Here is a 276200-nt window from a genome sequence, read left to right on the forward strand (position 1 = left end):
TAGTACTCGCAAAACTTGGCCACTTCACCCACAGCTTGAGCAATGTCCGGACGGGTGCAAGTTGCGAGGTACATTAAAGCCCCACCAACTCGCGGTACGGGTACTTAGGCGCGAAAACTTCGTCCTCCGAGGGTTTCACCAGTTTCGAGTTGCTATCCGCTGGTGTGTGCACTGCCTTGCAGTTTTCTACACCGAACTTTTCTGCGAGTCGCTGAATATACGCTCGTTGGTTCATGATAATGACCTTGCTCTCACGGTCGCGGTGGATCTCGATGCCGAGACAGTACTTTAGCTCACCAAGCTCCTTAATGCTGAACTCACGCTTCAGCGCCTCCTTGATCCCAGTAATATCTGCTTTCGTCTTGCTGAAGATCATGAGGTCGTCCACATAGACGACAATAATGCTGAACTTTGAGCCAGAACGCCGAACGTACACACACGGATCCGCCGCCGATCGACAAAAGCCTTGGCTTTCCAAGTGCTTATTCAGCTTGCTGTTCCATTGACGCGCCGCTTGCTTCGTGCCGTAAAGTGCTTGCATCAGCAAACACTTCTTAGTCGGGTTGCTTTGGTCCTCGAAACCATCTGGCTGGTCCATATAGAGTTCCTCGTCCACGTCACCGTATAGAAACGCGGTGTCAACATCCACGTTTTCAGCCTCCATGTCTTCCTCTGCAGCAATTGCCACAACCATGTTGATGGACTCCTTGCGTGCTACAGGAGCGAACGTCTCCGTGTAGTCAACTCCTGGGCGTTGTGTGAAGCCCTTTGCCACCAAACGAGCCTTGAACTTGATAATTTTCCCGCTCGGGTCTCGCTTGATGCGGAAAACCCACTTGCACCCGATTGCCTTTTTTGTCTGATGGCATATCCACCAAAGTCCAGGTGCGGTGATCCTCAAGCGACTTCATCTCGCTTTCCATGGCACGCAGCCACTCGTCCTTGTACTTGCTGCGCATAACTTCGTCGTATGAAACAGCACGCTCGCCGTCGTCGTCTTCAGTAAGTAGACAGTAGAGGGAATCGAACTCACCCTCAAAATCGTCCAAGTTGAACTCACCACGTCGAGTCCCGGGGTACTCGTCCTGGTAGCGCACAACTCCACGCCTTTTGCGTGCCGGACGCACCATCCACTCCTCCTCGCCATCTCTCCCCGGAGTGCTAGAGCCACGCGTCGGCACAGAGTCAGTCGGCCCGCTGTGATTATCAGGTTCCCGGCGTGGGTGAGTTGGGGGTGTGCGGAAACCTTCCTCAACGCTGGGTTCTTCCGTGCGCTCCTCTTCTTCGTCGTTGCCGATGATATCGATCACCTCCTGGCTGCCCTCCTTACGCGCCGTAGCGAGTGGGGCTTCAGCAAACGTCACACTCCTTGAAATCACGATTGATCCGTTAGTTGGATCCAGCAGTCGATATGCTTTGTGCTGTTTGGCGTAGCCGAGGAAAACGCACTTGATACCCGAGTCATCCAGCTTTTTGCGTTTTTGCTTGGTCACATGGGCATAGCACTCGGTCCCAAAAACGCGCATGTGCTCCAGACGTGGCTCCCTTTTGTAAACCAGTTGGAACGGACTTGAGTGTGGGTTTGAAGTGTTAGGCAACACGTTCCGAATGTCTGCTGCAGTCATCATAGCCTCACACCAGTACGACTTGTCAATCCCGCTCTCTTTCAGCATGCAGCGTGTCATTTCGACCAGAGTACGGTTCATTCGCTCTGCCATACCGTTTTGCTGCGGGTTGTATGGTACCGTAAACTCCTGCTTGACCATCTTGTCGTCGCAAAGAGTCTCCATTGCTGCGTTGCAATACTCACCACCATTATCACTGCGTAACACCTTAACCTTGATGCCCGCGCTTGTTTCTGCCTCTTTGAGAAATTTCTTGAACGCCTCACACACTTCGCTCTTCTTGCGCAGTGGATAGATCGTCACAAAACGGCTTTTCATCAAAATAAAGCTCACAATATACTTGTAGCCCGACTTGGATGCGGGGGTGACAGGCCCCAACACATCAGAGCACACGGTGGTGTCATTGCGTGCACTCTCCCTGGCTTCGAGCTCCTTCTCGGTTGAACTGAATGGCTTGCGTGCTTGTTTCGCAGTCGCGCATACACCACACACGGTTCCAGGTGCAACTTGCGCACCACTGAGTTTTCCGTCCTTAACCATGGAGTTCAACGTGCTGAAAGACACGTGACCGAGTCGCCGATGCCATAGACCAACGTCGTTTTCAGCCACATGACACTCCTCACCACCATCAGTGTTGAGGTACATCAGCTTGCCTTGCTTCCTACCCGTCGCCACAACTTGGCTGCCGCGTTTCACAACGCACCGCTCGCTGTCCATAGTCACGGTCATACCGCGTGCTGTTGCAGCCGTCAGAGAGAACAGGTTCTTGTTTAAGTCTTCAACATGCAACGTGTTTTCCAGCCGCGCGTTTATCCACGAACTTCCAGTCCAGACACGCAAAACAACTGTTCCAAAGCCGAGAATCTTCAAGTTCGCACTGTTCTTTGCGCTCAATATGCTGCGCGCAGTCTTTATAGCCGAGTACTCGTGAAAGGCGTCGCGTGTCTTGCACATGTGTGCCGAAGCACCACTATCCATCACCCAGCTCTCGCTCGCAAAAAGCGTCGGTCGCGTTAAACGCAACGTTTGACTGGTCTTGGATACTATCATCGGGACTTGCCCTAGAACGGCAATCCCTCGCGTAATGGCCCATCTTGCCACAGTTGAAACACGCTCCGGAGAATCCCTTCTTGCGTCCCCCGCGCGTGTTCTTCTTCTTCTGTTGCTGCTTTCCATTGCCCTTACCGGCAAGAAGCGCGGTCGCCTCTTCGACGCGCGTCGAGGCCTTTTTGACGCACTTCTTCCGCAATCAGCTTGCTCACGAGGTCTGCAAGCTTGAAATCGCTCACTGACATGCGAAATGCTTGAACCAGGCTCTCGTAGCTCGATGGTAGACTCCGCAACATCGTCGCACAGACGTCTTCTTCGCTCGGTTCACACCCCGCGTTCTTCATATCCATCACGAGCTTCTCTAACTCCGTTACGTGATTGCTGACGGAGGATGCTGTAAACTTGAACGCCGAGAACTTCTCTTTGAGCCACAGTCGGTTCGCCATGTCTTGAGTCTCGTGGAACGTTTTCAATGTGTCCCACGCTTCCTTCGCAGTCTTGGACGTCACCACGTGCATCAACTGCGAGTCGTTGAGGTTGAGCACAATCGCCGCGTGCGCTTGCTGCTCCTTCGCCGAGGCCACCTCGGCTTCTCCGCTGACCGCATCCCACAATCCCTTGGACATCAGGTACATCTTCATCTTGTAGCTCCACAGCGAGTAGTTCGAGCCGTCGAAAGGCTCGACTTTGAACTTGGTGTCGGTACTTGGGCTCATAACCAAAAGGAAGTTGGACTACGAGCTGTAGAGCTTGAAACACTTAAAGACGGCTTCGGGCCGAGATTGCAAAACCAAAAGTAAGATTGATTGAGTGAGTTTTAGCTTCTAGCCTGCCTACTATGCTCTCTTGTTGGCAAAAAGAAAAGCAAACATCTGTGGGAATCGAACCCACGACCTTCGAGTCAAAAACCCGGTACTAAACCACTAAGCAATACAGACTTGTGCAAAGTCATGGACACCCTACTCCTACATATGCAAATACTATGCACCCACCCGCGCATCCACGCAGCTTGAACATCCAGACGCGCTCCCACGCGCTCGTCCTCATGCACACGCAGCCTGCGCGTCTCATCTTGAGCATTGGACGCCGCCACAAAGCCTCGCACACGCGCACACACACACGCACGCACACGCACGCACACGCACACGCACACGCACACGCACGCACACGCACGCACACGCACGCACACACAATGGCGCGCCAAGTGTGAAGCCACGCGCACGCATCACCCTTTAACATGGTCGGCGTCCAGGCACGCAGAGGTGGCGGCTGGCTGCAGCAGGGCTGTGGCGCGGCAAAACCGACGCCGGCAATGAACAGCTCGGATCAAGGCGGATCAAGGCGGATCAAGGCGGATCAAGGCGTGCGGAGCAAAGACGGGGCCTCACCGGGAATCGAACCCGGGACCTCTCGCACCCGAAGCGAGAATCATACCACTAGACCACGAGGCCACTCCAAACAGACCTAACCGCACACAAACTAAAAAACGCACTCACGCAAACACACGCCACACATTCGACGCATACGCACATCCACAGCACCCACCGCATCTACCGCTACCTGCTCCTACCCTCCGATACTCAACGCCGCGCGAATTGCCGTCGCGGCGGACACTGCAACATGGCCAACGTTCACACCTATCAGTGCTCGAAATACACCGATCATGGATGAGACCAGCCGATTCGCCGCAAGCCAGAGGCGGTGGGCTTCCCTCCGTGTGCTCCGATGGGTCCTCGACACGAAGCTTTGTTCAGAACACTTTGCTGAAACGAACTGCACTGTGGAAGGATGGTTCGCGTTCAGCTTCGTCTTTTGTTTTCTTGGCGCCCACGTCGAAGTATTGCTGATGCTTGCCTTGTTGGGAGAGCGTTTTTTAGCCTATCTCCGTGACACTTAGTGCATTTAGGATGCACCGAGGCATAACTGGATAGATACTGCTGTGGTATGGACTAGTATTTTCCGGAAATTGACTTAAACTGTTTTAGGACAGCTCACTGGTTTGATGGCGTAAAAGCTGTACGCCTAGTTGGTGTCCCACGGGCCCCAGTAGCTTCAGATCTTGTTCACGACATCCTCACCTAGCTTTTCAATTGCTCGAGGACGCGCGGCTTCTTGTCTACCCACTCCTTTTTATCGTTTACGCCGAGGCATTATTGTTTGCGATCCTCCACCGCGTCGCCGCATCTTGCTGAAAATGACAAAGTCTCCGCCGCTCGCGGTGGTTTTACTTATCGATGGAGCGCCCATAACAAAAATAAATAATTAACGATTTTGTCGGTATCAATTGCGGGAACCCGGAATCCGGCCAATGGTTTCATGCGTGAGTTTAGAAGCCATGGAGAAAGTCATGTTCGAGTTATTGAAGTACTCGATTACATGTTGACGGTGCCGGGGGAAAGACGAAGGATTATATGCTTGCGGATGTGGGAGCGCGGAGAATTGGTGAGGACATGAATATTGTGGTCAAAATCGTATCAACGGCCGGGTTCGAACCGGCGACCTTCTGCGTGTAAAGCAGACGTGATAACCACTACACTACGCTGATGATATGCTTCAGACTTCTTTTTATTTTAGTACGATTGTAGACTGGTATGTCCTATTTTGCAAATAAGTGCTTATTAAACGCCTGTTCTTATATATAAAAAGAACGCCATTCTGATTTGCCGGTCCCCAGACCTTTCATTTACAGCTGACTGCCATCGATTTATAAGCAAGTCACATTGAATGTCCAGCATCACGCATTCTGAGGCCAGATTGTATAACAGTATATTATACAGTATAAGCGGCGTCCTCGATCAAAGCGGTCTGCAAACTCGAAGCTGTAACCTAAGTGAACATCTTAATGAGTACGTACAATACATATAGACATTCATACAATGCACAGAACTGAATTTGGACAGAAGGAGCTGCTTGTACTCGTTGTTTGGTCTGCTCGCGTTTGTCGCTATTTAAATGGCTCAGTAGGCCGGGGTTAGCATTTGGGAGAGATCTACAAAGGGCGTTTTACGGCCCCACCAACGCTTTAAGATGTGTCGTATCGCTTTTCTAATTTGATATCATACCTTGTGAGTGTGTGGGTGAGTGAGTAAGTAAGTGAGTGGGTGAGTGAGTGAGTAAGTAAGTGTGTGGGTGAGAGTAAGTGAGTGTGTGTGAGTGAGTGTGTGTGTGTGTGTGTGTGTGTGTGTTTGGCCAACCAGGAGCGAATTTCTAGGATATGCGGTAGGGTAACCACACCCAGTTTGTATTTCCTCTGGGTGAAACGGTTGTACAGTGCGCGCCAAATCAATAGTACCCCCAAATTTGAAGTACGGTTTTGGCAGTTGCTCAGCGAGTTGAGCGCTGCTATTTAGATATGTAGTCCCTACTGTGAGTACTATTAGGGGGGTTGTGCTAACAATCGGGATATCGGACTCCTTAACAGGGCTCCCATACAAAAAAACATTTTTGGCTACTGCGACACGAAATAGTACCAGGCACTTTTTTTGTTCAACCATACAAACGTCTATATTAAAATAGAGGTGGTTAATAGGTTGTCAGTCCACCCTTCGCCTTAACTACGACAAGGCACCGGCGGGGCATCGACTCAATTACTCCTTCTCAATCGACTCCCAGGCTAATAGAATAGCCTTTTCGAGCTCTGCAACTGAGTTGTACTGTCGTCCATGCGCGTAGACACGTGAAGCCATCTTGCCCCAGATGTTCTCGATCGGGTTACAGTCAGGGGATCGCGCGGGCCACTCCATGCGCTTGACGTCCATCTCGTCCATGAACTCCTTCGTCTCTCTGGAGACGTGGATCGACGCGTTATCTTGTTGAAGCAGGAAATCCGTGCCGTGATGCTTGTGGGCAAACGGGAGTAAATACTCCGAAAGAGTATGGACATCGTGGCCAGAGTTCTGGCGACCGCGCAGAACTGCTAGCTGGCTCTTCCCCTCGGCGCTGAACGCCCCCCAGACCATCATACTGCCACCCCCATTCTGGCGCCGGATGTACGACTGGGCCGGACGGCGTAGGTCCCTCCAGTAGTACTTGTAGCCGTCCGGCCCATCCAGATTAAACTATTTTTCGTCTGAAAAAATAGTGTAATTCCATGTGACTACAGTAAAAACAATTAGCAATATTTCGTGCAAGAAATAAGTCAAAAAGGGTACTTGCCTAGGGTCAGGATGTGCGTCTCAGCCAACAGCATCCTTGCCTGCTTGTGCGCGGCCGTAAGAGGCAATGTCTGGTCCATCTTAGTGTAGACAAGAAAGTCCACGTCGTGCAGCAGCCTCTGCACCGTGCGGAGAGAGGCCTTGCAGCCGTACTTCGACTTGAGCTCTGCCGCCGTGTGTGCTCCTGTAGCTGCAGCCCTCACCAGCAGCCTGGTTTCCCTCTCGCTGAGAGACGCCTGCCGTCCTGCCTTGCCTGCCTTGCCCGTGTCGGTGTCGGACTGTGGCCCTCTCTCCTCGGCAACGACCCTCTTCAAGCTGGTCCGTGCGCGGCCGGTCCGGCGCTCAATCTCGTGCAGCGACAGCCCCGCGTCGGCCAGGCCGACGACCCACCAGTGCTCTTCCTTGCTCAGGACCTTGCCGCGGCCCATTTAATAATGAGAGCGAGGAGGGAGGCCCCGGGCGCGCACGACCGTTGATCACAATGCGCTCTGTGCCATCCGTTTACTAGCTACTGACCTTCACTATTTTAATATAGAAGTTTGTATGGTTGAACAAAAAAAATGCCTGGTACTATTTCATGTCGCAGTAGCCAAAAATGTTTTTTTGTATGGGAGCCCTGTTAAGGAGTCCGATATCCCGATTGTTAGCACAACCCCCCTAATAGTACTCACAGTAGGGACTACATATCTAAATAGCAGCGCTCAACTCGCTGAGCAACTGCCAAAACCGTACTTCAAATTTGGGGGTACTATTGATTTGGCGCGCACTGTAATGGAAAAAATATAAGCGACCATAACTTTTCATCAAGACATGCTATTGGACCTTGGATTGTAGCATTCGACGCGAAATACACTGTTATTGTCTCTCCTTATCCAAACACTGAAACAGCGTTAAAACTGACAGATATATTATCAAAATGGAGCAAAAACGTGTGCACGATCATCGCCCATTTTCGTACTTAAGACTAGCTCAGGACCCCTTGGTCGGAACCTCTAGGGGTCGTAGGCGTTTCTTGACAGGGATACTACTGTGACAAGACGGCTAGCGTCTGAGCTTTATTTCTAGGGCATATGTGCGCTCGTAGCAGGCATCACATTAGCTGCGGTGGGTACAATTTTTGGGTTTTCTCTTTTTCGTGTGAAAAACCGTACTATATGCAATATTGCAATCATACGGGGACATTCGCGAACCCGGAAGAAATTCCGTTTTGGTCTTGAACCTAGCAATCGAGCCTTTGAGCAGAAGGGGTGTCGAAGCAGATAAAGTAGATGTCACTCACTACAGGGCAGCAAAGGCTCCATGTTTTTAAGCTAAGGCCCTGGTTTCTCCGTCCGTATCTGGGCCTCGGAATTAATCAAACGATTCTGATTGGCTGGCTGTTTATCCCCCGACAAACCATTAAGTCCCATCTCCAAGAGGGTGGGAATTGTTGAGGATTTTGTTCCGAGAGGCAGACAATCATGTGGTTGTCATGCATGATAAAGGCGATGACGCTATAGCGCTCGTCTTTTTGGCAACCATTTGCGCGCTTCGTCTCAGCCGGAGCTTCTTCGCGAATCTCCTGCGTTGCCAGCGGCACTCACAGTGGCGGGCTGCGCAGGGGGTGGGGAGGCCGGCAGGCGGAGTGCCGCATCCGGCGCGGGTGGCAACAGCAAAACTTGTTTGCATGCCGGTACGACTCAAATTCCCAATTGAGAGGCGCCCCCCCTCGTGTTGTCCATTATATCTGAATGGTGCAAGAAGGCTGAAGCTAGAAAACAATTTGACAGGGTATGTGTAGCAGCAACACAATCCCCATCTGGGGACAGCATCGGGGTATTGCAATGTTGTTTATCCCTGGACCCAGACACGGACGGAGAAACCAGGGCCTAACAGAAATAACGACAGGAGCATTCTTTTAAGATTTCTTAAAAAAAAAACTGCCAACATATACAGTGGAAATTCAGTGCAGAACAGACGGCTGCACTGAAAAATGACACGAGTGGGATTCGAACCCACGCCCGAAGACTGGTGCCTAAAACCAGCGCCTTAGACCGCTCGGCCATCGTGTCGACAGAGAGGTTACCACATCCGTTATATTACTAATGATGTGCTTGATTCAACTGAGTACGTTGGATGCCGTCCAGACTTCAATTTCCCCCGCAACCAATAGGTCAATCATAAGGCTCCGGGTCGTTTTGACGGCGGTTTGCAATGTCGACGTCATCACCAATAGACGTCGGGGAGATGGAGGCACGGCAGGTATAACCAATATGTCCTGGAACTGGTGGGGATGGGATAATGGATGGGGATACAACGGCACTTGAGGAACGATCATTCTCGGTGGAGTAGAAACAACACTTACTGGATCAATTGAAAGTGTAGAAAGGTGGCAAGCGACTCCGCCGCTCAATTCCCAATTCTCGTTGAACTACCACTATCTAGGTGAACCACTCCTTCCGAATCAGCACAAGTACGACCAGCAGCGTGGGCGGTGGATCGGTGGGCGTGTGTGGCGGGTCTATAGGCGCTGGTGCTGGTGCTGCTGGTGCGGCCTTGTCTGGTGCTGGCTCATCTGACGCTGCGACCGACGGTGGCATTGCTCGGGCAGGACGGGCGCGTGTGACATCGTGGACATTTCTTCACGCGCGGGTTTGGCAGGTATTTGCGACGAGAGCTTGAAGAGTGGAGCTTTTCGAGCGCGGATTCATTGAGCGGCTCTGCGACCTAGTCGAGTGTTCGGGTTTTGGCTACCACGAACCATTACGATACGCGCTATTGTACAGTGAAAGTGTTTCTACTTCATCATTGTAAACGTAAACAGTCGTCCAGGCGATGAATTCCTGTGTGTTCGACCTTACGGGCGACGAAAGCATGCGTTCAACAACACTAGGCAACTAACGCCTGCGAGTTATTAACACCGCTATGTCCGGGCGATGAAAGCCCGCGTGTTCCTGCACTTAGAACGGTTTGCTATAAACACTTTAGGCACCAACGCCTACGGATAGCACTGGATGTTAGGCGATGAAGCCCCTATCAACAACTCGAACAATGAAGACACTGCGATAAATGTCTAGACTGCCTACACAAACGATTTATATACATATATGCTAGTACACTAGCGGCTAGACGATACACTCGTGCAGCTTCCGACAGAGGCCTGCCTAAAGCATGACCTAGGGTTTGTGCTCAACAACTTGAGGCGACGAACACGTGCGGATAGTCAACACCGCATCGCACACGCGGTAAATGCGTTCGTGCTTCCACTCCTAGAACGACCAGATGATGAGTTCTCGTGATCAACAACGAAGTGGACCCAATGGACATGCGGTGATTGACATCTGGGGCCCCTGCTGCTGGATACCTTTTATGTTATGGGAGCAGCGCCCAATCGAAAGGGGCACCCGATAAAGCTTCCTGGCCGTATTTATGAAGTACTGGCATCTGATCACCCTTTCTTTCCCGGTTTTGCCCATGCCGAGGGCGACGAAGCGATCGAAATCGGCTGCTCAAGGGGTCCTGCGGACTCCGTGCCGCACCAGGGCTACGGGGACAGCTTTTTCCAATACATCGAGACGGTCGTAACGACCACAAATCAGAGACGAAGTTGCAATACCGCTACGCGAAGAACTGGAACCTTCTGAATCTGGGCACGATGCTACCAACGCTGAAGGGCGTATTGATTCCAGCGGTGATGAATCAGCGATTGATGTTGATGGAGAAGACATTACCGAATGCAATAACAGTGACTACGGTGGTTGCGTTATGAAGGCAAGCGAAAACAACAGAAAATAAATTTGATGCCTACATCGGTCTCGAGTTAGCTATGAGTATTTGCCCACTCAACGAACTCAAAGAATTTTGGAGTGGAAAGAACTTTCTTGGACAGCAGCACTTTCTATGACTATGAGCTGATCTCGGTTCCAGGCTATTCGTGGCAGAGCTGCACCCACTGGACATGGCATAGCCGTATCCTAATGGAGCACGTTCAAATCAAGTTCGCCCAGAGTGCCGTTCCTAATGAGGCTGCAGTGTTCGCACGAAATCCCGCACGAGGGCCAAAACGTTCATGCCGTCAACAGCAAGTACGCGAATCAGTTTTACGCAGTCGTTGGATGGAAATCACTGCACGTTCATAGCATTTGGGATAACGGCTCGAGCAATCGGACTCGAGCCACTACTCTTGCGCGTTATACAAATGTAGTCCCTAGCCTATCAGCTTCTCTCGACCACACGCTTTCGAGCCCAGACATTGTGATAGGGAAGAAAAGCGCCTCGGTTCTTTGGGTAGTTGTAACGGGGTTACACGTACAAGTGGCTGCAAGCCACTTGTGAATTTAACAGATAGGTTATCTGTTAAACGTTTTGGATACTTCCTCACATTGGTGTAAGACACACCGATGGATACATTGAAGTGGACCACCACAGTGAGTGGTCCACACATACCCAAAGATCCTATTGGTAGAAAGCAGCATCTTTCTACCAATCAGAGTCATGCATATTAGCGGGGCTCTGACAGCCAGCCGCTGTCAACACTTTCATAGATGATAAACAGTTTTTAGCAGATTTTAGAGGAAGATCAATTTACAAGCAATACAGTTCTCATTTTACCTTAAACTAGCTACTTGGAGTCTTGTCTAAGTTAACTTATATTTGTGTATTCAAATATAATTAACCTAAGTAATTACTAAGTACTTACGCTTCCTCATACACGTAGCGCAACGTGTAAGCAAAAGTAGTGAGTCAAGTTAGACCCACTACACCTAGTAGCACTTTGTAGTCCGTCCAACGACCGACTGCTTGACGTTCGTACGCCTCGTACGAACGCGGAGCCGAGAACCACTTGAGCACGGAGGTGCCCATGGAGAGCTCCAACACGCCTCCAACGCATGTTGCACGCGCAGACGGCCCCCACCTGTCTGACCCAGAGTGGGAAGCCCTCCAACGACTGTCAACAGTCATTGGAGAAGCGGCGATAGCTACGATGCTGCGTACGCTATCGCCGACGGAGCAACATGGTGTTGCTCTGGGGTTCATCATGAAGGAGCAGCGTGACGCTGCTTCTCAGTGACGGCGTCGTCAGGGACGACACCGCGTGCTCAACCATTAAAGTTGAGCGTAAGCAATTACGTGGGAAGAGAGGGCGAGCCTCTCCTCCGATGGCTTGTCGAACTCGACACAGCCATAGCGGCTCGACGCATCGTCGACCCGCTGTCGAAGGTCGCGTTCGCCATGTCCTGCCTTGGCGGACGCGCAAGGAGTTGGGCGTATGGACGCCGACTCTCCGATCCTACGTGCTTCAGCACGTACGAAGTGTTCAAAGAGGAGCTCAAACAAGCGTTTGAGCCCCCGCAAAACGAGTTCCGGTCGAGGGCGGAGTTCCTCGACCTTCAGCAGGGTAAGCATGACGTCCATGCTTACGCGCAGCGCGCACGATATTTGGTATCAAATATCGTGACTAACCCGATTGACGAGGCGACCAAGGTCGTCACGTTCATGAAGGGGCTTAGAGATGGGCCTGTGAAGACCTATCTCTTCCGAGAGTACCCGAGTACTCTCGAAGCTGCGATTACTCTCGCAATGCAAGAAGAGTTTAGCCTGCGGCAGGCTAAACTGCATGTGAACGTGCCGAGGCCGCAACCGCGCCCGGTAGCGAGGCCGGGAGGTCCAGAACCAATGGACCTCTCGAATGCAACAACTGCTGGTTACCAGCAGCAGGGAGGTAACGTGCGATGTCCCAGCCCAAATTGATGCAAGCTTGAGTCCCGATGCAATTGATCCCCGACATCGTCAAGATGACGACAGCCTTGCTGATACAGACAAAATGTTGGAGTATCATGTGCGGCTACTTCATCTTTTTGCTGACTTACGCTTCCTCATACACGTAGCGCAACGTGTAAGCAAAAGTAGTGAGTCAAGTTAGACCCACTACACCTAGTAGCACTTTGTAGTCCGTCCAACGACCGACTGCTTGACGTTCGTACGCCTCGTACGAACGCGGAGCCGAGAACCACTTGAGCACGGAGGTGCCCATGGAGAGCTCCAACACGCCTCCAACGCATGTTGCACGCGCAGACGGCCCCCACCTGTCTGACCCAGAGTGGGAAGCCCTCCAACGACTGTCAACAGTCATTGGAGAAGCGGCGATAGCTACGATGCTGCGTACGCTATCGCCGACGGAGCAACATGGTGTTGCTCTGGGGTTCATCATGAAGGAGCAGCGTGACGCTGCTTCCTCAGTGACGGCGTCGTCAGGGACGACACCGCGTGCTCAACCATTAAAGTTGAGCGTAAGCAATTACGTGGGAAGAGAGGGCGAGCCTCTCCTCCGATGGCTTGTCGAACTCGACACAGCCATAGCGGCTCGACGCATCGTCGACCCGCTGTCGAAGGTCGCGTTCGCCATGTCCTGCCTTGGCGGACGCGCAAGGAGTTGGGCGTATGGACGCCGACTCTCCGATCCTACGTGCTTCAGCACGTACGAAGTGTTCAAAGAGGAGCTCAAACAAGCGTTTGAGCCCCCGCAAACGAGTTCCGGTCGAGGGCGGAGTTCCTCGACCTTCAGCAGGGTAAGCATGACGTCCATGCTTACGCGCAGCGCGCACGATATTTGGTATCAAATATCGTGACTAACCCGATTGACGAGGCGACCAAGGTCGTCACGTTCATGAAGGGGCTTAGAGATGGGCCTGTGAAGACCTATCTCTTCCGAGAGTACCCGAGTACTCTCGAAGCTGCGATTACTCTCGCAATGCAAGAAGAGTGTAGCCTGCGGCAGGCTAAACTGCATGTGAACGTGCCGAGGCCGCAACCGCGCCCGGTAGCGAGGCCGGGAGGTCCAGAACCAATGGACCTCTCGAATGCAACAACTGCTGGTTACCAGCAGCAGGGAGGTAACGTGCGATGCTTTCGTTGCGGAAGGATCGGTCACTTTGCACGGGAGTGCACAGCTCCCATGCCCCCTGGAGGTGGCCGTCGTGGCGATGTTAGGCATCGCCGCGGACCAACAAAAAACGCGAACATCCAGTAGGCGCGGGGCGCCCTACTGGTAATGCAGTCGCGCGTGCCGACATCGGGCACGCGACACTGAGGACTGCAGCCCCCAGTGAGACTAGCTCTCGCTGCAAGAAGCAAGATGACAGGCCGAACCTAGTCATCTGGAAGGTTTACTCGAAGAGAGCAAGTGACTCTCTTCGAGCCTTGGCAGATTCAGGCGCGTCGAACAACTTTGTTCGACTACGGAGCCTGCCGAATCTTGACTTCAAGGAGGTAAATGTACCTCGAAGTCTTCTGGAAGTGCGACTGGCAACAGGTGCCATCGTGAAGACCGAGAAGCGCGTCGTGAACGTGCGCTTCTCGTACAAACAACGAGTGTTTGTCGAACACTTTATCGTCCTGGACCTGGACGATAAGTTCGACGTGGTAATGGGCATGCCGTGGCTTGCACGGCATGATCCGGTGATAGACTGGAAGAAGCGCACGCTCGTGCGCTTCGGCCGCGATAGCGGAACAGAGAGCGATGGCCCTGTTACCGCGGCTTACCAGTCGAGACAGCGCTTAATGCTGCTGTCCCGGAGTGCCCAGGAAGTGCGCGAGGGCGCGCACAAGCGAGACCAACGTCGGCAATGCTGCCGATGTCGGAAGAAAAAGATGTGTTGGTTCCGGGAACCAACACCCACGTTCAAGCGTGTAAGGGACAGTCCCTGACCCGAAGCGGTCAGGTCGACAACGACGCGTCGGCTCCGGGAGCCGACGCACCCTCGGTCATGAGGGGCTCCGCCAATGAATGGCGTCGAGGTGACGAAGGCGTGTCAACTCCGGGAGTTGACGCTGCAAACAGTGCGGACGGTTGCAAACGTACCGCACTGACGCAATTTGCATGCTGTCGTGCAGCCGGGCTGCACGACGAAGCGCCATGCGATCAAGCCGGGCTTGATATCGCGCGCCCGCAGACAGGGTCTGCCGGCGAAGGGACACGTTACCGTGCAGCCGGGCTGCACGAAGGAAAATGCGGTCAAGCCGGGCTTGATACCGCGCGCCCGCGGACAGGGTCCGCCGGCGAACAACTGTCCACGGCCGGGCCTGGACCAGAAGAACAACTGTGCGGAGCCCGGCTCCGCACAACAAGAAGACGGCGCAAGCGGAAAACGCTGCGCAAGTCTCGGTCCGGGACCGAGACGCAACAAGAGCAGTCTGCTGGGCAGACTGCGGCGGTGACGCCGAATGTCAAGACGCTAAGTGTCTTGACGCGCACCGATACTGGATTCCAGTATCGTGACATGGAACTCGCTAGTCCTCCGACGACGGCGTCGGAGTTGACTTCGCTTCCAGTCATGAGCTGGAAGCGCTTCACGCGCGACTTGCACGATGGACGCATCGAGCAAGTCTGCGTTCTTTCGAACAGCGAAAGAACGGCGAGCGAGAGCGAAGAGCTGAGGCAGCTCTTCATGGGAAGTACCACTGAGAGTGAAGACACTCTCAGTGCGAAGACGAAGCGAGAGCGCTTCGAGGAACAAAGTTGGGACTCGCTGAAGTCGAGTCCCTATTACGAATTATTGAGGGAGTACGAAGACGTACTCCCGGAAGAGATTCCTGCGGAGCTTCCGCAGGATAAGGGCATTCAGCACGAGATTGATCTCGTGCCGGGCACGAAGTACTGTGTCACGCGGCAGTGGCCACTGCCGCGAGAGCAAGTGAAAGCGATCGACGACTTCTTTGAAAGTCGTCGTAAAGCAGGACAAGTGCGGGAATCAAAGTCCCCGCACAGTGCTCCGACGTTCTGTGTCAAGAAGCCACAGGGCGGATGGCGCATCGTTCATGCCTACAACAAGCTGAACGATGCGACGGTACCGGCGCAGACGCCGATACCACGAAAAGATGTTATCATCGATTCGATGGCCGGGAGCACCGTTTACAGTGCTCTCGACTTGCGAGATAGATTTTATCAAATCCTAATGCGTGAGAGCGATATCCCTCTCACGGCAGTGAGAACGCCAAGCGGCATGCTCTGGGAATGGCTAGTAATGCCACAGGGGATGCACAGGGTGCATCTCCGGAAGCTCTTGAGCTTATGCGAAAGCATAAGCTCTACGCGAACCTGAAGAAGTGTATCTTCGGGGCGAGCGAGATACCCGTCCTCGGGTGTCTCGTAGGGAAGAATGGTGTTCGCCCTGACCCGGAAAAGGTCAGAGTGATAAATGAATGGCCAACGCCTTCAAGTGTCAAGGAACTAAGGCATTTCCTTGGCTCAGCCACGTATTTGTGCAAGTACGTGGAGGATTACGCGGGCAAGATCCGCCCGCTGTCACAACTTCTTAAGAAAGAAGCTGTGTGGAAGTGGACAACCGATTGCCAAAAGGCATTCGATGCAGTCAAGAGGGGCTTGACTGAGGTACCGATCTTGGCAGTGGCTGACCAAGATCGCCCATTTCACGTAGTGTTGACGCATCCGACTTCGCGATCTGATGCGCGTTGATGCAGCACGATCACGAGGGCCGTGATCGTGTCGTCTACTACCAATCGCGTCAGCTGAAGCCAGCTGAGCGCAACTATCCGGTGCATGACAAGGAACTCCTTGCCATGAAGTATGCACTCGCAAAGTTCCGAGTGTATTTGCTTGGGAATAGACCATTTGTGGTCTACACCGACCATGCATCACTGCGTACCGCAGTGAAGTCGCCACACATTTCACAAAGAATGGCGAGATGGCTCTCATTCTTTGCGGAGTATAACTTCCGGGTCGAATACAAACCCGGAAGATTGAACGTGGTGGCCGACGCGTTATCACGTCGGCCGGACTACGCAGAAGCTGTTGACGTCAATGCCATTGACGCCATGCGATCGAGCAAACCCACATCATCTCTGTTGGATGATGTGAAGGCCGCGTACGCGCACGACGCGGACGCGAAACTCTTGCTGGGCTATGGCACAGCGCCTTCTGACAAGTCCCGTCAGAAGCTGCCCCAGCACCTTCGAGCACGTGCACACCGCTTTCGTGTGCACGACGGACTACTGCTTTACAACGCAGTCGACGACAACGCGGATCGCGTTGTCGTGCCAAATGACCATGACCTGCGACTCAGGATCATGTACGAGTATCATGATGCCCCGACTGCGGGACATCTCGGACGTGAGAAGACATACGTCCTTCTCAAGCGCGACTTCTACTGGCACCACCAGTATAAGTGGGTGCGCAAGTACATCCGTGCTTGCGAGGTATGCCAACGCGTAAAGCCTGCGCCATTCGCGCAGGCTCGTTTACAATCACTACCGACTCCGTCGGAGTGTTGGAAGTCCATGTCTTTGGACTTCATCTTTGGTCTTCCCCCGGACAGCAGAGGGAATACCTGTGTTGTGGTCTTTGTAGACCGCTTCAGCAAGATGGTACATCTTGCTGCGGTGCCGGCAGAGGTGACCGCGAAGCGGACGGCCCGTCTGCTCGTCGACATGGTGTTCAAACACCATGGCATGCCGTCCGACATCGTGTCGGACAGAGACCCGCGCTTCACAGCGCACCTGTGGCAAGAAGTGTTTACACTTCTTGGGAGCCAGCTTTCCATGTCGACTGCGGATCATCCGCAGACGGACGGTCAAACCGAGCGCGTGAATCGCGTGCTCGTCGATATGTTGAAGAGCTACGCTCACTCGTTCCAATACTGGAGCGAGTGCTTATCGATGGCAGAGTCTGCCATCAACAACTCAGTGCATGCCTCGACCGGGCACACACCGTTCTACGTGAATGCCATGCGGCATCCACGCCTACCGAGTTTACTCGGAGTGATGGCTCCCACTTTAAGTGGGGGAGGATCTACGACTGCAATACAGCAGCCGCAGAAAACCGCTGACACTTGCACAGTGTCAGCTGCAACAATGGACAAACCACATGAGTCTGCGCAGGGCGCAGACTTCCCCAACAACAAGGCCAACGACCACGGGTCTGCGCAGGGCGCAGACACCGCAAAGAACCACGCAGAGGCCGGGCCTCTAGCGGAGAGCGAGCTGAATGACTTCAGCTCGGATGCGATCAGTTTCATCACCAAAAGACAAGCCGTGATTCGGTTTGTCCAAGACACAATAGCAGCTTCTGTTGATCAACAGAAGCTGAACGCAGACAATGCGGGCAGAGGCAACACAAATGAATTTAAAGTTGGTTCATTAGTTTTGTTAGCTACACAAAACCTGCCTAGACATGCAGTTTCGGATTTCGGAGCAAGCAAGCTTGCTCCGCGCTTCATCGGGCCGTTCACTGTGTTGGCACGGCACGGCAACGCATACACGCTAGACATACCGTCTAGCATGCGCCTCCATCCGACCTTTTACGTCGGACGGCTGAAGCCATACCGGCAGCACGAGCCATCTAGCTCGGCTGACCCGAAGCCTCGGCAGGAGCCGAGGCAGAAGCGGAGGACTTGGCCTCGGCGACGAGCAACCTCTCCTCCAGCGCGCGGACGCGCTGGAGCAACCTTCATCTGGGTCCCCAACTCGACCTGGATATTCGAGGCGGTCTGCGAGACCGCCGCGACTTGGGCCTTCTGGTTCGCCAGCTCCTGTTTCAGGGCGGCGAACTCAGCGCCCTGCAGACGCTCCACGACGGTCACCCGGTCGTGGAGAGGCGCATACTGATCAGCCCGGGGCTGATCATACCCGGGGCGTGTTCCCACCCCCACCACCGCCGATCCGTGACGCCCGCGGCTCAACCCGCTGGATTGTTGAGCGGATTGTTGACCATAGTATCCCGAAAACGAACCCTCAAGGGGCTCGTTTTCGTATTCGTTGGAGAGGATTTCCTCCCCATCGAGATACATGGGAGCCGCGGAACGTCTTGCTGGAGGACGTTCCGGAAATGGTGAGGGCGTACGAAGAGCAGTACGCGCTGGCGCAGCGGAAGTAGTACGAGCGCTGCGATCATCGCTAGCGCCCGAACCCTCACGTGCTAAGAACATAGCACGGAGCTCTTTGAGACTCTCGGGCACACGGAACGACGTGTACCCGTTCAGGTCGCGGTCGCTCAAGCGGACCGCGCCTGAAAGCACTTCGTGCACTGAAAGCCCTCGGGCACAGCGCACGGCACATTTGCCTCCTCAGCAGCAACATGAAGTTGCTCCAGCTTTCCACGCTTCGAGTACGTCTCGAAGCGATCACGCGCTTGCTTAATCCGATCACGGTAAGCACTCGGCCTCTTGTTGAAGTTCTCAACAAAGGCGTTCCAGCTTTGACAAAGTGCCTGCCATTCGGGCACTTTGCTGCGAGAAGAGGTCTTCTTGCTTTGAAACCATCGGAGCTCATGAAAGAGTCCGATGTAGTATCGCGCCTTTGATGCGTTTCCGCATCAAAGTGCAGCTCGGCAACCACAGCGTCATCTTTGATGGCGCTGCATACACAGCGGCACCTCATTCGGAGGTACCGAGTTCCCAAACCGGTCCGCGATCTCGGACGCGGACGGCATCCATGGATCGCGCGCTGCAGGCGCAGCGCGCAGAAACCTTGAGCTTTGACATCACGCGCTGCAGCAGCAGCGCGAGGAGTACTGAGAGCCCCAGCGGAAGCGAGTGGGGTATCGCTCTCAGTACGCGAACGCTTCGAACTCGAAGCGTCCGATTCGTCCCTTCACGCGGGCGAACGTTCTTGGCGTGAGGGTCGAGCGATTCGCTCGACACTGAGTCTTTACGCTTTGAGGGCGAGTCCTCCTCGCCCTCCATGTCTTCATCGTCGTCGTCGAAGTCGACGACGTCGCCATACTTCGCCTTCTGGCGTTCGAAGTAGTCGTCGATGGAGAGATGACTCCCCACCGACTTTGCGGACTTCTTCTGAGGCGCGCTCATCGTTGAATGAGCGCGGGTTTCTTCTCCAAACGCGGAGAATTGACGAATGGTCAATTCCGAAGATTGACGTGCGGAGACCCCGCGCGTCTAACCTTAAGGGGGGGATGGTGTAACGGGGTTACACGTACAAGTGGCTGCAAGCCACTTGTGAATTTAACAGATAGGTTATCTGTTAAACGTTTTGGATACTTCCTCACATTGGTGTAAGACACACCGATGGATACATTGAAGTGGACCACCACAGTGAGTGGTCCACACATACCCAAAGATCCTATTGGTAGAAAGCAGCATCTTTCTACCAATCAGAGTCATGCATATTAGCGGGGCTCTGACAGCCAGCCGCTGTCAACCCTTTCATAGATGATAAACAGTTTTTAGCAGATTTTAGAGGAAGATCAATTTACAAGCAATACAGTTCTCATTTTACCTTAAACTAGCTACTTGGAGTCTTGTCTAAGTTAACTTATATTTGTGTATTCAAATATAATTAACCTAAGTAATTACTAAGTACTTACGCTTCCTCATACACGTTGCGCAACGTGTAAGCTAAAGTAGTGAGTCAAGTTAGACCCACTACAGTAGTCATGATGGGACATCAGGCTTCCTTGGTGGAGTCACCAAGTGGTAAGCATTTCATGGTTACAGATAATTTTATATGCGCCATGCCGTAGCGAAAAAGCTATTGACTTCTACGGATGGCGAAACTAGACTTATCGGGGCAACGAGAGAAAAAAAAGTGGAGAAATCTAGCAAGCAAGCAGTTGCGGCCTCAATTGTGCGAGTGGAGGAAGCTCCTCGAGGTTTGTGGGAGTTTATAGCTATACCTGAGCAAGAAGCCGGGTATGTTCAACTGAAGCGTGAGCACGTGATGTCCCGCTAAAGAACAAGTACACTAGTTTTCCACCTCTAGTTGAGGAATTTTAGATTATCTTGTTTTCAAGGACCGAAAGCTAATACTATTTTATACGAACGACCTTCTCAAAACCCCACCAAAGCTCGTGATGATCATGACTGATCCTGATGCAATCGACAGCGTCCACGGACTTTCTCCAATCAAGCAATGGACAGGACAAGAAATCTGCAAAAGAAAACCTGGTAGTAATAGCTTCCTCCTATACTGCGATGAATAGTGTGGACCGCGTTGACCAATTACGATCTATAAACCCAACGCGACGGAAGGAGATGCATTTGCCCATGAGTATTTTTTCACTTGGGCGCTCGATATGTGCGTCATCAATGCTTACGCACTATTTCGAGAAGTTATGCCGCCAGGAACCCGATTGTATCGCTTCGGCGGGTTTAGCACTGGATTGTCGATCAACCTACTGCCAAGCAGCCTGCCTACAAGGAGTCGCACAATGCTACGACAAAAAAAGGGATACAACACTAAACGGGGTGGTGGGTGGTATCTCGAGCAGTTGTATTTTGACTCCAAACGCCACACTTGAATCTGATCGGCAGCTCAAGTGTTTCCTGTGACGCATGCGTGGGTTTCAAAAACGATCTCGCTGGGGTTGTACAAAATGCCAAGTCGGATTTCATGTCAAATGCTTTGCTGCCTACCATTTTTGTGATGTCTTTCGGCATACTTCGACTCCAAGTCTTCGTGAAGCACTAGATCTGGTTTGTGCCTCGACCACAGGCAATTATCTCTTCAAAACAAGAACTAGAAAAACCAAGTCGACCACCCCTGTGTCCATGCTCAAGCTGCCCCTCCCATCCCATCGACGACGCCGTAACGGTGCTGAAACTACGCGTGGAGATTCTGCTGAAAGCAGATGCTCACCGGGTCCTCAGTGACACGTTTGACGCTAGTCGTTGCGCGTGACCATCTTTAACTCCAGCGAGAAGCTCCCGTTGGCAAAACGCTTGCACTACCGAGTAGGACAATTGCTGTTCCTGACGGTCGGTACAGACCGGAGACCCAAGGATTTGAATGCTTTTGGTAAACTTCTGCTAGATCCTTTCTAAGGATGCTCGTTGCGTCTTTAGCACTTGGGATCGGGTACTGCGTCATCCTTCCATGCGTTACCGGTACTTAGGCGCGAGCTGCGATCAGCTCACTTTTGGCTGTGTCCTCAGCTACCAAAAGCTCAGCGTGGGCTTGGCGGATAGATTTCACCGCAAGTTTGGGTTTGTCCGGTTTCTCGTTGGGCTTGTCTTATTCTTGGGACGGCTTCTCAACTTCTCCATGTGTGCAGCCCTGTCAACAGCTCTTTGGGCAGACCTCTGTCGGAATCTGCACTGGTGTATCGTCTAGCCGCTAGTGTACTAGCATACATATATATAAATCGTTTGTGTAGACAGTCTAGACATTTATCGCAGTGTCTTTATTACCCGAGTTGTTGATAGAGCTTCATCGCCTTGCATCCAGTGCTATGTCAACCGCCCGAGAAAATTGAAGTTCGGACCTGGGCGAAAGTTACCGACAGGGACGACGATTGATGGAATACCTATTTCGTGGGATTCCCCAGTCGTGGTGCCCGAGCTACCACAGAATAGCAGCGCCGTGACACGCTTGTCCAGCATTTTCATGCACGGTATGCGGGCGAGTACAAGGAGGCTCGGCACACCCGGCAAACCGACCGCGCCAAACCCTCTTTCTTCGACCAAGTGTTCTCCCTCGCCGCACCCGGCGTGCTCGGCTTGACCTCCATTCTCATCGCCCAGTTCTCGCCTGGGTCCATACACAGGGTTTCGCCCTTGGAGGCAGGCGAGGAGACCCACGACACGAAGAGCAAGGAGACCAGTGAGGGCTTGAAAAACACGACGAGGCCACTGAGGGTTAGGAAACCGGCAGCGAGGGAAGAAAGGATAGACCGCTTAGTTATTTTGCAGCTACTCTCGGTGTGGATTTTGACCCTCTGAACTACTTCGAGAAGCGTGAATGCTGGTGGTGCACCGGAAAACTACACTCTTTCAACGAAATCGTGTCGTGGCGAACATTAAACTTCTCGATAATCTTGTAGACAACGACCTTGCTATGGTGGAGGTGACTTACTGGGCTGACATGAACGAATTGCAGACACTTACGACGAGACTGCTTGTCTGTCATTCACTCGAACAGCTATAGACAGTTGCAAGGTTCCGTACGATAGCGGTTCATCACCTACGCGACCGAGAAGGAAGTCAATTATCCGGAAAAAGAGTCGTGGTATCGAGAATTGGTAGCCCTGTGGAGTAAGCTGAAGTGGCCGAGGCGGCCACAGGCAACTCGCCCAGCGGTAACCACGGTAACCGGCATGGTTTAGACAGGGAGATGCTACCGTTGGACCCGTCGTACAGCCCACTTAGCAGAGGAACAAGGTAGCACAGAGTCGGCGGCGGGTGGCAAGTCACGGAGTTCAGCGTGGTCGGCGTCGAAAAGACGACCGTCGAGCCTGCTACCAACCCGGCTTCAAATCCCACACTAAGCGAGCGGTGGTGGACATCACCTGCGATAACTAGCGTGGAGGCTCGCTGCACCAGTGGCATTGTAAACATGGCGATGATGCTGTGCCATGAAGCCTGCCCACGATACGACGAAGAAGTGGCCGAGGTGGTCAGGATAGCAATACCGCGGAGGTCAGCGATGGTGCTGACATTGCAAGCGGGGTGACGGTTCTGGATAGTTGCATACGCCGTACGCCAGTCGCACGAATTGCACGATACTTATGGCTTTACCGACGTGGGTCATGTACCACGGGCAGAAACCAACGTCTTACTTTATGAGCCCCAAACGACATGTCGACAGGATCCAAGGAAGTAGCACCATAGCACCTTAAAGCTGACTTCCCGTGGTATCCCAAAGAGACTGGCACAAAACATAATTGACTTAACTACTTAGGGGTTTCACGCCGCACCATCTCACAATAGTGGCTAGCATCGTCCTTCATCACCAAAAGGTACTTCATGTCTCCGTAGGACTCTCTAAGGTACAAAACATCCCAAGACAGGGCTTGGTTTCGCTCATTGCGCCGGTAGGTTTCACTCCAGGGCCTTGTCACCCCTCCCCCCCTTCACATGATGGCTCAGGATGCAACTAACCAGAAACTTGTCCACACAGTGTCAGAGATGAGGCACGTAGAATAGGCGGCCGATGTGTGCCAGCATTACATTTTTTCCACGATGGCCCTCTAGTCCGCGGTGTGCAATAATGCACAAGCAGCGCAGCAAATCTGTGGCGGCGGCTGGGACACACGGCTTCTTGTGCCACTCCACCGAACCGATCACCGAGAACTGATCCTCCAATTTTACCACACATCCATCGTTTAAAGTAAAACACCATCTATACAAATTAATAGATGCTTCTAGAGCATCGTCTCAAAACACTTCTTCACTGTCTTTTGAAAATACAAGGCGGCGTCTCCTCATCCTTGTGAAACTCGCAGAGGGGTAAACACTTTTGTATCGGTAAGGTAGCTCAGTATCTCTTGGCTTGCCTTGGCCAGAGGCAGCTGCCAAAATCCCTTGATGAAATCGAACAGACCGAAGAATTCCATGACGCGAACACGCTCAATTATGTCGCAGAATAGGAATCATACCGGTAACTGACCCCGCAACAGCGTTGACGGACCGCAAGTCGTTAATTTGCCGGTGTTCGTCCTTCCCCAGTCTCTTGACTGGCAACACTGGGCATGCCTAGCGGCTGGACGAATTCTCGTATACCCACCCAAGCCTCACTAACTCCTCGTTGAGTTCCTGGAGGAACTTCCGAATGTGTGGTGGATATGCCTCGGTTTGCATCGGAAATGTCTTCAGCCGCACCACCAATGGGAGCACCTTCGCCAGAGGGTCTGATCCTAACCGGAATCACCAAGTGTCATCCGTTTACACCACCGTGCGAAGGCGGTCCTCTTTCTCTGGGGGAATTGAGACATGGCGATTGTCGCCTCAACCACCTAACGCACGTTGTTATCAGGTGCACTTCCGCTCCAGAGTCCTCATCGAAAGGTATATTTGCGGTCATGTTTATTATATTCCGTCTTTTGTGGGTTTGCAAATCCGATTAAGATAATATGCAAGCTAACAATGACTTGTGTCGAGCTCCCGTAACCTGAAGCGGTAACGCTGAAGTAAATCTTATGATTGGACAAAAGTTTCGCCTTTGTGGTTTTTAGAGTTTGACACGTTGCGCTTGCGGAAGTCGCCGTCGACCGCTGTGTGCCCACCGCCACCACTGGTTGTACCACAAGAAGCCCAAAAGGGTGACCCCGCTCCCGACGCGGATATCGCCCAAGATGCGAGTGAGAAGGGATGACGTCTCGCCAGGGCGGCTGGCAGGCTGCAGTTTTGCGTTGCTGCGGTATGATGGCTCTCGGGGGTAAGGGCGATCACAGTGGAGACATTGCCAATTATGTTGAGATGTATGCTAACTACTTGCTGCTGGTTTTTATTTCGTTTTCTGTTGCGAAAAGGAACTGAGCGTTCCTCAGGGTTTGCATCATGGATGGTTTCATGAACTCGGCGCAAGGTTGTGACTGTTCGCTCAGAGCGCTGTTTGCGCGGGTGCTTTGGAGACTCCAACACACTTTTGTCATCCCTAGATAATAAATTCTATCAACCAGCTCTTGATTGGTGGGTCGGTGCATTTCAACGTCATCTGAACCTTCGATACCGGTGGCGATACGGCGCACAAGAACTGACCACTTGGAAAACATCTTGCGGCTTGCGACACAGAAGTCACAGGCGTGCAAAAATTGAAATGGAGGATATCCCGCTTCCTGATTACCCAGCCACCATAGGCGCCACAGAACCAGTGCCTCAGCTTGCGGAAATTTGAACTGCTCTGCCATCTTGTGGAAGCGGCCGTCGGACGACCAGTAATAGATAATATTTTAATGGCTTTGAGGGGAGTAAAGCCGTTTATCTTACGTACTAGAAATGCTTCAAATGGGCAGGCGCACATACAAACACGTTAATACTTCCATTATTCTAATAAGAAGAAGTAGGCGATTGTTATGTTTCGCGGATCCATTTGTTAATGCCATTGATGTAGCTGCGGTAGACCTTCTTGGTGCTGGAAGCAAAGCCAGCACCTCGCACTTGTTCAGCATGAAGGTGGCCGAGCACTGGTGTAGTCAGTGAAGCGTCAGCACTTGGAGGGCGACCTTGTACAGCGTAGTGGCCGTCGCGGCAGGCCCTGGTGGGGATCTAGGTACAAGTGGCTACAAGCCACTTGTGATTTTAAACAGATAAAATATCTGTTAACATTTTTAGATACTTCCTCACCTTGGTGTAAGACACACCAATGGATACATTGAAGTAGGCCACCACAATGAGTGGTTCACACCTACCCAAAGATCCTATTGGTAGAAAGCAGCATCTTTCTACCAATTAGAGATGTGCATATTGGCGGGGCTCTGACAGCCAGCCGCTGTCAACCCCTTTCATAGATGATAAACAGTTTTTTTTAGCAGTTTTAGAAGGAAGATCAATTCACAAACAAATACAGTTCTCATTTTACCTAATCTAAGTCTCTTGGAGTCTTATCTGATTTAAATTATATTTGTGTATTCAAATATAATTAACTCAAGTAATCACTAAGTACTTACGCTTCCTCATACACGTAGCGCAACGTGTAAGCAAAAGTAGTGAGTCAAGTTAGACCCACTACACCTGGTAGCACTTTGTAGTCCGTCCAACGACCGACTGCTTGACGTTCGTACGCCTCGTACGAACGCGGAGCCGAGAACCACTTGAGCACGGAGGTGCCCATGGAGAGCTCCAACACGCCTCCAACGCATGTTGCACGCGCAGACGGCCCCCACCTGTCTGGCCCAGAGTGGGAAGCCCTCCAACGACTGTCAACAGTCATTGGAGAAGCGGCGATAGCTACGATGCTGCGTACGCTATCGCCGACGGAGCAACATGGTGTTGCTCTGGGGTTCATCATGAAGGAGCAGCGTGATGCCGCTTCCTCAGTGACGGCGTCGTCAGGGACGACACCGCGTGCTCAATCATTAAAGTTGAGCGTAAGCAATTACGTGGGAAGAGAGGGCGAGCCTCTCCTCCGGTGGCTTGTCGAGCTCGACACAGCCATAGCGGCTCGACGTATCCTCGACCCGCTGTCGAAGGTCACGTTCGCCATGTCCTGCCTTGGCGGACGCGCAAGGAGTTGGGCGTATGGACGCCGACTCTCCGATCCTACGTGCTTCAGCACGTACGAAGTGTTCAAAGAGGAGCTCAAACAAGCGTTTGAGCCCCCGCAAAACGAGTTCCGGTCGAGGGCGGAGTTCTTCGATCTTCAGCAGGGTAAGCATGACGTTCATGCTTACGCGCAGCGCGCACGATACTTGGTTTCAAACATCGTGACCAATCCAATTGACGAGGCGACCAAGGTCGTCACGTTCATGAAGGGACTTAGAGATGGGCCTGTGAAGACCTACCTCTTCCGAGAGTACCCGAGTACTCTCGAAGCTGCAATCGCCCTTGCCATGCAAGAAGAGTGTAGCCTGCGGCAGGCTAAACTCCATGCAAATGCGCCGAGACCGCTACCGCGCCCGGTAGCGAGGACGGGAAGTCCGGAACCAATGGACCTCTCGAACGGAACGACTGCTCGCTACCAGCAGCAAGGAGAGTACGATGCTTCCGTTGCGGAAGGATCGGTCACTTTGCACGGGAGTGCACAGCTCCCATACCTCATGGATTTGGTCGTCGTGGCGATGCTAGGCATCGCCGCGGACCAACAAAAAACGCGAACATCCAGTAAGCGCGGAGCGCCCTACTGGTAATGCAGTCACGCGTGCCGACATCGGGCACCCGACACTGAGGACTGCAGCCCCCAGTGAGACTAGCTCTCGCTGCAAGAAGCAAGATGACAGGCCGAACCTAGTCATCTGGAAGGTTTACTCGAAGAGAGCAAGTGACTCTCTTCGAGCCTTGGTAGATTCAGGCGCGTCGAACAACTTTGTTCGACTACGGAGCCTGCCGAATCTTGACTTCAAGGAGGTAAATGTACCTCGAAGTCTTCTGGAAGTGCGACTGGCAACAGGTGCCATCGTGAAGACCGAGAAGCGCGTCGTGAACGTGCGCTTCTCGTACAAACAACGAGTGTTTGTCGAACACTTTATCGTCCTGGACCTGGACGATAAGTTCGACGTAGTAATGGGCATGCCGTGGCTTGCGCGGCATGATCCGGTGATAGACTGGAAGAAGCGCACGCTCGTGCGCTTCGGCCGCGATAGCGGAACAGACAGCGATGGCCCTGTTACCGCAGCGCGCGCACCAGCAGGTGCGCGCGGCGCACCAGTCGAGACAGCGCTTAATGCTGCTGTCCCGGAGTGCCCAAGAAGTGCGCGAGGGCGCGCACAAGTGAGACCAACGTCGGCAATACTGCCGACGTCGGAAGCAAAAGACGTGCGGGTTCCGGGAACCAACACCCACGTTCAAGTGTGTAAGGGACAGTCCCTGACCCGAAGAGGTCAGGTCGACAACGACGCGTCGGCTCCGGGAGCCGACGCACCCTCGGTCATGAGGGGCTCCGCCAATGAATGGCGTCGAGGTGACGAAGGCGTGTCAACTCCGGGAGTTGACGCTGCAAACAGTGCGGACGGTTGCAAACGTACCGCACTGACGCAATTTGCATGCTGTCGTGCAGCCGGGCTGCACGACGAAGCGCCATGCGATCAAGCCGGGCTTGATATCGCGCGCCCGCAGACAGGGTCTGCCGGCGAAGGGACACGTTACCGTGCAGCCGGGCTGCACGAAGGAAAATGCGGTCAAGCCAGGCTTGATACCGCGCGCCCGCGGACAGGGTCCGCCGGCGAACAACTGTCCACGGCCGGGCCTGGACCAGAAGAACAACTGTGCGGAGCCCGGCTCCGCACAACAAGAGAACGGCGCATGCGGAGAACGCTGCGCAAGTCTCGGTCCGGGACCGAGACGCAACGAGAACCGTCTGCTGGGCAGACTGAGGCGGTGACGCCGGACGTCGAGACGCTAAGTGTCTTGACGCGCACCGATACTGGATTCCAGTATCGTGAAATGGGACTCGCTAATCCTCCGACGACGGCGTCGGGTTGACTTCGCTTCCAGTCATGAGCTGGAAGCGCTTCACGCGCGACTTGCACGATGGACGCATCGAGCAGGTCTGCGTTCTTTCGAACAGCGAAAGAACGGAGAGCGAGAGCGAAGAGCTGAGGCAGCTCTTCATGGAAAGTACCACTGAGAGTGAAGACACTCTCAGTGCGAAGACGAAGCGAGAGCGCTTCGAGGAACAAGGTTGGGACTCGCTGAAGTCGAGTCCCTATTACGAATTATTGAGGGAGTACAAAGATGTACTCCCGGAAGAGATTCCTGCGGAACTTCCGCAGGATAAGGGCATTTAGCACGAGATTGATCTCGTGCCGGGCACGAAGTACTGTGTCACGCGGCAGTGGCCACTGCCGCGAGAGCAAGTAAAAGCGATCGACGACTTCTTTGAAAGTCGTCGTAAAGCAGGACAAGTGCGGGAATCAAAGTTCCCGCACAGTGCTCCGACGCTCTGTGTCAAGAAGCCACAGGGCGGATGGCGCATCGTTCATGCGTATAACAAGCTGAACGATGCGACGGTACCGGCGCAGACGCCGATACCGCGAAAAGATGTTATCATCGATTCGATGGCCGGGAGCACCGTTTACAGTGCTCTCGACTTGCGAGATGGAATCTATCAGATCCTAATGCGTGAGAGCGATATCCCTCTCACGGCAGTGAGAACGCCAAGCGGCATGCTCTGGGAATGGCTAGTAATGCCACAGGGGATGCCCAGGGTGCATCTCCGAAAGCTACTTGAGCTTATGCGAAAGCATAAGCTCTACGCGAACCTGAAGAAGTGTATCTTCGGGGCGAGCGAGATACCCGTCCTCGGGTGTCTCGTAGGGAAAAATGGTGTTCGCCCTGACCCGGAAAAGGTCAGAGTGATTAATGAATGGCCAACGCCTTCAAGTGTCAAGGAACTGAGGCAGTTCCTTGGCTTGGCCACGTACTTGTGCAAGTACGTGGAGGATTACGCGGGCAAGATCCGCCCGCTGTCACAACTTCTTAAGAAAGAAGCTGTGTGGAAGTGGACACCCGATTGCCAAAAGGCATTCGATGCAGTCAAGAGGGGCTTGACTGAGGTACCGATCTTGGCAGTGGCTGACCAAGATCGCCCATTTCACGTAGTGTTGACGCATCCGACTTCGCGATCTGATGCGCGTTGATGCAGCACGATCACGAGGGCCGTGATCGTGTCGTCTACTACCAATCGCGTCAGCTGAAGCCAGCTGAGCGCAACCATCCGGTACATGACAAGGAACTCCTTGCCATGAAATACGCACTCGCAAAGTTCCGAGTGTATTTGCTTAGAAGTAGACCGTTTGTGGTCTACACCGACCATGCATCACTGCGCACTGCAGTGAAGTCACCACACATTTCACAAAGAATGGCGAGATGGCTCTCATTCTTTGTGGAGTATAACTTCCGGGTCGAATACAAATCCGGAAGATTGAATTTAGTGGCCGACGCGTTATCACGTCGGCCGGACTACGCAGAAGCTGCTGACGTCAATGCCATTGACGTCATGCGATCGAGCAAACCCACATCGTCTCTGTTGGACGATGTGAAGGCCGCGTACGCGCACGACGCGGACACGAAACTCTTGCTGGGCTATGGCACAGCGCCTTCTGACAAGTCCCGTCAGAAGCTGCCCAAGCACCTTCGTGCGCGTGCACACCGCTTTCGAGTGCGACGGACTGCTCCTTTATAATGCGGTCGACGACAACGCGGACCGCGTTGTCGTGCCGAATGATCATGACCTGCGACTCAGGATCATGTACGAATATCATGATGCTCCGACTGCGGGACATCTCGGACGTGAGAAGACATACGTCCTTCTCAAGCGCGACTTCTACTGGCACCACCAGTATAAGTGGGTGCGCAAGTACATCCGTGCTTGCGAGGTATGCCAACGCGTAAAGCCTGCGCCATTCGCGCAGGCTCGTTTACAATCACTACCGACTCCGTCGGAGTGTTGGAAGTCCATGTCTTTGGACTTCATCTTTGGTCTTCCCCCGGACAGCAGAGGGAATACCTGTGTTGTGGTCTTTGTAGACCGCTTCAGCAAGATGGTACATCTTGCTGCGGTGCCGGCAGAGGTGACCGCGAAGCGGACGGCCCGTCTGCTCGTCGACATGGTGTTCAAACACCATGGCATGCCGTCCGACATCGTGTCGGACAGAGACCCGCGCTTCACAGCGCACCTGTGGCAAGAAGTGTTTACACTTCTTGGGAGCCAGCTTTCCATGTCGACTGCGGATCATCCGCAGACGGACGGTCAAACCGAGCGCGTGAACCGCGTGCTCGTCGACAATCTGAAGAGCTACGCTCACTCGTTCCAATACTGGAGCGAGTGCTTATCGATGGCAGAGTTTGCCATCAATAACTCAGTGCATGCCTCGACCGGGCATACACCGTTCTACGTGAATGCCATGCGGCATCCACGTCTACCGAGTTTACTCGGAGTGATGGCTCCCACTTTAAGTGGGGGAGGATCTACGACTGCAATACAGCAGCCGCAGAAAACCGCTGACACTTGCACAGTGTCAGCTGCAACAATGGACAAACCACATGAGTCTGCGCAGGGCGCAGACTTCCCCAACAACAAGGCCAACGACCACGGGTCTGCGCAGGGCGCAGACACCGCAAAGAACCACGCAGAGGCCGGGCCTCTAGCGGAGAGCGAGCTGAATGACTTCAGCTCGGATGCAATCAGTTTCATCACCAAAAGACAAGCCGTGATTCGGTTTGTCCAAGACACAATAGCAGCTTCTGTTGATCAACAGAAGCTGAACGCAGACAATGCGGGCAGAGGCAACACAAATGAATTTAAAGTTGGTTCATTAGTTTTGTTAGCTACACAAAACCTGCCTAGACATGCAGTTTCGGATTTCGGAGCAAGCAAGCTTGCTCCGCGCTTCATCGGGCCGTTCACTGTGTTGGCACGGCACGGCAACGCATACACGCTAGACATACCGTCTAGCATGCGCCTCCATCCGACCTTTTACGTCGGACGGCTGAAGCCATACCGGCAGCACGAGCCATCTAGCTCGGCTGACCCGAAGCCTCGGCAGGAGCCGAGGCAGAAGCGGAGGACTTGGCCTCGGCGACGAGCAACCTTTCCTCCAGCGCGCGGACGCGCTGGAGCAACCCCTTCATCTGGGTCCCCAACTCGACCTGGATATTCGAGGCGGTCTGCGAGACCGCCGCGACTTGGGCCTTCTGGTTCGCCAGCTCCTGTTTCAGGGCGGCGAACTCAGCGCCCTGCAGACGCTCCACGACGGTCACCCGGTCGTGGAGAGGCGCATACTGATCAGCCCGGGGCTGATCATACCCGGGGCGTGTTCCCACCCCCACCACCGCCGATCCGTGACGCCCGCGGCTCAACCCGCTGGATTGTTGAGCGGATTGTTGACCATAGTATCCCGAAAACGAACCCTCAAGGGGCTCGTTTTCGTATTCGTTGGAGAGGATTTCCTCCCCATCGAGATACATGGGAGCCGCGGAACGTCTTGCTGGAGGACGTTCCGGAAATGGTGAGGGCGTACGAAGAGCAGTACGCGCTGGCGCAGCAGAAGTAGTACGAGCGCTGCGATCATCGCTAGCGCCCGAACCCTCACGTGCTAAGAACATAGCACGGAGCTCTTTGAGACTCTCGGGCACACGGAACGACGTGTACCCGTTCAGGTCGCGGTCGCTCAAGCGGACCGCGCCTGGAAAGCACTTCGTGCACTGAAAGCCCTCGGGCACAGCGCACGGCACATTTGCCTCCTCAGCAGCAACATGAAGTTGCTCCAGCTTTCCACGCTTCGAGTACGTCTCGAAGCGATCACGCGCTTGCTTAATCCGATCACGGTAAGCACTCGGCCTCTTGTTGAAGTTCTCAACAAAGGCGTTCCAGCTTTGACAAAGTGCCTGCCATTCGGGCACTTTGCTGCGAGAAGAGGTCTTCTTGCTTTGAAACCATCGGAGCTCATGAAAGAGTCCGATGTAGTAATCGCGCCTTTGATGCGTTTCCGCATCAAAGTGCAGCTCGGCAGCCACAGCGTCATCTTTGATGGCGCTGCATACATACAGCGGCACCTCATTCGGAGGTACCGAGTTCCCAAACCGGTCCGCGATCTCGGACGCGGACGGCATCCATGGATCGCGCGCTGCAGGCGCAGCGCGCAGAGAGCCTTGAGCTTTGACATCACGCGCTGCAGCAGCAGCGCGAGGAGTACTGAGAGCCCCAGCGGAAGCGAGTGGGGTATCGCTCTCAGTACGCGAACGCTTCGAACTCGAAGCGTCCGATTCGTCCCCTTCACGCGGGCGAACGTTCTTGGCGTGAGGGTCGAGCGATTCGCTCGACACTGAGTCTTTACGCTTTGAGGGCGAGTCCTCCTCGCCCTCCATGTCTTCATCGTCGTCGTCGAAGTCGACGACGTCGCCGTACTTCGCCTTCTGGCGTTCGAAGTAGTCGTCGATGGAGAGATGACTCCCCACCGACTTTGCGGACTTCTTCTGAGGCGCGCTCATCGTTGAATGAGCGCGGGTTTCTTCTCCAAACGCGGAGAATTGACGAATGGTCAATTCCGAAGATTGACGTGCGGAGACCCCGCGCGTCTAACCTTAAGGGGGGGATGGTGTAACGGGGTTACACGTACAAGTGGCTGCAAGCCACTTGTGAATTTAACAGATAGGTTATCTGTTAAACGTTTTGGATACTTCCTCACATTGGTGTAAGACACACCGATGGATACATTGAAGTGGACCACCACAGTGAGTGGTCCACACATACCCAAAAGATCTATTGGTAGAAAGCAGCATCTTTCTACCAATCAGAGACATGCATATTAGCGGGGCTCTGACAGCTAGCCGCTGCCAACCCTTTCATAGATGATAAACAGTTTTTAGCAGATTTTAGAGGAAGATCAATTTACAAACAATACAGTTCTCAATTTACCTTAAACTAGCTACTTGGAGTCTTGTCTAAGTTAACTTATATTTGTGTATTCAAATATAATTAACCTAAGTAATTACTAAGTACTTACGCTTCCTCATACACGTTGCGCAACGTGTAAGCTAAAGTAGTGAGTCAAGTTAGACCCACTACAATATTAATATACAAGCTCTTGGAGCGGATTCTTAAAAAAACCGCCGCTCTTTTTTCATCCAATGAATTTCTTCATTGGTCAGATTACATGTCTCGAGAACTCTGCCAATCAATTGCTCTCCAACTCTTCTATCTTCCTCCCGATAGCTAGCTGTTTTTGCTCGGCGGTTCATCCTTTGTTTCTCCGAGCGCTGCTGCCGTTCACTTTCTCTTTCCTCCGCACACGAGTTCTGGGACTGCATATTGTTCATCGCCCAAGCTATATTATCCGCGATTAAATCATCTATGTATTCATCCGCTAGCCCCACCCCAGATTGCTCCTGGGGAGCTCGACGCTCACGCCGCAGTGTGTGCATTCTTCCATCTCGAATTTCATCTGCGACCGCGGGACACCAGTACGCACTAGAGATTGCGGTGCACGTGTTGGTGTGCGTCACTTTGAAGTTCGACAACATCTTGCCCAGGATCATCACCAGCTGCCCACCGACTTCATCCTGAAACTCGAGCCACGCTCGGCTTTGACCGTTCATCCTGAGGCAAGTATGTAAGTATTCTCTCACCTCCATATCTCCGCCCCATCAAACGCCTGGCTCACGACCATCAACTCGCAAACCATCTCGTTTGCATCCATCCGGGCGCCAACTAGAAGTCATCCATATTTAAATTATATAGACCGCATCCGTCCAGGCACCAGCCGACAGTCTCGGAACGAAACCTTCGCGTACGCGTTGTTCCGCCATAGCAGCCGTCAAATTTTGTCGCTAGACGGATCAAATTTGGATCAACTGTTTTTTGGATCAAAATAGGATCACAAACGTTTTTTGGATCAAAATTGGGATCAAACAATATCTTTTTTAAACAAAGGTCTATTCCTGGACGTGTACATTGTGGGTTGGTGTTCTGATCCCAGATAATATATATAGTGAATTTGCAAGAATGGGAGCTTATACATTGTGCTAATAACATCGCTAAAGTCGATAAATGCAGTTCTTACCAGTTTAACCCCTCGTTCACCGGCTACAAGATTTTGCTGGAATCACTTATAACATGTCGGATGCTCCGTCATGAACTCATATGAGTATTTGTATGGTCATACTAAATGCGGCTTACTTTTGTACTGCATCGGCAATTTTATGTAAATACGTCGAATGTAACTCGACCCACCTCTGACATACCTCTGACATGTCTTGATCAAAATTGCGAAAATAAAAAACTTCATGTCGGAGGAGTCGACAGATTGACACACACAACGTACAGATTACAGCAGAAAAAGGTGCGGTACCACCAGAAGAAATTAGAAAAAGGACGTCACGACACGCATAAAGGGAAAGAATCAAGGGCTTTCGTCATAGCTGGTCCACAACACGAGCAGAAACACGATACAAGAGAGAACACTATCTGATTGGCTATCTTCAATTCGTGGCCAGAATTAGCCTTCGTCAAGCCAGTGCGAAACGCTTTCTTCATTGCAAAAAGAGCGAAAATGTCGCTAGCCGCACTTCGCGCAGAAAACGCCTCCCTCCGCGAGGAACTTCGCCTCGCGCAAAACGACCTACGCCTCGCCCGCGAAGACCTTCGTCTGGCGGATCAAGAGCTTCGAGAACTCCGCGCTGATCTTCGAAGGGAGGAGGGCTCCCCTGCACCATTTCCGGCCTCCTCATCCGAGCCACGAACAAGGAACCAGACAACTCAGAGACTTCGCGACGAAAATAACAGAAAAAATCGCATTATCCAGGACATGATACATACCCACGCATCGACCATCCAAGAGCTCGTCCGCACGCATCACCGAGAACGCCAGACGCTACTTGAAAATCTTCGGGTGCGAATGAGTGCACTGCTTGCTGTTCATGGTGAAATTGCTGCAGAGCTGAGAGGGCGTGAAAATCGCATAACACAGGCCCCTGAAGATGCGACTAAAGTTCACGGGTTTGCCGTGACCATCCGACGAGTCGATAACCAAGGAACTTACCAAATTCGATTTATTGCGGGTCAGGAGAAGTACGTTCGTGGAGTGGTTAGCGGGTTGCCACAAGATCGATTCCTTTTTCCTTTTACCGAGACCGGCAACCATATCGATTTGCGCAATTGCTTTCAGCGTGAAGCTAATAGGCGTCAGGAGGATCTCCTGGGCAATCGCAGTGTACGTTCATTTTTTTTCGCTTCACTGATTATTTCTAACTGACATTTTGCGTAGAGCAGGAAACTAACACGACCATCTTCTTTAGATGCTTCCGCTCCCAGTGGGTTGACAACGAGCCAGACTTTCCCATTGAAGAGGTTACGGACATCATTAACCGCCTCGTCAACGAGGCAAATCTAAACCCACGCTTGATAGACACTTATACCGAGATGCATAGCGATTTGGCGCGGTACATTACGATCCAGCTGAATAATATACGTAGCCACCCGTAGAAAGCTTCTAACGACTCAACAAGAATCGCTTGAAATCAACTCAATACTCTGCTCAAACACGTCTTGGATTTGTTCACATGATTCATGTCCATCTGCATCAGCATGCTGAGCTAGGCAGCAAAGCGTACACGATCCCAGCACCGACATCCGCAAAGCCGGCCATGGTGCAGAATATGATTGAGTACAGAGTGCCAATCATACAACAGGAAGGGATCTATGTCAACTTCAAGCCACCGAAGTCACAGAATACCTTGTATGTCTGTGATGCACGCTCATGGAAGTATAAATCGCACGTAGTAGATGAGAGCAAACGCACGGTCTGTGAAGCCGTAATATCGAAGAAGGCGTGGCCATGGTAACCATACCGACACCCAAGTTCATTCACGAGAACAGGTCGCAGTCGGTGCCAATAATCGTGATACCAAAAAGCACCACAACGAACACGTGAGACAGGAGCAGCACAATTATTCGCAAACATAGGGAGGTTGCTTTTGTCATATCCGCATCCAGCTCGTGACGGGACAACTCGTTGAAATATTTCCTAAAGTTGATTTCCAGAGAAGCTGCTTTGTTTCACCAGCCAATATTCACGTTGCAAGATTTTAGCCCTTTAGCAGCGGCGCTACATGCGTTCCGCAAGTGTCGACCAGATTGCAGCAGATCTTGCCCAGGTTTTTGAAGTGCTCGACCCCACCACCACTCCTTAGCAGCCACAGACTGTCAACCAAGCAGGACACCTCCACGGTAACGGACCGGCAAATGTTCGTATGAGTCAGCTTGGACACCTTGCCGATATCGCCCACACTCATTGCGCGGCGTGCCTCTTCCTTTTGCCGTTGGGCTTTCGATATTGAATGCGCTTGTCAGAGATCATGGGAATACGCTTTCCACATTCCCAGTCTTCGTGGTATATAGCGAAGCAGGACTTCATTGTTCCGAACGAATTATGCCGCACGAGCTGACAAAGTTACGCACTACAGAAGAATTCATCACATATTAGGATAGATATCAATGACCATTGCTAAGTGCAAGTACATACTCTCCAGGGTGCTTTACAGAGCAAGCTTCACATAGCCACTTCGTGTTCTTGCCACGTTTCTTCTTCAGTTAGGATGCTGCACACTTTGCATGCCCGTGCCATGCGCTTTCTATCTGGATGATCAACTGCTTTGTCAAAGTCTTCTGTTTCTACCGGCACATGTTCCGCCGGGATGTTTACTCGTTGAGGGCGAGACGCTAATACGCTAGTTGGGGGTGAAGAGTGTACAGCCGAGACCTGCAACAAACCGACCAAGAAATAATTAGAAAACATTTCAGCTAGCTGGTTGTGAGCTGCACGTACGCTTTCGCTGTCTGTCATATACTCTGGTCTCACGGAAAGTAACTGGGCTTGCAATGATGTTAGAAACTCAGAATGGCTCAAACCACGCTTCCCAACACCAGCATAATAGGCCCTGTGAACGACATATGAATTCACGAGCGCAAGATCGAGAAGTCCGAGAAACAGCCTAAAAGAATAATATCAATCGTGTCGGTGAGCGATAAAGCTGGCACTCTCGGTGAAACGTACGTTTAGTAGTATTTCTTGAACGTGGATGCCATTTGAACGGAGTATCTCTGCAACCGCAACTGGTCATGCACATCAACCCCACCCATGTTGTGGTGGTAGTCCTTGACCAGTTTCGGACATTGAACAACGCTTTCTTCACTTTCACTCCAGGCATTGCGACCTACAAGCAAAAACGCACAACTTCTTGTCAAAAGCAAATCAAATATATCACAGCACACGCAGATTTACGAATGGTGAATTCTTGTGTACTGGCTCCTGTTGCCAACATGTACACCGGTTTGCTGTCCCACCAGCGACATACTGTCATATCTGGCACTGCTTTTGACCGTGCTATCTGGTATGTTCCGCGCGGGATGCTAGCTGGTCGCTTCTTTCTTTTATCCTTGAGCTCACTGGGGAAAGGGTTTGAATGGTCCCCACTGTATAAATCTTGTACGCAAGCAGCTCTAATGCTAGAACAACGGACGTGTGAAACCTGTCGATGACGACAGTGTGGTGCGCATTGCGGTTCTCCGGCAGAACCATGTTGAGATTCCGCAATACTGCAGCAGGACCGGATTTATCATCGATCGTCTGGGGACCTCCAAGATGTGCTTTTTTGCCGCAGTATACCTCAAGGCTAGAATGCAGAAAGCAACCAGCATGATTAGTATCAGTGACGAAAGCTGGCCGAGAAAATTCTTACCGTAGACAGTAGGCCGTGCATGGACAGCAGGTTAGAAACAACTTTGTGCCCCATTTGTGGGGTTTGTCACGCATAAATGTCCTTGTGCCATTGAATTTGGAATGCGATGGTATCATTCCTTCATCAAACGAAAGTACAGGTCCTGGTCGATATCCTTTCTTGAATGTGTTCTGAAGCGTGTCAATTACGGGACGGATTTTCCAGGCTCGATCACATTTAGCTCTTGGATCGTTATTGTCAGCGAAATGAAGGTGATGCATTATATCATCAAATCTACATAATGCACACGAAAATGTCAGCCGTACAAGTATATCCATCGATGCAGACAAATATTACCTATTCCGCGGCATCCATGATCCGAATGTCCCTGCAGGAATTGCACCGACTGATGACACGCACCAATGGTTTGACAGGCGTCACTTGTGTGGGCACAACATACGTGCTATCAAGAGGCCAATTACGACGGCAAGCTCATGCGCCCGAATTGTCTCCATTGCCCGTAATCTCTGGCGGATCTGCTTTGTGGACTCAGCATCCCTCAAACGCACACCACTTCGCTTGTTTTTTTTTTCTTGTTGCTTCTTTATTTTTTGCGCTCGTGGAATCACTGTCTGGGCTGCGTAGCGATTGCTCTCGTCAGCAATATGCTTGAACAAGCTCTTTGGAAAAAAGCACCAAAACAGTTCTAAAGGAGATTCTGTGCAATCAAGAACCTCTGGCGTAGGACTTGTACAACCCCCGATACTCGTTTTGTGAAGCACATCTTTTCTCCTCTATGACATAAAAATATTAGTACGAGAACATTCTGTCTAACATGAAATTGAACGACCACGCTTACCAAGATTCCACCCATTCTCTTGCCACGCCTTGATCTCATTTCGATTTTTGGCAATCTTTAGCAAAGCGTCGTCATCGTTCATATCACTGCCAGCCTCTGCCATATAGTCGGCTAATGCAGCGTCAGTCCAAGTTGCGCTGGTGTCCACAAAGCGAATGTCTTCTTCAAAATCAGGGTCTGTATCCTGCTCGTCATCCGAGGGTCCATCAGAATCTAGTGCATCGTAGTTTACTGTAGTTTACTCGGTCTTCTGGTCTGCAGATGTTCACATCGACTGCCGTTGCAAGAACCTCGGCTCTTTTGCGATTATTTTTTTCCACATGGACAAGTAGTTGATTGGCGTCTTCAATGGTGTCATATTCTTCTTCACTTGAGCTTTCACCATCGCTTATACTCACATCAGATTCAGAATCGACAATAGGAGAAAGCCTTCGGTCAGCATAGCTAGTGATGGTTGTAGGATATCCACCAACAGCATTGTATGTCGTAGCAGCAGTCTCGAGAGCTACTGATGCGCTTGAATGCATTCTCCGCTTCTTTGACGTTGATTCTGGATTTACTGCGGGACCATTGCGCTTTCTTGCGACAGCAGAAGTCCTTGCCGTCGTAATTTCAATACACACACCACGTTCCTGTTCTTGAAGATTCCGACGCGAACGTCCGCGCCTAACAGTCGTCGGGGCTTCCCGCGACACTCCATCGGGTTCTCTGTTTGCCTCCGCCCGCATATGCATCACAAAAGGCTTTTTGCGCTGCCTCCCACGCTTAACGGGCGTCGGCGCCACCTGCGACGCCACGTCCTGCGCCACGCCGTCCACCGAGGCCGTCTCCACGTCCTGCTGCTGCTGAGTCGCCTTGCCGCGTGGGTAGCCACGCTTGACCAGTGCTGCATCCATCTCCATGCTTTGCTGAGGAGGCTTGTTTTGTGAAGGGTTTGTTTCTGCGCCCTAATCTATGTGGATTTGAAATGGTAAGCTAATCTCTGGTTATAGTTTGAATATGGGACTTTGTATGCGGGGGGACAAAATTCCATACAAGCAACTTGTAAAGATGGTGTGCACGTCGGCTCCTCTGTCATGTAAAGTTTTTGTTTGTCAGAGGCTCTGACATTGGTGAATGAGGGGTTAATGCCGCCATTCTTATCTTTATTATTAGTTGCATCAATACCGTCAGAGGCGCCAGTTATCGTGCTGTTTGTTGCGCTTTTGAGACGAGGCTCGCTCAGATCTTTCCGGCGAACTCGTCAATAGCCTGCCGCCAACGCACTCTATGTCCCACGCACGACCCTTAGTGGATGGGAGAGGGCAGCTGGCTTCAAGGAACCGCCACTTCAACAAGGGCTGGCTCGGAGAACATGGACACACGCTCGGTCGAATCCCCAGGTCTCAGCTGGGAGCCTTAGCTACCTCGCTGAGACCGCTGTGACTCTGAAGCCACGATGTCTGAAGTTGAGCATGGATTGGCTTGACTCCTGTGAAGTTTGGATTGCAGTCACCCCGCTGAGCTCAGACGTCCCGGATAGACACCTGTTGATGGCTGCATGCCTGGTAAACTGAGCCGACCTGGTCTCAGCTGAACTCGCTGCGGCTCGACTGAGAGTTGGTCAGCTTTGATGGTGAAGCCTCCAAGTCTCAGCTGGAAGAACTGAAGTCCTTGGGTCTCGGCTTGGATCACTGAAACTAGCTGGTCTCAGGTGAAGCCAGTTGGTTTCAGATCTCACTACTTTGAACTTGGGTGGTCTCAGCCAGAACAGCTGGCATCTGGATGTCTCGACTCAGATGTTTCAGCGGGATGTGCTTGGACTCAGCGGACGCTCCAGAGTCTTAGTTTGGCGACCCAGGTCTCAGATGATGCGGACACTGGTGGACACTTATGCCGGGGGTCTCAGTTGGAATCTCGTCCGAGACTATGGGGGCTCAGAGTGGCCGATGGGTACACGGTGAATGCGCGCTGCTGGAGGGTCGCGTCATCAATGATGACGGACTCATATATCAGCTGGGATGGGACCAGCTGTACCCATGTTACGACACACTTTCGGCCAATGAGTCACCGGGAATCAGCTACTCATCACTGAAGCTTCGTTGAAGATCTGCTGAACCCATGCCTGACCACGCTGGATTTTGCTGAGCTCGGACCATTATTGGCTAAAACTCAGGTTGAAGCGCCGAATGCCTTAGGCACACTGGCAGCTTTCAGGATGATCTTAGCACCCTTTGTGGGTGCTCTCCGAACGGCACTGTGTGCCCCCACTTGATAGGTCTTCGTTTTCATGTGTAATAATTGAATCAGAATCGAATTTGCCCCGAAGGACGCACGTGGGAGTGTTTCCTTGTGTAAAGGGTGCCGAGGACCGGTTCCATCAAAACTCAACCCCATATAGTCTTTTTGGGTGTGCCTCGGTGTGAGGAGGAACTTAATTAGCTATTTTATATTTGTACGTGGTCTGGACGACATTACCGACACGTATTTCATATTTTCGGGGAGTAAGTGACTCTCCTGAGGTTTCGGCGGAGCGACTGCGCGGGGCTGAGATTGGCTCAATTCTTCAGTGTGGTTGCTGGATTTCGCTCATTTTGGATCGTGGTGCGCGGGTGTCCCTGGGTGCAGAGCGAGAACCCAGACTACGGACAGGCTCAAACCGAGCCAATTTTCTCGCGGCCACTCCAGGTCTGAGGGGCGAGTGAAGACCTGTGGAAGCGGCTCTCAGCTGGAGCCGCCGGAAGACGTGAAGAAGCTACGGAGACCAGGTCCAAGGTCTCGGAAGAGGTGGACAAGTTACGTGTGGAGTGCCGTGTTTGCATTGAAGAAAACCCGGGGCAGATTGGGTTGGACACATGCGAGCTGAGACCTGTTGAGTGGGGAGCAGGTTTCGTTTGGAGAGCGCTGGAGACATCTGAAGTGGGAACAAGGTTGCTGTGGCTGGCTGACGTCTGGGTCCAAAGCGTAGCCCTAGGAAGAACCGTCAAGGGGATCGCAAGAGAGGTGCACACGCCGCGCTTGACCAAGGACCGGAGCTGGGAAGTTTCGTCCGAGTCGTTGATGGGCTCAGCTGAGGTATTTCAGCTGAGACCCAAAGACTCTGAGCCTTCTGTGCTCTAGTCCGACGTTCGGCGGTCTACGTTTATTCAAGGTTCGATCTGGAAAGCCGGGAATTTGCCCGCACCTCGCCACACTTTCGTGCACACACTTTCGCATTTTTCTGTCGACAACAAGCTCTCCTTCCTTCCGTCCAATCTCGTCTGCTATGGAGTTTCTATGCCCCGCGTCGTCTTCACCTCAAGAGTCCGGAGACACGGAAGTCTGGTCGGACTGTTCAAGCGACAATACAGGCACTTCAACCGACCACTACACCCGCAACATAGATGAATAAGAAACGAAGGAAGACGAGCACGTCGAGTCAAGATTGAACGAATAGCCATACCAAGTTCCGGTCCGGTTATTTTCAGAGGGGTTTTCTACGCAAAATATCACAAGACGGCAACGACCACAAACTACCGCTGCAGCTTTCACAAGCGGGACCAAGTGCAAGCCCAAGCTCTACGTACGAGCACACGGGGTTGTCAATCAGAAAGGTGATCACAAGGCGACCTATAACCGAGACATACTACGCGGCATCGAAGCAAATCCAGTTCCAAATACGACAATTTTAGCGGCAGATATTTTGGAAGCAATTGACGAGCTCGCTGTTTGCCAATCAACTCTCCAGTCGACTGCAGTTTGGGAGATTATCCGGGAGAGATTCTACCGAAACACCAACGCATTGGCAAGTGGTATCAACAAGTCTCAAGGTCAAGGCCGGTTTTACCGTACGAAGCTGAAAGCTTCGGGGAAGATATTTTCGTGGCAATAAAGACCGAACCATCGTGAAATGCAATGACCTCAAGTTCTTCCAGTATCACGGCTCATACTATGAAGGACCGGCGCTTCTCCATTTCATTATTTGGGGATATCCAGCTTTGCTGGATCGACTAAAGGCTCGGCAAACTTCGCTTTTTGTCGACGGCACGTTCAGCTCTGTGCCGTCAATCTTCTACCAGCTGGTTATCGTTGTGGTCTATGACGCGATTTCGAACTTGTATATTCCAGTTGCTATGCGCTAACAACCGGCGAAACGAAAAAGTTTACGATATCGTGGTGTACCATACCAACGCTGCGGTCGGCTTTTATATGGATCCGGCGTATGTTTCGCGTGACTTTGAACAAGAAATCATGAACGCAATCAAGCACAAGTTTCTGCGCTCGAAGATTATTGGATACCTTTTTCACTTTAAACAGGCCTTACGACGCAAGATGCTAAAACTGGGTATTTCGGAGAAAGAAGCGGAGATTGCGGTGCAAGATGGAACAATCGACGAGCTGACAACTATTCGTCCAAGCGAAGTATTGCGTTCGAGGATTCGAAATGTGAAGACGACGATTATGGAAGAGTGCCAGGACCGGAATGTTGCGTACTCTACTGAGAGTTGGCTCGCATTTTGGAAATATTTCGTCAAGACGTGGATTAAAAAGCACAAGCCCGAGGACGGGAATATTAACGGAGTGCACGAAGACATCGTGAACCGCACCAACAATCCACTGGAACGGTACAATCGCACCTTGAATCGGGCCATGGGTGAGGCTAATCCGGACATTGTTGAGTTTTTTTTGGTTCACGAAAGAGACGGTCAGAGGATTGTCGACACGTTGTCGGATTTGGCCAACCGCAGGGTGCGTACTCCTCGCCGCGTGAGGCCAGGACTAACCTCGACTCCAGCCGAGAGGGATGAAGACAGTCCCAGTGATGAGGAAGAAGTGGCATCTGTGATGAACTTGGTCCAAATTCTTTGATCTCAACCCATCAACGAATGTCAGTGACCCCCCCCCCCCTCGGTCCCAGAATCGAGTGATGTGAGACATTACGAGTACGTTTGGAAACTGGCTCGATAGTGTGTGACAAAGTGTGCACCGGCAGGGCGACCTCCCAGTTAGGTCTCCGGATCCCAGAACTGAGAAGCGAGGTGGTGAGCTTGCGCGTGAGCGCTACAGGCATGCTGTTGTGATGTGGTGACGTTCTGGAAGCCAACAGGTGTGTGGAGTCTGCGCGTACAACCTTGGATCCCAGAGTTTGATGGCGATCCCAGAGTACGATAGTGTGGCGAAGGCCTTATACACTGGGAAAACCAACGAGGTTACGGCGGAGCCACGGCGTCCTGGGAGAGTATTGCTGAAGTGCCTGCAAGTACCTTCGGATCCCAGAGCTGCGTGACGATCCCAGGGGTCTTAGCTTGATCGCCCGGATCTCGGATTCCAGCATAAGCAAGAATGGACTTCGACGGATTCTAGATCAGCTTGGTCGATCCCAGAGTTACGCGGTGATCCCAGTATTGTTACACACATCCCAGCGTGGACCCTCGGATCACAGAGTGTGGTGTGGGTCTGAACATGGCTTGGCGGATCCCAGATCAGCGTGGTTGTTCCCAGCTAGTTGATCCCAGCTATGAGTGCCCGGTCCCAGATCGCCATGTACCTATGCGACATGAATTGGGTCGTTGTCGCGGATCCCAGAGTCGATGGTCGATCCCAGGAAGCGATTTCAGAGTTCCAGGTCTCATGGTGTGGGCCACTCCAATTTGGTGGAGACTTCGTGTGAATGGTATCTTCAGCGACGGAACGGTCGGCGCAATCACTCCCAGTCGAAGGGCCAATGTAGGTACCGTATGGTCTTAGTCCTAGGCGTCACTTCAATAGCACAAGGTGCAAATCACATATGCAAGCAAATCATGCTTTTACTAAGGAGTGAACTACGAATTACTGTCGCCTTCACTATCACTGCTAGTATTCCCACCTGCGCCAATATCGTCGTCCGATCCAACTTCGCCGTCCGCCAAATTGCATTTTTCCAGCTCTTCAACAGTGCTGTTTTCAATAAGCTCAATATTCTCGATGGGCGTTGTTTCAACCACTCGTGTGTCATTCAAAATCCCACCTTGGCAAAGCCGCTCACGATTGTCTCTTTTGAGAGGTTTTCCCAGCCGGCGGAAATCCACTCAGCAATATCAACCTGGCTTGGTGGTATCAGTTAAAAAGGCTCTTTAGTGAGCAGGGCTCGCAACCGCGCAACTTCAATGTCTGCTTCCTGCTGAACTATTTTTTTGCGTGCACGATTAATTTCGCACTGAAGTCGATCTCGAATTTGTTTCTGCCGTGCTTCTTCTGCGCGGTACTCTATGAGTTGGTTGCGCAAGCGCTCAATCCATCGTTCACGCAGTCGAGCCTTTAGTGGCTTGTTCCATGATATGTCTGCCGGTTGGCAGACATACGTGTACCGTTGTGGCACTTTTAGCAGGACTACATTAACCAAAGCTGCATAATTTTCAACTTCAGTGGTCCAATGACCACTGAAATCATCCCAAAGAAGTAAAATATTTTTATCTCGATTTTCACGCTCAGCGAAATGATATTCCAAAAATTTCACGGATAAATCTGAGGTCCACCACGCGCACTTGTTTCCGTAAATCCGACCCTAAGTGCGCTCTTGTAAGGTCATTATTTCCCTCTTCCACATGGGTGGGCTGAATCCATGGCTCTGTTCTTCGTTTTGCTCACGCTTCTGTTTTACTGTAGAGGGTGCACACTTGGAGATGATATATGGTGCCAATTTATGCCCCTCCCAGTCCGCCAAAAGCATTGCTGTTGCACGTGCTTTTTCCTTGTTGGAACATTTAACCCATACGGTTTTAACACCGCGTTTTGCTATTGTCTGTTTCGGTATGTACTCAAAAGATACGGCTGAAAAATTATTTAGTCAGCGGAAATGTTAACGAAAATAATATTAACGAAGAACGATGCGCAAATACATACCCGTTTGATTCGCATTGAATACTTTCGTGCACTTCTTCTCAATAATTGTCTGCAATACATGGGCGCGGAATTCTTCAGCCTCCTCTTGAGCATCCTGAGGCGTCGTTTGTCCTTGCCGCGTATGCACTCGAAGCAAAATTTGTGGTGCCGAAGGAATAACTTCACCCATGTAGGAGAAGCCGCAAACATACCCTCCAATCCATTTTCAGAAGCTATCTCCACAGCTTGTAGCTGCAACATAACCCTCGACACTGGGGATCCATCCTTACGCAGCGTGTTCAACCAAAGAACCATATCTTCCTCTACAGCTTGGGGTAGCACCGTGGCGTCACCAAGGTTGCGAAGGTTATGATGGCGGCCGCGTCCAGAATCACAAACAGCGCGAATTGTAGGAGCTTGTTTCACCCACCTTTTAATTTGTTTCTTCCGGGCTCGAAGCTCTTTACCGTCCAGTTTGCCGTAGGATTTCTCTATAGTCTCGTCTAGAGTGTGGCCGGACTCTCTGTAGCTTAGGACCTCCAGCTTGCGGGAATACGTCACTGATGATCGCTGATAGGACTTGCGCTTCTTGCCTTGCCCGTTGAGCCGAGGGCGCACCATGGTCCTGGTTGTTGTGCACGCTCCTAAGAAATGCGATATGGCCTGTGGTTTTAGCAGTGTTGGGGCTTAAAATAGATAAGGTCGGAATGCTGTGTAACTCAGTCATCTGCTTTGCATTCGCGGCTTCTGATTGGCCACTTTGGCACTGACCCTTAGGACTAAACGATGCCTAGGACTAAGACCATACGGTACGACTCAGGTGGCAAGATTCGATGACCTCACTACGGCCAGTCTATCAGGTCGCCGGATCTGGGTGACAGCGCTTAGCGCCTAACTCAGGTCCTGGCTTTTGACCAATCCTGGGATGATGAGACGCTCGTCAGGATGAGACGCCTAGGTTGCCCCGGCTTTCGGCCAATCCCGGGATGGGCTAAACATTACTTTTGACCAATTCCGGGATTGATGGGAAGAGCCGGGATAAGATGCGCAGTCAGTCACTTTGTTTTGTAGCTATTTGATGGGGAGCGGCGCCCTGGCGCCGGTAGGTCTCCGTTTGCATGTGTTAATTATAATCAGAGATTGATTTGCCCCCAAGAACGTAAGAGAGTGCTGCGGATTCGCAAAGGGCTCAAGCGACACCAGGACCAAGCGCGCGCCGGCGTAAATACCCACTCCAAATAAATTCAAGTTCGTCAATTAAGTTATTTTCGAGTTTATTTCGTTATTGGCTGGGTTGACATGCGCTCCCACTCATCGGTTGACTGTCTTTGGTTGGGCTGCTGGTGGTGCTTCATATTTCGGGTCGAAGGTGATCGGCTCTGAGGTTTCGTCAGAGCAGCGCCTCGTGTGTAGTGGGTCTAACTTGACTCACTACTTTTGCTTACACGTTGTGCTACGTGTATGAGGAAGCGTAAGTACTTAGTAATTACTTGAGTTAATTATATGTGAATACACAAAATATAATTTAAATCAGATAAGACTCCAAGTGACTTAGATTAGGTAAAATGAGAACTGTATTGTTTGTAAATTGATCTTCCTCTAAAATCTGCTAAAAACTGTTTATCATCTATGAAAGGGTTGACAGCGGCTGGCTGTCAGAGCCCCGCTAATATGCATGTCTCTGATTGGTAGAAAGATGCTGCTTTCTACCAATAGGATCTTTGGGTATGTGTGGACCACTCACTGTGGTGGTCCACTTCAATGTATCCATCGGTGTGTCTTACACCAATGTGAGGAAGTATCCAAAACTTTTAACAGATATTTTATCTGTTAAAATCACAAGTGGCCTATAGCCACTTGTACGTGTAACCCCGTTACACCATCCCCCCCTTAAGGTTAGACGCGCGGGGTCTCCGCACGTCAATCTTCGGAATTGACCATTCGTCAATTCTCCGCGTTTGGAGAAGAAACCCGCGCTCATTCAACGATGAGCGCGCCACAGAAGAAGACCTCGAAGTCGGTGGGGAGTCATCTCTCCATTGACGACTACTTCGAGCGTACACAGAAGGCGAAGTACGGCGACGTCGTCGACTTCGACGACGACGATGAAGACATGGAGGGCGAGGAGGACTCGCCCTCAAAGCGTAAAGACTCAGTGTCGAGCGAATCGCTCGACCCTCACGCCAAGAACGTTCGCCCGCGTGAAGGGGACGAATCGGACGCTTCGAGTTCGAAGCGTTCGCGTACTGAGAGCGATACCCCACTCGCTTCCGCTGGGGCTCTCAGTACTCCGCGCGCTGCTGCTGCAGCGCGTGATGTCAAAGCTCAAGGCTCTCCGCGCGCTGCGCCTGCAGCGCGCGATCCATGGATGCCGTCCGCGTCCGAGATCGCGAACCGGTTTGGGAACTCGGTACCTCCGAATGAGGTGCCGCTGTATGTATGCAGCGCCATCAAAGATGACGCTGTGGCTGCCGAGCTGCACTTTGATGCGGAAACGCATCAAAGGCGCGATTACTACATCGGACTCTTTCATGAGCTCCGATGGTTTCAAAGCAAGAAGACCTCTTCTCGCAGCAAAGTGCCCGAATGGCAGGCACTTTGTCAAAGCTGGAACGCCTTTGTTGAGAACTTCAACAAGAGGCCGAGTGCTTACCGTGATCGGATTAAGCAAGCGCGTGATCGCTTCGAGACGTACTCGAAGCGTGGAAAGTTGGAGCAACTCCACGTTGCTGCGGAGAAAGCTAATGTGCCGTGCGCTGTGCTCGAGGGCTTTCAGTGCGCGAAGTGCTTTCCAGGCGCGGTCCGCTTGAGCGACCGCGACCTGAACGGGTACACGTCGTTCCGTGTGCCCGAGAGTCTCAAAGAGCTCCGTGCTAAGTTCTTAGCACGAGAGGGATCGGGCGCTAGCGATGATCGCAGCGCTCGTACTACTTCCGCTGCACCAGCGCGTACTGCTCCTCGTACGCCCTCACCATTTCCGGAACGTCCTCCAGCAAGACGTTCCGCGGCTCCCATGTATCTTGATGGGGAGGAAATCCTCTCCAACGAATACGAAAACGAGCCCCTTGAGGGTTAGTTTTCGGGATACTATGGTCAACAATCCGCTCAACAATCCAGCGGGTTGAGCCGCGGGCGTCACGGATCGGCGGTGGCGGAGGTGGGAACACGCCCCGGGTATGATCGGCCCCGGGCTGATCAGTATGCGCCTCTCCACGACCGGGTGACCGCCGTGGAGCGTCTGCAGGGCGCTGAGTTCGCCGCCCTGAAGCAGGAGCTGGCGAACCAGAAGGCCCAAGTCGCGGCGGTCTCGCAGACCGCCTCGGATATCCAGGTCGAGTTGGGGACCCAGATGAAGGGGTTGCTCCAGCGCGTCCGCGCGCTGGAGGAGAGGTTGCTCGTCGCCGAGGCCAAGGCTTCCGCTTCTGCCTCGTCTCTTGCCGAGGCTTCGGGTCAGCCGAGCTAGATGGCTCGTGCTGCAGGTATGGCTTCAGCCGTCCGACGTAAAAGGTCGGATGGAGGCGCATGCTAGACGGTATGTCTAGCGTGTAAGCGTTGCCGTGCCGTGCCAACATAGTGAACGGCCCGATGAAGCGCGGGGCAAGCTTGCTTTCTCCGAAATCCGAAACTGCATGTTTAGGCAGGTTTTGAGTTGCTAGCAAAACCAATGAACTAACTTTGAATTCATTTGTGTTGCCTCTGCCCGCATTGTCTGCGTTAAGCTTCTGTTGATCAACAGAAGCTGCTATTGCGTCTTGGACAAACCGAATCACGGCTTGTCTTTTGGTGATGAAACTGATTGCATCCGAGCTGAAGTCATTCAGCTCGCTCTCCGCTAGAGGCCCGGCCTCTGCGTGGTTCTTTGCGGTGTCTGCGCCCTGCGCAGACCCGTGGTCGTTGGCCTTGTTGTTGGGGGAGTCTGCGCCCTGAGCAGACTCATGTGGTTTGTCCATTGTTGCAGCTGACACTGTGCAAGTGTCAGCGGTTTTCTGCGGCTGCTGTATTGCAGTCGTAGATCCTCCCCCACTTAAAGTGGGAGCCATCACTCCGAGTAAACTCGGTAGGCGTGGATGCCGCATGGCATTCACGTAGAACGGTGTGTGCCCGGTCGAGGCATGCACTGAGTTGTTGATGGCAAACTCTGCCATCGATAAGCACTCGCTCCAGTATTGGAACGAGTGAGCGTAGCTCTTCAACATATCGACGAGCACGCGATTCACGCGCTCGGTTTGACCGTCCGTCTGCGGGTGATCCGCAGTCGACATGGAAAGCTGGCTCCCAAGAAGTGTAAACACTTCTTGCCACAGGTGCGCTGTGAAGCGCGGGTCTCTGTCCGAGTCGGCATGCCATGGTGTTTGAACACCATGTCGACGATCAGACGGGCCGTCTGCTTCGCGGTCACCTCTGCTGGCACCGCAGCAAGATGTACCATCTTGCTGAAACGGTCTACAAAGACCACAACACCGGTGTTCCCTCCGCTATCCGGGGGAAGACCAAAGATGAAGTCCAAAGACATGGACTTCCAACACTCCGACGGAGTCGGTAGTGATTGTAAACGAGCCTGCGCGAATGGCGCAGGCTTTACGCGTTGGCATACCTCGCAAGCACGGATGTACTTGCGCACCCACTTATACTGGTGGTGCCAGTAGAAGTCGCGCTTGAGAAGGACGTATGTCTTCTCACGTCCGAGATGTCCCGCAGTCGGGGCATCATGATACTCGTACATGATCCTGAGTCGCAGGTCATGGTCATTTGGCACGACAACGCGATCCGCGTTGTCGTCGACTGCGTTGTAGAGTAGCAGTCCGTCGTGCACACGAAAACGGTGTGCACGCGCTCGAAGGTGCTTGGGCAGATTCTGACGGGACTTGTCAGAAGGCGCTGTGCCATAGGCCAGCAAGAGCTTCGCGTCCGCGTCGTGCGCGTACGCGGCCTTCACATCATCCAACAGAGACGATGTGGGTTTGCTCGATCGCATGGCGTCAATGGCATTGACGTCAGCAGCTTCTGCATAGTCCGGCCGACGTGATAACGCGTCGGCCACCACGTTCAATCTTCCGGGTTTGTATTCGACCCGGAAGTTATACTCCGCAAAGAATGAGAGCCATCTCGCCATTCTTTGTGATATGTGTGGCGACTTCACTGCGGTGCGCAGTGAAGCATGGTCGGTGTAGACCACAAATGGTCTACTCCCAAGCAAGTACACTCGGAACTTTGCGAGTGCATACTTCATGGCAAGGAGTTCCTTGTCATGCACCGGATAGTTGCGCTCAGCTGGCTTCAGCTGACGCGATTGATAGTAGACGACACGATCACGGCCCTCGTGATCGTGCTGCATCAACGCGCATCAGATCGCGAAATCGGATGCGTCACACACTACGTGAAATGGGCGATCTTGGTCAGCCACTGCCAAGATCGGCGCCTCAGTCACGCCCCGCTTGACTGCATCGAATGCCTTTTGGCAATCGGGTGTCCAATTCCACACAGCTTCCTTCTTAAGAAGCTGTGACAGCGGGCGGATCTTGCCCGCGTAATCCTCCACGTACTTGCACAAGTACGTGGCCAAGCCAAGGAACTGCCTCAGTTCCTTGACACTTGAAGGCGTTGGCCATTCATTTATCACTCTGACCTTTTCCGGGTCAGGGCGAACACCATTTTTCCCTACGAGACACCCGAGGACGGGTATCTCGCTCGCCCCGAAGATACACTTCTTCAGGTTCGCGTAGAGCTTATGCTTTCGCATAAGCTCAAGTAGCTTCCGGAGATGCACCCTGGGCATCCCCTGTGGCATTACTAGCCATTCCCAGAGCATGCCGCTTGGCGTTCTCACTGCCGTGAGAGGGATATCGCTCTCACGCATTAGGATCTGATAGATTCCATCTCGCAAGTCGAGAGCACTGTAAACGGTGCTCCCGGCCATCGAATCGATGATAACATCTTTTCGCGGTATCGGCGTCTGCGCCGGTACCGTCGCATCGTTCAGCTTGTTATACGCATGAACGATGCGCCATCCGCCCTGTGGCTTCTTGACACAGAACGTCGGAGCACTGTGCGGGGACTTTGATTCCCGCACTTGTCCTGCTTTACGACGACTTTCAAAGAAGTCGTCGATCGCTTTCACTTGCTCTCGCGGCAGTGGCCACTGCCGCGTGACACAGTACTTCGTGCCCGGCACGAGATCAATCTCGTGCTAAATGCCCTTATCCTGCGGAAGCTCCGCAGGAATCTCTTCCGGGAGTACGTCTTTGTACTCCCTCAACAATTCGTAATAGGGACTCGACTCCAGCGAGTCCCAACCTTGTTCCTCGAAGCGCTCTCGCTTCGTCTTCGCACTGAGAGTGTCTTCACTCTCAGTGGTACTTCCCATGAAGAGCTGCCTCAGCTCTTCGCTCTCGCTCGCCGTTCTTTCGCTGTCCGAAAGAACGCAGACTTGCTCGGTGCGTCCATCGTGCAAGTCGCGCGTGAAGCGCTTCCAGCTCATGGCCGGAAGCGAAGTCAACTCCGACGCCGTCGTCGGAGGACTGGCGAGTTCCATGTCACGATACTGGAATCCAGTATCGGTGCGCGTCAAGACACTTAGCGTCTCGACGTCCGGCGTCACCGCCTCAGTCTGCCCAGCAGACGGTTCTCGTTGCGTCTCGGTCCCGGACCGAGACTTGCGCAGCGTTCTCCGCATGCGCCGTTCTCTTGTTGTGCGGAGCCGGGCTCCGCACAGTTGTTCTTCTGGTCCGGGCCCGGCCGTGGACTGTCGTTCGCCGGCGGACCCTGTCCGCGGGCGCGCGGTATCAAGCCCGGCTTGACCGCATTTTCCTTCGTGCAGCCCGGCTGCACAGCAATGTGTCCCTTCGCCGGCAGACCCTGTCTGCGGGCGCGCGATATCAAGCCCGGCTTGATCGCATGGCGCTTCGTCGTGCAGCCCGGCTGCACGACAGCATGCAAATTGCGTCAGTGCGGTACGTTTGCAACCGTCCGCACTGTTTGCAGCGTCAACTCCCGGAGTTGACACGCCTTCGTCACCTCGACGCCATTCATTGGCGGAGCCCCTCATGACCGAGGGTGCGTCGGCTCCCGGAGCCGACGCGTCGTTGTCGACCTGACCTCTTCGGGTCAGGGACTGTCCCTTACACGCTTGAACGTGGGTGTTGGTTCCCGGAACCAACACATCTTTTTCTTCCGACATCGGCAGCATTGCCGACGTGGGTCTCACTTGTGCGCGCCCTCGCGCACTTCTTGGACACTCCGGGACAGCAGCATAAAGCGATGTCTCGACTGGTGAGCCGCGCGCACCTGCTGGTGCGCGCGCTGCGGTAACAGAGCCATCGCTCTCTGTTCCGCTGTCGCGTCCGAAGCGCACGAGCGTGCGCTTCTTCCAGTCTATCACCGGATCATGCCGTGCAAGCCACGGCATGCCCATTACTACGTCGAACTTATCGTCCAGGTCCAGGACGATAAAGTGTTCGACAAACACTCGTTGTTTGTACGAGAAGCGCACGTTCACGACGCGCTTCTCGGTCTTCACGATGGCATCTGTTGCCAGTCGTACCTCCAGAAGACTTCGAGGTGTATCTACCTCCTCGAAGTCAAGTCTCGACAGGCTTCGTAGTCGAGCAAAGTTGTTCGACGCGCCTGAGTCTACCAAAGCTCGAAGAGAGTCACTCGCTCTCTTCGAGTAAACCTTCAAGATGACTAGGTTCGGCCTGTCATCTTGTTTCTTGCAGTGAGAGCTGGTCTCACTGGGGGCTGCAGTCCTCAGTGTCGCGTGCCCGATATCGGCACGCGCGACTGCATTACCAGTAGGGCGCCCCGCGCCTACTGGATGTTCGCGTTTTTTGTTGGTCCGCGGCGATGCCTAGCATCGCCACGACGGCCACCTCCAGGGGGCATGGGAGCTGTGCACTCCCGTGCAAAGTGACCGATCCTTCCGCAACGGAAGCATCGCACGTTACCTCCCTGCTGCTGGTAACCAGCAGTTGTTACATTCGAGAGGTCCATTGGTTCTGGACCTCCCGGCCTCGCTACCGGGCGCGGTTGCGGCCTCGGTACGTTCACATGTAGTTTAGCCTGCCGCAGGCTAAACTCTTCTTGCATTGCGAGAGTAATCGCAGCTTCGAGAGTACTCGGGTACTCTCGGAAGAGATAGGTCTTCACAGGCCCATCTCTAAGCCCCTTCATGAACGTGACGACCTTGGTCGCCTCGTCAATTGGGTTAGTCACGATATTTGATACCAAATATCGTGCGCGCTGCGCGTAAGCATGGACGTCATGCTTACCCTGCTGAAGGTCGAGGAACTCCGCCCTCGACCGGAACTCGCTTTGCGGGGGCTCAAACGCTTGTTTGAGCTCCTCTTTGAACACTTCGTACGTGCTGAAGCACGTAGGATCGGAGAGTCGGCGTCCATACGCCCAACTCCTTGCGCGTCCGCCAAGGCAGGACATGGCGAACGCGACCTTCGACAGCGGGTCGACGATGCGTCGAGCCGCTATGGCTGTGTCGAGTTCGACAAGCCATCGGAGGAGAGGCTCGCCCTCTCTTCCCACGTAATTGCTTACGCTCAACTTTAATGGTTGAGCACGCGGTGTCGTCCCTGACGACGCCGTCACTGAGGAAGCAGCGTCACGCTGCTCCTTCATGCTGAACCCCAGAGCAACACCATGTTGCTCCGTCGGCGATAGCGTACGCAGCATTGTAGCTATCGCCGCTTCTCCAATGACTGTTGACAGTCGTTGGAGGGCCTCCCACTCTGGGTCAGACAGGTGGGGGCCGTCTGCGCGTGCAACATGCGTTGCAGACGTGTTGGAGCTCTCCATGGGCACCTCCGTGCTCATGTGGTTCTCGGCTCCGCGTTCGTACACCGCGTACGAACGTCAAGCAGTCGGTCGTTGGACGGACTACAAAGTGCTACCAGGTGTAGTGGGTCTAACTTGACTCACTACTTTAGCTTACACGTTGCGCAACGTGTATGAGGAAGCGTAAGTACTTAGTAATTACTTAGGTTAATTATATTTGAATACACAAATATAAGTTAACTTAGACAAGACTCCAAGTAGCTAGTTTAAGGTAAATTGAGAACTGTATTGTTTGTAAATTGATCTTCCTCTAAAATCTGCTAAAAACTGTTTATCATCTATGAAAGGGTTGGCAGCGGCTGGCTGTCAGAGCCCCGCTAATATGCATGTCTCTGATTGGTAGAAAGATGCTGCTTTCTACCAATAGATCTTTTGGGTATGTGTGGACCACTCACTGTGGTGGTCCACTTCAATGTATCCATCGGTGTGTCTTACACCAATGTGAGGAAGTATCCAAAACGTTTAACAGATAACCTATCTGTTAAATTCACAAGTGGCTTGCAGCCACTTGTACGTGTAACCCCGTTACAAATATTGTTGCGGTACGGATCCTCGCTCGTTTGGTTTTGGCGACGAGCAGGTTAGAGGGAACGAAGGGACTCTTACACATGATCGGATCTCTGAACTACTGAATAATTATCCGAGGATGAGTGATATCGCGGGCTGTCAGCGGTTGGTTAACGAACAAGCTTCGGAGTCAACCTTCATTTGGGCATGTGCGGTCTGGGGACGAATTTTGCTAGAAAAGGCGTTGTTTTCCTCGTTACAGACCTTATAGTCTACGGTCGGGCTTTCCGATACCGCGTTATACAGACTTTATAGAGATGCATCGGAATGTATGGTTCGTAAGTACCGACAGCTTTTATTCATCGTGGGGACGTGTATTATCTGATTTCAGAGCTCGTTCGAGATAGCGAAAATCTACCGCTGTATATTACATACGACAGCCTGTATTTTTTTCTTAACAGGCGATCCAGTTAAGAGGGGGACTTTTTGGGGGGAAACTAAAAAAAAAAATAAATGTGGAAATTGTCCTATTTCAATGAAATTTTAGTCGGAACATAACTAGAATTTCTAATGACGAATGAATCAAGCCCGGCTTTCGTAGCTGCACTGGTTGTGCCATGGCAAGGCATGCAAGCAGCATGCCGATACTAGCGCTGTTTGAAGCATTTGTAGGGATTTGGAGGTATGAGACATTTGATAGTGGTACAGACGGCTCGGCCACGTGCACGTCTCGATGCGTTGGAGGGGGGATTTCTCAGTGGCGCAGAATTCCAAATGGAGGGGGGACGAGAAGACTGGTGGCGGAATCTATCCGCTCATTACCTGAGCCACAGAGACCGAGTGCAAGGACCGAAGGCGGTGCTTACTGCGCGCTCTCCCTGCCGAACTGCGCGATGGACAAATTGTTCTCACCCTCCCACGAGCCCACCGCCGTCTTGCCGTCCTTGTGGAGACGAAGCTACACATTGTGGAGAGATGGGGACACATTGTGGAGAGATGGGGCAATGCAGACCACTCTACCTCCTCGTTTTCCGAATTTAGACATGCATCGCATTCACACCAAGGGCAATCAGGCGGAGGCGCTGTTTTCGAGCGCTCATGCTAAGATGTGAGCTGCGTTCAAGTGAATAAAGACAGCATATTTATAGGTTTGAAATATCGATTTATCTGATGATGCTAGTTTCACGACCTGAAAATAAAGACCGCAATTACTTGGCTCGACGATTTTCCCCATTTTGGGCCCTTTTTTCCCCTCTTCTTAACTAGATCGCCTGTTAAAATGCGACTTAAATCGCGTTTCGCTTCAACCGGGGTTCTTCAGCTATCCCAGCCGACGCATTTATTTATACTAGGACTGGGGCTGGGGGTACTGAACAAATTGAACACTGGGACGGGAAAACTATTGCACAAGATCGTTGCTCGAGCATGGAGCGGCGCGGCGTGGGCAAGCGGCTGACGGACGGGCAGCGCGTGGAGATCCTCAAGCTGCTCGACAGCGGCGCGGTCGTGAGCGAGGCCGACGTGGCGCGGCGCTACGGCGTCACGCGCTCGGCCATCTGGCGGCTGCGACGCTCAGGCCGCGACATCCTGGAGCGCTACCAAGAGGGCGACCTGCAGTCGCGCGACGAGCGTCGCCGCGGCGTCAAATCGAGAGGCGACGCCCAGCCAATGCACGCACCAAGTGACTCGGGCCCAGCGCCATCACGAGCGGCAGCGCCAGGAGCAGCAGCAGCAGCAGCAGCAGCAGCAGCAGCAACAGTGTTCGCAGTGCAGTCGCCCACCTCGCGCCGTCCCATCCCGGCCGCCACCGTCGTCGCGGCCGCCCCCGCCCAAGTGATGGGCGACTATCGGGCCGAGCCACCGCAGCAGCAACAGCAGCAGCAGACTCCGATTCAGAGCCTGGAGGCCGTCGCGCCGCTCGTGTTCATGGCGGCCAAGGCCATCGGCAGCGTGCAGTCGCCCGGCGTCGTCAACTGGGAGCGCGTGAGCGGCCACGAGGACGACGACTTCTTCGAGGTCGTGAACGACGGCATCTCCGTGCTGCAGCCAGGCTCGTACCAGGTCAACGTGGACCTGCAGCACAGTCAGCCGAGACAGAACTACAAGCTCGTCTTCAGGGTCTGGCACGACAAGACGCTGCTGGGCCAGTGCGCGAGTCCGCTGAGGACCAAGAAGGAGATCTCGCTCAGTCTGCTGGAGATGCGGTGCCAGCTGCCGGCCCTGGCCAAATTGCGCGTGGAGTTCCTGGCGCCCGGATTCGCCTTCCACGAGAGTCGCATCGTGCTGCGCCTCGTGCAGTAGTCATCGCGGAGCCTTTTCAACGACAGTCTAGTGCTGCAACGGGGAATCATGTGCAAGTGTGTATATTTATGTTGAGTGCTCACGAGGGTGGATGCAGCGAAACTCGGCACGCTGGCGAATTTACCGCTGCTGGTGGTTGATGTAGCGCATGGCCAGCGCCGTGAGCACTCGGAAGAACGCGATCATCCCCACCATGATGCCGAAATACTGAGTGATGTGCGCGTGCTTGATGCCGAAGACAGCCTCGACGTACGTCTGCACGGGGATCTCTCCGACCGAAGCAGGCGCGTTCTGCACGATCTGGCAGCCGTGCGGGTAGTTTGACGTGTCGAGCGACGCGATGCCGCCTGGGCTGGCGCTTGCCGCCATGATGATTACGAGCTGCTCGTTCGAGCACTTGCCGAAGGCGATGGCTGCGAGCGCCGAGAACGAGTACCGCAACGGTGCGATTGCGTAGAGCCACTTGTAGCCCTGTGGGATCTGCATCGCCGGAGGGTTGAACCCCATGACCAGGAGGCAAATGGCGTTGAACAAGATGCCGATCACGGCGGCAACCTCGATGCTGGGCAAGGCAAAAACCAGCAGTTGACCCATGTACGCCTGGAAGAGGATCATCAGCGCCACGTTGACCCAGTACACAACACCATCGATGAAGCCCTCAAGTCCAACCATGGGGTAGTAGATAACCGTGAACAACGCCGCACCGACGAACACGTACGGAAACTCGACAATCGTGAAGCTGACAAAGTACCAGAGTGCGTTATACGATTGCGACGCGCGCTCGCGATAGAAAACTGCTCGCTCTTCGAACGCCATTGGTAGGATACTGATGAAGGAGACCATACCGATGAACACAGTCGAGATGAATACCATGCCGAGCCCACTGTTAATGCCTTGGTAGGTCTTGAACTCGGCACTGACATACACAAGGCCAAAAACCAAGCCAAGGAACACCGAGATGCAGAGCCGCGTCAAGTTGTATGATGGAGTGCGCCAATACATGGTGAAGAAGCGATCGAGAAGGAAGCGCAGCTGTGTCGCACTGGATGCCGCACGCTTCTTGGAGTAACTCACTGGTTTGAATTGCTCGGATGGCTGGAACAGACCAGCTTCAGTCAATTTTTCATCAAGCAGTCGCTTGTTCGCGCTGGCATTGAAGTACTTGACGAAATCAATTGGTTGTTGATCTTCATTGACGTGACCAACTTGGCGTTGGCTCGCTACTCCGGCACCGATTACTTCCAGCATCCATGTGGCTGGATTGTATCCGTCCGTGATCCGCTGAACGCTCGGGATGGATTCAAAATAGTTGATGAGTGCACTACATTCGTTACCCAGGTCGCCAAAATACACCGTCTCACCGCCACGCTTGAGCAGTAGGAGACTGTCGAACAAGTGAAATACGTCGGTAGATGGCTGGTGGATGGTGCAAAGCACTGTACGCCCCGAATCAGCCACCTTTCGAACTCCGTCCATGATCAACTTAGCGGATCGAGCATCCAAACCGCTCGTAGGTTCGTCCAGGAACAGCACACTAGGTTGAGCAGCCATCTCGACACCGATTGTGAGACGCTTCATCTTCTCCATAGAGCTGCCCCGGATCATCTGGTCAGCAATTTCTTCGAGTCCAAGAAGCTCGAGACACTCATCGACAGAGTCAAACTTGCGACTGTCGGGGACGTCGGAGCCCTGGCGAAGGAAAGCCGAGAACGTAATCGCTTCGCGGAAAGTTGAGCCGGTCGAGTGGATGTCGTTCTGCTCGCAATAACCAGTGCAACGACGAACGCTCAGGTCGGAGGCCTCGAAACCATTCAGCAGGATCTTACCTTTGATCGTTCCTTCCGTCTTTCGCCCAGCAATCACGTCCATCAATGTCGTCTTGCCTGCACCCGTGGAGCCCATGAGAGCGGTGATCTTGCCAGGAAGTGCGTATCCAGTGATGCCTTTCAGCAAATCCAGTGACTGAACTGGCTGACCAGGACCAGCAGGTGCTTGCACGGTGTACCAGAGGTCCTTGAAGGCGACTGAAACAGGATCCACCTTTCTCTCGGTATGCGAACTGTTCACACGAAGCACCATCTCCCCTCTGATCGGCGTATCCGTCCGAGGGGACCTTATCAAGCCGTAGCCCTCTTCATCCTCGGTGGAAGCGGTCTCCTTCTCCTCGTGAGGCAGTGCAATATGCTCGGGTCGTTCGTAGCGGTGGTACTCAAGCGCGAAGTACGACAACATCATGAAGAAAACGTAAGCACCTGCCATGAAGAGAATGCCGTACCCCACCCAACTCTTTTCAGACGGCACATCGAAGAGACTGAGCGCATACTGACCCATGGTCATGTTGTATGTCGCGCAGTAGTCCACACTCTCGTACACACAGACATCCAACTCGTTGCTGCGGTATTGGTTCACAACAGCACTGCGTACAGTCCAAGCTACGGGGTCAATCCAGTAGAGCCATATCAACCAGTCGGGGATGGTGTTCTTTGCTACAACAAAGCCGCCGAACAGGATGAATATCATCAAGTTGACCATTGCAACGGGCTTGGCGATGCTCAAGTTGGGCGTCGCTGCGACGAGGAAGAAGAACAGCGCGAGGAACACCAAGATGACCAGCATCAGGAAAAGCTCGAACAGCAAGTATGCGCCCGCTTCGTTGACGAACCCGCCGACCCAGTAGACAAGTGACCCGAACACGAGACTCTCCAGCAACGCCAACGGTATCTGACTGATTGACGATGCCAGCACGAATGACGATGTGCGATAGAAGTTTGCGGCGCGTTGCTTGTAGAAGACGTTGCGGGAATCGTAAAAGGTCGACAGCATGGCAGCTTGGCCTAGGCCCAAGAAGAGCATGGCGGCGAAAATGACGCCCATTGTGACTTGAGTGTCCGCCATGTCCATTTGATAAAAAAGGCTTGCGAAAATGAGGCCCATAATGATCACTAGCATTGCGCGGCCGACAAGGAACGCGTGATTGCGCTTCGTCAGGATGAACTGGCGCTTCATCAACGTCCACGTGCTCGGCCAAAAGCTCTGGTGGAACTCACGCACTGGTTTCATGAAGTTTGCAGCATCGACAGAATCTCTGAGGGCCGCGGCACGAGCATCGTCCTCGCTCTCGAGTACTTGGAAAAGCGACGACTTTATCCACAGATTGGCGAACTCACTTGCAAGCATCGGATGGGTGGGATGACCTTGAGGGGGCCGGGCTTGCTGGTACTGGATCTGCTGAGGCGTGGCGAGGTCGCACAGGAAGTCAGCGATGCCTCTCCTCGGCGGACAGATGAATCCAAGCGACTCGAAGTAGTGCTGCACCTGGGATGTGGGGCCATGGTAAAGCACACGGCCTTCATTCAGTAGCAGCACGCTATCGAACAGCTGAAATACCTCCGGTGACGGCTGCAACAGCGAAATGACCACCGTCTTGTGGAAGCGCTGAGCCATACTACGTTGCACGGCGATGATGTCGAACGCCGCAGCGCTGTCGAGACCAGTTGTAATCTCGTCCATGAGCGTTACGTACTTCATGCCGAACTCCATTTCACCGGTCGTCACGCGCTTCTTCTCACCACCAGAGATACCGCGGTGAAGCGCGTTGCCCACAATCGTGTGCTGGCAGTCTTCTAGCCCGAGCGTCTGAAGGACGATCTCTGGGTAGTGCTTGAACACACTGCTAGCTGCTTGCAGGGCAGATGTGTTTTCCGCTGGAGATCCACGTGAGAGGAGCGCCGACGTCTGCTTGTCCAGGTGCGGACCGCAGCACTCGTGCGCGAAATCAAACGTTTCTCGGACAGTCATGGTTGGCATGTGCGTGTCATTTTGCGTCACGTAGTTGACGAATTGCGGCAAACGCTTGACGAGTTTCTCGCGAGGAACGCCGCTGTACGTCATCTCGCCCTCAACTGAGATCTCTTTCTTCATCGGGAACCGCCCACTCAGCAGCTTCATGAGGGCCGACTTGCCAGCACCTGACTGGCCGAGGACAAGTGTGACCGTCCCCGGGCGGAAGGAGCCCGTGATGTCCTGCAGAATGTGCTTGCGCACCGAGTGCTTTTTAGCGGAGACTGCGGCGACCTTCTTCATCACGTGGTTGGGCAACGTTGGGAGTTCATCACGCGGGTCGGCGATCTCCTGGCCGTTGGCGTCCACGCGACGGCGGTGTCGGGGGTCGTGGACAGCTACGAGATCGGCTGACAGCGACACGTGCTTGAAGTGAACTTCCATCTGGGCCATCGCACGCCCGAGTGCAGTCTCCACTTTGGCGGAGATGTCTTCATGCAGCACATACGGGCCGCGCGCCATCATTTCTTGGCCAGAGCTGTACCCGACGGGCGGCTCGGAGGCTGTTGGCTCGGCCACCATGGCGTCGAGGTTGAACAAACTGAAGTTGGTTCGCGAGCTGCTTTGTGGCACTTGTGCTTGTTGTTGCTTTGGTTTTGGCTGGCAACTTTGGGAATGGGCGACTATGGCGACGCACGAGGCTAACGCAGAGCTAGCAGAGGCCGAGGATCATGCCTCGAACCCCAGGCCATCATCGCCCGCGCATTTTTTGGGCTTGCAGGGATTTCGGGCGTGTGGTACAGTGGAGCAAGCTGCCGCCGCGTTTACGCGGAGAAGTGATGACGAGCGCGCAGTTTTTTGCCAATCGTGCCGTTTCGCCGCCTCGCTGTAAACTCAGGTAGAGATTGCTCTGTTAGCAGGACTCAGACGTGACGCGCGCTCGAAAGCGGGGTTAATTTGGCGCTCCGACAGAGGGTTGAAGTGAAGGCTGTGCAGCCTGTTTTAGCTTTTTTTTTTGTAGCTGTTTGGAGAGCGGAGACGCAACGCAGACGTCTCGGCGGCCGTATGAATCGTCCCTACCGTAGCCCCTGTGAGCCGAGAGATCCTGCAGTAACACGTCGTTCGGCCTAATACCGGTAGTCAAGTTCAACTTGATTGCCGCGTGCTCGTTACAAAAATGTGCATAAATGGCGACAGTCGTAATAAAACCCAGATCCGAGCCGAGTGTGGGTGATTGAGGACGGTAATGCTCAGCTTCCGCATCAAGCCTGCATCGACAGCGCCTTCTGTGATCGGTCTGGTTAGTAGTGGAGGCGATGTCCTCCAATGGCCTCAGTTCACACGGGTCGTTGCAACTTCAGTCAACTTCAGAGTTGAGCTTCAAGGTTCTCCCTAGTAGCACACCGGGTGGACCAACCCAAGCAGCCTTTCCTTTGGGCAAGCAGCCACTCTTATTCATGTTACTAGGCATCAGGCAAACAAATAGTTGCCTGTCGTGGACACTAAAAGTCGGCACCCAACACAACAATCACTTTCAACGCATGCACTACCCACCAGCGTATCTCACCGGGCGCGGTATTTATCTCGTCTTATTGACACGCTTTCGCACGATGAGTCCATGCAATCACCAGACTTTATGAAGCGGCGACACTCGACAAGGTGAGCAGAGGTGTCAACCGCCTTCCTTCTTGAAGTTCGTTGACGAACCGCACACTTGGCCAGCTTAGCTGGACACTGCTCACTGCAAACTGCAACTTGTGGTGCGATTGGCAAAAAGACACGCGCTGAAGTGTGGGGCATGATCCTTTGCAAATCCAGCCTCGAATGGAGCCATGATGGTCCCAAAGCTGCTTACCAACTTCGGCCAACTTCAACCTGCTTGATGGTATGGTGGCCGGCGGTCAAAGGCGAAAGCCGACAAAAGAACCTTGACCACCTCGTCTGGCCGGGTAGATTCAAGTTTAGGTTGTACGAATGGCAAACATACACGATGCAAGGTGCCTAGCGCTGTTGGTGGTTGCTGTAGCGCATGGCGATCAAGGCGAGGATGCTGAGGAGACCGATCATACCGAGGAAAATACCAAACGACCGCACCGTCTCGTCGTAGACAACGCCGAACACCTGATCCACGTAGGTTTGAATGGGGATGGAGCCTATGTCAGGGGGTGCATTTTGCAGCATCTGACAGCCGAGCGGGTACTTGGACATGTCGATCGAGGCCAAGGTGTTCACGCTTGCCGCCGATGCAAGACTAGCTGAAGTCGTCGAGGCTGCTGATACGGTGCCAGCGGTAGCGGCCGATGCAGCAGATATAGTGGCGCTGGTAGCCGCCGCCGCCGCAGCAGCAGTCGCGTTAGCAGTGGATTCCGTCGCCGCTGATGCGGTAGCGAGCTTAATCTCAGCCAGTTGGTCGTCGGAGCACTCGCTGAAGACAGTCCCGACGAGGGCTGCGAACGAGTATCGGTGCGGGGAAATCGTGTACAACCACTTGTAGCCTGACGGGATTTGATTCGCAGGAGGGTTGAACCCCATGAGCATGAACGAAATCGCGTTGATCTGCATACCGATGATCGACGCCACCTCGATACTGGGCGCCGCGAAGATGCAGAATTGCCCCAGATAAGATTCAAAAATGATCATGAGCGCCACGTTGATCCAGTAGAATACGGCGTGGGTGAACCCCGAGAACCCCACCATGGGGTAGTACACAGCAGTGAACAACATGGCGCACACGAACACGTTGGGAATCTCCACAGCTGTGAAGCTGACGAAGTACCAAAGCGTATTGTAAGTCTGGCTGGATCTCTCGCGGTAGAATGTTGCTCGCTCCTCGAACGCAAGAGGAAGCACGCTGATGAGAGCAACCAGACCAACGAAGACCGTGGAAAGGAAAATCAAGCCGAGGCCGCTGTTGATTCCCTGGTACGTCGTATAGTCTGCGTCTGAAAACAGCAAGCCGAACACTAGTCCGAGAAGCACTGAAATGCCAAGACGGGTCAAGTTGTACGAAGGTGTGCGCCAGTACGTAATGAAGAACCGGTGAAGCAAGAACCGGAGTTGTGTGATGTTCCGCGCCGCGCGCTTTTTGCCGTACGTGACGGGTTCGTACTGCTCCGATGGCTGGAAGAGACCAGACTCCGTCAACTTGGAATGGAGTAGCATCTTGCTGGCACTTCGGTTGAAGGCATCAACGAAGTCAATGTCCTCAGTTGGTTGCTTCTCACCACGCTCAGCTACTCCAGCACCGATGACTTCCAGCATCCACGTCGCCGGATTGTATCCGCGCTTAATTCTCGGGACACTCGGGATCGACTGGAAGTAGTCGACCATGGCTCTAGCTTCATCGCCTAGCTCACCGAAGTACACAGTCTCGCCACCCTTCTTGAGCAGCAATAGACTATCAAACAAGTGGAAAACATTCGAAGATGGCTGATGAATGGTGCACAGCACAGTTCGTCCCGAGTCAGCAACCTTGCGCACACCGTCCATGATCACCTTGGCAGATCGTGCGTCTAGGCCGCTGGTGGGCTCGTCCAGGAAGAGCACGCTGGGCTGTGCTGCCATTTCAACGCCAATGGTAAGACGCTTCATCTTCTCCATAGAGCTGCCTCGGATCATCTGGTCTGCGATTTCATCCAGGTCGAGCAGCTCCAAGCACTCATCGACAGTGTCGTACTTTTCACTATCGGGAACGTCAGCTCCTTGACGAAGGAATGCCGAAAACGTGAGTGCCTCACGGAATGTCGACGCTTTCGAGTGAATGTCCGTTTGTTCGCAGTACCCGGTGCAACGCCGAACGCTGAGGTCCGAGGCTTCAAAACCATTGAGCAGGATCTGGCCACGAATGGTGCCTCCCGTCTTCCGTCCAGCAATGACATCCATCAAGGTGGTCTTACCCGCACCAGTCGAGCCCATGAGCGCCGTAATTGACCCAGGAAGCGCATACCCGGTGATACCTTTCAAGAGATCGAGTGACTGGGCTGGTTGGCCGGGGCCGCCAGGGGCTAAAACAGTGTACCATAAGTCCTGGAAAGCCACCGTCACCGGCTCAACCTTCTTCTTGCGGGCGATTCTGTCCATGCGGAGGACGGTCTCCGTGCGCGCGTCACCGCCCAGGATATCGACATCAGATGCAAAAGGTGAGCTCACAAGGTTGAACACGTCGTCTTTCAGACCATCGGTCTTTGCGATCCGGTTCTTTGACTCCATGAGCAGCTCGACATTCTCCGGACGGTCGAATCGGTAGTATTCGAGGACAAAATACGCCAGTAACGTGAACCCGAGGAAGACCAGGATCAAGAAGATGATGCCGTAGCCGATCCAGTATTTCGCAGAGGGGACATCGAAAAGACCCAGCGAGAACTCGCCCATTGTTTGGTTGTACATGGTGCAGTAGTCGAATGCTCCATAGACGCACACATCCAGCTCAGGGTGACGATACTGGCTCACAGCAACACTGCGAACAGTCCAGGCAACCGGGTCGACCCAGTAAAGCCAAATCAACCAGTTCGGGATCTGGTTCTTGGATACGATGAAGCCGGCAAAGAGCACGTAGAAGAGCACACAGACCATGGCCAGGGGCTCAGCAATGCTCAAGTTCGGCGACGCAGCAGCGAGAAAAAACACAAGCGATAGGAAAACCAGGAGAATGAGCAGAAGGAATAGCTCAAACATTAGGAAAGCTCCCAGCTCGTACACGAAGCCCCCGACCCAGTATATCAGTGACCCGAAGACGATGGTCTCCATGACTGCCAACGGGAACTGGACTAACATCGTCGCTACCACGTAGGACGAGGTTCGGAAGAAGTTGGCAGCCCGCTGCTTGTAGAATACAATTCGTGCGTCGTAAAAGGTCACGATCCAGGCCACCTGCCCCAGTCCTTGCGATAACACGGAGGCATAGATGACTCCCATGGTCATTTGCGTGTCATCCAAACCGAACTGGTAAAACAAGCTTGCAAACAACAGCCCGACGACAATGACTAGCATCGCGCGGCCTTGGAGGCAGGCAGGGTCTCTCTTCATCAGAATCATTTGTCGCTTTGTCAGAGCCCACGTGCTGGCCCAGAAACCCTGGTGGAATTCAGCCACCGCCTCCATGAAGCGCTCAGCATTGGCAGCCATCTCTTTAGATTCTCGTGAGTCCGCCTCAACTTCGAGCCTCTGAAAAAGAGGAGACCGGGCCCAAAGATCCGCAAAGTCACAGGCGTGTCGGGGGTGCACTTTGCGGCCTCCTACAGGGATCCCCACTTCGTATTGAGCCTGTTGTGGTGTAGCGAGGTCGCACAAGAAATCAGCGAGGTCTCGTTCTGGGGGACAAATCAAGCCCAGAGACTCAAAGTAGTCCTGAACTTCGCGCGTAGGTCCGTGGTAGATTACACGGCCTTCGTTGAGCACAACGACATCGTCAAAGAGCGAGAAAATCTCGGGTGACGGCTGTAACAGCGAAATGACAACCGTCTTGTTCATCTGCTTGGCCAACTTGCGCTGCGCGGCGATGATGTCGAAAGCAGCGGCACTGTCGAGCCCGGTACTGATTTCGTCCATCAGAGTCACGTATTTCATGCCGAACTCCATTTCACCCGTAGTGACGCGCCGTTTTTCACCACCAGAGATTCCTCGATGCATACCATTACCGACGATAGTATGTTGGCAGTTGTCGAGCCCGAGGGTGCGCAGAACGACGTCTGGGTAATGTACCTCAGCGCTTCCTCCAGGAACAGCGTTCTCCGCTGGAGATCCACAGCACTCGTGAGCGAACTCAAACGTCTCGCGCACAGTCAAAGTCGGCAGATGCGTCTCCGTTTGCGTCACGTAGTTGACAAACTGTGGCAAACGCTTCAATAGCCTTTCGTGAGGTACGCCGTTGTAGGTCATCTTGCCTTCCACGGTGATCTCATGATGCACGGGAAATCTCCCGCTCAAGAGCTTCATGAAGGCTGACTTGCCGGATCCCGATTGACCTAGAAGAAGCGTGACGACACCTGGGCGGAAGCAACCCGAGATATCCTGAAGAATGTGCTTGTGCACCGAGTGCTTCTTCCCGAGCATCTTCTTGACCATGTTGCTGGATTCCTTGGGCTGACTCCAGTCGTCATTGGTGGAACCTAGGTCGGCCGTGAGCGACAAGTGCTTGAAGCGCACCTCGATTTGTTGCAGGTCGCTCTGCAAACTCATCGTCTTCCGTCGAATAGCAGTGTCACCAACCATGGTGAGCGAGCTTCGACCCACATAGCTGGCTACGCGCTTCTCCCGCGTAGGTGTCGGAGTTATCACGAACGAAGTCTTGTCGACCCTTTCCAATACGCCCATGCTTGCTGTTACCGTGGGTGTCACCGGTGGATCTCGAGCCGAGGCGGTTGGATAGTTGTCTTGCGCTGAGCAAGTTGGAGAATGAGGCAGACAGAGAGCGTGAAAAGGTTTGCCATGGTTGTGGAGTTGGAACCAAAACCCAGTCGAACGAAAGCTGAACCAAGGTGTGGGTATGCACTATCGCAATACTCAGGTCCAACGAAACCACGCATGAAAGCCATGACGGTGTCCGAACCAAGTGTACCTGCTGGCGCCACATAGTTTAGCGTCCAGTCACTGGAAAGGCACTCACGAGATGGCGTGGCAACTTGTCTCCGGCTAGTGAATACGAGAGGTTCTTTTTGTCGCTTTCACGCCGTGGTAACCCTATTATACGGCCTCCATTAGTCGTGCATTGTGTGGTCTGACCCGATCTCTTGATACTGCACTTGAAGTCAAATGTTCAGCGAATTATCTCCGGATGTGCTGGTTTGTAATGATGCTTCATGTCGCCGTTCCGACGAGGCTCGTTTACTATTTACCAACAAGTAGGAAGCGACGTCAGCTCTACCGTAGAGCGTATCCATTTTTTGCTGGCACTTGGAGATGGTCAGCGCCACAATTTTTGGAAAGACTCCTGCCCCACGCATGAAGTAGTGTCGAAATAGTGAGCTAGCGGAGTGATGCGGTTTGAGGGAGGCTCCGTGATGACAACGAAGACTGTCCACTTCAATTGCTGAGGAGATTTTCACGTTGCTACAGCCGACGATTAGATATGCACAACGCCTCACGTGTGTTACTCGCTGACGCAGCGCATTGCTGGTTGGTACCCATCGCTTCTTCTCTCTAGCAAACTGTGTGTGGGGAAAGAGGCCAGCGTGCTTCACCCAAACAGGTAACAACCCCCGTGTGGTCGTATCCGCGCGCTATAGCCTCGGGGAGCGCAAACAGCCACCGAAATCATTGCAGAAAAGGGTTGCTTTCGATCGGCGAGGTCACTTGATCCCGATCTCCTGGCTACTAAAGTTCAGCCATCCAAACCGATGAATTTGAAGTGTGCGATACATATATATTTTTGAGTATTACTGAGTAATACTAACTCTTAAGAAATTAGCGCTCCTTGGCCGATTGCTTCAGATACCTAAAGAGCTGGACACTGTGCTTTTCTTGCATTGTTGCTTCAGCTCTATTGGACTGCTGGTCGACAAAAAAACGTGGAGAATATAAGAGCCTACACAACTATTGAGTACCATCACACCTAGTGATCTTTGGCGCGACGAGAACAAGCTTCGTAGAATAACTTTTGCTACCGTGGCAGATTTGTGCACCTAACACCGTCGAGGAGAAGGCGGTAAGGTGTCTGATAGTAATGCCCGCGAGCGTTGTGATCGCCTCGGGGTGTCGACTCTTGAAATGCACACGCGCTTGGGTTTCAGCAGTTGCCTCACTAGCACAACGAAAGGACTCAACGTGCTTCGTAGTACATGGTCCCTCCTTCACGTGACGCCACCGACGCATGGATGCAGTTGAAAATGTGCCTGGATAAGAAGACGGCAACGCGACGACCAAATCATTTTGGTTCGCTTAGCAACGAATTTACCGGACAAGCTGACGCAGAGAAGTTAGCGGAGCAAGCCGGAATTTAGGCCCAGAATCGACCAGAAAAACGGAGCTTACGCTCGCGAAGCATGTGAAGCACAACACGATCATGCCACAGGAAGGCGACCGTCGAAGACTTCGAAGTGCACTGTAATGCCCCGATGAAGCCTGTCGGTTCGTTCCATCACGTATTTACTGCAATGGTTCGATTCGAGAACCATACTATTAGAAGTCCGATTACAGTACGATAGCGCTGAAGTCAAGACGCTCACTGAAAAAAGCATCAAGCTTGGCTGCAAGAGGCATGAACGCGTCTGGGTTCAAGTAACAAGCAACCGCTGCGAGGGCCTCGAGAAACTCGGCCAGGGTCAATACAACGTTTTCATCAGGCTGACCGGGCTTCGTCTTAGCCCCGATGCTTTTCGTCTCCGACACACTGCCAGTCGCGGTGGGTGGTGTACCGGAGGGCCCAGTTGCCATACCAGCCAAGTCGAAATGGACACTTTCGCGCTCGAGTTGCAACGTTTCGGCCAAAATGTGCTGGACGTCGTCGAAGTGCAGCAGGTTGTCGCGGAAGAGATCAAAGTGCTGGCAGCAGTTGACAAATCCGTTCGCGGAAAGCATTTTAGACGTTCCTCGGAGCCCAGCACTGACCTGGTTAGCGGGTCTTGTTTCGCTTAAGACAAAGTGTGAATACATCGAGCGCAGCTTCTTATGGTGAGTCGTAAAGACTTCCCGACAGTCGAACGTAAGCAGATGTGGTCGGAACACGTTGCTCTTTTCTTCCTCAGGATGCATGGCGTTAGGGAAAATAATTTCCTCGAGAAACGTGCGGAATCGCTGTGCCAGCGGTAGAGTTACTGCATTATCCGTCTCTTTCCACTTCACTCGTTTACTACGAGCGATATGGACCAATGCCTCGACGAACTCAGCAGGGCTCATCTCTCTTCCGCTCGATTCCTTTGATGGCGCGGACAGTATATGCGTGAGTGGTAGTGTTGAAGTAGCGGCCCCTATGGAGGCTGCGACGTCAGGACTCACTTTCTCGAACACATTCTGGATGAAGTCGTACGGGAAACATCGAGCCCTACCGAAGACCTCGCACTCTTTGAGGAAGGCGTAGAACTCTGCCAACGACATGCAAGCAGAGATCTTGTGGAAGAACCGGGCTTCGTCCACGGGGCTACCCCCGACTCGTAGGGAGTTCTCTCCCGAGCCACTGCGGTGCTGTCGACTGCTGTCGATGTTGGAATAAAAGCGGTAGATCCGACGGAGACGCTCGTAGTGCTCGCCCAATACTTCTTCGATACGCTGCAGCTCTTCCGTCAGCTCTTCAGGAGTCTGTTTGTTGTCGCTTAGGCTGGTAAATGCTTGCACAATTTTCGTGATATGCAGCGTAGTCAGCATATACTTCTCGCGCCACACTCGTCTGTCCACCAATTCGAACGGAACTTGCTCACGCCCTCGGCGTGCGAGGAGACGAAGTGCATCTTGCTGAACACGGCGTTGTATACACCCCCACACCCTCATCGTGATACTACGCTTTGAGCACGCGTATTGCACCGTGTTCACTGCGTTCTGTAGGACAACGTTCGCCTTTGCTAGTAATTGAGGGGGTGATGTCACTTCCGGGGGTGCCTTTGTAGCCTCCAACACATCGAACGGGGCATGAAGCTCTCTCCACTGTGACCTCACAGAATCCCAAACCGCTCGCGCATCATTCAGCGCCACTTGGGCCTCGTACCACGGATAGGCATTTGCTGGGTTTGTTGTCTGCCCAGAAGTGGGCTGAGTAGTGAGGCTTGGGTGCTCACAAACCAGGAAGCCGAATAAGCAAAACGCCAGGTCACTCGCGATTTCGCTGCCCAACACGTGGTCACTTAAAAACACAGGACATGGCGGGCTCAGTTGCTCGGCTAGTGCAGTGCGAAGTTCCTCGTGAGTCGGAAATGGAGATTGCTTCGACAACGCACTAGCAGCGGCTATGCTATCACCAGCAACCCGTGATAGTAGCGTGAACGCGCTCTGCATTTGTTTTGCCCTTGGAGGCTGACGTCGCCGCTTGCACGTTAGCAATCGATGAAGAATGTGGCGAAGGGAGTAGTAGTTGTGCATGTCAGACGAAAAGTTTTGGATTAATCCTGCAGTGGACGGGAAAAGGTGTCGAAATGCTCCCCCGCACTGCTCTAGTTGAAAGTTGATCCATCGCAAGACCAAGAGCTCGGAAGGTAAGCGAAGAAGGTCGTTTTCATCTTCTCCTTTCATGACCAGAACGCCCACATCAACGTAATCCTCCACGGACACCGCATCCAGCATATTCTGCAAGTAATCGCACTCGCAGTCCACAAATGCAAAACAAAGCTTACCCCACTGGTTGGAAATCGTTTGCAGTTTGCGCTCTTGGCTATTTCGAACTCGTAGCTCCAGTTGCGTGAGCAGTTCTTTGAGCGACAGTGTATGTCTTTTTGCCAAGTCAAGGTGTTCACGATGAGCTTTCATTTCCACTTTTGCTCCTTCGATTTGAACCTGTAGTCTTCCAATGAGTTCCTGGAAGTCGTGCTTATTATCCCGGTAAAGTTGGATCTGCTCGTTCGACTTGCGCACTTTTTCAGCCACTGCGTAGTCACTCCATCGACGAAACAATTTCATGAGCCGCTGCTTTGTCCAGCGCCACCGCGTCTTCTCAAGCAGAACCCTCGTGTACTTCTTTCGGATGATGATCTTCTTCCAATCAGCAAGTGTTTGCCGCATTACGAGGCGGCCCCATCGATGTGCGAGACGATCGACCATGAGCTCGTTGTTACGCAGTCTCTTCAACATGAATTCATGGAGCGAGTCCAGGCGGGAGCTAGAGCAAAGCAGCATAACAGCATGTCAGTATATGAACTACTCGAATATCAGGACAAATACTCACAGACGCTGTTCCAGTGCTTCCTTTTCAGCAAGAACCTCCTTCAGTTCTGTAAAGTAAGCGCGACGTGCAAGCGCTCCCTTCAATGCCTCAGGGGAAAAGCTCGCTGTTGAGCCAAGTGACGAAGTGCTGTTTAACTCCTCTTCTGTTAGCGTAAGATCTTTCATGTAAGTGGACTTTTCCAACTCGGCTCGTGTTATCTGCGTGAGCTTCTCGAATCGAGGGAACTTTGAGCTGATTTTCATAAGGACATCAATGCAAATTGCTGTACGCAGCGGATTTGGGACGCCTAAATGGCTAGTCGATTGCAGTGCTGTTGAGAAATCATACTCGAAGCGAGAGGCTGCAGACAGACACCAACTTTTGTCAGAAGTACTTGTCCATGGCAGCTACAAGCATCTTGTATCACCTTGCTGCTCGAAATTCAGCTCTTCTGATACACACTTGGCTCTCCACGTCTCAATATTCCGTAGTCGCTGCGCATGATCCGTCTTGAACGGAGATTCAAATGGTTCACGTTTTAAGGGTACCAGGATGTTATCGTTGGCCCTCGCTGTCCAGTTCCTAGGCTCTTGATCACCCGACTCGGCTTCATCTCTGGAATGCATCGCAAACTTTCCCAGCGGTCTTTTTGTGCGACGTTGCCAAGATATTGATCGACCAGGCTCGGGATCGTTTCGGCCAGCCAGAATTGGCTCTGATGCTGCTATTCCTGATGATGCTTTCAATAACTTGCGTGAAGTTCTGTCCTACTCATCACGGTGGCCACAGATAATCTAGCCGTACACCCAGCACAGCGAACACCTCAGAGTGTTCGAGACGGGCGATGGCAGACTACGTGCCATGCGCGACACCTCCTTCCAAGGGCTTGTTGTCGAGTTTGAACCCGCTCGCCATTTTCGATGACGTGGAGACACTCACCCCACATGAGTTTCTCCGCGATTTCTACACACGCCGAGGCCTGTACGACAAGCTAGAAGATGTGGACGCGTTGGTGGGCGCGTACGGCCACCAAATGCATGTCTTGTATGCAGAGCTTGACAAGAAGTGTGTACATAGTGTTTGCCTCTCTTGTCCATTCGAAGACTTCAAGCCTGACTGTTTCTTTTTGCCTTACTCGTAGATACGGCACAACGTTCTGTGTAAATCCTCCACCCGTGACGACTGAAACTCGCAACGCAGAACCCGTCGCAACGTATTCGTATGTTGCCCCCACAACCCCCAGAAGCCCGGGTAAAGCCCCCGCCAACAAAAGTACGTTTCCCAATTGCAAGTATCAAAAAGTAGGATGGCGTGTATAAGCTAACTTGGCTTCGATGGTCAGTTGTTCTACTCGGAAATTCAGGTGTTGGTAAGACCAACTTGATCAGTCGTTTGCACAAGGGGGAATTCAACGAGGAGTTCACGTCCACCATCGGCGTCGAGTTTCTCACACACGTTGTGAAGGTCGACAACACAGATGTCAAAGCCCAAATCTGGGATACCGCTGGGCAGGAACGGTTCCACGCAATGATGTCGACCTACTATCGCAAGGCTGCAGGTGCACTCCTAGTTTTTGATGTTGGGAATCGCGCAAGTCTACTCGACGTCGAGAGATGGCTCGATCAGCTGCTAAATGTTGCTGAGCCTGGACTACACGCAACACTTATTGGGAACAAGTGCGACCTCCCTGCGGACAAAAGAGTCGTGACGGCGGAGGAAGCGCGGCAGTTTGCTGCAGCTCACCACATGGCATACGTCGAGACGTCGGCCAAGACGGGTATCAACGTCCAAGAGGCTTTCCAAGGCCTGATTGCAGCTATACACAGAGCGCGACTGGCTGACATTCAAGAAAGCAATCTCGCCACGATCGAGCTCAACGGCAAAACGAAGATCTCCAACTCCCTCTTCGACTGCAAATTCTTCTAGAGAGCTAGACACTGTCGATCACTCGAACGCATGCAGCAAATATAAACGAAAGTTGAAATAGCAATGCGCTTTATTCTCCCCCAGTATTGTGCAAGTTTCTATTCCGTTGCACCGCACTGAGTTGCAAAGGCGACCAGGTCCGCAAGCTGGTCGTAGATTTCTTGACCACCCACCCGATCGTTTGGCTTGCACGAAGTAACGATCTCAAGATACTGGAGTGAAGAAATGTCAGAGATGAGTGTCTAAATGCAATAAAAGCCGAAGGCCTTTTCTTACCTCTAGCAAAGAACGCTTGGTGTCTTCGTAGCGACGTTCCAACTCTGAGAGCAACAAGTACACGGGAGTAAGACTCTAGTAGTTTACGCACTAGCAACACAAAAGACTTACCCCGAACTTGTTGAGTTTCTTCCTTCAATATCCTTGCAAACTCGGCCGTTTTGACTCCGGCAGAACTTGGTATCGGGGATGTTTGAAGTCGGTTCTCGCAGCGGTTCTTAGCTGAATCTTCGGGGCGTGACGCCGGACCTGCCGACATAATCGAGCGCTCGACCGCCCGATTTCGAGGTAATCCGTACCACCGGCGCAGTTTTGACGACGAAGTGGGCTTTCGAGGCACGTATTTTTTCATGTGGCCCTGCTGCTGGATCTGCATCTCGCTTCGGTTCAACGCAATGCGAAGCGCTTGCATCTCTTGCGTGTCCATCAACTTTGGAGTGTACGGGCGATAGATGGAACTCGCGTCTTGCTCGGAGTTGCTCCCATCGAACCTAGATTCGCTCTCGTCATCCTCCCAGCTCTGTTCTTCGCTGTCGTGCTCGCAGCCATTTGATTCTTCGTGCTGGTTCATCGGGGCTTGGCACTTATCCTTCGTTGACGTTGGCTCGAACGAATCGCTCTATTTTCGCTCTCAGCCAAACTATCATTTTAATGACACTTAAAAGTGTCCGTGTGGATTGTGGGTAGACGACTCGGTACCGCCTCAGCCGCTTTTCATAATCAAGCAGCCTTCCAGGTTTCAAGTTCAGCTACCGGTGCACGTTGATCCAACATTGCTGGAGGATAAGGTCACAATATCGGCTGTTCAACCAGGCAACGACCGTGTATAGAAGTTGCGCGACTATTATGGCAGCGGGGTGGTGCCAGAATCGCTTGTGCTCCAAGATTTGTGCAGTATCAGCAACGACCTACAGCCTCCCTTCGTTTTCTGTCGATCCTTTGCCGAAATGTCATCGCTCAGTATTATGGCTCGCGCAGCAAACCGCAATCGTGTGGTACATTGTGATACTCATCGACTGGTGAGCTCGTCAGCGGCCAAGCACACTCATTTTTCAATCCGCAAGAACCAAGAACAACAACAAGCAGCGTCCGAATATTCAAGACCAACCAAAGACCCCTGCGGGTGAGAAGCATACTTGAAATGGCAACGACAGCGCCTGAAGTCATGTACACCTCCGGCAAGGACATGTTGGCCCATGGGCCTACCAGGTTCCACCAAGATATCGCCGGCAAAGTTGAGACCGCGCTCGGGGATTCATTCCCACGATTGGGCGTCCGATTCAAGCACGTGTCGCTGTCAGCAGATCTGGTTAGCCTGCAGCCAACGGGTTCGCAGACTCCCAACTCGGAACGCGAACTTCCGACGTTAACTAACCAAGTCATGAAATCCGTCGCGGGGATTTCTGCCAAAAAGCACACAGTCCGTAAGCATATCCTCCGCGACGTCACCGGATCGTTTCATCCCGGGACTATTACGCTCGTGCTTGGGCAATCCGGATCGGGTAAATCAGCGCTCATGAAGCTACTCAGTGGACGCTTCCCCGTGAATAAGGAGATCACCCTAGAGGGTGACATTGGGTACGACGGGGTTCCTCGCGAGAAACTCTTGAAGAGGCTACCACAGTTTGTTGGCTATGTCACCCAAACAGACACACATCTGCCAACGCTGACTGTGCGCGAAACGTTCGAGTTTGCGCACGAATGTTGCGGTGCCGAACTAAGCGAGTATCTTGAGGGTCAACTCGTTCACGGTTCGCTCCAAGAAAACGGAGTGGCTGTTGAGGCAGCACGCAACGTCTTCCAGCATTTTCCAGACATTATCCTACGAGCTCTCGGTCTTCAAGCTTGCCAGAATACCATCGTGGGCAACACGATGTATCGCGGCATTTCGGGCGGAGAAAAACGACGCGCAACAACGGGCGAGATGGAGTTCGGTCTCAAGTACGTGTCGCTCATGGATGAGATCAGTACGGGTCTGGATAGCGCCGCGTCCTTCGACATTGTTGCAGCCCAGCGCAGCATCGCGAAGACGCTGAACCGAACTGTGGTCATTTCCCTGCTACAACCTTCGCCTGAGATTTTCGCGCTCTTCGATGACGTTCTTCTCATGAACGAAGGCCGAATCTTGTACCATGGACCAACGTCGTCGGCAAAAGACTACTTCGCGTCGCTAGGTTTGATTTGTCCGCCTGGGAAAGACATCGCCGACTTCCTTTGCGAGCTCGCTACTCCGGATCAAGGTGTGTACGAGTCCGTTCAGTCGATTCCGGTCCGCATTGCGCCCCCGCGCTTTGCTCACGAGTACGCCGATCGCTGGATGAAATCGCCGCTCTTCCAGCAACTAGAAGCAGAGACCGAGGAACGAGAAGTTAACCACCATTGCAGCGTCTCAACGAGGTTTATGGACTACGTTCCTGAATTCCAGCAAAGCTTTTTGGCTAGCTTATGGACCCTTCTCAAACGCGAAGTGATTCTGACGAAGCGCAACGATGCGTTTGTTAAGGGCCGACTACTACTTGTTCTCAGTGTCGGACTCATCTTCGGAAGTCTCTTCTATCAGATGGATCTGGCAGACGCTCAGGTTTCGATGGGAGTTATATTCGCGGCGTCTCTCTTTCTTGGCCTCGGCCAAGATGCAAACTTGGTTGTATTCTACGACGCACGAAACGTGTTTTACAAGCAGCGAGCTGCGAACTTTTATCGCACCGCAGCGTATGTACTCGCGTGCTCACTGATCCAAATTCCGCTGGCGGTAGTGGAGAGTCTCATTTTTGGGTCACTTGTGTATTGGCTTGGGGGCTTGGTCAACGAAGCTTGGGCCTTCATACTCTTTGAGTTCTTCCTCGCTCTCACGATCTTGGTGTTCGCTGCGATGTACTTCTTACTGGCGGTGGCATCACCCAACCTCAACATTGCAAAACCTATTGGGATGGTAACAGTCCTTATCTTCGTGCTTTTCGCCGGCTTCATCGTGGCGAAGAACAGCATCCCGGACTGGTTGGTGTGGTTATATTGGCTCGACCCTGTCGCTTGGACTGTGCGTAGCATCGCGGTGAGCCAGTATCGTAGCAGCCAACTCGACGTATGCATCTACAAGGGAGTCGACTACTGCTCCACCTACGGCCAGACCATGGGCGAGTACTCGCTCAGTCTCTTCGACGTGCCCTCCGACAAAACGTGGGTGGTCTACGGCATCATCTACTTGGTCGCGGCGTACGTCGTGGTCATGACGATCTCCTACTTCGTTCTGGAGTATCACCGCCACGAGCGACCCGAGAATGTGGTGCTACCGCACGAGCCCATCGACGAGGCTTCAGTGGAAGGAGCGTACAACTTGCTTTCTTCGCCGCACGCGAGTGGAGCCGTGAACAACCCTGGTAACAACAACAACCCGGACAACGTCGTGGTCAGCATGAAAACCGCGAGTCCTCAAGTCAAAATACCGGCCGCGACCATCGCCTTCAAAGACTTGTGGTACACCGTCTCCGTACCTGAAGATCGGGGCCAGCCTGCGAAGGATGTCGACTTGCTCAAGGGGATCACCGGGTACGCCTTGCCCGGAACGATGACAGCATTGATGGGGTCCACCGGAGCTGGCAAAACCACGCTCATGGACGTGATCGCAGGTCGCAAGACGGCAGGCACCATTAGAGGAGACATCCTACTCAACGGGTTCCCGGCCACCGACTTAAGCATCCGCCGCTGCACCGGATACTGCGAGCAGACCGACGTCCACTGCACTGCCTCCACCTTTCGCGAGGCGCTCACGTTCTCGGCGTTTCTCCGCCAAGACGCGAGTGTCCCCGACTGTGTCAAGTACGGCACGGTGGACGAGTGCTTGGAGCTGCTTGGGCTCGACGACATCGCAGACCACATCGTCCGTGGCAGCTCCATGGAGAAGATGAAGCGCCTCACGATCGGCGTCGAGATGGCCGCGCAACCGAGCGTGCTGTTCCTGGACGAGCCTACGAGTGGTCTGGACGCCCGATCGGCCAAGCTGATCATGGACGGTGTGCGGCGCGTGGCCGACTCCGGACGAACCGTGCTGTGTACGATCCACCAGCCTTCGTCGGACGTGTTCTTCCTCTTCGACAGTTTGCTGCTGCTCAAGCGAGGCGGCGAGACGGTGTACTTTGGCGATCTCGGTCGTGACGGCGGCTCGATCGTCCAGTACTTTGAGCGCATCCCGGGTGTCTCGCGCATCGAGGAAGGCTACAACCCCGCCACTTGGATGCTGGAAGTGATCGGTGCCGGTGTCGATAGCCACCGCAAAGCTGAGCCAAGCGCGACCGCTTTGCCAAACGATCCCAGCGAGTCCACGCGCGGGGATAACGCCGACTTTGTATCCGTTTTCAACGCGAGCTCGAACAAGGCGATTCTGGACGACAAGCTGTCGGAGCCCGGGCTGTTCCAGCCATCGAAAGAGCTAGAGCCCTTGAGCTACGCAGGCAAGCGCGCGGCGAGCAACGGCGTGCAGCTGCGCTTCCTGCTGCAGCGCTTCTTCACTACGTACTGGCGCACGCCGTCGTACAACCTGACCCGCCTCGGCATCTCGCTGCTGCTGGGGTTCATCTTCGGCTTCGTGTACTTGGGCGCTGAGTACGAGACGTACCAAGGCATCAACAGCGGACTCGGAATGGTCTACCTATCCACGATGTTCATCGCGCTGGTGTCGTTCATGAGCGGACTGCCGTTGGTGTACGAGGAGCGCTCGGTCTTCTACCGCGAGCGCGCAGCGCAGACGTACAACAGCGTGTGGTTCTTCCTGAGCTTCAGTCTCGTGGAGGTCCCGTACGTGCTGGTCGGCGCGCTGCTATTCACGGCCGTGTACTACCCCATGGTGGGTCTCGGGGGCTTCGCGGCGGCCGTGCTCTACTGGGTCAACCTCGCGCTGCTGATCCTGTTCGAGGCGTACCTCGCGCAGCTCACTATGTTTGCGGCGCCGACCATGGAGCTCGCGACCATCCTCGGCGTCTTGATCAACGCGTTCGGGCTCATGCTCACGGGCTTCAACCCTCCGGCGCTGCAGATCCCGGCGGGGTACAAGTGGATCTACGACATCTGCCCGCACCGCTACAGCTTCTCCGTGTTGGTGGCCATCGTGTTCGGCGACTGCTCCGACGCGCAACTCGACGAGATTTCGCTTGCTAGCGCCGGCGCGGCCTGGAGCAGCTCGCTCGACCTGTCGAGCTACCCGCTGGGCTGCCGACTCCTGCAGAACGCGCCTGCGAGTGTGGGCGACGTCCCAGTGAAGCTGTACGTGGACAAGGTCTTCGGGGTCGAGCACGGGCGCATCGGGGAGTACGTGGGCGTGTTCGTGGCCATCCTGCTGGTCTTTCGCGTGCTCACTGCGCTGGCCATGCGCTTCGTCAACCACCAGCAGCGCTAGACGGATGTATGTACACTTGAAGTTGCCTTTCATATATATCATATTTTTTCTCCAATCAGAAACCGTCGTCCCTTCGTAGGTCTCCGTTATGTGAATGAATAAGAATCATTCCGCGACTCTTTGGCTGCAGGCCCGCTGCTCGCTAGCAGTCCGATCTTGTGCCTCTCGCGATGAAGAGTCCGCCGCATAGCGGAGCGACCAGCGCCCACACGGTGCGTGTGTAGAGTAGAGTGTAGTGCGTGTGGTTTGTTCGTACCCATCTTTTCGGCGCAGATCCTTGACTGCAACTTCAGATTCCGAGTGCACTTTGCGCTGACGTCGCGACGACATGACTGTTCCAGGGATGCGATTCGCAGCACCGCACTGCCTCGTCGCAGCTCCCGCCGCCAGCGGAGCTCTCCATCTTCCCGGCCTTCACGCCGGACCCCATTCGCCTGGCGGAACTCAAGGGCTCGTCGCCCTACTCGCCGCCGGTTTCGCCCAGAGGAGCGGAGACGCGGGAGATCTACGCCTCGCTCAGCAAGGGCCAAGCCTTCTTCGAGCTGCTGGAGGCGCGCGGGCTCTCGCTCGTCCCTGCGAGCGGAAACTCAGGGGATGAAGACCCTACCAATGATGGGGGAGTTGATGTAGTTCGATGTGTGGATGGGAGGAGGAGGACGCTGCTGCATCAGGCTTGTCGGTGTGGTAACGTCCAGGTAGCCAAGTGTCTGCTGTTCCATGGTGCAAACGCCTCGGCGCGGTGTAGAGATGGAAGAACACCGTTCCACAACGCTGCGGCGTCGACGAGCACGACAGCGCTGGGGCTGATGAAGCTGCTGTTTGAGCACGACCCGACAGGAATCACAGCAGTGGACGCGAACGGTTCGCATGTGCTGCATCTCGCTGCCATTCACGGTAATTTAGAGGTGATTCAGTGGTGTGCAGGATTAACTACTCTGCCGACCGCGAAAAGGAATGTGCCGAGAAGCCCCAGACCTCTGGTATCTCGATACATGGTGTCGCTGGGGATCACATCCTTCAGTGGACGTAGCATCCTCCACTACGCGGCGTACAATGGACGGTTGGATATACTAAAATGGCTGCTTGGTGAGGAAAACCCGCGACGTGGTGAGCTGACGTTGGGCGCGATGGATGCCAATGGCTATTCTGTTCTGCATTACGCGGCGATGGGCGCGTCTCTGGAAGTCTGTGAATGGCTTGTGCTGGAAGCCCCAACTAGACATCAACTAAATCTAACAGCTAGAACCAGCGAGGGGAAGTCAGCAGTAGAGCTTGCAGCAGCTCGGCCAGCTTCCATTCAGCATTTTCTTACTGAGGTGACCAAAGTTCCCAGTGTTCCTTCGGGTTTGCGCTGTTTAGGTGCTGACACGACATCATTGGGGGTGGGTTGGGATATGGAACCAGCGAGCACAGACACAAGACTTTGGGAGACTCTGAAGCCCATGTATTTTCATTTGGAGGTGTGTAAAAAGCCCGCTAGCTTATCACATGCTAGCGGTTTCCTCACGATGCTGATGTTAATGCCTCCAGCATCTCCAGCAAGCCCAAGAGCATCACCAGCCGTGTCTTCTGCGCTCCTGTCAGCTACGTATTTATTGCATTGGGAACCGCTCGGCGTGTTATTGCAGCCTGATGCGCGTGAGCATTGGTTATGTGGACTGAAAAAGGACACGGAATATCTCGTTCGGATGCGAGCACGCAATCGAAATGGGTTCAGCGGATACTCGTTGCCGAATCTATCTGGTGTCTTTACGACGAGTGATGGAGGGCGACCTCGTAGTATATCAAGTCTCCAGCGATTCTTCGGAGCAATTAAAGTGGATCCGCCGATGGAGGCCATTGCCCACTCCTTTATTGGAGACTTGCATTTTGAGTTGATAGAAGCTCGGAATTTGCCGCGTGCGAGCACATCGAGTCTTTTCGCACCCCCGATGAGTCCAAACTGTAAGTCTCAGAAAGCTTCTCAGGGACGTTATTATGGTGTGGTGACCATCGAAACACCCTCAACTCCTGATGTGGAATGTAATGGGGATCCCCGCAGTAGCAACAGGCTAATTTATTGCGTGCGGTCTCCGCTAGCATCGCTACAACAAGATCTAGTGCTATCCGGCAGTGTGCAAGTGTGGCGTCACCCTCGTTTTGCACTCAGCAGCGTCTTTCGCACGCCAGAGTCTCTCTTACACACCCAAGTGACTATCGCAGTACACCATGAGACTCAAGGGCAATTTGATTCATGTTGTGTCGGCCGACTTTCATTGCCGCTGCTGGATCTGGTGCAAGGGATGCCCGCAAAAATGCAGTGGCTGCCACTGGTTAACATGAGTGATTCACAAGCGGATGGCGGATTGGTTTTACTTCGTACACTGTTTCTCCCGAACGGCATTTCAGAGCTACCACATCCGACTGTGCCTAACGCGTGGGGATCTACCGCGGAGGAGTTGCTCAGTACACCACAAGCGCTATCACCTGGAAAAGGAGAGGAAAATGGGTCACCTCCCAACTCGTCATGCTCCACAGCATCGACATCTTCGACTTCATCGTGCTCAAGCTTGTGTCAGTTCTCGCATCCTTCTACGCTTATTGATCGTTTGGGGTTTGCAGTTTTTGACCCCGATACACAACTTAGCAATGGCGAATGGTGCCCCCGCAAAGCCCCCTCTGGAGCTACAAGGTCCTATCCGTATTATCAACTTTTGATCGAGGCTCTGGAGCGTCAACAAGAGTCACGATGGCGAAACCTCCGATGCAGAATTCACGCTGGCAATGCGAGCGCAGCACTTCCAGTATGCTACGTTAAAAATGCATGTGCTCTAGGTGACAAAACCTGCGATGATTTCTTCGGACCTGAACAGTGTTCCTTCGACACAAGCCAGAGACGTGAAATTCGGGGATTGGTATGGCGGGGCATTCCAATGTCTCGTCGACCCGAATTGTATTTACGGATGAGCGGGGCCACTGGTATTCACCACCAATTTCCACGAGACTACTTCCTGAGTCTGACTCGTCGACTCGAGGATCCGACAGATATGGTGCATTCCGCAGCTAAGAACTCGCGATTCGCCGTCGCCAAAAAGCAAATCCAAGTGGACTTGAAGCGCACGTTTGCTGGCAACGACAAGTGTTGGCTCACATCGGATGCAGGCCAGAAGTCGCTTCAGCGCGTATTACTCGCATACGCGCTGCACAACGACGATCTGGGCTACTGTCAGTCCATGACTTTTGTCGTCGGACGTCTGCTGTGTCTTTTCACAACCGAACTTCTGATTCTAAGACCAACACACTGGAAAACACCTCAGAACTGCCAGATTGAGAGGGGAGGAACGTGTATTCTGGATCCTACACGTACTCTGCGAAGACTTCTTCCCGTCGTATTACACGCAGGGAATGACCGGGCTGCAGGTGGATGGTACTGTGCTGGAAAAACTGATGCGGAAGAGGCTCCCCAAATTGTACCGACACTTCCAGCAGCTGCACACGCCACCGATGGGACTTGTACTCGTAACGCAATGGTTGCTGCCGCTTTGCTGCGCCGTCTTCCCAAGCGAGACTACGTTCCGGTTCCTGGACGTGCTCTTCTACGAAGGATCTTCAGTTGTGTTTGCAGTCGCGATTGCGCTGCTACGTATCTCACAACACGAGTTGCTGGCGGAAAATGTGGACTATACGCAACTCTTCCGCTTTCTACGAGCTCGAGACCAGCGTCTGCATGACGCACCGTTGCTGATGGAGGTGGCGTTTGAAGAGCACCTGCTACTAGCAGCTCAGGTTTCTTCTTTACGGCAGCAAGCAGCCCAAGAACTTGGCATTGACCAGAGCCAGCAAACGTCAAAATCTGCAAGTACTAAGAAGTTGTCGAAGCTGCCAGGCGACGTCGACATCAGTATCTGAGCCCACGAACTTCTACAGGAATTGCATGTTTAAAGTTATTAGCACAATACAGCAACAACCGTGATTTTTACTCGGCCAGCGTCGCCGATGTGGCGGCCTGGATTGCAGCTTGGACCGTCGTCTCGCGCTCGTCACTGCTGCCGCTACTCTCGCCGTCGCTAGAAGCGTTCGTGTCTGACGTGTCAGCCGTGATGTCGCTGCCATCGTCGCTAGCAGCAGCCAACGCCTTCTTCTCTTTCTTCTCCTTCTTCTCCTTCTCCCTCTCCTCTCTACGCCCCTTCTTCTGCTCCCGCACGAGGTCGATCGTCTGCAGCAAAGTCGTCATGATGTGGACAGTCTCCTGCGGGTTCGAGATCCAGATCGTCGTCGCCGCGTCTCGCGATCGCGTGTCGTTGCCTGTTCTAGTGAAGCGGTCGCCCACGTGGAGGCACTCCTGGCCCTGGATGTTGCGCAGCTCCTCGCTGTCGCGCAGCTCCTTGGGCAGGAATCGGAAGACGTACTTCTGCAGCGCCTGGATGCCCAGCGCCTTGTGTCCGATGTCCACCCACACGTCATTCCCGCCGTTGAATGCGCAGAACGGCACGCTGAAGTGGCGCAGCTCGTGCTGCAGCGTCAGGCTGATCTCCTCCAGGTTCTCGTACAGGATGCGCTTGTCCGACGTGTTGATGATGCCGATGGCCCGCTCCTTGCGCAGGATCTTGGCCGACAGGTGCAGCACCTTGACGGTCTCCTCCAGCACCTTCTCGGCCGCGTCCAGCAGCGCCGTGACCTCGTGCTCGGGCCAGCGCTCGCCGCGTCCGTCCTTCCAGACGGCGCCGTCGATCTCGCGCAGCCCGACGGCGCCCGAGGCCTTGTCCGTGTGCGTCTCGAACAGGTAGTTGCACTCGCCGCCCATGACGAGGAAGCGCGCGCGCTCCTCCTTCGTGAGCTCCTCCAGCGCGTCCAGGATGCCGCGCAGGCACTAACTCGTACCGCCCGGGGTTGCCCGGGTACCCAGCCGCGGTCACGAGGGACACGACGACGCCGCGCCGCAGCAGCTGCACGATGATCTGCACCATGCGGGAGCTCTTGCTGATGCTGCCGCCGTCCTCGTAGATGGTGTCGTCGGCGTCGAAGGTCACGAGCTTGAGCTTGCCGGCGATGGCGTTGGTGGTGGCCAGGTTCAGCACGTGGCGCACCTCCTTGAAGGTGGGCGGCACGCGCTTGCGCGCCAGGAAGTGCGTGCGCGCGTCGTACTCGAGCGCGGCGCGCGTGAGGTCCAGCGGCAGGAACAGCTTGCGCAGCCGCGGCAGGAACTTGCGCAGGCGGCTGTGCTCGGGGCTCTCGACGTGCTCGGCGATGAGCTCGCTCGTGAAGCGGAAGACCTCCAGCACCGACACGCGCAGCTCCGCGCCGTCGTCGACTGGCGACATGATCCACTCGCGCAGCAGCTCGATCATCGGGTCCTGCTCCTTCAGCATCGGCACTTCCGGGTCTGGCTTCGGGTCACGTGCTCTCTTTGTCTTTGGCGGCTGAATTCGGAAATGAGCCTTTTCATCAGCTGAATGCGAATGGAGACCGGTCTCTGAGCACCGTCAAGGTCACTATCTAACGTGGTGTTTGTATGAGCCACTGAAGCGGGGATCAGGGAGATGGGCTCGCAACGTCACCAGGCAACGTCACTTGATCACGAGCTACACGAATGACAAAGTCTCCGATAACTGGTATTGCACTGCAAGTGTGCTGGGGCGAATTGCTGCCGCTTGATGTTTTTGCTTCTCGGCTCTCTGCTTCTTGCCTGATCGCGTCAACGACCGCCGGCAACGCCTGCAACGTTGCAGCGTTGCAGCGTGCTGTTGTCGCCGTGGATTTTCGCCACGAACTTTCGAGCATAGAGCGCTGCGCCGGACTTGGCTCGCGGCACTATTTTGAGGCGATGGCGCCGGTCGTGAAGCGAAGCGACGCCTACTAAAGCTGGCTGCGCGGACGCACTCATCGCTGCCGCAGCAGCAGCAGCAGCATCATCAGCATGGCGTTCAAGCTGACCCCCACCGAGAGCCTGCGCGCCTGCGGCGTGCTGGAGGAGTCGCTGGAGAAGATGAGCTTCCTGGGCAGCATCACGCCCGACATCCTGCAGCACCGCGAGGAGCTGTCCCAGGTCGTGGGCGAGGAGATCTCCCGCATCATCCAGGAGCAGCGCCAGCTCGAGGGCAAGTACGAGAAGCTCATCGCGCAGCGCGCGGTGCTCAAGGGGCTGGCCAACAAGTCCAAGTTCAAGGAGAACCAGCGCGAGATCCAGGAGGTCAGTCGCCTGCTCCGCGAGTCCACCAAGAGCTTGTGTCGCAACCTCAAGGAGAACCCCAACTTTGCGGGCAACCTCCTCAAGATTCAGCAGGAGCGCGAAGGTTTGCTCGAGCTGCTGGGCCACACGCTGACGGAGATGAAGAAGCACGGCACTTTTGAGACGCTGCTGACGTTCGTGGCGGACGGCAAGAGCACGCAGGAAAAAGCCCACGAGATCCTCAAAAAGGAGCGAGAAGCTGTAGACGAAGTAAAAAGACTCGGAGCAGAGCTAGCACGCGAGAAGCTGGAGCACCAGAAGGAGGTGGCTGAGCACAAGGCCACCATTCTCCGTCTCAAGGAGCAGATCCTCGCCGTCAAGTCCAAAACACAAATCGATATCCGCTACGCGCGGAATGAGGCCAAGGCGAAGCGCAGCAGCACGGCTCGAATGTACCACCAGCTGATGGAGGAGCAGCACGACCGCATCAAGGATCTGCAGGGGAAGTGCTCTACAGAAACAAAAGTTCACGACGAGACCGTGCACTTCCTCAAAGACCGTCACGAACAACTCCAAACCGAACTGGCGGAATGGAATGCCAAGTATCAGCAGGACACACAAGCTAAACAAGCGCAGCTACAGGAGCTGCAAGAACGTAAGGCTGCGAACGCTCTGAGGCTAGAGAACTTCCAAAAGAGGTGGCAAGAAGAGATGACCACCATCAAGCAGAAGGAAGAGGAACGTCAGCGGTTGCTAGAACTCGAGGCGCTACGCAAGGAAGAGCTAAAGGCGCAGAACACGGCTGCACGAATCATCCAGGTCACCTACCGCGCCCATATGGCGAAGAAGGAGGAAAAGCGTAAGGCGGCTGAGTCCGAGAAGAAGGCAGGGAAGAAAGGAGGCAAGAAGAAAGGGAAAAAGTAGCTGTGATGAGGGCATGCAAATCTCATTCGCAGTAAGCATATCCAACCCGCAGCACTGTTAGTGGTGTGATCGTTGAGCAACCATAGCGAAACAGATCGCTGCAGACATCATTACGGGAACAGATAACGCGTGCAAGGATTCACGTGGGATTGCTGGAGTATTCTGTATCCAGCAACTAGCTCTCCCTGGACTGCCGCGACGACAGGAGAGAGCGCTCACAAACTAGCTAAGGTAGTTCAGTTTGCATTTTGCATCTAAGCTGATAAGTACACGTTGGTTTAGTGGGAGTTCCAGCTCCCAAGTATCGTGACCACGTCACAGTAGCATATGTGACATGGCGGAACAAATACGACTTTTAGTATGTACTTGCAATGCTGTTTGCCTGCAACTATGACCAGACAAGTGTCGTCGCTGGATATCGTTGCTTCGTCCTCGGTCAGAATTGGAACCGGCTTATGTTTAGGAATCTTATAGCAGCTCATTGCGCGACGACGACAATAATGATAATCCGCAGTCTGTGCTGTCTTGGCGCTGAGATTCGTTGTGACTTTGATACCCGGAAGCGCCACTTCCTCAATTCGCTGGTCAAAATCAACCTACCGTTGTCGCCGTGATGCTGAGCGATAAGCAATTCCTGTTGTGGTCCCTTCCGCTGGCCCTAGTGGCGTTTGTGGCCGGCCCTCTCACTGTGCTTCACGCGTTCGACTTGATAGCTTCAACCCCACCACCAACTCATACACCGCAGGCCTACATCAGTGACTTTGGATTGATCGCAAACAGTAGCGCTACTCGTTTACCAGATACCATTCCGTTGATGTTCGAGGTGGCAAAATATCCGGCAGTTGGTCGCCAAACTCTCGAAGTGCACGACCTCCGGTTGCTAAACTTGACGTCATTTGCTGAAATGGTTAGTCGGTCGGCCCAAGAGATGGCTCCTGCAGCGATCATCGGGTACATGTCCATGACTGAGGTCTTGAGGCAGAAGAAGAGAAGTCCCGGCAGCTACCCCGTCGGCGACCTACTTCTTGTCACTGATGTCCACTTCACTGGGTTCGACGATGAAGCTGGAGAGCGCGAATCGTTGATTCTCGAAACGCAACGAGCTCGGCGCTTCCGACTGAAGAATGTGCAGTACGACGAATCGACCGAGCTGCTGTTTGGACAAGTCGAGTGGATTGGCGAACAACTAGCATAGTGGTCTCTAGCCCCTTCCTTTGTAAAATTAAATCTATTAGTTCGGTCAATTGTCTCGTTCTGTTGATTATTAAAGCAGGAACGTATCCATGACGTGGTGGACAACGTCGATGCCCGATTCCAATGGTTTGTCTGGGTTTGCTCGCTTGGCAATAATGTGCTCATGCGAAAAGATGCCCCCAAACAGGACGTCAATACGGCGCCAACCAACGCTCTGCACAGAGAGCAGCATGCCACGCAGCTCATCTTGTTCGACGTCCGCAGTGAAGGCGTAAGGCAGTTGGTCTAAAATCACATCGCCTTCCACGAAGGGCTCTGGTCGAGTGCCAACAGAATGCTTTGACGGGGCACTGCCGACGGTTTTTCCGCGATGGCGAAAGTGATGGCGGCGTCTGCCACTGTCGCTGGAATGTGACGAAGACTTTCTCCCGGGATCGGACGCGTGACGACGAGTGCTTCTACTGCTGGTTGGGGTGCTGCTGGCGTTACTGATGCCGCTGCTTTCAATATCTTGGCCACTGTTCAACTGCCCTTCATCATTTGAAGGCGAGGCTGCAGCTGCGTGGTTCGGCGTCATGTATTTGAGGGCGAGACGTTTCACCTTGAGGGGGATCGTGTCTCGCAACTTGCGGGCGCTCTTCAGCGAGTCAAACGCGATGTGGGTGTATATCGGTGACATCAGGAACTCCCTCCCGCTCAAGCGGTAAGGATTGAATGCGCGTACGGCTGCACACGTGTACGGCACCTGCACGTCGAAGAAGATGCTCGAGTACAGGGTGCGCACCTTGAACATTTGAAGCGCCTGCATGAACTGTCCCCGCGTCAAGCAGCTGAGCAGAGGTGGGGTGCTGGAGTCTCCATGCTTTTTTTTCTTGGCAATCTCGCCCGACGTGACGCAACGCACGCCGAAGCTGGTGTTACTGAGCGCCACGAGCCATCGCCAGTCACGATTGATGTCTTCCTCCGGGATACGAAGCACGCAGAGATTCGTATCAATTAGCGCTGTGCCAGAAGACTCGACAGTCCACCGTATCTGGATATCGAAGTCACCAAACTCGTCGGTCTTCTCATCGTCCCCGTCTTGCCCCCACCCAATGAAGCTGGAGTAGTAGCTGGCGTCGTCGCCAGTCTTCTTTCCATTCGGAAGCAACACCTTCACCTCCGCGCACGAGAGATCAACCTCGAACTTTAGCTTGTCTGCAATGCCGTCCTCCTTGATCGCGAATATCTGCAGCTTCCGATCGCTGAGGGCGCAATCATACAGCTCGAACGCTTCCTGGTCGTGGTGCGTCTTCCCCGCGCCCGGAAGGCTGACAAGCAGCGGCCCCTTCACATCCGACCAAGCTGCATGACATCACCACAGTCAGCTCTATATCCTCAGCCAATTACTACAGGTACCAACAGGAGATTGGCAGCTAGCTAGCCGTACCTGGATGGAAGTCCTTGTCCATGAACACCCTGGAGGTATTGCTTAGCGCCTGCGTCTCCTCACTCGCCTCGTCAATCAGAGTCAACTGAGCCCCCGTTCTGCTGAAGATCTTGGGCATCAGCGCATTGAACACAACGTTGGTCGCGCCGCGCCGCGGCCGTCGGATTCCGAGGTGCGGCGTCGCCAGCGTCACGAAGTTCTGCACCACACCAAAAACTCAGTTAGTGAAGCTGTACGCACTACCTCCGCCGCACGCAGGTAGTATGGTGCCCTACCACAGGCTCTACGCTGTCGAAGAAGCCGCGCGCCAGCAGCAGCCCGATGCAGTAGCGGTTGTACAGTCCGCCGAGCGAGTGGCCGATCATCGAGAGCTTCTGCAGCTTGGGCATCCTGGCGGCCAGCTGCTGCACCTCGTCCGCCAGACGCTCGCCGCCCTGGTCCACGCCGTCGTAGGTCTGGAAGAAGCTCGTGGCATTGCTCTCGCCCGCGTGGAGGTACAGCTCGTCGGCGCGGAACTGCGCGCGGAAGATGTCCACGAAGCGCGCGAAGTCGTGCTTGCTGCCCAGCAGCCCGTGCTGTAGCACCACCAGGTGCGTGGCGCGCTGCAGCTGCTCGGCGTCTTGGTGGGTGTCGCGGCGCGGCGAGCGCATCGTGCTCTGAGCTGCGAGGGGAATCGAGGAATGCCCCAGCACCCGGAGTGCGTAGTTGAGCCCCTGAGTTTGATGATGGCGGCGGTGAAGCCATTTTCTCATAGGCCAAGGCAGTAATACAGGCGCGGCGATTGGCTGAAAACGAAAATCCAACTCCTGCGACGTGTGACGGATTGCTCCCAGGTTGTGCTTCTGGTCGCTGCAAAGTGGTAAACATGGCTACATGTTATGGTAGTGGTCATCGGGGGACAGAAGAGGACAATCGAGTGTTGCAGGGGACCACGTGAACGCGAGTGCCACTCGACGCGTAGGCGCGTTACTGGCCAGTGGGGGGCTGGACGCGCACCCTGCGCCTGTCGTGGACGTGGAGAGCAAACCACTTGACCGGTAGCTTGGAGCTGGCGTGCGATCAAAGCCTTCGATTCAAAGGCAACTAAACGGAACGCAGACAAGAGGCTGGACTGCACGTTTATTCGATAGCACAACACACACGGGTTCACAGAGCTGCTGCTCTCTGCGGGGTCGCTTTGCGCCATTCCACGCCGAAGAACGCGGAGACGTCGAACGCGGGGTCGCTCGGATCGACGTCGCCCAGACGGCCGATGAGTCTGCGGTAGCGGAGGGACTTGCGTGCTATTTGGCTGTTGCTGGAGTTGGTATCCGCTCCCTGAAGTACAGTATCTAGCAGGTGCTGCGCGTTCGCGCAGTAGCGCGAGCGTTGATCTTCGTCGCTGTAGAGCAGCCGCACCCGAGGTCTCGCGAATGCACAGTCTTGATCTTCTGGGTTTGTAGAGCGCCCTCCATGCGCTTCTCTACGCCTCCATTCTTGCGGGGGAGAGCAGGACGATACAGCGCTGTATTGTCGGCGCAATTGAGACGTTAGTGTCGTGCTGGAAGTCATGGGTTTGTTCTTCTGCGGAGCAGAATGGAAAATGACGAATTTCGGTTGGACCACAACGATATCAGTTACTGTAAGCATTCGCGTTCGTGTTGCACTCTCGCACGTACCTGGAGGGTTCGGAGAGACTCTGGGCCCCCCGCGGGGATCTCCCAGGAATTCAAGCGTTGAGAGCTCCTCTATTTACTGGAAGCTGCAACGAGCTAACCCGCGTTAGCACTCAATTCAGCCACACTTGCGGTGTACATGCACCCTGAATCGAGGTGACAAGCAGTGCGCCTTAGTATGAATTTCGTGTGAGCTCGAGGGCACTATGGAAAAACCGAGAACAGTACGGGGCTAGAACAAGCCAAGCTAAGACGTTACTTAGTGAAGCCACTGCTGCAATGAGGCCGAACAGAAGCATAATCAGGTGTGGCGCAGGTCTAGCAGGAGCCATACCTTTATTTGTCAGTGAACGAGGGTCTCTGAGAATGACACGTGTAATCGGGAGACACATCTGCGTAAAGATTTCCGCGAACGTCACCAACTACCATCCACTTGCCAGCTCGCTTTGATGAGCTCCCCGGGCTCATTTAGAACTGACCGTTGTCTGTAAGTAGCTCCTATGCTCGAACGATGTGCAAATAGTGATGAATGCCCTCAGATACTGCACGAAATCATCGTCATTTCTTGGTTTCTCGGGATCCTGCTTCGCTTATATGGATGACCACATGAGTATCTTTCACCCCATGTGTGCATTGCATCGCTAGTGTTGTTGGAAACAATTCTGTAGGTCGAAACGCTGAGTCATTGGCTTGCAAATTAATCTATGTCTGGGTGGGCCTTGACTTTTTCGACCCGCTGTATGAATGTGCGAACAAATTATTGCAACGTTATTTAGTCGCCTGCGGCAAGATGTCGGAACAAGAAGATACGGCTGCCCCTTTCGGTGCTGACGCAACAACTTGTACTGCCCGATGCATGGACAACCCGTGAATTGACGACTACAGTGTTGAGTCCGAGCTGACAGCTTCGGCGCTATGTTTTTTCTTCTGAAGTGCACTTTTGTTTTTTGTTGAGAGATACTGTAAGAGATTTCAGTGTGTGCATTCCTCGGGTGACAGCACTGACGGAGGTCTGAGCGAATACTGTCCATGTAATTGTCTAGTGTCCAGATTGGTGCTGTTTTTGAGGAGCACGGACGCATCAGTTCTCGGCACCAGGTTGGCGACACCAGCCCAGTAGATGCATGAAGCCACGATATGGAGACGAAATTTCTACTTTTCATTACAACACAGCTATACTAAGCTGCTATGGTGGTCAGCTCATTGCCAGCCCTACTGCTGCTTCGACGTGGTCGCCGCCGTTTCGACCATAGTTGCTCCTCCGGTGGCGTCTGGAACGTTCTTTCCTAGCATCTCAGCTGCAGCTGTGGCAGGTGAGTCCGTTTGCGAGATCCGAGGCTTGAGTCCAATACGTCGGCGGAAGTCATTGTTGTTCATAGCAATAGTCTGCGCCATCGATGACCACGACGCCCCCAGCCAGTAGAAGAACACCCCCTGTGGTAAATTGGCCAGGAATGGGACAGCGAAAATAGTGCCGTATTGCCCCACTTGGAGAACTTGTGTCCAGAAAGAACTCTTCGTCCGGATGGAGACTTCCAGGTTGCCATACGTCGATGCCGCGGCAAGGATCGGTAGGATATACGTGCTATCTGTCTCCATCAGGTTTTTCCAGAAGAGCAGCCCGCCAGACTCAAATCCTGCAAAGTTCCCGGAGCGCACCATGTCGCGTGCACTGTACGCCATGAGAATGAAGATGGGGATGTAAGCAACAGTGCCCATGACCGTCTGCACAGGGCGCGTGTTGTGCTTCTTCATCACAGCCTTGACGCCTTGCCTTCCGAGTAGGATAGCGTCAAGGTGCCCCTTATGGTCCGAGCCAGGCTGCACCACAACGTCATCTCAAGTCAGACCTATGCACCCCAATTACCACGAAAAATTTCCCCAGGCTTCAGCGTACCATGAATGTCCGCGCGTACTTGTAGGCGGAGTACAGCTTAGTGAAGTCCGGTCTGGCCTGAACCAACCTAAAGAACCACCAATCGACGCAAACCTATCAGAAAACCTGCATACCCACCCTACTTCCTACAAGCACCAAATGCTGCACCTCTGCATCGACTGGATCTGGAACACGTAAAACGGGAAGATGGCGGCACGCAGCGTCACACCCGAAAGCTGTAGAGTAGCAGCAGCACGTCAGCACAAGCACGAGGGCCTTCAGCATACCCCCACTTCATTGCAATTGTCCACTACTCTCCTACCATGAGTGTCGCCCACCAGGGCAGCCCGTGGTTGTGTGCACCGCCTCCAGAACCGACTGCACGCCCTGCACGATGAGCCACGGCTCGCTGCCCGTACCGCTGCCGGTAACCGCAGCTGCCACGTCTGTAATCCACACACACACACACAGCAGTGTCAATACTGATTGCAATCACTGCGTGCATATTTAACGTATCGAAGACGCACCCGTGAGCTGTCCGTCGGCCATCGTCAGCTCCAGCGTCGGCGGCGCCGCGTCGGACGTGGAAAAGCGGCGGTTGTCGAGCGACAGCGGCGCCCCCAGCACCGGAAAAGCGGCCTGCATGCTGCCCAGTTGCAGAGGGTGCTGGCTGCGAGGAAGCGGCATGCGGCGCAGCCCCAGCGCGCCGCGACGCAGCGCCCCAAGCGCTCGCAGCTGGCCGCTCATTGCGTTCGGCGTCAAGTGCTCATTGCTTTGCTGTCGTCGCTCATCTCTCATTCCATTGGTCAAAACGCAGGCGCTATTTCTACCAATCGCTTCCGATATAGTACCGGTAGAATACCATGCGTACCGGTTTTCTCGGCGAGTTCTAGATGCGACGTTGACGTGAACAGGGCTCAGCTTCAACTGCCATTCCCCAATCCGTCGTCATGTTGCCCAAGTCCTTCGCGCCCCCCTCGCTGCTGTCGCGCGCCCAGAGCACCGCCAAGCCGCGCACGGCGCCCGTGCTGAGCACCATGCTGCCGCGCGGCACCTTCGACGGCAAGGTGGCGCTGGTCACGGGCGGCGGCACGGGGCTGGGCAAGGGCATCGCCACCAAGCTGTCGGACCTGGGCGCCACGGTCGCCATCATGAGCCGCAAGCGCGGCGTGGTGGAGGTGGCGGCCAAGGAGATACAGGAGCTCACCGGCAACGCCGTGATCCCGCTCACGGGCGACGTGCGCGACGCCGAGCAGGTCAAGCTGGCGCTGGACGAGCTGGACGAGAAAGCGGGCGTGCCCACGGTCGTGGTCAACAACGCGGCCGGCAACTTCATCTCGCCCTTCGAGCGCCTCAACGCCAAGGGCTTCGGCACCATCGTGGACATCGTGCTCAAGGGCACGGCCAACGTGACGTTGGACGCGGGCAAGCGCATGATCCAGCACGAGAAGGGCGGTGTCTTCCTCAACATCACCACCACCTACGCCGAGACGGGCTCGGGCTACGTCGTGCCCTCCGCGGCGGCCAAGGCTGGCGTCAGCGTACGTGGGCTGCAGTGGCTGCAATTGTGGGGTGGCGTTGACTGTCGCGCTGACATAGACTATTGATGTTGCTGACTGCAGGCCATGATCAAGTCGCTGGCGGTGGAGTGGGGCAAGTACGGCATCCGCTTCGTGGGCATCGCGCCCGGTCCGATCAAGACCAAGGGCGCGTTCGATCGCCTGGATCCCTCGGGCGCCTTCGAGGAGGTGATGCTGCAGAACAACCCACTCAAGCGCTTCGGCGAGGTGGACGAGCTGGCCAACCTGGCCTCGTACATGACGAGCGACTACGCCAGCTGGCTCAACGGCGAGATCATCCGCTTCGACGGTGGCGAGACGGTCTCGAATGCCGGCGAGTTCAACATGTTCGGAACCGTATCGAAGGAGAAATGGGATCACTTGGAAGCAACCATCCGTGAATCCAACGCCAAGAGCAAGAAATAGGTGTGCGGGTTCAATCGCTCGATCGCTGTTGTGTCGAGACTCTCGCTATCCCCAGAAAGCTAAAGAAACACTAACATCACATAAAAATACCTGCCAGTGCGAACCAGAGAAAGTCGTTCAAAACTTATAACTTCAGGAAGATAAAGAAGATTTTGGGGTTCTCAAATTACAGTGAGCGCTTGTATTATAAATACTTTAATTAATTAATCCGGCGTAATCTGGAATTTTCCCTACGATAGGGGGTTTCAAAAGCCAATTTTCTTTTTCAATAAAAGTAGATATAAAAAATTGAATATAAGTATAAGAAAGATTACCATCCCTGGTGCGAGCACATGTCAAACATCCGCTTCCCAGATTGAAAAACTGCTGGAAGCAAAAGACCTACGTAGATGGTGGCTCGACACTCGAAAGCTTCAGGTAGGTAGTGTTGATTATACACATCAGTAGCTGGGCGGACAATGAGGTTCTCCTAGGTATTATGATGAAACACGAAGTAGGGGGCGGATCGAGCTCTGCTTGAAAGCTGTACGTCACTGGGCGCTCGATCCCCCCGCTCATAGATTACGACGCTGCGGTTGCGAGGTGGTACTTGGCACGCAGCTGCTCGCGTTTCTCGGCGCGGCGACGCATGCGGTCTTCCTGGAAGGTGGCGCGGCGCTCCTCCATCTTCTGCAAGTTCTCCGACATCTTGCGGATCTCCTCGTTCTCCTGCTCGACCTGCTTGGCGCGCTTCTCGCGCTTCGCAGCCAGCATGGCTCCGCGCACGTGACGCGCGCCCGCGATGGCCTCGACCCACTGCTGCCTTTTGAGCGCCGTGGTGGCGTCGAATCTGTGCTCCTGCGGGCCCACGGCAATGACGATGCCCACGTCGGCGTTGTCCTGGCCCGCGTCCACCTCGCGCACGTCCGTGATGTCGTCCAGCGGGATGGCCTTGATGTCGCCCTCGTAGCTCCGCGACTCGGGGTCGAACTTCTGGTACTGCAGCAGGTTCTTGGCGCGCACGAACTTGAGGTGCACGTGGCGCTTGCGCAGCAGCCCGTACTTGCTGAACAGGTCGCCGGCCTCCAGCAGCGGCAGGAACTTCTCGTAGAAGACGTTCTCCGTCTGCGACGTGCTGGCGCAGTTGTTGCACAGCCGCACGGGCTCCACGAGGCCGAACTTGACCACGCGGTCGAAGTGCGCCGTGCAGCGGCCGCAGAACACGAGTCCGCAGCCGCGGCAGTGGTGCTTGCGCTTGAGCAGGTCGAACTCGACGCCGCAGAGCACGCAGGCCTCGATCAGGTCGTCCTTGATCCACCGCGGCGGGTCCTGGTAGTTGGGCAGGATGGCGTCCGCGGGGCTCTCGGCGTCCGCGGGCGCGCGGCGCTTGGGCTTCTCCTGCAGGATGTACCGGGCCTCGTCCGTGGGCTCGGGCGTGTGCGCCGGCTGGAAGCAGCACGCCACCAGCGCGCACAGGCCCGCCTTGGCCTTCTGCGGGAACGCCATGGGTCCGTCGGTCGGGTGGTTGGCTGGGTAGCTTGGGAGCTGGGAGTGGAGGCGGCAGAGCAACTCGCTTGCTTGAGCCTTCTTCGCTCCGCCTGTTCGGGTCTGATGAGGGTACGGTCCCAGCAGCAAGTGGTACCCTATGCAAAAGATCGAAGATGATTCGCGTCGGACTTAACGGGAGACAGCTTCCGCGTGCCTCCAGGCCTGGCGGTGAGGACATCAAGGCTCTCATGACGACGACAACATATTCCCGAGGCTTTGGCGGCGACTGTAACGCCGGAGGAAATGATGCGGCGGCGGAAGTTCGCTGGAACGTGCGAGTTGGGTAATGATCAGCTGCATTGAAGATGAAGGCTTGTGAGCCCCTGGCTGTCGCAGCCAAACGGCAGCCAGTGTGCTCGGGATGCTAGAGTGTAGCGTATACGCATAGTTTGGTCGGGACCCGATCAGGTCGGAGTAGCCGTCGATGGTCGCCTCGCTTGCTGCGAATCCGACCACAGGGGGCAGATGTGAGACGAAATACGAGTAGCGCGGCGTGGCAATTCGAAAGGCATTTGCCCGTCGTTGTTGGGATTTAACGCTTGCCGAGGCAGCTTGCCGCTCTACGGGATCGCTGAAATGCTTGTGTGCAAAGCGAGGACCAGCGTAAACCGGGAGATTATCCTTTTGAAGCGCTTGGTGTCGGCCATCCAGTCGCCTATTACCGGTAGGCACGATACACCATCGCCACTTGGAGGCCTGCAGCGGTTGAGCGGTTCCTGGCGAGTTCATTCTGCAATTTGCCAGCTTCGGATAAACTCGCTTCACTGTCGCGTCACAAGAGGACTCCGTCACACAATGGTTGCCAAGAGAACGCGCGCTGCCAAAGGGCTTATCAACCTGTGGGCCACTGACCGCGGCACCTTCCCCGTCGTCATGCTCGTGGGCTTTGCCATGACCGCTGCTCTCGGCAATTGCGTCCGACATCTCATGACCAATCCGGACGTATGCGTGACCAAGGCCAAGCGCGACAACTTTCTGCACTACAATGAGGAGCAGGGTGCCGAGTGGCAGTCCAAGCGCCACAGTCTCGCCACCATCCAGAAGAACGCGATCAACCAGACTTTCGAGAACGAGGGCGCCAATAAATAGCTTTGTCAATGAAGGAGCAGTCTGCGGAAGGGTTACCACGGTAATACATGTGGTTATTGGTTTTCGATTCGCATGGTGCTGGTATGTACATGAATGATTGTCAAATATTTGTGCACCAAACCCAGCAGAGTCGAGCAGCACAAGTGGTTCAGCAATTCCTGTTGTTGCGCCTTGAGGTCTCGATCATCAGACGTTCAGATCGGTTTGACCGTCGCAGACAACGGTTCCCCACAACCTTCTTGCACGACGTCAGTCGTCAACGACGCATAATCTACCGAATCATCCATCAAGTGTCTACGATGAAGATCCTGGGGACCAACGTCTCCGCCGTGGAGAGCATTCGGCAATTTGCCAGCTCGGAGTACCGCGTCTACCACTCTTCACACCACACCAGGATTTCTACTGACCTACCATGGTTGTCACCAAGGGAACGCGTGCCGCTAAGGGCCTCCTCAACCTCTGGTCCACTGACAGCAGCACTTTCCCAGTTGTGTTCCTCGTCGGCATAGCCATGACCGCCGCCATCGGCAACGGCGCCCGCTACCTCATCAACAACCCGGACGTGTGCCTGGACAAGTCCAAGCGCAACAACTTCATGCACTACAACGAGGATCAGGGCTCGGATTGGCGAGCTCGCCGCTTCCGCTTCGCGAACATCAAGAAGAACGCGATCAACCAGTCGCGCCAATTCGATCCCGCCTTCGAGAAGGAGGAGAACAAGAGCGTGCACAGGGCGTAGGCGGCGAATAGCCTGGAAGGCGACACCGTCATTTTCTAATACATGTAGTCGTTCACCATGAATCCATAGCGCTAGAACACCACTCGATCGCGGGGCCGTGTCCTGTTATCCTCCATGTAAAATCACAGTCCAGTCCTACCCAAAGCCAGATAGACACGCGACCAATTTCAACGCCACACGAAGCGCCAGCCAGCGACGACGATGACGACGATCGCTGGCCTCACGTCAGCCTGGCAGGCACTGCCTGCATCGACCTCAAAATGCTCAATCGCCACCCAGCTCAACTGCTTCAATTTTCAAGTTTTTTTTTTCTCATGTACCGTAGTTATCGTACCGTAGTTATCGCTACAGTACATTTCTAGGGAGACACAAAGGCAAACCTCCAACAAGGACACCGCACGACCAGCTCAATTTAATTCTTGCTGAGCGCAGCACGCTGGTTCATTCATTTACCATGTGCAACGATACCGCAGGCAGCCAACCAGAGGCATGCTGGTCAACTTCAACTATCCAGTGGTTCTGTGTAGAGCACACCACCTTATCCTAAGAATGGCTACATCTCTCCGCGCCTGAACAGCCACGTACAGGTAGATCAGCTGCCATGCCGCAGGTGGAGGAGGAGCGCTCGTCGACGACGACGACGGACGAGGAGGTGGAGGAGGCGGAGGAGGAGCACACGGACGAGCACTCGTCGCTGCGGCAGGGCGCGCAGGGCGATGACCACTCGCCACCCTCCAGCGTGCAGACCAAGCCCAAGCGGCCCAAGAAGCTGCTGGACGGCGCTGCCAAGGCCGCGAACGGCGCGCTGCGCCAGGGCTCGGCGCCTCGCCTGCTGTCCGCCGAGAGCGTGGGGCTCATCTCGCAGTACGCGGCCGTCGGCCTCGTCTACGGCGTGCTGCCCAGCACCATCACGCCCTTCCTCACCTACTACCTGAACATGGAGGGCACGGCCACCACGTCGGCGCGCGCGCTGATCTCCATCCCCTGGAGCTTCAAGGTCTTCATCGGCGTGCTGTCCGACTGCGTGCCGCTCTTCGGCTACCGGCGCCGGCCCTACATGGTGCTGGGCTGGTCCGTCACGGTGCTGTGTCTGCTGGCCATGGCGGCGTCTCCGCTGGAGCAGCCCTACTTCCCCGACCCCGAGATGAGGAACGTCAAGCCCGCCGACTACTCGCTCGAGATGGCGCAGTCGCTCAACAAGAGCGCGCCCAGCAGCGGTGCCAAGTACATCGTGCTCATGATGTTCGCCACGCTGGGGTACCTCTTCGCCGACGTGGCCGCGGACGCGGTGGTAGTCGAGTACGCGCAACGCGAGCCCGAGGAGACTCGCGGACGCACCCAGACGGCGATTTACACGGTGAGGACGCTGTTCAACGTGGTGGCGCAGGCCATCACGGGCTTCGGACTGAGCACGCCGGACTATGGCGGCAGTTTTGACTTCGGCATCTCGTTCCCGGACACGATGCTGCTGCTGGCGGTGTGTTGTTTGCCTGTGATCCCCATGACGTGGATGTTCGTGCGTGAAGAGATCGTGAAGGAGCGACCGATGTTTAGGAAGTACATTGGGGACTTGTGGGGGGCTATTCAGAGCCGTGCGGTGTACCAGGTGATCGCGTACAGCTTCTTATCGGGAGTCTTCAGCGGCTTCACGTACGTGGCGCAAGATCCGATGACGTCCTACTGGGTGCACGCCACGAGCTTCAACTTAAGTCTGAGCAGCATCTTCGGCAGCTTTGTGACGGTGGTTACGCTCACGTTGACAGGCAAGTATGGGCTGCACTGGAACTGGCGGACGATGCAGGTGGTCACTATGGTGAGCGTGATCGCACTCGACGCCATGTGCACCATGCTGGTGACGTGGGACATTGTGCGTAAGCAGTGGTTTTGGCTGGGTGTCCCGATCGTCGAGGCCGTGCCGGACGCGGTGGGGTTCATCATTTCGACGTACGTCGTCGTGGAGCTCGCTGGCCACGGCAATGAAGGAGCGATCTACGGCTTGCTGACAACGGTGAGCAACCTGGGCGGACCGTTCGCTCTCACACTCACGAAGAACGTGAATGCGGCTTTCAAGGTCTACAACGAAGACATCCTGAACGACACTCTGGAGGTGCGTCGCGACGTGACCATCACGATCCTGATCTCGTACGTGATGAAGCTACTCGCTCTGCTCTTCCTCCCGTTGCTGCCTCGCCAGAAGGCCGAAGCACAGGCGCTGAAGCGATCAGGCGGCAGCAGTCGCCGCATGGGCGCGTTTACTATCGCGTATCTATCGTTTGCGCTCGTGTGGGCAATTTTGACCAACCTGCTGGGCATCTTCGAGAGCACTCGGTGCTGGGTGATCACGGGGGGCTGCAAAGAGTAAGCAGAAACATTGGGGAGTGTCAACAGTGAAAAGGTATGTATGTGCAGGCAAAGATCACTCGATAAAATGCGGCAAAACACGCAAACAAAACCACGAGCTGGCGTGCGGGTCGAAACCCTGAATAAATGTATGTGGTGTGCGTTACTAGACAAAGAGCAGCAAGCTCCTCGCAGCAGTCCTCGAACAAACGTTCGCTCGACGCCGCTTATCTGCTGACGCTCTTGTTCTCCTCCTTGGCGAAGGCCGGGTCGAACTGGCGCGACTGGTTGATGGCGTTGCGGTGGATGTTGGCGAAGCGGAAGCGACGCGCGCGCCAGTCCGCGCCGTCCTCGCTCTGGTAGTGCATGGAGCTGTTGCGCTTGCTCTTGTCGAAGCACACGTCCGGGTTGTGCAGCAGATAGCGGCTGGCCGAGGCGCCGGCGGCCACGGCAGCGAAGCTGCAGATGATGACGACCGGGAAGGTGCCGCTGTCCGTGGTCCAGAGCTTGAAGAGGCCCATGCTGGAGCGCGCTGCCTTGGCGGACATGGTGGACGGGTGGAGGTGGTGGTGGTAGGGTGTCTAGAGAGACCGGAGGTGCTCAAGGCGGTGCAAAATATGCAATACTGCTGTGCATTGCCGGCGTCTAGCGGGCCATCGCGACGTCGCCCACGGTCGCCACAGTGTCTGCGGGAGGAACGTCGCTGTAAGAACTTACGCCGGACTCGCCCATACCAAATCGCTATGAACGCTAGAGATACGCACCGACGCGTTTCTTCGAGCACTGAAGTAACAATGGGCCTGAACTGTCCATGAACCGGTATTTGACAGACGATGTTACTTCAGAGTGGCCCGCGCACTTCCAGCAGCGGCAACCGTGCGGGCCCTCGCCCTGGCCGGAGCGCAGTGGCTCGACGCGACCGAGCGGAAGATAGTGTATAGCACTCCCCTCAAACAGACAGCGGGGTCACTTTGAACGTTTTGACTGGGGTGGGTCAGGTCAAAAGCGGGTGACTGCTACGCGTAGGGGGGGAGGGGAGGGCTATCCGTTGCAGGGCATTTCGACTGGATCGGCTGCGCGGGTGTGTGGTGGTGTCGACCGCAACGACGGTTGGGTGTGCTTGACCACCTCGTGTGACTTGCGTTTTTTGCATGGATGCCTCGGTACTCTTCGGGCTCGTCGGCGAAATCGACAGAAACCAACCTACCTATCTACCAAACAGCTCGTGCCGAGCTGTAACCGCAGCTGGTCGGCGATTTGCCTGCTACATCGGCATCGCCGCCGTTACGATTCAACAAGCAGCGTTAACGTGAAATCTATTGCCAGCGTTCGTCATGTGTCTTGGTGGCGGTGAGTCAGGCTGGCGTCGCTGCCGCTGTCTTGCTGCAGGAAATGCGATGCAAACAAACGCCGGGGCAGCACCGCAGTGCAACGCAGTGACCAAACCGAGTTGACGCGCAAATCGTGTTTTCCAGCGGTGCCGGCCACTATCTATGGGAAAGCATGGACACGCGCCCAGCCCGGTCAACCTATTAATAATGCGAGAAGTCGCACAAGTCCTCCAGGCGTCTTCCCGCACGAAAGAACTTCCGCCGCTTCGTTGGCGGGGACGGATTTGTGCGTGTTCGAGAGAATGATCGCGTCTCTGTGTGTTCCAGCCGAAGAAAACACGACGCCCGTCCGCTCGGAAACACATATTCCCCCCCCCCCCCCCCCCCCTCCTTGCAGGCATGTCTTTGCTGAATCGGCTCGACTAGCGTTAACTCTAAATAGGCATCGACGCCGATTCTTTTAACTACAGCGAAGAGACCGCGACCACCGAAGCGGGTGGTGCAATATGACTTGTACCACCAGCATCCGCTACTCGAATCGGGGGTCTGCAGTGCTGCCTGCGGCGAGATAGCCTCAGCTAGCTAGTTACCACCAGCACAGGCTTGGGCTCCACTAAAACCGGTATGACATCGATCTGGCCAGTACCAGCTCGGTTCGTCGAGGCAATTCTTGTTACTTCACAAATCACCCACCCCGCTCCCGCCTTAGTTAGAAACGCAGCGAGCGACTCGCGTATCTATAGCGAAAACACAATGGCAATGAGCCGCAGCAGCGTTGAACATCGTCGGAAAGAAGTCGGATCACCAAAGCCGACTGCTCAAAGTCCATTGCACATTTTGCACCACCTTGAGCACTTCCGGTCTCTCTAGACACCCTACCACCACCACCTCCACCCGTCCACCATGTCCGCCAAGGCAGCGCGCTCCAGCATGGGCCTCTTCAAGCTCTGGACCACGGACAGCGGCACCTTCCCGGTCGTCATCATCTGCAGCTTCGCTGCCGTAGCCGCCGGCGCCTCGGCCAGCCGCTATCTGCTGCACAACCCGGACGTGTGCTTCGACAAGAGCAAGCGCAACAGCTCCATGCACTACCAGAGCGAGGACGGCGCGGACTGGCGCGCGCGTCGCTTCCGCTTCGCCAACATCCACCGCAACGCCATCAACCAGTCGCGCCAGTTCGACCCGGCCTTCGCCAAGGAGGAGAACAAGAGCGTCAGCAGATAAGCGGCTTCGTTTCATGACGAGGCTTCGAGCCTGCCAGATTGCTGATAATCGGAGCGGGCGCTGTTTGGCGCTCGCTTCTCTAAACATGTACTATTTGCTTTCAGTCTCCGTTGCTTCAGGTTTTACAGTTACGCAAGTAGCAATCTCCTTTACTTTGACCTTACGCTCCATGAAGTGTTGTTTTGGACCAAGGCAAGTTGCCGCATACCGCCGAGCACATTCGGCTTGTACTAGTAGCGCGTAGTAGTTTCGGTTTGTACTAGTATCGCGTTGTAGCGGATAGTAGGGACTTATCAAGTATAGTGACGGCTTGAGGTAGTGATGGCTTGAGGTAGTGATGGCAGCACAAAGTTCACTGGGGCATGTGGTGGTAAGTGGGAAAAAAAGTTGGAAAGAAACGGCGTATTTGATGGAGGTGAACGTTACTTGAGGTAGTGACAGCAGTATAAAGGTCGCTAGTGATTCTGTTATAGCACCATGGATAACATCGTTCTACGATAAACTATGAGCAATGAATGACTTCCACAGTCCAAGCAGTGCTATAAAGCACGCTATTCACTTGAGGCGGTCGTGTATCTACTAGTATATTGTTGGTTGGTGGCACTTCAAGGACCAGCACTCCAAAAAATGTAACCATCTGGTGTTACAAAACTGACCCTGCGTGTAACAGTTGTTACTGTATTTTAGGGTATGTTTTAGGGTAGGATTTACTACTATACAAACTTTAGTATAAACGCAGAGTAGGGCAGTCCGTGGGAGCTTCGCTCCCAACTGCCTGAACTGCGTGGGGCGGCAACCTCATCACTTCTCGTTTTGGCCGCCCCTGCACAGATAGTCTTCACAGTATCTGCATCGTCAACGATAAACTGCGGTGGGCGGAGGGAGAGTAGGAGATGCTTGGGGCTGGCGGGGAAATCACGAAGTGCTGGTCATTCCCCGACCAACTGCCCTGCAGCCCAACATGTGGCTGACGGACACCCTTTATTTATCAAAACCCTTGCTAAGTAGTTGTACCACTAAACTGGTACAGTAGCCATATCTGATACATTCACCTCTCCCCATTAGGGTAGCCCTTCAGGATCGTTTGGCGGAGTCTTGATACTTGGATCGCGTCTTCTAGTCCTGGTACTCCTCGTCCTCGCGTCTGTTACGAGCTATATGTGATGAGGAAGAGCTGGAGAGCCGTGGAGAACGTCTCGGCTCGGCACTCAAGAAGTTTCCAGCTTTCGGTGCCTCCAGCTCGACAGTAACAGCTCGTCGGACCCGAGTCCCTCTGCATCAGCTCCCGACGACCTGGCGTGCTTTGTGTGTTGTGGTGTCGCAGAACACACAAATATCTTCAGATGTGGATCTCCAGCACAAACCTCAACAATCGCCGAGTTAGGTCTGCGCTTGTTGGCCTGCGCAGGGGTTGTGTCGTGTAGGAATTCACGATTTTACGAGTCCTCGTCCCTCAGCCTCGACAAATGGGACGAGTCCTACCAACAACACACGCTTCCCTCGAAAGGTCGGCGAAGATTGTTGGGATTAAACCTGAAGACCAGGTCCGATCCCTTACACCGGGCTGGAAATATGCCTTGTGTTGAAGTATCGGTCAGGAAGGTAGAGCCCACACACAGGCACCGCCAGCCACGAGCAACGGCTGGGGTGCGTAAATATAAATGCTTTCGCGCTAAACCCACTGTGGTCCCTCAGAAAGGAAGGGTACCGGGCCGGTCAAGGCCTTTGACAGGGGCGCCGAGGTGAGACCTCGGCCAAAGAGTCAAATACACTGGTGGCCACGCCGCGCACCCAGGTCAACGTACAAACGTACAGGGAGGACTCTCTACCTCCCAACACTCGGCCACTATCCACTCTTGGCCTTACCAGGGCGAACGCTCGGTCAATGTACCTTAAGCTCAACGGCAGACATACCCCGCGTCGGCCGAGCGTATCCAGACCCTACAGCTAAGCTAGCTCGACTTACCGTAGACGGACTTGACCCTGATGACTTGGTGGGAATATTATGCTCTGATTTAATAGTTAGAGGTGGTGAACCCTCGACTATAACTAATACTCAATGTCTATACAAATATCAAATATAGACCGAGCTTTGGGTCTGATCCTACAACCGGACGAGCCTTCATCTTAAGTCCGGATTCCTAATGGGATAGGAGGCAAAAGGCGCATCCGCTATGACTACCTGGAGAGCTCGGCGAGAATTTATTAGGGCCCGCCGAGCCTCGCAGTCACCAACTAGCTTTCTGTCACTCTCACGCGGTGAATGTGAGTAGCCAATAGGAGACCTCGGTCGTCTTATCTCAAACTCTCGACGCCGTTAGACCTCGGTCTGGTGGCTCCACTCCGCAGTCAAAACCCATCTCACAACGGCCCCCACCTCGACGCGAACCTGTCAGGTGGTGAGCGTCGTGGTGCACGTCATTGCTGCCAGCATGTCTGCTCCCCCGAGCCCTCGGCAAGGGCCGCGGGTCTTCACGTCGGAAGCTCTCGGCCGCGCTCTCAGGGTAAGCTATGTAGTGTCTTCGAAGCTTCGCTGGTTTCCTCATGCTAATCCTCCATGTCTTCTTTGCATGTCACAGTATGATCCAATGCCTTCATCGTGCCCTTCCCTCCTGATTCACGGCTAGGTTGGTTGAGGCCTCGGCGGGGCCAACTTCCGACTCTGACTCGCACAGCGGGGCACCTCGAGGTCCCCCGTCATTTCCTGCGCGCGACCTTCCGCCGAGAGGTGGCGCTGCGTCCAACCCCAGTGCCTCGGCTCGTTCGCCACCAACTCCCGCCTCTGATTCGCACAGCGGGGTGGTAACGAGCTCTGAGGCCGCGGGTTCAGGTCGCGTCAACGGTTCGCCTCCCTGCTCTCCGCGGAGCCCTCGGTTGGACGAGCCTGGCGGCACTTCATCCAACCCGACTCAGTATTGCCGACTCGAGGAGGGTGAGGTCTTGGAGGCGCCTTCTCGGCGCCCTCCGAACCCTCGTCGTGATGTTCTTGAAGACGCTGTCCGGGACGCCGTCGAGGATATGGTCCGAGAGCTGCAGGATCACACCGAGCAGCGTTTCGCAGACCTCGGTCACCTCATGGTCGGCTTGGTGCGTCATCCTCCGCTCCGCCTCGACTCTGATCTCGACTAGCGCCTGGTGGACGCCCAAACTCTCGGCGCGGTGATCCGTGCATTTGCTCCAGATGCGCCGTCGCCTGCCCCCGGCTGGGACGCAGAGATGACTGACCTTCGGGCGGAGGTTCGTTACTACCAAGAACAGCTCACGTACAGTGATGCGCTGCTACGCCGAGAAGTGGACGAGCGTCGCAAGTTCGAGGTCCTCTGCAACCAAGCCTCGTTCGAGCGCAACCAGCTCGCTGAAAAGTTTCGAGTCACTCGGGAGGAGCGAGACTTCCTTTTCTCGCAAGATGGACATCGCGGTGAATGCACTCCGGCAGAGCGCTGAGATGTCTGACAACTTGAAGGCTCGATGCTCCAAGTCTGAGAGCCCGATCAGGGAACTTCGGGCGGTCATCAAGAAAGCCCGAGAGGGGTTCAAGTCGGGGCTAATTTCGTACACGAAGGCAGTGGAGAGGTTTAACACATTCATCCGCCAGCTAGACGCTCAACGAGCCAGTTTGTGTGGCCTCGACCTCCCCGATGACTCGTGGCTTCCGCCTGTGGTTTCCTCGTTGCTCGGAGAGCTCGACGAGCTGGGCTTGCGATTGTCCGAGGTCGCGGTGGGCTCCAAGCGTCCTCACCCGACCCCCTCGGCCTCGACGACCAGCTCCCAAAATGTCTCCGGACCATCACAGACGGCTCGCATCAGCATTCCACCTGACTCCTCGGTCGAGCTGTCGGACGACGAGACCATTACTGCCCCGCCAGCCAAGCGTCTGAAGCGTTCAGCCAAGGTCTCGGGGAAGCCGTCGTCTCATACCAAGCTCCCGCCGACGCTTGCGGCAACGAAGTCCCAAGTTCAAGCCAGGCGTACCTCTCGCCTTGGTAAGCCGTCGGTGGATCTAAGGGCTAAAGCAGCAGCGAAAGCAGCCAAGTCTCGGCCAGATTCTGGTGCTATTCCGCGACCCACGGCCCAGGACTCGTCATCGCCGCCGCACGGGTCGTCTCCTCCGCGTGGAGGCGGGACTGGCAGCACGAGGACTCGGCCGGCCAACAGGCCTTCAACGGCGAGTAGTGGTTCTCTTTCCCAGTCACCGCTGGAAGTCTTGGAGGTCGACGCCGACACCTCGGTCCACGAGCCTCCATCGCCGCATCCGTCCGATTCTTCGACAAACTCACTGCCCGGCTCGCCAGCTAGGCCTGAGGATGCAGAGGTTCCAACTTCGCCTCCGGCCCCACCGGAGTCTCCGGACGACGAGTTGGAAGCTGGCCGAGATCTCGAAGAGAAGGCGCCGGCCCCTGTCGACCGGGATTCTCCATTCAAGGAGTCGGTGATGATCAAGCCTCGTCGGGACGGCCGTCCGGTTCGTCCTGCTGCTACCGTGGCCTCACTCTATTCGAAATCATCGGTCGAGCAGGAAAATGCTCCCGATGACTTCGTCTTGGGCCTCGATGGAACCTCGGAGGCGGGACCCGAGGTTACGGACCTTACTGGACGTGATGCTGGAGATGGGTTTCGGTTTGGGAAGCCGTCCGAGAATTTCTGGAGGGAGAGTCTGTCAAAGAGGTTTCCCCAGCAACAGAAGCCGGGCAAGGCGAAGAAGCCTGCTGCTCCTCCCTCAAAAGCTCCTTCCAAGAAACGTCGGCAGCGCAAGACATCCCCGCCACCGAGCCTCCGTCGTGAACGTGGCGAGCCTACGAAAAGTCGGCAAACTACTTCTAAGGATGCCACGACTGGGCCAGCTCGGAAGACCGACACCTCGGCTTCGTCCGAGAAAACTTCTGGTCTCTCCACGAAAACCTCGCCGGACGACGCGTTGGATCTTCTCGAGCCTCCTTTCACGGCCCCGGGTGCTCGGGCCTGCTGGCAGAAAATATTGGAAGTTCGGGTGCCTCGGCCTGCTGACAGTGAAGTCGCGGTGGAGTACTCGGCCGAGGGCATTGCTGCCTTCGCGGATTGGGAAAGGTCGGCCCATCCGTACCAGCAATTCTTGGCGAGCCTCCCTGCTGATCCTTGTTTGTTCAGCGCCGCCGAATTCATGCCGGACGAGCGCATCTCGATACGGGCAGATGGTCTCCCGTTGGTGGTCAAGTTCTGGCGACAGTTCAACGGCCGAGCGGTCGGCCCCACCGAGAAGAACGACTTGGGTTTCGCCTTGTACGAGCGCTCGCATTGGATTTCCCCGGCTGCTGTCGAGCGATGGCTCCAGCAACTTGCCGAAGAGCTCGGTGAGGGTTCTCCCGCTTACGTCGAGGCGCTCGAAGCTTGGACAGACTACCATTCTAACCGGAATGGGCGTGCCGATCGTCTCCGCCTCCGGATCCCCTACCGTCTGTGGCCTCGGTGTTACCCGGATTCGCACGGGCGCATCCACTGCACCCCGGAAGTCATGTTCGAGCCCTCGGTTCCCATTTACTCCGTGGATAATTTGCTGTGGACCCCTATGACTGCGGACTGGTGCACCGAGGTGACGGAGCTGGATGGTCACGAGCCCTGGCGGAACTGTTGGGTGGATGTGCCTGCGGCGCATCCTTACAACACCATCTTCGCCCCCTGCAACCCAGCGGTCCCGGTCTTCGTTCCTCGTGGGATGACCCTACAGCAAGTTGCGTCGGCTATCACTGTCGATCCCTCGCTGGACCCCAAGCTGGTCACCGCGCCGTGGGTTCGCAAGTTCTCCCGCTTCCACGCTTCGCCGGATACTAGGGCCCCTGCTGAGGCTGGAGACTCGGCAGCCGAGGGCTCGGAGCTGAGGAGGGGAAGTCTGCGCGTTCCCGCGGCGGAGTGTCGACAGAGCGTTCGGCCCAAGACTCGGTTGAAGAGGCTGCGGACGCTCACGACGGTCACGTGGATGAGGCTCAAACTGCCACTCCTCGCTCGGGAGCACGTGCAGTTCCTCCGGCCGATCACTCGAGCGACGAAGACTTCGACGACGAGCGCGCGGTCGGTGGCTCTGCTCCGGAAGCTGGAGGGTCGGAGGCTCGACCCAGAACGGGGGAGCCCCAAGAGGCGCGCCTCACAGTACTGGCTCGGGTCGCTTCTAACTCGGACTCTTGAACCCTCGGTCTCTTGTTTCCGCTTTCATGTTTGCAGCTGTAGTTAGCTCAGGGTCACTCAGTGATTGTAGCGTAAGGGTAGCTAGCTCTCAGGTTTTCGCTAATCGTCTTTTCATCATCTTTGCGTATCTCATCACCTTTCTCCAATCGTAATCTCCACTCGTAAGCTCGTTCCAATTACATGCAAATATACAATCATTTTTTGGTGCAGTAGTCGTTTTCGTCTGCTTGGGTGGGCTGCATCGCCCCACCGGCAGTTCATCATCCGCGACAGGTTACAGCTAGTCCTCGTCAGCGACTTGGACCATTTGCAACCGTCGGTCGCGGCGTTTCTCGCGCAAGTAGTCATACAGCAGGCCGCCGCAAGACAAGTTGGCGGCTGGCTCCCACGAGGGCTCGTCGTAACCGGCCCACTTCACCAGGAACTCTCTGACCGAGCGCTCGGTGCTGTTCGAGAGTGGAACTCGATCGTCTAAGATCGCCTCCACCTCGTACTCGCCAGCGAGCTGGTCTGGCTCCCAGCTGTCTTCGGGCAGCAGCTCCTCGTCAAAGTCAAGTCTCGATCCCTCGGTGACTTCTGGGGTCAGCCGAGTTCTCGGTCGATCGCCGAATTCGCTCACAGCTTTTAATCGCGACACATGTACCACCGGGTAGAACCGGTATCCACTTCGATCAGGCAGCTCCAACTCATATGCATACTCGTCGACCTTTTTCTTGACACGGAAAGGTCCATGCCAGCGATGTGCAAGTTTCTTTGTCAGCCCAGGTTTCACGCGCTCCATGTATAACCACACTCGATCTCCAGGTTTGAACAGAGAGTTCGCCACCGACTCTTCGTCGGCTCCATCAGTTCTGCCGACTCCTCGTTCACCGTCGGAAACGTCGTCCTGTACTGACTCAGGCATGGCTGCCCTCTCCAGTCCGCTCAACGTGGCGTTATGCTTCTCAGCACGCCGAGCCTTCTCGGTCGCCTGATACTCTTTAGCCATAGCCAGGGCGATCTCTTGTTGTCGGTTGACTTCACGTCGCCACGCTAAGGCGTCGGACTGCCGGCCGAGCCCTTGCTTAAGAGACGAAGACATCGCTCGAAGGCTCGACCGAGCGTCCCAACCATGCACGAGATAGAATGGGGTGTCCTTCCTTGTAGCATCATGCGAATTGTTGATAGCGAAGATGAGCTTTTCCACAATCTCATCCCAATCTTGCTGGAGCGGGTCCTCCGCATACACTCGCACAGACTGCATTACGGTCTTAACCGAGCGTTCCTGCTGGCCATTTGCTTGTGGACGATAGCTTAGTGTAGCCCGAGACCTCGATTGCATTATCTCGGTGAATGCTTGGAAGACCTCGCTCATGAAACGAGGATCACGGTCGTGACGTATCAACGACGGTGCACCGAACCTTCGGTAGACGCATTCCTCGAACGCTTGTGCCACAGAGAGGGCTGACGTGTCGGCCATGGCTTTACCCGTGACAAAACCCGTGAATGCGCACTGAAATAGCAACAGTACGGTGTTCCCTCGCCGAGTCCTCGGCAGAGGTATAACGAAGTCCATCGATACAATTTGCATCGGGCGCTCGGCCAGGATGTTCCCTGGTGAGTACCCACGGAATTGTGGGACGCTTTTACTTGAGCTACAGTCCGGGCACGAGCGCACATGCCGCTCCACATCAGCGAACAGGCCGATCCAGTAATAGTCCGCCTTAACTCGGTGGTAGGTGCGGACGATACCTTGATGTCCGCCCTCCAGTGAGTCATGGCAGCTCTGTAGGACCTCCTGGACCATCGTTGTCGGCACCACCATCCTAAATGTAGTCTCGTCGGTCCGTTCCTTTCCCCACCGACGGTTCACTCCAAGGAAATAAAGCAATCCATCTTCACTCAGTGCAAACTTGTCGGCCATTTTCCAGGCTTCGCGAGCGGCTTTGTAACTCAGATTGCCTCTTCTCCTTTCAGCACCGTCTTTAGGTTCGACCAGCGTAATTCTTCATCTTGGGCGTCGCTTATGCGTCGGCGGTGCTCTTCCGGCACCACCGAGGGATCAATGCCGTCAGCACTCGGTTCGTGCACCGCTGTTGCATCAATCCTCGGCTGTGCCTGTTCGTCGTTTAAACCCTCGGTGCTGGCCCCAGTTGGGCCTGACGCGTGTTCTACGCGGCCTGGATCGATCACCGAGACTTCCTTCGCAAAGCGGACGTGTTTCCGCCGCTCTTTTGCTTGGCGTCTGGTCACCGCGGCTACATATCCCGATTCCCGTACAAAATCGACAAAAGTTCGACTACGATTTTGGTCGTGCGGTGTCAGTACTTGGACTGAGTTGACAGAACGTGTAGTCTCTTCCGCCGAGTTTTCCGAAGCGTCCGCCGAGCCTTCGTAGATAACTTCTCGGATTCGATTCAACTCCATCAATTCTTGCTTCCTTTCATCACTGTCCACTACTACCGAGGCCTTCTTTTCCAATGTTTCGCTCGCAAGCGAATCAGCGGCCGCATTAAGTTCACGTATTTCATGCAGGTATTTCACCGAGCGAAGTCTCGCCGTGAGTTCCTTGTGCTTGTTCAGTTGTGCCATTAACGACTCTTTACGACAAGCGATCACCCCTAGGGATTGCTGGATTGCGAGTCTCGAGTCTCCCACGATAACTAAGTCCTCTGCCCCATGTCCTAGGGCCGCCGAGACGCCATTATTCATGCCTGTGTACTCGGCGAGGTTTACCGTCGTGGCCTCGAGAAAAGCACTCGCAGCGATCACTATATTCCATTCCGGGAGTTTCCACAAAATCCAGGCACAACTGCCATAGCCACCGTGTTTTTCGGTTTTGGCTGATCCATCGAACGAGAGTACAAAACCTTGGTGTGCACGGGGTAGTCGCGCATATAGCAACTGGGGGTCCATACGAACAATCGGGGAACCACATGTCGGTGGGGTTACCGGGGCCAGCGAGTCTTCGAGGTCGACGAAACTAGTAATAGTCGACTGCAAAAGTTGCGCAAAAGCGCAATCTTTCTCCTTAACTCGCTGCACCACCAGGTGCCACGGCGACAGTAATACCGCAAATTGGGTAGCTCGTCCAAACAGAGTCTTCGACTTGTGGACCCAGTCGAGTGTTGAAAATCGCGTGTAGACATGGATGGTCCGGCCTGCGAGTTGGGTGTAACACACCTTCAACATTTGGAGCAGGGCCAGGACCTCCTTTTCGGCCGGGTGATAATTCATCTCTGCGTCCTTAAGGACTCGGCCGCAGAATCGTACTGGGTGCATTTTGCCACCGTGTTCTTGCATCAGCGTTGTACTGAGCGCCCACCCATTGGCAAAGAGTGTTACGTGGACTGCTCGGTCACGGTCGAAGTGTCGGAGGATCGGTGCCTCACCGACCTTTCGTTGTAACGCAGCAAAGCTTCGCTTGGCGGCACTGAGGTCACCCCCGTCTGTGAAATCTTCGTCCTTCAGCTGGTATAGTGTCGCTCCATATACTGCAAAGTCTTGGGTGAACCGGCTGTAGTAATTTAGCGCACCGAGGAATGCTTGTACCCCCTTTTTCGACCGAGGAAATGAAAGCTCGGCTACTGCTTTGAGCTTTTTGGGGTCAGCTCTGATGCCTTCTCGCGTCACCTCATGCGACAAAAAATCAACCTTGGGCTGCACAAAGATGCTCTTAGTGAAGCTCACATTAATACGGCATTCTTCGAAGCGGGCGAGCAGTCGGTCCAAAGTCTCGAGGCAGTCGTCAAACGACTCACCCCCGAAGCAAATATCGTCCACAAATGATCGGCGCCCGAATACCGAGACTAGCGAGGACTCGTCGGGTTCTCCAGTTGCGAACATGTCGGCCGCCGGGCTATTAATGAGTTCCGCGACCGAGTCTTCGGCCCGAGTGCTGTCGCAGCTTGCTTCAAACTTCGTGGGTGCTTGGTTTGGGTCAGGTGACGGATCGTCCGACGGTTCAGCCAGGGTCCGTCCGAGGGTTCGACCAAGGTCTCGGTCACTCTCCTCCGCACACCGCATTAACTCTGCGTAGTGTTTCCATCCACCTTTCGGTTGTACAAACCCCCACAGTGCATTATCGAGCATGCGTTGGTAAATCATCGGTGCATTCTTTAGTCCAAAAGGCATCCTGAGCCACTCAAAGTGACCGAGGGCACACACGAAGGCCGAGATTTGGCGAGCCGTCGTTGTCATCATAATCGCCCAAAATCCACTTGCCGCATCCAACGAGCAGTACCACAGATACTTCTCGTGGTCGGTGAGAAGGTCATCGACCAGAGGCATTGCATATTCCATGATTGCGGTGATGGCATTCACCATCTTGTAATCAATGCATAGCCGGATGTCCTCGCCGTTCTTTTTCAACACAATTACGATTGGCGAAGCCCACGGGCTGTTCGAAAACGCTATCAGGCCTGCCTTGAGCAGGCCTCGTAGTAGTTCGTACAACTTCCGTAGGTGCCGAAGGGGCACTCGCCGAGCTCTCTGTTTGATGGGCGAGTGTTCGTTCACATCGATATCACACACCACCCCATAAGCGGGTGGAGGCAAAGCATTTCCACTACAGATCGTGATCTTCTCGTGCTTCTTGAACACTTCCACAACGCGATCCTGGCGTTCCGCACTCACTCCTGGGAGACGCACATTCGGCGCCGAGTAGTCGAGGTCTGTCACCGAGGTCTCCGTTAGATGGGGAAGGAACGCCAGTTCGTGAGCGTAGTCCTCTAAGTTGATTTCATTGGGCATGTGCTCCGACGAGGGTTGATCACCCCCGTCATCTGCGCCCTCTTCCGTCGCCAACACAGTACCTACAGACAGGTACGTCGCTTCTAGGGTATCCGTCGAGTCTTCCCCCGCCGACTCCTCGGCCGAGTCTTCAGACAGCCCAGGCTTACGCTGGTAATAAGTGGATTCCACCGCCTCTGGGGCCTCATCGGTAGACACGCTTAGTTCTGAGCTCACGTCGGAGCCATCGTCGCTGGGCTGGTCGAACGTGATTTCGTTCGTAACTTTCGCCGAGGTCTCGGTACTAGTGTACTCAAGCTCGGCGCGCTGAGTAGGGAGCGCCGCCGGATCATCACCCACTGGTGAGCCGTCGGCGGCAAGTTGCTCCATCTCTTTGTGCCTCGCGAGTTCTCGTTCCCAAAGCTCGGCGCAGCTTAAACGGCACGCCTGGCCCGGCGAGTCATCAGGCGGCCGAGGTTTTATTCCGGCCGGGATTGGATAACTCGGCCGATCAACCGCCGGTGGTTGCGCGGCTAGCCACTTCTGGTAGAGTTCGTACTCGCGCTGGAGCAAATCCTCGTCGCGAGATTCCTCATATGCGGCCACCTGCCACTCTCGGTACTTGGTCGACTCCAACCGAGTGTACCCCTCATCATACGGGAGGTCCCCAATTGGGACCCACAGGAGCAGGGGCGTGTGAGCTCGGCAAGACAACAGCCGGTCGCTCACATTTGTCACTCGTACTCGAGAGACCTTGCCCCGTCTAAACGCTTTCACCGTGGGCACCAACGTCTCGGTCCGGCGTATCCACAGCTCGTGGGTCTCCTCCGAGGGTTGGCGCTTCGGTGGTCGATAGTCAACCCACTCGTGACCAGGGATAAGTAAATCCTCGGCGGGTCCGCTGTTGATGTGTGGACCGAGACTTCGTTCATCGAGCATGTTCTTCGTCTTGATGAGCGGAATGCTCACCTCGCCCGGCAGTTTGGCAGTCGCGTGGAACATGTCCAGGCGCACTCCAGCCGGAATCATAAAGTCGGTGCCGAGGACTACGTCCACACCGGCGCCATGATCCACAATCCACAAATCAAACTCGTACACTCGTTCCCAGCCGAGCGTCACTTTGACCAAGGCTCGGCGCTCTGTAGCCATCGTTCCTTTGGTAAACCCTTGTGTTTCCATACAGCGGCCGTGACCCTGAATTTCACGCAGCCGCAACTTCTTTGCAAATCTCTCCGAGGTCACACTCACATTCGCTCCTGTGTCCAAAAGGACTCGGGTGCGCACACCATTTACCGCGCCTCTGGCCAGAGCACTCATCCGAACCCTCTGGTCGAATTTCCACGCGGACCACCACCCCAGCCTCTCGCCCGGGAGTAGCTTCAGCACTCCACCGAGCTTTGGGCTGGTGCGTCCTACCGGCACCGCGCTTGAAACCCAAGCCTCTGTGTCATTTCCATCTTCATCTTCATCGTTCGCGTCACTCATTTCGCCTCCACCGAGGTTTCCACCTCTCTCCTTTTCATTTTCCATCGGGTTCATATATTCCTTGTTATGGTTCGGCCATTTGCACTTCCCCACGAACGCGTAGACACAGTCTGCGTCGATCGCGGGTTCGGCTAACTGTGACAGCCCGATTGGGACCAACCCAGTTTCAGTTGGCGGGCTGCCTAGTTTAAATGGCCACCGAAGACTAGGCCTTGGAGCTCGGGGATGAGGTCCTTCTTCTCAACCTTCGTTCGAAGGAGAGAAGTGAGCGCTTGCAGAGCTTCACATTTTCCGACATCATGCACTTGCTGACATAGCTTGCAGCGACGGTAGCAGTAGTGGGCCGAGTGATCGAGCCCTCCGCATGCAGCGCACGGTCCATATTGACGGGGGCGACCCTCGCGGTTATCGCGGCCGAGGTTTCGATTTCCTCGGTCGACGTTTCGACCGAAGTCGCCATTCTTGCGCTGACGGTGGTCGGAGCGGGCATAGGTCCCGTCTGCCGCTGCACGTCTTTCATGATCGTTCGCCGCGGCTACGTGCCCACCTTCATCTTCGGAGTTGTAGTCATCACTATAGTCGCCGCCACATTGATCGTCCTCAGAGTAGAGGCTGTTGCCAGCTTCGCTCTCGCTACTGCTGTACGAGTGTCGGCGTGGTGACGAACGCTCAGTCCGGCCACCCCTAGACCCTCGGACTTGGAGTTCGGTCATCATGTCGGCGAGCGAAGCCTCTGCCAGCGAGATTCGCGGCACATGACGCGAGTCATCGCGACGGCGGTCAAAGTCTCGGTCCCGACGATCGTATCGGTCGCGACGGTAACCGTCACGCGAAGAGTCGGTGCGTCGGTCATCGCGTCGACGAGTACTGTCACGGCTTCTCGGTGAGTTAGCCGAAGTCTCGCGGGACTGTCCACGCTCTTCCAACTTCAGGATGTCATTAATCATGTCTTCCAACTCGTGAATGTCCTTCACTCGAACGTGGCAGAGCCGCCGTTCGAGTCCTCGGTCCCCACACGACTCGAGGAATCGGTGCACATGGTCTTTCGCATCGAGACCACCCTTCTCGAACTGGAGGCCAGCGTTGCGAGCGTAGCCATTCAGTCGGTTTAGGTAGTCGCAAATGTGCTCGGCACCATCCCTCTTCGCCGAGTAGTACCGAGCCTTAGCAGACTGCTTGAATTGCGAGCAGTAGTACTTAATGAAGGCGTCGCTGAGCAACTTCCACTGGCGTTTGGTTTTCCTCGGAAGTTGACGGTACCAGTGAAGGGCACCGTCCCGAAGGCTTAACTCAAACGCCATGCACCACTCGTTGGGCGGTGTGTGAGTGCCCTTCATCTCGTAGACGAAAGCTCGGAGCCACTGCATCGAGTTTTCACTCTTGTTGCGGGCTCCGGAAAAATGCTTGATCTGAGCGAGGGGTCGGTGGGTCGCGAGCTCAATTCTCGGCGTAGAGCTCAAGCGCTCCATCTCGCTCACCTCCCGGATCTGGCGGGCCAATTCGTCACTAGGACTGTCGCGGGCGTCAACGTGGTCCAGGTAGTCATCATCATCATCATCCTCGTCAGAGGAGGCCGACCGAGGGGCGAACCGTCGGTATGTTTTCCCGCGTTGTGTACTGCGAGTGGGCTTCGACCCCTCAGTGCGCGAAATGCGTTCCGCGCGGCTCGTCGACCGGGGAGTCACCATGTGCGAATCTTGGAAGTACGGCGTACCCTCGGTACGGACCGAAAACACACCATCAGTAGTCTGCCGTCTGGTCGAGCTCTCTGGTTTCTTCTGAGGTGTCTGTGGGAGTGGGACTTTCGACGGGTCGTCCTCCTCCTGCTCCGCCGAGGCCTTGGTTTGGCCAGCCAGGCCGATGTCTGTGGTGCCAAAGCTCAGACGGAGCTTGCGCTTCCACTTCTGGAGCTCACGGCCCGCTATGGCAGGGGGCCAGTCACGGATTGCAGCATCCGAGGGGTGAGTTTGCGGCTCACACCCCATAGCCCGAATGAGCGAGACCGTGTCCTCGGCCACCTGAGTGGTATTGATAGAGTTTACTGGCCAGGCCAGCTCGCCCTTCAACTCCACCCAGATGGCTTGTCGGATTGACTTGGGCGAGAATTGCTGCATCCACTCGCTTTCTTCCATCATTTGCTTGAACACTCCTCCAAGCACCTTGTTTGCAGCTGGAGTGCTGCCATTCATCGGCGGCCGGTTGCCTTGGGCAACTTGAGGACCCTTAGTAACCTGCACCAGGGCTTTCAAGCCCTCGGTGCCGTCCTCATAGTCGTCGTAGGCGTGGTCCGGCTCCGCCACTTCATCAAATTCTTCGACGAGGTTTCGCGAGAGCGAGCGGGGAACCCCGCTGTGTCCCGCGGACAACATCGCGTCTTCCTGGTCGTCCGTCTCCTGCATCGCTGCAGATGACTTCTCTTCCAGGTCATCATAGTCCATCATTTCATCTTTGGCGTCGGAATCTTCATCCACCGACTCTTCGAAGCTGACCGACCGTTCGGTGATCACCGACAACCGAGACGTCAAGTCGCTAGCGACGGTTGACGAGTACTCGGTGGGTCCGCGCGTCGACTTTGCCGGCGTTGCTGGTACCGCTGACTTGGATCCGTTCGCCATCTTGTCCTTCTTGTTCTTGTTCTCTTCTCTCTTCTTCTTCCTTCTCTCCTCAATGCTCGTTAAGGGGCAATACCTACACAGACCGCAACAACAAACACTCGGTCACACCAGTCCCGGGTCGCGGCACCAGTTGTCGTGTAGGAATTCACGATTTTACGAGTCCTCGTCCCTCAGCCTCGACAAATGGGACGAGTCCTACCAACAACACACGCTTCCCTCGAAAGGTCGGCGAAGATTGTTGGGATTAAACCTGAAGACCAGGTCCGATCCCTTACACCGGGCTGGAAATATGCCTTGTGTTGAAGTATCGGTCAGGAAGGTAGAGCCCACACACAGGCACCGCCAGCCACGAGCAACGGCTGGGGTGCGTAAATATAAACGCTTTCGCGCTAAACCCACTGTGGTCCCTCAGAAAGGAAGGGTACCGGGCCGGTCAAGGCCTTTAACAGGGGCGCCGAGGTGAAACCTCGGCCAAAGAGTCAAATACACTGGGGGGCCACGCCACGCACCCAGGTCAACGTACAAACGTACAGGGAGGACTCTCTACCTCCCAACACTCGGCCACTATCCACTCTTGGCCTTACCAGGGCGAACTCTCGGTCAATGTACCTTAAGCTCACCGGCAGACATACCCCGCGTCGGCCGAGCGTATCCTGACCCTACAGCTAAGCTAGCTCGACTTACCGTAGACGGACTTGACCCTGATGGCTTGGGGGGAATATTCTGCTCTGATTTAATAGTTAGAGGCGGTGAGGCCTCGACTATAACTAATCCCTAATGTCTATACAAATATCTAATATGGACCGAGCCTTCGGTCTAATCCTACAACCGGACGAGCCTTCGTCTTAAGTCCGGATTCCTAATAGGAGGCAAAAAGGGTATCCACTATGACTACCTGGAGGGCTCGGCGGGAATTTATTAGGACCCGCCGAGCCCCACAGTCACTAACTAGCTTTCTGCCACTCTGGCGCGGTAAATGTGGGTAGCCAATAGGAGACCTCGGTCTTCTCCTCTCAAAGCCTCGATGCCGTTAGACCTCGGTCCGGTGACTCCACTCCGCAGTCAAAACCCAATCTCACACCATACTGTCGAAAACGTCCTCCTTACGCGTCTCTGTCGGATCGTGTTGCTGTTCAGACACCGATAGTCGTGTACGATGCGCCATCCCACTGGTTTACGAACGCAGAATGTCGGAGCTGCATGAGGGCTGATGCTCGGCCGAATCAATCCTTTAGTGATCATTTCTCGCACCCACTTGTCGATCTCAGCCTTCTGCTCCGGTGAGAGTCTCCACTTCTGACGGTACATTGCAATGTTGAGGTCCTTCACGTCGATGCGGTGTTCAATATCACGCTCCATCGGCAATCCGTCAGGCAGCTCGGGTGTAAACACATTGTCCTTGTACTCGAGAATGACAGGGTACGCGGGATTCTTCTTGATCGACTCCCAATCGATTTACAGGAATCGTTTTGCTTTTTCTGTTCCGACGTTGTCAGGTTCGTCACTTCGTCGGATGTCACGCTTAATCTCCTTGATCGTGTCGTTTGTCAGCACTCACGAAATCGTGTTCGGGCTGGTCCTTCGCAGGTAGCCGTAGAAACTTCCGCAGCTTCTTTCGTATGATGTACTTCGTTTGGACTCCTTCCGAGTCAACTACTCCAAGAGTAAACATTGCCTCAACCTTAGCATTCTTCTTCTCTCGCCTAGAGAGGTTCCCCCCATCACCAGCTGGTCTTTCAGCAGCTTCGGCTTCGCCCTCCAACAGCGTTTCTGGCACGACGGGTCGACAGGAATCACGGCTTATAGTAGACGAGCTTTTGCTGGCCACAGCTCGGTGACGCCCGAAATCTATAGTCTGACTGCACCTCCCGCTGGGAGTCGAAGTTTCTGCTCCTGAGGCTCCAACTGGTACGCTATTCCTGAAGCATCGACGTTTCCAGTCGATCTCTGGTTGTACATCCACGAAAAATGGCATCCCAAGGACACAGTCAAACTCATCCGGAATGTCGAACACGACAGCGACACACTGGTAGTGGGGGTGTCATGGAGGCAAACGGTTAACTTCGCTAACTCTAGGACCGCTTCCCCAATGTTGTTGTCTCCCAGTTTCACCTTGATCGTTCGGTCCGTGTACACATGTGTCTTCGGCTCATGCTACTTCGCAAACACTCGTGACACGTAGACCGTCGTAGCACCAAAGTCCAACAAGAACTTGGCGCCAATCTTGTTCTCGCGCTGCTCCATGTTCCCTTTAACAGCAGGCAATGGTGCGCGGTTGTAGACGAGAGGGTCTTCGCAAAGTAGATTCAACGTAGCTTCGTTTACGGTTAAACTCTCTTCGCTAGCGCTCGCTTGGCACTTCAGGTCTTTCTTCTACTGGCATGGCTGGTCGTTTCCCTGCTCGCGCTGCAGCTTGCTGCAGTCACGCTTGAAGTGTCCAGGCTTGTTGGAGTGGTAACACACACAGGACCATTCTTGGTTTGCTCCGCAGGCGCGTAGTGACCAGCCTTGTACGAACGCTTGCTGAACGGGCTCTTGTTTCGGAACGCGTTAGAGCTCATCGGCCCATGGAACTGTTGAACACGCTCTGGTTTCTCGCAATCCGGCCTGTGATCGCCACCGAAGTGGTACATCTCGTACTTGGCGGCTTGATTCATTGCTTCGCTCAACGTTGTCACGTTCTGTAGCTTGACGCAGGCCTGTGTGGCGCGCTTGAGGCCGTCGCATGAGTAGCTGACTTGGTCCACTTCGCTCATATTCTCAACGCGGAAGATCGACGACGAGTACTTCCCGTTGTACTCTTCAATGTCGCCGGTCTGACGGAGTTGACGAAGCTTCTGCCGGAGCACCGCTTGGTAGTTTGACGCTTCAAAGTGCGCGAGGGCGTCGTGGGTAAACCGTCCCCATGCCTGCTCTCCGCTGGCGTTCGAGAGGACAAGAACAGGAACCATCCCGATGCAGGTTCTTCCATCGCGGTACCAGCGATTGCCCGCAGCGTGTCGTTGCTGTCCGTCGCGTCGTGGCCGTTGATGCGACACAGCGTCTCCACTTGGAAGAGCCACTGGCGTACGTCCTCGTCGCGCTTCCCCTTGAACTTGGGCAGACCGCTTGGGACTCGAGGCTTCGACTCGGTCATCGGCGGGCGCGGCCCTTGGTTCTTGGCCTGTAGGGTCACAATTTCGGCTCGCAGCAGTGCGAGCTGTGCCTCTAGTTCCGCTTGTCTTTCCCCTTCCGCGGCTGGCGCGTCGTGGTCGTTCTTGCGCGTCGCGGGGGCCATGGTCGTCCGTTCTTGACCAACAAGTGCTACCAGTGTTACAAAACTGACCCTGCGGTGGGCGGAGGGAGAGGAGGAGCTGCTTGGGGCTGGCGGGGAAATCACGAAGTGCTGGTCATTCCCCGACCAACTGCCCTGCAGCCAAACACGTGGCTGAGAGAGCCCCTTTATTTATCAATACCCTTGCTAAGTAGTTATACCACTAACCTGGTACAGTAGCCATATCTGATACATCTCGTATTCACGAGTGAAGGTCGGCTGAATTCAAGATGGCTACACGGATAGCGTTCTGCTTGCAGTAGACCACTTCACATTTTGTTGCGCCGCGTCCAACCGTGCTACCATGTCGCCCAACGCGCATTTGGACACCCGTGAAGCAGTCCGTGCCGCTCTCGGCTCCGTGACCTGCCAGATCTGCCTTGAGGAGTTCATGTTGAAGCACCACACGACCATCAAACCTGTCACGCACTTCTGCTCGCCAACGTGTCCCGCCGTCTTCTGCTCGCAGTGCCTCGAAAAGCACCTGCAAATGGCTATGCAGGTCACGTACGCAGGGGCGTTGCCCAAGGTTCGCTGCCCAGTGTGTCTCGTCCCGGTGAACAGGCAGCAGTGGACTCGCTGGCTGAGCCGCGACGCCGTGACGACGGAGCCCCTGCTCCAGCAGTACAAACAGCGATGCGAGGCCGCGTGCAGCTTCACCTGCCCTGGCTGCCACAACCCACAGTACTCACAGCTGCCCGACTTCCATCAGGACGCACGCCCGGACATCGCCAACGCTGTAGCTCTTACACTTCGACCGAGGGAGGCGGCTCGCATCCCCGAGCTTCGGCGAGTCGTTCGTCGATTCTGTCGACACCGACAGGCCACCACTGCACGAGACGTGATTCGCCACATCACCGACAACTTCCCAGCGTCCAAGATGGACTGCATTGTCCACAAGGTTCTCCCGCTAATCCAGGACGAGGAGCGACGAGCGACGCTGCTACTCGCCTACCACAGCGTCCACCGCCGCGTTGTGACTCGCTGCTGTGGCGTATTCGCCTGCTTCAACTGCAAGCGGTCCCTGGGTGACGGGAATGCGCCGTGCCCGTGCGAGATGGAAGACCAGGAACAGATCAGCGACGACGACATCGTCGAGTGCCGCTCCTGTCGCGTGATGCTCGTGAAAGTGGACGGGTGCAGCAGCGTCTGGTGTGTGTGCGGTCTCGGCATGAGCTGGACCGACGAGCTACGAATCAAGAAGTTCAACCAGCGAAAACTGCTTCCGGTGGACCCCTTTGACATGACCATGTACGACAGCTGGAAGTCGTGGCACGACGCACTCCGGAGTGCCGCAGGTGAAGATTGTTGGGAGCTCCGCCAGTCCGCGATGCTGCACAGTGTTAACAATTCTTTCCCGGCCTTCCGCGAAACACTGCGCCAGTTCGTCTGGAAGAGGCGATTCCGCAAGTTGATCACGAGTGCCGAGCTTGAGCTGCGGCATAAGTTCGTGATACGATTGCACCCAACTTTCAGGGAATCACTTCGAGCTTTAGTTTGGCGCCGACGCCGCTTCCACTGTAAGCTTCTTGACGAGTGCCGCATTGTGTTTGTCACCCGCACTGCTCGTCTTCAATCCCCAGCGATCAAGCCTCTGATGCTCAAGGTCATGTGGTACTGTCGGTTCCGCCAACAGGTGCTCGGCTCACTGCTCCGTCGATTCTACTGCCTCTCAATGGGCTGGGGAGACCTCAGCGAAGAGCAGCAGGAAATCGAAGAGGATCAGTTCGCTATGTTCTGTATCGGGCTCAACTAGCTCACCAACATCTATCACCCGATTCATGCATAATAAACAATCATCATCAATAAACAACTTTCACCTCCATCAAATACGCCGTTTCTTTCCAACTCTTTTTCCCACTTACCACCACATGCCCCAGTGAACTTTGTGCTGCCATCACTACCTCAAGCCGTCACTATACTTGATAAGTCCCTACTATCCGCTACAACGCGATACTAGTACAAACCGAAACTACTACGCGCTACTAGTACAAGCCGAATGTGCTCGGCGGTATGCGGCAACTTGCCTTGGTCCAAAACAACACTTCATGGAGCGTAAGGTCAAAGTGAAAGGAGATTGCTACTTGCGTAACTGTAAAACCTGAAGCAACGGAGACTGAAAGCAAATAGTACATGTTTAGAGAAGCGAGCGCCAAACAGCGCCCGCTCCGATTATCAGCAATCTGGCAGGCTCGAAGCCTCGTCATGAAACGAAGCCGCTTATCTGCTGACGCTCTTGTTCTCCTCCTTGGCGAAGGCCGGGTCGAACTGGCGCGACTGGTTGATGGCGTTGCGGTGGATGTTGGCGAAGCGGAAGCGACGCGCGCGCCAGTCCGCGCCGTCCTCGCTCTGGTAGTGCATGGAGCTGTTGCGCTTGCTCTTGTCGAAGCACACGTCCGGGTTGTGCAGCAGATAGCGGCTGGCCGAGGCGCCGGCGGCCACGGCAGCGAAGCTGCAGATGATGACGACCGGGAAGGTGCCGCTGTCCGTGGTCCAGAGCTTGAAGAGGCCCATGCTGGAGCGCGCTGCCTTGGCGGACATGGTGGACGGGTGGAGGTGGTGGTGGTAGGGTGTCTAGAGAGACCGGAAGTGCTCAAGGTGGTGCAAAATGTGCAATGGACTTTGAGCAGTCGGCTTTTGGTGATCCGACTTCTTTCCGACGATGTTCAACGCTGCTGCGGCTCATTGCCATTGTGTTTTTCGCTATAGATACGCGAGTCGCTCGCTGCGTTTCTAACTAAGGCGGGAGCGGGGTGGGTGATTTGTGAAGTAACAAGAATTGCCTCGACGAACCGAGCTGGTACTGGCCAGATCGATGTCATACCGGTTTTAGTGGAGCCCAAGCCTGTGCTGGTGGTAACTAGCTAGCTGAGGCTATCTCGCCGCAGGCAGCACTGCAGACCCCCCGATTCGAGTAGCGGATGCTGGTGGTACAAGTCATATTGCACCACCCGCTTCGGTGGTCGCGGTCTCTTCGCTGTAGTTAAAAGAATCGGCGTCGATGCCTATTTAGAGTTAACGCTAGTCGAGCCGATTCAGCAAAGACATGCCTGCAAGGAGGGGGGGGGGGGGGGGGGGGGGGAATATGTGTTTCCGAGCGGACGGGCGTCGTGTTTTCTTCGGCTGGAACACACAGAGACGCGATCATTATCTCGAACACGCACAAATCCGTCCCGGCCAACGAAGCGGCGGAAGTTCTTTCGTGCGGGAAGACGCCTGGAGGACTTGTGCGACTTCTCGCATTATTAATAGGTTGACCGGGCTGGGCGCGTGTCCATGCTTTCCCATAGATAGTGGCCGGCACCGCTGGAAAACACGATTTGCGCGTCAACTCGGTTTGGTCACTGCGTTGCACTGCGGTGCTGCCCCGGCGTTTGTTTGCATCGCATTTCCCTGCAGCAAGACAGCGGCAGCGACGCCAGCCTGACTCACCGCCACCAAGACACATGACGAACGCTGGCAATAGATTTCACGTTAACGCTGCTTGTTGAATCGTAACGGCGGTGATGCCGATGTAGCAGGCAAATCGCCGACCAGCTGCGGTTACAGCTCGGCACGAGCTGTTTGGTAGATAGGTAGGTTGGTTTCTGTCGATTTCGCCGACGAGCCCGAAGAGTACCGAGGCATCCATGCAAAAAACGCAAGTCACACGAGGTGGTCAAGCACACCCAACCGTCGTTGCGGTCGACACCACCACACACCCGCGCAGCCGATCCAGTCGAAATGCCCTGCAACGGATAGCCCTCCCCTCCCCCCCTACGCGTAGCAGTCACCCGCTTTTGACCTGACCCACCCCAGTCAAAACGTTCAAAGTGACCCCGCTGTCTGTTTGAGGGGAGTGCTATACACTATCTTCCGCTCGGTCGCGTCGAGCCACTGCGCTCCGGCCAGGGCGAGGGCCCGCACGGTTGCCGCTGCTGGAAGTGCGCGGGCCACTCTGAAGTAACATCGTCTGTCAAATACCGGTTCATGGACAGTTCAGGCCCATTGTTACTTCAGTGCTCGAAGAAACGCGTCGGTGCGTATCTCTAGCGTTCATAGCGATTTGGTATGGGCGAGTCCGGCGTAAGTTCTTACAGCGACGTTCCTCCCGCAGACACCCGATCTCTGAAGTTAAACGCAAGGCCGGCTCCGCGTATCTCTTGCGTCGCCAACGTGTGGCGACCGTGGGCGACGTCGCGATGGCCCGCTAGACGCCGGCAATGCACAGCAGCATTGCATATTTTGCACCGCCTTGAGCACCTCCGGTCTCTCTAGACACCCTACCACCACCTCCTCCACCCGTCCACCATGTCCGCCAAGGCAGCGCGCTCCAGCATGGGCCTCTTCAAGCTCTGGACCACGGACAGCGGCACCTTCCCGGTCGTCATCATCTGCAGCTTCGCTGCCGTGGCCGCCGGCGCCTCAGCCAGCCGCTATCTGCTGCACAACCCGGACGTGTGCTTCGACAAGAGCAAGCGCAACAGCTCCATGCACTACCAGAGCGAGGACGGCGCGGACTGGCGCGCGCGTCGCTTCCGCTTCGCCAACATCCACCGCAACGCCATCAACCAGTCGCGCCAGTTCGACCCGGCCTTCGCCAAGGAGGAGAACAAGAGCGTCAGCAGATAAGCGGCGTCGAGCGAACGTTTGTTCGAGGACTGCTGCGAGGAGCTTGCTGCTCTTTGTCTAGTAACGCACACCACATACATTTATTCAGGGTTTCGACCCGCACGCCAGCTCGTGGTTTTGTTTGCGTGTTTTGCCGCATTTTATCGAGTGATCTTTGCCTGCACCTACATACCTTTTCACTGTTGACACTCCCCGATGTTTCTGCTTACTCTTTGCAGCCCCCCGTGATCACCCAGCACCGAGTGCTCTCGAAGATGCCCAGCAGGTTGGTCAAAATTGCCCACACGAGCGCAAACGATAGATACGCGATAGTAAACGCGCCCATGCGGCGACTGCTGCCGCCTGATCGCTTCAGCACCTGTGGTTCGGCCTTCTGGCGAGGCAGCAAAGGAGGGGGGGGGGGGGGGGGGGGGGGGGGTAGAGCAGGGCTTGTAGTGCTGAAGCGCGCTAATATCGAGCTTGTTGCTAGAGAAATGGAGTAGCGGCTAAGTATTATGGTTTGAAAGATATGCCTTAGAACTGCTCTTCCGCGCGTGCATATCCAATCTAATACACCATGTTTCATTTTGCGGATTGGGAGCTTTGCTGAATCCACGGGGAGGGTTTGTGGGGCAGGTACATGTCAAATGCGGTTGTCGAGGAAAACCGATTCCACTGACTGCAATTTGTTTTTTTGCGGGTCAGGCCGTTAAGACCGCTCATGCGCGTCAGAAATGACAATAGATCGAGGAACAACGCGAAAGCAAGACGGTGCCAAGTGATACATGCTCCAAACTACAACCTCCATGAGATGAATACTACATGTATTGTGTTTTGCATCGATTTTGTCAAAACAGAACAACAAAACTCGGTTTAAAAGTCTGTATCAGAATGCAAACTCTGAACTCTTGGTTACGATGTACTAGTAGAACGTGTAGAACTTTCAGTTACGAAGTCCTAAGTCGGAATTAAAGGCGGTTTTAGAGCCACAAAACCCGAATTACACTACTGTCAGTGCATTTCCGACTTTTCCGCCGCTAAAGCAGAGCACAGAACCCCGGTGCAGCAAGCGCACTATTCCCATGACTTATTCGGCTGATTTTCGCTGGTGTGCAGTATCTGCTGCACGTGTACGTCATCAACGTGAACTTCACCCACGACATCTTTGGACCCAAGCCTCGCATGAATGCTGTGATGTCGCTTACCTAAAAGTTTTTGATTAGGGGCATTTATGAGCGCGAGCTGTGACTAATTTTTATCTCGATCAGGACACCAACTCCGATGAGCTGGTGTGTTTGACTCAGGAAACGACACTCGGTGTACCACGATAGACTGTCCGGTTCGCACCTGTATGTTGTCTAAGATTCTACGTGCACTATCTCAGCCTTCGTGAAGCTCTAGTTGATACTGCTTTGTTTCATCTCTCGCTATTGAGTCCACGCGTGGGGCTCACTCGTGGGGTCACTTTTAGAGTGATTTGATGTCTCAACTACATGCAGAAAACTCCCTAACTATGTTGGTACGGAGCCTTTTCTCAAATGATCCGTCAAAATTTAACGTCAAGTTCTTCGCAAATGCATGCCATCACGCATATAGAGTAGCGAGCATGGCTTGTAGCCGCGGTCAAGGAAACGGTATTTAGCGATAGGATGCGCGCAGACTTTGCTCTGTTGAGTCGATGTTTGTTCAAATATTATTGGGTCAACGCGTCCAATAGTAGCAGGTTGGAATAGATAGCCGAAGGTCTTGGACTTTCACCGTTTTGCCGCATCAAACGAATACTGCTGCATACATGTAGTAGTATTTAGACCACATTGCATGCCCCGACGACTTGATACGGCCTGGTCAGACAACCTAACTATTCCTTAACCAAGAATCTGAGGCATGATACTGCTCTTGCAACAATGCATGATAGAAAGCAAAAAGTTTGGTAGAACTACTTCCTGCATGATCCCGGACGGACTGATGGACAAGCTGGACATCGTTCTACTAATTGTCCTACACTCCCTTGCCGATCATCTACCTACCCTTGACCTCGCTTGTGTACTCGATCACGTACTCGCTCCCATATGCTCTATTGCTCTTTCCCGCTATCACTGCGGACTCGTGTGTTCCGTAGGCAAAATTTGAACAGTGCGCTTCTTCGGAAGTACAGTATCTGTGTTGTCACCGTGATACCGAGGTTCAATTGTGCAAAACCCAGGCGAGTATCATGTACTTTCCACTGTATAATAATTCAACCAAATTTCGCTCCTTGTGTTCAAGCGATCATACTTTGCCTCCGTGATACAGAGCGCGTCGATATTATAGGACCATCCCTGTGCGCATGCTCAAATTGAGCATGCGCACAGGGTTGAGCAGCTCAATACAAATCTGTCATATCGCCTTGTACGGGGTTTCGGTTAATATTGGAATTTGTATTGGGCTGGGGGTGGTCCTGCACAAACAGTTTGTTGTATACGAGCGCAAGTGTTATACTGGGAACACCCTAACAATGAGGGGGGGGGGCAGTCCCGACGGATTAATTGCGTGCTCGTAACTCGCATTGGCGCAACCTTCGCGCCACATCAACCTGAATGATGTCGACCCAGTAACTTCGACAGGTGTTGGTGCTGAACAGCTTACACCTTGGACAGCGAGCTGCGCCATGTTGGTCTACGCCCCGCCATGGACTAGCTGCTCAAGAAGAGCGAGGCCGTGTCCGTGTCCATCCTCAAACACGACGAAAGCAAGCTGTGGGCTGCAGGTCAAGGCGCGAAGAAGGCGCTGGTTGGCTGCGAGATGGTCATGAGCACGCTCCACATGGCCGTACAGAAGGCCATCGCACCGGTGGCCAAGACGGCGGCCATCCAGCTCGAAGGAGAGGGCGTACGCGCACTAACTTAAGCGATTAAGGCAGGAGCTTCGACTCCAGGTGCAGGTACGCCGAGAGTTTACAGTGAAGACAGTGGCGGTAGGTAGGGAGACCGAAAAGCGCCGAGCAGAGCTTCGAAGGGCATTGGAAGAACTGCACGCGCAGCTAAGAACCAGAATGCTGCGTTCGAGCAAGAACGGAAGACGTGGGTGCTGCAAGGAGAATCAAGGCTCAGCGGGTCGTTTGAGACGACCGTGCGTGTCTCCGGTAAGTCGCGGGCAAGGGTGTAGGCAAGGGTGAGACGTCTTTCAGCATCCCAGTGTGCCCACTAAAGGTTTGTCACTACAGCTCCGACTTTATAACGCGGTGCTGTCGCCAGCGACCGCCATGACAATGACAGACTCGTTCAGCGCTACGTAGTGAAGCGAATACAACGAGTTGATAACGAGCCGACCTCTGTGAGAAGTTTGTCTTGGTAACAATAATTTTCCTACGACATTACAAGACGCTTTGATGATACTACATGGCCGACGATAGATAACTCCTGTTGTCACAACAATAACAACAAAAAGAAAAAACTGTATCAGTGCCAGCAGCAACCCTTTACCGCATTGGTGTTCCCAGTCAAGCCTAGTTAAAGCGCATAGCAGATCTTTCTCAGCGTCTTTCACAACTGCTATCGAAACTCCACCCCAAAATGATAAAAATTAAACGTGTTATGAGGCCGCATAGGGGCGGTCCTATAATTTTGACGTGCACCGCAAAACTGGCATGCGTGAAAAGTGCTAAGTGATCCCGATGATCTCGTAGCCGTATCATTATCCCTTGTGTGATCGCTCACATTAACCAGAACATGAACCTGCAATAAAACACCTACAGACGTCTCCCCCGCTAATACTTACCTTCCCTCTCACACAAACACAACATTTAGTGACGATGTGCATAGTGTACTCGTATCTCACTGTACGATATCAACAAGTTGCGTCTTTCTCGCGTTCTCTTCACCGCCCAACCGTTCTCTTCTTCCTGACCGCATGGTATTTCCACATTTCTCATCCTGGGCTTTGCAGAACCGCAATACAGTAGTACTGTACTGGTAACATTCACTACGGTACAACTATAGCGCCCAGGAATTCCCAAAACACGGGGTCCTGGTGATTTACTTTTACATTTCACGTAGTTGGAAAAGTACTCTCAAAACCAGCCTATCGATTCGTAGTGTATTGGTACATGCATGAGTGAATGCTGACTCAGGGCCGTTCTTTAACAGAGGTAGTGGAGCGATTCTCGCAGCATTTATTCCAAACCTAAATCCCGAGAAAGTACGGGAATCAAATCTGGTGGAGGCCCCCCCCCCCCAGATTTTTGATTGGCTCCCAGACTGATGGATGGCCCTTTTATAGCGTATTCTAACCAAATTTGGAATTTGGTCCAAGTTGATCCCTCCAAAAACGCTGCGGGAATTGGTCTAGTTTGGTGAATTTTGGCATCACCGTGTTACTAGTTTCCCGAGGCACTCAGCGCCAGTTGACACCGCTGACACAGTCAGGCGCGGAATAGCATAGCCAGGCTTGAGGAGCACGAAAGGTAGCATAATATGCTGGATTTATTGTGAACCTCGTGAACTCTGTCAGCCTGTGCTTTGCAACGTGTGCCAGCAAAGTACAGACAACGACGCAGAAATCCTACATGCAATCCTGCAGACAAGGTCGTGCGATTCAGCATCGCCAATGCTATCCAGCCAATTAGTAAACTTGGTCATCTGCCTGTAAGTACTTTAAGTACTTTATACGAACGTTTGAGTGGTTTATGACACTTTATACGTGTTTTATGTAGTGCTAAAGTGCTTTTTACAGTGCTGATGGACGAGGGATTCTCACTATTTTACTATGGTGTGTGACATTCAGTGGTCTCGGATTTCCGCGTCGTTGTCTGTAAGCACGATTTCTGGCGTAAAATAGGTGGATGACCGAGAAACGTACGGTTGATCATTTGTACTCGATTTGAGCAGAAAGCAGAGGCCTCACAGGCAGTGAGGCCTCTTCCGAAGCTGCTCTGAAGAGTATTCGCATACTGCACGTGCATTCAGTCCGATATTTGCGATTGAGCGCACAGCCAGCCCAGGAACAAGAGTCACCATGCGTCTATACTCTGTCGTGCTGTTGGCCCTGATCACGTTGCTCGCTAGCAGCAATGCAGTCTCGGCAACCAAGCAATCCGCTCCCCACGCGGGCAATTTGGGCGTTCACACTCCGACGAGGCTTCTAAGGGGAACGAGCAAGACACACGAAGTCACTGACACAGAAGAGAGAACACCAAACGTTGATATTATGATCGCGGACGCTGCTATCAAGGCGAAGAAGGCCACCATTTGGAAGCTAAAATTTGCTTTTTGGAAAATACTTCTTAGGCGGACGCCCCTCAAGGTGCGCGAGAAGTTGGGGATGGCGGGAATGGGACGTGAGGTCTACAGCCACAAGAATTGGAAGATGCTTCTGGCTTATCAAAAGTTTTACGGGAAGGGGCCACTTAAGTACCCTTGAGCTTACATATCATCGCCTCCAAAGTATCTGCCTCAAGGTTCCGCATGCCCAACCTTTTATATTGAGGCAGTATTCCGGCTTCTGCGAAGGACGAGAACAAGGACGTCCCCAGGTAAGGCAGGAAGTCCGTCACTAAATAACTGAAGCGGTTGCTACTTGGTTCCCATATTGTCTCCGAGCTTTTACCTGTGTTTGTGTTCGAAAGCAACGTATTGTAGTGACTTGGATTGGCATTACACCGTGGATCTTACCGAGCTACTCGAAAACAGAACGACGAAATGAAAAGAAAAGAGGTCAGCGGAGAATGGTGCTGTTCTGGAAGACATTTCAAGGCCGATGTATGTAGGACCAGCACTCCAAAAAATGTAACCATCTGGTATTCACGAGTGAAGGTCGGCTGAATTCAAGATGGCTACACGGATCGCGTTCTGCTTGCAGTAGACCACTTCACATTTTTCTGCGCCGTGTTCAACCGTGCTACGATGTCGCCCAACGCGCATTCGGACACTCGTGAAGCAGTCCGCGCCGCTCTCGGCTCCGTGACCTGCCAGATCTGCCTCGAGGAGTTCATGTTGAAGCACCACACGACCATCAAACCTGTCACGCACTTCTGCTCGCCAACGTGTCCCGCCGTCTTCTGCTCGCAGTGCCTCGAAAAGCACCTGCAAATGGCTATGCAGGTCACGTACGCAGGGGCGTTGCCCAAGGTTCGCTGCCCAGTGTGTCTCGTCCCGGTGAACAGGCAGCAGTGGACTCGCTGGCTGAGCCGCGACGCCGTGACGACGGAGCCCCTGCTCCAGCAGTACAAACAGCGATGCGAGGCCGCGTGCAGCTTCACCTGCCCTGGCTGCCACAACCCACAGTACTCACAGCTGCCCGACTTCCATCAGGACGCACGCCCGGACATCGCCAACGCTGTAGCTCTTACACTTCTACCGAGTGAGGCGGCTCGCATCCCCGAGCTTCGGCGAGTCGTTCGTCGATTCTGTCGACACCGACAGGCCACCACTGCACGAGACGTGATTCGCCACATCACCGACAACTTCCCAGCGTCCAAGATGGACTGCATTGTCCACAAGGTTCTCCCGCTAATCCAGGACGAGGAGCGACGAGCGACGCTGCTACTCGCCTACCACAGCGTCCACCGCCGCGTTGTGACTCGCTGCTGTGGCGTATTCGCCTGCTTCAACTGCAAGCGGTCCCTGGGTGACGGGAATGCGCCGTGCCCGTGCGAGATGGAAGATCAGGAACAGATCAGCGACGACGACATCGTCGAGTGCCGCTCCTGTCGCGTGATGCTCGTGAAAGTGGACGGGTGCAGCAGCGTCTGGTGTGTGTGCGGTCTCGGCATGAGCTGGACCGACGAGCTACGAATCAAGAAGTTCAACCAGCGAAAACTGCTTCCGGTGGACCCCTTTGACATGACCATGTACGACAGCTGGAAGTCGTGGCACGACGCACTCCGGAGTGCCGCAGGTGAAGATTGTTGGGAGCTCCGCCAGTCCGCGATGCTGCACAGTGTTAACAATTCTTTCCCGGCCTTCCGCGAAACACTGCGCCAGTTCGTCTGGAAGAGGCGATTCCGCAAGTTGATCACGAGTGCCGAGCTTGAGCTGCGGCATAAGTTCGTGATACGATTGCACCCAACTTTCAGGGAATCACTTCGAGCTTTAGTTTGGCGCCGACGCCGCTTCCACTGTAAGCTTCTTGACGAGTGCCGCATTGTGTTTGTCACCCGCACTGCTCGTCTTCAATCCCCAGCGATCAAGCCTCTGATGCTCAAGGTCATGTGGTACTGTCGGTTCCGCCAACAGGTGCTCGGCTCACTGCTCCGTCGATTCTACTGCCTCTCAATGGGCTGGGGAGACATCAGCGAAGAGCAGCAGGAAGTCGAAGAGGATCAGCTCGCAATGTTTAGTATCGGGCTCAACTAAACCGCAGTGTATGTCAACCACGTATTCGATACACCTACCTCAATCTAAGCCTTGCCGATCGAACACTTAGATGGTAAGTGATTCATTGGTTCGTAGGTTCGTCCAGGAGCAGGATGTGGGGCGAAGTTGGAAACGTTGCCCACGCCAGTCCGACGCGGACGAGTTGACCGCCTGATAGCACTTCCAGAGGCACGAACACAGCAGTATCACCGGTTATCCCAAACCGGCTTAAGTGCACCTGCGCCTTAGCATCCCAGAATTGAGAGCTGCGTTGGACGCGCCTCTTCCTGTTAGCAATGGTTCCGGTGGGGATTCATTACCTTTATCAATGCCTGCTGCGCTGTGAGTTTTCGTGCCCATTCCTAACTTCAAGTCTTCGACGTGGTGCTGCATAAGAGCCCCTCCGTGTGCGTCGGGGAAATACGTCACACTGCCGGCGTCGGGCTTGCTAACTCGGTTGAGGATCTTCAGCAAGGTCGTCCTCCCCGCTCCATTTCGTCCAGCGAACACCACCTCGCCGTATCCAACATTCAATGAAACGTTTGTGGTCGTGAGCGGAGTTGCTTTGAGCTGCCGTACTTGTTGGGACGTATCTGCGTTTTTGAAGCCAAACCATACGTTGTCCAGCGAGAGCACTGTTGGAAACCATCTTGCCCATCCTACCAGTCTTTTGGTCAATCTTGTGCTGCAAACGCTCGCTGAATTTCGTCTTGGTATTCATGGCCTCTTCATACGCATCGTAGTTGCCGTCGAAGCACACGAATTTGTTTATCCTGCCTGCGCACCAATATGGTTTCCTCCGCAATCTCGTTCAAGAAGAATCGATCGTGGGATACCAGCACAATCGTCAAGCAGCCTCCTCAATGGACAGCAAGTAGTAAAGTAGCCCGAGCTTCCATCGATGGCCAAGTTGAAGTGTCAACTTAATTGAGAGTCTGGAATACCGTAACTTAGTCGAACCCTCTGGAAAGTGATACTTTAATTGGCGTAAATACAGTAGTGCAACAAATAGGCAAGTGCGCACTCCGAGCAGCGAGCGATCGATGGAGCGGTCGCGCTCGCCCAGGCGCAAGCGCCGCCGCGCGGAGACGGCCACGCCGCGGCGCGGCGGCAAGAAGGGCGCGTCTTCGTCCTCGTCCTCGTCGGCCAGCCGCACGCCCGGCTCGGGCGGCGCCGAGTCCACGATCGTGTGGAAGGACTCGCCCGCCGACAAGCAGATCAAAGTCTCGGGCACGGGCAAGATGGCGGTGCGGCGCGAGATGCAGGGCTTCGTGGGGCGCCTGGCGCGCGCCAGCCAGCAGTCGCCGCCCTCCAGCGGCGACGAGGAGAAGCGGCAGCAGCTGGGCCGGCGCGCGCGGCGGAAGGCGGCGGACGAGGAGGCTGGTGCGGGTATGACTACTCAGGGGATTAATGGGTGCTATGACTAATTAGAGGTGGTGGTTGCAGCCGCGTCCAGGCACTTGCTGTTCAGCCCCGAGAGGGCCGAGACTGGCGCCGATGCGCAGAGGACGCCCAGCACGGGCAGGAGACGGCGCTCCACCGACAGAGGAGACTCGCAGGACGAGCTCTTCAGCGTGCTGGACCAGATGGAGCAGAAGTACGCCAGCCCCGACGTGGCGCTGTCGCTGACGGGCGCCAGACCGGCGCGACAGCAGCATCAGCAGCCTGCAGGGTCTTCTACTGCCACTGTCGGTGCTGCTGCTGCTGTTGCTGCGGCCGAGGTGGACTTGACGGCGACCCCAGCTCCCAGCTACTCGTCGACCGGCACGCTGTCTCCTCGGTCGCTGCGGACGCAAGAGATGCTGACAACGCAGGAGGTGGTCAGGAACCACGAGGTAACCAAGCCTCTGACAGCGATCAAAGAGCAGGAGGCAGTGACAACGCCGGCCAAGCCGGTAGTTGTGGAGGAGGACTCCTTCGACGACCTGCCGGACGAGTCGTGGGACTTGATGGACCAGTTGGTGAGCCAACGAGCAATGATCGAAGCCTCCCATACACAAACGCAGTCGCAGACGGAGCTCGTCTCGTCCCAGAGCTTCGCGTTGACGCCGAGGCCGATGCCGTCGGCTGCGTGCGCGGAGCCGAAGAAGGTCCCACCGCTGCCGCCATCCAGTGTCCCGGCTCCAGTGGTGCGGCCAATGCATACCGTCGGCACTGCTCAACAGCTTGAGCGACCCGAGAGCTACAGGCGCTTTTTGGTTTTGGAAGTGGACCGCGACGTCATTAACCGCTCGCTCCTCTTGCGCCTGTTAGATGATCAAGACGTGCAGCTGGAGGCTGTGCTGACCGAAGACTGGTATGACGTGCTTGTTGAAGCTGGAGACACGGTCAACATTGTATTTACTGAGCAGGATAGAAGTGGGGTTTTCTCGCAAGACGGACCCAAGATACCGGCGGGGCGGCACTCGTCTCGCATACAGGTCGACAACATGCTCAACGTCGTGGTTGTCCACCCGGATATTCTGGTACGATGTAGCTCATTTCGGTGATTGTGCTGCATAAAGATGCTGATTGTGCTTTTGCTACTGTTCTTTCACACGCCAGGTGTCACCTACTAGAGTGACAACAAGTTTTGGCTGTTTGCGACGTGCGGTACTTCAGGAAACACTTGCGGTCAGTGGTACGACCGGGGAAAAGGCTTTCCTCGGTACACTAAAGCACGACCTGTTCGAATATGCTGTTCGGAATGGCTTGTGCAGTACCGAGGGTCTTTTTCAAGAGGCCAAGCGAATCGTGCATTCGAAGTATGGTTGGACTTTCGTGTTAGAAAGGGGATTTTGATAGCAAGCGTCTGACGTATATTGTATTGTTTGCATTCATAGCATTTTAGGGCTTGTCGAGTGCGGATTAAACGAGGAAAAGGCGTTCTTGGAATTACAAAGAGTTATTGAAGGCTATTGTTCATGGGTTGGTGGAGCCATCGCCGGATCCGGCACGATGTTGAACGAGGTCCCGCCCACGAATGAATCTAAGGTGCGCGTGAGCCGAGTTCTAGCTACTGAGGAAATGATGTGGTCCATCAAATGGGGACTGAAAGGCGCCACCGATGCCTCAGTTGAAGGGACTATTATTGATCCCAGGAATTTAAATGGGGGACAACCTGGAAGTGGAGTTTTCCCACTGGAGCTGAAGACAGGGAGCAAAAAGTATGCTGGGGTCGAACACCAGGGTCAAGTAATCCTGTACACACTGCTATTGAATGAGCGTTATCGGCAGCGGTGTCACGATGGCTTACTTATTTACGTTCCGCCCATTGAAACCAACCGCATCACCGCGATGGCTACGCATATCCGTGGGCTCGTCATGGCTCGCAATAATTTTGCCAGCGCCATCGCCAAAGTGAAGGCAATAGGAAGCTCCACATCCGCACAGGTATTCCCGCCTATGATTCGAAGGCGCGGAGATTGTGAGCGCTGTTTTCAGCTACATGAGTGCGTATTGCACCATGCAGCTACGGAGAATGGCACGGAAGAATCTAGCGGTCTTGATGAACTGTTCACACTGAAGACAAGGCATCTTGTCGAAGCAGATTTAACTTATTTTAGACAATGGAATCGTCTCATCGACCTGGAGCAGCAGCACGCTGAGAGGAATCTACGTGCGCTCTGGCTTCAAGTTGGATGGAAGCGTGAGTTAGCTCAAGAAAGCACCACCTGTATAGCACATCTCAAGCTTGTGTCAGACGCACCCGCACCATCAGAGTCTGGGGCAAAACGGATTCTACGTTTTGTTCGAGATCGCCGAAAACCACAGGACACCAAAGTGAAAAGCGAGGCTGAAGGTTATGTACAGCTAACCTCGTTTGTGGGCGTACGCTTTCGAGTAGACGAACGGGTTATTTTATCGGCGGAATCGCTGGATGGAAAGAGCTTGTTGGTTCACGTTTCTCGAGCCACTGTCCGCAAAATTGAGCATGGCCTCATCACTATTGAGGCTCGCCAATCGATCCCGTCAATCGTGACAAGCGGGCAGTCTGCCGTCGGTAAAGAGTATACGTGGAGGCTAGACAAGGACGCCATCATGAGTGGCTTGCGGCGCGCGAAGGAAAACCTCGTGCGATTATTTATTGGAATCCCACCCGAGGTTGTTTCAGCTGGTACAGCCTTGGCGAGCAGACCTGAGTTGCAGGTGCGAATGGCCTCAGTTGTCGCTTTCGGTGGTGATGGTAACGAGGAAACGCCAGGCGTAGGCGACACTCGGAGGCGCAACTTAATTGTGCATCTCACTCGCCCACTCTTCAAGCCTTGTCGGGTGACGGACCTAGTCACACAGCGGTGTCGGGATCGCGCCAAAGACGACTACGATGGTAGCGTGGCAGCCCAAGGCCAGGCTCTACTGGACGCATTTTTTGAACTAAACATCGATCAGCAACGGGCTGTCCAGCGTGTGCTAAGTTCTCTCGATTACGCGCTTGTTTTAGGAATGCCGGGAACAGGTAAGACCGCGACAATTGCTTTCACCGTTCGGGTGCTGCTGTATCTCGGGCTTTCTGTGCTGGTAACGAGTTACACGCATTCGGCCGTGGACAACTTACTGTTGAAGCTGCTTGCGCATCAAGTTCCCATGCTTCGGATCGGCAACACTGCGCAAGTGCATCCATTAATTGCAGATTTCACGCTGGATCGGCAAGCCGAGCGCGAAGGTATTTCGAGTGTTCAGGCTATGGAAGCAAAAATGATTAATGCGCAGTTAGTGGCGTGCACTTGTTTAAGTGTGAACAGCCACGTACTATTCGCCAAGCGCCGATTTGATTTCTGCATCGTCGATGAAGCGACCCAAATCACTCAGCCCATCGTCCTGAGTGCCCTGCGTTCTGCTGACACATTTGTGCTGGTGGGAGACCATTACCAACTCCCGCCACTAGTGGCGAATGCACAGGCCCGTAAAGAAGGCATGGATGTCAGCCTGTTTCGGAGGCTGGCCGAGGCACATCCGGAAGCGACCCAGCAACTGTCCTACCAGTACCGAATGAACCGAGACATCATGCTGCTGGCGAATCGACTGGTATACGGTGACAAACTGAAGTGTGGCTCTTTTAAAGTCGCGTCGAACCATCTCAAGTTGAACTGGCAGCGGCAAAACACCATCGGCCAGAAATTGTTGTGGCCCATTCAAGTGCTGACCAATAATCACGGCGTCATGTTTTTGGACACAGATTCTATGGGCGAGCCGACGGCGGAGAGCTCGAGCTCAGTGCAGACGAGTAGCAATGGTCGTCGAATTATGGAGAACATCGTAGAGGCTCAGGTGGTTGCTGGACTGGTGGAGCTCCTGGTACTAGGATCGATGCCACCCGATGAGATCGCGGTGATCTCTCCCTTTCGTTCCCAGGTCGCGCTGATTCAGCAACACCTCACTGCTGTTGCAGCATTCCGCCGAGCCGGTGGATCGGAGTGGGTCCATTCGGTCGAAGTGAGTACTATCGACAAGTACCAGGGCAAGGATAAGGGCGTTATTTTGGTCTCTTTCGTTCGCTGCAACGAGGAGAAACACGTGGGCGAGTTGCTTACAGATTGGCGCCGCATTAACGTGGCACTCACGCGTGCGAAGCAAAAACTGCTTCTGGTGGGATCGCAGTCAACACTCGGCGGTGGCAGTGCTCTCTTCCATGTGCTCTCCGACGTCGTTCAGGAGCAGCAGTGGGGATACAAGCTGCCACGTGACGCCGCAGAAGCACTACGACAGTTGGCGGTGAGTGTTGCGGCGCCAATTGAGCCTGATCCGGAGCAAGCGGCGATGGCAGGGCGTCGGTCTTCCGATAATGTGAAAGTTTCAGTTCTCCAGCGCTCTGCCGCTAGCAATGGCGACATCGAATCGCTAGTGCCAAATGTATCGAGCATTCCCTTACGCCCGCGCCAAGGTGTTCGTCCGCCCCAGATGAAGCCGATCTCGCGTGACATATTTGGTGAGATGTAAAAAGGCTTGCGACTGACGTATAATAGACAGATAGAAGATAATGAGGATCAACATCCATCTGTGGGTTTTGACTTCAAGTTTATTCCTTTTATGCTCACTTCGGAAATTTCTCCATCTCGAGAGGATGTGGGCGCTAGGATATTTGCTGCTGCTTTTGACTGGAGTTGCCGCGGCGGACGACTTGATCTTGGGAGGTTGGTCAGCAGCCACTGTCACCCCAGATACCCGCGCTGCACTGGTGCGGGCCTTGTCGAAAACGAATGTTTGTGTGAGTTCGATCCTGTCGGTGCAAAGTCAAGTGGTGGCAGGGACGAACTATGAATTCCAGATCGACGGTTGCCGTGGCGCGCATGGAGGAAATTGTGGCGGGTCATGCAAGTCCCCGCGCAGGTTTGTCGTGAGCGTGTTCGATCAGCCGTGGACCCACACAACAATCGCTACTTCGGTCTCGGAAGAGTAGACGATGAGGACCAAAGTACCAACATGGCCCAAGTATAGTTGGGGAAATCGCTTTTCGTGTTAGGTTTGAATGCTTGCTTATGGATTGTTCTTCTCAATCAGCTTGTGCAAATGCAAGAGGACGGAAGTGCCGATCGCGTTGTACTACCTTAGCTCAGGAGAATTCCGAACTTACGGGGTGGCAGTGTGCTTGGCGTGGCGGCCTTCGTGGTGGTGGCCTTCGTGGGTCGGACTGGACGTGTCTCCCTTGAGCTTGTCCTTCACATCGTGTATCGCATCCTTCGATGGAATGCGACAAGGACTTCTCCGCAGCCTTGACCTGCTGATCCAGCGCGCTGAGGCTGAAATTGTCGCGGAGAGTCTTCTTCACCAATGTTTCGACAGTGTCAGAGCTGCCTATGATGCCCCCACCATTGGCGTCCGGGTTGTCGAACACACCTCCACGGTGGTCGTCCTCCTCTTTGTAGCTCTTCCCGAAGAGGCTGCCTTCGTGCTCCTTGTCCTTGTCATCTTTCCCTAAGAAGCCTTCGCACTCCTCGTTCTTGGCCTTGTCACTCTTGCCGAAGAGACCGTGCTGCTCGTCCTTCTCCTTGTCCTTGGACTTGTCGTGGCTGCCACCGACAGCAGCATCAATTTTGCCCTTGACCCCCATCGACTGGCCGTTCTCCTTGTCATAGTTGCGAGCAGTGATCTTCAAGGTGTCCATGGCCTCTGCCGTAGCGTCCATCATGTTGCGCGCGGAGGACACCTCCGTCTTGGACGGCTTGTGGATTTTGTTGATCTTGTGTGCCACGTATTTCAGGTCCATCGCTGTGTCCTTGGCCGTGCGCATATCACCGCGCATGTACGACGAGGCCGTGTTGACAAAGTGGTTGCCATTGCGGCTGTCGTACTCGGAGAGCTGCTTCTTAAGAAGCTTGAGGCAGTTAGACGCGTCGTCCGCGATCTGGTTCAGCACCTGCTCCAGCTTGTAGAACTCCTCCTCGGTAGTGTTGCGGTCGGTGGACTTGCCCATGATCGAGCTGCAAGTGGTGCGTCTAGGTCCTTGAGGCTGGGGTATCAACTCGTGTACTTGGAATCGCGTTGCGAAATGAGCAAAACGAACTCTAGATGAAGAAAAGCTAGCTGGGACTGGGGCCGAGAAGGAACCTCACCGAGGTGCTTTACCGGCAGCTAGTTTGGTATGAGACGAGCATGCCGAAGCATTCGAAAGCCATCGACGGTCTTCCTCGACGAAGATTAATAAAAATCGGTGCTGCGAGCTGCCGTTAACTCGGGTCGGGGCCGCTGTAAACGGTAGCGGGGCTTTGTCTCGCATTTGTCGCGCCGCTAGGTCAGCCACCATATTTTTTTTATTTCGTGCAACGCTGATATGCGGTGCCGAGGCAGGTTGACATACCCCAACTCATTTCAAAATCATCAGACAGAATGGGCAAGTCCACCGACCGCATTGCCACCGAGCAAGAGTTCTCCAAGCTGGAGCTGCTGCTGATCCAAACGGCGGACGACGCAGCGAACTGCCTCAAAGTCCTGAAGGGCAATCTCGCCGAGTACGGCAGTCGTCACGGACTCCGCTTCGTCAACACGAGCAAGTCTATCCTGAGAGGCGACATCCGCGCAGCGAAGGACACCGCGTCGGAGCTGCGAAACGCAGCGAACCAGATCGCCGAACGCGCGACCCCGTCTGAGTCGGAGGTCGCTGCGGCTCGCAGTGCCATGAACGCGACGTCGGATGTCATGAATGAGTTGGTAGCTGCGGGCTGCACCTACGACAAGAACAACCTGAAGTCGAGGGGCATCGCGGGCGCCATGACCGACATGCTGGGTGGTGGGAACAAGGACTTGGGCAAGCGCTGCGAGGGCGAACACGTTGTCGAATACACCAAGCGAGTGGGCATCCTTCGAGCCCCTGACACGGTGGAGGAAGTGCTGGCTTCGACCATGCGCGACTGCTTCAGTGGATTCTCGCCGCTGAAGCTTCAGATCTCAGCCGCCGAGGAATCCCTGTCGCCGCTGTTCGCAGAGCGAAGCCAATAAGGTGGTGTCGGATAAACCGTGACAACTTGGTGGGCGATATTGCAACTGCACACGTAAGAATAAGGTTGACGTTGGCTCGAAACTTGTACGAAAAAATACATCGGACATGCATTATTTGTACGTTAGTCCAAGATGTAGCCATCTTTTTAGGCAGGCGCTCCTGCTTAGCAGCGAGCTGCTGCTGCTTCAAGAGCTGCTTGGGGTGCTAACAAGTACGTGTAGACAGCATGCGGACATTCTTATGAGCGACATGAGTCCGCCCACGAGAGCTCCATCGCATGTCACATCGCCCCGGTCTCAGTTCGGGGTGATGATTGCTGGGCTCCAGCGACGATCGACAGGATTGAGGTCTCGATGTGAACTTTCAGCGAGAATCGGACTCGTCTTTACGAGTTGTTGGTGTCAATTGTTGCTTGGTCGTCCGCGCCGTGCGCGCCAACTTCAAGGCGCTGAACACGATCCCCAGCGGCGGCAACAACGCGCCACACGACAAATCGCGCGGGATTTCGAGCGTTGCTGTGCTTATCCTTTGCAGCTTCAAGTGAAGCCGCGCAGGCCGACAGCCTTGGCGTTCGTCCTGCGGTTCGTACCTTGCGCTTTCGCCGCCACGAAGGACTCGTGCGGCGAGGATCACACCACCAGATTCAACTGAGCCGGCCGCGACAGATCTCGTTGTGGTGGGTTGACACACCCAGCCACCATTTTCGTTTCAGGTGCGACAACTGCCCCGCAGCGATGACGGTCGGCGACGAAACCTCCAGCGCGGCCGATCGGACCCAACGTGCCAACGTGCTGACCAAGAGGCATCCCCTCGCTCGCCTTTCAACTCGATAAAAGGACGCTCCACCGCATTTAAATTTTGCATTCAGAGCACCCAGGCTGTGGCGTGCGCTGCGTACGGCTCCAACTTGCACTTGGCCGAGCCGAGCCGTTTTCTGCCGACGTTGAAGTGGTGTCGTCAGTGCAAATCTTCAGTATTGAAAGTGCAGTTTCGACCGACGATCCATTTAATCGAGCCGAAAATAAGTCGTAAGTAACCGATAGTATCACCATCCACCGATAATTAGATATCAGGAGTACTCTCTAAGCCGAAAAACCGTATACGATCAAAATCATCATATGCGTTTACACAGGTTATCAGTGAATAGTAGCCGCAGCTAGCTTCAACTTTTGAGCCAATCCCCTGCCGTATCGATTTAACGGTTTCGATTCATCACAAAAAAGCCGTTACATGTACCGGCTCGGCTCGTCCACAGCGAGGGCACGCTTTCGTCTCATCGGTCGCAGGCGCGGCTCCAGCTCATGGCTTCGGCGTAGATATGCGCGTTTGTGGCTGCTGCGACTGCAACGCCCTGCTCTGCGATCCCCAGCGCGCCCCATGGGCCTGTCGGTCGGACACTGAACTCCATGGAGCAACTTGGCGAAACGTGTCGTAGCTCACTTCCCAACTTGCCTCGCCCTCCACAACCAACTTCAACAACAACTTATCTCGCTCGCGCTGCAGTCTTCCAGTATGTTGTCTTCGAGTCCTAGACCCCACCATAGCGGCGAGGTGCATCCGCTGCTTGACACGCACGCCGCCGTCCCGCTCACGCAACAGCAGCAGCAGCCAACCGACCGTCGCCGTGTCAGCCGATGGAGCGTCCTCGCCGTCGCCTCGACGCTGCTGTTCGGCGCCGCGGTCTTCGGCGTCTTCAAGCCCAGCCCGGCCACGCTGCGGAGCGTGACGACGGTGGCGCCCGACGCCAAATTCGACCTGTTCACGCCCATCTTCAACGCCGAGGCCCCACCCGATAGCCTCTTCAACCACACGGACGCCCACAAGACCCTGCTGCCGCCGCAGTACCTGGCCCCCGGCCTCGTGGGCTCGCGCCCCATCCCGACCAACGACTGGTGGGGCAACATGATCGGCGTTACCGTCGGCGAAGAGAACGTTGTGCACCCCGTGTGGACCAACCCGTACAGCGTCACGCCCTCCATCTTTATGGAGCCCTACGGACTCACGATGAACTACCCGTTCACGACCCGCGAGTTCGGAGGTGGCCTGACCGGCAACGGCGACGCCGAGATGTACTACCTGCACGGCCAAGTGCCCGAGTTCACCTTCTCCGCGACCGAGTTCTCCAACGCTTCGCACCCGGTCTTCGAGGTGTTCGACTGGGACGACCTCAGCGTGCAGCTCCGCTTCATGGACCGCCGTGACAATTCAAAGAAGTTCGAGGCGACGCTCGCGAGCGGCATGGCTTTCGTCACCGCTCGCTACTCGGGCCTCACCCCGCGCTTCCAGACGGTGTACAACATCTCCACGATCAACGGGCTCGACTCCACGGAGTCCATCAACCGCCCGCTGACCAACGACCGCTACGTGCTGCAGTTCGACAACGGCGCCACCTGGACGCTCTACTTCTCCACCCAAGTTTCGCTCTACTTCGACGGCCACTCGACGCTCGACATGAAGCAGCCATTCACAGGCGTGTCCCGCGTTGCGCTGATCCCCGACGCCTCTGCTCAGGAGCAGAAAATTTTTGACGAGACCGCGAGCTGTGTCCTGGACGGTGGCAGCGTTGAAGCCCACAACGAAAACGCGTACGCGTACAAGTGGAGGACCAGCGGAGACTGTGCGAGCAACGGCATGCTGCACTACGCTCAGGTCCACCACGTCGACACCTTGGACCGCAGATACGCAGTGGAGGCCGAAGGCGTGGCTGCTCACTCGACGACCCGCGGACTCATGCAGGGCGTGGTGACCAAGACCTCGCCGCCCGAGTGGCGTCTTGTGGAGACCGTAGACTTCCCAATTGACTTTTATCCGCCCAGAAAGCCCGAGGCTAGCGTCGTCGAGAATTACGAGATGAAGAAGAACCTGATCGCCGATATCGACGCCGAGTGGTCGATCGCTCTGGGCCAGAGCTACTACTTCAACGGCAAGGCCGCGCAGAAGTACGCTTCCCTGTGTCTGATGGCTGGCGACGCATCCGTTGTCAGCGAAGATGACACCACGCTGCTCCCCCGCTGCATTAAGAAGTTGGAAGGCTTGCTGACGCCGTTCCTGGAGAACTTGTGGACCAACCCGCTCAACTACGACACGATCTACCGCGGTGTGGTGAGCTCGCAGGGCTTCACCCTGCACGACCCGAACGTTGACTTCGGCAACACCATGTACAACGACCACCACTACCACTACGGCTACTGGGTGGTTACTGCTGCTATCATCAACAAGTTGGACCCCACTTGGTCGGGTATCCCTGCACTCAACCGCATGGCTGGTTTCTTGATCCGCGACGTCGCGAACCCGTCGGACGCTGACCCATACTTCCCCAAGTTCCGCAGTCTTGACTGGTACCGCGGTCACTCGTACTCGCACGGCATCACGGCGCTGGGAGATGGCAAGGACGAGGAGAGCACGTCCGAGGATATGAACTTCTACTACGGCATGACGCTGCTGGGCAAGGTCACTGGTGATACCCACCTCGAAACTGTTGGCAAGCTCATGGTTAAGCTCAACGCCCGCGCCATCCAGACGTACTTCCTGCTGGAGGACGGCAACCGCGCGCACCCCGATCGGTACCGCGACAACAAGGTCATGGGCATCCTCTTCGACAACAAGGTCAACTACGCCACGTGGTTCAGTGGTGAGAAGTACGCGATCCACGGCATTCAAATGCTGCCGGCCACCGCCGTGACTGAGTTCGTCCGCACGCGCGAGTTTGTGTCGCAGGAATGGGACCAGATCTTGTCGCGCGAGCCCATCGTTCAGAACGATGAGCAGACCAACCCGTGGCTCTCGCTTCTCTACATGAATTACGCCACTGTCAACAAGGAGTTCGCGCTCGAAAAGCTACGCAATGTCACCATGGACGACGGACTCTCCCGCTCGTGGGCTATGTACATTGCAGCCACCCGGCCGTAAGGATCGTCACGGCCGACTTCTTATGATATGAGGGCAATGCTGGAGGGTACCGAAAGCGTTGCCTTGTAGAACTACAAGTCGAAAAGAACAAATAGAAAACATCAATAAATTCATCAGCACATCGTGAGCTTTGATTTATCGATTGAGCACCGGTAGTATTGGCAACAGCCACTCATGGTAAATACTGTTCCCCTTGGCTTGGCAAGTTCACGCAATGCCACTCCGGTTAGAAATCATATTCGTCTCCTCTCGGACTGTCAGTTGACAGCTCTTCCTTTGCACCAGCCTCCTCGGCATTTTCCGTTGAGTCTGCTTGCTTCTTGGAGCCGTGATTCCACTCCCGGATTTCTTCGCGAAGCTTTTCATCACTCACAAGCTGCTGAAGTGTTAGGGGTTCCCCTGTCAGGGGGCAACGATTGCCAAAATCGCGGAACCACGCCTCAATGACCTGGCGTTCGAACACTTGTCCGTACGGTGATCGCATGGGGTCCTTCATCAGCTTCAGTGACACCGCACATTTGAACTCTGGCGGGATATCTCGTGATCCAGCTTTCTTTTTCTTCTTCTTGGAGGGGTCCCGCGGTTTTTTCTTGTGCTTCTCCTTAGGGGGCGAATCAGCAGCAGGTGCCTTAGCTTCAGTATCCTCCTCTCCATCATCGTCACCCTCATCAACAGTATCGGCATCTTGAATAGTGATGGCGTTCAGGCTCGGTAAGTCTCCAAGCAACTCGTACTCTTCCTTGCGCGACAGAGGTGTAGCCTTCTTCGATGGAACCGGTTTGTCCTCGGGCTTAGGAGATATAGGAATGGCTGCAGGTTCGTTCGGTTTCGGTGGAGAAGGAGACGATGCAGTCGGCAAATGCGACGCGATATCTTCGAGCATGGTGCGGATCTCGCTATGGATAGTGAGGTCTCTCGCAATAGACCCACGATCAGTCTTGAGGAGCACGTCAGCGCCGTACACGACCAGCATCTTCACTATCGCCACACGAGAATGATACGCAGCCTCATGTAATGCTGTCCAGCCGAGCTTGTTCGTTGCGTTCTTGCTGACTCCCCACTCCAGCAACATTTTAACAGTAGGGCCATGACCTTGACGAGCAGTTTCCGCCAGCGGGAACTGCCCGGGGAACGGGCACAGCGCAAACTCCGGGCATATTACATCATGCTTGGCACCTGCACGCAGCAACTCTTGTGCGATGGACGTGTATCCGCGATGGCAAGCGTCGTAGAGCGGAGTCCAGCCTACTGAATTCACAGTATTTACGTTGGCCCCGGCACGAATGAGCTTGATTGCCAGCGCCTCAAGGCCGTAGGCGCACGCGATATGCAGCGCCGTCCAGCAGCACGAGAACGAGCCGGGTCCACGGCGCGTTACTAGGTTCAAGTCGGCCTTGCGCGCGACGAGTTCCTTGAGGACCGCGATCCCTGCCTCCTGCGCGTTGAGCATGTGGCAAGCTGAGTGCAGGGGCGTCCAGCCGTCATTGTTGGGCAAGTGCAGTGTCGCCTTGTCCAGCACAATCTTGTCGTTGCCCACGTAGACAATCAGTTTGCTTTCTTCTTGAGCTTCATCAATAATCGGAGCCTTGTCATCCTTGTCGGCAGCAGGCTTGACCGCCTCTCCGTTTTCGAGCATCAATTGCTGGAACTTGCCCTCGTGGTCAGGCGAGTGCACAATCAACACCATGTTGCCACCCTTGAAGCCGCGCGCCTTGTCGCGGGGATTCTTGGGTCCGATGTGGAAGTCGTACAGTCGATACAAGTCCGGGAAGCGCACGAAGCGCGGATCCAGGCCCTGCACCATGGCGTCCCCGAGGATCATGGTGCACGCCAGCATCTGCTCGAAGGACGCTTGCGTTGACGCCGCGCCGCCCATCGCTACGCCGCCACGGGTTCACAAGAAGCTGTTAAGGGCACAAGCAACTACACACGCCGCAGAAAGGTTAGTGTGGGGAGACTGCTGCGCCTTCGCAGGGCGACCGTTCGAGTAGAGCGTGAAGATTTGCACAGGCATGACAATGGTCAAGTCGGTTGTAATTTCAACGGATTCATCTCGCTTGGCAACCGCTTGAGGCTGCGGGAGCTCCATTCGGTTGTTGTTGCTACGTAGTCGGAGGTTCCTCCTCCTCCTTCTTCTTCTTCACGGCGGGGATGGGGCCGCAACGACAGACGTGAGCTCTGTGGTATTGGTCCAGGGCTGGTCGAATACTTTCACCAGGAAGCGGCTGACTTGGCTGTACGAGGCGCTCAAGCCCTCCACCTCGAACTCGTAGTTGGTGCCCGCCACGACCTGCGAGCGCACGGACAATATGGTCGTCACGGTGAGGTCAGAACCGACAAGGGCACGCTGCAGGGCGGCGCGCGCCTCGGGCGTCACGACGTTGGGAACCCAGCCGCCAAGCAAGGGCATCTTGTGCAGGGAAGCGTAGGTTTGCTTGTTGGACTAGCCGAGCGCCGCCGCTTCGCGGCGGTGGGTGTGGGTTTGGCCACAGTAGTGTGGGCCGCCCGCCTCCGCTTCGCTCCGGCGGGCTGGTTGGTTTGCTTATACAACGCTTGACGTTGGGGTATGGGTATGCCCGCCTCCGCTTCGCTCCGGCGGGCGATGGTTTCGTCAAAGGGATGCATTGCTAATGTGAAACGCACTTCCAAAAAAGACATGTATTTATGTAATTATGAAGTGTGTACTGCTGAATGCCTACTCCGCCTAAGCATCTTCGAATATCTGCCTGTACACAATGTTGTCAGTGTATGCACCGTCGTCTTCCTCCAGCTCCGGATACTCGATCAAAGCCTTGAACTTGGACCTGGATGTAACTCTCGACAGCGCCACGTAGAGCTGTCCGTGGGAGAAGCAGGGTGTCGCCAGATACAAACCTAGGTTCTGGACGGTTTGGCCTTGGGCTTTGTTGATGGTCATGGCGAAAGCTGGTACAACTGGAAACTGCTTGCGTCGCAAGCGGAAGGGGAACTCGCGCGCGTCCCCATCGCTGACGAAGACGATCCTTGGAATTAGAACGTTTTGGCCTATGCGCTCGCCAGTCATGATGGTAGCATGAATAACGTGGGGCTTGAGCTGGACAACCCGTAGTCGCGTTCCGTTGCAGAGGCCCAAGTCGGGGTTCAGGTTTCTCATCATCATAATTGGGGCGCCTTCCTTCAATGTAAGTTTGTGTGGAGGAATACCGTTGATAGTCACCGAATGCAACACCTCCGGCTCGAAGAAGTTTCCTTCGTTGTCGTCATCCACTGAATCCACCGATAGATACTCGCGGGCCTCCCCGGAGAGTCGTTCAGAGACAGCTTGGTTGATGCGGTGCACCACGGCGTTGGTAGTCGTCAAGATGGTCCTGTTGGCGAAGTACTCGTCCGTAGCAACCTCGGGATCGTTGATGTCGGCGTACATCTTATCAATAATGTTCTTCAAACCCCGTGGAACAGCTCCAGGTGTGATTTCTTCGTCTTCAATGTCGTCTCCTTCTTCGTAGATGTTGTCGATCAGCATATCGCGCGGAATCTTCACAAAGTCCCTGCCCAGGGACCTGTTGACCTCGTGTCTACCCTCTCCCACTTGTAGGAGAAACTCCGAGAAAGCTGCGAGCTCTGCGGCGGTGCTTTCGTTACTTGCCGATTGTACACGCATGTTTTCCGTGAGATGCAGCTGCTTGAAGTGTCGCCATAGCGTAGATGACTTCAGACACGCGCCGATGGTCTCCGCTGGTGTGCCGCGCACTACCACCGGCAAAATCTGGCGGAAGTCACCGGAAAGTACAAATACTTTCCTCCAAAAGGCTCCTGGTCGTTACCCATGATGTCACGCAAAGACCTGTCCACCGCTTCGAAGGCGTGCCTGTGAGTCATTGGAGCTTCGTCCCAGATAACCAAACTGGCTCGCTCGATCAACATCTTGAGGCGCGATTGTTTGTAAATCGCACACGTCGACTTGTCGTTCAGCTTGAGAGGTATCTTGAACGTCGAATGCGCTGTGCGCCCACCCATGAGCAACAGCGAAGCAATTCCACTCGAAGCCACAGCAATCGCGATCTTCCCGGACAGTCGCACCTTCGCCAGGATATGCCGCAGCAGAGTTGACTTTCCTGTACCTCCCGGGCCGTCAATAAAGAACAGCTTGTTGCCTTGAACTGGTGCTTCGGCCGCCTGGATGATTTCGTCGTAAATAGCTCGTTGGCCGTCGTTCAGCTGGCTTTCTTGGTCCACAATGGCTTGAAGGGTAGAGTGCTGGTACCCCTCCAGTTCGCGTCGAATGAGGTTGTTCCGCAGCAGCGAATCCAGCACCAGCCGCGGGTAGTCATCCAGCTGAGGGAGGTCAAAGTCCGCCACTACGTAGCCATTGATTTGGAGCAGGTCGTTAAGGTCCTTGAGTGTGTGGAACCTGATCATGTCTTCCTTCTCCTGTCCTTCCAAGCCCCGGTATGTGTGCGCGAAGTCTTCAGAAAGAACGTCGTAGAATCGATTCCACAGAACGCGAACCTCCGAAACTTGAGAATAAACAATGATCGTCGCGAAGAGCTGGCGGAGTTGGTACGGCATCTTGAAGGCAGCGGCTTCTTCCATACACGCAATCCATTCTGCGTCGTCTTCAAGGTAGCCCAGTTTGAGTGCGGCTTGGCGGTACGACGCATACGTAACACCATCCACTGTCCGAAGCTTGGCAAAGGACTGAGGTCCCTCCGGTGACACAGCAGTACACGCATGTAGAACCGCTCCATGTCCCGAGGGGTCACATGAACCATCCGCCCAAGCGCCGCTTGGTATTGTTTGCGACGAACCCATTTCTTTGCCTTGTCATCCCATCGGAATAGCTTCGGGATGTCTTGGTACACCATGGTCTTTGCAACTTGGTTCTCCGGAGCCTCGCTCGCACACAATTCGAAGAAGCGGGTCAACATCGAGTGGCGACCGCGAGTGAGAACTCGATCCGGGTTGTCGCTCGAACGGAAGGTCACGAATTGCTCGTTCTCCAGGTGGATCGTCAGCTGTACGATGGAATGCGTCTTGCCTTGAACGGAGAAGTCGAGAAGCCGCATACATGCCTCTATCGGAGATATATACCTTGCGTTCAGGTACCGAAGAATCTCGTTGGGATCCATCCTTGCACCGTTCGACTCCCCGCCCACCGTTTCCACAGTGATTACAGCCTTGTCGGACCCCTTGTAGACGTACTTGTACAGATATTTGACCGCCGTGAGGGCCGTACAAACCTCCACGTTGATATGGCAGTTGTACTTCTGCGAAAGGTAGGGATTGTACGGGACCACCCATTGGTTAATGGTGGCGTTGTCGTACTCCCTTCCCTTGAACTTGAGTACTCCCGGTGGCCGGCGGCGACGTCTGCAGACAGGAAACCCGTTCACGTTTCCTTGGGTAACCTCTACCAACGGCTTCGGGTATCCCTTCGTGCACTTTCCGTCCTTCATGCAGGGGCTGGAGGGTTCGCCGCGCCACATGGACCATGCATCATGCAAGTGAGGATGGTCTCGTACAGCTGGGGTTGATCTCGGCGTCCGGGAGCTCCGAAGAGCACAACTTGTCGATGATTTGTCTTGTACGCGGCTTGTCTTCGTCTGTGAGAATAATCAGAATGTGTGCGTGTGGGAGGCCCTCTTCTGGAACTCCACCACGTAGATCCTCGCCAGAACACGTCCCAGTACGCCTTCATCCAAGTCTTTCAGCATCGCCGCCAATTTCTGCTGCCAAACGCGGGCTACAATGTCCGGGCGGTCTTGTGCGCTTTGGTTTGGCTCCGGTATCTTTTCCTGGATCTCGTCCCACGTAGGGTTGCACGTCATAGTAACGAAGACGTCCGGTTTCCCGTACTCCCGCACGATAGCCATGGAATCTTGGTAAGACTTGTACATGGCCCGCGGACTCCCCGAATGCGTAGCTGGTAGAACGATGCGCTTGCCGATTTGGTCCAGGAAGTGTCCCGAGCGACGCTGCGGTTCATCGGGGTGCTGGAGCGCCCCAGTTTCGCGGTTGTACTCCGTCAATAGGGCTTCGCCCTCGCGCAGAACCGCCGTGTTTTCACTTAGAAGCGCGTCTCGAACCCCGCTGTACTGATCGGCGCGAAGTTCAGCTTGATGGGATGCCACCCAACGCAGTTGCTCTTGCTCGCACTTGGCTCGTTGATCTACGCAGTACTGCTGGAATAATCGCCCACCTTGGTGCAGTACCGACTCGTCACCGACTTTCTGGAATAACCGGTAGGCTACATGCTCTCGGAGGGACATTTCACGCTTCTTTCTGCGCACCACGTTGTTCGCATACACGTCTGTGTAGGTCCAACCCAGTTCTCCATGCGGAAGAAGTAGTGGGTACTGCAACGGGTCATACACAGAGTGCGTCTCGAAGAGCCGAAGCAGCGAGTGATCTTTAGTACGCAGAAGGATGTCGCGCGGGCTGTCCAAGTTGCCATCCTCGATAAGAGTCGCCCCAACTTCCGAGACCGTTGGTAGGTTGTGGGTTCGTGGGTTTGACCTCTTCTCGTGCAGCCGGAACACCATATCAACCACCTCCTTTCCCGCCGCCTGGTCGGCGCGCAGCTTCTCCGCGAAGTTGAGATATTGTTGCGCGAACGGATTGCACTCCTCCATCATCTGCTCCATCTCCAGCAGCGTCCCGGCGTGGAGGTCAGCGAAAATACCTCGGCGACGCTCCGCTCGCTGTTGCATGTCTGGATCGACGATGTAGATCTGGGCAAACTTGGGGGCATGGGCTCGTTTGTGAACGTATCGATACGCGGAAGTAGAGAGCCCAAGTAGTGCCCCATGGCTCCTTGAATACGATACGTGTATACACCACGTTGTCCAGCAACGCTCTCGTCTTGGTTCACGTCCCTGAAGTTGGACCGGTTGCTACAGGAAGCCCCAATCGACGTGAAGGCAAAACTTGGTTGTAGGCACGAATGCGGCGCCGAAACTCGGCATCCGTGTACAACTGGTGCAGTCGCGGAGGCGCAGCTCGTAGTGAAGGTAGCTGCACCGCTCCCTCCAAACAACAGCCTTTTGGACTCTGCAGGCCATTTCCACGCGTTGCAATGAGGGCAGATCGTAGTTGGAGGCAGTCTGTGGCGCCCATTAACGATGTTGTCGCCGCTGAGCATGGAGACTCTGAAATCCTCCTGGTTTGCGAGTGCATGACCTCTGCGAAGAGTGCTGCGCCGTATACGCTCCTGTTGTCGTCGTTCCTCTCACCTCCTCCTCTTGAGCGTCTCGAACCGTGGCTTGATACTCCCGAAGAGCCACTCGCTCTGCTTCCGCTTCTTCTTGCGTCAGATTAGCCCGACGTTCTTCCTGGCGAACGCGTTCGCGTTCCTGGCGTTCTTCACGTTCATCTGGCGTTTCTTGCTGGCGTTGTTGGGCGTGTTGTAGACGATCGGTCTCCTGCATGATCTCCCGTTGTTGCTCGGTTTGGTTAGCTCTTCTAGCGGCCTGTAGTAAACGGCTTTGCTCGCGCGCTGTGCTTCGTTCGGCCTCTGTTAATAGAGCCCTACGTGTCCTTTGGCGTTCTGCATCTCTACGTCTTTGACGCTCGCGTTGGGATCCCGTCATGTTCGCCCTTCTAATTCGGGCTCTCTCTCTGTCTCGCGCGCGGCGTCGTTCTGTTTGAGACGCCGTCATTGCAGCGCGCCTCCTACGCGCTGCCTCCGCCGGGGTCGAGCCAGGAACTTGCTCCGTTGTGCTGACATCAGTTGCTACAACTGTAGAATCAACAGGCGCCGCTGCCTGGACCGGAGGTTCTTCTCTGCGGATTGGTGGAGGCCCAACAGACGTGTTTCCGGCCGCAACATGACTCTCGACAGCCGTGACAGTAGCGGCCGTGTCTGTCACGATAAGCGATTGAAATTCCTTGTTTAAGTTGTATCGTTTAGCCCTCCGACGCGCTTGGCGGCGCCTTTTAGCGGCAGGCTCCTCTGGAGCAGCCGGGGTTGCGTTGATACGCTCGTTGTCCCGCAAGGCCTGCTCGATCTCCTCGCGCGTCCATTTCCTTTTCGTTCGAGCCATTCTGGGCTGCGTACACGCAACAGAGTCACATGACGCGTTAGACATAAAGTCTAAGAACACCGTCGCCATTTCCAGGGTCCTATACACGCGCCCCGCCGCGGACACAGAAGCGCAAATAGGTGCGTCCACCTAAAGCGCCGGTCCCATACACGACCACTGGCCCGGAGATGAGGCAGGTCACCCGGCTTCGCCGAGATCTGCCCCATTTACCCCGGATTGGTATGAGATTTCCCACGCCGCTGGCGGGCGGACGTGGGCACCTCAGGGTCGCGGCTCCCAAGAGCGGTCGCTGCGGCAAGGGCACGCGCAATCCTACGTCGGCGGCGGGTGCCAGCTGCAGTCTTTCTTATCATCTTAAAATGGGTATTGCTACCCACTTTAGAGAAAGTAACGGTCAGTATAGTGGAGAGCTGCAGTACCCAAATGCCATTCTCCAAGGTAATTAAACCCGGGATGCAAGCAAGAGAGCAATGTTGCAGATTCGGGACGGCCTGCCTGGCATCTGTGCGCCAACGGGGAGTCTCGACTACATGGCCGTGTCGTGGAACCCACTGCAACTCCCCGTGGCCCCACCGGAGTAGGCACCAGGCCGCCCTTAATCCCACACTATAATACCTCGACTGCCCTGAAGGTACCAGTTATCCCAACAGGCGGAACTCCCGAAACCGACACTTCTATTACAGTTAGGAAACTATGTAGCTAAGCGTACCTTAGTCCCTGTGCGGCGCTCGCGTCCTGTGGGGCTCGCTGCAGCGCCCGACGTCCGAGCGCTTCCTCGCTCCGCCGCGCGCGGAATTCAAAAGGAAATGTGAGCGCTGAGGCAAAATCGGCCAATCACAGCGCGTTATAATTATCACGCATGGCTATGTTGTAATATCGGGCAAACATAAGCCAGTCCGGAAGATGGTGAGATGCCATAGGGCAGGTTACTAATGCGCTAATGCAGGGCGGTAGGACAATGCGCTACGGCAGGCTGATGCCCCAAGGGCGGAACACGACGAACTTACAGACAAACTTACAGGATACTCGGTTAGTTGTGGTAGACTAGTTGATCGCCGCGCTTCGCGGCGGTGTGTGTGGTTAGTCATAGGCGGTTACGCTCGCGGTTCCAGCTCGCTCCACTATTTGTCATAGCCCCTCCGCATCGCTCCGGTGGGTTTACAGTTCGGCGCAACCCGTTACGCTACTTGGCAATCCTTTCGTCTCAACCCGTTACGCTCGCTGTGCCAGCTCGCTCCACTACTGAACATACCGTTGCTCGCAACCCGTTCCGCTCGCTGTGCCAGCTTGCTCCACTACTGAATATACCGTTCGTCCCAACCCGCTCCACTACTGAATATACCGTTCGTCACAACCCGTTACGCTCGCTGTGCCAGCTCGCGCCACTACAACGGATAGCGCTCGGTACTTGTAGGTCCTGCGGCCTTGCAGGTCCGAAGTGCTTGAAGGTCCGGCGTACTTCATCGACAATTTATCGCAACCCGTTACACTCGCTGTGCCAGTTCGCTAGGCCACTACTTACCATACCGTTCATTGCAACCCGTTGCGCTCGCTGTCCCAGCTCGCTCCACTACTTACCATACTGTTCGTCCCAACCCGTTACGCTCGCTGTGCCAGGTCGGTGCTTGAAGGTCCCGCAGGTCGCGCTTGAAGGACCATTCATCGTAGCCCGTTACGCTCGCTGTGCCAGCTCGCTTCACTACTGGATATACCGTTTGTCCCAACCCGTTACGCTCGCTGTTCCAGCTCGCTCTACTACTACGCGATCGCGTTCGGTGCACGAATGTCCAACATGCTTGAAGATCCTGCGTGCTTGAAGGTCCTGTGGAAGGTGCTTGAAGGTCCGGGATCACCCCTGTCCAGCGCACGTCTTGTATTTCGCGCGCTGTATCGCGAAATGTGTGTGGCACCCCGAATAGCAATATATTCTAACAGAGAGGATTTCGGCCAATCACAGAGCAGTAATAATATATTATGTATTTAGCTCACGCCCAGAAGGTCGTCGTCTATTAACTTTATCGACTTTAGGGCGCATATACGGGTTGCTATATCGCGCACGCAGCGCACCGTCGTCGCTGTGCGGCGCTCGCGTCCTGTGGGGCTCGCAGCGGCGCCCGCCGTCCGCGCCCTGCGTCGCTCCGCCGCGCCCGAATTCGAATTCAAAACGGAAATTTTAGCGGGTGGCAATTTCAGCCTATCACAGCACGAATAAATATAACGCAAGGCTATTTTTGTAATATCGGGCATAGATTAGCCAGTCAAAAGGATGGTGGGATGCCATAGGGTAGGCTACTAATACACTGTCGCCAGGCGGGAAGGGCGCTCCCCCGACGATGCTCTACGGCAGGCTAAGCCCCCAAGATAGAGAACGGACGGACTTACAGACAAACATACAGGATACTCTGTTAGTTGTAGTAGACTAGTTGATCGCCGCGCTTCGCGGCGGTGTGTGTGGTTAGTCATAGGCGGTTACGCTCGCGGTTCCAGCTCGCTCCACTATTTGTCATAGCCCCTCCGCATCGCTCCGGTGGGTTTACAGTTCGGCGCAACCCGTTACGCTACTTGGCAATCCTTTCGTCTCAACCCGTTACGCTCGCTGTGCCAGCTCGCTCCACTACTGAACATACCGTTGCTCGCAACCCGTTCCGCTCGCTGTGCCAGCTTGCTCCACTACTGAATATACCGTTCGTCCCAACCCGCTCCACTACTGAATATACCGTTCGTCACAACCCGTTACGCTCGCTGTGCCAGCTCGCGCCACTACAACGGATAGCGCTCGGTACTTGTAGGTCCTGCGGCCTTGCAGGTCCGAAGTGCTTGAAGGTCCGGCGTACTTCATCGACAATTTATCGCAACCCGTTACACTCGCTGTGCCAGTTCGCTAGGCCACTACTTACCATACCGTTCATTGCAACCCGTTGCGCTCGCTGTCCCAGCTCGCTCCACTACTTACCATACTGTTCGTCCCAACCCGTTACGCTCGCTGTGCCAGGTCGGTGCTTGAAGGTCCCGCAGGTCGCGCTTGAAGGACCATTCATCGTAACCCGTTACGCTCGCTGTGCCAGCTCGCTTCACTACTGGATATACCGTTTGTCCCAACCCGTTACGCTCGCTGTTCCAGCTCGCTCTACTACTACGCGATCGCGTTCGGTGCACGAATGTCCAACATGCTTGAAGATCCTGCGTGCTTGAAGGTCCTGTGGAAGGTGCTTGAAGGTCCGGGATCACCCCTGTCCAGCGCACGTCTTGTATTTCGCGCGCTGTATCGCGAAATGTGTGGCACCCCGAATAGCAATATATTCTAACAGAGAGGATTTCGGCCAATCACAGAGCAGTAATAATATATTATGTATTTAGCTCACGCCCAGAAGGTCGTCGTCTATTAACTTTATCGACTTTAGGGCGCATATACGGGTTGCTATATCGCGCACGCAGCGCACCGTCGTCGCTGTGCGGCGCTCGCGTCCTGTGGGGCTCGCAGCGGCGCCCGCCGTCCGCGCCCTGCGTCGCTCCGCCGCGCCCGAATTCGAATTCAAAAACGGAAATTTTAGCGGGGTGGCAATTTCAGCCTATCACAGCACGAATAAATATAACGCAAGGCTATTTTTGTAATATCGGGCATAGATTAGCCAGTCAAAAGGATGGTGGGATGCCATAGGGTAGGCTACTAATACACTGTCGCCAGGCGGGAAGGGCGCTCCCCCGACGATGCTCTACGGCAGGCTAAGCCCCAAGATAGAGAACGGACGGACTTACAGACAAACATACAGGATACTCTGTTAGTTGTAGTAGACTAGTTGATCGCCGCGCTTCGCGGCGGTGTGTGTGGTTAGTCATAGGCGGTTACGCTCGCGGTTCCAGCTCGCTCCACTATTTGTCATAGCCCCCTCCGCATCGCTCCGGTGGGTTTACAGTTCGGCGCAACCCGTTACGCTACTTGGCAATCCTTTCGTCTCAACCCGTTACGCTCGCTGTGCCAGCTCGCTCCACTACTGAACATACCGTTGCTCGCAACCCGTTCCGCTCGCTGTGCCAGCTTGCTCCACTACTGAATATACCGTTCGTCCCAACCCGCTCCACTACTGAATATACCGTTCGTCACAACCCGTTACGCTCGCTGTGCCAGCTCGCGCCACTACAACGGATAGCGCTCGGTACTTGTAGGTCCTGCGGCCTTGCAGGTCCGAAGTGCTTGAAGGTCCGGCGTACTTCATCGACAATTTATCGCAACCCGTTACACTCGCTGTGCCAGTTCGCTAGGCCACTACTTACCATACCGTTCATTGCAACCCGTTGCGCTCGCTGTCCCAGCTCGCTCCACTACTTACCATACTGTTCGTCCCAACCCGTTACGCTCGCTGTGCCAGGTCGGTGCTTGAAGGTCCCGCAGGTCGCGCTTGAAGGACCATTCATCGTAGCCCGTTACGCTCGCTGTGCCAGCTCGCTTCACTACTGGATATACCGTTTGTCCCAGCCCGTTACGCTCGCTGTTCCAGCTCGCTCTACTACTACGCGATCGCGTTCGGTGCACGAATGTCCAACATGCTTGAAGATCCTGCGTGCTTGAAGGTCCTGTGGAAGGTGCTTGAAGGTCCGGGATCACCCCTGTCCAGCGCACGTCTTGTATTTCGCGCGCTGTATCGCGAAATGTGTGTGGCACCCCGAATAGCAATATATTCTAACAGAGAGGATTTCGGCCAATCACAGAGCAGTAATAATATATTATGTATTTAGCTCACGCCCAGAAGGTCGTCGTCTATTAACTTTATCGACTTTAGGGCGCATATACGGGTTGCTATATCGCGCACGCAGCGCACCGTCGTCGCTGTGCGGCGCTCGCGTCCTGTGGGGCTCGCAGCGGCGCCCGCCGTCCGCGCCCTGCGTCGCTCCGCCGCGCCCGAATTCGAATTCAAAACGGAAATTTTAGCGGGTGGCAATTTCAGCCTATCACAGCACGAATAAATATAACGCAAGGCTATTTTTGTAATATCGGGCATAGATTAGCCAGTCAAAAGGATGGTGGGATGCCATAGGGTAGGCTACTAATACACTGTCGCCAGGCGGGAAGGGCGCTCCCCCGACGATGCTCTACGGCAGGCTAAGCCCCAAGATAGAGAACGGACGGACTTACAGACAAACATACAGGATACTCTGTTAGTTGTAGTAGACTAGTTGATCGCCGCGCTTCGCGGCGGTGTGTGTGGTTAGTCATAGGCGGTTACGCTCGCGGTTCCAGCTCGCTCCACTATTTGTCATAGCCCCTCCGCATCGCTCCGGTGGGTTTACAGTTCGGCGCAACCCGTTACGCTACTTGGCAATCCTTTCGTCTCAACCCGTTACGCTCGCTGTGCCAGCTCGCTCCACTACTGAACATACCGTTGCTCGCAACCCGTTCCGCTCGCTGTGCCAGCTTGCTCCACTACTGAATATACCGTTCGTCCCAACCCGCTCCACTACTGAATATACCGTTCGTCACAACCCGTTACGCTCGCTGTGCCAGCTCGCGCCACTACAACGGATAGCGCTCGGTACTTGTAGGTCCTGCGGCCTTGCAGGTCCGAAGTGCTTGAAGGTCCGGCGTACTTCATCGACAATTTATCGCAACCCGTTACACTCGCTGTGCCAGTTCGCTAGGCCACTACTTACCATACCGTTCATTGCAACCCGTTGCGCTCGCTGTCCCAGCTCGCTCCACTACTTACCATACTGTTCGTCCCAACCCGTTACGCTCGCTGTGCCAGGTCGGTGCTTGAAGGTCCCGCAGGTCGCGCTTGAAGGACCATTCATCGTAACCCGTTACGCTCGCTGTGCCAGCTCGCTTCACTACTGGATATACCGTTTGTCCCAGCCCGTTACGCTCGCTGTTCCAGCTCGCTCTACTACTACGCGATCGCGTTCGGTGCACGAATGTCCAACATGCTTGAAGATCCTGCGTGCTTGAAGGTCCTGTGGAAGGTGCTTGAAGGTCCGGGATCACCCCTGTCCAGCGCACGTCTTGTATTTCGCGCGCTGTATCGCGAAATGTGTGTGGCACCCCGAATAGCAATATATTCTAACAGAGAGGATTTCGGCCAATCACAGAGCAGTAATAATATATTATGTATTTAGCTCACGCCCAGAAGGTCGTCGTCTATTAACTTTATCGACTTTAGGGCGCATATACGGGTTGCTATATCGCGCACGCAGCGCACCGTCGTCGCTGTGCGGCGCTCGCGTCCTGTGGGGCTCGCAGCGGCGCCCGCCGTCCGCGCCCTGCGTCGCTCCGCCGCGCCCGAATTCGAATTCAAAACGGAAATTTTAGCGGGTGGCAATTTCAGCCTATCACAGCACGAATAAATATAACGCAAGGCTATTTTTGTAATATCGGGCATAGATTAGCCAGTCAAAAGGATGGTGGGATGCCATAGGGTAGGCTACTAATACACTGTCGCCAGGCGGGAAGGGCGCTCCCCCGACGATGCTCTACGGCAGGCTAAGCCCCAAGATAGAGAACGGACGGACTTACAGACAAACATACAGGATACTCTGTTAGTTGTAGTAGACTAGTTGATCGCCGCGCTTCGCGGCGGTGTGTGGTTAGTCATAGGCGGTTACGCTCGCGGTTCCAGCTCGCTCCACTATTTGTCATAGCCCCTCCGCATCGCTCCGGTGGGTTTACAGTTCGGCGCAACCCGTTACGCTACTTGGCAATCCTTTCGTCTCAACCCGTTACGCTCGCTGTGCCAGCTCGCTCCACTACTGAACATACCGTTGCTCGCAACCCGTTCCGCTCGCTGTGCCAGCTTGCTCCACTACTGAATATACCGTTCGTCCCAACCCGCTCCACTACTGAATATACCGTTCGTCACAACCCGTTACGCTCGCTGTGCCAGCTCGCGCCACTACAACGGATAGCGCTCGGTACTTGTAGGTCCTGCGGCCTTGCAGGTCCGAAGTGCTTGAAGGTCCGGCGTACTTCATCGACAATTTATCGCAACCCGTTACACTCGCTGTGCCAGTTCGCTAGGCCACTACTTACCATACCGTTCATTGCAACCCGTTGCGCTCGCTGTCCCAGCTCGCTCCACTGCTTACCATACTGTTCGTCCCAACCCGTTACGCTCGCTGTGCCAGGTCGGTGCTTGAAGGTCCCGCAGGTCGCGCTTGAAGGACCATTCATCGTAACCCGTTACGCTCGCTGTGCCAGCTCGCTTCACTACTGGATATACCGTTTGTCCCAACCCGTTACGCTCGCTGTTCCAGCTCGCTCTACTACTACGCGATCGCGTTCGGTGCACGAATGTCCAACATGCTTGAAGATCCTGCGTGCTTGAAGGTCCTGTGGAAGGTGCTTGAAGGTCCGGGATCACCCCTGTCCAGCGCACGTCTTGTATTTCGCGCGCTGTATCGCGAAATGTGTGTGGCACCCCGAATAGCAATATATTCTAACAGAGAGGATTTCGGCCAATCACAGAGCAGTAATAATATATTATGTATTTAGCTCACGCCCAGAAGGTCGTCGTCTATTAACTTTATCGACTTTAGGGCGCATATACGGGTTGCTATATCGCGCACGCAGCGCACCGTCGTCGCTGTGCGGCGCTCGCGTCCTGTGGGGCTCGCAGCGGCGCCCGCCGTCCGCGCCCTGCGTCGCTCCGCCGCGCCCGAATTCGAATTCAAAACGGAAATTTTAGCGGGTGGCAATTTCAGCCTATCACAGCACGAATAAATATAACGCAAGGCTATTTTTGTAATATCGGGCATAGATTAGCCAGTCAAAGGATGGTGGGATGCCATAGGGTAGGCTACTAATACACTGTCGCCAGGCGGGAAGGGCGCTCCCCGACGATGCTCTACGGCAGGCTAAGCCCCAAGATAGAGAACGGACGGACTTACAGACAAACATACAGGATACTCTGTTAGTTGTAGTAGACTAGCCGATCGCCGCCGCTTCGCGGCGGTGTGTGTGGTTAGTCATAGGCGGTTACGCTCGCGGTTCCAGCTCGCTCCACTATTTGTCATAGCCCCTCCGCATCGCTCCGGTGGGTTTACAGTTCGGCGCAACCCGTTACGCTACTTGGCAATCCTTTCGTCTCAACCCGTTACGCTCGCTGTGCCAGCTCGCTCCACTACTGAACATACCGTTGCTCGCAACCCGTTCCGCTCGCTGTGCCAGCTTGCTCCACTACTGAATATACCGTTCGTCCCAACCCGCTCCACTACTGAATATACCGTTCGTCACAACCCGTTACGCTCGCTGTGCCAGCTCGCGCCACTACAACGGATAGCGCTCGGTACTTGTAGGTCCTGCGGCCTTGCAGGTCCGAAGTGCTTGAAGGTCCGGCGTACTTCATCGACAATTTATCGCAACCCGTTACACTCGCTGTGCCAGTTCGCTAGGCCACTACTTACCATACCGTTCATTGCAACCCGTTGCGCTCGCTGTCCCAGCTCGCTCCACTACTTACCATACTGTTCGTCCCAACCCGTTACGCTCGCTGTGCCAGGTCGGTGCTTGAAGGTCCCGCAGGTCGCGCTTGAAGGACCATTCATCGTAACCCGTTACGCTCGCTGTGCCAGCTCGCTTCACTACTGGATATACCGTTTGTCCCAACCCGTTACGCTCGCTGTTCCAGCTCGCTCTACTACTACGCGATCGCGTTCGGTGCACGAATGTCCAACATGCTTGAAGATCCTGCGTGCTTGAAGGTCCTGTGGAAGGTGCTTGAAGGTCCGGGATCACCCCTGTCCAGCGCACGTCTTGTATTTCGCGCGCTGTATCGCGAAATGTGTGGCACCCCGAATAGCAATATATTCTAACAGAGAGGATTTCGGCCAATCACAGAGCAGTAATAATATATTATGTATTTAGCTCACGCCCAGAAGGTCGTCGTCTATTAACTTTATCGACTTTAGGGCGCATATACGGGTTGCTATATCGCGCACGCAGCGCACCGTCGTCGCTGTGCGGCGCTCGCGTCCTGTGGGGCTCGCAGCGGCGCCCGCCGTCCGCGCCCTGCGTCGCTCCGCCGCGCCCGAATTCGAATTCAAAACGGAAATTTTAGCGGGGTGGCAATTTCAGCCTATCACAGCACGAATAAATATAACGCAAGGCTATTTTTGTAATATCGGGCATAGATTAGCCAGTCAAAAGGATGGTGGGATGCCATAGGGTAGGCTACTAATACACTGTCGCCAGGCGGGAAGGGCGCTCCCCCGACGATGCTCTACGGCAGGCTAAGCCCCCAAGATAGAGAACGGACGGACTTACAGACAAACATACAGGATACTCTGTTAGTTGTAGTAGATTCCGTTCCGGTTTTATGTTCCGCTGGAAGCTAAGCTGCAAGCAAGGTGTTAGCAAGAGGGACAGCAGGGATCAAAGCTTTGTGCAGCTCAGGTATCAACGTGTAAACCCCATTCCGGTGCAGCTCTGGTCTGCTGCTCTGCTCATCTACTGCTTTCAACATCGGAGACTTGCCGCCCAAACGCCCCTCCCCCGCCTTAGTTTGTCATACCCCAGTTACCTATTCGTCCTTCTTGAACATTTTCTTGAACATGCCTCCGATGCGCGACTTCCGGTGTCCATCTTCTGAGTACAGGCTGCTTCGGTTGAGACTTCCGCGGTCAGGAGGGCTCATTCCCTCGCCCTGCGGCGAGACTCCATGCGGCACCGGGTTGTTCATAATCGTGTCTAGAGTCGCACGGCGTTCGTTACGCGTGGGGTTTGAATTCACGGACACCGACACTGGCACAGCTCCCAGCGAAGTTGCCGTGTCCGAACGTTTATCGCGATGCTCGCTTTCTCTCCCAGTCCTCGAGCTGGCAGTCCTACACATCAGCACACAAAGTTAGCAATTTTAACATCGAAGCCCGACACGACAAGAGGCCACCAGGAAACTTACGAGGAGCGACGCCCGGTCGGGGGACGGGTGTACTCGCTGCTACGCCTTCCGTTCTCATACGAGGGTTTGGAGTCCACTGCCATTGCCCGCATGCGTTCCAGCAAGTCCTCCGAGACGCCATCGGACTCCGCTAGGTTGATGATGTCTAGCAGCACATCCTGCTGCGCCACACGGGCCTTGAGTTCTGCCGAGTACACGGATCGCTGCATGCGCAAATCCTCCTTCAATTCTGCCACCTGCTTCTTGTACTTCTTCATCTTTTCCTCCTGGGACTTGATCAAAGCAGCGTGGGTGCTCATGAGGCGTAGGTTGGCCTTAGACTGCTGCTTGTTGTGCTGGTTCAGAGCAGCGAAAGACGCGCCGGCAGCCGTGTACGCATCCTTGATCTTCTTGTTTTCAGCCTTCAGATTCTCATTCTCCTGGGACAGCATTTGAATGAGCTCACGGCCCTTCGTAACCTCCTTGCGCAGGTAATCGATCATGCGTTCGGAGTCGTCAAGTAGCTTGCCGTCATCCATAGATTCGCGCTCTATCCTGCTTAACCGCATGCTGCTGTTCCGGAACGTGGGCGGCCCTTCGCTTTCGTAGATGCTACTTTCCGCGCTAGGCACAGATGAACTCCTAACCTGGTTGAGCTCTTGCTGCAGCGATGAGTTTTCTGCCTCGATTTCCATGCGGGCACGTTTTTCGTCCTCCAGTCGATGTTTCAGCAGCTCAACTTCAGTTTCCATAGCATCCTGCTCTTTTCGCTCGGACAAAAGTCTGTGGTATTTGCCCACTTGCTTCCTCATCTTTAGCGTACTCTGGATCTTGATAACAGCATTGCGGAACTTGGCGTACTTCTTTTCAGAGAGATACTTACGGTAGGCAGTCTGCACCTTGATCGCACTCTTCTCCTTCATCAGCAAATACACACGCTGACGCGAACGAACTCCACGCCACACACTTTGCACAATGATACACTTCCTCCGCTTCTCCAAAAACGAGCGCCGTTGCATCCGGCAACGGTGGAGAGCCTGAACCTTTGTGATCATTGTGCGGACCTTCTTAATCCTTCGCCGAGACATCCAACGGCGAGCAGTCTGTTGGATCACAATCGCTCGCTCGTGCACAAATGTAGTGCGTCTGTGCTCCAGGAATTCGAGAACGTCCTTACCGAAGTAGACAAGGCTTTTACCAACCACGAAAGTTGGCGTTCTGGAGTGCTCGCTGCCTTCTTGCGTTTTCGTGAAGTCTTCTCCACTAAGCAGCTCCTTCGCTAGCTGCTCACAAGCCTCAGTCACAGTCGTAGATGCTGTTGCATCGTTTGCATCCTTCTTGCTTCGCATCATCACGAATCGGCGCAAGAACTTTTCATGAGCCATCTTGTTCGGGAACGCCGCACGAGTGATACGAATGGCTTCAACGACACCAGCGCAACGGAGCTGGCTCACCACCGCATCGATTTCATAGCTATTTGGGCTCTTTTCCGAGTTAGGCTTGATGCAGCGTACGTAGTGCACTTCGGTACTGGAGATGTCGCTCATCAGCAGTGACAACTGTGCCTTGAATTTGTAGCTCACCGTTTCCTGCATGAATGTGGACGTTTTTCGGCTGACCGTGCTACGTCGGCCAGTCTCCATCATGGTTGCGGCTCGGACAGCCAGGTCTGCGTCCGTCATGAAGGCTGTGTTGTCATCATCGCTGAACACCATCGACATCAAACCATTCGAGCTCGTGCCAAGAAGTTCCAGTAGATCAGTCTGGAGAGAATCCTTGTTCTTCTCAACAAAGCCCTCCGCGTCGTAAGTTACCGGTCCCGCATAGTGGTGCAGCATGAAGTGCATTTGACTCAGACGGGCTCGCTCAAGGCGAGGGTGCGACTCACGCAGTGACACCAGCTTGGACACGAACGACAGGTCGCTGCCCATGGGGCGGACACACTCTTCATTAAGAAGCGCCATCACACCCATCGAGTTCTCCAGCAGGTCAAGCATATCTTGGTTGTCGCGGTACTTGACAAACTCCCACGCCACACCCTCCTGCTGATACTCTTCCTGAACCGTCTTGAACACATCTAAAGTGAACTTCTGCTGCAGCTTTTCGTTGGCGAAATTAATGCAGAACTGCTCGAAGCTGTTGTGCTCGAAAGACTCGAAGCCGAAGATATCCAGCAGGTCGATGTGCAGGTACGACGGCGTCGACGCTGCTCTATCCGCCGAGTTGGAAATACTGTAGTTCACCCGGCGCACCAAGTAGCCAAACACGCGCGCATAGATTTCCTTGGCCAAAGCATCGCGGTTGTTGCCAGCATGCAAAGCCGACAGCGGTACACAGTACACCTCCTGTCGCGCCTTGACCGTGCGACTGCAAAGCTGTTTGCTCAGTGCAGCCACCTCCACGCCCAGGAGCTTCGCGCACTGCTCGATTTCATTCTTCTGTTGTTCAATCTGCTCGGCCGTGAGGGATTCCGACGCCGAAGCGGCAGCAACTGCCTGACTAGCGTCGTCCTTGTTGGACTCGAGCGGGACAAAGTCGAGCTGGCCCAGACGCAAGATACCGCATAGAGCGCTGAACAGCTCGTTCTGCTCCTTGTCGCTGAGCCCAATGGTGGTCAGCGCATCGCGGGTGACCTGGTAGCGCTCCAGGTCCGTCTGTCCGTCCAGGATGAGCTTCTCGTCCTGCAGGTAGCGGAACTCCTTGGGCGACGTGTCCTCCTTGAAGCCGAAGACGTCCTCCTTGGCGCTCACGAGCTGGTAGAAGATGTGGTAGTTGCGCTCGCCTGCGGCCTGGGCCACGACGCGGGACTTCTCGAGCAGGTAGTGCCTGCACTCGGCGCCCACGAGGCAGTTGTCGCTGTTGAACTGCAGCTGCGTGAACTTGCCGAAGCGGCTGGAGTTGTCGTTGCGGATGGTCTTGGCGTTGCCGAAGGCCTCGAGCAGCGGGTTGCTCTTGAGCACCTTCTCGACCACGATGGTCTCGCCGCTCTCGGCGGGGTGCAGGCGCTTGGCGATGCCCATGGAGATGCTGGCCAGGTGCTCCATCATGATCTTGACGGTCTCGGTCTTGCCGGCGCCGCTCTCGCCGCTCACGAGGATGCTCTGCGGGATGCGGTGCTGCTTCATGTGGTGGAAGGCCTCGGCGCTCGTCGCGTACACGTGCGGCGGCATCTCGTCCCACGGCCGCTGCGTGTACAGGTCGCGCAGCTCCTCCGAGTAGTGCTCCTTGATCCACTGGTACGGGTTCACGGCGACCACGATCTTGCCCGTGTACGTGTAGGGCTCGCGCGCGAAGAAGCGCTCGCGCACGTTGTACACGATGGCGGGCTCGTGCAGGTGGCCCAGCTCGCACATGTCCTCGGCGCCGACGCCCGCGCTCTTGTCCTTGTCCTCGTCCTCGTCGTGGACGTTCTGCAGCGGCAGCGAGTCGGGCATGCCGTCGTCGTTCAGGTCCACGGTGCGCTCCTCCGCGGGCGCGTCGACGGCCTCATAGTCGGCGGCGGAGGGGGAGGCCGGCGGCTGCACGCGCACGCAGAAGACCTTGCCGCTCGCGTCCACGGAGAGGACGGTGGCCGGCACCCACACGAGCTTCTCGTCGGGGATGAAGACCCGGATGCCCTCCATGGAGAATGCGCACAGGAGTGATGGTCGGGCGGAGGCGGGTGTTGGGGCTCTCCCGTGGACCAGCTTGTACTGTATAAGCGCTTTTGGCTTGGGGGAGCGAGCCCGCTGCGTGACGTCGTGCAACGTGATCGCTTTTGGGAGGGAGTGGCCGGTTTCTGGCCAACTCACCTGGCATTTGTATGGGTTCCCTTTTGGGACGAGTCACCTGGGGCGCGCGAACGTATCCGCTCGATTTGTTGCGTGCAAGGCGTTTGACTACTAGGCAGCGGGCGACTCGGGTGGGAGAGCTCTCTCCATCTACCTGTAGCTGGCCGATGGCGGCGGCGCTGCAGCTTCCTGCGAGTGACTGCACGACGCGTACTGTAGAAGCTCGAGCTGAGCTTTGTAACGTTGTGACGACGAAATGGGTACCATCTCCACCGAATTCTTAGTGACGCTCTCGACTCAGTGACATGGCTACACTTGCATTACCACCGCTATTTTTACGGGCGAGACTGGGAGGCCGATGGCGATGCATCGACCTTGGCCCTTAGCCCGCAGCTGCGGCGCCGTTGCTCGTCTTGCATTTGTGTATATTGTCATAAGCGCGAGCACTTCACAAAATGCCCGCCGTGCACTTCCAGGACCGGGTCGAGTACGACGCGCTCACGACGGCGGAGCTGCTCGGCTCGCAGGAAGGAGACGACGAAACCCGAAGTGCAGGCGCCGAGAGCGTCGAGCACCATTCGGTCAGTGAAGATGACGAGCAATCGCTGCTGAGCCAGCTGTCAACGCTGCACGCCGTTGATCGGCTTCGGTCGGCGCGGTTCGAGGAGGAGGAGCAGTTCAATGATTCAGAGGAGCCGCAGTGCTCGCGCGCCGTCGCGGCAGGAATCACGTCCACGTCGTCGCCTCCGCGGTCACCACTGCTCAAGAAGTTCGCCCCAGTCCAGGATCGGCGAGTTAACACAATCCTTCTCGAGGCATTGCACCTCACGGACATCTCGAGAGACGAGATCGGCCTCATCGAGCGCTCGGTCAAGCGGATCCATGACGCGATTCTAGGCTTTGTGCTGCTCGTTGACAAGCAGGTGAAGATAGTCGACACTCCGACCCCAGAGGAGCGTGGCCGAATTAAAGCCGACATTCAGGACCTGTCCTGTCAGTTGAAGGCCTCGAACGCTTTGATAGAGAGCACCTGCGCTCGAATGAAGCAGCACTTGGTAGCCGGGAGGAACCAGATCAGCGCGCACAAACGCAGGCTCATGACGGAGCAAGCAGAAGTTGACAACTCAGACAGCGAAATGTCCGAGTGCACGTCGCCACGCTGTAGCATCAATGGGCAGCAACAGCAGCAGTATTTGAACCAACAGCAACAGATGCACGAACGCCGGCTGCCGCAGTGTCGGCCACAGACGACAGGGCAGACCGGCATCCGCTTCAACCGGTCGCCTCCGCGACCCACACTTGCACCGAACATCCCGTACGGCTGCAGAGGCCTCGCAGCCAGGAGCGGACTGTCGCCCATGAAGTCGTCTCCAGGAAAGAGAAGTAGCTCAGGAGCAGCACCTCGATCGCCGCGAGCGGCGAAAGTGCCGCTTATCTGGATCCTCAAGCCACGTCCGGCTCTCGACGACGTCGAAGATGACGAAGATGAGCGCGCTGCTCCCACGGGCATTGTCTCAACCGACCTGTTCGCGTCGGTGCTAGACGCGGTGGGGCTGCAGGACAAGGAATTCCTCGACATGAGAGACCTGCGGACGTTCCTGCACGGTGTACTGGCCTTCTTCATCGCGCGAAACCCGGCGCTGCGCTTCCTGGACAAGGCCTACCACCGCCGGCTCATGCCCGACTACGGCGAGGAGCTGGCCGCCGCGCTGGTGATGGACATGCAGCTTATCCCGCAGGTGAGCAGCTCTCGTTTGACCCCCCATCTTCGGGATTGACTCCTCACTAACTTCACCATATCGATAGCTCTCGGGCAGGTCAGTCATCGTGACCCCAGTAGGCACGCTGGAGGAGTATGTGTGTACGAGGCCATTCCGCTTCGACCGCCTGCTGCTCCGCGTCCACGTGAACCCGAGCGACAGCTCCGTGAAGGATCCGTCGCCCAACGGCTTCTTCGCGCCGCCGCCGTTCGCAGACGCCGCGGCTGAGGCGGCCGCTACAACGTTCCCCACGAGCCCGTTCAAGGAGCAGATGACGCGCAACGGCGGCATCCTGAACGGGGGCAAGGTCGTGGAGCTCGTCGTGGCCAAGCCGCGCGAGCCCGAGCTGATCGAGACCGCGGAGCAGACGCTCGGCATGGCCAAGCTGCTGCACGAGCTGGCCACGGCCGAGTGCGAGGCGCGCAACGGCAACCGCATGTCGATCCGCGCGCCCGTGCCGCACGCCAAGGAGTTCTCGCGCGCCTACATCGCCTCGTCCAAGGAGCTCATGCTGCAGGAGACGGGCTTCCTCTGAGATGGTTCGAATTCAGCTAATAAAATAACGGTTGAGTTCGTGTTCATGGTGTAGACGGAGGCTAGTCGCGCTAGTCGCCCGTGGCTCGCCGCTTGAATATACATCGCGATCACTTGTTAGCTCTCGCGAGTTAGCACTACCTATTGTCACACCCCGCTGGCCGCTGGCGTCCCCACTGTCTGCCTCCGTCCCCCCTTCCCTGACTGCTTCACGTTCACTACTACACGACGTCCGAAAAAAAATCGATCGATCGACTGCGCGGCGCGCTCAATACTCCACCATCCGCGTCGAGTGGTTGCTGGCGCTGCTGTTGCGGCGGTACTGCTGTGCCCGCCGCTTGCGCTCGCGCTGCTCCTCCTCGGGGTTGAGTGTCGGCACGCTGTACTCGCAGAGTGACACGTAAGACGAGCCGCGCTCGCGTATGGCGCAGGGGGCGACACTCAGGAACTTCTGCATGGCGAAGGACTCCCGCAGGAAGGCCATTTGCTGCACGGCGCGCAGCAGCTCCTGGAAGCTGTCGCACCTGGACTGCAGGTGCGAGCGGTCGTGTCGTTTCCAGAAGGAGAGGAAGCCCGCGTGGGGCAGCGGGGGCAAAGCGAACGCCATCATGGCGCGCTCGAGCTTGTCCTCCGGGGTCATGGCGTCGGCGGGCGCGGGGGCCACGCCCCGGGCCAGCCTGGACAGCGCCTTACTGCGGTAGTAGGCCTGCCGGTTCTCGAGGATCTCCGAGAGCTGGCTGTGCAGGTCCTTGAAGTCCGAGTAGCTGCGCCGAATGGTGTACGTCTGCAGGGGCGCGTCGTGGTCCACCACGTCGATGTGGTACATGACCTTCTTCTCGCGCCCGCGCATGGAGAAGCCCGAGAGCACCAGGTCCGTGCAGCCGCCCGACGACGAGGCCGTGGAGCGGCGACTGGACGCCGTGGACTGGCCGAGCTCCTGCTGTCTGATCTGCTTTTGCTGGCTGTGTTGCTGTTGCGGTTGCCTCGCTGCCTTCTCGAGCTCGAGCTCGTCGTCGGCGCAGCTCATGGTGGCGTTGGACGGGGGCTCCCGCGGCTTGAGCAGGTCGTCCTCGTCCGCGGGCTGCGGCTTGTCCTCGGTCTCACATACGGGCCCGAGTGCCGCGTAGATGCTGGCGGAGAGCCCCAGCGCGTCGCTCTGAATGGGCGACTGCTGCAGCACCTGGGCCGCCGAGAAGTACCAGTCGGGCAGGCGGTCCACCGCCGCCTCCAGCTGCTCGCCGCGCGAAACGATAGGCTCCGCCATCCACAGCGCGAATTCACTTGTGACTTGAGCAGCGCAGAAACGGCGGCCATGCAGCTGTGAGGGAAGGAGAGCAAACTCATCCGCATTGCTCCGGGCGCGGGGCTATGTCCGCGCGCGCGCGCAGTTTCGGAGCGGGGTCCGATGGTCTGGCGCTCAGTGTGCCGCGGATCTGCCCGGAAACGCGAAACCTTATATCGCGGACCCAGGAGATGGTATCGACGGCGATTTCGGGTCATCTTAGGGGAACCTCTGCAAGCGATAAAGCACCGGTGCGTGCATGCTCGGCCCCGGGGCTGCACTGCACGCGCAGCTGTTGGCATTATCCAGCGCGCGCGAACTCTTCGGCGCCGCCAGGCGAAGTCCCCGCGAGCTGCTGCGCCGGGTAAATAGGTGCGCGCCCATGTGTCGGCGCGAGGACTTGAACCAGTTGTCAATCCTGGGCAAGCAGCAACGCGGCTGGCACTGCCCGCTACGCCGCCAGAAGACCACGACGCTATTTACCTGTCCGATCACGCGATGTGGAGCTGCCGGTTGGATAGGACATTTATTTGCGAAGGCGAACACGCAGGATAAGACAAAAGCCAGCTTATTGCTCGGGCGCGAGAGAGCGCTTATTCTTCCGAGATCCACCTCGTCGCGGATCTGCGCAAAACCGAATACCGCTTTTTGTTGCTGCTGTGAGGGTCTCACAGTGAGACTAACACGGCATGAAGACTGTGCAATGCCCTCGGACTTGGCGATCGTCTCGAAGGGGACAAGTCCCGCTGTGCGAAAGCCATGCAACGCATTTCAAAACGGCAAGGGTGTCTACTGCCAGAATGATGGTCCGATCAGTTGAAGTAGTCGTGCACGACGCGGGCCATGAGGTCGCCGAGATCCGATCCACAGTACTAAATGGGGAACAGGGAAACTAGGATAGCTTGCAGCCAGGTGGTGCTCATGCATCCTACCATTAACTCAAATCCTCGGCCAGGTGCTAAAGCGGCACCCAGACGAACAAAATATCCATCGCCTGCCCCCTTCGCTGCATGACCAGCACCGGCGAAACCCTACGTTCTCTCTCGGTTGCCGTCTCCGACTCCTTCCGGCCCCGCGTTGCGCTTTGCTTGGGCGCGCTTCTTCCTTTTCTTAACGCCAACGAGGGCATTTCCGCCAGACAAGCCAGGAATACCCCCCCCGTATAAATAGTTATAGAGCTTGGCTCTCCTGGAAGTCTCGAGACAGCTCCACTGCAGCCTCCACCGCCATCGTGAGCGTGATCCGTCCAGCTGGTGCCTGGATTGCCGTTCGTCTACTTGGCTTCACCCAGAATGACGCTCCAGCGATCCCCGCGATCCGATGCCGAGCGTCGTCGCGAGCGTGAGATGCAGCACGAGCTGCTGAAGTTCCACCGAGAGCAGGAAGACCCGATCGCCACCAACCTCACCAAGAAGCGCGTCCGAGAGCCGCGCGTAGAGGTCGAGACCAATCCGTTCTGCATGGAGCGGCAACTGGCCGACAGCTACCAGCAGTTAAACTTCAACAAGGTAACGAGTGCTCGCTGACCCCACACTGACTCACCGAACAAGTCAGACGTTGCAGGGTTCTGACTCGAAAGCTGCTTGGTTGGTGTCACTTCAACGTAGAATCCTCGCTTCTACCAGGTCTCAGTGCAGGATGGCGCGCGAGTCGGGCAGAACCCGCGTAACCACTCGAGCGTAAGGATTCACGGTGAAGCCTGCATCCTGTTGAAGTGTATCTTACGCTTTTTGCTTCGGTGAACGATTTGTAGTTCATCAACCAGGCCGCCGATTTCGCGGCCAGCTCACGCGTGGATCTTCGTGCACGGCCCGAGTTTTCCACGTTGCCACCAGCCACTTCATACACGCCAGCAGTTGCGCATTTCACGACACCGAAGGTGATCAGTGTGGACTCGAGTGATCTCCGAAAAGCTCCTGCAGAGCGCAACTGTAAATGCAGCATGGCTAGTAGAAGTGCCGGGGATGGCAAAGCTAGCGCCGGACGGTTGTTCCCGCCAGGCCACGATCAATACGGGTACGTGATCCTCTCGAATCCGGCTCAAACGTTCAGAACTCACCCCCGACACCATGTATTTGGATCCGTTTTGACTGTAGGGCTCAGCTGACGTCTCAAAGCGTGACATTCGGCCACCGTCCTAGTGTACGATCCACCCTTGACCAGAAGATGCAACCGAGCACTACTGTCGCATTTACTTACTGGCATCCGCTTGTGGCTCTGTCTGCTCCAGTCTGCAGCGAGAATGTTCGACCATCTGAGTAATACTGTTAGTGGCACCAGCAGTCCTCGGAACCCACGGACCAAGACTTCATCTCGCAGGGTCACTTCAACTCCAGTGAGGACAGGAATGAGCGTCATGGAGCTGGCTCAACTTTTGACCCCAGCGAAGACTGCACAGTCCTCATCAATGGCTAGCAAAAGCTCTAGCAAAACCATGCAACGCTGGAAACAAGCACCGACAAATAACGTTAGCTCCGCCGACCCGTGCGAAGCCTTCAGTCTGGATGAAGAGGTTGATGACGAGCTCAGACGACAAGATGCAGACAGAAAAAAGAAAACGCGCGAATTGGAACTGGAGGGAGGCTTCATAAACTACGTCTACAACCCCCCACGAGAACTCAAGCCTGGCCAGTTCCCGCCTCCAGACCAAACAACCGCACAGCTTATTGATAAGTATCGTAAACTTGCTGTCGGGAAGTTGCCCGACTTCTAATTTTTCCCTGAGCACCTGTGATCTACTTTGTTCATGCAAGTTAGTCGCTCCGATTTCAATACTTGTTTTTTGTTTGTGCTTCATGATCTTCACACCCGCCACAGACAAACCAAACGAAGTAGCTAAATATGCGTGATATTATCGCTATATCTTGAACACTGGTCTAGAAATCTGGGTCCCAGTCACATTCAAGTCCAGGATCCTCAATTTCGTGGCGAAAGTCCTCAAAGTTCGACGTGTCGAAGTCGTCACGGACCTGGGGCACAATGGGAGGCTTCATGCATTTGTTCCGTAAGCTATCCCACTGGAAACCCGAGAACCAGCGGTGATTGATAATATCCTTGATACCGTGCTTCATGTTTCCCAGCCGCCTTACTGGGTTTTGGCATAGCAGCTTCTGAACGAGGTCGACACTAGCTCGACTGCACAGATAAAAAAGCAATGTCAGTACAGCTCCACGGCACGAACCCAGGACATACACAGCTTACCCCATGTAAGTCGGGAACTTAACGTTGCCTTGGATTATGAGAGCGTAGATCTGCATCGGATCCTGAGCGTAGAACGGAGCTGATCCAGTCATGAGCTCATAAATGAGGATACCTAACGCCCAATAATCGACAGCCTTGTCGTGGCCCTTGTTCAAGATAATCTCAGGGGCGAGGTAGTCGGGTGTGCCACAAAGCGTCCATGTACGGTCCGTCACGAGCTTCGCCAGCCCGAAATCGGCCAGCTTCATGAAGCCTTCGTTGTCGAGCAGAATATTTTCGGGCTTTAGGTCACGATATACGATACTCTTCGAGTGCATGTGTTGGAAAACTAGCACCACGCTAGCAATGTAGAACCGCGCGACGGGCTCCTCGAAGTGGTCTCTTCGACGCAAGTACGTGAAGAGTTCACCACCCAGTGCAAGCTCCACGAGGAAATACAAGTGTGTTCGGTCTTTGAAGGTTGTGTAAAGCTTGAGGATAAATGGGTGATCCAATGCGAGCATCACCCGCTTCTCGTTCAGCACGTGCTCTTTTAGGTTGTTTTCCACAATATGCGATTTGATCAAACATTTTAGTGCGTACGCACGGTTTGAAGCCGCGTGACGTACAAGCCGAACACGCCCGAATGCTCCTCGTCCTAGCGTCTGCAGCACCTCCAGCTCTTCACGCGGGATCTGCATATAGTACTTGTAGTCGGCAGGATCTACTAACACCTCCGTTGAAGTTCGCCGTGTCGCGGGGTCCTTAGCCTCTAGTTGAGCAGGTTCTCGGTCCATGAGCTCCTGAAGCGTTCCAAGCATCCCAATAAAGTGCGCGCGTTCGAGCGTGACACATTGCACTCTCGTCACAGCGGTGCACGTAGCTGATCTCATTTCATCCTTGAACAGAGCCATTTCTCCAAAATGATCGCCGGTCTTGAGGCGTCTGATGATGTTTTCTTCGCCCGTGTTGGCATCCACCTGCGTTACAACGATCTCACCCTTGTTGATAATGTAGAACTTTTCGCCGACCTCGCCCTGCCGCACGATTGCAGCCTGCTCTTCAAACTCTTCCCAGTCCATTGCTGCAGCGACCTGCTGCAGTTCAGACGAGGTCAGTTTGCTCAATATTGCAATCTTCCCCAGAACTTCTAGTGTCCTGTTTAGACGATTGAGTTTGTGGGAGGCCAGAATTTCTCGGAAGGTGTTTCGCTCAAGCGCCCAGAGCTCCCCACCGGTCACGGCACGAATCGTAGCAGCACGTGGCATGTTGTACAGCAACGCCAACTCGCCAAATCCCAGACCAGGGCTTAGAAAGCCGTACCGAATGGGCGGTGCGCCTCCCATGGAAACGAGAATCTCTAATTGACCGCTCTCCACGGCGTAGAAGTTGTCTCCCTGTGCTCCTTGTTTGATCACAATTTGGCCGGGCTCGACGCGCATAGGGAAAAAGGCGTCCAAGCAGTCGCGAAGCTCTCCATGAGATTGGCCTTGGAAGAGGACATTCGACTGCAGGACCTTGAGTAGAAGCTCTCGTGAACGTTCACTCTTTGGGTAGACTACACGTTCTTTTGGCGCCATGATCTTGCGACTCGGCATGACCTCAGCACTCACCTCGACACGTCTCAGTTTGCCCTTGGAGCCCTTAGCACCTTCACTAAAGGAGCCTTCGAGTCCTCTGTGCTCATCCGCCGTATTGTACTGGGTTTTCACGTCGCTTTCTGGCAGATCGATGCTGTCTCCGAGCAGTTCTTTGGCTTCGTGAAGCAAGGTGAACCGTGAGCTAAAGCTCGCACCTTTCGGCAGAGTCAGATCCGCGTTCGATACGCGGGATTCCTTTTCCTTGGAGGTCGTCACGTTGGGCATGGTCGTAGTTGTAGCTACTCGCGCCGACGGAACTTTGTCATCCCCAGCCCGCAAGTAGGCGGTACTCTCGAGTCGTTCTTGCAAGGTGCGAATGACCTGGTCCTTCACGATCAACTCCTTGCGAATGCGCTCATACTCCGTCTTGGACACGCCACCCCCCATCGAGAAACAGTCACGTATAGTCAAAGATGAAAAACTCGTTACGCGTGGGGCATCCCCAAGTGGCTGAAGGCGGTAGGCACTGAGGTCTGAAGTAGGTATTAGCACCGTCAGCTGTGAGTCCCTCGCTCTCTCGTCGCCGATACGACTGCCTGGACTAGTGCTCCGTCGTCCACGGCCGAAGCAAGCGAAAGCGTCTATTCTCATCCCCGTGGCCCAGGTCAAGGGCAGTGCAACAAGCAAAAATAACCTCTGACTTTGTGGTGGGTCTCGATATACCCGGAAAACAGACGCGCCGATGAAAATGCATTCGAGCCGTAGTCGCGCACATGCTGCACTTCAACGTGATACATTTTACTATGCCAACCCACACGAAGGGCTCCGCAGGCCAAATCAAAAATGAAGTTGAAGCAATTGCGCTCTTCCGACATGGCTACATTGTGGACCGGCTTCCGTCTGACTACACCTGCTGAGTGAGTGATCCTGAAAGGGCGCACGGCAAGGCGAGGCACGGGCCAAGAGATCCGCCACGCAGTCCAGCGTGATGGCAGCTCCTCCGTGCTCGGTGACATTGCTGTCTCAGCTTTCCGCCACCACGTTGACGAGACGGGAGTCCGCTGCCGGCGCGAACGAAAGCCGCCGTCGATAACAGCGCCAAGTGGCGCGGCTTCCCCACTGAATTGATCGCTGTCGTGCGCTTTGCGGCGCCGAAAGTGCAGGTTGCCAGCGACCGCGGCACCACGTGGTCCGCGTTTAACTGCGCCGCGCGCACCGTGAAAAATTCAATGGCTTGTTCTTGCGGCTCCGAGTCTCCGGGTCGGTGTTAGTGCTCCCTTAACCGCGCGCGGCAGAGAGCGAGGCGAGGTGCGCGAAATCCACACGCTAGCAACCCGGCGTTACCAGGAAAGAGAGCGCGAAACCGCAGCGAGCGCATTGCGATACTCCAGCAGGGCGGCGCCAGACACCAGCCAGTCGCCGGTCATTCGCCAACCGACCGAGCAGCCCCGTCCTGCCAGGAGCTACCGCAGTGCAACCGAGAGCCTTGGAGCTAGGGTTGTCGTCGCCTTGCCCCAGTTGGCTGTAACGCGGCGAGCAGCAGGTAAAGCCCACAGCAACGTTGCCTAACTTATTTTCCGGCACTCACCGCAGATGTGCGCGTGACTGGGACAGCAACCAGCCCAAAGACTCGCATCGATCGATCGGGAGGTCGGTCGGACAGACAGAACCCAGCCCAGCACAGCCAGCCGACGAGTAGGAACCCAGATTGTCCTCTTTCATTCCGCGATTAGCGCCGTATACAGCAGCAAGAACTCCGTAGCTGAAGAAGACGCCGCCGCCGCCGCCGACATGCGGGTCGTCGCTCCCCCCTCTCTGCGCTACAGCGAGTCGGCGCTGCCCGAGCGCCTGGACCCAGCCTTCGCGCTGCCGCCCAGCGCCAACCGCAGCAGCCTGGCGGCGCTGGACAAGCCGCACGCGGCGCTGGGGGACCCCTTCGCGCTGCGCGACAGCTACACGAGCGAAGCCAGCGGCTTCGACGTGCTCAACTTCTGGAACGCCGAGGCGGACCACGACGCGTCCGCGAGCCAGCTGCTGACCCCCACGGGGCTGCTAGACCCGTACCAGGGCGTGACCGTCGAGGTGAACAACCACTCCATCAACAACCAGGGCGTCGTCATGTACCACGTGGACATCAAGGGCCCGGACGGCATCCTGTCCACCTACACCATCCGCCGCCGCTTCCGCGCCTTCAAGAACCTGCACACGGAGCTCAGCCGCCTGCTGCTCGAGTACCAGAACGCGCGCGCGCAGCAGGAGGCCGAGGCCGCGGACGGCCCAGAGAACCACATCCCGCTGAGCCCACACAGCGCCGCGGCGCTCGCCAAGGCACCGCCGCTGTCCAGCACCAACTACCGGACCGTCACGTTGCCGTCGCTGCCCAGCGCGGGCGTCTGGAGCTACCTCAAGCGCCACGACGTGCGGCTCGTGGAGCAGCGCAAGAGGCGCTTCCAGGAAATCCTGCGGCTGGCCATCCGCCACCCGGCCACCAAGAACAGCGCCGTGCTGGACGAGTTCCTGAGCGTCGCGCCCAGCGAGATCTCGCAGCGCGGCTCGTCCTACGTGTCGCTGCAGGACTACAGCGTGCCCGTGTTCGACCGCCAGCGCGAGTCCATCGAGCGGCGGCAGAGGAAGATGCGCGTGCTGGAGGACCGACGGCTGCGCGCGGGCTCCGATAGTCAGTTCGGAGAGAGAGCGCACCAGTAGGGATGGCCACCGGGTAGTACAGTAGCTGTATCGATAGTAATGAACGTTTTCGTGACGGGAAAATCACGGTCTTCCAACGTCCGTCGTGTTGGAGTGCGTCGTTATGCTTCGCGAGTCTTTAGAACTGCGAGCGCAACCCCCCCTTGCTCTTGCCGATGTGCACGGGCAGCTTGGCCTTGGCATCTTGACCCGAGCGCTTCGGTTTCCGGAACAGGATGCGGCCGTCGGCGCCTGTAGCTGCGCGGCGAGGAGGAGTGTCGGGTTCGCTCGTGGTTTTTTGTTTCTTGTTCTTCGACGCGGATGCTGGCGGGGCGGAGGGTAGGCCCAGCACCCCGGAACTGCCCGATATCGCGCCGCTCACCTCCTTGGCGCGGTAGAAATCGGGGGCGAGGTCGATGAGCCAACGCGGGTCGATGCGGGACACGTCGCGGACGAATTCCTCCGTGGTGAGCACACTCTGGTGGAACAGGACCCAGTCGGGAAGAGTGCCCATGTGGTAGTACACGGACGTCGGATGGAGCTGCACGGGTCGGTGGTCACGCAGGGTGCGGTACACTCCGTCGCCGTGCAGCTTGGCAGCGTTCGCAAAGTAGCCACTGGCGAGGCACTTGCGGATGGTAGCGCTGCGAGCCTTGTCGTCTTCGTCATTGCCACTGCTGCCAAGACTCACGTAGTCTTCCTCGCCTCCGTTACTCTTCTCCAGCGATTTGAAGCGGGTAACATATCTCTTGAGATGCCGCCGAATCTCGGTGGCTCGCAAGAGCGCACGATGGCTGAGCAAGTACTCGTCGCACCAAGAGCGGCTCTTGTTGTTATCCACGAATTCGTCGTATATGGACAGGTACATCATGTGGTCCCCGTCAGGATGAGCGAAATGCTCCATGGCCGTGGCAATTTTCTCCTGGCGCTCTCTGGAGCCACGTGCGCCCAGGAAGACATCTCCGACAGATAACACACTCGCAATGCACAGAACTTCACGCGTACAGTCGAAGCGGAACGACGATAATAACACCTTCGCGAGCGCTGGTGCTACAGGAAACTCGGCCATTTGGGTGCCCAGCGGATCTACGAGACGGCACTCCGTGTCGATGGCACCAAGGGAGAATAACAGTTCCAGAGCGCGGATAAGTGCCTCCGGAGATGGAGGCGACACGAAATCAAAGTGTGCCAGGTCCTGGATGCCCATGCTCAGCAAGTACAAAGCCACAGTCGCTAGATTGGTACGCTGCATCTGTGGGATGGTCTCCTTGGCGAGTTTGGTTCGGAAATGCTCTTGTGTGCAAAGACGAAAACACTTTCCGGGGCGTGACCGACCTGCACGCCCCGCTCGTTGTTTCGCCGAGGCCTTCGATACAGGCGCCGTAAGCAACGCCTCCACTCCCGTCAGCGGGTTGAAGAAGGCAAGCTTCGTGAAGCATCCGTCTACCACGAACACCACACCCTCGATAGTCACGGAAGTCTCTGCGATAGTCGTTGCCACGATCACCTTGCGCCGCACGCCTCGAGGTGCAGGTGAGAACGCGTTCTGCTGCATGTGCAGCGGCAGTGTCCCGTACAGAGGTACAGGAAGCAAATGAGTTGGTGCTCTGTCGTTGAGCGTTCTGACGACGAAATCGATCTCCTCCTGACCCGGCAAGAACACCAGCACGTCGCCCTCTCCTTCGCGCTCGTCGATTGCCAGTACCGTGTCGATAGATTTCTGCAGATAGTCGCCGCACGGCTCCTGGAGATACTCAATGTCCACGGGAAACTGCCGTCCTTCCACGGACACCGCCACGACTTCCTTGAGTGTCGGAGGCGACTTTGCCGGCCCGCTTCCGCCTTCCTGCTCTTTATCCTTCTTCTTCGAGCGGAAGAACCGCACAAACGTGTCCACCTGCAGCGTCGCCGACGCGATGATCACCCGCAGATCCGGCCGCTTGCGCTGGATCTTCTTGATCAGCCCCAGCAGCAGGTCCGTCTCCAAGTTCCGCTCGTGGGCCTCGTCCTAAGGACACAACAGCCAGCAACCTCAGTCAGTGCACCCCTTCTCCTCAGCTTCTTTCTATTCTGTCCCCTCACTCACCAGCATCACGACCGAGTAGCGAGACAGCAGCGGGTCCCTCATGGTCTCCCTGAGCAGCAGTCCGTCCGTGACGAACTTGATGCGGGTGCGCTCCGGGTCCCACTTCTCCTCGAAGCGGACGGCGTAGCCCACCTCCTCGCCCAGCCGACAGCCCATTTCCTGGGCCACGCGCGCCGCGATCGTCACGGCGGCCACGCGACGCGGCTGCGTGCACACGATGAGCCTATTTCCTGGGGTCTCGGGCCCCGACTGGGTCCTGCTCGGCCGAGACGCCGCCCAGCCGGCCTCCAGCAGATACTGCGGCACCTGCGTCGTCTTGCCGGAGCCCGTGGCGCCCACGAGGATGGTCGTGGCGTGCGTCTCCACCGCGTAGAGCATCTCCTCGCGGTGTCTGGCCACCGGCAGCCGCGCCCTCTGCGCGCGAAGCGACAGCCCATGCAGCGGGTTGAACTGCACGGCAGGCACCTCCGCGTCTTGGGGCAGGTCGCGAGCCGCCTCGGCCTCGGCGTCGGCGCCCGGGAGCGTCGCGCCGGGCCGCCAGAATGCAGCCATGTTGCGCTATCTTCCCAGGGTGCAGGTTGCAGTGCGCCGTAGTACGTCACTGATTCGGGAGAGTGACGGGGTCAGCCGCGGTTCGGGACCGGGCAGCAGATTTTTAACCGGTTAATGCGCGCTTTGGAGAATCGGGGCCATCGGATGGCTGGCCTCGAGGCCGCTGGGCGCCGAAAAGCCCAATACGGCTGCACTAGCTATTAAACAGGGAGCGTAGTAGCAAGCACCAAGTCACCATGGTAAGCCTGCCCCGCCTATGAGTGTGCCACACCAACATGACAGTCAGGACGCGACGGAGCTGATCCTGCTGCTGGCGCCGGTGCTGCTGGTGCAAGTGAGAACGCGACGCAGCGACGCGAAGCGATGGACAATGGATGAGCACAGCGAGCAATACAGGAAAAAAATGATACACAGAGACACCAATGCAACCATCGCCGGCAATGCAGCAGCAGCAGCAGCAGCTCCAGTCAATTCCGCAGACTTTGGCCAACCCTGCCGCCAATACAGACCGTTCCAGTAGACGAGATGGCTACAGTACTAACGCCCTGTCCGCGCTTGTGTTGCTGATGCCGCTGTGCAGCCGCCGAAGACTCAGCAGAAGACCAAGGAGCAGAAGATGGCCGCCGCCATGGCCGGTGGCAAGGGCAAGGGCAAGAAGAAATGGTCCAAGGGCAAGGTCCGCGAGAAAGTGGCCAACAAGGTGCTGTACGACCAGGAGACGTACGAGCGCCTGCTGGTGGAGGTCCCCAAGATGAAGCTGATCACCGCTTCGGCCATCGTGGAGCGCCTCAAGGTGAACGCCGCGCTTGCCCGCGCCTCGATCCACGAGCTGGAGGAGAACGGCACCATCTCGAAGGTGCTGTCGCACCACGCTCAGCTCATCTACACTCGCGCTGTTGCCGCCGAGGAGTAAGCAGTTGCTCAAGTTCGATGCTGGCCGCCACATTGAGCTCCGCACGCGCGCCCGTCGACCTTCACGGAGGGGAATTGTCGTCGGACGGATGGATTCATGCGATTGCTGGTCGTTTGGATGACGAGGACTGGCGCGCAAGCGGAGCAGGCACGTGTGTCCGTGTGGCGAAAACACCGCGCTCCTAGTAGTAGAGTGAGGACGTGGCTCCACTGCCGTCTCCTGTCGTCGTGGTAACCCCGCAGCCAAAGAGCGAAATGGAACACGTCCCTCCCTGTTTAACTTAGCGGTCTTCCTTCAGTTGTGTGTCTTCTTTTCGAGTTGTCTAGCTGTGTTGCTACTTGTCGAAGAGATTGGCAAAGGCGCTTTGCTGCTTCTTGCGGAGCTGCGTCTTGGCTGCCTGGGCGCGCGTTAACGCGGATCGGAACAACTTGTTGTCCGGCTCCAGGTCGCGCAGCTTGGTGAGATCGGCCACCGCGAGGTCGAACTCTTTGGACGAGACGTAGGCCTGGCTGCGACGGTAACGGGCCTTGACGTGCGAGTCGTCTAGCTCCAGCGCGCGCGACGCAGCAGCGATGCAGCGGTCTACATCGCCGTCTCCGTCCAGCTTCGAGTAGCACGTAGCCATGTTGGCGTAGCACGCGACAGCCACGGGGTTCACGAGCTGCAGCTCTTCCGCCAAGTACTGGACCTTCGCGTCCAGCGTGGCGTCCGACCGCAAGACCGGCGGCTCGAGCCACGCCAACGCGCGCTTGTAGAGCCGCACGGCCAAGCTGTAGCTCTCCTGCTTGAAGGCCTCGTTCCCACGCGCCCGGTACTCCCCCGCGCGCGTCAACTTCCACGAGAACCAGCTTCCTTCCTGTCCTCTCGCTGCTGCTTCCGATTCAGGTCGAGCGTCCAGCTCCAGCTTGCAGTAGAGCAGAGTGTTGGCCTCCAGCCCCAACTCCGTAGCTCTGGAGCCTAACGCGAGGTCTTCCACTGCGACGGGCACCGCGTCGTCGCTCACGTCCATTGCACCTGCATCGACCTGATCCCTGGAGCCTCGTTCCCGCCCGAGAAGGTCCTGTAGGCGCTGCTGGAGCTGCGGAACGAGCTGAATCCCAGTCGGATCCAGCTCAAAATGCGTCGCGTTTGGAGCGCTGTCGGGCGAGTTCTGGGTCGTTTGAGGCCGCGCAAGTCGCACCAGATCTACAGGGAGGTCCCCGCTCAACACACAACCGGTATCCGCGCGCGCAGCGTCTCGGTAGAGCGACCAACGCACGCGGCTAGCGCCGCGATCCATGACGGTCGTCTTTGGTGGTGATTTGCTCAATGAGAACGTAACCTCAACGTAACCATTCGTGTAACCATTAGCGGAGAGCTACGCTATGCTAGCCAAGACGCTGCGAGCGCTAGCGCCATGATAGCCACACTAAAGGAAGCACGCGCACTCGCACATGGATACAGATGGTCCCATTCGTAGCGCAGGCAGTTGAAGTCCTCGAGGTGGCAGCCCCAGTGGCCACATTCGCTCAGATGGGTACACAGCAGGCGAGCGGAGCTCTCGAGGCAGAAGTCGTGCCTCACGAACGTCTCAGCGGACACCTCGGCACACGTGCAGCGGGACAACGACATCGCCTTCTTGTGCAGCTCGTCGCTGCGGAGACACTCGTTCGAGCACATGGCCGAGAACAGATCTGCCTGAGGCACCGGCCCGTACCATCCCGCTCGGACGTTCTTGAGGTACACGATACGCGACTCACACATCGTGGCCATGATGAAGATGTCCTGGCCGTCGTCGGACTCGATGAAGTTGTTGTAGATGTCCAGGTCACACCCCAGTCCTTCCACCAGCCGTCTACCTGCGGGATCGCTGGCGTTGGGCATCGCCATCGACAGAACTCGTGTCGTCACGTTTGAAGCTGCAGCCATTGCGTGACGAGGTAGCAGAGCTTGCATCGTCCAGCATAACGACACTAACACATTCAGAACCCTGAGTGCTGCACGTGTACCAAGCGAGATACCCGCCATGCAGTGCTGGACGTGCGCGATCCGTGATGGTCGCGTCGTTTCGCCTGAGTGTAGCCATATCCACACTAAGTACGATATCATGATGGCTTTGGTGGTCATCCAGTCTCTGATGGAGGAGTTCCTGCTGCACCACTGCGTCACGTCGGACGCGCCCACGTCCGGGGATGATGTAAAGCCCCGTGCTTCGCCTTCAATTTGGCAGTCGTCGGGGCGTGCGGAGTGCGTCTTGGTGCAAGAAAACCGCCAGGCGCACGGCGCGTCGCGAGTCACCCTGTCGGCCATGCTGAAGCTCACGCTGCAGTCCGCCAAGACGTCGAACGTGCTGCTGCTGACGCTGGTACGACGCGCAATGACTCCGTGATTGTGCTGCAATGACTTTGGAGCTAATTGTTGCATCTACGGGGTGCAGGATTCGCCTCAACTGGCACAGGGAGTTGGAGGCTCATCCAAGCTCACGCTTGTCGACTACTCCGCCGATGCCGCCAACTTCCAGTCGTCGACTTCGAGCTCTCAATTGGTGCCCAAAATCATGCGCGACATTGAGAGTGCCGAAGCGAAGGTCACCCTGGAGGGAGCGACATCTGCTCGACCGATGGTCGTGATGCTGGACTCGCTGAATGTGCTGTTGCAGCAAACCTCACTGCAACAAGTGTTGCTGCTCCTACGTCAATTGCGTAGCCACGCTGTCATTGGTTCAGTGATTGTGAGGCTGAACGCTAGTGCTGAGTCTTCTGAAGTCGCGCAAGCGCTCGCAGCACAGGCGACAGCGTTGGTGCTGGTGGAAACGCGGTCGTCATTGCGGTCCTATCCGCTTCTGGCAAAAGAACGAAGGCGGGAGATTCCTCAAGGAATGCACGGGTTTGTACTGCTCGTCCGGCAAAAGAAGGTTGATGACTTGCTTGTATGTGAGGTGAGGTGTTTGCTATGTAGATCGCTAACAGTATTTGATATCGGTGTTGCTCCTCAGAACGGCCGAAGCAGCGAAAGCCTGGAGTACTTTCAAGTGCTCCACGGAAACATCCGATTCATTGCTGCTGCTGACATCGACGGCCACGCTGTAGCAGCAGAATCTGCTCACCAACAAAAGGATGTCAACCCGAAGACACCTGAGGTAGACGCCAAGAAATCTGAGTTTCAACGAAAATCTCAATTCGATGCGAAGTCGCCCGCTATCTCACGCCCAACTAATCCCGAAAGCACTGGCCAGGCTCTACTTCCTGTACGCCAAGAAGAAGTGAGCTTCAACTTGTCCATCAGTGCTGAGGAGCAACAGGCCAAAAGCCAAGTTCACTTGCCATACATGCACCAAGGATCTGGTGGCGCTAACAGCAATCCCAGCGACGTCGGAAGTAAAAGTGGCAGCAGTGGTCCTGCTGCAGGCAACAACACACTTTTTTTCATTGATGAAGATGACCCGGATTGGGATGATGATGATCTCGATGACGACTTGGACATTTAAGAATCAAACTTGTTTAACGCGTCCACATATCGCTATATTCTAGTTCGTACTACGTCCATATTGCTGAGTGGTATCGTTGGTCTCTACTTCTCTAGGATGAATTATCATCATCGAGAGCTTCATGGTCTTCAGTAAGTAACGGCACATTTGCGTTGCTCAGAAATTGATCATCAAGTGTGTCACGATAACACCGGCAATCGACATACTCAGCCCCTACTGACGATGCGCCAGTATGATGCACTCTGCAGTAGCAACTCTCCACGGTACTCTCATGTTCCATGCCTCGCCGCCGGGCGAAGAGCAGCGACGAGTTTGAAGGAACGACGAAATCGACCACTAGCTCACGCACACCCGGCACTTCGAACTGAATCTGGATGTCGTCACAGTCAAACTCTGGGGCAGAAGACGCTTCGTTGTGGTGCATTACTTTTCTCGAAGCATCCCTCGATTCGTCACCGAAATAATGGACAGCAATTGGAGTTTGGTGCAGCATTCGTAGCACAACCACAACGTTCGTGACCTCCCAGCCGAAGTAATGCATCACGACACTTTTCCAAAAAGTTACGTCCATGACATCCACCTCATTCCGTGAAGCAGCCACGGCACACAGTACACCGCGAAGAACCAAAAGTTCTGCCAAAAGGGTGCTGCTCATAGCTAAACTCTTCAGACAAGAGATTCCCAACACCGGCAGCCTCGAATATGCCTTCTTCAACCTTTCTTCGCCCTCCAAAGCACTCAATTGATTCCGACGTCGATACCTCCACAAAATCTGCACAGCTTGTCCCCAATACTTCAGCATCAGCAGCCCTAGCGTCGTCCAGATCACTGCCGAGTAGCCAAACGTCAGCCATTGCGGCACCACCAACCCCTGTGAATCTCGCTTTGCTCTGCCAATAGCCACAAGAGTCACCAACAGCACCAGTGACGTGCAAAATGCCACAAACACCGCGTTCAATACCCCGACACCATCACGCGACATGGTAGCAGGCCACCGTCGTTGGAATACAATTTGCACTGCGAACAGCACAATGTAGCCATGTAGCCCCGCCAAGGCTACACTGGGCATGTCCAGCAGCCAGAACGTAGCCACTTTGAGCGGAATCTCCATCGCAGCCAAATTTCTGGTGGCAGTTAGTGCGAAAAACGCCACGCGAAGCAGCAGAAGCAGCCAACATGCTGCGTACAGCGGACGGTGGAATGCCCGCCCCAAAATGAAGCTCCGAGGCTGCAGACACGCGCGCCGCTCGAGCACGTGGACTGCGAGCAGACTGCGGCCTATGGGCACCGAGAGCAGAAGACACAGCGCCCCACAGACCAGTTGCCAGAGCATCGGAAGAGAAGCGAAGAGGGCGAGGGGACGCGGCGGCGAAGAGCTCTTTTCGAGGAATAGCGATTGCTTTGCTTTGATCCGGCGATGAAAATGACTTGGCGTTTGTATGCACACCAAACGCACACTAAGTTGTATTTTCGCCAATGGAGATACAAAATTTACACACCCACACTTCAACTTGCTGTTCGTTCAAGCCGCTGCCGTTAGATTTGACGAGAAGCAACGTTGAGTTCGTGTCGCTGGTGCCGGGCGACGGGGACTCATGAGAATTCTCGATGGTTTTTCTCTTCAAGCTTTGTCGGCTAGAACTTGGGCTCATTCACTCTCCAATTGTGTTCGTGGCGACGAAGTCGAGAGCGACAAGCAAGAAACGAGATGTTTTCCACGTGGGATCTGGTCCGCCCGACGCTATGGCACCCCATGTCGATGCTGGAGCTGTCCATGATGGACACCAGCTCGCTGCCGCAACTGTCGATGAGCATGCGCAACGTGCCCGGTGTCAGCTCGGACGAGGATTTTTTCAAGGACCTCCCCACGACGGAGCAGAAGCAGAAGAAGGAGGGCGAGAAGACCGAAGAGGAGAACCAGCGCGCCTTCTCGTCGTACTCGTTCTGTAGCTCGTCAGTCGTGGATGAGGAAGGCCGCAAGATCATGAGCACCCGTCGCCGCTACGAGGACTCAACGGGTCGTCTGAAAGCGGAGCACGAGCGCGAGGTGCTCGGCAAGCGTCTGAAGACGATCTGGAATCGCAAGCACGCGAAAGACGAGGGCGAGCACCACACGATCTGCTCGCAGGGAACCCCGGACGAGTTCGAGAAGCTGTGGAGCCAGACGGCGTTCGGCAAGGCCCAGGAGAAGAAGGGCAAGGAGCTCAAGGAGTCGAGCGAGGCCACCTCCGGTGGGCAGCAACAGCACAAGCAAGCGGAGAGCGCGCCGACGAGCAAGTCCGCTTAAGTCGGACACGAACAGCCAGGTGTATCCCGTGTGCTATGACGTTTTGAGGCTTTGAGCGTCGACAACAGCTCATTCACGGTTTGGAGAATTCGGTAGTCGAGGACATCTACGATAGCTGTTGTCAGCTAAAATGCTAGTAAAAATCGCTTCCGGTGCGTCAAAGAGTTGCATTCCACATGGAAACCTATCTACAGTCGTCCGTAGCTACTTGATCAAACTCTCGACAACATCCTGTAATATTTTCTTGATACTTGGCATGACGACCTTCATCTTCAGTCTAAAGATTTTCTGTTTCATCTTCGTCACCGCCGGCAGTGTGCGTTCTTCCGTTAGTGCGAGTCCACCACTTTTGGCAATCTGCGTTGAAGAATCGCTTTTGTGGATGCGCAGAAGCCTCTGCTCTCCGGAAGTGGCGCCAACCACATTAAGCGAGTCGATGGAGGCCTTTATCTTGACAGAAGTTCCAGCGGTGACGACAGCATTGGTACTTGTAAGGAGGGTTACAACAGTTGCGAGGATGAGACGCATTGTGGCTCGAATAGCGAATTGAGAAGTGAGGGAGACCGACGGCTGTGGTTATTGCAACAGCTTCGTTGGATGCATATGGCGCGAGAGCCGTTCCTGCTTCAGATTGTGCTGTATGTATCGTGACGAACGATGTGGAGGTCAGGGGCATTTCAGGATCTGTTGGACAGCTTGTTCTTACTTCGTATATTGCGGCAATCTTTTCATGTGCACATCACTATCGACAGGGGATTTTTGCGACAAAACCTTTCTTCGCCTTTAATATTGACAGTTTGAAGTCGTTTGTAGACCCAACATCTCACTTTTAGGTACATGCAAAAACTTCTGATTTTATAAAGTACCGGTATCCACACGCATGTTTCACATATGTATTTCGCTTCCACGGCTGGAGGAGGACACGATGATCGGCTTCCGCTTCTGCCTCGGCTTCTGAACAAATCTCGCACAAAATTTAAGTATCTAATATGGTAGGAATACTGTATTCCGAATAGATGTACATTGTTGAAGCAACGTTAGTTCACACGCCCTTCGTGCAATACGCGCCTTAACGGTCACGTTGCCGCACGTAGGAATGGGTACGGCGGCAGCAGATATCGACTCATTTCGTGAGCTGATAGAGCCTTTGAATCGGGGTCAATGCGCGCGAGCGACATGCAAGACGGCCGTTTCCGCAAAATTGGACAGTGTTCCAAAGCCTGCCGCACGACGCACGAGTACACAAACAGCTGCGCTTCGTCGGCGTGCTGCAGAGCTCTCACACACTGGTGGCCTGAGGTTCCACTCGTAGCCTCAGCTTGGCAGCAAGGTACTGAATGTCCAATAAAGCGGCAAAGTAGTCCACCTTCTTCGTTCACTCGTTCCTCGCGGCGATTTCGAGTAAGGTCGAATTGAAAAAGATGCCGTGATAAGCCGTACTGCTGTGCCAGGTCTATCGCAAAGCCCCATGTTGCAAGCGTTAACATGGTGTAAGGATTACTAGCAACGCCTGTTGGCACCAGTAGCTTTTCCTCCGGTGACATCATCGTCATTAGTCGACCTTGCATTGTCCCGAGGGTGAACCGCAACGACTTCGAATCATTGAGAAATGCTCCTAACGCGGCCACCTGTACGTCGTACAGCATAGCGAAGAGTCCGGGCGACCAGCGAAATGTGTCACGCGCATACTCTGACTGGAGATTGTCAAAGAGATCTTGAGTCCACTTAATGATCTTGCCACTCATCTCGCCCTGAAGCACTCTTTCCGAGGTATTGAAACTCGTGGTATTTAGCAAACGAATAGCATCCAGTAGCATGGGGATTACTGCCGTGTGCCGAATACCCATGAGAGACCCTCGCGCATAGCCGTCAGTGCTCGTAAGCAACTTCTGGTACGACATATCTGCATATTCGAGCGTTGCACGCATGGCACTCTTCGAATCAGCACACCATGCCTCCAAAAACCTTGCGGCTTGGACCGCATATTGCTTTTCATCCGTGATCCGCCAAGCCAAGGAGAGCGCGGTGGTGTTATACGCCATCTCTCGGATTAAATCGTCATCGCCTAACAGTCCCTCTCTATGATCGAAGTAATTCGCAAAAACTCGTGGGTCTCGTTCTGGATTCAGAGCCTCATTACTGGCCACCGTCCAAGGCTCCGATATCTCCATGGCACGCTTGGCATCGTCCAAAAGATCGGAAATTGTCTGTTTGCCTTCATCAGTATTGGATTGCTCTTTGTACTTTCGTAGGAGAGTTTCGTCGTAAACTAGTAGTTTGCCTGGGTGGTAGTCATAGAGATCGAGCACCACGCGTTCCTCCAGCTTATCTAGCGCGTTGATCACGCCTTTTGCTCGGAGAATTTCGCGCGAGTATCCAGCTTCGACAGTGTTCGCCTCCGTATCTGACTCTAAGCCAGAGTACAAGCGGATCACATACCCCGTGCTGGGCACAGCGTCGGGTCCACTCACGTCCTTGGACGCATTCGCATACGTGCGCTGTTGTTCCCACGAGCTCCATCCCCAGCCGTTCCACACGCCACTCACCTGCAGCCGAATCAGCAGCGCCGCTTTATCTCGCTGGCCGTAGCGAAGGTGCTCGTCAAATCGCTCCACGCTGTCGTTCCGGAAAATAAGCTGCGGTTCCTCCCACGGGTCAGCTTTGAAATCGGACGAGAAGATCACGTCGTTCTCCTCGTGCAACCGATCCATGAACGACATGAAGTACTTTTGGTCGGGCGCCGCGTTCTCGAGATCTCGCTTGATCTGCCCCCACGCCTCGCGGGTCAGGAAGCACGTCTGGTCCCAGGGCAGCAGCCACCTCGCCCCACTCTCTTTTGCGATGTCCAGCATTAAGTTGCGCGCGACGTTGATCCCGAGCGCGTAGCGGTTCTTGCTACCGTAGAAGGCGTTGACGTCCTGGTTCTGCGTCCACTCGTCCTCTCCTCGAGTGTCCTCGTGGACGCGGTCCGCACCTTGGTCTTCCACGACCACGTTGAACGGAGCCTGCGCGTACTGCTCCAGGCGCAGCGGCAGCTCCGTGAACGGCGCGTCGAACTCGGCGAGCAGCTCGCGGAACTGCCGCGCCACGTGCGCGTCCGCCAGGCGGTTGAGCACCCAGTGGGTCTCCAGCTCCTCGTCGTCCAGCTTCTCGTGCTCCAGGGTGAAGCGCAGGTTCTGCAGCGCCCGCGCCGGGTCGTGGCGCGGCGGCAGCGCATTGCCGATAGCTCGCACCAGCATATACATGGGCGGGGTCGTCCGCGGCGGCCGCGGAACGCGCAGCAGCGGGCGCAGCGCGGGCTGCACCAGCGCCGACATGCGGTAGGCCAGCAGCCCCACGGACAGCACGCCCAGCGCCAGCAGCAGCGCCATCCACCGGCGCGCACTGCAGCCGCCGCGCTCCGCCATCGCCGCCGTCGCCGCCTTCAACCGCGGCATGGAATCTGATACTACATGCACCCGCTAACGTAGCTGCTCATTGCATCTGCCCTAGCCCTAATAAGATCCACAGCCTCTCATTCGCTGAAAAGGAGGTGGATTTCGTTTCGGCCAATGGTCGAGCGGTATCTTTTTCTCGCGTTTTGTACGTAACCACGACGTCGCCATTCCCATATTCGCCGCAAGTGGAACAAGCGCACGTTCAAGCCCAAGCCCCCTCTGTAGCTGCAGCCATGAGCGCCAAGAAGTCGGTGATCGAGCTGCGCCACCCGTCGGGCTCGCGCGCCGAGGTGCAGCTGTACGGCGCGACCGTCACGGGCTTCTACGCGGCGCAGGAGCCGGCGCGCAACGTGCTGTTCCTGTCGCGCCAGGCGCTGCTGGACGGCAGCAAGCCCATCCGCGGCGGCATCCCGCTCGTGTTCCCCGTGTTCGGCGCCGCCGAGGGCTTCCCCAACCACGGCTTCGCGCGCGTGAACCACTGGAAGCTCAGCCAACTGGACCAGACCGTGGGCGACGACCAGAGCCCCACGGTCGCCACCTTCGCGCTGGACGCGACGGACGACACGCGCGCCATGTACCCGCACGACGTGGCGCTCGTGTACGAGGTCAAGCTGTTCGCCAACGCGCTGGCCACGGCGCTGCACGTCCACAATAGGGCGGACCACGAGGTGGCCTTCCAGGCGCTGCTGCACACGTACCTAGCGGCCGACGACGTGCGCGACGGCGGCGTCGTGGTCGAGGGCCTCAAGGGCCTCACGTTCACGGACAAGGTGGCGGCCGCGCAGAGGACGGAGACGCGGGACTCGCTGGGCTTCGACCAAGAGACGGACAGCGTATACGCCGACGCGCCGTCGCCCGTGGTCGTGCGCATGAAGCGCGCGGACGGCAAGCAGCAGGTCGTGACTGTGGAGAAGGAGGCCTTCATCAAGAGCGGCGCGTCGCAGCTGCCGCAGCGCAGCGACGTGGTGGTCTGGAACCCGTGGGTGGACAAGGCCAAGGGCATGAGCGACTTCGCGGACGACGAGTACCCGACCATGCTCTGCGTCGAGCCTGGCCGCGTCAGCGAGCAGCAGAAGCTGCCGGCGGGACAGACCTTCACGCTGCAGCAGGCCATCACGCTGTCAGCGCTCTAGGCGCGTGGGACATGATGCCGAGGCCACGTAGTGTAGCGGAGGGACCTGCTGGATGGTGACTGCTTAACGGAGTTGGTTGTCGTGAAGAAACGCGGTGTTGGGGTTGCTGCTGTCTGCTGATCGCTCTCTGTGGTTGACCAGGATGCGGATGCAGGAGCCCTCCAAGCGAGGAGAAAGACGCGAGTCCGATTGGATTTGCTTCTCGGCTATTTCGGTGTGTCATAGTTCCCAATCTGGTCGGCTTCAAGTTGCAGCTGTCGGCAAGGAGGTTCTGCTGTTTATAGCATTGGAAAACGATGCTTCTCCACGAGGCTTTCATTGCACTGTAGTATTTATACTTGGCTTCCCTGGGTGTGCATCATTGCTCAAGAGTAGTGATTGCCGTTGAGACCCCAGCTACAAGAGGCTGCAGCCATGAGCTTGAGCGCGCGAACGCACTCGGCCACGAGCCGAAGCTCGTCGAACAACCTGATCCATGGCGGCGGCGGCTCTCGACGCTACCGTCGCGTTGCACACAAACCCCAGGTGGATGACACGCTGTTCGGTGAGAAGAGCCAGCTACTCAAGAACCGCAAGAATGACCGCACGCTTCAAGCTGGAAGGTATATTCCAGTTTGATATCTTTGCGTTGTGCTTAGAGTGCTCATCTGTTGATCCTGATGACAGGGACATCGTTGGGACACACTCGCGCGCTTCGTCGAACCAAGAAGGAGGTGGACATGAAGGAAAGTCGACTTTTGGAGGCCAGCCCGGAAGGCGAGCAGGGAAGCGAGTTGTTACCAAGCCCCAACTTGTGGTGGTGCCTGAGGACGAGCTGGAGCGCATCAGGGCCGAGACGAAAATCTTGACTCCGGCCGACATCGAGGCGCTGGAAGCCAAGCGCGAGGCTGACCAAGAGTACCAACGGCTTACTTCGAAAGCTCGGAAGGAGCATATGCTGAAACTCAGCGAGGAGACAGCACAACGAGCTCCAAAGAGCGAGATCGAGCAGATGTTCTCGGCCGAAAAGCACGAAATTCTGCGACGTGCTCAAGTACTGAAAGATCAGATGCACGACAGTGTGAAGCTCATGAAGACGCTCGGTACGCGTGCACAAGCCTTCACGATTCGTGACCAACAACTTAAGGTGAAGAAGGAATTGGAAGATGAGCATCACGTGTACGACGAAAAGATGAACACTTTGATGGAGATCGAGCGGCTTGAAAGCCTTAAGCGACAAGAACACCGCGATGAAGTAAAGAAGCAAAAGCGGTACGCAGATCGCAAGGTTTTGGAAGAACAGATCGAAGACCGTCGCCGCCAGCGTCAGAAGGAGAGCGAGATCATCGCCCAGGAAGCTCAAGAGATGCTGGCCAAAATTCAGCGTCAGCAGGAGGAAGCCGCTGAGAAGGAGAAAGCCAAGGCTCTACGTGCGCAACGCTCAATGGAGGAGATTAAGAAGTTCAACGACGAGACGTTATTCAGGAAGCAGGACGTGCAGCGCAAGATCAAGGAAGAGGAGGACCAAGTGCTAGCTTACCAACAGAAGAAGGCCGAAGATTTAAAGCGACGTGAGGAAGAAGAGGCCCAACGGCGACACGAAGCGGAGTTGCGCTGCGCCAAGCTACGGTCTATGCAGGAGAAAATGGCCAACGAGAAAGCAGAGTTGGATGAACTGCGTGCTAAACGCGCCGCAGAAGCTCGCGAGCGACAGGCACGAGAGGCCGATTTGGCTTCGGCTAGAAAGCAAAAAGAGGAGATGGATGAACTGCGACGTGCTCGTAACGCTCAAGCACTGCATCGTGAACGTGCTCGCGTGAAAGAAGCAACACTTCAACAGCGCGAGTACGAGTCGATCATGATGCAGGTCGAGTCGGACAAAGCGCGTGTCAAAGCCGAAGATGAAAAGCGCAAGTTCGCAAGCATGGCGCATCGCCGTGTGCTGCAGTCGCAAATTGAAGAGAAGGAACACCTGAAGAAATTCGCATTCGTCAAGAAGCAGGAGGAGGGCCAAGCATTGAAGGAAGAGTTCGCTCAAGAGCTGGCGAAGCTGGAACAAATCCGTATGGAGGAGGTTGGCGAGCTCGTTGAAGCAGGTGTGAACCCGCTGTATTTGTCGGAGATGAAAGCGCTCGTAATTGAGAAGCAGATTCGGTAGACGCAGACAAAGCAATTTGAGATAAGTTACATAACCATTTTCGTAGTCCCTTGATGATGTGCATCGACTTACTTCCAAGTATTCGCATGTGCTCCTCTTCTTGTATATGGCGCTATACTAGGTCGAGGCATGATTGAAAACGAGCATTATGCTGACCATTGAAGCAAAACTGATGCCAGCATCGGAATACTAAGTAGGTATTTCGGTACGCTATTACGCGATGTGAGCTCTCTTGTTGGCACTTCCATCCGAATCTCCGCCGATCTTTGCCCTCGGTCCTCTTTGTACGGCTTCAGCGTCATCTTCTTTTCGTTCTCATCGAACCACTCGCGAGTTTTGGTGATGGTTACGTAGGCGTCAATACCTCTGGCGCCAAGCTCGGATCTAAATCCGCTTTCTAGCGCACAAGCCCGAAGTCCCGACAATCACTATGGGGCTCTACACCGTACTCGCCGCAATCTTGTTTCTTCTCGCATGTGCCAACGTTGTCACTGCAATGGCGGAATCCGCGGTTGGAATATGCGGCTCTCGTGGCGGGGAAGCACAGCATGGACACACGGCACCTCCGGAGCAAGGAGACGCATGAGACAGGAGAAAACCCCGAAGGCGAGGAGAGAGGAATCCTAACGAACACAAGATTCTGGATCTGGAAGCAATTGGGGAGACGGCCCGGGGCCATCTACCAGAAGTACCAGAAGTATTTCAATGGCCTGAGTGGGGAAAAACTGCTTAACCGCCCCAAGTACAGACGATGGCAAGACTACAAAGGTTACAACAACAAGGGGAGGTATGGTTAGCATGAAATTAGCGTAGCTTGTGGTGGTCGTGACATCAGCCATCGTATTCGTTTGTGCGATTTACTAGTCCGTTCACAAGTTTTTGTTTTTGTTTACCTGTACTGGTGTTACCACTCCGTTTCAGAATACTTGTCACCCCTCAACTTGTCGCCAAATATACTTGGTTTAACTATGACCAGTTGTGTTTACGTTAGCTACTGTTCGTATAACCGAGACTGTATGGTCAGAGCAGGGGATGCATAAAGGAAGTCTTCCCTCCCGGCGAAGCCTCGCTTTTGCCATGTGAGCAACGTGGTCGAGGCAAAACGTCACTCTGGCCTGCATGTTGTCGGCAGTGAGCAGTGGGCGGGTCACGCTTGTGCACGAGCGCAACTTGCCCTCCTTGAGACGACGGAACAGCGTCGTAGTCGGCACGCCCGAAGCCGTTGCCGCCGAGCGAAGCGTTGTTCGTTCATGGGGGCTGACGTTCCGGAGGCGTTCAAGGGCAGCAGCCAAGTCACGCGGCTTCCTGCCACATCGGTGCTTCAAAGACGGCGCCTCGTACACCCCAAAAAGCTCTGCATTCGCTTTGGCGCGCTTCCACAGCGTCGCAATCGTCCTCTTGTGAACGCCAAAGATGCTGGCCACTTCATGCACCGCTTTTCGACGCGGTTTGCCTCCGTTTGAACGCACGAGGACAGAGCTGATTGACTGTCGACGCTCCATCACTATAAGCTCGCTCCTGATTCGTTTGACATTCACAGCTGAGATTTGAGGTACGAGGGGAAGGCTGGGCGACATCTGTGGACGATTCGGGTGCAAAAGCTCCTTTGAGGCCATCACGCTGTCAATTTTGAGAGCTCTGTGAAGGTCTACCCACCATTCAAACCGTCAGAGCGCCTGCGTTCTATTAAGACCAAACGTAGTCGTTTTAGGCAAATATTGACGAATCCCGAAGCACTTAAGCAAAATAGGACAAGTATTCTGAAACGGAGTGGTAATTAATGGTTCGAGTGCTCTTAACCCCTTACAGACAACGACGGATAAATCCGGACTCACTGAATGACATCCTCCATACTATAGGGCAATCTCCGCTCTCGACACAAAAATCCGGAGAGTAAAAATTATGCGATTGGATTGGTTAATAAACTGACCTATGGTACAGAAAGCGAAGTTGAAACCGTATGGAAAAGCAAAAAAAATCCGTCTTTTTAGACAGTTACCTTAGGGTACCTAGGAATTGTTTTTTTGATACTGAGAGGTTATCTCCCTAGGGTTAGGTGTAGCTGTACTTGAATGCACTATAGAATGGGGACGGCGTCCCTCCCAGCAGAGAGTTCTTCGGTGATAGCAAAAAATAGTCCATAACGTGAATTGGGCTGGAAGGACGCCATGGAGCCACCGAGGTTGCAAGTTGAGCTCGAAGAGAGCGCTAACGGAACGCTAGATCGCTGTCGCGAGGCAAGGCCGACCAACACGACCCGCGCGTACGCTCCTAAACAAAAAGAATTTAAAGCTTGGTGTGAGCGAAAGTGTTTTCACGAAACTACGCGATATCAAGTGACAGCAGCTAAAATGCATTTGTTTCTTAGTGAAGAAGTCGTAGATCGAGAAGTTCGTGTGAAAAACTCTACACGCAAAATTGGTGTGGCGACGGTGGAGATGTACGTGAATGCGATTTCTGACTTGTATAACGATCAACAAAGCAGAGGGCTAATACTCATCCACACCCGTGAAACAACCTGATAAAGGCGCTCCTGTCGTCTCTCAAGCGCGAGAAACACGAAAAGAATAAGCGTGAGTTCGTAGATCGCGGTGTTGGATCTTTGCTGGATGGGTATTGTACAACTGAGGATTTAGTCGCAATTTCTCGCTACTATATGAATTTAAACACCGGTAGCGACTTGCGGAATCACATGAGCCATTTTTCTGTCATTCATGTTTATTACGAGGAGTCTGCGCGCAACTTGGAACTACCCGACTAGTTTAGCGTGGTGCTCGAGCACGAGGGTTTCACGGACTGCCGCGCACTCGTGATGATCATGGAGCAGGGAAAGACGAATCAATATGGGCGCCGTGAATTTGGTTCGTGCATCCGACACCGCAATGTTGAGGTTTGTCCTATCGGCGCCCTCGGTTTGTACCTCTTATTCCGATGGAGTGTCCAACTGGAAGCCGTTCCTAACTTTCTGGAGCCTGCACTGTGGTATAATATCAAAGTCCTCAAGGCAGGAAAAATTCAACAAAAGCAATGGCATACCGAGCACATTACGACGCTACTGTAAAGCTTTCTCCGCCCTTAGTATGCACTCAAAAGCTAAGACCCACGCTGCCCGAGGATCTGGATCTCGAATGGCTGAACTAGCAGGAGCAACGGAGTCACAGATTAGAAGGTTGGGGCGCTGGAATGCTGGTGCCATGGAGGGTGTTACCTGACGGCTTTGCCTCGGGACGCCATGCGCTCCTTGTTGGGTTTCCTCCGGACCGCCGCGCATTCTTTTAGAACGAGCAGATCTTACTCCTTCCGATAGTCTGCAGCGCGAAGTGTTTTCGTTTGTTGAAAACTACATGGCAGCATGTGTATAACAGTCAGCACCTCACATATCAACCGGTGGGTTTTGGAATTGCTACTTTACCTCCGAGTAGTCGTCCTACAAGATGCTGTGCTGCTGCGTGAAGTGCATCCATCCCACAAATTGTGGGCAAATCCTCCGTTTAACACGAACGCGTTCCACAATTTCGCAGTTGCGCTCAAGGCAAAAATGCTCACCGAGACGTCACCTCAAGCAACGCGCTTAGCGGAAGTTGTTCCAGGTTTGATGAACCATATCAACCAACAGCATCGACAAACCATAGCACAAATTGACAGCAAGGTTAGCGAGGTTGGAGCATCGGTAAACAACTTGGCCGGTGCGTTCACACAACTAACCTCGGGTGCTGGAGCGGTTCGTTTGAATGTCAACTGGCCTGGGTCGGATGTTGTTGCATCCATACCAAGTACAGCTTCCCAGTCTTCCTCCGTGCCTTCAAGCTACAAAATGGTGAGGTCGCTCAGGACAGTACACCAAGTCTGGCAGGAATGGTCCGTCGGAATCCACGGTGGGCCCGCTGTGCGCGACCTCGAGGAAACCACGGCTCGTCGTGGCGCAGATCAGCAGCAGACAAACGCTTCTTTTCGACGTAAGAGAATCATCGATCACATCGTAGCAACGGCTCAAGCAAAATGTATTAGTCACGAGCAATCTGTCTGTGCCGTCGAAGCACACCGTACACAGAGAAAGCTTACACTTAATGCGTTGAGCGCCAGTCTCAAAGGCAATTCCTAGTTCACATTTAAAACCAATTTCAAACCAGTTAGTACATCCGTCCATGTTCAGTTCCCTCCCTTAGCGTACGTACAGGTTTGACTGCCGCTCTTTAGCACTGGCGCGGGCCTTGGTGCACTTCTTCGCCGCTCCGCCCTTCTGGCCATCACCCCCTCAGGCGTCGGCGCGGTCGGCGTCTGCGCGCTGGCCGTAACAGCGCAGACCCTGCTGTACTTCTTCGCCGCGCCGCCCTTCAGGCCATCACCCCCTCCAGCGCCGGCGCGATCGGCGTCTGCGCGGTGGTCGTGTGCGTGGTGGGTGCCCTGCCCGGTCCGCTGGTGCTGCTGGATTCTGTCAAAATGCATTTTGTATAAATGTGTGTTGTGCAAATGTGTTTTTTGTGTTTTGAGTACGTGGATATGTGTTGTTATCCGGAAGTCCAAACTTCAGATAGTTGACATATCAGAGTGACGCGCGAGGGACGGGGTGGGGACGAGGTGGGGACCGCGTCTCTCTAAAACTTCCGATAATGCGAATTATCGCCTTTGTCAGCATGGCGTTCCACACAGCAATAGTGGCATGAATAGCACGAAGGCATTTTTCTTTTGCCGTGCCTCCAGTAGCTTTAGCACTATTTCTTAGCTTCGCTTTTTAGTGGCCCCATGACACCAGCACTAAGCGGTTGGCACAACGCTGGCTGTTCGGTGGCACACCCGGATATGCGTCATGCTGACCTCCCACACCTCGGCGCTGCTCGCTCTCTCTCCCCCCGCATGCTCCAGATGCCCCCACCACGTCCCCAAGACGGAGGCGCTTCAGCTGGTCCGTGCTCTAGTCCTACACGGGAACTTGGTGGCTCATGAGCATGGCCTTCCTGGACCCGGGGAACCTCGAGGCGGACCTGCAGAGCGGCGCCTACACGCGCTACCAGCTGCTCTACTTGGTTCTAGTCAGCACGTCCTTGGGAGGGTGCTGGCCGCCCGCCTGGGGGCCACCACCGGCCGCCACTTGGCCCAGTTGTGCCGCTCCGTACCCTGTAGCCGTCACGTGCTCGACGCGCTTCATTGCTCAACTGACCTCAAATTACTGTGTCGGCAAAGGAGTTTAGCTTCACACCACTCATTATCTTTAACTTTCTGATTGGCTCTAAAATAATTCATTTAAGCATTTCATTGGATAAAAATGGGGTTAGATTTTGTATGGGGATCGAATGGGGATCTGTCTCACCCGGATTTTAGTGTCGCCCGGATTTATCCGTCGTTGTCTGTACTTCCCGTATGTTGTACCGTACTACATAAGGGGTGTATACCCTAATTCACTTCTCGTTGCAGCATCTATGCTATGTTGGACCTCCAACATAAGAGAGATTTAAACTTGGATTTTGTATGGGATGACTGTCCTTGTCACATTATACTGAAATCTAGTCAATATTTTGCGTGTAAAATGGACGGATGCACAGGCTTAGGTTTACCCTCTGTGGGGTTCGGTTGCAGTGGGCAGAGAAAGGTTCCACTCACCCATCAAGGACGAGTGGCTCATAGCCATCAGCTCCTCATTCTGCAAAACGACGGCAAGAAGCAAGATGGTCGCCCCGACCGGCAAGACTCCCCGACACCAGCTTTCTGAACGAGAACGCCAGCTATGCTTAGAATCACTGCTCGGAGACCGCTGTCAGCGGCGTATGCGTCGGGCGAAGCGTAAAGAGAGCGAAGCGGACGCGAAGAGTACAAAAAAGTCGACCAGAAAGAAGGCCATGAAGCTCACGACTGCGGCCATGGAGAGAGCGGAGTCCAAGATCGGTGCGGTTCCGTCGGATGGAGGTCGTGTGGAGCCAGCAGAGGCCAAAGCGGCTACGTGCGAGGCAGCGACGGGGGCCAAGGAGACGGCGGCGGAGGCAAAGGAGGTGGTATCGGAGGTGGTAGGGAGGGACGGGAGGTTTGGAAGGCTGGACGCCCCCATTTCGCGCGTGGTGGAGGAGGTAGTGTCTGACATCGTCACTTTCGTCGACACTTCCGCAGAGATGGTTGCATCGTCGCTTGGCTCGCGTTTGACTTCGACATCTCGTGACAAACCTTCTTCGACCAGCTCTCGCAAGCGGCGTCGTGCAGTACTTCAAGATGACAGTGCGGGCGAAGATGAAACAAGTTCTGGTGGGAGAGATGACTCTGTGCGGAGCCTGGAGCTGCCTGTGAAGTGCATTATTGATGGCGACGCTAATCTAATGACTACTGGTGCTGAGCAATGCACGGAACTAAACTCGGATGAGGACCCATCACTTCCAGATGAGCCCGAATCCGAAGATGATGATGAAGGCGATGAATGGGTGGAGGACTGGAATATCGGTGTTCTTACGGATGAGGACTCAGAGGAAGAGCCGGCGGAGATTCCGGACTCTGCGTGTTTGACGTCAGCGAGGAACAAGAAGACGATGGCGATGATGAGGACACACGGATGGGAGTATGGTACGTTATGATGACAATATCCAACATAATTGGATCTCTAATTGATGCGCATACAACATACGAACAACATAGTCTAACTGATTGTGTTTTTCTATCGATCCAGCCAAGTTTGGCCCGGACCCAACGAATGCCGCCTTGTACGATGGGCTGTACGGACCCAGTGATACCGTCATGTCCGTGGCGGATGACCCATTGGCACTTCTGTTTTACTTCATGCCCCCGAAGTTGTGGACGCAGATCGCGGTGGAGAGCAATCACTACCATACGCAGTCAATATCGTTTGGGGGCGCTCTATCCGATCTCAGCAGCGGCGGTCGGGACAAGAAGTTGAAGATCTTGGTGATATTCGCCGGCGCTTGGCTGCGGTTGCAGATATTGAGGCGTGGGATGTGTTGCGTGCTATGTCTTTATTAATTTCGCGAATGTTGGTGTAGTGGGTCTAACTTGACTCACTACTTTGGCTTACACGTCGCGCTACGTGTATGAGGAAGCGTAAGTACTGAGTAATAACTTAGGTTAATTATACTTGAATACACAAATATAATTTAACTTTAGATAAGACTCCAAGTAGGTAGTTTAAGGTAAAATGAGAACTGTATTGTTTGTAAATTGATCTTCCTCCTAAATCTGCGAAAAACTGTTTATCATCTATGAAAGGGGTTGACAGCGGCTGTGTAACGGGGTTACACGTACAAGTGGCTGCAAGCCACTTGTGAATTTAACAGATAGGTTATCTGTTAAACGTTTTGGATACTTCCTCACATTGGTGTAAGACACACCGATGGATACATTGAAGTGGACCACCACAGTGGGTGGTCCACACATACCTAAAGATCCTATTGGTAGAAAGCAGCATCTTTCTACCAATCAGAGTCGTGCATATTAGCGGGGCTCTGACAGCCAGCCGCTGTCAACCCTTTCATAGATGATAAACAGTTTTTAGCAGATTTTAGAGGAAGATCAATTTACAAGCAATACAGTTCTCATTTTACCTTAAACTAGCTACTTGGAGTCTTGTCTAAGTTAACTTATATTTGTGTATTCAAATATAATTAACCTAAGTAATTACTAAGTACTTACGCTTCCTCATACACGTTGCGCAACGTGTAAGCTAAAGTAGTGAGTCAAGTTAGACCCACTACACCTGGTAGCACTTTGTAGTCCGTCCAACAACCGACTGCTTGACGTTCGTACGCGGTGTACGAACGCGGAGCCACATGAGCACGGGGGTGCCCATATAGAGCTCCAACACGCCTGCAACGCATGTTGCACGCGCTGACTGCCCCAACTGTCTGACCCAGAGTGGGAAGCCCTCCAACGACTGTCAACAGTCATTGGAGAAGCGGCGATAGCTACAATGCTGCGTACGCTATCGCCGACGGAGCAACATGGTGTTGCTCTGGGGTTCATCATGAAGGAGCAGCGTGATGCTGCTTCTCAGTGGCGGCGTCGTCAGGGACGACACCGCGCGCTCAATCATTGAAATTGAGCGTAAGCAATTACGTGGGAAGAGAGGGGATCCTCTCCTCCGGTGGCTTGTCGAGCTCGACACAGCCATAGCGGCTCGACGCATCATCGACCCGCTGTCGAAGGTCGCGTTCGCCATGTCCTGCCTTGGCGGACGCGCAGGAGTAGGGCGTATGGACGCCGACTCTCCGATCCTACGTGCTTCAGCACGTACGAAGTGTTCAAAGAGGAGCTCAAACAAGCGTTTGAGCCCCCGCAAACGAGTTCCGGTCGAGGGCGGAGTTCCTCGACCTTCAGCAGGGTAAGCATGACGTCCATGCTTACGCGCAGCGCGCACGATATTTGGTATCAAATATCGTGACTAACCGATTGACGAGGCGACCAAGGTCGTCACGTTCATGAAGGGGCTTAGAGATGGGCCTGTGAAGACCTATCTCTTCCGAGAGTAGCACTCTCGAAGCTGCGATCACCCTTGCCATGCAAGAAGAGTTTAGCCTGCGGCAGCCTAAACTGCATGTGAACGTGCCGAGGCCGCAACCGCGCCCGGTAGCGAGGCCGGGAGGTCCGGAACCAATGGACCTCTCGAACGCAACAACTGCTGGTTACCAGCAGCAGGGAGGTAACGTGCGATGCTTCCGTTGCGGAAGGATCGGTCACTTTGCACGGGAGTGCACAGCTCCCATGCCCCCTGGAAGTGGCCGTCGTGGCGATGTTAAGCATCGCCGCGGACCAACAAAAAACGCGTACATCCAGTAGGCGCGGGGCGCCCTACTGGTAATGCAGTCACGCGTGCCGACATCGGGCACGCGACACTGAGGACTGCAGCCCCCAGTGAGACCAGCCCTCACTGCAAGAAACAAGATGACAGGCCGAACCTAGTCATCTTGAAGGTTTACTCGAAGAGAGCGAGTGACTCTCTTCGAGCTTTGGTAGATTCAGGCGCGTCGAACAACTTTGTTTGACTACGAAGCCTGTCGAGACTTGACTTCGAGGAAGTAAATGTACCTCGAAGTCTTCTGGAGGTACGACTGGCAACAGGTGCCATCGTGAAGACCGAGAAGCGCGTCGTGAACGTGCGCTTCTCGTACAAACAACGAGTGTTTGTCGAACACTTTATCGTCCTGGACCTGGACGATAAGTTCGACGTAGTAATGGGCATGCCGTGGCTTGCACGGCATGATCCGGTGATAGACTGGAAGAAGCGCACGCTCGTGCGCTTCGGACGCGACAGCGGAACAGAGAGCGATGGCCCTGTTACCGCAGCGCGCGCACCAGCAGGTGCGCGCGGCTCACCAGTCGAGACAGCGCTTTATGCTGCTGTCCCGGAGTGCCCAAGAAGTGCGCGAGGGCGCGCACAAGTGAACCCACGTCGGCAATGCTGCCGACGTCGGAAGAAAAAAGATGTGTTGGTTCCGGGAACCAACACCCACGTTCAAGCGTGTAGGGACAGTCCCTGACCCGAAGCGGTCAGGTCGACGACGACGCGTCGGCTCCGGGAGCCGACGCACCCTCGGTCATGAGGGGCTCCGCCAATGAATGGCGTCGAGGTGACGAAGGCGTGTCAACTCCGGGAGTTGACGCTGCAAACAATGCGGGCGGTTGCAAACGTACCGCACTGACGCAATTTGCATGCTGTCGTGCAGCCGGGCTGCACGACGAAGCGCCATGCGGTCAAGCCGGGCTTGATACCGCGCGCCCGCGGACAGGGTCCGCCGGCGAACAACTGTCCACGGCCGGGCCTGGACCAGAAGAACAACTGTGCGGAGCCGGGCTCCGCACAACAAGAAGACGGCGCAAGCGGGGAACGCTGCGCAAGTCTCGGTCCGGGACCGAGACGCAACAAGAACAGTCTGCTGGGCAGACTGAGGTGGTGACGCCGGACGTCGAGACGCTAAGCGTCTTGACGCGCACCGATACTGGATTCCAGTATCGCGAAATGGGACTCGCTAATCCTCTGACGACGGCGTCGGAGTTGACTTCGCTTCCAGCCATGAGTTGGAAGCGCTTCACACGCGACTTGCACGATGGACGCATCGAGCAGGTCTGTGTTCTTACGAACAGCGAAAGAACGGAAAGCGAGAGCGAAGGGCTGAGGCAGCTCTTCATGGGAAGTACCACTGAGAGTGAAGACACTCTCAGTGCGAAGACGAAGCGAGAGCGCTTCGAGGAACAAGGTTGGGACTCGCTGAAGTCGAGTCTCTATTACGAATTGTTGAGGGAGTACAAAGACGTACTCCCGGAAGAGATTCCTGCGGAGCTTCCGCAGGATAAGGGCATTCAGCATGAGATTGATCTCGTGCCGGGCACGAAGTACTGTGTCACGCGGCAGTGGCCACTGCCGCGAGAGCAAGTAAAAGCAATCGACGACTTCTTTGAAAGTCGTCGCAAAGCAGGACAAGTGCGGGAATCAAAGTCCCCGCACAGTGCTCCGACGTTCTGTGTCAAAAAGCCACAGGGCGGATGGCGCATCGTTCATGCCTACAACAAGCTGAACGATGCGACGGTACCGGCGCAGACGCCGATACCGCGAAAAGATGTCATCATCGATTCGATGGCCGGGAGCACCGTTTACAGTGCTCTCGACTTGCGAGATGGATTTTATCAAATCCTAATGCGTGAGAGTGATATCCCTCTCACGGCAGTGAGGACGCCAAGCGGCATGCTCTGGGAATGGCTAGTAATGCCACAGGGGCTTAAGAACGCCCCTGCGACTTTCAACAGGTGCGTGACGCACTTGTTGCGCTCGGTGCGCGACTTCGCACCGAGCTACTTCGATGATGTATTCATCCACAGCCGGGCTGTGGACGGGAAGACCGACGTAGAGATGCACAGGGTGCATCTCGGGAAGCTACTTGAGCTTATGAGAACACATAAGCTCTACGCGAACCTGAAGAAGTGTATCTTCGGGGCGAGCGAGATACCCGTCCTCGGGTGTCTCGTAGGGAAGAATGGTGTTCGCCCTGACCCGGAAAAGGTCAGAGTGATAAATGAATGGCCAACGCCTTCAAGTGTCAAGGAACTGAGGCAGTTCCTTGGCTTGGCTTGGCCACGTACTTGTGCAAGTACGTGGAGGATTACGCGGGCAAGATCCGCCCGCTGTCACAACTTCTTAAGAAGGAAGCTGTGTGGAATTGGACACCAGATTGCCAAAAGGCATTCGATGCAGTCAAGCGGGGCTTGACTGAGGCACCGATCTTGGCAGTAGCCGACCAAGATCGTCCATTTCACGTCGTATGTGACGCATCCGACTTTGCAATCGGATGCGCGTTGATGAAGCACGATCACGAGGGCCGTGATCGTGTCGTCTACCAATCGCGTCAGCTGAAGCCAGCTGAGCGCAACTATCCGGTGCATGACAAGGAACTCCTTGCCATGAAGTATGCACTCGCAAAGTTCCGAGTGTATTTGCTTGGGAGTAGACCATTTGTGGTCTACACCGACCATGCATCACTGCGCACCGCAGTGAAGTCGCCACACATATCACAAAGAATGGCGAGATGGCTCTCATTCTTTGCGGAGTATAACTTCCGGGTCGAATACAAACCCGGAAGATTGAATGTAATTGGCCGACGCGTTATCACGTCGGCCGGACTATGCAGAAGCTGTTGACGTCAATGCCATTGACGCCATGCGATCGAGCAAACCCACATCATCTCTGTTGGATGATGTGAAGGCCGCGTACGCGCACGACGCGGACGCGAAACTCTTGCTGGCCTATAGCACAGCGCCTTCTGACAAGTCCCGTCAGAAGCTGCCCAAGCACCTTCGAGCGCGTGCACACCGCTTTCGTGTGCACGACGGACTACTGCTTTACAATGCAGTCGACGACAACGCGGATCGCGTTGTCGTGTCAAATGACCATGACCTGCGACTCAGGATCATGTACGAGTATCACGATGCCCCGACTGCGGGACATCTCGGACGTGAGAAGACTTACGTCCTTCTCACGCGCGACTTCTACTGGCACCACCAGTATAAGTGGGTGCGCAAGTACATCCGTGCTTGCGAGGTATGCCAACGCGTAAAGCCTGCGCCATTCGCGCAGGCTCCACTGCAATCACTAGCGACTCCGTCGGAGTGTTGGAAGTCCATGTCTTTGGACTTCATCTTTGGTCTTCCCCGGACAGCGGAGGGAATACCGGTGTTGTGGTCTTCGTCGACCGCTTCAGCAAGATGGTACATCTTGCTGCGGTGCCGGCAGAAGCGACCGCGAAGCAGACGGCCCGTCTGCTCGTCGACATGGTGTTCAAACACCATGGCATGCCGTCCGACATCGTGTCGGACAGAGACCCGCGCTTCACAGCGCACCTGTGGCAAGAAGTGTTTACACTTCTTGGGAGCCAGCTTTCCATGTCGACTGCGGATCACCCGCAGACGGACGGTCAAACCGAGCGCGTGAATCGCGTGCTCGTCGATATGTTGAAGAGCTACGCTCACTCGTTCCAATACTGGAGCGAGTGCTTATCGATGGCAGAGTTTGCCATCAATAACTCAGTGCATGCCTCGACCGGGCATACACCGTTCTACGTGAGTGCCATGCGGCATCCACGTCTACCGAGTTTACTCGGAGTGATGGCTCCCACTTTAAGTGGGGGAGGATCTACGACTGCAATACAGCAGCCGCAGAAAACCGCTGACATTTGCAGTGTCAGCTGCAACAATGGACAAACCACATGAGTCTGCGCAGGGCGCAGACTCCCCCAACAACAAGGCCAACGACCACGGGTCTGCGCAGGGCGCAGACACCGCAAAGAACCACGCAGAGGCCGGGCCTCTAGCGGAGAGCGAGCTGAATGACTTCAGCTCGGATGCAATCAGTTTCATCACCAAAAGACAAGCCGTGATTCGGTTTGTCCAAGACACAATAGCAGCTTCTGTTGATCAACAGAAGCTGAACGCAGACAATGCGGGCAGAGGCAACACAAATGAATTTAAAGTTGGTTCATTAGTTTTGTTAGCTACACAAAACCTGCCTAGACATGCAGTTTCGGATTTCGGAGCAAGCAAGCTTGCTCCGCGCTTCATCGGGCCGTTCACTGTGTTGACACGGCACGGCAACGCATACACGCTAGACTTACCGTCTAGCATGCGCCTCCATCCGACCTTTTACGTCGGACGGCTGAAGCCATACCGGCAGCACGAGCCATCTAGCTCGGCTGACCCGAAGCCTCGGCAGGAGCCGAGGCAGAAGCGGAGGACTTGGCCTCGGCGACGAGCAGCCTCTCCTCCAGCGCGCGGACGCGCTGGAGCAACCCCTTGATCTCGGTCCCCAGCTCGACCTGGGTATTCGAGGCGGTCTGCGAGACCGCCGCGACTTGGGCCTTCTGGTTCGCCAGCTCCTGTTTCAGGGCGGCGAACTCAGCGCCCTGCAGACGCTCCACGACGGTCACCCGGTCGTGGAGAGGCGCATACTGATCAGCCCGGGGCTGATCATACCCGGGGCGTGTTCCCACCCCCGCCACCGCCGATCCGTGACGCCCGCGGCTCAACCCGCTGGATTGTTGAGCGGATTGTTGACCATAGTATCCCGAAAACGAACCCTCAAGGGGCTCGTTTCGTATTCGTTGGAGAGGATTTCCTCCCCATCGAGGTACATGGGAGCCACGGAACGTCTTGCTGGAGGACGTTCCGGAAATGGTGAGGCCGTACGAGGAGCAGTACGCGCTGGCGCAGCGGAAGTAACACGAACGCTGCGATCATCGCCAGCGCCCGAACCCTCACGTGCTAAGAACTTAGCACGGAGCTCTTTGAGACTCTCGGGCACACGGAACGACGTGTACCCGTTCAGGTCGCGGTCGCTCAAGCGGACCGCGCCTGGGAAGCACTTCGTGCACTGAAAGCCCTCGGGCACAGCGCACGGCACATTCGCCTCCTCCGCGGCAACATTGAGTTGCTCTAACTTTCCACGCTTCGATTACTACTCGAAGCGATCACGCGCTTGCTTAATCCGATCACGGTAAGCACTCGGCCTCTTGTTGAAGTTATCAACAAAGGCGTTCCAGCTTTGACAAAGTGCCTGCCATTCGGGCACTTTGCTGCGAGAAGAGGTCTTCTTGCTTTGAAACCATAGAAGCTCATGAAAGAGTCCGATGTAGTAATCGCGCCTTTGATGCGTTTCCGCATCAAAGTGCAGCTCGGCAGCCACAGCGTCATCTTTGATGGCGCTGCATACGTACAACGGCACCTCATTCGGAGGTACCGAGTTCCCAAACCGGTCCACGATCTCGGACGCGGACGGCATCCATGGATCGCGCGCTGCAGGCGCAGCGCGCGGAGAGCCTTGAGCTTTAACATCACGCGCTGCAGCAGCAGCGCGCGGAGTACTGAGAGCCCCAGCGGAAGCGAGTGGGGTATCACTCTCAGTACGCGAACGCTTCGAACTCGAAGCGTCCGATTCGTCCCCTTCACGCGGGCGAACGTTCTTGGCGTGAGGGTCGAGCGATTCGCTCGACACCGATTCTTTACGCTTTGAGGGCGAGTCCTCCTCGCCCTCCATGTCTTCATCGTCGTCGTAGAAGTCGACGACGTCGCCATACTTCGCCTTCTGACGCTCGAAGTAGTCGTCGATGGAGAGATGACTCCCCACCGACTTCGAGGTCTTCTTCTGTGGGGCGCTCATCGTTGAATGAGCGCGGGTTTCTTCTCCAAACGCGGAGAATTGACGAATGGTCAATTCCGAAGATTGACGTGCGGAGACCCCGCGCGTCTAACCTTAAGGGGGGATGGTGTAACGGGGTTACAGATCTCGGACCGGTATGGGAACTCGGTACCTCCGAATGAGGTGCCGTTATACGTATGCAGCGTCATCAAGGATGACGCTGTGGCTGCTGAGCTGCCGCTGAGCTGCGTGGAAAGTTGGAGCAACTTCATGTTGCTGCGGAGGAGGCGAATGTGCCGTGCGCTGTGCCCGAGGGCTTTCAGTGCACGAAGTGCTTCCCAGGCGCGGTCCGCTTGAGCGACCGCGACCTGAACGGGTACACGTCGTTCCGTGTGCCCGAGAGTCTCAAAGAGCTCCGTGCTAAGTTCTTAGCACGTGAGGGTTCGGGCGCTGGCGATGATCGCAGCGTTCGTGTTACTTCCGCTGCGCCAGCGCGTACTGCTCCTCGTACGGCCTCACCATTTCCGGAACGTCCTCCAGCAAGACGTTCCGTGGCTCCCATGTACCTCGATGGGGAGGAAATCCTCTCCAACGAATACGAAACGAGCCCCTTGAGGGTTCGTTTTCGGGATACTATGGTCAACAATCCGCTCAACAATCCAGCGGGTTGAGCCGCGGGCGTCACGGATCGGCGGTGGCGGGGGTGGGAACACGCCCGGGTATGATCAGCCCGGGCTGATCAGTATGCGCCTCTCCACGACCGGGTGACCGTCGTGGAGCGTCTGTAGGCGCTGAGTTCGCCGCCCTGAAACAGGAGCTGGCGAACCAGAAGGCCCAAGTCGCGGCGGTCTCGCAGACCGCCTCGAATACCCAGGTCGAGCTGGGGACCGAGATCAGGGTTGCTCCAGCGCGTCCGCGCGCTGGAGGAGAGGCTGCTCGTCGCCGAGGCCAAGTCCTCCGCTTCTGCCTCGGCTCCTGCCGAGGCTTCGGGTCAGCCGAGCTAGATGGCTCGTGCTGCCGGTATGGCTTCAGCCGTCCGACGTAAAAGGTCGGATGGAGGCGCATGCTAGACGGTAAGTCTAGCGTGTATGCGTTGCCGTGCCGTGTCAACACAGTGAACGGCCCGATGAAGCGCGGAGCAAGCTTGCTTGCTCCGAAATCCGAAACTGCATGTCTAGGCAGGTTTTGTGTAGCTAACAAAACTAATGAACCAACTTTAAATTCATTTGTGTTGCCTCTGCCCGCATTGTCTGCGTTCAGCTTCTGTTGATCAACAGAAGCTGCTATTGTGTCTTGGACAAACCGAATCACGGCTTGTCTTTTGGTGATGAAACTGATTGCATCCGAGCTGAAGTCATTCAGCTCGCTCTCCGCTAGAGGCCCGGCCTCTGCGTGGTTTCTTGCGGTGTCTGCGCCCTGCGCAGACCCGTGGTCGTTGGCCTTGTTGTTAGGGGAGTTCGCGCCCTGCGCAGACCTCATGTGGTTTGTCCATTGTTGCAGCTGACACTGCAAGTGTCAGCGGTTTTCTGCGGCTGCTGTATTGCAGTCGTAGATCCTCCCCCACTTAAAGTGGGAGCCATCACTCCGAGTAAACTCGGTAGACGTGGATGCCGCATGGCACTCACGTAGAACGGTGTATGCCCGGTCGAGGCATGCACTGAGTTATTGATGGCAAACTCTGCCATCGATAAGCACTCGCTCCAGTATTGGAACGAGTGAGCGTAGCTCTTCAACATATCGACGAGCACGCGATTCACGCGCTCGGTTTGACCGTCCGTCTGCGGGTGATCCGCAGTCGACATGGAAAGCTGGCTCCCAAGAAGTGTAAACACTTCTTGCCACAGGTGCGCTGTGAAGCGCGGGTCTCTGTCCGACACGATGTCGGACGGCATGCCATGGTGTTTGAACACCATGTCGACGAGCAGACGGGCCGTCTGCTTCGCGGTCGCTTCTGCCGGCACCGCAGCAAGATGTACCATCTTGCTGAAGCGGTCGACGAAGACCACAACACCGGTATTCCCTCCGCTGTCCGGGGGAAGACCAAAGATGAAGTCCAAAGACATGGACTTCCAACACTCCGACGGAGTCGCTAGTGATTGCAGTGGAGCCTGCGCGAATGGCGCAGGCTTTACGCGTTGGCATACCTCGCAAGCACGGATGTACTTGCGCACCCACTTATACTGGTGGTGCCAGTAGAAGTCGCGCGTGAGAAGGACGTAAGTCTTCTCACGTCCGAGATGTCCCGCAGTCGGGGCATCGTGATACTCGTACATGATCCTGAGTCGCAGGTCATGGTCATTTGGCACGACAACGCGATCCGCGTTGTCGTCGACTGCATTGTAAAGCAGTAGTCCGTCGTGCACACGAAAGCGGTGTGCACGCGCTCGAAGGTGCTTGGGCAGCTTCTGACGGGACTTGTCAGAAGGCGCTGTGCTATAGGCCAGCAAGAGTTTCGCGTCCGCGTCGTGCGCGTACGCGGCCTTCACATCATCCAACAGAGATGATGTGGGTTTGCTCGATCGCATGGCGTCAATGGCATTGACGTCAACAGCTTCTGCATAGTCCGGCCGACGTGATAACGCGTCGGCCACTACATTCAATCTTCCGGGTTTGTATTCGACCCGGAAGTTATACTCCGCAAAGAATGAGAGCCATCTCGCCATTCTTTGTGATATGTGTGGCGACTTCACTGCGGTGTGCAGTGATGCATGGTCGGTGTAGACCACAAATGGTCTACTCCCAAGCAAATACACTCGGAACTTTGCGAGTGCATACTTCATGGCAAGGAGTTCCTTGTCATGCACCGGATAGTTGCGCTCAGCTGGCTTCAGCTGACGCGATTGGTAGTAGACGACACGATCACGGCCCTCGTGATCGTGCTTCATCAACGCGCATCCGATTGCAAAGTCGGATGCGTCACATACGACGTGAAATGGACGATCTTGGTCGGCTACTGCCAAGATCGGTGCCTCAGTCAAGCCCCGCTTGACTGCATCGAATGCCTTTTGGCAATCTGGTGTCCAATTCCACACAGCTTCCTTCTTAAGAAGTTGTGACAGCGGGCGGATCTTGCCCGCGTAATCCTCCACGTACTTGCACAAGTACGTGGCCAAGCCAAGGAACTGCCTCAGTTCCTTGACACTTGAAGGCGTTGGCCATTCATTTATCACTCTGACCTTTTCCGGGTCAGGGCGAACACCATTCTTCCCTACGAGACACCCGAGGACGGGTATCTCGCTCGCCCCGAAGATACACTTCTTCAGGTTCGCGTAGAGCTTATGTGTTCTCATAAGCTCAAGTAGCTTCCCGAGATGCACCCTGTGCATCTCTACGTCGGTCTTCCCGTCCACAGCCCGGCTGTGGATGAATACATCATCGAAGTAGCTCGGTGCGAAGTCGCGCACCGAGCGCAACAAGTGCGTCACGCACCTGTTGAAAGTCGCAGGGGCGTTCTTAAGCCCCTGTGGCATTACTAGCCATTCCCAGAGCATGCCGCTTGGCGTCCTCACTGCCGTGAGAGGGATATCACTCTCACGCATTAGGATTTGATAAAATCCATCTCGCAAGTCGAGAGCACTGTAAACGGTGCTCCCGGCCATCGAATCGATGATGACATCTTTTCGCGGTATCGGCGTCTGCGCCGGTACCGTCGCATCGTTCAGCTTGTTGTAGGCATGAACGATGCGCCATCCGCCCTGTGGCTTTTTGACACAGAACGTCGGAGCACTGTGCGGGGACTTTGATTCCCGCACTTGTCCTGCTTTGCGACGACTTTCAAAGAAGTCGTCGATTGCTTTTACTTGCTCTCGCGGCAGTGGCCACTGCCGCGTGACACAGTACTTCGTGCCCGGCACGAGATCAATCTCATGCTGAATGCCCTTATCCTGCGGAAGCTCCGCAGGAATCTCTTCCGGGAGTACGTCTTTGTACTCCCTCAACAATTCGTAATAGAGACTCGACTTCAGCGAGTCCCAACCTTGTTCCTCGAAGCGCTCTCGCTTCGTCTTCGCACTGAGAGTGTCTTCACTCTCAGTGGTACTTCCCATGAAGAGCTGCCTCAGCCCTTCGCTCTCGCTTTCCGTTCTTTCGCTGTTCGTAAGAACACAGACCTGCTCGATGCGTCCATCGTGCAAGTCGCGTGTGAAGCGCTTCCAACTCATGGCTGGAAGCGAAGTCAACTCCGACGCCGTCGTCAGAGGATTAGCGAGTCCCATTTCGCGATACTGGAATCCAGTATCGGTGCGCGTCAAGACGCTTAGCGTCTTGACGTCCGGCGTCACCACCTCAGTCTGCCCAGCAGACTGTTCTTGTTGCGTCTCGGTCCCGGACCGAGACTTGCGCAGCGTTCCCCGCTTACGCCGTCTTCTTGTTGTGCGGAGCCCGGCTCCGCACAGTTGTTCTTCTGGTCCAGGCCCGGCCGTGGACAGTTGTTCGCCGGCGGACCCTGTCCGCGGGCGCGCGGTATCAAGCCCGGCTTGACCGCATGGCGCTTCGTCGTGCAGCCCGGCTGCACGACAGCATGCAAATTGCGTCAGTGCGGTACGTTTGCAACCGCCCGCACTGTTTGCAGCGTCAACTCCCGGAGTTGACACGCCTTCGTCACCTCGACGCCATTCATTGGCGGAGCCCCTCATGACCGAGGGTGCGTCGGCTCCCGGAGCCGACGCGTCGTCGTCGACCTGACCGCTTCGGGTCAGGGACTGTCCCTTACACGCTTGAACGTGGGTGTTGGTTCCCGGAACCAACACATCTTTTTCTTCCGACGTCGGCAGCATTGCCGACGTGGGTCTCACTTGTGCGCGCCCTCGCGCACTTCTTGGGCACTCCGGGACAGCAGCATAAAGCGCTGTCTCGACTGGTGAGCCGCGCGCACCTGCTGGTGCGCGCGCTGCGGTAACAGGGCCATCGCTCTCTGTTCCGCTGTCGCGTCCGAAGCGCACGAGCGTGCGCTTCTTCCAGTCTATCACCGGATCATGCCGTGCAAGCCACGGCATGCCCATTACTACGTCGAACTTATCGTCCAGGTCCAGGACGATAAAGTGTTCGACAAACACTCGTTGTTTGTACGAGAAGCGCACGTTCACGACGCGCTTCTCGGTCTTCACGATGGCACCTGTTGCCAGTCGTACCTCCAGAAGACTTCGAGGTACATTTACTTCCTCGAAGTCAAGTCTCGACAGGCTTCGTAGTCAAACAAAGTTGTTCGACGCGCCTGAATCTATCAAAGCTCGAAGAGAGTCACTCGCTCTCTTCGAGTAAACCTTCAAGATGACTAGGTTCGGCCTGTCATCTTGTTTCTTGCAGTGAGGGCTGGTCTCACTGGGGGCTGCAGTCCTCAGTGTCGCGTGCCCGATGTCGGCACGCGTGACTGCATTACCAGTAGGGCGCCCCGCGCCTACTGGATGTACGCGTTTTTTGTTGGTCCGCGGCGATGCTTAACATCGCCACGACGGCCACTTCCAGGGGGCATGGGAGCTGTGCACTCCCGTGCAAAGTGACCGATCCTTCCGCAACGGAAGCATCGCACGTTGCCTCCCTGCTGCTGGTAACCAGCAGTTGTTGCGTTCGAGAGGTCCATTGGTTCCGGACCTCCCGGCCTCGCTACCGGGCGCGGTTGCGGCCTCGGCACGTTCACATGCAGTTTAGGCTGCCGCAGGCTAAACTCTTCTTGCATGGCAAGGGTGATCGCAGCTTCGAGAGTGCTCGGGTACTCTCGGAAGAGATAGGTCTTCACGGGCCCATCTCTAAGTCCCTTCATGAACGTGACGACCTTGGTCGCCTCGTCAATCGGGTTAGTCACGATATTTGATACCAAATATCGTGCGCGCTGCGCGTAAGCATGGACGTCATGCTTACCCTGCTGAAGATCGAGGAACTCCGCCCTCGACCGGAACTCGTTTTGCGGGGGCTCAAACGCTTGTTTGAGCTCCTCTTTGAACACTTCGTACGTGCTGAAGCACGTAGGATCGGAGAGTCGGCGTCCATACGCCCTACTCCTTGCGCGTCCGCCAAGGCAGGACATGGCGAACGCGACCTTCGACAGCGGGTCGATGATGCGTCGAGCCGCTATGGCTGTGTCGAGCTCGACAAGCCACCGGAGGAGAGGATCCCCCTCTCTTCCCACGTAATTGCTTACGCTCAATTTCAATGATTGAGCGCGCGGTGTCGTCCCTGACGACGCCGTCACTGAGGAAGCAGCATCACGCTGCTCCTTCATGATGAACCCCAGAGCAACACCATGTTGCTCCGTCGGCGATAGCGTACGCAGCATTGTAGCTATCGCCGCTTCTCCAATGACTGTTGACAGTCGTTGGAGGGCTTCCCACTCTGGGTCAGACAGGTGGGGGCAGTCAGCGCGTGCAACATGCGTTGCAGGCGTGTTGGAGCTCTCCATGGGCACCTCCGTGCTCATGTGGTTCTCGGCTCCGCGTTCGTACACCGCGTACGAACGTCAAGCAGTCGGTTGTTGGACGGACTACAAAGTGCTACCAGGTGTAGTGGGTCTAACTTGACTCACTACTTTAGCTTACACGTTGCGCAACGTGTATGAGGAAGCGTAAGTACTTAGTAATTACTTAGGTTAATTATATTTGAATACACAAATATAAGTTAACTTAGACAAGACTCCAAGTAGCTAGTTTAAGGTAAAATGAGAACTGTATTGCTTGTAAATTGATCTTCCTCCTAAATCTGCTAAAAACTGTTTATCATCTATGAAAGGGGTTGACAGCGGCTGGCTGTCAGAGCCCCGCTAATATGCATGTCTCTGATTGGTAGAAAGATGATGCTTTCTACCAATAGGATCTTTGGGTAGGTGTGGACCACTCATTGTGGTGGCCCACTTCAATGTATCCATTGGTGTGTCTTACACCAAGGTGAGGAAGTATCTAAAACTTTTAACAGATATCCTATCTGTTAAATTCACAAGTGGCTTGTAGCCACTTGTACGTGTAACCCCGTTACAGTTGGCACCAATTCGGAAAGGAATCGCTGCACATTGGTCAACAAAGCATGTCGGTGCGATGGCTAAAAACCGCTTCAATTTATTTTTGGGGAAAAACCGCTTTTTTCACGTGATGGGTTACCTGCACTTTTCGAACAACAAGTCCCCGCGAGCTTCCGTCGATCGAGCCTGGATAATTAGGTGTGTGGTCGACGTGCTTCAGCGCACATTTGCCCGTGGTTATCAAACGCCTCCGGTCATCAGTTTCGATGAAGCTACGCTTCCGTCTCGCTCCAGGTACAACCCGATGCGTCAATTCAACAAGGACAAGCCGCATAAGTGGGGGACCAAGATTTTCGTCGCTGCGTGTGCCAAGACTGCTTATTGCTTGAGGTTGGTGCTGCAACTAGTGTGGCTAGCCTCGGCTAGCCACACTTTATTTTGGTCTAAGTACTTATGTTGGTAGAAGACAACATAACTGTGGTGGGTAAATTGTGATGTTCAACATAGTGCTAACATTTATGCTATCTCCTACTGTGTCGATAGGATTGAAGTCTACTGTGGTGCTAAAACACATCTACGGACGCCAGTTCCAAAGGATAACAACACTGGAGAAGCGGCTGTTCTCAGGAATATGCTGGCATTGTGCCCACCATCACCGTCATCGCCCTGGCGGTTGGTGGCCACAGACCGCTTCTATGCGTCGGTCAGGCTAGCTCTGGAGCTGCTGCATCGCCGCATCTATGTAACTGGTACAATTCAATCCGACCGAGCGGGCTACGCAAAAAAATGTTGTCACGTCCAAGTCGTTCAAGACGGTGAACAAAAAGAAGGAAATGGACCCCCACAAGGCACTATCAAGTTAGCCCAGAAAAAGCATTTCCCCCGGATTACAGCTGCCATGTGGATGGACAGGAACCCCGTTCACTTACTATCGAGTGGAGGCAGTCGAGCGATGGGCGCATGCAGTACGTACAAATTCGAACCGGAACGGGAAATTGGCTAACTTTTTTTTGTGTCAATGATAGCACGACGTATTACTGGAGAGCAACAAACGGTGCCTGCACCGGAGTTGGTTCTGGATTATCATCGTTGGATGGGTGGCGTTGACATCCACGACCAACTCCGGATGCAGCGGTACAGCGTGCAGCTATGCTACAAGACTAAGAAGTACTACAAGGCGTTGTTTCTAGGACTACTGAATATGGCTTTGGTAAACGCGTTCATTGTGCATCGGCACTACCGCAAAGTGAATAACAAAAGCCCACCAAAGCATTTCGCTTTCTTTGAGACGCTGATGGAGCAGCTGCTTGCAATTGACTCTTCGGAGACGTACGCAGCGATTGAGGTAAGTGCTAAGTTGGTATATCCTACATAATCAACTATGGGATGAAGTTTGAGCTAACATAACACTTCCTTATGTGGGCTATATTCGAACAGGCTGCCACTCGAGCCCAGGACAGAACAGCATCCCCAAGCCGACGGGATAGTTACCAGGCGTCGCCTGCAAGGGGATCGGAAGGTGGCCATCGTCTGGAGGAAAATCCCGATACAGTTGAAGGCGAACAAGGTGTCAAGCGTCGTCAGCGATCGTGCAAGGTCTGCGCGCTGTTCAAGGTCAAACCACGCAAATTTACGAAGTACTTTTGCCCAGAATGCTCTAATGGCAACAAGCGGTATGTTACGCTATATTGAGTTTTACCAATATCGGAAAATGCCTACAGAACTAACGCACTTTATCTAGAAAATATCTGTGCAATGTAGCGCGCGAAGGTAGGGAGAAGACGTGCTTCAGTATCTGGCACAACGACTGGAGTAACGGAATGGATATTCCTCGGCTGTTGCTGGAGGACCACAAGCTGCGCAACCGTCCACCTCCATCTCACCCGGGGAAGAAGCGTCGGCGTCGCGATTCCGCAGGCGGTGCTAGTGCTGGTGAGGCTGATGCGCGCAGTTGTGAAGGTGGCGATGAGGACGAAGCGAATGAGGACGAAGAATGAGGCGATGAGACGACGAACATGACCGTTCTTTACATTGGTAGTGATGCAGGAATACATGGTAATCAATTGAAACGATTTCTTTCCTTCCGACAATTGGTCAAAACAAATCTAGTCACTGTCGCTGGACGTGTGCAACAATAAAAAAATGGGCTACCAATAAAAAGGGCATACATTATGTTCTCCTAGCCTACATAAGTGGTATGTCGGCTCATATTCTATGACATACGACTGATGTATGTTGGATATGTCCTGACCATGTCTACCAGCCCTATCGTATGTCCACACCAAACCCCAGCGTACTTAAGTGACGTGACATACAATTCTCTATACAATAATATATGGGACGGGGTAAAAATTTACCCTCGTGAATAGGTCCGGGAAGTAAGGGGTTAAATAATACCATACACACGCAGTCTCGATGCCTTTTTCCGACACTTCACTTTAGTGACACCTCGAGATGGCTAACAAGTCCACGATGGCGCACGCGGTCGCTACCGCGCGCGGGGACACGCTCTTGACGCAGCAGTGCGACCTACTAGCGCCGGAGAACGAGTACCTGGGTAGGCGCTGCGCCTGGCACCTGCTCCACACACACCGCTGTGTTACGGCGAGGAAGCCTCTTGCCGCGCAGAAAATGACTATTTTCCATGTTGTGACCAATTCCAGACCCCAACCCAGACCTGCACTCGCTCTTCCAGGTACAGACCAGTACGTGATCGTTAAAAATTAAAATTAAAATTTAATCGTTGGTGCATGAATTGCAGGAATACAACCGCATGTTCTTCGAAGGGCGCCTGGCAGGGTGCGAAGTCAAGTGGAGCAAGCGCATGACGCTCTGGTATGCGGCCCAATGTTGGGTCAGATTTGTATTATTACTTATTTATATTGTGTTGCAGTGCTGGACTGTGCAGTTTTCAGCCTCGAAGCGGATTCTGCTCCATTCGGTTGAGGTACTTGTGCCCCACAATTTGAGCTTTGATCGCGTTGCATAACGGAAGGTATGCATGCCCGCTATTTTGTTTTTTAGTGAACCGCTGCTAAAGCTTCGGCCTCGTAGTGATATGGTTAATACTCTGCTGGTACGTTAGTGGTGACAGCTTCGTAGTGTTGTTTTGCTGATAGACTTTGCTCGAGTAGCACGAGATGATCCACGCATACGTTTTCGTTGCGACACCGGTGCGCGACCACGAAGACCACGGACCGTTGTTCCAGGCGCACATGAATCGGATAAACCAGGCGGCAAACACTCAAATTACCGTCTTCCACACTTTCCACGACGAAGTGGACTCGTATCGTCAGCACGTGTGGCAATGCAATGTGAGTGTAATGATTTGGAGATTCTGTAGGTTGTGTGGCTGTTATCGTTACATTTGACGTTTCTTACGCGTGTTGGTGACGAAGGGCCCTTGCCGCCGCACTCCACCGTACTTTGGCCTCGTCAAACGCGCGATGAATCGGGCGCCTGGTCCGACTGATCGCTGGTGGGCTGACCACGAACAGAGTTGTGGCGGGAGCTACACCAAAGTCAAAGAGCCTGCTGAGTTCACAGCCAAACAAGCTAAGAAGAAGCAGCGGGAACTGGCACGCGAGCAGAAGCAAGAGAAGAAGAAGAAGGCGAAGACAGCACCAAGCGTGAATCAGTTCTTCCCAATGATCGAAGAGGATGTTGGCGCTGGTGAACCGAAAAAAACAGCTCGTGACACGAAACCTCCGCGTGTAGGTAAAAAGACTCCGTCCAGAATTGATGATGATAACGATAGACACAAGAAGAGGAAGACAGAAGCGGGAAACGATAGCAGTAGCAACGCAGTTTGGCCAATGCTTGGCTTCCCATCCGCTGCCCCTGTCGTTTTCGCTGCCGATGGAGAAGAGGACGGGTATTTCCTCGTGGGTGATATCCAAGCGCTCTTTCAAACGCAGCCGACCAAGCCATTCACCCTCCTTACTGGAAGTAGAAATCAGCAAGAACCGTCTCGAGTGTTGCGAGGACCAAGTACTGGAGATAGTGCTACGGTAGTAGATCTAACTGTGTCCGGCAGCGACATTAGCGACAACGAACATTCGGAAAGCAGGGGCAGCTTTTCGCTTGCAACGGTGCCTCAAGCTACTTCAGAAACAGTAGATCCTAATATCATCGAGATTGATTAATTGTCAGGTTTGTGTTGCCGGAGTTGGCGTCAATGTAATGAGCGATGGCCAAAAGTAACTTAAAATGTTCGAGCGCTGCGATGTCTATTTCTTGCAGTTTCTTGGTGACTTTGTATCATATCAACCGAAAATCATAGTAATGTAAGTGGTAAGCCAGATACGGCACATCAATGAATTGCTCAACCATATCGGCGCCATGGGTGATAACCGCGACAGTAAGCGTCCTGTGCAACATGAAACTTTATGTAATTTGTTTCGGGTAAACCTCTCCGGTTAGTCCGAAGCCCGGGACACAATATGAAAGCCGTATAATGAGTCAACGCGGTCAGGAGTTGCCAAAAAGTGTTTTATTTTATTATGAATGGACCAGCATATTGATTTATTGTGTGTTCCTGCTCTCGGACAGGACCAGAAATTTCCTGGGTCCGGCTGTCTCGTAATCCACTTTTACGTTATAATGCACTGTATATGCCCTTGCTTGTTACTGTAGACGTAGTGTGCATGTAATCGCCATGAACAGAAGAACACAGCGCACGATGTGTTTGGCCCCAGAAAGAACACACTATATGAAAATTGCCACGCTCAAGGCATGGAAGTTTTAAACTTAATTGAAAAAAAAACACAGGTAAAGCGAGCCGCCAACGGCGTCACTTGTGCCAACGGACTGGTTATTTAGAGGGAAAGTTGTAAAACACAAGCCCGGCACAACCTCCTGGCAGTGATATAACGGCAAGCTGGATGGCTCACTCTAATATCACATCCCACGTAACGGCAAATCGGATTGCGTTGACGAACTGACTCTACACCACTTCTCGGTTGCAACCTCAGTTTGTAATTTACCAAACCCAACAACCCCATCTGTATCATGCGTTTTGATCTCCTCGCTACAATGACCGCATTGGAAACGCAGGCGATTCAAGTAATGCTGTCGCGATGACCGCCTCGATGATAGCAACTCGTGACCTCTACGACTCCGCTGCCGACCATGAAGAAAGACTGACACTGGGGGAATGAAGTCACGCCTAATTTCAAGAAGTGATTCAAAAAGACGTTTTACTTCTGCAAGCTCGTCGTCTACGATAGGTGACAGGCAGCACGACTGGCAGTGACTAAAAGTATCCCAGAAGGAATGCACCTGTAACTGAGCAACACATCCACATCGGGTACGATGAGTTTGTCCGAGATGTTTTGCTGAAACAAAAACTTAAAGGTACCCCATGGTTTGGAAACATTGAGTATTGTACGGTGTAATGTAGACCATGTTAACCCCTGATATCGGTACCTTAGAGATCTCTATTCCGGCACTTACCGAATTTAAGCTATGTTTGCCTGCGACATGTAGCGTTGGTCAAACTATATTGCCTGAAACAGGTTTTCTAGGGTAAACGAAGCCACCCCGGTTCGCTGCCTGTTCATTTAAGGCTGCAAAAACGTCTTACGCGAAGCCATACCAGTAAATAGCAGAACTGTCAAAGCTGGAGCGTGTTGCAGCGCTATTGTAGCCGTGGGCTTCTAGAAAATGTTGTGCTCATAGGTTCGTGCGTGACTTCGAATCTCTGTGCGACGACAATGGTCTCGAGCACTATTACGGTAGTGAGTCACTTAGCATATTTTGGTGATAAAACCCTGGTGCTGATCTTCCACGCGCATTGCTTTGACGAAGAGAATTCCATTCTGTATGCCAATATTTGGCTATCAGCAGCAGTATGAATGCATTCTAAACATGCAGTCTGTTGACTCTATTCATTTCTCAGCTACCAGCTTAAAGAATCAAGTCATTAGCCGTGATCACAGCATCTAATAGCGTGCGCGCCATACCAACTTCTAAGCATATTAAAGTACGCGGGCATGTAAAAGAGACGTCATGCAGTTGGGGCTTCATGCGAACACTTGCATTGTGGCAGGTCATCGCTTAAAAATTGAAATGTAGGTTTTTGAGGGCCTCTTCGATCCGGCACTGCCGAGATCTCTAATCCTGCACAATGCCTATGCCAGATTTAGGAGGTATGGTGTAGTGCCATTATCCACTGAGTTCTTACTTCCTACCAACAACAACGACGAAGAAGACTGGGCCACCCATGCGAAAACGTCACCAACGGGAGTAATTGAGTCACTAACCATGCCCGTTGGAAAATTGTTCAGTATACTACTTTGCCAAAGTTGGTGTCTCCAAAACATGATGCATCAACTCATCTAACATTTATAATTTGGGATCGCGAGGGAATTCACAACTACGACTGTAGAAGACGCGATAATTCTTTCAGCCCACCCATCGCGTTAAAGGGTTCAAGGAAACCTCGTAACTCATACTTCTACAGTCATCGCAGAAAGCGGTTTCGTAACATATTATGCTTCCGGAGCAACATTGCTATTATCGTGCTTGGTGAAACGTTTACTTTGGTTTTGCAGCTTTTGCGAGAAAAGGAATGATTCCCATGCGTTCTTGTTCAGCTTGTTCGATTTTGTGTTTATAACGGATATACGTTGGGGTTTATTCTGCCACCTCATTCTGTCTTGACGAGCAGGGGTTGACTGAAATTACTCCTGTTCACAGAGGGACTGCTGCCCTATCGAAGCCGCTGTGTTGCATCCTTGTTGTGGCGCCACCAAAACGAAAAGATCCTCTTGAACCAACCCTTGAACCATGCCTTGAAATTAGGCCACCAAACCTGGTGACTCGCTTCCCCCGGGAAATTTCGCCCCCTTTCTTCCTGGTCGGCGGTGGGAATGTATAGCGCGCGAGCTTCTCTTTTTGAATTCTCCTTCGTGACAGCGTAACTCGCACCAGCTTCTTCGGCGGTGATGGTGACGATAAGAGCTCCAAGTACGAGGAAGCCGAAGCGCATGCTGGCTATTTGTCTAACTTACGAGTAGTGTCTGATCTGTCTGGTCGTGCAAACCCCAGACCCGTGTGTGGTAGGTAACGATCCCTCACGAATCGCCAGGAATTTCCTGACCAAGCAAGGAAATTTAGGCGGCCGAACGGCTGTTTTGGTCATCCTCATTTACGTTAGCGCTAGGTAGCATGTGTTGGAGCCATTGCATCGAATTATCCCTTTCCTTATTTAACTTGGTGATTTCGAATTTAAATTTAAATAGGCGATTTCGATCTAAGAATCAGTTCGAAACAAACTAACATTCACTCTCTCCCCGCCGTAATGTTCGTTGCTGCTGGTTTTTACAGGGTGTTTCTGCGGATGTCCCTGTAACAGTTAGTCTTGGACACCCTTCCTGCCAGGGAGTTCCTGGTGAGCGGAGGGAGTGTCCAGTTTGCAAGCCACGGCGACGAATGTCATCCACAAGACGATCGATACCAGCATTTTATCAGCGGCTTGAGATACAGGCGTACAAATGGTCAACATATAAAAGGCAATCTGAATTGTCGTAACACATTTACGCAAACGAGAGAGTAATCGTGTGTTACCGCGGTTTGTAGTCATCCAGCGTGGCGTTATGCCAAAGCCGGAAAACGGAGCCAGCAAATTGCATATGGCGATCTCGGGTTAGAATAGAAATTGATACGCCTCAACACAAAGGCACTTCTCTATTTGCTGCACAAACTCGAAGGACTGACTGCCACCCGGCAACATGCGCTTCGGTCTCCTCGTGCTCGGCGCTCTCATCTCTACGATCATCGCAGTGGAGAGCGTTGTAGCTCTTCCCAATCCCAATAACGCTGTTGCGACAACATTTTCTACCAAGGCTCGTGACCTGTACGGCTTCACGGCGGACGAGGAGGAAAGAGCGCGAGGATTCCCGGGGGAAGCGGATCATCAGCCGTGGTGGCCTAATTTTAAGGCGTGGTTCAAGAAAACGTTTTTCTTCTGGAGGCGGCACAGCACAAATTCAACTCGCCGCCTTCGATAGACAACATACAGCGATCAACCGTCCGCATCTCAAACTGTATGTGATATAACATCGTCACAGATATACCGAGATGTTACCTTAGTTGTTCTGCTTGAGATAACCCACGATGCTCCATAAAATACTTTTGCCATCGCACTAAATAACCTCATCGCGATGGAATGCCACGTACGATTCAGTTTTGGACCAGGAAAGACGGAAGAGTGAAAAATTTAGCCACCAAGACTGGCGGCTCGACCACGAGGAGATTGTGGCAGTGCCTAAACGCCATTCAAACGCTAGTAAAACAGCGATGTGTTTTGTTCGAGAATTCAAACAAATCAGTCATAGTTTTCATATTCTCATGTTGTATAATAAGTAATGCAGGAAGCTGCAAATTGGGCCATGTAGCAACTGCCCCTGATAATTCCCTTTTGTTTAGATTTGGCAACAATATATTAAGTCCACTTGCAGTATAGGCACGGGGTCCGTCGTCAAGCTGAACACGCTTTGAGTAGAACTGTTCCGTTAATTTGCTTGTGTTCCTCGCCTTGAATAGATTATTTTATTGCTCGGTAGAAGCCCGCTCTAAATTTCGTGTTGGGCGTCGTCCCCAGGACTACAAGGCACGACCCCCACATCTTCAAGCTCAGAGGGGTATAATCCCGATATCATGCTCATCGTTCACATTGCCGTTCTGCAGTTTGTAGTGAAGTGTGTTGGGCCATCCTTTATCACGAAGAGATTCCAGCCAGGTATCCCTTCAGGAACCCAAATTTACACCAAATGTATTTACTTGACCAAAATTTGTCACTGCTCTCCACGTCCTATCTACAGCTGCTTGAGGCACTTGCCGTCCGAGGCCTTGGTGATGGTTGCGTTCTCGCAGTGCGCGAAGTCCAGGAGGCAGTCGTTACTATACGTGACGCCGTCCGTGCCGCACACGGGCGTGTAGTCGCGCTCGCAGTTGTCGTCGCACTCGGACGACGACGAGCTGGGGCCCTCCGTCATCGGTAGGTAGAGCTTGGCCTCGTCCAGCGCGCACACCGTTGAGAGCAGCAGCCCCGCCGTCGCCAGAATCGCAACCTTGGACATGTTTGGTTTGTTGCTTTTTGTGCACTGAACTGGACTCTCGAATTGATGCACATAATTATAGTCCTATCATATTTATCATGACTATATTTTGTACATGCAATTATGGTTTTGAAATAAATTATTTAAACATATTTTGATTGTATTCAAACATAATAATTGAAGGTGGAACAATTTACAGGACTAAACCCTTGACATTCCAAATTGCGGCCCGTTCACCCTAAAGCAGACACACTTAAAACGTGGTTTGTTAATGCATTGATCTCACTTTCTGCCCTCGCACTACGTCCTTGTCATAAGAAATTCTAAGTTCAAGGGCCCTAGCATTTCTAATGGTAAAAAACTGTTATTGACCTCGGAAAGTACTGTACCCGGGAAGCAAACTTAGCACGGGACATTGGACGGCTCGCCGGTGCAATTACCGTTGCTCGAAGCTGTAACGTCAATGTTCGTGAACCACCAGTCAGACACAACGTCCGGATTAGCCACGATGTCGTACAGGTTTTTAGCCGTTCCCTTCAGCCCGTCAATCTTGATATTGGTAATTTTTACCAAACTCGTGGGTTTGCCAGCATAGCCACCCTGGGTCTTATTGTAGTCCGAGTGCACCACGATGGCGTTGGTGACGTTGATCAGGGTATTGTTGGTGTAGACGGCGTTGGTGACGAGGCCCTTGAGGCCGATGATGGTCTTGATACGGATGCCGTTGGTACTGTTCACAATTGTGTTACCGGTGACCGTGAGTCCGTTCACCGTGGTAGACGAATTTAGCACTGGGCCACCGAGAGAGCCGATCGAAATGCCGTGAGAGCCACAGCAATAATTGTCGCTGAAGACAATATTGGTGCTGGATTGCATGGCGAGGCAGTCGTCCTGATTGTAAACTCGGTTCTTTGTGATCGTGAAATGGTCGTTCCCAAGAAGATCGAACCCGTCCGTGTTTTTAGCAACACCGTCTCCTGCACTTGAATTGAGTGTCAGCCCGGTGATCGTGGTGTAGTTGGAATAATAGATGCTGAAAGTGCGGTACGGCATATTCAACAGGGTGAATCCAGAAAGCGTCGAATGGTTCGCCTCGAGTATGTTGAAGAAGACCGGCTTCTTGACCTTCTGTCCTTGGGGCCAGTACCAAGCACCCTGACCGTCAAGCGTACCAGGGCCAGTAACCGTAATGTTGTTTCCTTTCAGGTTGACTAGCGGACCAGACCACAACTACAGATAATGGATGAGAGTATTAGAAAACAATCACAAAAGTGTTGGTACCTAGGCCAGTCAGTAGCTTACCTTAGGCCCAAATGTGGAGGTGCCTTGGAATGAGACTTTGGTATTGTCTTGCAAATTCGTCAAATTCAACATCACACCAGCAGGCACCCGCAGTGAATCGACGATAATGGTATCGCACTTGCTCACATCGGTGTTGTTGATGTAGTCTCCGGTAAGAGTACATGCACCCTCCAAGGCCGGCGGAGTTTGATTCTGCGGTCGATCAGAGCCCTCAAAGCTTGCGTTCTGATCGGGGTAGTTCTCAACGGAAGGATTCTTCGCAGCGCTACTTGAGCCCGCGATGCTCACACCGTGCTTGTAGCTGAGGCCGGAAGCAGCTCCGGCCGGGACGTAAGGGATCCCTCTTGCAGCCTCGGCGATCGTGGTGTTTGCTATCAGGAGAAGCACGGTAATGAGAGCGGAGAAAGCCTTCATGATCGCAGTCTTCCGGGAAAGAAGGAAAGTGAAGTGAGGTCGCAGCAATGTGCGTTATCGACAATGACACGCCACCAGGTAAGTACAGTGTGTAGAGTCTACATTGTACACCAGTGTCGTCCATCGATCATGTATTACTCTGAGTTTATGCTGGGTACTTTGATTTGTACATGTAGTTATTTGTGGCTAGCGCCTGCTGGAGCATATGTAACAGTGGTATGATTTCTGTCACAGCACATTTACCGTGGCCAACTCATGAAGACGAAGCAGCCCATGTTTGCAAAAAGGGTTAGGGAAAGGGGCATACAGAAAGGAAGTAAGAAACCCCAACGCGACATAACCAAACATGTTTGGCTGTGTCATCGTCTGCAAATCCGCTACAAATCCTATGGGTCAAGGAGAACTACTGCTGCCAACTCTGGCAGGTCTTCTGGCAGGAGGTCTTCTGGCAGGGGGTCTCCCAGCCCTAGACCACAGCGGCGACGACAGCGTACGCGATCGCGGTCTGGGCCTCCTGGAGTTGTCCAGCTCAAGGATGACGTCCATAGTAAGTGGCAGAGTTCCTGCCAACGTAGATCTACCGGTATCGGGCGTTAACCGCATAAAACCGACCCAGCGTCGAGCAGAGAATCGTAGGACCAACCAGGACCATGGGGCTGAGTCTGTGGACTGTTTATGGCTCTCAAATGCCACGATTTAGCTTGAGCACTCCTGCTAGATTTGAGTGTCGTTTCACCCCTCGACTGAAAACATGGGCTGTGCATGTTCCGAATACAAAACATTAACAGCCGAAAGTATACACACTGCTGCAAATGAATCGTACGAGGAGTAACCAGCTTGCTAAATACATGTCTCAGTAGTGATTTTCTATGGAATACGACTTGAACAGTATACAGGGCACTGCGTTACCCTGTATACTGGTAAGGAAACTCTTCCTTTTTATAAGAAAATATAAGACCTTAACGAGGGCACTGTACGTTTAATTAAGTTAGTAAAAAATTAAGAGATATTGGTTCTCGTCACGACGCAGTATAACGGCAGGGGGATGTCGAATACTAACTCGATTGTTCTCCGTTCAATTCAATTTGAACGGTTCAGAGTGCATCTAATTTTTAAAAAGATACATGTACTTAAAAGTTATACCCGTTGAAAAACGGGTAAACGGACGGATCGATTTGCACCATCGGTAGCGAGTCACCATCTCCAGGGCTCGATAGACCGCAAACCGATCCGTCCGTTTTACCGTTTACCCGTGGTGACAGCTCGCAATTATACGCGACTGTACCTCAAGCAGGGGTCAGCAACGCTGAAATCGAAGGATTACAGTATGTACTTATAATGTGCTTTGCAAACGTTTTGTCGTTTTCACTTGGCGCTCTTCTCCTGCTATAATGCATCGAGGTCGATTTAATAAAATGAGTTCAATAAAAAGAGCAGATCGATCTATTTAGGCCGGCTAACAAATCGAGCTGCATCGGAGCTAGCGATTGACCTCCTTCTGAATTTGCTTATAACGAGGTCGATCTAAGGTAAAACGATCCTTTTTGCGTTTTGAAAACGCAAATCGAGGTCGATCAAAATATAGCGAGGTCGCTCATACTAACGACTCTTTTTATACCACCTCAGCGATATTTTATCTGCAAAGCACAATTCATCGGCGACTTGACTGCCTCGTACTGTCTGCACAGCAACGATCGGCACAGGGGTACTGTAGCTGTTGTCGCTTTTTTTATCGCTTCATCGACGAGTGAACAACATGGTGAGGTTCATTTCAGTGCAAGTCAGTGGTAACCTCAGATTCTCATAACTCTGCTGTCTGGTGTCGACAGATGAACACGAAGTCCGAGGCAGAATAAAGAGACCAAAGGAAGATTAATATAATAGGCTAGGTGGTGGCACAGTTACACTTTCAAAGTCATTAGTTTAGAGACCGTACAGAGTTTCCTCGATTTTGTCCCAGTTGGTTGACGATGTCCGCATCTTCTCTACGGCCTCAGTAAGTCGATGGCGACGGATCATTGCCTCAGTCGAGACTTGTTGCCGTGCTTGCAACAGCGCTTGCTTGCGCTCCTTCACTGCTTTAGAGCGAGCATCTGCTGATGAAATCCGACGTATTAACTGTTCACGAGCGTATTCTTCCATGCGCTGGATACGAGCAACATTTTGTTCCTTTTGCGCCATCTCCAGTTGGTGCTCAACTTGTGCTAACAACCGCGCTTTCTCCCGCTCCTGCTGTGTGATTTCCATCTTCGCCTCAAGCTGATCGCGTTTCGCAAGCAACTCGCTCACATGCTTTTGCCGTAGAGCATGCGCAACTTCGAGTCGCTTCTGCCGAACCTGACCGTCTAGTTTCGATTTTGCAGCGCGATCCTTGAGATCGCTTAAAGCCTTCCGCTGGATTTCTCGTGCGCGATCCGCGGCTGCTGCTTGCTTATCTGTCACCTCTTGCTTCTTACGCGCGATAGCCAATTCATTCTGATAAGTGACGTTCTGAATCCGAGCGTTTGCTTTTTCACGTCGTTCCAACGCTTCTTGATGCCGTCGCTTGTTTGCGTTCTCCATTTTCAGGGCAACTTGCCGCTCTTTTTCCAGCATTCGTCTTCTGTTTGCAGCAACAACCTCTTCTTGTTGTCGTAATAGTTCGTCGGTGTGTGCACGCCACGCATCGGCATTTTGCTGGCGCTCGAGATCGCGCTGTGCCGCCTCTAAAGATCGGAGGCGAGCTTGCTCATTCGCTTCCTCGGCTAAAAGCCGCTCACGCTCCGCTTCTGCTCGTCGTTTTGCTTTGCGCTCGAGAGCCTCCTTATCCTCGTCACGCTTCTTGGCAATCTCCTTCTCGTGCTTCGCTGCAGCAATCTGAATTCGTCGTACCCGCAACTTGCGGTGCTGGTCCTCTTGTCGTTTAGCTTCCTCTGCAGCTCGTCGAGCCTTTTCCTGCTGGATTCGAGCGAGTTTGGTCTCCATATCAATCGCGCTTTGAATGTCCTTCTGCTGACGAAGCTTGATTCGGGCAAGCCTTCGCTCTTCTAACTGCAGCAAGGTCGAGTCGGCCAAAACGCCTTGGCTTCCGTCGGAGCCTGAAGATATGAGCTTCCAAGGCCGAGCAGACTGAACTCGTCGCGGGGGGAATCCTGGGGCCACTTGCTGCTGTATCGCCGGGCTAACAGGCCCACCCGTTGGTGACTCAGCGGTCCCCGACACAGAAAGCAACGCAGTGGAAGGAGGTGCAGGTCCTAGTCCATTGATGATCGCTTCACGCTCCGCCCGGATAGTTTCAAGCTTTTGCTGGCGGAGCTGCTCGAAATGCTCATGACGCATCACCGCTGCCTCCTTCTCTACCAACGAATACTTGCGGCTCATTCCTTGATCTAGGAACTCCACTACCATTTTGGGCAGCAGCTCGCTTGGTTTGATGCCCATTCGTCGACATGCTTCCAGACTGCGCGGTGAATTCACCCGAGCTCCCGTAGCGGCACAGTCCAGCACCGTGACATTATGCCCGCCTTCACGCGCAGGCGAGCCCAACCCAGTCTCCACAGACCCTTGCATTACCCGGCAGCAGAATAGGCGCTTTAACGAAGACAGCACAGCGCTAATTCAAGTCTGCCGCGTTCACGGAAATAGGCCAGCGCGCATCATGAAAGTGTCTATTTAGTATTGCTTTGCACGAACTCACAGCACCGGGCCACGGCGACAGGCTAGTTGCGTTTCTTCTTGCCACGACGCTCGCGGCCCTTCTGCGCGTTGGGGTTCATCCGACCGTAGCCCACCACGATACTTGTCTGTCGCTCGGCCTTGACGCCGAGGTCGTGTGCTACGTTCTCGCCGAATGCGCTCTGCATGACCTTCTTGTGCTGGCGTTGGCGCTGGCCCCAGATACCGACCAGGAGTTGGTCCTCGCGCAGCAACAGGTCACCGTTGCGGCCACCCTTGGGCTTAGGGAGGGAGAACTTGGTCCCCGAGAGCTTGGTGGGGCGGTTCGCCCGTGTGTAGAAGGTCATGTGTCCGTCGCGGTCGAGACTGTACGACACGCGCTCCATGGTGCTGTTACCGCATTTGGGGCAGAACAGGCGGTCCATCTCGGTGGACGTTGTGAAGCAGGCGATGCATCGCAGGATCCACTGCTTGACGCGCTTGATGATCATGCCCTCCGTCGACAGCAGACGCAGTCCGATCTGCAGCATCACGTTCTGCATGGAGAAATCCGTGGTGATGCACGCCACCGGCAGCCGCGACGCGATCTCTTCCAGTCCTTTGCCGTCGCCGAACGGGGACGCCGTGAACTTGGCAAAGTTGTCGTTGGTGATCCAGTTCTTGCCATCGTCCTCGGCGGCGCCCGCGTTGCTCGAGGCGGCGAACCCGCCCATGATACGCGACTTGACGTCGGCGTTGCGGATCTCGTCGCTGATCACCTGCTCCACAATCGGCTCCTCCGTCTCCTCCGCGGCGGGGGTCTCGGCCTCCTCCGCCTTCTCGTGGATGAAGGAGCAGTCGTCGCCGTACTTGCAGCCCTCGGGGGTGTTGAAGAACCGGCACAGGATGTCCACCTTCTTCTTGGGGGCGTCCTCGTCGCTCTTCGCGGCGGCCTCGTCGTGCGTGAAGCGGCACTCGTCGCCGTACTTGCATCCCATGGCCGTGCCGAAGTACTTGCACGGGACGTTGGTCTGCGAGCCGCCCACGATCTTGCCGTTGGCGGCGCGCGTGACGGTCTGCGAGAGCTCGGGGCTGGAGCGCAGGTGCTCGGCGCCGTTGGCCTCCACCTCCAGCTGGTAGGACAGCGCCATGACGCGCAGGTCCGTGAGCGACAGGTACGTGAAGTCGCCGGTCTTGCGAGAGAAGTTGACCACGGCCTTCACGGCCTCGGCGGACGGCTCGCGCGTCTGCAGCGTGAACGGCAGCCGCTCCAGGATGGCGCGCGACTTCTTGTCGCGGATCTCGTCCAGCACGTCCGGCACAGTCCAGAAGTTCTGCCCAAATCATAAAAAACACAATTCGTCAGTCTTTGGCGACAATTCCACGGCTAATTCTGCATTGCACTGCATTGCAGTGACCACGCGGCGTTACCTCCGCCAGCACCGCCAGGTTGGTGCCCTTGATGATGGCGCCCGAGTCGATGACCAGGTGCAGCACCTTCTTGTTGGTCGTCGGGGCCGGCGCGGGCGCCGCGGGGGCAGCGGCCGCCGCCGCGTAAGAGAAGGCTGGTTTGTCGTCGCTAGGCACGGTCTTGGGGCTCAGCTGCGCGGCCTCCAGAGCCGCGGAAACCTGCTGCACGGGGTCCGCCATGGTGCACTTCCTGGTGATATGCTAGTGGCGTTTGGAGCTCCAATGCCAACCAAAGTTTTCCGCCAATGGCAGAGCGAGGCCAGTTTTGCGCCAATCCGCGAGTCGGGCGTCATTTCGGCGAATCACGCGGGGCGCATGGACAGGATCTCGACGACCAACTGCCGCGTACACATGGGGGGAGTGCTGTTGTTTCGCCCGGTTTTGGCGCTACAAAAAGTGACACCCGGGCGCCGCTTGAAGCCCCAGTTGGTCGCGCTGGGCGGGAGCTCTTCCGATCACATACGCAACACAAGTGAAAGATCGCAGCACCAAAAGCTTCCGGGATCTAGCGCTCTAGCACCATGGCGCACGTCTTCGGCGACAACGAGAAGGAGTCGGACTTCGGCTACGTGTACAAGGTGTCGGGCCCCCGTACGTGTCCTGCTCCCTGCCCTCTGCGCGCCCTCCCGCGTCTCGCTCTAACCGTGCAATGATGCTCAAATGCGCCAGTGGTGATCGCCGAGAACATGCACGGCGCCGCCATGTACGAGCTGGTACGCAGCCCGAGCTGGTCGATTGACTGCGCCCTGTGGGCGGTGCATCGGCCGGGAAATTGACGCGAGTCTCGTGCGTTTGTAGGTGCGCGTGGGCCACGACAAGCTCGTGGGCGAGATCATCAAGCTGGAGAACACGAACGCGTCCATCCAGGTGTACGAGGACACGTCCGGCCTGACTGTGGGCGACCCCGTGGAGCGCCGCAAGCAGCCGCTGTCCGTGGAGCTCGGGCCGGGCATCGTGGACAACATCTTCGACGGCATCCAGCGCCCGCTGCACGCCATCAGCGACCTGACCAAGGACGTGTACATCCCGCGCGGCGTGGACGTGGCCTCGCTGAACGCCGACAAGCAGTGGCGCTACAAGCCCGTCAACTTCCGCGAGGGCGACCCCATCTCGGGCGGCGACATCTTCGGCCTCGTGCACGAGAACGACATCCTGCACTCGCACAAGATCATGTGCCCGCCCAACGTCTTCGGCACCGTGGTCAAGATCTACGGCGCCGGCACGGACAACAACGAGTCCTTCACGCTCAAGGACACGGTGCTCGAGGTGCGCGACGACACCACCGGCGTGACGCACAAGCTCGGCCTCGCGCACATGTGGCCCGTGCGCAAGCCGCGCCCCGTGGCCGAGAAGCTGGCGGGCAACGTCGCACTGACCACCGGCCAGCGCATTATCGACGCGCTGTTCCCGTCCGTGCTGGGCGGAACGTGCGCCGTGCCTGGCGCCTTCGGATGCGGCAAGACGGTCATTTCGCAGGCGCTGTCCAAGCACTCCAACTCCGACGCCATCGTGTACGTGGGGTGCGGCGAGCGCGGTAACGAGATGGCCGAGGTGCTGAACGACTTCCCCGAGCTCACGATGACGATTAACGACCGCGAGGTGCCGATCATGAAGCGCACGACGCTGGTGGCCAACACCAGTAACATGCCCGTGGCTGCCCGTGAGGCCTCGATCTACACTGGAATCACGCTGGCCGAGTACTTCCGTGACCAGGGCATGAACGTGTCCATGATGGCCGACTCAACGAGTCGTTGGGCCGAGGCTCTGCGTGAAATCTCGGGCCGTCTGGGCGAAATGCCTGCCGATAGCGGCTACCCTGCGTACCTGGGTGCGCGTCTGGCTGCCTTCTACGAGCGTGCTGGTCGTGTGGCGTGTCTGGGTAGCCCCAAGCGTGAGGGCAGCGTGACTGTCGTGGGTGCTGTGTCGCCCCCCGGCGGCGATTTCTCGGATCCTGTGACGGCCGCCACGCTGGGTATCGTGCAGGTCTTCTGGGGTCTGGACAAGAAGCTGGCCCAGCGCAAGCACTTCCCGTCCGTGAACTGGCTGATCAGTTACACCAAGTACATGCGCGTGCTGGAACCGTTCTTCAACAAGATCGACCCGGAGTACTCGACGCTGCGCACCAAGTGCCAGGAGATCCTGCAGAAGGAGGACAACCTGACTGAGATCGTGCAGCTGGTCGGCAAGGAGTCGCTGTCCGAGGACCAGAAGGTGATCATGGAGGTGGCCAAGATCATCCGCGAGGATTTCCTGCAGCAGAACGCCTTCTCGGACTACGACTTTACGTGCCCGCTGGTGAAGAGCGTGGGCATGCTGCGGTCCATCATCCTGTTCTACAACCTGAGCCAGAAGGCCATCGCCGACTCGCCGCCCGACGCCAAGGTCACGTGGGCGCAGATCAAGACGTCTATGAACCCGGTGCTGCAGAAGATCATCCAGACCAAGTTCCAGCTGCCCAAGCAGCCCGAGGCCGAGCTCAAGGCCTTCTTCAGCGGCCTGGACGAGGAGGTGGAGCAAGCCTTCCAGACGCTCTCGGACTGAGCGGCGTGCGTAAACAGCTGGGTGCAGGTACATGGATACATTATCGAGCCCTTTTGATTGGATTAAAAACTGGTTTTCGGCACGCGTGCTTATCATTGGTCGATCTCTGTCGCACGTGATTCGCCATAATCCCGCTGGTCGCGCTGATTGGCCCGCTCCGCAGTCCTATTATAAAGTCAGACGGTTACATGTATGGTTCATTCGACCTTCTTCTCCCTGCTGCAGTCGGCACCGAGCGGAGACCATGGGCAACAAACCCTCGTCGGAGCAGGGCGCGCCCCACCATCAGAGGGAGGCGCCGGTCCCCACGCGCCTGGCGCCCAAGTACCCGCGCAGGAAGAGCGGCACCGCCGGGTACGCGCCATTGGAGCTGCTGCTAGCACGATAGATCGGATGCTGGCGACTAATTAGTGTCATTGGGTTTGCGCAGCAATAGCAGGACGTCCCAGCCCACGGTCAGCGAACAGCGAGTGGCCCCGCCCCAGCAGCCGCAGTCGCCGTCTCAGTCGCAGCCGCAGCCGCCCCCGTCCCCGTCCAGCTCCACGGCCTCCACGCCGACGGAGGACCAGATCATCTCCAACTGGAAGCTCTTCAACGACCTGGAGAACCGAGAGGAGGCCGAAGTGGTGGGTGCTTTTTCCTCCTTTTCTTTCAGGTTTTGGGGGTGTTGAAGCGGGGGTTTAACGGGGTTTTCTGTTGTTGTTGTTGTTGTTGTTGTGTTTTTTAGCTGGAGCTGTCGCTGTTCCTGGACGCGCTGGTGAACTACATCCCCGGGCTGGATGATGGCAAGCCCAAGCCGGAACCGCACCCCGTCTCGCAGCAGGAGATGGGCAGCATCGACATCGCCAACATGTACGTGCAGGGCGACGAGCTGGACGAGGTCATCACTCTCAAGAACGTGACGGACTTGATCGACTCGTGCCGCAACGGCCGCAAGATCCCGCGCAACGTGGTGGTCCGCGTGATCAACGAGGCCACGGCGCTGTTCCGGAGGGACCCGACGATGGTCGAGTTCAAGATCGCTCCGGCGAACCACATCACCATCATCGGCGACCTGCACGGCCAGCTCGATGACTTGCTGCTGATTCTCCGTGAGAACGGACTGCCGTCGGATACCAATCCGTACTTGTTCAACGGTGACTTTGTTGACCGTGGCGACCGAGGTGTGGAAATCGCGATCATCATCTACCTCTTCAAGTTGCTGTACCCGCGCCACGTTCTGCTGAACCGTGGCAACCACGAAGAGAACTCCATCACGCAAGTGTTTGGGTTCATGAAGGAGTGCGAGGTCAAGTACGACCGATACGTGTACGATCTCTTCTGCGAGAGCTTCCGCCACCTGCCTCTGGCCACGCTCATTGACGACCGCGTGCTGGTGGTACATGGCGGCGTGCCTCGTGAAAATATTCTGGTCAAGGAATTCAACACACTCGAGCGTGCTGGGTACGACCTGACGCGATATCGTACGAAGCCCAGGAGCCGAAAAGAACGCGAACCCCACCGCAAGATGCAGATTATTCGCGACTTGCTATGGAGTGACCCGAGGGCCAGCAAGGGCTACGAGGAGAATAAGCGCGGTGCTGGTACAGTGTATGGACCAGACGTCGTACAAAAGTTCATGACCAAAAACAAGCTCGCTCTAGTCGTTCGTTCTCACGAATGTGTGCCCCGTGGCTTCGACTGGCCGTACAAGGAAAAGGGTATGTTGGTGACGCTGTTTTCCGCTTCCAATTACTGCGGCAAGGCAAACAACCTTGGCTGCTTCATGCGTGTTCCGTCGGGCAAAGACAAACCCGCCTTCTTCCAGTACATGGCCAGCGCTGAGAGTCGTGACATGGCCGTGTCCAACTTGGACGCTCTGTTCTCTCTGATTGTGCAATACCGCTCTGATCTGCTAGAGGAGTTTGAAAATGAAGACAAAGAGAAGATTGGCAAGCTCACTGTACAAACGTGGGGTTCCGTTATGGAGGACGTGCTAGACCTGTCTTTAGAGTGGAAGGCCCTTCAACCCCTGCTAACTGCGCTGGACGAGGAAGGCTTAGTGCCATATAACGACTTCTTGGATCGATACAACGCGGAGGGCGCGCTGAAGCGTGCTGAGAGCGCAGAAAACGCTGACCCCGAGCGCGAGAAGCAACGCAGCGCCTTCAACTCGCTGTACAAGCACCGCTCTCGTCTCGAGGCGCTCTTCCGTGTTCTGGACCGCGATGGTAACGGCACAATCTCTGTTGAAGAACTAGAGAACGGCATCAAGCTGCTGAACGAGCATTTACCGCCTGGGACAAAGCCGTTCAGCACCAACGGCGCGGACTACATGCGAATGATGGACTTCAGCCACGACAACGAGATCAACATCAACGAGTTCATGGAAGGCTTCCGCATTAACGCGAAGCTCACCGTCCACGCCAAGTGGAAACGCGCCCGCAAGAAAATCAAGGCGCTCAGTGCTATTGGTGCATTGCGCGCGTTCTCTCTCCCCAGTCACGCGACTGCAGGTGCTTCGGGAGGATCAGAAGCAGCAGCTACGGCAGAAGAGGACGATGAAGTTGGGGAGGCAATTGACCCCAACTCTCCTGTGTCTGATCCGGAGCTTATGACCGTCCCTCACGCGTCTGCACCGCCGGTATTCACCCGACACGGCAGTGTGCAAATCATCTCCCCGACCGCCGCAGTGACTGCCCCAACGGATGTGAGCGAGATTGAAGTCGACCTCGAAGTCGTTGAGGAAAGCAAGTAAGACCGAAGTACATGTATGTCATGCACGACCAGGGTCGGCATTTTGGTTAAGACCGAAATATGTCATGCATTATCAGGGTTGGCATTTTGGTAAGCCCATGAACGTGTGCAGTTGGTGCTGGATCAACACATACCTTGGTATGAGGTATTATTTTTTTAGGTACTATTTTCGACGAAAAATACGGATACTTGTGTACTCCTGGTGGTTGTGTGCAGTGACTTCCATGAAACTGGCAGCCTTGAGCAACGAAACGTAGAGGTCATGACAGGCCGCGAACTGACACAGGTGTGCAAACAACACTTGCAGTAATTAGGTGCTACTAGCACTGTAGTAGTATGCGGTGAAGTTCAAGAGCAATTCTTCGAAGTACAGTCACACCTCCATACGTGATTCACTTAAAGAACGTGTCAGATAAAGAAATGGCTACATCTTTCAGATGGCTTCAATCTAGGATGCCGAAAAATAAATATATTGGTCAATAGCATTTTACGGGGAGAAACGGTAATTGATTTTCGTGTTTTCTTGAAAAAATACAGTACTTTATCTGGCCCACCACACATATCCGTAATTTATTACTCACCGATCGCCAAAATTCAATGCGGCCCCTCTCACTGAGAGACTGTTGAACCCGGCACGCTCGATGATGTTGTAGATACTGCTATTTAAGTGATATTCAAGCGAATGTCAACGATGAAGATGCACAGCTGTTGTTGATTCATGTGTGTAATGCCCTTAGCAATGAGCAGGATATGTTCAATAATTTATTTGCCTGATCATAAAAATTCAATAATTTAATATTGCTGATGGCCTCACCGAAGATAATTACTTATTTGATGTCTCGATGAATTTTCGGCATCCCTGGCTTCAATGTTATCTAGAAGCGTCTGACGTTTCTAGATAGTTAAGTGAAGATAATATGTTGTATCCTCTTAAAGAGGACACAACACAAGAAGACAGTTCCCATATAGTAGGCGAGCGCTATTCGTGCTCCCTTGTCGTTGCCCCTGTCGATATCGCCACGGTTCAACTTCTCTTCAAGTTGTCCGCAACTTTCGAATCCATTCGCCCTCCAGCATGCTCGCAGTTTTATTTATCAGTATTTGTTAGCTGTAGCACGTCCACTTGTGATGAAGACCAGAATCTCGACGGCAGACACAATTTTTTTGTTGGAATACATTCAGTAAAGTATAATTGTTGGATAATTTATTGAGCGCTTGTTGCATCACCAACAATTTGTAGTGGCAGGGGAGTAACTGTAATGGACTGGTGGCGCAATCCGGCTACTGTGGAGCAGATGCGCTTAGCGGTGGATGCGCAGACGACAGACGTGGACGTGGACGACGGGATGCAGACGTGAGCACGACCGAAGTGAAGTCAGTGTACGCTGGATCCGGCGGGTACGGCACCTTGAAGTACCTCGTGGAGGCCAGATCTGCTGCACGGAACGATGGCGGCGCACGACGGAGAGCCGACAGAACCGAATTTGCGACGGGAGACGCAAGCAGAACGCAATTTGCGGCGGAGGACGCAAGGAGAACCGAATTTGCGCCGCAAGACGCAAGCAGAACGTAATTTGCGGCGGAGGACGCACGAAGACCGCGGCAAGACACCGGAACGACAGCGAGCGAGCTGTGACGAGACGAGAACGAGACGAGAACGAGAACGAGACGAGAACGAGAACGAGAGCGAGACGAGTACGAGTACGAGTTGACCGCAGGAGACGAGCTCCTGAGGACTGCGTGACGAGAACGAGACGAGCGCAACGCGTGAAGTGGTGGCTGAGTCACTGCTGAGCACTGTTGCTGGACGTGTGGCTGGGCGACCGATTGGGTTTCAGGCGGTATCGGACGTGGGTGGGAGCAACGGTGGACGAGTACGGTCCGGGGGTGTTCCAGAAGCGTCTCGGTGCGGGATCTGGGGACAGTTGGTGGTCTAGTTGCTAAGACAGTAAGAGGAGTTGCGAACGAGTAGATTGTTGGCTTAGGCTAGCGTCTATTTACTAACGAGAAATACCAAAATTGGAGCGGACGCGGCGCAGGCGGACGCTCCGGCAGGGGGGAACCAAGTGGTTCCTGACGGCCATCGACGGTGTTAAGTTAAAGCCGCGGCGGACAAACGACCACCGCAGCGTAGCTATACGATCTGCCCCACGACCAGGCAAGATAAGAGGTCCGTTACATGGTGGTCATACAGGGGCCTCAGCCAACGAGAACGAGCACGATGACGACTTTGACGTCCACGAGAACGAAGCCCCCGGCAAGACACGCCGAGTCCAGCACACTATCAGTGACGTGATAGCGCGAAATGATGACGACGGCGACAAAAACGCGAACGACGATGAAGAGCAAAAGAGAGACGACCACGACAAGCAGGCGCGGCCACGCCGAGACCCAAGCAATGACGTTGATCAAGCACCGGCAGGCGGGCATCAGGAGCAAGCATCGGCTCCAGCAGCTGACGAGACGGCGCCCACGGTGGAGGATCCTGATGACGAAGGGACGCGCGACGAGTCGTCGCCGGAAGCACCACGGACGACGACAGGCGCAGGTGGCGAAGAAAGTGAAAGACGAACGGCACCCGCACCAACGATGGAGGTCGCGACCCTCGCGACGGCACTCCAGCAACTAGCGGCGGTGGTGGCGGGCTTGCAGGCGCAAGTGATCTCCGTGACGACGCGGGACGAGCCTCTCCAGCCCAGCCAACCAACGAATGACGATCGACGCAGGACTACTGGCAATCCGATGCCTACGGCGGCGGCGGTCACGACGGACGAGCAGACTCTGGTGGGCGTGCACCAGCGTGAGATGAGCAGGCAACCTCCGGTGGCAACGGAGACGACGGGTGAGACGCGAATGATGGCATCAATGAGTGAACGACGGGGTGAAGCGCCTCGGTCGGCGATGGTGGATGTTGCGGCAGAAACGACGTCTGGCACGACGCCATCCTCCGAGATGACGGCGATGGCTACCGCCGTGCAGCAACTCACAGCGATGGTGGCTCAGCTTCAGCCAACGAGTGGCGGTGGTCAGCAACCCAGCAACCAGCGGACGACACGACGAGTAGCAAGGACGACGAGGGCCGCTGCTGGACCCCCTGACGACGAGGGCAGCGAGTCGTCCGAATCAAGTGAAGACCGCCCGAGCAGTGACGACGATGTGAGTGACGATGACGGTGATGGAGGCAATGATTCGTCTGATGATGAACCCCTGATCGGAGATAACGACGCGGTCGACGTGAACGACGCCATGAATTGGTGAAGCGGAGCGTGAAGGACCTGGAACTCCCCACGTTCACCCCTTCGCCGACGGTGTCAGTGTCAACCTGGATTGATCGTGTAGATCTAGCGTTGAAAGGTGCTGAGGAATCGGGCCGAGGCAAGTGGTCTGACCAAGCACTGTATTTCATTATGGGCAACAAGCTAATGGATGACGCAGCTAAGTGGTGGGTGAACATGAATCGACGCTTGTCGCCGCGGAAAAGAACATGGACCAACCTCAAGAAAGCGTTGCTGAGGCGCTACGCCGAGAAACTGGACAAGTCAGCGGCAGAATGGCGAGTGAGTATGCGCCGAATGATGCCAGGAGAGACGTACGCGGATTTTGCAGCTGGGCTTCGAGACGTAGTCGGTCGCAACAGGGTCGGTGAGCGTGTGTTACTTGCTCAGTTCTACAGATGCCTGGACAAGACCACCGAAAAGCTAGTGAAGCAAGCTCCCAAACCTGCTACGCTTGAAGAAGCATTCGACAAAGCTACTGACATTGACGATCCGATGGACAATGTAGCTCAAGGGATGATGAATATTGGATTACCGTGGGCCACTGCACCCAGCCCCTATCTGATTCCTATGGCTGGAACTACGGGCCAGACGATGGTGGTTCCCGGTATTGGCGGCACGGGTCTTCCAACGGCGATCACGGGCTCAACTATGGCGACAACGAACAACGGAGTAGTGACGCAGAGCGAAGTGGGCCAGGTGGCGTTGTTCACCAACCCACAGGGCATCTACAATGCGTGGTCTGGCACGTGGGACCCTCCTCCAGGTCACAAGTGGAACGGTAAATACTGGTACGAGCCTATGAAGACGGAGCGGAAGCGGTCGACGACGGCGGCTAGCAAACCAGCAGCAACGAAGCCCCAGGCGAAGACCAAGTCGAAGCGAGAGCCGATGGTGTCGAGTGGCGACGAGTCGGATACGAGGCCGAGGAGGAAACGGTTCAAAGCGGCGGTGAAACAAGTCGCTGGCGACAAGGACGGCGGAGACGCGCGAACGACGCGCAACATGAGCGGTGGGCAGAACGACGGTGATCAGCGCGGCAACACCGCGTGTTTTCAGTGCGGTCAGTTGGGTCACTTGGTGACTCGATGCCCGAACGGATCGAAGTGTTTTGCCTGCAATAAATCAGGGCATTATGCGAGGACGTGCCCTGACGCGGAAGCGAAAGCACGCAACGATGCATATCTGCAGTCGCGAGTACGGCAAGTCAAGGCCCCGGCGGAAAACGAGGAGCGGACGCAGTAACGGGGTTACGGCGTTCGACGCGGAACGAGGATCCCCGGCGAATGAGGAACGCGAAGTGTGATGGCGGTACGGCACATGAGCAGTTGATGACCGAGATGCGGAGCGGCCAAGAGGCAATGAACGACGAGCCAGTGGCGACGGTTCGGCGGAAAAATCGCCAATAGGTGTCGAACGAGGGCTTTGCGGCCAAGGTTCGAGGAACGGACGGACTAGGATCGAGAGACGGTGACGACGTGACGGTGGCCTCAGTGCGAACGACGAGGACTACTACGAGCAGTATCAAGATCGGCGTGGACGAGATGGTGGACGAGATGCATGCGTTGGTGGCCGTGCGCGACGAAGAGCGTGCGACACGCTACGTGGATACAGTGAGACCGGCAATGGCAGCAGTACGCTTCGTGCGTGAGGAACGCGAGCGTGAGCTACGAGACGACGCCGCTGGTAGTGGCAGTGCTAACCGACGTGATGGTGGTGCACGGAGTGGCGACGGAGACCAACAGCATACTGGAGAAGGAGGCTACCCGTCCAAGACTGGAGAAGGCGGCGACCCTTCTAAAACTGGAGAAGGCGCAGCGGAGCCGACGCGAGTTGGCACCGTGGTGGCGAAGATCAGCACGATAGTGACGCCGGCCTCAAGACGAGACGTAGAGATGGACGACGAGCGCATGGGTGACGAGTGCAAGCCGCAGCTTGACGCTGGCAAGGCGACGAGCGACGGGTACGAGCAGGAGCGCGACGCACACATGGCGGTATGCGACGAGCATGAGTTAAAGCCCGACGCGTGTGAGAGTGCGATCGGCGAGCGCGATGTGGAGAACGGCAACCCGAGCTGCGAAGCGACGGAGCCGAGCGGCAGTAGCACCGACGGAGTAATGGTGGTTGACGAGCACGATGCGATGAGCAACGACTTCGACACGAAGCTCGGCGAGTTGGCGCAGACGACCGACGAGTGCGAGATAGCGCGAGATGAGAGCGAGCATACGATGAACATGGTGGCGGCGGACTCGGACTTGACATCGGCGACGATGGTCGAGTGCACGACTGCGCAGTACGCGGACAGCGAGACCAAAGACATGAGTGCGGCCTCGGAGAGCGACGCTGGCAACGCTGAAACAGCGGGCGACGCGCAGGACGGCAGTGATGTGTCGGGCGGCGGAAGCCTGAAGGAAACGGTGGCACGAGTACGGCTGGCGAGACGCAAGGCACGCAAGCAAGCCAAGCGTCAGCGGGTCAAGCTCCTGATGGCACGGCGACAGCGTGTCAAGAAAGAAGATGCTGACGAGCAGCAACGAGCGGCTGACGAGCAGCGTGTAGTACGGCAGCGCGTGGCGGAAGATGCCCTGGTGCAACTCGATGCGAGGCGGTCGCAGCGACTACACGGCAGCGCGACGAGCAGTAATGGACGGCACAGTGGAGCCGCCAGAGTGAGTTTGGTGAAGCATCGGCGTGAAGGCGCCGTGGCGACGCAGAATGACACGGTGGAGTACGTCGGTGCGGACGACGGACTTCCCACTGCGTTGATGCAAGTGGCTGGTGTGACCCGGCAGGTGAAACTGGACAGCGGAGCACGCTTCACGGTCGCTGGTACTGAGTGGATGCAATACGGTGATCGCATTGACAAAGCAGCCCCGGTGAAATTTGTGGAAGGCATCGGCGGGTTCTTACTCGATGTGGTAGGCGTATGGAGGTTTGAACTCCGTAGTATGTTTGATGAAGTGATCACCATTGAGGCATGCATTGTCTCTGGGTGCACGGACGAGTTCTTGGTAGGCGTCGACTTCATGCGGACGCATGGCGCTACCATGGATTTCGAGCGTAGCGAGGTGAGGTACATCGAGAGCGGCCGGTCGGTGGTGATACCTTTCCGCACGTATGATGGAGAAGGGCGTGGTCGAATCGCTGTAGTGCGCATGGCGAGGAAGACGCAGTTGGACAAGTTTATGGTGACGCCCGTGGAAGTGGCGGTAACCGCGAAGGACGGTGAGAACGGCATATTCATCCCGACGAAGCATACGGGAGCTGTAATGTTGGCCCCGACGGTGACTACGGTGAGGAACGGCAAGGCCTTGGTGCCCGCGATCAACGCGAACGGCGAAGAGTCGCGACCCCCACTAAGAAAGAACTCGGTAGATGGATACCGCTCGACCAAGACGTGACGATGCTGCAAATGAACGGTGAACTACGACGAGAGCGAGTCAGTGCTTGGCTCGACGAGCTCGGCAGAGATGGCGGTGGCGAGCCACTCGAGAACGAACGAGATGTGAACGTTGGAGTCGATGATGAAGAAAGCAAGCAGTTGATTATTAAGTTGTTACGAGTCTATCGGCAGCTGACAGCGAGCACTGGTGATTGCCCGCCAGCCACTGCCCTAGCTACTGAACACCATATTAACACGGGTGATGCAGCACCCATAATGTTGAAACGCCGACGGCAGGCACAGTCTGAGAACGAGGTGATTGAGTCGAACGTGAGGAAAATGCTAGCAGCCGGTGTGATTGAAGAAGGTGACGGCGCGTGGGGGTTTCCTGTCGTTCTTGTGAAAAAGAAGGACGGAGAAGTTCGATTTTGCGTTGATTATCGAGCACTCAATAAAGTAACACGCAAGGATGTCTATCCCCTACCAAGAATTGATGAAACGCTGGAGGCATTAGGTGGAGCTTTATTGTTTAGCACGCTAGACCTAAAAGCAGGCTACTGGCAAATTCGAATGGCGGCGAGTGACAAGGAGAAGACTGCGTTCACGACCAAGCAAGGCCTGTACCAATTCGTACGGATGCCTTTTGGCCTGACCAACGCACCATCAACGTTCCAACGTATGATGAATAGCGTTCTTCGTGGATTAACATGGATAACATGTTTAGTCTATTTGGATGATATTATTGTCTACACGAGAGGCGGGATTGAGCGTCATGTAGTGGAGCTTGCGTGTGTCTTGGAATGGCTAGCTGAGGCTGGATTGACTTTAAAGCTGAAGAAGTGCATGTTCGCTACGCGTAGGATGGAGTACTTGGGGCATGAACTAAGCTCGGACGGCGTACGGCCGCTCGAACGACTTGTGTCCGCGGTGCGAGAGTTTCCGCAGCCTCAAAATGATGTCGAAGTCAAGCGATTTGTACACTTAGCGGGATATTACCGCCGATTCATCGAAGGATTCGGTACGATCATGGCACCTATGACGATGCTACTAAGAAAGAGTGTGGAGTGGGAATGGACGGAAGCTCAACAAACAGCTTTTGAGTACGTGAAGGCGATGCTAACTACCCAGCCCTTGCTAATCTATCCCGACTTTAGATTACCGTTTCGCGTAGTGACCGATGCGAGTACGATCGGACTTGGAGCATGTCTGATGCAAGACTGTGGTAATGGATGGCAACCTGTTGCGTACGCTAGCAAAGTCAATAGCGAAACTGAAGCGAAGTATGGCATTACGGAGTTAGAGTGCCTAGCGGTGGTGTGGTCTATTAAGTTATTTCGACCCTACTTGTACGGACGTAGATTCACCATCGTGACCGACCATTCGGCCCTCAAATGGTTGATGTTGAGTCCAAACTTGACTGGGAAACTGCACAGATGGGCGTTAACGATGCAGGAGTTCGACTTCAGCGTAGAATACCGGCCCGGTAGCACCAATGTAGTTGCAGACGCCCTTTCACGAGCACCGACGACAGTACCAGTATTGGCGGCACTTGGGCGACGACGGAGAACGAAGCAGCATGCGACGGCCCGAGAAAAGACGGCTGGCGACGCGACTCGACGGGGACGAGCGGTGGTGGCCGAGTGTGACACGGTGTCGATGGCGAAGAACGCGAGAGACATCCTGGTGACGGACGATGAGAATGTGAGCAATGGCGACGGCGAGCCATTGACGACGGCGTGGAGTGCTAGAGCGACGGTGGACAACAGCTCGACCAAGCCGAGCACGACGAAGATCATGACGGCGGTCTGCGTAGACGACGAGCACGGCGCCGGTGAGGCGAGCTTGTCCGGAGCAGCGGTGGACGGACTGGCCACGAGCACGAGAGCGGTGCAACCAGATGAGGACAGGATGGCAACGACGGACGGACGCGCAGCGAAGACGATGGTCGCGGCGCCGAGCGTGAAGAGGCCCACGACAAGAACCATGAGGATACCGGTAACGGTGTCGAGACGACGACTGGTGACGGACGAAACGATGGCGGCGGTGTCGCGACGAGAGGCGCTACGCAGGACTCCTGCAGAGTCTCGCGAAGTGAGGCTTGACGTAGCATTGGCATGGGAGGAGGACGGCCAAGCCAAGCAACGCCAACAGACGAGAATGAGGTCGGCGAACGCAACGAGAACGAAGGTTGCTATCCCGACGACAACGATGATGACGAGCACGGGCACGGCGAAAGCCACAGACCCGACGATGATGACGATGATGAGTGCGGGCCCGGCGAACGCCGCGGACCCTGCGACGATGACGATGATGAGTGCGGGCACGGCAAAGGCCGTGAACCCGATGACGATGTTGCTGACGAGCGCGGATGCGACGATGACGAAGGTCGCAAACCCGATAACGATGACGAGAATGACGTCGGAGAATGCGACGATGACGAAGGTTGCAACCCCGACAATGACGATGGCGGGAGACACGGACGCGACGAAGACGAAGGTCGCAGTCTCAACAACGCCGATGAGAACGATGACGAGTGCGGTCGCGACGAGAGCAGAGGCAGCGATGCCATTGAAAATGATAGCAACGCCATGGCGACGTGAGCAACCACCTCGGGCGACGAAGACGCCGATCAGGCACCAGCAGGCTGAGCACCACGGTGATTTCGATGACCACGAGCGGACAGTAGCCACGACTGGCACGTCGGCGAATGGGCGGCGGAGGAACGAAGAGTCGACGGCGAGAAGCGCTGTACGGCCGGGAAGACGGGCGAAGACGACACGGGACGACGAACGCCGGACGGCGACACCGAGTGGTGACGCAGCGAGACGAACGCCGACTGCGAGCAGCGAGAAGAAGTCGCGCCTTGCGACGAGCACCACGACGAATAGCACACGCGAGCGGAGCAGGACCAGGAGTGCGATGCCGCGTGGGACGACTTGTACGGCGGGTGGCGGATTAGAACCAGCACCGTCGATACGCGGTGGAGATGGCAGCAAGACGATGGCAGACGCGTTGGCCAACAAGGTCACGACAGAACGAGTCGCGCAGCATGCGAACGAGCGCGTGCGGCAGCGAGAGCGAGAGCCTACGCTCCAGCTGACGGATGATGAGATCATGAGGGCGCAAGCCAAGAGTCGGATGGTACAACGAATAGTGAAAGCAGGCGAGCACGGAGGCATGAAGGTCGAGATGTGGCATGGATTGGCGCTAATCGATACGAAGGACGGTCGACGAGTGATATTACCGCCGGAGTTGTGGGCTATAGTGTTCAAAGAAGCACACGATTCCGTGTGGGCGGGGCATCTGCGTGCACCCCATACCCATGCACGAATCGCACGAGTGTATTGGTGGCCGGGCTTACTGCGTGAAGTGAAGCAGTGGGTTCGAGGATGTCAAGAATGCGGTAGTCGGAAGGCACGACCACGTGAGGTGGTGCCTCCACTAAGAAGCATTAGAGGAGGTGATGTCGGCGACAGATGGGCCTTAGACGTCGCTGGTCCCTTGCCAGCGAAAGAAGGTGGGCCACGGTATGTGATTGCCGCGGTGGAATATGTAACGCGGTATGTTGTGGCAGCGGCGGTGAAGCAGCACGAAGCAGAGCACGTGGCGGAATTTTTGATGCGCCAAGTGGTTCTACGATTCGGCCCGTTCCGTGAATTGCTGACGGATGGAGCGCCGGAATTGACAGGGAAAGTGATTGAAAAGTTGGTCGCCATGCTACAGGCACAGCAGGTGAACCCTGTGCCATACAGACCACAGATGATCGGCTTAGTGGAACGATTTCACAGGACATGGAAGGACTGCGTAGCAACCTATATGCACGAAGACGAGCAGAGAGACTGGGATGTGTGGTTAGATTTTGCGGTTTATGCCTATAACTCGGGGCAGCACACCACCGTGAAGCTATCGCCTAATGAATTAATGATGGGCCGCAAGTTGAAGAGTCCGAACGACTTGCTACGAGTGACGAGCGTCGCGGAGGCTGGAGAGATGACAACCTACCACCGACGGCTAGTCGCTGCGATGCGAAGCAGCCATGTGATCGCTGAGAAGGCGAGGGTGCGTGAGCAAGCACGTCAAGCGAAGTACTACAACCGCAAAACGAAACAGAAACGGACGTTGAAACCGGGCGACCGGGTTTGGATGTATCGGCCGCCGAGAGGGCCCAAAACATCTAAATTCGTACACCAATGGGTTGGACCGCTACGGGTGATTGAACCAGCGGGGTACGACAATTTTCTGGTTGAGCACGAGGACGTGGAAGGAGAACCGGAGAGGCATATTGCACACGTGTCTTTCCTGGTGACCTATTATTATCCTACAGAGTTGCTAAAACGAGCGGCGACTGACATCGCCGAGCAACTGGAATATGAAGAGCATGTCGAGGCGGAACCGGAGGCGGAACCGGAGGCTGTACCAGCAGCGGCGGCACCGGTTAACGCAGCAACTGCGCGACGACGCCGAAAACGCAGCCAACGCGCAACGGTCGGCGCGAACGCAACGGAGCGAGCAAGTGAGTGGTTGGTGGAGATACGACGACGCCGACGACGGAACCGAGCAGGGCATTATGTCCTCGAGTACGAGTTACGGCCCGCGAGGAGCGGACCGCGCGCCGCAACGCAGGACGAACGACGATGGGTTTCCGCAGCAGAGTATGATCGGCTTTTCGAGTCCGTCAGAGTCGTGGAAGACTCTGGGGAGGAAGAAGGCGTGTAATGGACTGGTGGCGCAATCCGGCTACTGTGGAGCAGATGCGCTTAGCGGTGAATGCGCAGACGACAGACGTGGACGTGGACGACGGGATGCAGACGTGAGCACGACCGAAGTGAAGTCAGTGTACGCTGGATCCGGCGGGTACGGCACCTTGAAGTACCTCGTGGAGGCCAGATCTGCTGCACGGAACGATGGCGGCGCACGACGGAGAGCCGACAGAACCGAATTTGCGACGGGAGACGCAAGCAGAATCCAATTTTGTAACGGACCTCTTATCTTGCCTGGTCGTGGGGCAGATCGTATAGCTACGCTGTGACTCAGCCACCACTTCACGCGTTGCTCTCGTCTCGTTCTCGTCACGCGGTCCTCAGGAGCTCGTCTCCTGCGGTCAACTCGTACTCGTACTCGTCTCGCTCTCGTTCTCGTTCTCGTCTCGTTCTCGTCTCGTTCTCGTCTCGTCACAGCTCGCTCGCTGTCGTTCCGGTGTCTTGCCGCGGTCTTCGTGCGTCCTCCGCCGCAAATTGCGTTCTGCTTGCGTCTCCCGTCGCAAATTCGGTTCTGTCGGCTCTCCGTCGTGCGCCGCCATCGTTCCGTGCAGCAGATCTGGCCTCCACGAGGTACTTCAAGGTGCCGTACCCGCCGGATCCAGCGTACACTGACTTCACTTCGGTCGTGCTCACGTCTGCATCCCGTCGTCCACGTCCACGTCTGTCGTCTGCGCATTCACCGCTAAGCGCATCTGCTCCACAGTAGCCGGATTGCGCCACCAGTCCATTACACGCCTTCTTCCTCCCCAGAGTCTTCCACGACTCTGACGGACTCGAAAAGCCGATCATACTCTGCTGCGGAAACCCATCGTCGTTCGTCCTGCGTTGCGGCGCGCGGTCCGCTCCTCGCGGGCCGTAACTCGTACTCGAGGACATAATGCCCTGCTCGGTTCCGTCGTCGGCGTCGTCGTATCTCCACCAACCACTCACTTGCTCGCTCCGTTGCGTTCGCGCCGACCGTTGCGCGTTGGCTGCGTTTTCGGCGTCGTCGCGCAGTTGCTGCGTTAACCGGTGCCGCCGCTGCTGGTACAGCCTCCGGTTCCGCCTCCGGTTCCGCCTCGACATGCTCTTCATATTCCAGTTGCTCGGCGATGTCAGTCGCCGCTCGTTTTAGCAACTCTGTAGGATAATAATAGGTCACCAGGAAAGACACGTGTGCAATATGCCTCTCCGGTTCTCCTTCCACGTCCTCGTGCTCAACCAGAAAATTGTCGTACCCCGCTGGTTCAATCACCCGTAGCGGTCCAACCCATTGGTGTACGAATTTAGATGTTTTGGGCCCTCTCGGCGGCCGATACATCCAAACCCGGTCGCCCGGTTTCAACGTCCGTTTCTGTTTCGTTTTGCGGTTGTAGTACTTCGCTTGACGTGCTTGCTCACGCACCCTCGCCTTCTCAGCGATCACATGGCTGCTTCGCATCGCAGCGACTAGCCGTCGGTGGTAGGTTGTCATCTCTCCAGCCTCCGCGACGCTCGTCACTCGTAGCAAGTCGTTCGGACTCTTCAACTTGCGGCCCATCATTAATTCATTAGGCGATAGCTTCACGGTGGTGTGCTGCCCCGAGTTATAGGCATAAACCGCAAAATCTAACCACACATCCCAGTCTCTCTGCTCGTCTTCGTGCATATAGGTTGCTACGCAGTCCTTCCATGTCCTGTGAAATCGTTCCACTAAGCCGATCATCTGTGGTCTGTATGGCACAGGGTTCACCTGCTGTGCCTGTAGCATGGCGACCAACTTTTCAATCACTTTCCCTGTCAATTCCGGCGCTCCATCCGTCAGCAATTCACGGAACGGGCCGAATCGTAGAACCACTTGGCGCATCAAAAATTCCGCCACGTGCTCTGCTTCGTGCTGCTTCACCGCCGCTGCCACAACATACCGCGTTACATATTCCACCGCGGCAATCACATACCGTGGCCCACCTTCTTTCGCTGGCAAGGGACCAGCGACGTCTAAGGCCCATCTGTCGCCGACATCACCCCCTCTAATGCTTCTTAGTGGAGGCACCACCTCACGTGGTCGTGCCTTCCGACTACCGCATTCTTGACATCCTCGAACCCACTGCTTCACTTCACGCAGTAAGCCCGGCCACCAATACACTCGTGCGATTCGTGCATGGGTATGGGGTGCACGCAGATGCCCCGCCCCCACGGAATCGTGTGCTTCTTTGAACACTATAGCCCACAACTCCGGCGGTAATATCACTCGTCGACCGTCCTTCGTATCGATTAGCGCCAATCCATACCACATCTCGACCTTCATGCCTCCGTGCTCGCCTGCTTTCACTATTCGTTGTACCATCCGACTCTTGGCTTGCGCCCTCATGATCTCATCATCCGTCAGCTGGAGCGTAGGCTCTCGCTCTCGCTGCCGCACGCGCTCGTTCGCATGCTGCGCGACTCGTTCTGTCGTGACCTTGTTGGCCAACGCGTCTGCCATCGTCTTGCTGCCATCTCCACCGCGTATCGACGGTGCTGGTTCTAATCCGCCACCCGCCGTACAAGTCGTCCCACGCGGCATCGCACTCCTGGTCCTGCTCCGCTCGCGTGTGCTATTCGTCGTGGTGCTCGTCGCAAGGCGCGACTTCTTCTCGCTGCTCGCAGTCGGCGTTCGTCTCGCTGCGTCACCACTCGGTGTCGCCGTCCGGCGTTCGTCGTCCCGTGTCGTCTTCGCCCGTCTTCCCGGCCGTACAGCGCTTCTCGCCGTCGACTCTTCGTTCCTCCGCCGCCCATTCGCCGACGTGCCAGTCGTGGCTACTGTCCGCTCGTGGTCATCGAAATCACCGTGGTGCTCAGCCTGCTGGTGCCTGATCGGCGTCTTCGTCGCCCGAGGTGGTTGCTCACGTCGCCATGGCGTTGCTATCATTTTCAATGGCATCGCTGCCTCTGCTCTCGTCGCGACCGCACTCGTCATCGTTCTCATCGGCGTTGTTGAGACTGCGACCTTCGTCTTCGTCGCGTCCGTGTCTCCCGCCATCGTCATTGTCGGGGTTGCAACCTTCGTCATCGTCGCATTCTCCGACGTCATTCTCGTCATCGTTATCGGGTTTGCGACCTTCGTCATCGTCGCATCCGCGCTCGTCAGCAACATCGTCATCGGGTTCACGGCCTTTGCCGTGCCCGTACTCGTCATCATCATCATCGCAGGGTCCGCGGCGTTCGCCGGGCCCGCACTCATCATCGTCATCATCGTCGGGTCTGTGGCTTTCGCCGTGCCCGTGCTCGTCATCATCGTTGTCGTCGGGATAGCAACCTTCGTTCTCGTTGCGTTCGCCGACCTCATTCTCGTCTGTTGGCGTTGCTTGGCTTGGCCGTCCTCCTCCCATGCCAATGCTACGTCAAGCCTCACTTCGCGAGACTCTGCAGGAGTCCTGCGTAGCGCCTCTCGTCGTGACACCGCCGCCATCGTTTCGTCCGTCACCAGTCGTCGTCTCGACACCGTTACCGGTATCCTCATGGTTCTTGTCGTGGGCCTCTTCACGCTCGGCGCCGCGACCATCGTCTTCGCTGCGCGTCCGTCCGTCGTTGCCATCCTGTCCTCATCTGGTTGCACCGCTCTCGTGCTCGTGGCCAGTCCGTCCACCGCTGCTCCGGACAAGCTCGCCTCACCGGCGCCGTGCTCGTCGTCTACGCAGACCGCCGTCATGATCTTCGTCGTGCTCGGCTTGGTCGAGCTGTTGTCCACCGTCGCTCTAGCACTCCACGCCGTCGTCAATGGCTCGCCGTCGACATTGCTCACATTCTCATCGTCCGTCACCAGGATGTCTCTCGCGTTCTTCGCCATCGACACCGTGTCACACTCGGCCACCACCGCTCGTCCCCGTCGAGTCGCGTCGCCAGCCGTCTTTTCTCGGGCCGTCGCATGCTGCTTCGTTCTCCGTCGTCGCCCAAGTGCCGCCAATACTGGTACTGTCGTCGGTGCTCGTGAAAGGGCGTCTGCAACTACATTGGTGCTACCGGGCCGGTATTCTACGCTGAAGTCGAACTCCTGCAGCGTTAACGCCCATCTGTGCAGTTTCCCAGTCAAGTTTGGACTCAACATCAACCATTTGAGGGCCGAATGGTCGGTCACGATGGTGAATCTACGTCCGTACAAGTAGGGTCGAAATAACTTAATAGACCACACCACCGCTAGGCACTCTAACTCCGTAATGCCATACTTCGCTTCAGTTTCGCTATTGACTTTGCTAGCGTACGCAACAGGTTGCCATCCATTACCACAGTCTTGCATCAGACATGCTCCAAGTCCGATCGTACTCGCATCGGTCACTACGCGAAACGGTAATCTAAAGTCGGGATAGATTAGCAAGGGCTGGGTAGTTAGCATCGCCTTCACGTACTCAAAAGCTGTTTGTTGAGCTTCCGTCCATTCCCACTCCACACTCTTTCTTAGTAGCATCGTCATAGGTGCCATGATCGTACCGAATCCTTCGATGAATCGGCGGTAATATCCCGCTAAGTGTACAAATCGCTTGACTTCGACATCATTTTGAGGCTGCGGAAACTCTCGCACCGCGGACACAAGTCGTTCGAGCGGCCGTACGCCGTCCGAGCTTAGTTCATGCCCCAAGTACTCCATCCTACGCGTAGCGAACATGCACTTCTTCAGCTTTAAAGTCAATCCAGCCTCAGCTAGCCATTCCAAGACACACGCAAGCTCCACTACATGACGCTCAATCCCGCCTCTCGTGTAGACAATAATATCATCCAAATAGACTAAACATGTTATCCATGTTAATCCACGAAGAACGCTATTCATCATACGTTGGAACGTTGATGGTGCGTTGGTCAGGCCAAAAGGCATCCGTACGAATTGGTACAGGCCTTGCTTGGTCGTGAACGCAGTCTTCTCCTTGTCACTCGCCGCCATTCGAATTTGCCAGTAGCCTGCTTTTAGGTCTAGCGTGCTAAACAATAAAGCTCCACCTAATGCCTCCAGCGTTTCATCAATTCTTGGTAGGGGATAGACATCCTTGCGTGTTACTTTATTGAGTGCTCGATAATCAACGCAAAATCGAACTTCTCCGTCCTTCTTTTTCACAAGAACGACAGGAAACCCCCACGCGCCGTCACCTTCTTCAATCACACCGGCTGCTAGCATTTTCCTCACGTTCGACTCAATCACCTCGTTCTCAGACTGTGCCTGCCGTCGGCGTTTCAACATGCGTTGTCCACGCCATCGCTGTCTTCACTGCCGGCGTACAAGTCTTCGGCTGGTACCTCGCGTCAGGATTCCAACTTCGGCACATCGCGAGCTTCAGACGAAAGCACCGCCTCAGGCGCGCAAGTGTCTCGCGGCAGCTCTTCATCTTCGTCGATGATGTCGCTTGGTCAAAGGGTCGGAGCCTTGGCGCTGGTTGCCCAGAATTCTGGCGGTGTCGCGGTCGCTGGTGATCTTGGATTCCAAGTCACCCGGACATTCATCCCTCCGCGGCTTATGCCGGTCGACCAGGATGACGTCGAGATGGCGCCGTCCGTGCACTCTGACGCCGACGTCAGGATTCCAAAGCGCGATGCACCCAGGATTCCAGCTTCCTCCGAGCCCGTCGACACTGGCGACGTCAGCGGCGATGAGCGGAGTCAACACCGAAGCTCTAAGAGCGAGGTGCGCGCTCGACGCTCGGCGAAATCCAGGCTGTCGGCCGCCTCCGGTCGCTCGGGTGAATCCAGGCGTCTTAGGTCAGCTTCTTCCGCGTCCGCGAGGTCTGGGCCTGCCCAAATCGAGCTGAATGTCTTGCGATAACAGCAAGTGTGGCAGTCCCGCATGGAGCAGGAGCAGCGCGAGTTTCTGGCCCGGGAGCGTCTGGATGCCTTGGAGCGTGAACGCCTGAGGGAGCAGCGCGACTTGGAAGCGCGGCACCAGATCCAGGAGCTCACCGACCGATTGGTCCAAGCGGAGATCGCTCGAGGTGAAGCCGAACGGCGCGCGCAGAGCTTAGAGGTCCGCCAAGCCCAGGATGCAACGCGCACCAGCGGTCCGGCCTGGAATTCAGCCGAAGATGCGCGCCTAGACGCCGCCTACGCGGAGCGCTGGCAGAAGCGCGAGGCCGAAGCCGACGCAGAGCGCGCACGCTGGGCCTCGGAGATTCACGCGACCTGGAAGGAACAAGTGTCTGCCCTGGAGAAGAAAGTCCAGGATATCGAGGCCGAACGAGACCGTGAGCGGGAAACTTCTCAGAATGTGCAACGGTTCCACGCTGGACAGTTGCGCGACCTTCGTGCAACATTGTCCCAAGTTCAAGCGTTTCGTGCAACGGCCGCCTCTGATTTGGCAACTCGAGTCAGTATTGGTGGAATTCAGGACCCTGAATTAGCAACTGTGAGTCCAGTATCCAGTGGTGTAATCAGTTATGACGCAAGTGTCGCACGTAAGAGACATGCGACAGCTGGCTTGAAGAACACCTCCGAACTCGCTGCCGCTCAACTGCAAGCGACCGTCGTGCAGTCCACCGACACTTCGCGCCGCGCGAAGCACGTGAAGCAGGAGCATGGCGCGACGGAGGCCATGGCGACGACGGAGGTTAAGCCAGCGTCTGTGACCGTGGCGAAGACATCCGCATCCAGGAGGATAACGGACTCCGGTGTTCCGCAGGGCCGAGGCGAGGACTCTAAACGCTCGCCGGCCAGGAGGCAGACATCCAAGAAGAAGAATCGCCACGATTCCGACCCGCCTTCAGACTCGGACCCAAGCTCCGAATCCAGCGACGACGACTCGTCTTCTGACAGTTCCGACGACAGCTCGAATGAGGCCCCCGGTGTGAACTTAACGACAGCAGCTACGACCAAGGGGGGGGCACTACGCTCCTGACGTTCCGACCATACATCAACTCGAACACTCTGAGTGAGTTCGATACCAATGCCTCACTCAGGGAACGCGTACACTGGTGGGAGCGCTTCTCGAATATGGCTGCGCAAGGAGGATGGTCCACCAAGATGCGAATTCAGGAACTCAAGTTGAAACTCTCGGGAGCTGCGCGTGACTGGTTCAATCAGTTGCCGAAGCACACTCGGCGTGACTGGAAGGAATTGTCGGCGGCATTCAGGAAGAAGTTCTGCAAGGCACGCTCGTCATACTATGAACGTTATTTCACGATGGAGATGAAGAACTCTGAGAGCGCCTTGGATTTCTTTTACTGGTTGAATTCTGCGGCTGGCAAGGCTGAAATCGATGCCCGCAAGTCATCGAAGCGCCTGGAGAAACATGATATCCGAATATTCATCACGAAACTCAGGGACACGCGACACAAGACGTCGTTGCAAGGCCAGAGATTCAGGAGTATCGCCGACTTAGAGTACCCCTTGGAGCAGGACGAAGATGTTTGGAGTCGGAGTGACCAGGATGCACCTACATCCAGGACACGGGACTTCAGAGCTGACAACATCCCGCAAGGACGCTTCAGGTCAAAGCGACCAGGACGTGCCTTTGTGACCAGGGGCGATGACTCGGACTCTGATGCGAGCGAGGACTTTGAGGAACGTGGTCACTTCCAAGATAACAACGCCGATCTCAGGATCTCGACCCGGGATGCCAAGGTGAATCCAGAATCGACCCGCGAAACTCGTGGAGATGACGTTGTCTCCTCTGGGAATGGAAACACTCCAGGTGTGAGCGGTGCTGAATGGACGCAGTCTGTGGCGAATGAAGTCTACCGTGTGATGGATAACATGGGTTGGCGTCCACCTGCCCAGGTATCTGGAGCGAATTCTGGTTACCGCTCGCCGCGCCGCGACAACCCGAATTGGGACAAGTACTGCGAGAAGTGTGGCAAGTGGGGGCATCCAGAAGACAGCTGCTGAAAGGACACGAAGTGTGACCGATGCTTGGACGTGGGCTATCCGACACACATGTGTCGTGCCCAACCGTGTGGGAACTGTGGCAAATTACATCTTGGAAAAACGTGTGAAGACTGGAAGAGGCTAGAAGCTGTGAAGCAACTCGCCCGCCAAGGTGCACTGAAGGACATGCCGAGCCAAATCCTGGATAAACTCCTCGATGGCGAAGCAAATTCTGGGAGGCCGTTAAACCAATAAGCCCGCTGGGTGGGGACCCAGTACGCGCCGGGCAGAAGTAGGCCCCAGAATTGTGTGTTCTAGTGTACGTAGGCCCGGAGCTGAGAGCAAGGACCCAAGATAACCAACAATGCATGGCCATTTTGATTCAGGATTCAACTACGTGTTCAGAATTCCCGCTACCTGATGGACCGCACCCTCATGCAGCTAACCCTGATGAAATTGTGGAGTACAAGCTGAATCTTGGAGAGCGCTACGGGTGGTGGGAAGACCATAATCCTGACCCAAAGAAACGTGATGTTGCGATGGTGCACGGTGCAGTAAATGACTGTCGGACGAAAGTCCTCCTGGATACCGGTGCGACTGTGAATATTGTGAGTTTCGACTTAGCGCGTAAGTTGGGACTCAAACTCAAGTCGCACAAACGAACCAAGGTTTCCGGAATGGGAGGCGTCCCGACATACATTGGTGCAAGTGCTGAGGTGAAAATCACCCTCGGTCCGAGGGTGGTATATATCCTGAATGTCTGGGTTGCAAATATCGGCGAAGGGATCGATGTACTTCTGGGTATGAGTTTCATGTTTGCAGCTGGTTTGAGGATTAGCGTTCGCGAAGGTCTTGTGACACTGCCAGATGAAGAGACGATTGTAATGTGTGGATGGTCGCCTGGAGACCGCACAGGAGTTGACTTGCCGGTGAACCCCCAGCGCAGTCTGTATCTGCGACCAGGAGAAGATGCGGTGGTTCAAATTCAGTATGGCCATACCAATCCCCAGCGTGAGCTGGTGTGGGCTGGACGAGGAGATCGCTGGGTTAGACAAATCATCTATGCAGCGAAATCCTGGCCAGTGGCTGTACGAGTGGTGAACACTTCGGATAAGAACGTCTGGATTGACACGCGGACCCCTGTCGCTAGGATTGTGGAATACGGGTTGTTCCCAAGAGCAGGTCGATTTGTGCGTCCAGGGTCTTCAGCCTATCGGGTCTATCTTAGAGAATGTGCCGTCACCTGAAGCCAAGATGCGTATGCGACGACTCGCCGAGCTCCAGGACTCCACGCCAGAACCGCGGTGCACTCAGACGCCAGCGTATCAGTGGCCACTCAGAATTCTACCTCGACCTGAAGGCGGCCCTGACAGAGCGATGCTTGCCGCAGTGCTTCCAAGGCCAATCCCTCGGCGCGTGCACTTTGCCCAAGATGCTGCGACTCAGACGGATGGAGGTGCTCAAGCAATTGTTGTCACTCAAGAAGCCGAAGCAAAGACACGTGAGGCGGATACCACTGGAGAGGACGTTGTGGTGACAACTGGTAGTGAAGACGACCCTGAATTCACCTCCCCGGATCTCGGTGTGTCTAGTGAAATCCTGGATGTACCCGACGATGACGATGATTCGCTGCATCCTCTGGATGAATACTGGGACATTCCGATCTCTGGCATGTCAGGGACCCCGCTCGAGAAGTTGAAGCAGGAGTACGACCGTTGCCTGAGGGTTACCACCGCGGATCTCGACTATGAACCCGCGGTGTACATGCGTGAAGGCAGTGAGCTGCTCTCGCAGCTGCGAGACCAGTTGGTTATGCTCCCTGAGTTGCAGGACCTGGCACCCGAGTGCAAGATCGAGGAGGCTGACGTCGGAGTTCCTGGGAAAACGACGCCCGAAATGGACGCACAATTGAGACGAATCCTGGAGTATCATCGGAAAATCTTCCTGGGTGACGGCAACGCGGCACCCGCGCCGGCCAGGGGTGTGGTCTGTGACCTGGATATTGGCGACGCTAAGCCTGTTGCCCAGCGCCCAAGGTCTATTGCACCTCACCTCTTGATGAAGGTGTTTGAACTTCTGAAGAAACTCCTGGAGACTGGGCTGTTCGAAATATCGACGTCGGCCTGGGTTTCTCCAATTGTCATAGTCCTGAAGAAAAATGGCGTTGACATCCGGATGTGTATCGATTATCGCGTGGTAAATGGATTCATCAAGCGGTCCCATTACCCGTTGCCGCTCATCGACGACCTCCTGATTGGATTTGAGTCCGCAATGTGGTTTATGAGCCTGGACATGGCAAGTGGATTTTGGGCCGTCAGAATGACAGAGCGAGCTAAGTTAATCTCTGCGTTCATCTGTCCTATGGGTCACTACCAGTGGGTTCGAATGTCGTTCGGCTTGAAGAATGCACCCCTAATCTACCAGGCAGTACTCAACAACTGCTTGTGGGGCTTTGTAAGACTCTCGCCGGAAGAGGAAGCAAAAGTCGACCAAGATGTCCTGGATTTCCTGGGATTGAACTCAGGTGAATCCGGGATTTTAGCCGAAACGCCGCTTGACCTTCCGGTTCTGACGGACGAGATGACAGTGTTTCAGCGTAATATCCCGGCACCACCCCAAATGGGCCCAGTACTTGGTCGAAGCTCGTATATCGACGACATTGCCCACGGTGCGCCCACCTGGGAGCGGTTGTGCCTGGATTTGAACGCCCTGCTCTTCCGCTTACGCTACTGGAATATCTCTGTGAGCCTTCCTAAGAGCGAATTTGGAAAATTGTCTATCCCGTACCTTTCGCACGAAAGTAGTGCCGAAGGAATTCGGGGGACACCCAAGATTGCCAAGGGAGTCCAGGATTTACCTTTCCCGTCGACACTCAAGGGAGTGCAGAGCTTCCTGGGAAGTCTGAACTATTACAATAAGTTCATCGAAGACCTCCCCGTAACCGCTGCCGTCCTGTATGAGTTGAAGGAAGAACAAGTAATATCCGGGCGAGACTTGTCCAGAGCCAAGGAAGCGTTCGAAATCCTGAAACGCAAGATCGTCTCGACTCCGCTGCTCAGGCATCCTGACCGCTCCAAGCCGTTTGTGATCATTCCGCACGCAAACCAGTGGGCGGCCTCTGCGGTGTTAGGCCAGGAATACGAGGGGATCGTGCATCCCGTCCGATTCACGGGCCGTGTCCTGAACGATGCCGAACTGAGGTATCACATCGCTGAAAAGGAAGTGATTGCCATCCTGAGAGTCCTGGAATTATTTCGCACTCTGGTTCAACCCAGTCCCAAGATCATCGTGTACACTCGGTACTCTGTGCTGAAGTGGCTACTCACGTCGCAGTCAGCTGACGGTCGAACGGTCAAGTGGGGCCTGAATTTGTCTCATTGGAACGTGGAGATACGTAGAGTGCAACGTGACGAGGATGGGTTGGCTGCAATCCTGGGTGCAGGGATCACACCTCGAGAGCATCTGGATGAAGTCGCTGAAAACCTGATCCCGGCCAAGGGGCATGTCAAACCACCAGTGCCCATCAGTTTGGAGATGCTGGAAGCAGTCTACGAAGGTCAAATCCTGAGTTTCGATGGGGCCGCGAAGACGTCTACGCGCCAAGGAAGTTGTGGATGTATCCTGTGGCAAGATCCTGGATGGGAAGTACTGGATGCGCGAGGATTCATTCTGGAAGACGTGACCGTGAATGATGCAGAATATCACGGACTTCTGAAGGGACTCACTCTGGCGCTCGAGCACGGCATCCTGGATATTGTGGTCGTTGGTGACTCCAGGATCGCGATTCAGCAAGCGCAAGGTCTGACCAACTGTAACCAGCCTAACCTGCAGAGGAAGCTAGCTGAGTACGAGATGTTGAAGACAAGGTTCAAGTCAGTAAGGCTGGTTCATGTGAAACGTGAATTCAACCAGGCTGCCGACTATCTTACGTCGAAGACTCTCGCGCTTGGTCGAGGACGCTGATGAACGAGTACACTTGCAGCTGGTGTCTAAGATCCACGAGAAGCTGCAGAAACCGAAGGAAAACGTGTGCGCTGGGACCCAGGGTGGCAACACCCAGAGAGCTGAAATCAAGGGTGATCCGGGGCCAGAGTCGGCCCCGCTGTCGACGGCGGCCAAAGTGTTCGCAGTAATAACCCGGGCACAAACCCAGGAAGCGGGCGATTCGGGTGAGGCAATTGGGCCTCTAGAATTTCAAGCGGAACGTTGGCGACGAATCAAGGTGCATCAGGACAAGGACGCTTACCTGATGCAGCTCAAGCAATTCCTGAAGGGCGACGTGAGAAAGCTGTCACACGCCCAATCCGGAAGCTTGCAAAAGTTGCTGATGATTTCATTCTGGATTCTCGAGAGATCCTGTATCGCTTGAGTAGCTCTACCAGGGATCGTCCCAGGGACATGATCGGCGAACTCAGGCTCGTTGTGCCAAGGGCGTTACGGCCTGACATCCTGCACTACGCGCACGAGGACTTCCAAGGTGGCCACCAGGGCATTACAAGGACGTATGAGAAACTGCGTTCTGAGTTCTATTGGTCCGGCATGTACGCTGATGTGGAAGTTTTCGTCAAGGAGTGTGTGGATTGTGCCAGCGGCAAGGGGCGTCCACCCAATCACGGACCATCCCCAGGAAATATTGAGCCTAGACGCCCCCTGGAAATCGTGTCCATGGATTTTGTGACGCATCTACCGAAGTCGGACCGCGGAAATACGTTCTTGCTCTTGTTCCAGGATGCTTTCTCAGGATTCGTCATGTGTAAGCCAATGAGTTTTACGACGGCATAAGATGTGGCGGAAGCGTATGAAGAGCAGGTATTCAGGAGGTTTGGAGCTAGTTCAATGCTGCGACACGACCAAGATCCAAGATTCATGAGCGAGGTGTTCACACGCTTCCGTGAACTTCTGGGTAGCAAGCAGTGGGCGACTTTGGCGTACCGTCCCCAGGCGAATGGGCAACAAGAACGGTCTGTGCAGACTGTGGTGCGCAGCATCCGAGCGTACATCGCCGAAGCGGACCAGAGTGACTGGGATGACCACGCAGAACGCCTGATGTTCGCCTTGAACACGTCCTTCGACGCCACCCGTCTGGATACCCCTTTCTTCCTAGTGCATGGTTGGGACGCACACGGCACTGTGTCGGCTATGTTGGGACCCAAGCCATCCAGCATCTAAGAGCGCACAGCGTATGAGTGGCGCAGGAAATTGCAGCGTGACTACAGTTATGCGCAAGCCTGTGCAGAGGACCTCCAGAAGAAGGCCAAACGTGTGCGTTCTGCTGAGCAGACCAGGAAGTGGCGAGAATTGTCAGATCGTCTGAAATCAGGATTCGAGGCCGGGGATGCAGTCTGGTTATACATACCCAAAGTGCAACCGGGCCTCAGTCGCAAGCTGGCCCATATGTGGCATGGCCCTTTTCGAATCCTGGAGATCCACGACAATTTCCGTGTGAAGCTCAAAGTGGAGGATACAGGATATCGTGTGAACCCATGGGTCCACGTGAGTCGGCTGAAGCCAAGGGCTCTGTTCCCAAAACGACCAACCGTGGAGATTGACGTGGATGAAGATGACGATTTCGATGCTGTTTTGCTGCCCGAAGACAGCTGGGAACCTGATGTCCAGAATGACGAATATGAAGTCGAACGGATTCTGGATTTGCGCTGGACCAAAAGGACTAGGACGTCAAGGCGTACCCGCGAATACCTCGTCAAGTGGAAAGGCTATGACGAGACGGAGTGGCTGCCTGTGTCTAGGCTGAATTGTGGCGCTCTGCTCTACGAGTTCAATCAAAGTGCGAGAGCGCGAGCCCGTTTCCAAGCAATGCAAGCCGGAGATGATCACCCAGGGTTTAATACCATGACATATGAAGAACCCAGGATTCAAGGTGAAAATTCAGGATGTGACAAGTTCTGATGGCCTGGAATACTGGGTGAAGATCGATGGATTCTGTGAATATTGGAAACAGGAATGTGATTTCTAAACTTTGATTTGATAACGAGAAGGAAGTGCTACGACTGATGACATTGAGGCATCGGTAGAATGGACGAAGCGATATCGCCCAGGGCGAGCGCCCGCGCAAAGACGTGAGGAAGGAGTGATCAGCAGGATAGTGTAAAGTGCGGGACGTGCTGTGGATGATCACAAAGAGACAAGTGCGCAACGAGGGAAAACGAAGGCATGCAAATGAAAATCCTTGATTTTGTGTGAAGTTAACCCATGAAAATGGGAACGCCACGCGTTACGCCCAGGATGTCAGCAGCAGGGTCCGTAATGGATACTTCGGAGACACTAAGTTGCGCTTGCGAACGTCAAGGGGGCGAATGCGGCCTCGAACGTCGGACGGCACGTACTGGAACCACTCATCATCATTGGCAGTGTACCACTGCACGCGGGCCGGCTCGTGGGAATCAACCTCTGCGAGCTGGATATCCAGGTCAGTGCATCGGGGCCCGCCCAGGTCTTCGACATGAGGGTCCTCCCAGATCCAGTGGCAACACTTGTCCGGAATTTTCCACAAGCCAGGTTCATACAAGAGGGAAGACGGGAATCCTGGAGCATTGAACGCACGATCAACAAGTGCCTCGTGCTGACGCCGAAGCGAGTTGCGACGAGTACAGCGCTCAGAGTGGAATCGGATATCCTCGGAGTTCTCCTGAGGAATTGGCACCCAGTGTCCCCGCTCCCAAAAGGCTTGGGCATGCTTACGCATGTGTCCCACGAACTCGTTCAGCAACTTGTGAGCTCCAGCATCAAGATCATTCCACTCGTGAAAATAGAGAACGTGGATGCGGCCGTCGAACATAGTCTCCCAGGGCTTGGAATCCAGGATTTTCTGATACGCGTCTCGATCCCAACGCGCGCGGACAAGGTCGTAAGCGTACTTGTGGATCTCATACTCTGGGAATCCAGGAGTCTGACACGAGGAGTTCTTGGAAGAGCTGGCATACTGCACTAAGACACCGTGAATGCGCCAGGAAGAATCGCCGTCACCAGGAACTTCCACTGACATGAGCTCTTCGGCCGTCAAATCGTCATATGTCTTGCTCGCTAACACCGAAGGATTTCTGGAGCGAGGCTAAGCGGGCGTATCCTGAGTTCCACGAGGTTCACTGGAATCCTGACGCCCTGAGGAGGCATTCTGGCGCTGGCGTTTCGCGGGTTTGTTGGGAACAGTAGTGGAGTTGTCGTCGTCGGAACGAGCGCGCTTGACCGGAGACATGGGTTTTGGAGCCGGCGGTTCGCCATCCATATTCGACACACCCTCTGAGCCGCCTTGCTCTTCCTCGCCTTCGCCATCTTCCTCGGAGCTGCTGCTGCTGAGCGGACTACCACCTGGGCTGTCCGCTGGAGGCTGGTAGTCAGGTTCATTGTCGAGGTCATCTTCCCAGGAATCTGCGTCTTCGTCGTTGTACACGATGTGATCATCGAGCCACCCCCAGGATGCTGGGACTTCGTCCCGTTGTAGACGTCGGTCCAAGCGCTCGTCAGCCATTGCGTAGTATGCCTCAGGCACGTACTTGGCCCAGGGTGTCGAATCCAGACGCCGCCAATACATCATGCTCACCAGCATCTTGACCAGTTGCGGCTGCCGAAAATGCCCATGTGCAGCGCGATCGCTGCCGACCCAATCCATGGCTGCGTCGTACTTGATCCCTGCGAGCATGGTTTGGCGAACGTCAGGACGAACCTCTTTCCAGACGACGCCCCAGGAAGCATCATGCGCGCAGCCTCCTTCGAGATGGTAGTCTTCTCGCCGGCACGTCGAACTGAGTCGAGGCCAGGCTGGTGATCCGTGGGGCGACGCTGGACCTTGTGACGATTGGAATTCTGGGATGACTCCGGCGCTTGTGATTTCCTGGAGCTTTGCCGTTTCTTGGGCTTTTGTGTCTTGCTTCCAGAATTCGCATTGCTGCTGGAATTCGCTTTCCCTTTGGGCTTGCTCTCGGAACCGGTAAGATCCAGGAAGTCTGGGCGCTTCGGCGTCCCTGGCCCAGCAGACGGAGGCAGTCGTTTGCTTTGCTCTGGATACGGAGGTACTGGAGCCTTGCGTTTGTCCATCGCTGTGACGCTGATGACTGTATCCCAAGATGCAGGAGGCTTGGAGTCCTTGATGCAGAGCTTGAACAAATCGTGGAGACGCTCCCAATTTCCCGAGAAGTCTGTGTGTTCTTGCAGGAAGTCGGGAAATTTCCAGGGTCCAGAGTGGCATTTTCGAGCCGAGATTTCAGGATTCGCGCTTGTGTTTCTGCGTCCTCGAGCCGGGTCTTCAGCGAAGCTCGCTCAGCTTCCAAGGCATCAATCTCGTCTTGGTATTTGGCCTTCTGAGTCTGGAGCTCTATCTGGAACTGGGTTTCAAGGTCCGCCGTCTTGCTCAGAGCCTCCTCAAGCTCGCGGTGCCAGTAGTCACACGTGAACTTCCACTCGCGCTTGAGTTCCTCACACTTGCTCTGAGCAGCGATGGCATCCTGGATGGCAGACGACCCTTGGGCTTCGACTTGCTTTCGGAGTCGGCGATGGCTGCCCAGGACACGACGCAGAAATCCAGTTGTCTTGAACACGCGCTCGGCCAGCCGCGAGCTATTGAAGTGCCTCAGAGTGGAAGCGAATTCACGACGAGAACCAATGGAATTCAGGACTCCGTCCAGATCGTACGCAGAAAGCGCCACACGCCGCGCACGCAGCACGCCATCATTAGTGTCCGCGCCGCAGAGTTGCTTCAATTCCACGAGATCGTCATCCGAGAAATCCTCGAAGCCAATCAGAGTCGTGGTTCCGCCATAGCCGTCCATGGTGTAAGCTCCATTGCGAACGTCGCTGATGGAAGCCGGTACACCCACGAGATACGCGTGACCCACTGGGTCTGGAGGCGAGGGAGTTTCCAATGGGGCGGCAGCTCAGGTCGCAGGAACGCGGGCTGGTGGACCTCCTCGTACTTGAGCAGACCGCTATAGAGGAGCCGGTGAATGTCGTCGATGGTCGCGTGGCGCGGGACGTTGTACGCCGGCGCCCGCGCGATTATCGCGCGAATGTCAGCCGCCACCTCCTCGGTTGTTTCTTGCGCGCTGGCGTCTGGACGTCCTTGAGCGGGGCTCGCGCTGCCAGCGCCCGCCGAATCGCCTTCGCTGCCTTTGCCAGCCTCGCGATGGGGCTGCGCGCCTTGGCCATCCAAAGAAGTCGGCTGCTGCGCCGGTGGAGCGCGCGCCGAGGTATCGCTGGGCGTCGAACCGTCCTCGGAAGTGTTGACGGGCGCCATGCCGCCCACTGGAGTGTTGCCGTCGACTGCTGGAGTGCTGGAGATTGCCGCAGATGCGTTGCCCTCGCGCTGCTGCGCCGGAGCTGCCGCGTCAGCTGAAGGCGCCGCGCCGCGCGCTGGCGTCGCTGCGGGGGCGCTCTCCGTCATGTTGACGAGCTGTGAAATGGCGATGTGACCTCGCATCGCGCGAGTGATTTTGTGCTTTCGGGAAAAATACCTTGAAGATGGGTTTTGACAACCAACCGTTGGGGAGACAGGGTGCAGAAGTGATTGAAATCCTGGAAGGCGACAGAGTGCAACGGACGTGACGAGCTCTATGTTGCGGCGCGCCTTGTGTGATAGTGGCCTGGCCATGGTTCACCAGTTCGGAGTATTTTCCTCTATGATGGACTTGGACCAGGAGGGGCGGTTGACACATAGCGGCCCCAGATTTTCGCTGACGACGAACCGTCACTGGTTTGACTTGGAGTCTATATTGAGTTGTGATTGGTGGAGAGAGAGGATGCGGCACGGCCGTACCCGTGTGACATGAGTGGCGACAGGGATGGGGCGTGTTCTTGTGGAAGGAATCCCGCGCCTGACCGCAGATGGGCCCAACCGGCTGGAAGTGTGAAATCCTGGGCGTGCACACCCAGGATTCAACAAGTGCATTCAGCCCAGCCACCGGACTTTCCCTTACGACGAGTGCCTAAAGGCTGGCGGAAAGTGTCTCTGGAGAATGTATCCCAGAGTACACCTCGTCTTGCTGTGGTCCAGAGCGACAAGATGGATCAAGTACCAAGAAACACCCACTACCACCACCATGATCACGCGCTGGAAGCCGTAGAAGTTGATGTTTGTGGAGATACACGCTAGTCTGTGATGAAGAAGAGTTTGCACCCAGAGTGCACCACGGAAACCCAAGATTCACTTGTGTGAAGACAAGTGCCCCAGGATTTCAAGATGGAATCCTGGGATTGGACCGTGAATCCAGACGCCCTATACTAAAATCAAGTATCTCCCAAGCCGACATCCAAGATTCACCAAGTTACGCCAAGATTCACCAAGTCACGCCAAGATTCCAAGAATCACCCAAGATACCAAGTGGAATCCTGAGTGTGAATGCGAAGCAAGTTTGGAGCCAGTTTGAGGCCAGTTTGCAATCAAGTGATGTGTGGCTTGAAGAACAGTCGAGAATCCAGTAAGACCTGTCGACTCGACTTTTCGAAGAGAAGAGGGAGAGTGCTCACACTATACCGTAACCAAGACAACGGACTCGCTGCATGGTGAAACCAAGTCATTTGTTAACCCACGACGAAGGTGCGACGACCAAGTCGTCACTAGTCAGGACCTCTGAACCCAAGGTATACTAAAGCCAATATATTCGACCCGAAGCATAATGAACCGAAGACATTTGCCCGTAGAAGAGTGCAGAAGAGAGAAGTGATAGTGTAGTCGATAACCAAAACAGAGTTCAATTTTCCCTGTAACGCGCAAGTGACTTCGGCCAAGCCTGCCGACGGAAATCCGGAGGACCCGAGACTACTACCGCGGGACATTAAGGGCGCATCGACTACAAGGACGAGTCGTCTGTGTGAGCTCCACCTACTCTAAGTCCAGTTAGGTGGTGACCAGAGACGCCTTGTGCTTCCTGGGGTGATCCATCTATTTCATATCCTAGTTGGGTCACTTGCTGTGCTCGTGGTAGCCCATTTCATGTTCCCGATTGTGTTCTGGAGTGCTAAGTAGTCGCCTCCAGGATATTGTATTGACTGCTGCGTGTGACGGGAAGGTTAACTGATAGTGATTGTATTTTCCCTCTTAATTGAGGGTGATGCGCGTATTGGCGAGTATTCAGGCGAGCTAGGCGCCTGGATTTCAGACTCGAGTGAGCCTAGTGTGTGAGTGACCCACCGTCCGAGGGTCCAAAAGAATAAGTGACGGCTAGTTGTAGTGTTGTATACTCTGTATTTGTTGGTTATCGGACTAAGAGAGCACTTGGGTAAGGTGCCTTCTGAGTTCCAAGCTTCACCCAGAGTGGAAGTGACATCCTGGATCCTGAATTCGTGATATTCTGGATTCGGGTGATCTGAAATTCTGGGTTGCCTTCAGCATCGAGGGCGCGTTCTGGATTAGACGTGCACCTCAGCGTTTCTTCAAAGGCTACATTTACAACTCCGGTGAAGTGCCGTTCCGTCGAAGATAAACGAGCCGACAGGGATCACGCAAGGTACTCACGCCAAACAAGGGAGGGTGAAATTCAGGGTTTGCTTTGCGGCACTCTGGGTTTTATTCTTCTTCTGTTGACTCCCAGTATTTTCCTGGGCTACGCTATACAAAACATCATGGGCGATCAAGGTTTCATCGGCCTCGCCTCAGCTGGTGCGCGTGCCCGGATTCGATTGTCGAGGATTTCACCGAGTTCAAGTGTTGAAGATCTGCTGAGTGCCCGTCAACTTCAAGTGTCAAAGATGCCTGGAGGATGAGGGGCGAAGAAGGCTGGACGTGATGACGGGGACGCGTTCGAGTACACGACGGACTACTGCTTTATAACGTAGTCGACGACAACGCGATCCGCGTTGTCGTGCCGAATGACCATGACCTGCGACTCAGGATCATGTACGAACAGCATGATGCCCCGACTGCGGGACATCTCGGACGTGAGAAGACATACGTCCTTCTCACGCGCGACTTCTACTGGCACCACCAGTATAAGTGGGTGCGCAAGTACATCCGTGCTTGCGAGGTATGCCATCGTGTAAAGCCTGTGCCATTCGCGCAGGCTCCGTTACAATCACTACCGACTCCGTCGGAGTGTTGGAAGTCCATGTCATTGGACTTCATCTTTGGTCCTCCCCGGACAGCGGAGGGAATACCAGTGTTGTGGTCTTCGTCGACCGATTCAGCAAGATGGTACATCTTGGTGCGGTGCCGGCAGAGGTGACCACAAAGCAGACGGCCCGTCTGTTCGTCGACATGGTGTTCAAACACCATGGCATGCCGACCGACATCGTGTCGGACCTCCAACAACAAGGACAAAGACCACGAATCTGCGCAGGGCGCAGACACCGCGAAGAATCACGCAGAGGCCGGACCTCTAGCGGAGAGCGAGCTGAATGACTTCAGCTCGGATGCAACCAACTTCATCACCAAAAGACAAGCCGTAATTCGGTTTGTCCAGGATGCAATAACAGCTTCTGTTGATCAACAGAAGCTGGACGCAGAAAATGTGGGCAGAGGCAACACAAATGAATTCAAAGTTAGGTCACTGATTTGTTAGCTACACAAAAACTGCCTAAACATGCAGTTTCAGATTTCAAAGCACGTAAGCTTGCTACGCGCTTCATCGGGCCGTTCACTGTGTTGGCACGGCACGGCAACGCTTACACGCTAGACATACCGTCTAGCATGCGCCTCCATCCGACCTTTTACGTCGGATGGCTGAAGCCATACCTGCAGCACGAGCCATCTAGCTCGGCTGACCCGAAGCCTCGGCAGGAGCGAGCCAGAAGCGGAAGCCTTGGCCTCGGCAACGAGCAGCCTCTCCTCCAGCGCGCGGACGCGCTGGAGCAACCCCTTCATCTGGGTCCCCAACTCGACCTGGATATTCGAGGCGGTCTGCGAGACCGCCGCGACTAGGGCCTTCTGGTTCGCCAGCTCCTGCTTCAGGGCGGCGAACTCAGCGTCCTGCAGACGCTCCACGGCGGTCACCTGGTCGTGGAGAGGCGCATACTGATCAGCCCATGGGCCGATCGTACCCGGGGCGTGTTCCCACCCCCGCCACCGCCGATCCGTGACGCCCGCGGCTCAACCCGCTGGATTGTTGAGCGGATTGTTGACCATAGTATCCCGAAAACGAACCCTCAAGGGGCTCTGTTTTCGTATTCGTTGAGAGGATTTCCTCCCCATCGAGATACATAGAGCCGCGGAACGTCTTGCTGGAGGACGTTCCGGAAATGGTGAGGGCGTACGAAGAGCAGTACGCGCTGGCGCAGCGGAAGTAACACGAGCGCTGCGATCATCGCTAGCGCCCGAACCCTCACGTGCTAAGAATTTAGCACGGAGCTCTTTGAGACTCTCGGTCACACGGAACGACGTGTACTCGTTCAGGTCGCGGTCGCTCAAGCGGACCGCGCCTGGGAAGCACTTCGTGCACTGAAAGCCCTCGGGCACAGCGCACGGCACATTTGCTCCTCCGCAGCAACATGAAGTTGCTCCAACTTTCCACGCTTCGAGTACGTCTCGAAGCGATCACGCGCTTACTTAATCCGACCACGGTAAGCATTCGGCTTCTTGTTGAAGTTCTCAACAAAAGCATTCCAACTTTGACAAAGTGCCTGCCACTCGGGCACTTTGCTGCGAGAAGATGTCTTCTTGCTTTGAAACCATCGGAGCTCATGGAAGAGTCCGATGTAATATCGTGCCTTTGATGCGTCTCCGCATCAAAGTGCAGCTCGGCAGCCACGGCGTCATCCTTGATGGCGCTGCATACGCATAACGGCACCTCATTCGAAGGTACCGAATTCCCATACCGGTCCGAGATCTCGGACGCGGACAGCATCAACGGATCGCGCGCTGCAGTGGTAGCGCGCGGAGAACTGAGAGCCCCAGAGGAAGCTAGTGGGTATCACTCTCAGTTCACGAACGCTTCGGACTCGAAGCGTCCGATTTGTCCCCCTTCATGCGGGCGAATGTTCTTAGCGTGGGGTCGAGCGATTCGCTCGACACTGAGTCTTTACGCTTTGAGGGCGAGTCCTCGCCTTCCATATCTTCATCGTCGTCGTCGAAGTCGACAACGTCGCCATACTTCGCCTTCTGGCGTTCGAAGTAGTCATCGATGGAGAGATGACTCCCCACGGGCTTCGGATTCGTCTTTTGAGGCGCGCTCATCGTTGAATGAGCGCGGATTTCTTCTCCAAAACGCGGAGAATTGTTGAATTGTCAATTCCGAAGATTGACGTGCGGAGACCCCGCGCGTCTAACCTTGAGGGGGGATGGTGTAGTGGTTACACGCACAAGTGGCTGCAAGCCACTTGTGATTTTAACAGATAGGATATCTTTTAAAAGTTTTAGATACTTCCTCACCTTGGTGTAAGTCACACCAATGGATACATTGAAGTGGGCCACCACAAGGAGTGGTCCACACCTACCCAAAGATCCTATTGGTAGAAAGCAGCATCTTTCTACCAATTAGAGACGTGCATATTGGCGGGCTCTGACAACCAGCCACTGTCAATCCCTTTCATAGATGATAAACAGTTTTAGCAGATTTAGGAGGAAGATCAATTTACAAACAAATACAGTTCTCATTTTACCTAATCAGTCTTATCTAATTTAAATTATATTTGTGTATTCAAATATAATTAACCTAAGTAATTACTAAGTACTTACGCTTCCTCATACACGTAGCGCAACGTGTAAGCTAAAGTAGTGAGTCAAGTTAGACCCACCACAATGCTTATAACAAGCTGAACAGCGCGACGGTGCCAGCGCAGACACCGATCCCCCGGAAGGTCGTGTTGCTCAACAACATGGCCGGATGCACATTGTACAGTGCACTGGATCTGGTGGATGGGTACTACCAGATCCAGATGCGCGAGAGCGCCATTCCGCTCACGGATGTGGGCACGCCGAGCGGTATGCTCTGGGAATGGCTGGTAATGCCACGGGGGCTCTCGAATGCCCCAGCAACGCTCAATCGCTTGGTCACACAACTGTTCCAACCTTTGCGTGCGTTCGCACAGACGTACGTTGACGACATATTCGGCCACAGCCGTGCCGAGGCAGGCCAGACGGCCATGGAGTTGCGTCTCCAGCACCTCCAACGTGTGTTTGAAGTCATGAGGGTGAACAAGCTGTTCGCCAACATCGACAAGTGCGTTTTGCAGCTGAGGAGATTAAGGTCCTTGACCGCTTCGTTAGTAGCGCTGGGTCCGTGCGGACCCGGAGAAGGTGAAAGCCATTGCGGCTTGGCCGCCGCCCCGGTCACAGAAAGACCTACGCCAGTGTTTGGGCCTCACCAACTACCTGCGCAAGTACAGTGCTGGCTATGCCGGTCTGGCACGGCCGCTGTCGGATCTCCTGAAAAAGGATGCCGACTGGAGTTGGGAGCGTTGCCACCAGGATGCCTTTGACGACATCAAAGCGAGTTTACAGCGCGCCCCAGTCCTGGCCCTGCCGGACGAGACGAAGTTTTCAGCGTCGTCTGTGACGCATCAGACTTCGCCATTGGCTGCGCGCTCCTACAGGCCGACGATAATGGTCACGAACGTGTCAGCTCGTTCCAGTCAAGGCAGCTGAGAGCTACCGAACGGAACTACCCCGTTCACGACAAGGAGCTGCTCGCAATGAAGTACGCCCTTGTCAAGGTTCGGGTGCACCTACTGGGCTCTACGCCCTTTGTTGTCTATACAGACCACGCGTCCTTGCGGACAGCCGTCAACACGCCGCACCTATCCCAGCGGATGGCGCGCTGGCTATCCTTTTCGCGGAATACAACTTCCGCGTCGAGTGCCGGGCAAGCTGAATGTGCTTTCCGACGCTCTGTCGCGCCGACCCGACTACGAGCTCGCTCACATTAGTTGGGCCACGACGGATCTTTACGATCGCATCCGGTTGGTGTATCGTGATGATACCAACCTTGGGCCCCTTGCGCGGTTCTTAGCCGCTGGCACGGACGCCAAGGCAGAGTGGCTTACGCATCGCCAACGTGCGCGGCTTCACCGCTATGAGTGGCTGATGGCCTGCTCCACTATAGGGTGGAGCCCGAGGATCCTCCCGTATTGTCGTGCCGAACGACGAGGTCATCAAGAACGACATCCTGATGGAGGCGCACGACGCGCCGTCCAGTGGCCATTTCGGCCGTGAGAAGACGTATTCTCAGTCTTTCAGACGTTCTGGTGGTCCCACATGTACAAGTGGGTCGCCACCTACGTCCGCACGTGTGAGCCGTGCCAGCGGGTGAAGCCTGCTGGTCACGCCTCGGTTCCATTACAGAGCCTGCCGGTCCCAGCGGGCTGCTGGACGTCGATGAGTCTCGACTTTGTCTTCGGTCTTCCGGCCGATGACCGTGGCAACACCGGTGTTGTAGCCTTTGTGTGCCGTCTGAGCAAGATGGTCCACGTTGCACCAGTCCGTGACACCGTCACTGGCGACGAGGTCGCTCGCCTGTTCATGGACTGTGTCTTTAGACACCATGGTCTTCCCGAGACCATCGTCTCTGATCGAGACCCGCGGTCCACCGCTGCGTTTTGGCAAACGCTGATCCGCCTTTTAGGCATTCGGCTGTTGATGTCTACGGCGGATCACCCGCAGACGGACGGCCAGACAGAGCGCGTCAATAGAGTGCTCGAGGACACCCTCCGCAGTATCTGCGCGGAGAATCCCCACTCTTGGGCTGAACGACTGCCCATGGTTGAGTTTGTCCTCAACAACGCGGTACACGCGTCAACGTGGTTCACCCCTTTACCTCAATGGGTTACGCCACCCTCAGGTGTCGCTCACCTTACGAGGTGGTACCGGAGCTTCGGTCGTAAGTGGGGAGAGGCTCGGAAAACCTTTTCTCCCAAGTCTTGGACGTAAGCCCAGCTTAACTGCGGAAGCAATTGTCCTCGTTTGTCGAGGACAGGCTAAATATCATCAGCAGAACTAGAGATGCAATGGCACAAGCCCAAGATGAACAAAAGGAGTACTCACACCAAAGGGACGAGGAACTTAAACGTGTTTAAGGTTGGGGTTTAGTTCTCCTAGATACGAGAAACCTACCGCTAAACACAGTTAGCTCGGTCGAGGGCAACAAACTGAAGCACCGCTTCATTGGACCTTTCACGGTCCTCAGCCGACACGGTGCTGCGTACACCATAGACTTGCCTAAGTTGATGACGACTCACCCGACGTTTTACGTGGGTCGTCTGAAGCGGAACCACGACCCTCAGGCTCCGGCTGCCCCGCAGGAAGCGGTGGGCGGCCGTGTGGAGGAGGGTGCAGCTCCTCGAAGCGGGGCGTCGGCTCGCGATAAGGCGGCTGGTACGCCCGCTGGTCGTAGGACGACGAGGCGTACATCGGGGTGCAATAAGCAGCCCCCCGTAAGAGCCGTGACCGTACGGAGCCGGGTATGGGAAATGCTGCGGCTCCTGATAGGGCGCATGGCACGAAGTTCGGCCCGAAGGCCCGCAAAACCGTCACGCAAGGACTCGAAGCCCGACGCTCAACCCGAGCATGGGGTCGCGAACCTCCCGGAACAGTGAGCCAACGTCCTCACGAAGCCAATCCATGGCGCCGAGGTGGCCAGCCCGAGTGGCAGCCTCGCCACCAAGGCCAATCCCCAACGCGATCTCGAGCGAGTACACACGCTCTCGGAGAAGGCGAATCTCCTCTTCTTGAAGAGCCACTACCTGGCTCGGGGTTTCAGAGTGGCGGCAACGGCTCCGGCTCGTAGCCATGGTCATGTGAGGCCACCACCTGCCCTCCTTGACCGAAATGGGGAGCTGCACTTCCACATGGAGCGGGTCCTCCAGGAGCGGCGTCTCCACGGCAAGCGCCAACTTCTCGTGAAGTGGAGGGGTTACCCAGAGTTAGAAAACTCGTGGGAGCCTGTTGAACAACTCCAGGTGGACTGCCCGAAGGCTGTTGCGATCTGGGACGAGAAGCAGCGGACGCTTCGTCAGTAGTCCTTGGCTTCTGGCCGACGTACGGGGCACGGTAGCAGACGGAGTCGCACCGCGCCCACGCTCTTCACGAGCTTTGGCTTTTGCCTATTGCTTGTGCTCTTCCATCATTGGGTAGAGCTTACGTTTACTCACGAGGTGAGGTCGCGCTGATCCAGTATAGCGGACAGCAAGCCGTCCTCACGGAGTTCTTTATACGCCTGGTCGGAATACCCTTTGCGAGATACGTATCTCCAGAAGAGGTCTTCCACGTCAATCCAGGTCATAGCCTCGGAAGGCTTGACCCACGGATAACCCCAAACTGGATAGAGTCCACCCTTGTCCTCCGCCTTCTTACGAAGGTTGGTGAACTGCTTCAAGGGGATCTTGTGTGGTGCTAAGAGCACACACCGAGCGGCTTCAATGTCGCTGACAAAGAGCGGCTCTGTCTCAACCAGAGAGCGCTCATAAGCGCCCCTCGAGGTGTAGCCGCTGACAAGGCCACTAGGAGGCGTGAGCATCTTCAGGAGCTGTAGAGCACCAGTGCCGTCATCTGGCGGGTGATAGATCTTTGGACGCGCACCCCGCCAGAAAGAGGACTTACAGTAGCCGTGGCCGGCGCCGTTGCTTGTCTTGCACGGGCGGCCGAGCCAGCGCTGTAGTACTGCGCCTGTTGCTCATCGAGGTCATTAGAGACCTCACGGTGCTCGTCGACAGCCCCTTCTTCAGACTCGGAGAGTGCACCTCATGGCCGCGCCCGTGGCCTCCTTCAGCGCGGCCGACTCATTCTTGGCTTTGGCCTTCTGGCCTTCGGCCTCTCGGCCCGGGTTTCGAAGGTGCTTTCGCACTGCGGGAGCTGCGCTTGAAGGCATGCTTCCGGTCGACGTGGAGACCGTGGGGCTTGCTCGGCGATGCGCCAGTTGCTTCTGGGCCCGAGAGCCTAGGCGCAAGAGATCGCGCCGTTGTCGATGGACTTCGATTGTGCTAGTGAAATGTGAGTCGCCACCGTACCCTCGCTCTGATTGGTTGATACGATCGAATCTAAGTGGGGGAGGATGTAACGGGGTTACATGGAATAGTGACCCGCACTATTCAGGGATAGCTACAAAAGGTCACTCCCCCCAGTAGTGAAACAATAGGCTTGAGAGCCAACCATATATTTTATATAGGATAAACTCTAGGAACATCGGATTTGTATGCAGGCCAAATCGGTACTAACCTATAAATACATTCAGTCTTAGATCTACCGTACTTCTGGTCAATCAGTCCCCTTAGGCCAGGGACACGTGAACTGCCGTTCACTGAGAGTTTGTATACCTCGTTAGCACACTTCCTCTGTGCAAGGTGCTCGTGTGGCCCCGTCACGCTACTACAGCCAAATCTATCCAGTTCTCCTGAAGTTTGGCTTGAAGGTCGCCATTTCCTTCGATATCCCTCCTGCGAGCTTCCTGCGAGCGCGATATTCGAGGAAGACGACGGCATGCTCTTGCTCCTGTGCGAGGCGTTTAGGACGCACAACGATTGCGTGAGCGACGCTCGACGCGACGTCCACCAGCTGATGCTGGAGGAGGAATGGCGCATCGCCATGCGCGCGGGTCACTACCTGACTACTGGGTGCCTCGATGCACCGTGCGAGTCCGCATGGATGACTCTACAAGCACTGCTCCGACCTGAATTTTCTGAATGCAACGGGTCTAACCAGGTAAGCTACAACTAGCATCTATGACTCTATTCCCACGCTAACACCGCCTCCATGTACATGTATATAGGGTGCATTTCATCATTAGCTGGGTAGGTTCGCTAGCTTCTACGACCTCCCGCCCCCGTCGTCACGAGGCCGGCCCCCAAAGCTGCGCTACCTACACCAAGTGATGGGGCTCGTACTAAGTTTCTACGTGGGT

The 276200-nt window shown here is 55.0% G+C and overlaps 55 protein-coding genes across 60 annotated transcripts; 28 read left to right on the forward strand and 27 right to left on the reverse strand.

Moving 5' to 3' along the window:
- Positions 1–6262: 6262 nt before the first annotated feature.
- Positions 6263–6727, reverse strand: IUM83_05193 (putative retroelement; the record flags this gene model as incomplete). The annotated part of the gene is made up of 1 exon (XM_067929316.1): positions 6263–6727. The coding sequence occupies one exon, from the start codon at positions 6725–6727 to the stop codon at positions 6263–6265; it is 465 nt and encodes a 154-aa protein (XP_067794924.1).
- Positions 6728–6813: 86 nt separating this feature from the next.
- IUM83_05194 (putative retroelement) lies at positions 6814–7257 on the reverse strand (the record flags this gene model as incomplete). Its single annotated transcript, XM_067929317.1, has 1 exon — positions 6814–7257. One exon carries the CDS (start codon positions 7255–7257, stop codon positions 6814–6816), a length of 444 nt encoding a protein of 147 aa, XP_067794807.1.
- A 49564-nt stretch (positions 7258–56821) lies between these two features.
- Positions 56822–57697, forward strand: IUM83_05195 (Metalloprotease family M20D; the record flags this gene model as incomplete). The annotated part of the gene is made up of 1 exon (XM_067929318.1): positions 56822–57697. One exon carries the CDS (start codon positions 56822–56824, stop codon positions 57695–57697), a length of 876 nt encoding a protein of 291 aa, XP_067794926.1.
- Positions 57698–57817: 120 nt separating this feature from the next.
- IUM83_05196 (ATP-binding Cassette (ABC) Superfamily) lies at positions 57818–62059 on the reverse strand (the record flags this gene model as incomplete). The annotated part of the gene is made up of 1 exon (XM_067929319.1): positions 57818–62059. The coding sequence occupies one exon, from the start codon at positions 62057–62059 to the stop codon at positions 57818–57820; it is 4242 nt and encodes a 1413-aa protein (XP_067794806.1).
- A 1419-nt stretch (positions 62060–63478) lies between these two features.
- On the reverse strand, positions 63479–67789 carry IUM83_05197 (ATP-binding Cassette (ABC) Superfamily; the record flags this gene model as incomplete). The annotated part of the gene is made up of 1 exon (XM_067929320.1): positions 63479–67789. The coding sequence occupies one exon, from the start codon at positions 67787–67789 to the stop codon at positions 63479–63481; it is 4311 nt and encodes a 1436-aa protein (XP_067794805.1).
- Positions 67790–69604: 1815 nt separating this feature from the next.
- Positions 69605–70774, reverse strand: IUM83_05198 (uncharacterized protein; the record flags this gene model as incomplete). 2 transcript variants are annotated; one of them, XM_067929322.1, is made up of 2 exons in its annotated part: positions 69605–69955; positions 70022–70774. In XM_067929322.1, the coding sequence occupies 2 exons, from the start codon at positions 70772–70774 to the stop codon at positions 69605–69607; spliced, it is 1104 nt and encodes a 367-aa protein (XP_067794929.1). The 2 variants fall into 2 exon arrangements, with proteins under 2 accessions (XP_067794929.1, XP_067794928.1); XM_067929321.1 differs by having other exon boundaries at positions 70022–70696.
- Positions 70775–73104: 2330 nt separating this feature from the next.
- Positions 73105–74186, forward strand: IUM83_05199 (Rab11 family GTPase; the record flags this gene model as incomplete). Its single annotated transcript, XM_067929323.1, has 3 exons — positions 73105–73325; positions 73402–73532; positions 73603–74186. The coding sequence occupies 3 exons, from the start codon at positions 73105–73107 to the stop codon at positions 74184–74186; spliced, it is 936 nt and encodes a 311-aa protein (XP_067794927.1).
- A 98-nt stretch (positions 74187–74284) lies between these two features.
- On the reverse strand, positions 74285–75033 carry IUM83_05200 (uncharacterized protein; the record flags this gene model as incomplete). Its single annotated transcript, XM_067929324.1, has 3 exons — positions 74285–74398; positions 74463–74506; positions 74574–75033. The coding sequence occupies 3 exons, from the start codon at positions 75031–75033 to the stop codon at positions 74285–74287; spliced, it is 618 nt and encodes a 205-aa protein (XP_067794601.1).
- A 945-nt stretch (positions 75034–75978) lies between these two features.
- Positions 75979–79851, forward strand: IUM83_05201 (the record flags this gene model as incomplete). 2 transcript variants are annotated; one of them, XM_067929325.1, is made up of 2 exons in its annotated part: positions 75979–77459; positions 77508–79851. In XM_067929325.1, the coding sequence occupies 2 exons, from the start codon at positions 75979–75981 to the stop codon at positions 79849–79851; spliced, it is 3825 nt and encodes a 1274-aa protein (XP_067794600.1). The 2 variants fall into 2 exon arrangements, with proteins under 2 accessions (XP_067794600.1, XP_067794599.1); XM_067929326.1 differs by having other exon boundaries at positions 77335–79851.
- Positions 79852–80021: 170 nt separating this feature from the next.
- IUM83_05202 (putative RabGAP/TBC domaincontaining protein) lies at positions 80022–81513 on the forward strand (the record flags this gene model as incomplete). The annotated part of the gene is made up of 4 exons (XM_067929327.1): positions 80022–80063; positions 80193–80745; positions 81256–81311; positions 81382–81513. The coding sequence occupies 4 exons, from the start codon at positions 80022–80024 to the stop codon at positions 81511–81513; spliced, it is 783 nt and encodes a 260-aa protein (XP_067794657.1).
- A 2293-nt stretch (positions 81514–83806) lies between these two features.
- On the reverse strand, positions 83807–85199 carry IUM83_05203 (IMP-specific 5'-nucleotidase; the record flags this gene model as incomplete). The annotated part of the gene is made up of 2 exons (XM_067929328.1): positions 83807–84700; positions 84762–85199. 2 exons carry the CDS (start codon positions 85197–85199, stop codon positions 83807–83809), a joined length of 1332 nt encoding a protein of 443 aa, XP_067794628.1.
- A 548-nt stretch (positions 85200–85747) lies between these two features.
- IUM83_05204 (IQ motif, EF-hand binding site) lies at positions 85748–86923 on the forward strand (the record flags this gene model as incomplete). Its single annotated transcript, XM_067929329.1, has 1 exon — positions 85748–86923. One exon carries the CDS (start codon positions 85748–85750, stop codon positions 86921–86923), a length of 1176 nt encoding a protein of 391 aa, XP_067794603.1.
- Positions 86924–88187: 1264 nt separating this feature from the next.
- On the reverse strand, positions 88188–90196 carry IUM83_05205 (putative alpha/beta hydrolase; the record flags this gene model as incomplete). The annotated part of the gene is made up of 4 exons (XM_067929330.1): positions 88188–88331; positions 88719–89461; positions 89547–89745; positions 89822–90196. The coding sequence occupies 4 exons, from the start codon at positions 90194–90196 to the stop codon at positions 88188–88190; spliced, it is 1461 nt and encodes a 486-aa protein (XP_067794766.1).
- A 496-nt stretch (positions 90197–90692) lies between these two features.
- On the reverse strand, positions 90693–91258 carry IUM83_05206 (uncharacterized protein; the record flags this gene model as incomplete). The annotated part of the gene is made up of 2 exons (XM_067929331.1): positions 90693–91109; positions 91205–91258. 2 exons carry the CDS (start codon positions 91256–91258, stop codon positions 90693–90695), a joined length of 471 nt encoding a protein of 156 aa, XP_067794598.1.
- A 1155-nt stretch (positions 91259–92413) lies between these two features.
- On the reverse strand, positions 92414–93253 carry IUM83_05207 (Cytochrome Oxidase Biogenesis (Oxa1) Family; the record flags this gene model as incomplete). The annotated part of the gene is made up of 3 exons (XM_067929332.1): positions 92414–93022; positions 93099–93165; positions 93246–93253. The coding sequence occupies 3 exons, from the start codon at positions 93251–93253 to the stop codon at positions 92414–92416; spliced, it is 684 nt and encodes a 227-aa protein (XP_067794658.1).
- A 47-nt stretch (positions 93254–93300) lies between these two features.
- IUM83_05208 (Cytochrome Oxidase Biogenesis (Oxa1) Family) lies at positions 93301–93824 on the reverse strand (the record flags this gene model as incomplete). Its single annotated transcript, XM_067929333.1, has 3 exons — positions 93301–93313; positions 93400–93523; positions 93605–93824. 3 exons carry the CDS (start codon positions 93822–93824, stop codon positions 93301–93303), a joined length of 357 nt encoding a protein of 118 aa, XP_067794602.1.
- Positions 93825–94027: 203 nt separating this feature from the next.
- Positions 94028–95062, forward strand: IUM83_05209 (the record flags this gene model as incomplete). 2 transcript variants are annotated; one of them, XM_067929334.1, is made up of 2 exons in its annotated part: positions 94028–94618; positions 94700–95062. In XM_067929334.1, 2 exons carry the CDS (start codon positions 94028–94030, stop codon positions 95060–95062), a joined length of 954 nt encoding a protein of 317 aa, XP_067794745.1. The 2 variants fall into 2 exon arrangements, with proteins under 2 accessions (XP_067794745.1, XP_067794746.1); XM_067929335.1 differs by having other exon boundaries at positions 94736–95062.
- A 561-nt stretch (positions 95063–95623) lies between these two features.
- Positions 95624–96547, reverse strand: IUM83_05210 (zinc finger protein; the record flags this gene model as incomplete). The annotated part of the gene is made up of 1 exon (XM_067929336.1): positions 95624–96547. One exon carries the CDS (start codon positions 96545–96547, stop codon positions 95624–95626), a length of 924 nt encoding a protein of 307 aa, XP_067794934.1.
- An 837-nt stretch (positions 96548–97384) lies between these two features.
- IUM83_05211 (Phosphatidylinositol 3) lies at positions 97385–97678 on the forward strand (the record flags this gene model as incomplete). Its single annotated transcript, XM_067929337.1, has 1 exon — positions 97385–97678. The coding sequence occupies one exon, from the start codon at positions 97385–97387 to the stop codon at positions 97676–97678; it is 294 nt and encodes a 97-aa protein (XP_067794655.1).
- Positions 97679–98090: 412 nt separating this feature from the next.
- On the forward strand, positions 98091–98417 carry IUM83_05212 (Phosphatidylinositol 3; the record flags this gene model as incomplete). Its single annotated transcript, XM_067929338.1, has 1 exon — positions 98091–98417. The coding sequence occupies one exon, from the start codon at positions 98091–98093 to the stop codon at positions 98415–98417; it is 327 nt and encodes a 108-aa protein (XP_067794871.1).
- Positions 98418–99018: 601 nt separating this feature from the next.
- IUM83_05213 (Folate-Biopterin Transporter (FBT) Family) lies at positions 99019–100779 on the forward strand (the record flags this gene model as incomplete). Its single annotated transcript, XM_067929339.1, has 1 exon — positions 99019–100779. The coding sequence occupies one exon, from the start codon at positions 99019–99021 to the stop codon at positions 100777–100779; it is 1761 nt and encodes a 586-aa protein (XP_067794935.1).
- Positions 100780–100984: 205 nt separating this feature from the next.
- IUM83_05214 (Phosphatidylinositol 3) lies at positions 100985–101305 on the reverse strand (the record flags this gene model as incomplete). The annotated part of the gene is made up of 1 exon (XM_067929340.1): positions 100985–101305. One exon carries the CDS (start codon positions 101303–101305, stop codon positions 100985–100987), a length of 321 nt encoding a protein of 106 aa, XP_067794936.1.
- A 1686-nt stretch (positions 101306–102991) lies between these two features.
- Positions 102992–103312, forward strand: IUM83_05215 (Phosphatidylinositol 3; the record flags this gene model as incomplete). The annotated part of the gene is made up of 1 exon (XM_067929341.1): positions 102992–103312. One exon carries the CDS (start codon positions 102992–102994, stop codon positions 103310–103312), a length of 321 nt encoding a protein of 106 aa, XP_067794656.1.
- Positions 103313–121895: 18583 nt separating this feature from the next.
- Positions 121896–123347, forward strand: IUM83_05216 (Urease accessory protein; the record flags this gene model as incomplete). Its single annotated transcript, XM_067929342.1, has 1 exon — positions 121896–123347. The coding sequence occupies one exon, from the start codon at positions 121896–121898 to the stop codon at positions 123345–123347; it is 1452 nt and encodes a 483-aa protein (XP_067794937.1).
- A 464-nt stretch (positions 123348–123811) lies between these two features.
- Positions 123812–124132, reverse strand: IUM83_05217 (Phosphatidylinositol 3; the record flags this gene model as incomplete). Its single annotated transcript, XM_067929343.1, has 1 exon — positions 123812–124132. One exon carries the CDS (start codon positions 124130–124132, stop codon positions 123812–123814), a length of 321 nt encoding a protein of 106 aa, XP_067794938.1.
- Positions 124133–125881: 1749 nt separating this feature from the next.
- IUM83_05218 (Phosphatidylinositol 3) lies at positions 125882–126202 on the forward strand (the record flags this gene model as incomplete). Its single annotated transcript, XM_067929344.1, has 1 exon — positions 125882–126202. The coding sequence occupies one exon, from the start codon at positions 125882–125884 to the stop codon at positions 126200–126202; it is 321 nt and encodes a 106-aa protein (XP_067794847.1).
- Positions 126203–132060: 5858 nt separating this feature from the next.
- Positions 132061–133512, forward strand: IUM83_05219 (Urease accessory protein; the record flags this gene model as incomplete). The annotated part of the gene is made up of 1 exon (XM_067929345.1): positions 132061–133512. The coding sequence occupies one exon, from the start codon at positions 132061–132063 to the stop codon at positions 133510–133512; it is 1452 nt and encodes a 483-aa protein (XP_067794939.1).
- Positions 133513–134555: 1043 nt separating this feature from the next.
- On the forward strand, positions 134556–139428 carry IUM83_05220 (DNA2-like helicase; the record flags this gene model as incomplete). Of its 2 annotated transcripts, none has more annotated exons than XM_067929346.1 (5): positions 134556–134901; positions 134959–135977; positions 136057–136256; positions 136335–136485; positions 138391–139428. In XM_067929346.1, the coding sequence occupies 5 exons, from the start codon at positions 134556–134558 to the stop codon at positions 139426–139428; spliced, it is 2754 nt and encodes a 917-aa protein (XP_067794922.1). The 2 variants fall into 2 exon arrangements, with proteins under 2 accessions (XP_067794922.1, XP_067794923.1); XM_067929347.1 differs by having other exon boundaries at positions 134556–134895.
- A 630-nt stretch (positions 139429–140058) lies between these two features.
- Positions 140059–140902, reverse strand: IUM83_05221 (uncharacterized protein; the record flags this gene model as incomplete). The annotated part of the gene is made up of 2 exons (XM_067929348.1): positions 140059–140145; positions 140207–140902. The coding sequence occupies 2 exons, from the start codon at positions 140900–140902 to the stop codon at positions 140059–140061; spliced, it is 783 nt and encodes a 260-aa protein (XP_067794662.1).
- Positions 140903–141315: 413 nt separating this feature from the next.
- Positions 141316–141924, forward strand: IUM83_05222 (L-threonine dehydratase biosynthetic IlvA; the record flags this gene model as incomplete). The annotated part of the gene is made up of 1 exon (XM_067929349.1): positions 141316–141924. One exon carries the CDS (start codon positions 141316–141318, stop codon positions 141922–141924), a length of 609 nt encoding a protein of 202 aa, XP_067794688.1.
- A 1513-nt stretch (positions 141925–143437) lies between these two features.
- IUM83_05223 (putative endo-1,3-beta-glucanase) lies at positions 143438–145834 on the forward strand (the record flags this gene model as incomplete). Its single annotated transcript, XM_067929350.1, has 1 exon — positions 143438–145834. The coding sequence occupies one exon, from the start codon at positions 143438–143440 to the stop codon at positions 145832–145834; it is 2397 nt and encodes a 798-aa protein (XP_067794744.1).
- Positions 145835–146060: 226 nt separating this feature from the next.
- On the reverse strand, positions 146061–147710 carry IUM83_05224 (Ankyrin repeat domain-containing protein 27; the record flags this gene model as incomplete). Its single annotated transcript, XM_067929351.1, has 1 exon — positions 146061–147710. The coding sequence occupies one exon, from the start codon at positions 147708–147710 to the stop codon at positions 146061–146063; it is 1650 nt and encodes a 549-aa protein (XP_067794661.1).
- Positions 147711–147974: 264 nt separating this feature from the next.
- On the reverse strand, positions 147975–148244 carry IUM83_05225 (protease inhibitor EpiC4; the record flags this gene model as incomplete). The annotated part of the gene is made up of 1 exon (XM_067929352.1): positions 147975–148244. One exon carries the CDS (start codon positions 148242–148244, stop codon positions 147975–147977), a length of 270 nt encoding a protein of 89 aa, XP_067794921.1.
- A 15117-nt stretch (positions 148245–163361) lies between these two features.
- Positions 163362–167341, reverse strand: IUM83_05226 (myosin-like protein; the record flags this gene model as incomplete). The annotated part of the gene is made up of 3 exons (XM_067929353.1): positions 163362–163656; positions 163740–164635; positions 165302–167341. The coding sequence occupies 3 exons, from the start codon at positions 167339–167341 to the stop codon at positions 163362–163364; spliced, it is 3231 nt and encodes a 1076-aa protein (XP_067794687.1).
- Positions 167342–167943: 602 nt separating this feature from the next.
- IUM83_05227 (uncharacterized protein) lies at positions 167944–169783 on the forward strand (the record flags this gene model as incomplete). Its single annotated transcript, XM_067929354.1, has 2 exons — positions 167944–169227; positions 169295–169783. 2 exons carry the CDS (start codon positions 167944–167946, stop codon positions 169781–169783), a joined length of 1773 nt encoding a protein of 590 aa, XP_067794686.1.
- A 267-nt stretch (positions 169784–170050) lies between these two features.
- Positions 170051–171046, reverse strand: IUM83_05228 (uncharacterized protein; the record flags this gene model as incomplete). The annotated part of the gene is made up of 1 exon (XM_067929355.1): positions 170051–171046. The coding sequence occupies one exon, from the start codon at positions 171044–171046 to the stop codon at positions 170051–170053; it is 996 nt and encodes a 331-aa protein (XP_067794664.1).
- A 1310-nt stretch (positions 171047–172356) lies between these two features.
- On the forward strand, positions 172357–173777 carry IUM83_05229 (uncharacterized protein; the record flags this gene model as incomplete). The annotated part of the gene is made up of 5 exons (XM_067929356.1): positions 172357–172572; positions 172672–172743; positions 172818–173080; positions 173161–173206; positions 173295–173777. The coding sequence occupies 5 exons, from the start codon at positions 172357–172359 to the stop codon at positions 173775–173777; spliced, it is 1080 nt and encodes a 359-aa protein (XP_067794663.1).
- Positions 173778–173940: 163 nt separating this feature from the next.
- Positions 173941–176271, reverse strand: IUM83_05230 (AGC protein kinase; the record flags this gene model as incomplete). Its single annotated transcript, XM_067929357.1, has 2 exons — positions 173941–174199; positions 174266–176271. 2 exons carry the CDS (start codon positions 176269–176271, stop codon positions 173941–173943), a joined length of 2265 nt encoding a protein of 754 aa, XP_067794858.1.
- Positions 176272–177342: 1071 nt separating this feature from the next.
- On the forward strand, positions 177343–178530 carry IUM83_05231 (uncharacterized protein; the record flags this gene model as incomplete). The annotated part of the gene is made up of 3 exons (XM_067929358.1): positions 177343–177367; positions 177439–177478; positions 177558–178530. The coding sequence occupies 3 exons, from the start codon at positions 177343–177345 to the stop codon at positions 178528–178530; spliced, it is 1038 nt and encodes a 345-aa protein (XP_067794859.1).
- Positions 178531–178648: 118 nt separating this feature from the next.
- Positions 178649–181147, reverse strand: IUM83_05232 (Pre-mRNA-splicing factor ATP-dependent RNA helicase; the record flags this gene model as incomplete). Its single annotated transcript, XM_067929359.1, has 2 exons — positions 178649–180517; positions 180596–181147. 2 exons carry the CDS (start codon positions 181145–181147, stop codon positions 178649–178651), a joined length of 2421 nt encoding a protein of 806 aa, XP_067794724.1.
- A 236-nt stretch (positions 181148–181383) lies between these two features.
- IUM83_05233 (40S ribosomal protein S25) lies at positions 181384–182060 on the forward strand (the record flags this gene model as incomplete). Its single annotated transcript, XM_067929360.1, has 2 exons — positions 181384–181386; positions 181728–182060. 2 exons carry the CDS (start codon positions 181384–181386, stop codon positions 182058–182060), a joined length of 336 nt encoding a protein of 111 aa, XP_067794857.1.
- A 334-nt stretch (positions 182061–182394) lies between these two features.
- On the reverse strand, positions 182395–183968 carry IUM83_05234 (FKBP-type peptidyl-prolyl cis-trans isomerase; the record flags this gene model as incomplete). Its single annotated transcript, XM_067929361.1, has 2 exons — positions 182395–183245; positions 183494–183968. The coding sequence occupies 2 exons, from the start codon at positions 183966–183968 to the stop codon at positions 182395–182397; spliced, it is 1326 nt and encodes a 441-aa protein (XP_067794860.1).
- Positions 183969–184146: 178 nt separating this feature from the next.
- Positions 184147–185526, forward strand: IUM83_05235 (Elongator complex protein 5; the record flags this gene model as incomplete). The annotated part of the gene is made up of 3 exons (XM_067929362.1): positions 184147–184404; positions 184477–184953; positions 185035–185526. The coding sequence occupies 3 exons, from the start codon at positions 184147–184149 to the stop codon at positions 185524–185526; spliced, it is 1227 nt and encodes a 408-aa protein (XP_067794861.1).
- A 1708-nt stretch (positions 185527–187234) lies between these two features.
- IUM83_05236 (putative transmembrane protein) lies at positions 187235–187813 on the forward strand (the record flags this gene model as incomplete). Its single annotated transcript, XM_067929363.1, has 1 exon — positions 187235–187813. One exon carries the CDS (start codon positions 187235–187237, stop codon positions 187811–187813), a length of 579 nt encoding a protein of 192 aa, XP_067794725.1.
- Positions 187814–190154: 2341 nt separating this feature from the next.
- IUM83_05237 (Pleiotropic drug resistance protein 3) lies at positions 190155–190665 on the reverse strand (the record flags this gene model as incomplete). Its single annotated transcript, XM_067929364.1, has 2 exons — positions 190155–190223; positions 190285–190665. 2 exons carry the CDS (start codon positions 190663–190665, stop codon positions 190155–190157), a joined length of 450 nt encoding a protein of 149 aa, XP_067794726.1.
- Positions 190666–191483: 818 nt separating this feature from the next.
- IUM83_05238 (putative aldose 1-epimerase) lies at positions 191484–192383 on the forward strand (the record flags this gene model as incomplete). Its single annotated transcript, XM_067929365.1, has 1 exon — positions 191484–192383. The coding sequence occupies one exon, from the start codon at positions 191484–191486 to the stop codon at positions 192381–192383; it is 900 nt and encodes a 299-aa protein (XP_067794856.1).
- A 414-nt stretch (positions 192384–192797) lies between these two features.
- Positions 192798–194520, forward strand: IUM83_05239 (ptype atpase; the record flags this gene model as incomplete). The annotated part of the gene is made up of 2 exons (XM_067929366.1): positions 192798–192985; positions 193050–194520. 2 exons carry the CDS (start codon positions 192798–192800, stop codon positions 194518–194520), a joined length of 1659 nt encoding a protein of 552 aa, XP_067794722.1.
- A 5663-nt stretch (positions 194521–200183) lies between these two features.
- IUM83_05240 (Pleiotropic drug resistance protein) lies at positions 200184–218071 on the forward strand (the record flags this gene model as incomplete). Its single annotated transcript, XM_067929367.1, has 2 exons — positions 200184–201063; positions 217836–218071. 2 exons carry the CDS (start codon positions 200184–200186, stop codon positions 218069–218071), a joined length of 1116 nt encoding a protein of 371 aa, XP_067794707.1.
- Positions 218072–218528: 457 nt separating this feature from the next.
- On the forward strand, positions 218529–220219 carry IUM83_05241 (uncharacterized protein; the record flags this gene model as incomplete). The annotated part of the gene is made up of 7 exons (XM_067929368.1): positions 218529–218631; positions 218738–218769; positions 218836–218909; positions 218968–219021; positions 219099–219150; positions 219209–219388; positions 219473–220219. 7 exons carry the CDS (start codon positions 218529–218531, stop codon positions 220217–220219), a joined length of 1242 nt encoding a protein of 413 aa, XP_067794678.1.
- Positions 220220–224893: 4674 nt separating this feature from the next.
- Positions 224894–225157, reverse strand: IUM83_05242 (protease inhibitor Epi5; the record flags this gene model as incomplete). The annotated part of the gene is made up of 1 exon (XM_067929369.1): positions 224894–225157. One exon carries the CDS (start codon positions 225155–225157, stop codon positions 224894–224896), a length of 264 nt encoding a protein of 87 aa, XP_067794771.1.
- A 381-nt stretch (positions 225158–225538) lies between these two features.
- IUM83_05243 (polygalacturonase) lies at positions 225539–226852 on the reverse strand (the record flags this gene model as incomplete). Its single annotated transcript, XM_067929370.1, has 2 exons — positions 225539–226366; positions 226439–226852. 2 exons carry the CDS (start codon positions 226850–226852, stop codon positions 225539–225541), a joined length of 1242 nt encoding a protein of 413 aa, XP_067794770.1.
- A 1923-nt stretch (positions 226853–228775) lies between these two features.
- Positions 228776–230272, reverse strand: IUM83_05244 (calcineurin-like phosphoesterase; the record flags this gene model as incomplete). The annotated part of the gene is made up of 1 exon (XM_067929371.1): positions 228776–230272. The coding sequence occupies one exon, from the start codon at positions 230270–230272 to the stop codon at positions 228776–228778; it is 1497 nt and encodes a 498-aa protein (XP_067794677.1).
- Positions 230273–230550: 278 nt separating this feature from the next.
- Positions 230551–232135, reverse strand: IUM83_05245 (RNA-binding protein NOB1; the record flags this gene model as incomplete). Its single annotated transcript, XM_067929372.1, has 2 exons — positions 230551–231819; positions 231917–232135. The coding sequence occupies 2 exons, from the start codon at positions 232133–232135 to the stop codon at positions 230551–230553; spliced, it is 1488 nt and encodes a 495-aa protein (XP_067794676.1).
- A 341-nt stretch (positions 232136–232476) lies between these two features.
- IUM83_05246 (V-type ATPase, A subunit) lies at positions 232477–234496 on the forward strand (the record flags this gene model as incomplete). Its single annotated transcript, XM_067929373.1, has 3 exons — positions 232477–232546; positions 232625–232668; positions 232754–234496. The coding sequence occupies 3 exons, from the start codon at positions 232477–232479 to the stop codon at positions 234494–234496; spliced, it is 1857 nt and encodes a 618-aa protein (XP_067794675.1).
- Positions 234497–234740: 244 nt separating this feature from the next.
- Positions 234741–237233, forward strand: IUM83_05247 (Calcineurin-like phosphoesterase; the record flags this gene model as incomplete). 2 transcript variants are annotated; one of them, XM_067929374.1, is made up of 4 exons in its annotated part: positions 234741–234850; positions 234927–235122; positions 235224–236962; positions 237169–237199. In XM_067929374.1, 4 exons carry the CDS (start codon positions 234741–234743, stop codon positions 237197–237199), a joined length of 2076 nt encoding a protein of 691 aa, XP_067794674.1. The 2 variants fall into 2 exon arrangements, with proteins under 2 accessions (XP_067794674.1, XP_067794673.1); XM_067929375.1 differs by having other exon boundaries at positions 234936–235122; positions 235224–237233.
- Positions 237234–276200: the final 38967 nt, after the last annotated feature.

Source organism: Phytophthora cinnamomi (genome assembly GCF_018691715.1).
Source record: "Phytophthora cinnamomi strain GKB4 chromosome Unknown Contig23, whole genome shotgun sequence".
Taxonomy (NCBI): domain Eukaryota; phylum Oomycota; class Peronosporomycetes; order Peronosporales; family Peronosporaceae; genus Phytophthora; species Phytophthora cinnamomi.